The sequence below is a fragment of the Armigeres subalbatus genome, chromosome 2, assembly GCF_024139115.2.
Source record: "Armigeres subalbatus isolate Guangzhou_Male chromosome 2, GZ_Asu_2, whole genome shotgun sequence".
In the NCBI taxonomy this organism is placed as follows: domain Eukaryota; kingdom Metazoa; phylum Arthropoda; class Insecta; order Diptera; family Culicidae; genus Armigeres; species Armigeres subalbatus.
Window position 1 is genome coordinate 440,904,618 of NC_085140.1, and position 288,358 is coordinate 441,192,975.

At 40.5% G+C, this 288,358-nt stretch overlaps 9 protein-coding genes, 3 long non-coding RNA genes and 1 pseudogene across 14 annotated transcripts in view; 5 read left to right on the forward strand and 8 right to left on the reverse strand.

Annotated features, from left to right (window-relative positions):
• Positions 1 to 675: 675 nt before the first annotated feature.
• On the reverse strand, positions 676 to 28,206 carry LOC134213672 (transport and Golgi organization protein 1-like). The gene is made up of 9 exons (XM_062692938.1): positions 28,024 to 28,206; positions 25,526 to 27,052; positions 19,617 to 19,963; positions 18,753 to 19,556; positions 18,530 to 18,690; positions 18,358 to 18,459; positions 17,461 to 17,669; positions 16,784 to 17,395; positions 676 to 1,258 (listed from the first exon to the last, which is right to left on the reverse strand). Exons 1-9 carry the CDS (start codon positions 28,127 to 28,129, stop codon positions 1,173 to 1,175), a joined length of 3,954 nt encoding a protein of 1,317 aa, XP_062548922.1. The 5' UTR covers positions 28,130 to 28,206; the 3' UTR covers positions 676 to 1,172.
• Positions 28,207 to 32,556: 4,350 nt separating this feature from the next.
• Positions 32,557 to 41,503, forward strand: LOC134210396 (zinc finger protein 431-like; annotated as a pseudogene).
• Positions 41,504 to 45,011: 3,508 nt separating this feature from the next.
• LOC134218103 (uncharacterized) lies at positions 45,012 to 51,065 on the reverse strand. The gene is made up of 2 exons (XR_009981255.1): positions 50,877 to 51,065; positions 45,012 to 46,951 (listed from the first exon to the last, which is right to left on the reverse strand). It is a non-coding gene; the product is annotated as an uncharacterized LOC134218103 (long non-coding RNA).
• An 8,106-nt stretch (positions 51,066 to 59,171) lies between these two features.
• LOC134213678 (UDP-glycosyltransferase UGT5-like) lies at positions 59,172 to 106,872 on the forward strand. 2 transcript variants are annotated; one of them, XM_062692947.1, is made up of 6 exons: positions 59,174 to 59,329; positions 61,309 to 61,380; positions 85,590 to 85,891; positions 96,392 to 97,184; positions 106,020 to 106,126; positions 106,194 to 106,872. In XM_062692947.1, the coding sequence occupies exons 3-6, from the start codon at positions 85,619 to 85,621 to the stop codon at positions 106,587 to 106,589; spliced, it is 1,569 nt and encodes a 522-aa protein (XP_062548931.1). In that variant the 5' UTR covers positions 59,174 to 59,329; positions 61,309 to 61,380; positions 85,590 to 85,618; the 3' UTR covers positions 106,590 to 106,872. The 2 variants fall into 2 exon arrangements, with proteins under 2 accessions (XP_062548930.1, XP_062548931.1); XM_062692946.1 differs by lacking the exon at positions 61,309 to 61,380 and having other exon boundaries at positions 59,172 to 59,329.
• On the reverse strand, positions 106,857 to 122,116 carry LOC134213677 (sterol carrier protein 2). Its single transcript, XM_062692944.1, has 5 exons — positions 121,716 to 122,116; positions 111,853 to 112,367; positions 111,463 to 111,679; positions 110,671 to 111,337; positions 106,857 to 107,222 (listed from the first exon to the last, which is right to left on the reverse strand). The coding sequence occupies exons 1-5, from the start codon at positions 121,758 to 121,760 to the stop codon at positions 107,032 to 107,034; spliced, it is 1,635 nt and encodes a 544-aa protein (XP_062548928.1). The 5' UTR covers positions 121,761 to 122,116; the 3' UTR covers positions 106,857 to 107,031.
• LOC134213676 (UDP-glycosyltransferase UGT5-like) lies at positions 120,319 to 211,501 on the forward strand. Of its 2 annotated transcripts, none has more exons than XM_062692943.1 (5): positions 120,319 to 120,740; positions 209,671 to 209,961; positions 210,020 to 210,815; positions 210,888 to 211,104; positions 211,162 to 211,501. In XM_062692943.1, the coding sequence occupies exons 2-5, from the start codon at positions 209,692 to 209,694 to the stop codon at positions 211,448 to 211,450; spliced, it is 1,572 nt and encodes a 523-aa protein (XP_062548927.1). In that variant the 5' UTR covers positions 120,319 to 120,740; positions 209,671 to 209,691; the 3' UTR covers positions 211,451 to 211,501. The 2 variants fall into 2 exon arrangements, with proteins under 2 accessions (XP_062548927.1, XP_062548926.1); XM_062692942.1 differs by lacking the exon at positions 120,319 to 120,740 and adding an exon at positions 209,495 to 209,569.
• Positions 123,851 to 124,719, reverse strand: LOC134218104 (uncharacterized). Its single transcript, XR_009981256.1, has 3 exons — positions 124,625 to 124,719; positions 124,063 to 124,175; positions 123,851 to 123,988 (listed from the first exon to the last, which is right to left on the reverse strand). It is a non-coding gene; the product is annotated as an uncharacterized LOC134218104 (long non-coding RNA).
• Positions 126,325 to 127,201, reverse strand: LOC134218105 (uncharacterized). Its single transcript, XR_009981257.1, has 3 exons — positions 127,100 to 127,201; positions 126,536 to 126,648; positions 126,325 to 126,458 (listed from the first exon to the last, which is right to left on the reverse strand). It is a non-coding gene; the product is annotated as an uncharacterized LOC134218105 (long non-coding RNA).
• On the reverse strand, positions 134,902 to 177,197 carry LOC134213675 (uncharacterized). The gene is made up of 7 exons (XM_062692941.1): positions 176,370 to 177,197; positions 142,661 to 142,719; positions 141,232 to 142,605; positions 141,027 to 141,167; positions 140,825 to 140,961; positions 136,971 to 137,110; positions 134,902 to 136,910 (listed from the first exon to the last, which is right to left on the reverse strand). The coding sequence occupies exons 1-7, from the start codon at positions 176,902 to 176,904 to the stop codon at positions 135,184 to 135,186; spliced, it is 4,113 nt and encodes a 1,370-aa protein (XP_062548925.1). The 5' UTR covers positions 176,905 to 177,197; the 3' UTR covers positions 134,902 to 135,183.
• LOC134218106 (uncharacterized) lies at positions 178,870 to 181,287 on the forward strand. The gene is made up of 4 exons (XM_062696971.1): positions 178,870 to 179,693; positions 179,880 to 180,599; positions 180,662 to 180,841; positions 180,904 to 181,287. The coding sequence occupies exons 1-4, from the start codon at positions 178,966 to 178,968 to the stop codon at positions 181,097 to 181,099; spliced, it is 1,824 nt and encodes a 607-aa protein (XP_062552955.1). The 5' UTR covers positions 178,870 to 178,965; the 3' UTR covers positions 181,100 to 181,287.
• Positions 198,416 to 199,668, reverse strand: LOC134210397 (uncharacterized). The gene is made up of 2 exons (XM_062686447.1): positions 199,600 to 199,668; positions 198,416 to 198,971 (listed from the first exon to the last, which is right to left on the reverse strand). The coding sequence occupies exons 1-2, from the start codon at positions 199,656 to 199,658 to the stop codon at positions 198,416 to 198,418; spliced, it is 615 nt and encodes a 204-aa protein (XP_062542431.1). The 5' UTR covers positions 199,659 to 199,668.
• On the forward strand, positions 201,676 to 202,737 carry LOC134210398 (uncharacterized protein K02A2.6-like). The gene has a single exon (XM_062686448.1). It carries the CDS (start codon positions 201,676 to 201,678, stop codon positions 202,735 to 202,737), a length of 1,062 nt encoding a protein of 353 aa, XP_062542432.1.
• Positions 211,502 to 285,758: 74,257 nt separating the features above from the next.
• The window catches only part of LOC134210399 (uncharacterized), a 2,680-nt gene continuing 80 nt past the window's right edge, over positions 285,759 to 288,358 (reverse strand). Inside the window, exon 2 of the mRNA XM_062686449.1 lies at positions 285,759 to 286,777. Coding sequence (XP_062542433.1) covers positions 285,759 to 286,777 — 1,019 coding nt within the window. The remainder of the gene's footprint in view (positions 286,778 to 288,358) is intronic.

A 288,358-nucleotide genomic window follows, 5' to 3' on the forward strand; every position in this document is an offset into this window, starting at 1 on the left:
CCTTCTCTTCTTCCACACACTTTCTTCTCTTTTCGTAGACTTTAACTTTGGTAACTTTGTAATATCCGTTTGCTTCGAAATACTTCGGAATAGTGAACCATTTTTGATTCGCCTCTCACTTCCAAGTGTCATGACCGCCATATTCAGGTCAGTCACCTCGTATCATACCATCGATCCAATTACGCCACCCCTTCCTGGCTACTTGACGATGGCGCTTCTGGCCCTCTGGTGTGGTGTTGCATATGGCAAATATGCGTATGACGGCAGTACAGCTGTTATTGGATGTGATGTACTGACCTTGCCTCCGCGTTAGCTTGATGATGTCCCTAAGAGCGACCGATAAATCATCGCTGACTTTGACTTGAGTTGGGTAGTACGCCGCGATAAGTGTGAGTGTGCCGACAAAATTGGTAATTTCGACACCGATGGTCTCGATGACACTCAGCTGGAAGACAGCAAGCGACAGCTCATGTTGTATCGAAGAAAATCCAGAATTGTAACGTTCACCTTCGGTCACCTCTTCGGAGATATTGGAATGGAATAGAACAACGTGTACCGGACTCGGGAAGTTGTGGTTCTTCAACAACAAAGAAATTTGAAATTTCTTTTCATTTTTTGCTAAAATATATGTTTTATTACCGAATATTGAATGTCATCTGAGTAAAATGCAGTGAGTTCGTATAAATTGGTTTTTATTGTGATTAAGATTTGAATAACTTTGTTTCAATGCAAAGATATTCAACGCTTTACATAGCTAACTATTGCAACAGCACTGTATGATTTGTACAAAGGGAGGACACAATATAAATTCTTTTCAAATACCTACTCTTAACATAAATGCTTCCAACAAAATCCGTGTTCAGAATATACAATATTTTCAGATTTATCAGCATTTTTGTAATGGTCGGTAATTTACATATCCAAACTAATCAAGAAGATGCAATAGACAGTAAAATTTTGATTAGATGAATATCGAATAGGTACTCCTATTGGCTGAGGTCATTTCTAGGAAGGAACCATAAGGTAAAATCAAAGTGCTTAAATGTTCATAACCTCAACATGAAGTAGAAAGCCGTTCCTCATATATATATTTAAATACACACAACATTTCGCTATTCTAATCATATTCATGTGCAGGTAGTACACATAACCATTCCTATCCTCGCACCGAGTTACGCCGTCGGTTTACTGTTCTTATACTGTTTGCCGCTCTTCCGGGTGGACATCGAGTCTTGCGAGCCGGAACTGAAACCGCCACCTGGTATCGTTGTTGTTTCGGGTAAAAGATCGATTTTACAAGTGTTCGAGGGGGCACGAATGTGCGGTTTCGTTTGGTAGTGTTTGTTGAGTGTTCGTTCATGTGGTCGAAGATTGAAGAAACAATTGGTACAGGTACAGGCGACCAAAATACAAGAAAAAAATACCGTCGAAGGAAAGAAAAAAGGGAAAGAAGTCACTTACAATAAATTAAACTAGTTATCAAAATAAAGTGATAAAAATAATTAGCGCTAATCAGTCGATTAATGAAAGCGTTAGTAATGGAAATAATCCTAAGTACATACAGAAAAGCGTGATTGAAGGCGTGAATGTGTTTATATTGTGTATTTGTAAAACGACCATACGTACAAAAAGCCAACTGTTCCTTGTTGAAAATGTTCTCACTTTTCAATCTTCCAATGATTTCCAGAAATTTTTCAAATCTTTGAAATGTTTCAATGCTTGTAAAAGAAGGGCGAGTAGTGATAAAAATGATTGTAATTAGAAACTGAAGCCTTGAAACTCTTTTTACTAACTGCTGCTAAAATAAACTTCATAGAAATCATGCTAAATATTGCAAGGGTATAATATAGCAAAGATATTTTTTTCTAAATAAAGAATAAAAAAGATATATGAATACCTACATATCTTACTGCAATGAACCCAATTTGCCCTGAGCAAACTGTACTGTAGAAAAAAAAAACGTAAGAAATATCACAAAACCTGGTATGCAGCAGCTGGAACGGTTAAAAATAAAACAAGGCAATTCTATGCGCAGTAGACTGGCCCATGATACAAAAAGTCGTCCGATTCTACGGGGCAGCCTTCAGGATTATGCCTTTTGGTAAGAAAATCATTCTCTGAAAATTTCAGCCTGATCGGTTATTGCATAAGCTGCCGCAATTGATTTGAAGTTAATATGGGGTTTCAGCTAAAATATATGGGGAAATACACCTCTGTTACTATTTCGTACAGAAAATTGGATGGAAAAGCCCGATTGAGCCCAGATTTGCAGGAAATGAAGTTAACATGCCAATGAACAATTCCACTAAAAATTCTACTATGATTAAATAAACTTTAAATTAGTTTTTAGCTGATTTATTTGGAGTTTGGTTGAGCACTTTGAAATTAATTAATTGCCTTGAAAACAAGCGCATGTAATCAAAGGTAGCTGCGATCAGTGTTGGTAAAAACTCATATTCTTAAATCTCATCCACGATTCAAATCAAGCGCGAGGCAAACCTCGTCTTAGTTGACGATACCGCTAGCCTATCTGTCCTCACTTGCTTTCTCGAATATGGAGGAATGTACCACCAGATCTAGATCCAACTTGGACCTTACGGGCATTCCAACCCGGGTATAAGTCCCCATCCCCCCTCAGTGACCACGCTTACTTGGGTACCCCAACCCGGGTCGTAAGTCCTCCAACAAACAAAATGCTTCTCAATTAGGTGTAAGAATCATGTCAAAACATATATTCACGGGATAATTAACTTTGACATTTAATTACGTAACCAGCCTACCATGATCTGTTGTATTTGTAATAAAAACATCACTTTCTTTGGTAATCTGGAATTTTGAATCTATAAACTTAGGAGGATACAAAAGAGGCAATATGAACCATTTTAGACCTACATTGAAGCTACCAATATGCAAATGCATCTTATTCTTCTTCTTATTGGCATTACATCCCCACACTGGGACAGAGCCGCCTCGCAGCTTAGTGTTCATTAAGCACTTCCACTGCGAGGTTTCTAAGCCAGGTTACCATTTTTGCATTCGTATATCATGAGGCTAACACGATAATACTTTTATGCCCAGGGAAGTCGAGACAATTTACAATCCGAAAATTGCCTAGACCGGCACCGGGAATCGAACCCAGCCACCCTTAGCATGGCCTTGCATTGTAGCCGCGCGCCTTACCGCACGGCTAAAGAGGGCCCCCATGCAAATGTATGCAAAATATGAATTGGAAACCCAGCAAAGATGGGACAGATATGCGATTCACGGCAGGGCAGATATATCCTAAAAATGAATCTATGACAAAAGGTCGAAAGACAAAAGGTCGAAAAGACAAAAGGTCGAAAGGACAAAAGGTCTAAAAGACAAAACGTCGAAAGGGACAGAAGGTCGAAAGGACAAAAGGTCGAAAGGGACAAAAGGTCGAAAAGGACAGAAGGTCGAAAAGGACAAAAGGTCGAAAGGGACAAAAGATCGAAAAGAAAAAAATGTCTAAAGGGACAAAATATCGATAAATAACAAGTTGGGTGTATTCTAAAGGAATTTGTTAAATGCATTTATTTTCAAGCAGAAATAACACACTTATCTCATCAATCAAAGTTGAAGAATGAGCAATTTTCAAAGAAGGAGAAATTACTATGAACCAATATTATGAATATCTAGATAGTTCTGTTAGAGGTAAAAATGATTGCTAATTTAAGAAATAAATAAAACTTGTATTTCGCGAGACAGAATTGCCCTATACAATTGGCAAAAAAATGCTGTTTTATTTTCCACTATTCTTAACAATTGAACGAAAAATCATTGAATGAGTGCAAATAATAGATGGAGATCTAGATTTTCTAAATGTCACGTCAATCTGTCTAAATAGCGCACACTGCAGCCACGCAAGTGCGCGCATTAAAAATACACCGGTGTGTAAAGGCTCCCCCAGGCCTAAGCAATTTTATTGCCAGGACGGTGACAGCTTGTTGCCACGATTCTATCGTTGGGTGGATGCTGGCAATGCTCCATTTACGCTTCCATACCAACGGCGACAGAATCGCAGTCGCCAGGCAATAGAATCGCGTCAAGATTATCTCCTCTCTTGTGTTTGGGGGAACCTCAATACATGCCGGCAGTGGCGCCGGGAGTGGGTGGGACAAGTAGGACATGTCCTACGCATGAATTTGCCTGGGTGGGACAGTCAAAGCATTGTCCTACCCATGATTATGGTAGGAACATATGAAGTCATTGACTGGCAAGAATCTGTGCGTTATCAAATGGTGATTTCAAAGTTATGTGTTTAGAATAATCATAGACGTTTCTGGAATTCTAAGGGAATAGAGCTCTGATTGTTCTACTAGTTTGTCAAGAACTCATACCACAGGCCAAATTCCAAAATGAGTTGTAAGCTGGACTTTTAGCGTGAAGTTTTTTTTTCTACAATTCTGCCTAACAAGTCATTCTTTGAATTCAACTAAAAACGAAGTTAAAATGCTAGTTGCAGTGACTTACAATAGATTATAAGAAAATATCAATCATTTAGTTTAAGTTGCTGCAATTAGTGCAAATAAGGAACTACTAGGCAGAGTTGTAGAAAACCTTCGCACTAGAAGTTCACCATACTACACATTTTGGAATTCAGCCTCTGGAATGAGACACTTTTCTAAATTATCGAAACCATACTAAATGATCGAAAACATCTTTGGTCTAAAAGTTTTCCAGAGGTAAACGAATAGTTACTGAAATCAACAATCAATAATAGTTAAATAAAGTTCATTTAATAATTAGGAAAGCTTTCGAGAAAGTTCATTTAAATTAATTATAAGAAGCCCACGGAAAAAAAGTTTTCTACAAACTTCGAAAGATTCATTGAAAACTGAGGAACCACAAACAGATCTGCTCCGTCATAAATTCTGAGCACCCTGAGATTTTCAGACAATCATACCATTTCTTGGATGTTTGCTTTGAATCGGGAGATCCATATCCATTTCTGAATGTTAATAAAAAAATCAAATAAATTGATTGAACCCATTGAATATTTATACAAATTTCTGTGATCCATGACCTCTACTGGAAGCTTGGAAAAATGTTTGATAATCGTAGGAGAGATGTATGTTAAAGATGTATGTCATGCTTCTGAGCAATCCTTACACAATCTTGGAAAAACAATATTTGTCCTAAAATGGTAGGAAATTTGTAAAATTATGTACCGTATTCTGTTCAAAAAGATCCTTTCAGGTCCTGATTATTTTTAGAACTGATTAAGTTGCTGCCGCGAGGATATCTGTCTCATATTGATATGGATGGACTTGACATGGAACAGTAACTGTTAATGTTATGCTTTGAGCGGCAATAATGGTAAAATGTGCATCGATTCCAAACACAAACTCAGTGATCTTGTCTCAACCGCTACTGCCTTTAACAGGAGGTCGTGGGCTCGATCGCAAGCTCGTACCTTTATTAATCTGTTTGTCTTAGTTCTTTCTGTGTTTCACGTTATACCAAAACGAACCCTACTGTTATAGCTTCCACATTACGAGCTCCAAAACCTCCTGTGGCAACTATGAAAGGTCGTAGAGATCTCTGTACCTCTGTGGTAACGGATGCAGTTCTCTGTGGAAACGGATGGGAGTGATGCTACTCTCATAATAAAATTTAAGATTGTAACACCCACGAATTTGTGCGTATCGATTTAATCTATAGCTAATCCCAGAAATCGACCCATATCGACATTTCCAAGTTTGTCCTACCCACGACTCGGAACGTGGATGCGCCTCTGCATGCCGGTGTATTTAATGTGCGGCGTGCGCCATTGTGAGAGAACGAAGTGAAATTTTGAAAACTCAAACATCCATCTGTACTCATTGAATGAGTTTTATTTAATTGTTAAAAATTGTAAGCAGAGTTTTGCCAATTGTGTAAGGCAACTCTGGTGCGGGATTGATTCTCCCCATTTCAGTTTCTTGTCTATTTCGACCTGTTGTGCCTTTTGATCTTATTAATCTTTTATTTCTTTCGGTCTTTTGTCCCATTTGACGTTTTGTCCCTTTCGACCTTTTGTCCCTTTCGACCTTCTGTCCTTTTCGACCTTTTGTCTTTCGACGTTTTGTATTTCGACCTTTTGTCCTTTCAACCTTTTGTCTTTCGACCTTTTGTCCCTAACCCCCTAAAAATATGAGCTGCTCGTCTATATATATTTTTTCAATAAACTATTAACACAAACTGAAGCTGAAGAAAACCAGCCATATTTTTGTTTGATTTCATACTCAGGTTTGCCCAACTAGTAGCTTGAATAGCGACAGAGTAACAAATTAAAAATGTGTTGTGTTCATTTTTTTTGGCTTGTTAGAATTTCGTACAAAGAAAGTAATTTGAATTATATGATACTAATTTATTATATAAAATTATTTTCTCCCAAGAATTTCAAAACCAGCAAAGAAAAGCTGCATAGCATAATTACCAAATACCGTGTAAGGAACGCGTCAAAAAACGTATCAAAATCGAAGTCAGCATAAGGCATACTATCATGGGCTGGACGCTTAGTGAAATAATCCAATGTTGACTAATGTTCTAAGTAGTAGTGGTAGTAGAGAGTTAGTTTGTTAAAACTAAATGCATACATATTGCTTTTCCTGAGAGAATTATTGAGGTTTATAAGCACTGCCTTGTCTATTCGTCTGATAAGATTATTTAGGAACATCACAATGCATTGTGAGCCTAATTTGACGCAGAACATTTTAGGTTGAAAAATGCGTTCGAATGTTGCAATGTTCAGCATAAAAAGGAAAGCTTACTCATAATGCTCAGCTGTTTGTAGGTAGGGGTCAAAGATTTTCACAAAAGTCATTATAAGCGAAAAAATAATCATTCAATCCTTAGCATTCTGGTTTAGAAAGCGAAAATTTGACGCATTATGAGTATGACCTCCATATTTTTAATTCGGGTACGTTGATTCGTTGATTCTTCATAAATAATATGCTTTTTATGTCATATATGCAAAGAGGAAGAGCAAATAAAGCCATCAAGCATGATTTGTTGATATATTTTTGGCGAAAATAAGTTTTATAAATCATTTGATATGAAAGTGTAAGTAAAGTGTCTATATAATGGTGTAACGAAGTTTTTTTTGTATCTTTAGGCCGTTACAAATATTTAATTAACATTTTGTCCTACTGGCCTCCAAAAGGTCCGGGGGGAGGGGGGGGGGGGGGGTTTGTGGTAAAAAAAATAAATATTAAAATGAAAAAATAAAAAAACTCCTCGGATTTGTTAAAGAATGTTAAAGAGGCATGAAAGGCCTGTAGTATCGAGACTGTAACGAAGTTCCGTGAAGCTATTCCAAATTATAAAAATAATTCAGACATCGAAGATAGGGGTGATCGGGGCAATATGGGCCACCTAAGGAAATCGTTCCGAAAAGCGCTGAAAAGCTCAAAAAACATCGTTCAAATGTAGTTGACTTATACTAGAGAATGTTACCTTTCATATTACGTCGATGAATGACAAAAATGCGTTTGGAAATTGTTGGAATGCACTTTTAAAAATGTATTGATTTCAATGTGTGTTCCCGACTATATGGGGCAATATGAGCCACCATTTGGGGCAGTATGGGCCACCCTTCCAAAACCTTTATTTAGGCAAAAAAAGTATCGTAATATGGAAGAAATATGATATTCCTACAACAGTTGTGAGTATTCCATACCAAAAAAAAAAAAATGAAAAAACTGCACAACAGCGGACTGAACTGATTTGCCACTCTTCACCGTTTGAACAGCCACAGTTCAATTGGTCATTGGTCATTTTTTCTGTTTCTATCGCAGTAATGCGCTATTGTATTCCGTTATCCGTAAAGAATCTTACATACATATATGATAATATTCTTGTATTTGACTACTGAAATTTGAACTTGTTCGCATTTTAAGGCCAGATATCTTGTTCTATGCAGGTATGCCCATATTGCCCCATAGAGACTGGTTTTGGGAAAAAAAAAGTTTTATGATAAATTCAGATTTGTATCAATATAAACATGTGTGCACAATATTCAATTTTTATTTATCTTTTGATTGTGGTGTGTTTTTGACCTGTATTTTAATCAGTTTTATGTCAAAACCTTATTTATAAACTTGAAATCTTATAATAATTTTGCCTATGCAGCGAAAATTTACATTTTCAAGCGTATTTTCATGTTTGAATTTAATTTTAATGCGGCTTTCACGTTGATGCATATGTGGAGCATCCTCTTAAAGATCATATAACTTTTACATGATAAAACTTGTCAGTAAGCTCAAAATGAGGGTGGCTCATATTGCCCCGTATGTTCATATTGCCCCTACTGCCCCTATTCATGTTGATCGATTGAATATCAAGATCTGTACTGCCGCTAACCGCAAGTCGAGCCCATCTGTATATGGACGCCCATATACAGATGTGCTCGACTTGCGGTTAGCGGCAGTGTACTCAAGGTTAGTTTGGAGTGTCGTGAATGTCGAACGATGTCTGTAGTGTGACTGTTTTGGTGTAATGTAGTACCGTGGAACTATTCCAACTAATAAAAATAGTGGGGACATCGTAGATCTTCTTGTTGATCGATTTGAATATTAAGATCTGAACTCAAGGACTGTTTGGAGTATCGTAAATATTGAAAAAGATCTGTTATACCACTGGACAGGCGCAGAATTTTTTTATCATAAAGCATTTAAATTTGAATTATTTAACCAGAATATGATAAAGTGTGGTGTTAATTCTTTAGAACATCAAAATTACAACTCAAGCATAGTTGCTGCGATCATTTTCTTCAAGTTGAGTCAAGTACGAGACACTGAAGACGACCTTACTGTTGAGGTCGAAATACGTAGGTACAATTAAGTGGTGGAATTAAATTGGATTGTACAAACTCGTCTTATGACAAGCAAAGACATTCCACTAAAAAGCTCAAAATAATTGTCTTAACAATTGTTTATTTGCTAAATATTGATTTCTTTATGGGAACTTTTGGAATTCTTACAATTTTTACTTTTGAAAGTGCTAATACATATATTTTTGTTCATGCATTGGCGTAACTAACGAAAAAATCTAGGGGGGGGCTAATTTTTGACGTAGGCTTACGTCCTTTGCGAAGATAGGAAGGTAATTCTGCATATTCAAATTTGGAACCTTCACTAAAAGTACCGATTTTCGAGATTTTGGTATCAATCGATCGACGAACTCTTTAAGATTTTCCCCAACTATTAAAAACAATGTATTAGAATGCGCTGGCAGTCGCCGAAAATAGCACTGCCGTCGGACGCATAAATGTCACGTTACAAACGAGAAAAATGAGAAAAACGCATTTGATGAAGTTTCAAAATGCATTCATCCTATTATTGTAAAATTTCGCTTTTTTATTGACTTTAACGCAATAAACTATAGAAGAATATTCATATTCTTTGAGCCGAACTTAAACATTGCCAAAAATAACTATTTTTTCCACGTTTTTTCAATCAAAACCCGAATGTGACACTTATGCCGCGAAATTCACTGGCCAGGCGAAAAATGTACGCATATTTGTCACACCGTGAACTGAGAGATAGTTGTTGTTAATTTGTTTTTACATTTCGCGAGCGACAATTGTATTTCTTTGGTGTGATTTTTCCCTGTCGGTAGAATTGGAACCGGAAATGGAATATCCAATACAGATAATCCAGTGGCACGAAATCGGAACAGGACTTCCTCGGGTTCGATTTAAAATATGACACAGGTGATCGTTTTCCGTTTGCGGAGCCGGCAAATGTTCCATTACCATTGGTTGGGTTGCTTCAAGAGCATTATTTTCTCGTAAAGGATGCTGGTCTTCAATGAGAGCTTTGCGCCTGTTGGCCTCTACATACGAACATTCCCATTGTCTGCGTGCATTTGGTTCTAGACAGTTAATGGTCGCACACCCAACAAAATCCTTAGCTGTTTTTGTTGTTCGTTGCAAGTTGTTTCCCTCTTTTGATACAAATGTACGTTGGCAAAATGCTCCTCAAGGAATTAAAGAAGAAAAGAAAACTTCTCTAACGTAACCTGTTGTTACCGAAGAGGAAAAATCGATTTTCATTGATCTTCCGACGAAGCAATTGGGTCCTAAAGCCCTACCTCGTTCATGATTGCAAACGATAGTGCATCGGTCAAGAATACTTGTACCGTTGTTATAAAAATTCTGGTAAAATTCTAAATCAGTAAAAATAATATTTTTGTGTTTAAGACATTTTAAGGCAAATTTTGGGCTGTGCAACATTTCAGAACGAATGAACCGTCAGCCCCATATATTAACTGTCAAAGGTTGAGTCAAGTGCCCTGCGGTGTTTTGCTAGTGCGTTTGAATCCGCACGTCAAACAAGACCGAAAATGTCGAGGTAGCATTTTTCATCTATTTTTCCATTTCAAATTAAACAATGTTCTTTTCGATTTTTGAGTCTAAAGAAAAACTGACACGTTTAGAATAATTACCTTCATCGTTCCCTGAAAGAAAATCGAATATCGATTCTTCATTTTAGGACCCAATTGCTTAAGAAGCTTCTGATCAATCTTTGTACTTGTTTCATACTTTGAATAAATTTTATCGCCGTAATATGGCATAATAATTATGGTAAAACTTTGCTAAAAGGTTCCTCTGGGTTCCTGGGTTTGCTAAAAGGTTCCTCTTAATCACTTATTTACGGGCCTTGAATATTTTAATTATGTTACAGTATCGCCTTCTCCCAAGAAGCCGTTCTCGTTATACTTTTAGAGGTTCTAGACAATATAATACCTCCTCTCTTTTTACATGGACAACCGTCCATATAAATTCTGAAAGTAGGGAAAGACCTTGCATAATTACCAGCCACCCTTCTAAACTATCCACGTGGACTGTAGATGACCCTAAAATCATATATATTTTATATATTTTATATATTTTATGAACGGTCCTCAGGACACATCACGCAGTGCTATGTGTCTTTTTGTGTGATTGTTATACATATCTCTTTTTTAGTGTGACAAATATGCGTCCATTCATCCCGGTGTGACAAGTATGCGTCCATTTGTTCGAATGTGACAAATTGACTTCAGATTTTTTTTCGAGTTTTCTAGAATAAAACCTCTGTTTTGACAAAATATTTCAAAAATACGTATCAAATTATGACGTTAGACATCAAAACCTCAAAAATGTTAAAATGTAACATGTGACATTTATGCGTCCAACGGCAGAGCAGTACTCAAAAGAAATATCCACGCAATGCTCAGACTATCGTTTCGCTTCTATCAGTGATTAGAAAAGCGCTTTGTGGAAAGAAAATCTGTTCTTTTTAGGCGTCGTTTGCGTTCTCGGGATATCATTGGCGGTGCTGAACTTTTATTCTTGGCGTGGTAGCGGAAAATCATCGAGCGGCCGTCGGTCAGCAGCAGCAGTGAATTTTTAACGCAAGGTTCGTTTAATTGCTGTAAGTGATTCGAACGACGCATTGTGGATTGAAAATCGACTCTTTTCAGGACCGGCATTCCCGGTTGCATTCCCGCGGTACTGAAAGAAGTTTCCGTCAGTATCAGAATCACAAACGCTCGTCGGAGAGCAATGCTGTAGACATGTTGGCGTCAGTAGCAGTGAAGTGATATTCTCTTTCAAAATTCAGATTGTATTTCTGTTTGTAATTGGAAAGGAAAATTATTGAATACAAATCGGTTTTTCTCAGATACACTAGAGGAGCTATAGAGCCGAGACGAACATACATCAAAGTGCAAATCATAATCACTTGGCAACACTGCAGAAGTTTTTTTTTCCATGGATGGCAAATCATCTGACGTTGATGTCAGAGTAGACAAAAAAAAAATCTTTCAAAATTCTGATTTTGCCTGTGATTAGAAAGGCGCATTGTCGGTTCGTCTCGGAACCATCATTTCACAGGAGGTTGAGTATGAGTGACGAATTTTCTGTCGTCACATTTATGCGATTAGAAAGACATATGAGCTTACCCAACAAGTATTGGAGGCTGATAAAGAGCTTATTTCGCCACAATTTGGCTTGTTCAGCTAAAAAACTAGCTTATTCAACTTAAATTATTTGTTGGGTAGTAAGACGCCTGTGGAGTTTTATCCATCCGATAGAATTCAAATGTCTTTGTCATGGAAATTGTTGTTACCTCTTCTTGAAAACTCAAGCTTTTGCCTTTCTGGAATCTCTTAACTGATTTTCTGGAAAAAGCAGAAAATCGCCCAAATTACCATTCAAAGCTACAAAAAGAAAGGCTTTCAAAATATCTGGATCGATACAGATGATCGATATGATACGTAGTATTTGGCTCTCACTTTTTCGGAAGGATTCTTTTGATAATTCTTTCAGAAAGGTCATGCATCTTTAAGAACTATGAACACGATAGGTTTATTTTTTGACGTAGGACTTACGTCTCTCTTTTCTATACCGGGTGTCATTTCAAAATATTCAAATCGACCGCGTTACGCTGTGTTGAAAGATTTTAAACGTTAATAGCGTTCGTCTCAGTGGACGAATTTCTGCGGCAAGCCCCTCAATCGACAGATTTCAAGTATGCCTTCCATGTCCATGCTTGATAAGACCCGAAAAACTTGTTTCAATAGGCATCAAAGTGTTTTCAATGAAAAACATTGAGATCAAGGGAACCTATAAATATGGGTACCGCATAATTCTTGCATCATTCCATTACCACGTTCTGATTGGTGCAGACACCAGCGAATGAGCAGCCGCTGGGTCTGCCGAGAAGCCATAAAATAGCGCAACGCGATTTTTTCCTTTCATTCTGACCGGGACAAGCGAAACCGCATCATCGATTGAACAGCACTCACACCTTTTAGCATGGAATGAAGTCTGCACCGACCGCTTTTTCGGCTCGACACCATCGAAGCGACCATCATCAGCCGAAACCTAGCCAGTACATCAGCAGTCCACCCTACAGACCCGACAAAGCAGCCATGCTGAGCAGATACCGGCAGCAGTAGCAGCAGAGTCGAGCCGAGACCGGCCGGCATCGGTGCTGAGCCGAGACAGGCTGAAGAAAAGCCACATGATGCAGCATGTATGTCCAAAAAACAAAACAGCTTCAGAGAGCTAATAATAGGGATCAATATCAATGCTTTCAATACCCTTCGGGATAGAAATTGTACTTATGTGCCAAATCCAATATTCTAGAGATAAAATTTTATGCGTGTTTTTCAGCGTCAAAACTAACAGTGGATAATTTTTCTGATTTAATCGCGAAGTGGACGAAGGACTTCGCTTGACCATGCCTTTAAAGATTCATAAGATGTCCAAATCTCTCACATAATCTTATTTGGATAAAAGAACACCGATAACAGCTCAAACATTAATAAATTATCAATCGATTTTTCATCAAATGTTGGATTTTTTGGCATTGATAAAAAAAATATGTAGATAAACATTGTTTGATACTGACCGCACACAAAGCGAACGTAACTGAATGATCGTCCCATGTTACCAATTCTAAATCTTATCACCCGAAATCCCATATCCGGGTGTTTCCTTCCTTCTACTACTAACAATGTTGTCTCAAAAAAGATCACGTACTTCCCACTTGAACTGCAATTCTAAGCTCGCTTGCCCGGCTTATTGGCCTGTATCAAGCGAAAAGTCCCGTTAAGAAATAGACGCCAGCAGCGAGCAACAAGCGTAAAAAAGAAGAAGCCCTTCTCGAACGCGTTGATGATGATGACGCTTTGGCTGACAAAGAAGCGGGATACAAGACACTAGCTGATTGGCCCACCAATTAGGAGGCAGAGAAGATTCAAAATAAGGTATAAAAGAAAAGTGCATTCGCTCGCAGAGCATTCAGTCTTTTTTATACCATCACTAGAAATTCGCGGTTATTTGAAAAGATCGTTTTCTTACTTTTTGCGCTTAGCCGAAGCAAACAGCCTTTTTCAAGGCTCTAAGAGTTAAAAATAATGTTCTCCTTCAGTCGCTATCGCACGGATTAGAAGGCTCTTCAGTGGAAGGGCTGAGATACAGTCTACATCCCCTGCTGAACCAACTTGTGGTTTATTTCAGGCAGCCCTTCAGTGGGAAGGTTGCCACTGTCGAGGCTAATATTTCGTGACCGGACATGTACCACCTGATTTTTTTTTATGATTCTCGTTCGAGGTAGATTTGATTTCTGTGTCGGTTTGATGAGAAGATTTTGCCAAGGAATGATATGCAACGCCGATTATTTATCCAAAATAGTTGATGTGAGAAATTTGGACATATTATGTATCTTAAAGGCATGGTCAAGTCAAGTCCTACGTCCACTTAGCGGTTATGTCACAGACATTACCCACTGTTCGTTTTTTTTATTAAAGAGACTTTCAGCCCAAGGCTGGCTCGTCTCGTAGTAGGTTTAATTAAATATACTCGCAAAACTCTGTAAAAACTTTAAAATATATAAAATACTTGCTGAGAAAACCAATTTTAAATCAGGATTTTTTAGAAATATGCCGATAAGCTAAGTATCCTGTGTTCCTTAAACATTTTTTTTCAAAATTTTATGCTTTGTCAATATTGAGACCATATAGACAGTTCAGTATACCACTATGTAGAACTTTGTTTATCCAATAAAAAGTTTAGAAATTGTATTTGTTTTCTTAGTCTGTTACTTCTATTATTTATTCAATCAGCATTGCATCAGCATGGAACCAATGTTCCTACTCCAATTTCCTAAAATAACGATATCTGGCGCTGGAGAATCAAGGGAGCGTACTTTTTTCGTGTTTAACATTCTTATCGTAAGATATAACAATTGTTCGAAGTTCGGAAATTTGTTAAAATAGATTCAATGTTTCGTAGAGAGAGATGTGAATGAAGAGAACTCATTCCTGGCCTATATATGATCAGAGAGCTAGATAAGTACAATATTCATGCAAAGTGGTAAAAAATCTAGGGGGGGCTAATTTAGTTCTAGGTGGGGCTATAGCCCCCCCTAGCCCCCCTGTAGTTACGCCAATGTATTTATGTATTGCTTCTACCCGGGTTTCTTCATTGGCAATTTCCTAATTCTTTCATGCTGCCCTTTTTTTCGCCAAGTCTACTTGCTCACATGGAAAAATCGTACTTCGCAGTCCGTTTGGTCCAATCCCAAATTTTTGTTCATATGAGCGAGAATTCCGGAGCCTGGTAATTAGCATAAGAAGAATGAATGGATCGTTTGTTACGACGCTTTGAAATAATTGCAACCCGGTCAAAGTTCCAATAGAAGAAGAGCTCAACTGGGTTTTGGATTTGACGGGAAAACACATTAACGAACCGTATTGTGAGCTATTAGGATTTTTCATATACCTTATAGCTCTTCGTCGGAGTTTTCTTTTAATTATTGTACCGAATTGCGCTAGTTTGTCGATGATTTAATGGTTTGGTGTGATAAAAGATGATTGTATCTTGCACCAGAATCAATAATTACGGTTGTAGCTTTTGAGACAATTGAGTTATTAACAAAATATAAAATCGATTAAGAGAAATCGATCAATACAGTTACGCCCCTAGCAAGCTGTCATGATAGAGAATTGATTCGGGAGGCTATACTCCATGATAATTTTTTTTAGAAAGCTCCGAATGCAGGGAACACTGGCTCTGATGATGCATTTCAACTTGTTCTACACAGCTGTCGCACAAAATGAGCGAAAACAAAGCGAGAATCAGCATTTTTCTGTGGGGGCTGCCTATCTGATTCTGTTCTTTTGCACTTGTATACAAGTTTGATAAATTTGTTATCATGGCTTGTTATGATTCGGAACAGTTTTTGCCTCTCTTTTATCGTTGTTCGTTGTCTATTGAGAGCGATTTCTGCAAACCCTGGTCAACATGTATTATTTTGATCGCAAAGTAGTGGTCATAAACAGAAGATTTCCTCGTAATTCGGCAAGGAGGAATTGCTTAGAATTCTTGAGAGCGGTATTGTCCAGAATATCTGCGAAGGTGGAGTATTTTCCCAGTATTCTTGGACAATGAAATTCAAAAAGGTCTAGAGAAGGGATTGCTTAGAATTCTTCCGATTTCCGCAGAATTTTTAATAGAGTAATTCATCATAATTAGGATGTCTTGAAAGAATAATTTCCCAGAATTCTTGGAGGTCTTCAAGAATTTTGCAATTCGTAGTCCCTTTCCAACTGTGACATGTTCAATTGTAGTCCTAAAAATTCATACAGACCGCAGACGTAGGTACATTGAGGGGTTAAATCTGTTATTTTAAGGTTAATGAATAAATGATGGGGGCAACAAAATCAGTGGTTGACTCCACAGAGTAAGCAGACAGCAACAGTTTCAAAGCAAAGAAAATACTGGGGCATTTTAAGCAAAGGGAATGAATTTTCTTTTGTACACTCATGAAAAGCGAATTCCAGGGTAGGTTAGTCTGGTTCACAAATATTTATTAGTCGCGATCATTCCTTTAAAAAAAAATCTGTACTATTTGAATGCAGCGAAGTATCGCAAATGTGGCGTACTCATACAAATGAAGAATTGTGTAAGCTAATGACCATGATAATGAACGTATTAGGCAAATGAGTTAAATATATTAATGTAGTCTTGGTGGAAACGAAAATGTAGCGATGACGTGGACTCTCGGGATCAATATCTCATTCGAACAATTTAACTAAATAAGCGCATACAAATTTAACAACAAAAACGAAACTATTAGATCAAGTGAGTGGGTGAGTTTTCAATTTCTTTCTAGGGCTAGGATGAACAATCCAATTCACACTGTGCAGCACGAGTGCGAGTGCGACGCGCATTGTATTTTCTACCACTCATCGAACTCATCGTCGGAGTAATGATTGTTACTACCTTGGTATTTTTTGTTCCTAGGATCCTGGATGGGCGGCGAGGTAGTCCGCATGCTCGGAGGCGAGAATGCTTTCGGATATCCGCCGGCTCCGCTGCCTCGGTCAACGCCACCTGCATTGCCACTAGTACGGCCATCTCGCTCCCGGACGTCCCGATCCCGATCGCGCAGATCATGATCTCGGTCCCGGTCGCGATCCGATCGATGATCACGCTCGCGATCGTAATTCGATCGGCGCGAGTGTGGTGGTGGTGAAGGTGGAGGACTAAAATCAGTTTCCGTTTCGTAGTTGGACATCACAGAGTATTGGTACCGGCTGTCCGGCGAGTAACGGCCTCGTTCAGGGGTGTACCGATCACGACTATCGATCAGGCTGGGACTGTATCGGTTCGGCGGGGGAGGAGACATTAGGCGACCTAGAGGGGCGGGGCGCATTTCTCCCGGGCCCGGAGGAGGCATGAAAGGGGGCATGAAGGGAGATACGAAAGGTGGAGGCATGAACGGAGGCGGAGGTAGTGCCATCATAGGAGGAGCGTTGGGGGATTCTACCCTGATTGGAGATGGGGCGGTGAGGTTCATGTCCGCCGGGGTAATAGTGTTGGGGATGAGACCATCTAAAAAGGGGATTCATCGGGGAGTTATTATGTGAGCTTGATTGAAGGTATGATGGAAAACTTACCGGTTGTTACGTTGTTGACGGAAACATCTCCGAGGGCGGTGAGTTTACGCCGCAATGCACTGGATTCGTTACGTGATTCCTCGAGACGGCGTTCGGCCTGACGGGCCGCTAGCCAGGCATCGTGTGAGCGGGTCTCCAGCGCGGTATACTGCGCTTTGTGGGCAGTGGCTTGAGCTTCGATTTCAGCACGAAGTTTATCATTTTGGGATCTACAAGAAACATAATAATTTGAAAAAGAAGAGTGCGTGAGCCTCGCGATAGTAAATTGGTTCTTAATTATAAAAAAATAATTTCAATAATGTTACGTAAGAAAAACATCGCGCAATATGTAGTGTACGACCCCATATGTACTTGCTGTGTTCACGAGAATGTAACAAAGCAAAAACAGAAAATAATATAAACATATTTCATATAGCCTTCAAGAATAGTGTGTTTGTTTGTCTAGTTTGATTTAGCAAGTATGTACCTAAATGGTTTGTATACAAGTTGTTCGAGAGTACTATACAAGCACTAACAATGTTCGATATATTTAAATTTAATTGTTTAAAAATTGTCATTTCTGGTGTGTTACCGCAAATATGCTCAACACAAATCATCTGTTGCTACATACTACTTTATAAGAATTGTTCGAAATTATCCTTCAATTTTTACAAATATTTTTTAAGTACACAAGGCTCAACAAGTTTTAGTTAGCAAGGAAGCACTACATAAGCAAAAACGCTACAAGGACAGATCAAAGATTGACGATTTAGAAAGCAAATTTTCCATTTAAATACCGTGCTTCGAATTGCTGTACGAGCGATTGAACAGAGCTGCATGAAAACATTGAACCAATAAAGCATAGTGAACAACGCCAACAATTAAGTGTAGTGACCTCTTTTGAATGCCGATACTTACTTTAATTGTTGAGTTTCATCCTGCATCAGTCGAATCCTCTCGACTGTGCTCGTGGTTTCACCCTGTTGTTGCATCCACATTGCTTCCTTGATACTCAATTCCCTGCAAGAAAAAAAATGAAGATAATAAGCAAGTTTTATCAAATTCATTCATAAAAACTTGTAATACGCACTTTTGCAGTTGAGTTTCCTTATCTTTAAAGTAGGACGATAATACTTCCAGCCGGGTTTCCGCTTCTAGTTTATCTTTCTCGGCTTGGCCGAACTCTTTTTTGAGCGAAGAAATATCCTCATTGATGATTTTAACATGGTCCTCCAGGAGTTGGCGTGCAACCTTGAAAAATTAAAATTATATCACGAATCGATTTCAACAGCAAACACTTAAGCCATTCTTACAATCTCTCCCTGCAACCGATCCTGCAGGTTGGCCTTCTCCTTATTCAAGACCGTCAACTGCGCTTTCAGCTCTGCGGAATCAATCAACCCGTCCACCGTACCTCCAGCTTTACCTTTCTTAATATCCTTAATGCAATCTTCCAAAGCTTCAACCTTCGCCTCCGCTGTGCTCAGCCCCTTTTTGGCCTCTTCCCATTTCGATTGATATGACTTGACTTCCTTGTTAAGCTTGGCGATTTCGGTTCCTGTTTCCTTTCTCAAAATATCCAGCTGAGATCCCTGTCCACTCCTAATATTATTCAGTTCGATCTCCAGGTTATTCTTCTCCAATCTAACGTCGTTCAACGACTGTTGGAGCTCCTCTATGTCCTGTTGGAACCTGGTCGTCTGATTGGCAAGCGTTATCTGTAGTTCGCTGTTTTCTCGGCTCTTGTCCGCCAGGGTCGTATTCATCGACAGAATTGTTTGCTGTTGTTCGTTCAGCTGTTTCTGCAGCTCGTCCACAGTCAAAGCGATTGAATCGCTACCGCTTTGATTCAGCAGCTCGGCAACCATTTTGTTCAGTTCCAAGCCAGCTTCGGCGGCATTTTCCAGTTCCTTTTCCAGCGAAGTGATCTGTTCCTGCATTTCCAGTTTGGTCTGCTCGCTGTCTTCCAGTTCCTGTCGGAGGGCGATGACCATATCATTGGAACCGAACGAATTGTTTTCGATGCTGGTGAGCTTGTGTTTCGTTTCGGCCAGATCACTCTTGAGCATGGCGTTTTCCTTATGAGATGCCATCAGATCCCGTTCTACCATATTGAGCTGCAAAATGGAAGATATTGTTTTGAAACAGTCTTTGAATTAAAATAACATAAGTTCTACCTTGTAGATCAACGGTTTCTCCTTCCGGTTTTTGTTGATCAAATAGTGACCCAACGAGAACACGATCAACGTAAATGATGTGACGGCCAGCAAAAGAATCAAGTCACTCAATTTGAACAGCTCAAGGACGAACATTTTTGCATAGTCCAACTCTTCCTCCTCATTTTTCACTTCGGCTTCTGGTGTTTCTGTGGTATAGTGATCGTTTTCAAGAATTTCCAAATTGTTGGGACCACCCTTTACCATTGGATGATGGAATCCGTTTGCATGCTGATGATGGCTTGGGAGCTGAGATGGGTTTGGTTGTGGACAAGACTGTTGGTCGCAATAGCCGTCTTCTGGAACATCTGCAAGTAGTTTGATGGAAATAGGCAAAAATATTAGAATAATTTGGTAATTTTATTCAACATAAGTTCATTTGTTTAATCGTTGCATAAATATTGAAATGAAAACAAGAATAAACAACTTTTTTTTATTAAGAAAATTATTTTGAGCTTTTTAGTGGAATGTCTTCACTTGTCATAAGACGAGTTTGTACAATCCCATTTAATTCCACCACTTAATTGTACCTTGACAGATACGTATTTCGACCTCAACAGTAAGTTTTTTACAAAAATTTCGGCTGATGGATTCTTGGCGAAGTTTATGCTGAGGTTGGCAAAATAATTTAAATGTATAAATGAGCTGAAAAATAGAAAAGCTGCTGGGAATGATCCCGGTCAGGCTTCTTAAACTAATTATTGATAAGTTTGTATAATATGCGGAAGGCTTCGGAACGTTTACATAAAGGGCAGTATTTTCTTGTCAAATTAATGCTAGTTGTAGTAATGCAGCGGTTCTCAACCTGGGGTACATGTACCCCTGGGGGTACCTTTGCTAGCCCCAGGGGGTACCTCGGATAAAAATGTGTAATGGCGGACTTGGTACAATTCCAATCAAACCATATTGATAATATTTCGATAATTGTGTATTTTTCAATTTCAAAACTTTGTCTTGTACGTAATATGCATAGCGATCAGTAAATCAAAGCCAATTGAATCCTGACCTCCACAAGCAAAGGCAATGGTTACAAAAGATCGAACGAATGAACAATCTTCTTTGCAATCTACCTGATCGAAACCAAATGTTGAAGAATATGTTAAGAATATGTTTCTTAACTAAAATCAAGAATTTAATGGTTCGAAAGCCTTCGATTGAGAGGCATCAAGATTTTTTCCGAAAAGCTCGTTTGTTTCGTTGCAAGAGGATTAGAAGCATCTTTCTACGCTTCTCGGGAGCGTTCTTTCAAGCTGTTCGAAGGCCACTTTTCAGGAGGCCTCGTTTTAAGAGGCTCGGAGGACTCCTTTCGAGGCTCGGAAGGTTCCTTTCAAGGGGCTCGGAAGCCTCCCTTTAAGAGGCTCGTGGGCCTACTGTTAAGATTATCCTTTCAAGAACCCCGGACGCCTCCTTTCAAGTGGCCCGGAAGCCTCCTTTCAAGAGGCCCGGAAGCCTCCTTTCAAGAGGCCCGGAAGCCTCCTTTCAAGAGGCCCGGAAGCCTCCTTTCAAGAGGCCCGGAAGCCTCCTTTCAAGAGGCCCGGAAGCCTCCTTTCAAGAGGCCCGGAAGCTTCCTTTCAAGAGGCCCGGAAGCCTCCTTTCAAGAGGCCCGGAAGCCTCCTTTCAAGAGGCCCGGAAGCTTCCTTTCAAGAGGCCCGGAAGCCTCCTTTCAAGAGGCCCGGAAGCCTCCTTTCAAGAGGCCCGGAAGCCTCCTTTCAAGAGGCCCGAAGCCTCCTTTCAAGAGGCCCGGAAGCCTCCTTTCAAGAGGCCCGGAAGCCTCCTTTCAAGAGGCCCGGAAGCCTCCTTTCAAGAGGCCCGGAAGCCTCCTTTCAAGAGGCCCGGAAGCCTCCTTTCAAGAGGCCCGGAAGCCTCCTTTCAAGAGGCCCGGAAGCCTCCTTTCAAGAGGCCCGGAAGCCTCCTTTCAAGAGGCCCGGAAGCCTCCTTTCAAGAGGCCCGGAAGCCTCCTTTCAAGAGGCCCGGAAGCCTCCTTTCAAGAGGCCCGGAAGCCTCCTTTCAAGAGGCCCGGAAGCCTCCTTTCAAGAGGCCCGGAAGCCTCCTTTCAAGAGGCCCGGAAGCCTCCTTTCAAGAGGCCCGGAAGCCTCCTTTCAAGAGGCCCGAAGCCTCCTTTCACGAGGCCCGGAAGCCTCCTTTCAAGAGGCCCGGAAGCCTCCTTTCAAGAGGCCCGGAAGCCTCCTTTCAAGAGGCCCGGAAGCCTACTTTCAAGAGGCCCGGAAGCCTCCTTTCAAGAGGCCCGGAAGCTTCCTTTCAAGAGGCCCGGAAGCTTCCTTTCAAGAGGCCCGGAAGCCTCCTTTCAAGAGGCCCGGAAGCCTCCTTTCAAGAGGCCCGGAAGCCTCCTTTCAAGAGGCCCGGAAGCCTCCTTTCAAGAGGCCCGGAAGCCTCCTTTCAAGAGGCCAGGAAGCCTCCTTTCAAGAGGCCCGGAAGCCTCCTTTCAAGAGGCCCGGAAGCCTCCTTTCAAGAGGCCCGGAAGCCTCCTTTCAAGAGGCCCGGAAGCCTCCTTTCAAGAGGCCCGGAAGCCTACTTTCAAGAGGCCCGGAAGCCTCCTTTCAAAAGGCCCGGAAGCCTCCTTTCAAGAGGCCCAGAAGCCTCCTTTCAAGAGGTTCAGACGTCTCCCTAGTAGCACGCATGTTCCATATAGGTTACTGTAACTCACATGTGACCAGATTTAGTCGCGATCAAGTTGCTGCAACCATTTTTATCAGACTTACGCTGCTCAAGAGACGCGGAAACCTTGTTTTAAGGGGCCCGGACGCCTCCTATCAAGAGGCTTGGAATCTTACTATCAAGAGGCTTGAATGCTTTCTTTCAATAGGCTTGGAAGCCGCCTTTCAAGAGGTTCGAAAGCCTTCTTTCAAGATGCTCGTAAGCATTCTTCAAGTGGCACGGAAGCCTCCTTTTAAGAAGCCCGGAAGTCTTCTTTTAAGAGGACCAGAAGCCTTTTTTAAGAGGCCCGGAAGCCTCGATTTTAGTGACCTGGCCGCCTTATTTCAAGAGGCTTGGGAGCCTCCTTTTAAGATGTCGAAAGCCTACTTGCAAAAAGCTTAATAGGCTCGGAATGTTCCTTTTAAGAGGCTCGGAAACCTCCTTTCAAGGGACTCGGAAGTCTCCTTTCAATTGGCTTAAAAGCCTCGTTTCAAGAGGCCCGGAAGCCTCCTTTCAAGAGGCCCGGAAGCCGCCTTTCAAGAGGCCCGGAAGCCTCCTTTCAAGAGGCCCGGAAGCCTCCTTTCAAGAGGCCCGGAAGCCTCCTTTCAAGAGGCCCGGAAGCCTCCTTTCAAGAGGCCCGGAAGCCTCCTTTCATGAGGCCCGGAAGCCCCCTTTCAAGAGGCCCGGAAGCCCCCTTTCAAGAGGCCCGGAAGCCTTCTTTCAAGAGGCCCAGAAGCCTCCTTTCAAGAGGCCCGAAAGCCTCCTTTCAAGAGGCCCAGACGTCTCCCTAGTAGCACGCATGTTCCGTATAGGTTACTGTAACTCACATGTGACCAGATTTAGTCGCGATCAAGTTGCTGCAACCATTTTTATCAGACTTGCGCTGCTCAAGAGACGCGGAAACCTTGTTTTAAGGGGCCCGGACGCCTCCTATCAAGAGGCTTGGAATCTTACTATCAAGAGGCTTGAATGCTTTCTTTCAATAGGCTTGGAAGCCGCCTTTCAAGAGGTTCGAAAGCCTTCTTTCAAGATGCTCGTAAGCATTCTTCAAGTGGCACGGAAGCCTCCTTTTAAGAAGCCCGGAAGTCTTCTTTTAAGAGGACCAGAAGCTTTTTTTAAGAGGCCCGGAAGCCTCGATTTCAGTGACCTGGCCGCCTTATTTCAAGAGGCTTGGGAGCCTCCTTTTAAGATGTCGAAAGCCTACTTGCAAAAAGCTTAATAGGCTCGGAATGTTCCTTTTAAGAGGCTCGGAAACCTCCTTTCAAGGGACTCGGAAGTCTCCTTTCAATTGGCTTAAAAGCCTCGTTTCAAGAGGCTCGGAAGCCTCCTTTAAAAAGTCTCGGGTGCCTTCTATCAAGAGGATCGGATGCGTATTTCAAGAGGCTCGGAAAGCTCCTTTGAAGAAGCTCGGAAGCCTCTTGCAAAGGCTCGGAAGCCTTCTTCCAAAAGCTAAAAATAGGGGTACCTCAATTAATGCAAAAGTTCGAAGGGGTACCTCTTATGAAAAAGGTTGAGAACCGCTGTAGTAATGTATAATAAAGTAGAACCAAATTATTCCTCCATCAAAGTCATAATCTCCACATAAAAATGTACACGATGCTCAAAAACGGCCCTGACACATCTTACCCTGTGACCCATCTTGCCCCACCTTACCCTATAATATACTGATTTTTATGAGCATTTCGAAGGTGACGAGGGCCGGGGTGATAGAAAGAGGTCGAATATTTTCTCACGCTCCAAATAAATAAAAAAAACCCTGATTTATCCACCTAGCGATGCCTTTCTCGTGCCAAAAATACTAAAAAAGAATATTTTTAGAGTGTTTTGGGCATAAAAAATAGTATTAGTATTAGGGCAATGCTAAGTTCTAAAAAGTGTGTCTACACACATACACATACATACGCACATACAGACATCACATCAGTTCGTCGAGCTGAGTCGATTGGTATATAGGGGAAAGTGGGGCAAGATCGCCATATATTTGTTGGCTGGTTAAGCCACATTGAGAGTTGACGTAAAGTCAATGTCAACTTCTCTCCACGAACAGCCTAGTTAGCCGTGTGGTGTCGGCAGCTGGTTATCTGGCTAAGAATAACATTACGGATTGCCTGTTCAGTGGTAAAAGTCCACCATACAGGTGACCCCTAATTCTCGGTGTGATGCGGCTTTATGCTTACCGTGCCTACGAATGAATGGTTAGGGGGGGTCTAATAAGAACCTAACCGCAAACGGAGCCTGTGAAGCACCAGGGCCCCCTTCACAGTATTTAGCCCTCGCTGCGCTAACCGGAGCTATGACGTAGTTGACTTTTTGCTTCTCCGAGATAATCGGCTACACTTATTCAATCTCAACGTGAGGTTAAATAATAATGGAGTTATGAATATGTGTTTTACTTAGTTTTTCAACAAATTGTCACCTATATGGATTCGTATTATGCGTTTTTTACAATGTACTTTGTGTGTGTCACCTATATGGATTCGCATTATGCGTTTTTCAAAGTGTACTCTGTGTCTCGTCCTTGACGTTCGGCTTCGGCTACTCTTGTTCAATCTTAACGTGAGGTTAAATAAGAGTGGGGTTATGAATATGTGTTTTACTTAGGCTTTTATATAAATATAGCCTATCTACATTAATAATTTGAGGAGATTTACAGTAACTATGATCAAAAGGATATTGATATAAATCTTTAGATATATGTCGACTAGGGGCGGTATTTCCAACTGTATTAGGATCAAGGTCATCTCCAGGATTAAGAGTCGCCTAACCCTTAAATGCATTTAAAAAATCATCAAAATAGTTTCTGCCTGAATCAGAGATGTAATAAAACAACGGATATGGTTTTATTCGTAAAAATTAGGTTTAGGCAAATTTAGATATTGTCATAGAACCAGTGGTGGAAGTGGAATCTGGAGAAATATTGCCAAGACCTACGATTATGGAGCTCAATACGTCAGGTATAGGTGTAACGACGCTGTAGCCAACCAGCTATAGAGATAGGCAGTCTCAACAATTTGTTAACATTCTGTGATCGGGTATTGATAATGACTATCCTTGATTAAGCTCAATGTGATTGATATTTTGACCGCCTTAGAATGCTTCTCGATGATGTTGTCGAATGCTTTGGAAGTGACCATACAATCTAAATTATGTTCCTTATCATAGAATACGCTAAGCATATGCAGTAATTTGGTAGTATTTCTAATCAAACTACTTACCCTCCTGTTGCACCGACTGAATTTTATGGTCAACGGCTTCTTCATGGAAAGAAAAATCCAGTGTCCTTTCCTCCAGTGGTTGCGTCTGGGTCGAAATTTCATCCAATGGTTGTTTTCCAACCTCTTCCAAAAGCGGCACATCACGTTGATGATCCTCCGATGTTGCCTGCTTCTGTCCTTCTACTTCCGCTGGTTGCTGAACGATCTCTTTCGTTTGTTGTTGCTCATGGTGATGACCGTCTTCATGGTGAACATGCAGATGGTGTTCGTGACCGTGGTGGTCATGTCCATGGTCATGACCGTGGTGATGATGATGATGATGTGAATGGGATAAAAGGCTACCTAGACCTCCCTTGAGTAAACCAGAGGGTGCTTGAGGTAGTGCTGATTCTGTGGATGTGGGAGCTTCTATGTCGACGGTATTTGGATTAAAAGTAACCGACTCCGGAATTTCCTCAGGTTGTTCTGTTACAGGTATTTCCAATCGAGGAGTGTCATAAGGTAAATTTGATGGTATCGTAGTCTGCTCAACCACATCTTGAAATGTGGTAGAAGATGCAGTAGTCTCGCTGGATAGTTCTTCCACCGAATTTGCTGTAGTAGTTTCAACTGGTTCTGTAGGTGGGTGTACTTCATGTTCGTTAACTAATGGTACTTCCGTTACAGTTACTGGTTCATTTGAATCGTGTGCCAAATTTTCCTTTGATGCCACGGCCTCTACAAAAGCAGCAGAGTTTTCTTTTGATGATGCAAATTCAGCGTCTGCTGTAGAATTCTCCATTGAAGACGTGGTATGTTCGCTAGCAGGTAATTCCTGTTTGTCTGAAATTTCTTTTTCTTTTATCATTACTTCTTGACTAACCTTTTCACTCTCGGATAACTCTCCTGTGCTAGATTGCTCTATCGATATGTTATTCAACTTGAATGTATCATGATCGGCACTTACACTTTCAACATCTTCTTCATCTTCGTTTTCCTCTTGCTCTTCTTCACCGTCATCCTCTTCACCGTCATTCTCTTCACTTTCTTCATCTTCATCTTCTTCCACAACTTCATTTTTGTTCACTTTAGCTTCTATTACCTCCGCGGTTTTCGTTTCAGAACTTTCCTTGTTCTCCATTGGAAGAGTTGTTGAATCTTGATTTGAAGGAACGACTTCCAAATCTGGAGTTTTCTCCTCAACCGGTGCAGGTTCTTGTGGTGCAACAGATGGGTTTGTCAAGGGAACACTACTGATTGTAGTTCCGTCCACTACACTCGGTTCGGTAGTAGCACTCGGATTAATTTCTTCCTGTGACTCTTCTTCCGGAATAAGGATTCGATTCTTACGTGATATGAGAATCTCCGTCTCTCGAACGAATTTGGTGCTCGCTAAACCCGTTATTCCATTCACTGTCTGTACAAGAAAATCCTTATCTTTGCCGAAATCGCGCCCGAGAATCAGCAACTTTTCACCCTTTTTCATATTCACCTTCTGGCCACCTCCTCCCATGTAACTCAGCGTCGCATATCCCTTGGCGATCGGAGCTGAAAATAGTTAATAAATATGTTAGCATATTCTTCTTCTTATTTATATTACATCCCCTGTTAGCATCATTGTATTTTACTTCGATTTCATATTGCTTTGTTACATATCAGAAAAGTGATAAAGAGAAAATCCTTTATATATAATACCAAAACACCGACGACGATCTTATAGAAAAACGATAATTAAAAAACTACATGAAACCTTTTGTTATTTTTTAAGTGCGCATTTTTTGAGTTTGAAATAATTTCGAGCTTTTGAGTAAAATGTTTTCAATTGTCATCCCATTTATTGTCAACTTTACTGATACGTATTTTGATTGTTCGTGACTAATTTATAATTTTTTTTTAAAGATGGTTCTCATGAAGATAAGATAAAATTTTACGTTGACTTATGTAGAGTAAAATATTTCTTCAAACTCATTTTTTTAATTTCCTTGACCTGACAAAAAGTTCAACCACCTAGTTTACGTGTTGTTAATAAACAACAATTAACTGATTAAACTGATAAATTTGATCAATAGTTGAAAAAAGTTTTAATAAATTCAAAATGCCTTGTCTATGATCAACATTACAAAAATACGCTTTAAAAACAATGAATATATGTCTTTCGTATATTAATAATTTTCTAATATCACAAATCGAATCGGTCAAGATACTGATTTTACTGCTGAGGTCGAAATATGCATAAATATAAGTGGTGGCATACTCATTTTATAACAACTGAAGACATATCATTAAACAAGAACTAAAATAATTTTCTAATGTCTTGGTAGTAGAACTTTTTTATCCATAAATCAAGGGTAATAAACGTTATTATTAAAATCATTGATGCCTAATGCAGAACCAAAAAATAATGTCTCGCTTCTTTCGATCTGCACTGTTACTCTAGATGGAAAGTGTCATCGTCTAGAAAGTCCTTCCTCAATCTGCTGGGAACTGCGGAGGAAAACACACCCGGAAATCGAACTTACCTTTGCATTTCGCATCGCCGCATTCTTTTGCACCGCTTCCGGCAACGGTAAACACTAAAACTAAACAGCTAATATGTACAAAACAAGTAAAATTTAACTTTTTCATGATTTTTTCTCGCTGCTTATTTTTAAAGCCACATCACTCGGTTTCAACACAACTTCACTTGAAGGCAGCAACTCAGCTGTCAAAGTCCACGGTCAGTTTGTCGGGGGGGCTGCAGATGGAAAATGAAGGCAATGCAAAATCGGCAGAATCAGACTTTGTTTTAGTTCAGCAAGTAAATATTAAAAGAAAATCAAGAACATTATTATTTAATAGATCTGTGTTCAATAATAAATAGTGAACATCCTTAACAACCAATATGGTTGTATATAATAATATATAATAATAGCAATATGGTACAAAGAGGAATGTAAATCGTGTCTATTTGATTCGACTATCGTCTTGAACTATATTTACGAGATGAACCAGCCTTGTTCCGATAAACCGTCTAAGACGAATTAAGTACTGTCCATTTAATTCCACCAGTTAATTTTCGTTATCTTTGCAGATACGTATTTCGACCACAACTGTGTGGTCGTCTTCAGTGTCTTGTACTTGACTCGACTCGACTGTACGAAGACGACCACACAGTTGTGGTCGAAATACGTATCTGCAAAGATAACGAAAATTAACTGGTGGAATTAAATGGACAGTACTTAATTCGTCTTAGACGGTTTAATACATTCCACTAAACGAGCTTAATATATTTTTCTTGTTCCGATAATAAAGAGACAAAAAAAATCTTAAATTATGCGTGTTAGGGCTATCTAGACTTAAGCTCTAAATTCATATTATATTCAGTGAAATAGATGGAATCTGAGCCCATCCAACGAAAGTCTTTGAGTAGATGAGCTGCATATGGCTGCATGTTTGCAAGTTTAGCCCCACATCAGTTGGTAGATGTACAATTCAAGAACTATATAATCACACATCGACAGCATGTTATGTATTAACAGTAAGTGTTGATGTAGGCTTGGTATGGTGAATCAAGCTTAAAATTGTATGCTAACAATGAAGTGAACAGTGACAATATATGCATGGTATGTCGTTTTTCATTATACGGGATATATGTAAAATTTCCTAAGTCAATCAGTTTTTATTTTATAAAACCTTCCTTTGTTGTATCGTGTAGATTGTAGATATAACGGATATAACAAAGTTAAATGAAACAACTAGGCTTAATTTTATTATATGTAAATAATTATCAAAGATAATTTGTTTCATTACCGTCGTACAACCCCTCGAATGATAACTCCTCACATCTCTTAATACTGATATCCCGAATAAAAACATGCTACTTCCTAAATTATCAATATATAGATAGACGAATCCAAGTAAAAATAAGAAGACACGACGGTGTTAACTTTGAGAGATCCTACAGCACAGCATAGGGAGATCATTTTAAAATGCTTGTAATAAATTCTAGACAAAATGTAATTAAAATCTGATTGATGTATGATACGGAAAAAGTTCCGAACTCTATGATACATATATACATTTTTGTAAAAAAAATCAAAAAATCGAGATAAGCTTCCAGATATGATAAGAAAATTATTTTGAGCTTTTTAGTGGAATGTCTTCACTTGTCATAAGACGAGTTTATACAATCCCATTGAATTCCACCACTTAATTGTATCTCGACAGATACGTATTTCGACCTCAACAGTAAGGCCGTCTTCAGTGTCTTGTACTTGACTCGACTTGAAGAAATTCCAGATATGTAATTCAGATATTGAAAGATATTCAATTTGCAAAAAAGAGCTAACCGCGGTGGAGGTTGGTACTCGGAGATTCTGATGGCTTTTCCGCAAACGTGACCTTTAAGTGGTCTTGTTGTGTAGGGGTTATCACGCCTATCTAGAGAGTATAGGAGGTTGAGGGCAGTCTTGTAAAATGTCATCTGCATGTCATTTGACTAATTTGTTCATAACTTGAGCATGAGCATGAGCTGGCATGAACATGATTGACCGCCCACGGTTGCTACTCCGTTATTGCCCGGTCAGCTGTAATTACACAGAGAACCAACAGATAAAGTTTGGGACTAACATCATCTTCAATGTGTAAGAACTGGTGACCCAAAAATAAGCAATACCAGCGCCGGCCGTGTCCGAATGCAGGTCAATTAAGGAATGGGTAGGAAAATGTTGACGTGATACTCGCTTTGATAGAAGCCGACGAGTCATCTGTACTTCCACGAGAAATCACTCACACACAGTTTCTTTCGATTACCGAAGTCGGTAATTTTTTACTGAGTTTTTGAACAGCTGACTAAAGTCGGTAATTATTGCAATTACTGAGAACTCGGTAACCCGAAATAATCATAAAGTGTCAAAAAGTACCGATCTATTCAGTACTTGTTTCTACTGACTTTTCGGTAAACTATTTGTTTACTTTTTGAATGCTGAGTTTTTCAGTAAAAATATCGCCAAAAATATGATGCAATAATAGAAAACAAAAATGTTTTAATTTAAATTCAAACTTATCCTTTTCTCCAAAAAAGACTTCTAATGTGCGATGAGAGAAAAATTAAATGTTATCCCAATCACTTATCGTTGCCGTCGTCTTAATGTACAATTTGTTATGTTCTTGGCCCCAATCCGCAGCCACGAGTATGGCTCAACTCCCAGCAACAAAAATCGCTTCTGGTATTTTTTCTAGTGCGATGTTTTATCATTTACATGCACTTTTTTTCTCTGGCTGATTGGAACATCTAAAATCGGATGAGTTTTTTAGTTTGCGGTTGGTCCAACAGCATCGGAAGGAAATGGGATTGGAAAAATGTGGGGCACGATGTCGTTATGAATAAACTAATAACCACGCTGAAATCTGTCAACAAGGTAAGTTGTCATTCTAATTTGATGAAAACTCAGTAACAAAATTGTGAAAACCGTGGTAACAGCTTTTACTGATTTTTTGTTCGATATCAGTAAACCTCGCAGTAAACATCGCAAATACTGAAAACTCGGTACTAAGCATTACTGTATACAGTAAATAATGAAAACGTTTACAAAAAATCAGTAATTTCCAATGAAATAGCTGACTTTCTCGGTAGTTTTCATGGTTTACGGAGCAAAACCGTAAAAAAAATTACCGAACAAGAGAATCGAGAATAAGTGTGATATGGGGTTTATATGTACCATTTTCTTCATAACTTTTAAATGCAATGACCACCGATCGTTATAAAATTCAATAGTGATCAACAAGGCTTTGCCCCCTGTCGAATGAAACTTGTTGCGAGAAAATCGGTTAAGGATTACTATACGAAAAGTTGTCTAATGTTTTTTATAGCTTTTGTGCACACACATAAACACACACACATACACACACACATACACACATACATACACTCGGACAGACAGACATGTGCTCAGCTCGTCAAGCTGAGTCGATTGGTATACACCCAGGTTTTTTTACACGGTTTGGTTTTAGTTGTTTAAGACCTTTAGCGTCAACGAAACAATGCGTTAACCCCACGAAAAAATTCTCAAAAAATCAAAGAAAATTCAGAGGGTATTTAAAAAGCTGTGAATGTTTAGGTTTACCGAGAAATTAATGAATTCCAACCGTGTAAAAAAAGTGTATAATACTATGAGTCTCAAAGGCTTCTATAAAAAGTTCGTTTTCGGAGTGAAATGATAGCCTTTCGGTACAACTTAGTTGTACGAGAAAGGCAAAAACGTTCTTTTTGAAGTTCTAATTAATGAAATAATTTGTGTTCTAAACAAAAAAACATTTATTCGAAAAGTGAACAAAGATTTGCTTATCTTTTCCATCTAACACATTTGGTAAGAAAGTAAGCTAATGGAAAGCCAGGCAACAGCCAATTGATCAGTGAACCGGCTGTTGTCTTGTTTTTTTATCTGCTAACATTGTAATCCCTTTCTTTTTGCAAAAACAAAAGTCTGATAAGCAATAAACCTCCATCCATGATTTGAAATACTACGACTCAGATATTACATGAACATTAGAGGCGTCGCGTGATCAATTCTTCAACCTGTGCACTATTTTAATATTTCGAAAACACACATAAAAGGGACCTGAAATAAAAAAACGAGTCATTTTCCAGCGCGTTTCTCAATATGTTTGTTTATTTTGTTGCATCTAACTGGTTCTTAGCTACTTCTTATTTTCAAAATTAATTCAAACTAAGCTAAGATTAAAAGAGACAGTTCGTAAAATTAAAAATTACTATCATCAGAATCATTTCCAATGTGACAAATAAGACATACATATATCTATTCGGAAATTATTGAGCTGACACTTTCAATTCTAATTTAAGTTATTTCGTAAAGTGAGACGAAGTTTTAAATAGAGAAAAGGAAATTGAAGTATATCAATCATACAATGTTACTAATAATAATTTGTAATTAGCATGTCATATCAGAAAAATAAAGTCTGTACAATAACGAGAACAGGGCTGTTAATCGTTAATTTATCGTTATCGCCGATAAAGTTAATTGTGTTCAACGTTATCGGTTGCTACGATAAAGATGCATCAACTCAGTAATTATCGGAGTTCGATAATTCAACGTTAATTTAACGTAAGTTAACTTGATAATTTTGCAACAATGTGGTTACTAGATTACGAGAAAAAAAAGTTATGTATCATTTTGACAGAAGGCGAGAATTATGTAAACTGATCTTTTTCAAAATTTCTCAATGATGACCCTCATTGTAGCAGGTTGACCAGAGATTATTTTGATTGAAGCGGGACTTTCTAGAAAAATGCTCAATGGCGTATAGGCACGGAACGAAGAAAAACCAAGTGTTCTGTCATTGGCTTGATGGACTATTAATCACTACATAAGTGTTTGGAATATATGGCACTGGCTACGAATACAACGCGGATATTTGTGCTAACCAGACAGACTTGCTTTGAGATGGAGACATATCTATTGAGAACACATGATGATTTTTTCTTAGACAATCTTCATCGTCTAATCATCGTCTTCATAATCAAAAAGATGTAGCTGGAATCGGAATACTTCGGGATTTAGAATTGGGTTTCAACTGCTAAAGAATAATACAGCGACTTGTAGTATTTCATGTCAGGCATAGGTACCCAGTGAAAATACCCTCCGTGATGAATTGAGCACGACTCGGTTAATCTACTCTCTGAGTCATAAAATAACCATTATTATGTTATACATGTAGGCTCTCCGGATCTCCAAAATAGATGTTTTGTGATTCAAACATAAGAAATACGATTCTTTATTATGAAAAACCCAGCGTATCTGTGAAATTGAATGAATGATCATTAGAATGTGTTTGATCAATTTGAACCCGAACTGAATTGCAAGATTTAAATGAGTTACCGTCAACTGGGGGGAAGATGATCATTTTTAAGACAAAACATGCAATAACAATGTGTGTTTACATTTTAAATCGAAACAAATATTTTCAAAACATGTACTGCTATACGTTGCAATAATCAACAACTTTAGTTTTCTGAAATGCGTTCACATTTATTAAAATAAATTAAATTATCACACATTTTTTGAGTAATCTGGTTTGGGGTGAAGTTGATCAAGACAGCTCTACTAAAATCATTATGACCTAGTAGTCAAAATACACAAGGTTATTTGTATGAATGTTGAATTTACTACGTAAAGAAGTCTACAAAGTCAATATTTGAAACGAAAATAGCGTCATTTATGACTATCTCTCTCTTTCTTCCATAAAATACATTTTCATGATTATAATCGAAAAACTCGGATTTCTACCTAGCGGTAACATTACTTGAACGGAGAATATTGTTGACTACCGTTTCAAAAAAAAATTTGGCACTTTTGACTGACACATCAAATGATCATCTTCACCTCAATGATCATCTTCCCCTCAGTTGACGGTACCTAATATTTCAGGGCAATGCTAGAAAAGCATATGGCAAAACCAACTTGTAAATATTATTTTTTTTACCTGCAGGACATATTACAGTTAACTCGATAATTATCGATAAATCAACGAAGACTCGATAACGATAACGATAAATCAACGCTCACTTTATCGTCAATGAAGCATCATCGTACATTCGTTATCGTTATCGAAGATGGCGTTAAATTAACGACAATAATTTATCGATTAACAACCATGAACGAGAACAATGATGTTAGTAGCCTTAACTATTCTCAATGAGTAATTATTCTATTTACAATTTATTTCTTTGATCAATATTCTGGACTGGACAGATGTCGAACAGTTTTCCGTCTGTCAGCATAAACATTTGCTCATAAAAATTTTCATAAATTTGTGTGGACCATTGACATTTGACGTAAATATATTGGAGTTCTCGTAAAAAAACCTTCAGAAATAAATTTCTGAAATTAATGAAATAATTTGTGGCGTTTTTTTAGGTCCCACTTGCTCCGGGGTACCTTAATGAAAAAAACAAAACATCTCCAGTGTAAATTCCGAAAAAATTCCATGTGAACTCTGTCTGAAAATTCAAAACAGTCCCGTGGGAAATACATATAATTTTCGGTGGAAAAAAATGTTTATATTTTCATATTTTTTTTACATTCTAATGAATTTCTTCGACAAGTTCTTCCTTCCTTCCAGTTCTTCATTTCCAAAAGAAGTTTTTCGAATATTTTAAGGAGTGCACTTCAAAATGTTCAGTCTCCAGTTAGTCTTGCGTGCAAAGGCGTAGGATTGCCAATCCGGAGATGACGAGTTCGATTCTCGTTCCTGTCTAGGATGCTTTGGGGTGGGAAACATTCCCGACAACCTAGGTATAGTGTATCCATCGTACTTGCTACACAAGATGGCTGGCATATAAAAACTTTCAATTTATAACTGAGGAAATGGTAATAGAATATACTAAGTTAAAAAGCAGACCAACTTCCAGTTGGAATATGGAGCCATAGAAGAAGAAGAAGACTTCTAAATTTTTCAAGAAAAAATCTTCTGAATTTCCCAGAGATATTAAACAGCCAATGCCACATGAAACACTTTGATATTTCCGTTGATTTTTTGTTTTTGGATTTTTTTTTTCAAATTTGGAATTTAGAAATGAAAATTTTTCGGAATACTTTTTTTCGCTCTTTGTGAATTCTAACACATTTTTTTTATTTTTCCAAGGATTTATTTATTCGAGGCATTATTTAGAATTCCCACGGAAGAGTCTATGGATTATGTTCAAAAAATTCTTTGGATTTCCAAAGAATAAATCTTTAGAATTCTCAAGGTTCATGTTTTTTTCAATTTGCACCATAAATTCCTCCAAAATTTCATCGGGAATTCATTCTTCTTCGGGAAGTCATTTTGATTTCTTTGTGGGTTCAGCTAAACATTGCTTTAAATCTTTACCATGCAAAGATGCACAGGAAATGATTTAGAAATTTTGAGGAATTTTCACATCAGAAAATCTTTAAAATTTTATTTATTTTTTTAAGGAATTCCTACTGGAAATGCTTCAAAAGTACATCCTTTACAAATACTACAAAACTGGGTGGTGCGGATAGAATCGATTTGGTTGTCAAACTGAAGCCAAAATTTTCTATTGTGCCGGAGCCAAACATTGAAGATTGTGGTTATATTCGTTTCTGATCTAATATTGAGAAGTATTGTTATTATTTTGGGAAAAAATAAAAATAAACTTTGTTTGAGTTTTGTATTCTTTGTAACAAATATTCTCACATTATATTTCGAGTGGAAAATTAGTGGGAATGCAATTAAAAAGCACTCGTTACGAAATTTCACGAGATTCAGCAGCTGATTGGAGCATCGATGTATGTAAACAATCGTAAAGTCATGTAGAGTCTAGCGCATTTGTGCGCCCTCATGCAGCGTGGAAAGAGAAATTCGAAGAGCGGGAAATGTTTGACAGCCAAGTAACTGCAAAATAATTTTGTTTATGGGAGTGATTTCAAAATATCCCTCTGCTCGCTTGAGCGCAGAAAAGCGGCTCTATCCGCAGCACCCAGCTACAAAAGTACAATTTTCTCGTTATTTCCACTTGTAAAAACATCGGAAAATTTATTATTGGTGTTTCAGATAAACTTTTTTCGATTTTCTACTGGAAAATCTTAGGAATTTCCATCGGAAAAATTTTGATATATTCCAATAATTTCTTTTGGAAATTGAAAAAAAAATGCTGAAAATTTCTAAGAATTTCTTTTTGAAAACGAAAAAAAAATTCCATTGGAAATTCAGAAGAATTTCCTTTGAAGATTAATTAAAGTTGCCAAGGGTTTTGAAAAAAAAGCAAGCTGGATTTTTTTCTAATTTATACTGGAAATTCATCGAAATTTGATGTTTATTGTAATTTTCATCGTAAATATGCATTTCGGATTCTTCATGCAATAAATGTTGGCAATAATTTCAGCTTAAGAAGCCTAGCTTTTATGATATTGAATAATTAGGTTAATTGATCGAAAAATTTAATAATGCACCAAAATGTTCTAAATGCACAAAATTCTAGTAGTGCGTATGCAAAAGGTTATGACAGAGAGAAGCTTGCATTAAAAAAAAATCAACATGAAATTCTAAATAAAATGCTTTTTAAATTCATAAAAGGCAAAAATATACAAAATTCTCATGAATAAATCAATATTAGCAATAAACAATTACAAAAAAATTTAAAAAAAAATATTTTTTTCCACAAAATTTTTTTTTTCCACAAAATCTCTATTTAAAAAAAATGAGATGAGATTTCCTTCCTGACGATTTAACTCGCGAACGGGTTGACCGATTTGCAAGATTTTTCCCTAATCGATTCGTTTTGGGATCCGTAAGGTTTGTATATATACAAAACGTTGGTGCATTCAACGGGGAAATGTAAAAAGTCATTAAAATGCAATTTTGGGTCAGCTGTCGAGGAAAACAAAAAAAAGCACGGAAATTGATCTAGAGTGCGGTGCTGCAAATAGTTCATTGTGACATTTGCAACACCAGGGCAATGCTGGGTTTCTTTCACATCAATCAAATTTCCATTAAAAAATACTAAAAAGCAATCAAATTGAAATTTTTTTCCATGAACTTCAAACGCTTTTAAAGAAGGGGTATTCTATGGAAAAATGCTCAATTTTATTGCTTTTTTATATTCTTTAATGGAAAATTTCCTTTTTTTTCAATGCTCTTTATTGATTTTTTTCGTGAAAAGATTTTAATTTTTTATAAAAAAAAAAATATTTTGTGGAAAATTTTGTAATTGTTTATTTCTTGGCCAAATGACCACGATAACCACATGGGGGGAGGGGAGTTTGAAAATCTTCAAAAATATGACCACGTGGTTTCTGGATGGCCCCTCACCAGTGAGCCCAAGTACAGAAATTCTTCTACCACCTCGATTTTGTCCCCACCGATAAAAACTCGTGGTGTGTGGCTCGAGATTTCTTCTCTTGAACCTCTCCGTATCATGTACTTCGTGTTCGATGTGTTGATGACTAGTCTAAACCAGTTAGCTCCAGTGAAACCAAATAATTGGAAGGACTTAGTGAAAATCGTATCACTCCACAATAGGACAGTCCCATATAAAGGAGTGACCAAAACGTCCAAAACTACCAAAAGGTCAATTTTCGATTTGGGCGTGTAAAATGTGATGAATACACAGTTTATAACCTTTATTTTTATAATCAGGGCAATTTTTTTTAGATTTTTAGGGAGGGGTGGGGGCATTACAACTAGCCCCTCCAAGAAATGAAATTTTTACGTTTTCTGGGAAAACGGACAACTTTGTCAAATTTTTGTCTCAAAAGTAACATATTTATATATCGTTACAAAGCTCTTAAACAGATCTATGCAATAGGCTTGATAATGTAATAATAGCTCCGTCCAGAATTTAGTTTTTAGTAGTTTTCTAAAAGCATATTTTACGCAATATTTAACAAGCGAAACAGTTTAGAACCCCACAATACTCCGCAGTAAAACAACATGCAGTACACTGATGAATTCTTAAGCTTTGAGGACCATGAATAAAATTCTGCCCAAATGTGCCATTTTGTAAGATACATGAATTTGAAAAAAATGCTCATTTTTGCCTTTCTCGTGTATTAAGTATACATAGAAACTATATGATCGCTCCAAAAGCATTTAAAAGAAAGCCCGAACACCCAGTGTTTTATATACCGATCGACTCACTTCGACAAATCGAGGTGTTGTCTGTGTGTACGTGTGTGTGAATGTCTGTATGTGTGTGAGCAAAAATGATCTTAACTCTTTTTAGGCACATATACTAAACTTATTTACTCGCAACAAGTTCATTCGTCAGCGAATATTGTTCCATTATTCCCTATTAAAAATAGGCTGGATCGGAATATGGGCTCAAACGTTATGACCAAAATACAGTTTCTCATAATGCACGAGAAAGATAACATTACCGTTAATCAGGATTGAATGGTGATTGTTGCAATCCAGCTTATCGTCCTTTTTGTAGATAGGGCACACGACACCTTTCTTCCACTCCTGCGGCAGAACCTCATCCTCCCAAACCTTGGTAATTAACATGTGTAGTTTTGTACCTGAATTCAATACAATACAATAATATATATACAATATAATATACAATATAATATACAATATACTAATACAATTATATACAATAATACAATACAATTAATGGTATTCGTCAATGAATTATGCAATACACTAATTAAGGCTCTAGTTTTAAGATAGATTTCTTTGCATGATCTCATCTTAAGTATTAAGATAGCAATAATAATATTTTTAAGCGATAGTTCACAAATTCTAGGATAATAAACTTTAGCTGTAAGCAATAAAAAATTGAGCACAATGTTGGGCAAATATTGTGCTTCCAGTTGAAAACCGAAGTGAGCTCTCGCGACGATTGAGTTTTTCCTTATTTCCTGATGTCGCAACTGCATCGCGACTAGTGCGCATCTATGCCACCGCCGTGCGCCATGATGCGCACTAGTCGCGACGTAGTTGCGACAAAAGGAAACGGGAGAAAACTCGATTGTCGCGAGAGCTCACTTCGGTTTTCAACTGGAACTACAATAATTCATGTTAAACTAGGGACGTTCCGATACTTCCGATATATCGGAATATCGATATTTTCGTTTCGATACCCGATATTTTTATATCGATATTTTGCTTTCAATATATCGGTCATATCGATATTTTTGCTTTCGATTTCGATATTATGCATCCCAAGATAAACACTCAGATCGTGATCATCTCAATCAGCCTCCGTTGAATTGCGCTGGAGCGCGCCCATTTAATTTACACACGGCGGCTATTCAACTATGGCAACCCCATTCGGCGGTTTATTAAATTAAACAGCACAGACTCACACCCTGTGTAAAAGCTTATGGGCGCGCTGCTGCGCAATCTTTGCTTGCGCGTTATCACCGCGAAGAGTTGAGCGTTTAAGAAGAGCGCGACAATATATTGAATCAGAACAAAATAGCACAAAAAATAGCATAGTATTTTATGGAAGAAAGTATTTTACAATGGATCTTAAATGCTGTATTTGTAACGGTTTAGAGGATTTTTTCTCTGTAGCGCTTTGGATGGTGTGACGTATGCGCTGCCATCAAGAGTTAAAGAGAATTTCTTTAAAATATTACTACGGGTATTCTGATGAAAATTTTGATTTTTTTTCTGATGCAACATAAATTTGCGTACATTTTTATGAATTCCCGTGATAATCGAAGAAAATTTCCTGCCAAAATTCAAGGGAATCCCTGGCAAAAGCCATGAACAGAATAACAAAACATGATATGGACTTGATTGATATAAGAGATAAAAGAACAGGCAACAATATCCTAAATTTGCACCGAAATATCATTTAAATATCAAGATATGCTATGGATAAGAACAATCTAATGGCGCATGATATTGATCATTTCTTACAAATGCACCCAGTTTTTTTTACGCGGTTGAAATTCATTAATTTCTCGGTTAACCCGAACTTTAACAGCTTTTTAATTACAACCTGAATTTTCTTTGATTTTTTGTGAATTTTTTCGCGGGGTCAACTCATTGTTTCATTGACGCTGAAGCAGGGACTAATACCGGGATCTGGCACTCGGAATTTTCTGGTGTTGCGCTTAAATCTCATTCGGTGTGTAGGAGTCCTAGGTATACAACTGAAAAGACACTAAGCAGATGCTGTCAGTTATCAATTTTTCGCATGATTCTTTTCCGTGCACGCATAACTGACAGCATCGATGTTTTTTTTGTTTTTTCTCCCAATCGGTCATTACATTTGTTACAAAATTATTCCGAGTTTTTGAGTGAGAGTTTGCTGTCCGGAACTAAATTGCGCCAAGGAGTACACCAATCGGAGCCATTTGAATCGCTACGTCCGGAAGACTAAAGACTCCACATCCAACCAGATTCGATGCAAACATCTTTCTTGCACCAAAACCTTCGCCACCGAATGCCATGCGACGGCACCAAGACCTGAAGGACGTTCTCGGCAAAACATGGATCTGCGACAAATACGGCGAGCAGCAACATCTGTTCCACCATACTGGGCAGTATCCGCACCGATGTCAACACTGTGATAAGGGTTTTATGAACCCGAAATCATTGCGATATTATCAGACAAGCCAAGCTATTCACAAGTGTGATTCGTGTACGTCGGAGTTGGATGCATCGCTCACCAGAAGCTGCAGCACATGACTTTGTATCAGTGCGATATTTGCAATCGAAAAGAACCCCAAATCACACATCCAGGTGCATCAGAAGAGTCACGAAGGCGGCAAAGAGCAGGTATAGTGTTCCAGTGCCATATGACGGATGTTCCAAATTTACGACTACGACCATAATCTGATGGCCCATGTCAAATCTAAGCACATCGGTGTTGAACTTAGTGTGTAGATTAAAAAAACACCTTAATAAAGAAATAAAAAAAAAAAATAAAAAAAATCTAAGCACGAAGGAGTCCGGAAATACGTCTGCAACGTGGAGGGCTGTGGCCGGATGTTGTCAACCCAGCAGTAATTGGCCCATCGTCAGCGGATACACGAGTCGGCTGCGAAGACTGTTCCGCGGATGAAGCTGCCACCAGAGATGCTTGTGCACGTCCGATTCGAACTACAAGTGGAACGGGTTTTATCGATCAGAGTCCGGACCGGAGCGGCTTCCGAGTCGGGAGTGAAATTTAGTGCCGTGTTGGCGACGGTTCTGCAAGGCCAGTTAGCCCGGATACAGGATCAGGTTAGACGGCTGCAGGAACAGTCCGGTTAGTGATAAATCTGTTTTGGATCATTGTTTAAGTACTTATTTATTCTATCCCTTTTATGAATTAAAGTTCTATATTTTATCGAATTTCCCTTGGAATATGAATCACTGTAAGAAAATATTTATTTCATTATTAGAGAAAAATGCTTATCTAATCTTCGGTCAATTTCATTACATAGTGCATACACTCCTGTACCTATATACACGATCCTATGCTAAAATGTGCTCGTTATTCTGACTAAGGCCGAAGTGTCAAGTGGTCTGTGCAGTACTTGAGTCTTCTCCATTCGGCTCGGTCCATGGCTACGCGTCGCCAACCACGCAGTCTACGGAGGGTCCGCAAGTCATCTTCCACCTGATCGACCTACCTTACCCGCTGCTCACCTCGCCCTGTTGTGCACGTCGGATGATTGTCGAGAACCAATTACACCGGGTTACTGTCCGACATTCTGGCTACGTGCCTGGCCCACCGCAGTCGTTCGATTTTCGCGGTGTGAACGATGGATTGATCTCCCAGCTCATGCAACTCGTGGTTCATTCGACTCCTCCCAAGGGGTAATTTACCATTCGGGAAAATGTGCCCACGGCACATATGGGCACACTTTCACGGCACATATGGGCACAGCTGAGCTTCCAGTGTCAAGCAAGGGTGTCATATGTGTTTGAAATGAAACAAAACTGACATAAACAAACACAAAACTATTCTGCTGAGGGTGTCCATACGTGGTTCCGTGAAGTTAGCTAGTGCCCACCTTGTACCTATAGGTCTTTCGTGACATCGTAGAAATGGCCATTTCACTGTCTTCCAAGTCGACAGAACGAAGCAGAAGGACGTCCATATCATACTTGTGCGCGATGAACCTGATAAACTTTTTGGAGCTGTTCGTCCTGCTGCCGGACATCGACGTGAACAAACAAGAAATCGAAGACAACACACTGCTCCTCAAGACGCCTCGCGGACGTTGTAAATATGTTGATCATATACAGTGCTGCAATTTGATAAATGACTCAAAGAACAATCGTGGTTTAACTTCAGCATGAAGGCTGTTCTCCAAAGAAGAATTCGGTGTGCCAAGCTACTATTATTCGCTGGGAAATCTTCGGTCGAGACGGATACCGGCAGGAGCTTTTGAACTGAACAGTGGGCCCGTTTTTGCAGAAGAAACATGTGTCCCAAAACAATAGAGCAGTGCCTCCGAGCTCGGCAGCAGGATGGGTTAGCGCCCTGTGGTAACCCGGATAAAAATTTACAGTAACTTGTATGACATAACCCATTGAAATACAATAGATTGTGTGGCAAACAATACAAACTATTGTATGCTTATTGTAAAATGTTCACGGTTGTAAAAGATCTTTATTGTAAGTACATTAAAATAACAAAATATTTAAATGTTTCCGATATATTCTATTATATTTTTATTGTTCGCTTATGTTTAGTATTGCTCATCCAAAAACTAAACAATTTTTAAAAGTATTTGGGTTGGATGATCTGGAAATCCGTCTAAAGTTATTGAATTAATATAATTTTGGAATATTTCATGGATTTATTATATTGATGAAATAACAATTGAAAACAATAAAATTACAATAGCTTTGTTTGTTAAATAAATAAAAATGTTATACCGGTTCTCAAGTATATATTTTCATATTGCAGGTCTAGTTGCAGGTCTAGAAATGTTTTGCAATGAAAAAATGATTTCAAAAAAATGAAAGGGAACAAAAACTTTTGCTTATAATTTTACTCGGAGAATGGCTGGATTCATTTGAGCGTGTACAGTTTTGTTTATAATTAGAAGAGATGAAAATAATGAAACTGTATGGTGCAGAAAGTGTTTTTCATTGCAGTTTATGCTGCTGGGAAAGCGGTAGATCACTATGGCTTCTGTACCGTGGTGAGTATCTAAAGTGTTGAAGCGCGTTAGAGCATCATTACTGGGCGCGAGTATTTTGTCCACTCTCACTGTACTGTCATTTTAGATTAGTCACTCTTTTTCGTATCGGTCACTATTTTCGGTATTTTCGGTTATCATTTCGGTGGCTGCATTCCGTATCGGTGACGTTCGACGTTTGATAGTTCATCAAATTGTAGCGCTGTTATTTGGTCACCTGTCAGCTGCGCTACTGTTTTAGCAGCGCGTTTAGTAGCGACCGGTAAAGTGTCAAATAATGATACTGCGCTGACAAACGGTTTATACTCACCACCGGTAATCGTAATCTTATACTACAAAAGTTCAATGTACATAATGAACGCAGTGGTTCATCCCGAACAAAAAATAAATGAAAATTTTATCATCATAATACCTGATGACATGCCTGGTAACATGTATCCTTGTTCCTTTACAGAAATGAAGCTTATGATAAATAAAATACTGCTGCTTGCTGGTCACTGATTGAAGATCGTTCAGTGGCTACCATTGGCCAATCTCACAAACGGGATATAATAAGAACTGATGCAGGTAATTTTTTCTTTTCTTCTCGACGTATTTTTTCTAATAAAACTGACATTATTTTATAATTTACATTTTCCACAGGTTTATATCTATATGTATTGTCTATCCGGAACAAAGTTAGTAAGCTTTTTATACCGATGTTGGATTTTTCTCCAGATACAGGCAACTTACTCAACATTGGAAGTAGTGCGCTGGATTCGTCTAAAGATGTACTAAACAACCGGAGGAAAATAAAATAATTTGTAAAACAATTAATTCTATTGTATTTTTATTGTAATATTGGAGCATAATGTATTCTAAATCCTGTTGTATTTCTATTGTAAAACAATAGAAACAGTAATTGAAAACATTTAAAACACAATGTTTTCTATTGTTTTGTCGCTCGAAATCATCCCATTGAAGAACCGTAAAATCAATTGTTTTGCTCCGAATTTTGTATGGAAAATTTTCGATTTTTTTATTGTAAAGATACATAACAACCCCCCTTTTTAATTGTAAAAGTCCCATTTACCATTCATTTTATCGTGGAAAACCATTATTTGTCATGTGATCTTATTGTCAAAATTCCATTATATTCAATGGTAAAAATTATGTTTTAAATGGTGTTGTAACAATAAAATTTATGATATTTTAATGATATTTTTTATCCGGGAAGTGGTCACCTGAAATTGTGCTTTCCGAAGATAGCAACAAACTAGGACCAGGAGTAGCAGCAACGCGGAGCAGACAGCTTACCAAAATGGGCTTTGTCCCAAATTACGTTCCTTATTCTCCTTCAACTTTTCCTCAAAATAACAGGTCACAGGAACAGGTGGATGAAAACTACATCAATGAATTGGTAAACTATGTCAAATCGGTCACAGCTGTGTGAGCGGCCTGGTCTTCCGATAGAAGTATCCTAAGCTACCAATAATTCGCTAATCCAATAGTATGAGGTGGCCGATTACTCCGGAGACAAAACCAACATCGACGACCAATAGGATACGATGATGAGTGTATCGGTAGGTGATTCTCAACAGAACACCAATCCTGTGGTTGAATTTGAAACAAAGAAGATCCGTTTTCCCAATAAAAGACAATTATAATTACTCATTCGAAGAAATTAACTTTTTCACATACATATACGGTTCTAAAAACTACTAATAACTACATTTCAATTTCTATATTATTATTCCAATATTTTTTTATTATTGTACTGATCTCTACACTTCGCTCTTTCTTCTTCCTTCTTCCCTCTTTTTTCTTCCTTCTTCCCTTTTTTTCTTTTTTCTTCTTTTTCTCATCTTCTTGCTTCCTTCTTTCTTTTTCCATCTTCCTCTTCTTTATTCCTTCTACTTTCTTCTTTCTCCTTCTGCTATCTTAATTCTTTCTTCTTCCTTGTCTTTCTTGTTTCGTCATACTCCATTTGTTTTTTCTTCCTTCTCTCTTCCGCCTTCCTTCCTTCATTCTCCATTCTTCTTATTTTTTCCTTCTTCAAGAAGGAAGGAAGCTTCTTTCTTCTCTCTTCTTCCTTTTTCCATCTTCCTCCATACTCCTTCCTTCTTCCTTCTTTATTTTCCTTTTTGTTTATTACTTTTTCTTCTTACTGCAACCTTTTTTTTCTTCCTGATCCCCATTTCCTTTATTCTTATTTCTTCTTCTTTCTTCCTCCTTCCTTCATCTTTCTTTTATCATTCTTCCTTCATCTTTCTTTTTTCTTAAATCTTTTATTCATTTTCCCTCAAGAAAATTATATTGAGCTTTATATTTGAATGTCTTCACTTCATTTTTTCTCTTTCTTTCTACTTGTTACCTTTTTCCTTCTTCCTACATTCTTCTTCCTTCTTACTTTTTCCTCACTTCGCACTACTCACTTCTCATTCTCCATTTCCCATTCGACCTAGTGACCCCGCATCCACCCAGTTATTTACTGCGAGGTTTGTAAGCCGAAGTGCCTTTCTTGATTTTGTATATGTATCATGAGGGTAAATCCCCAAACGCAATGGAACGAAACAGCGACAATAACGGTAGGATTAAGCAGTTAACCCACCGTCGCCGTTCCGTTCCATTGCGTTCAGGACCACAATGAAGGGAAGTCGAGAAAATTACCAACCTGAAAATTTATTAGACCGGACCGCGATATCTAACATCGAAAAATGGCCTCCTTTAGCAGCAAAGCTAAAACGCTCGTAAACTGTGTTTTTATTATTGTGCGCAGAACTTCGGACATATGTAATGTAATATTGCGTGCAGAATATAGAACATTTCAAAATACACTCACGGAGCAGTAGCGAAATAAGTTGTGGACATCGAATGACCATATACCGATGATCGTTCAACATTATCGGATTTGTTCTAACTCTCTGTTTCAGATTTGCGACATTGAATGGTCCCACATGCTGATGAGAATCGCCAAGTAGATCGCCAGAGGCCGCTTCGATGATTATGGTCAAGGGTTCGGGATACGAAATGGTGAGGGCAACCTAAGATTCAGTCAAGGATTCAGTATTACGAGAGCATCGGACGGAAGATTGCTGAACAGTAATTGAAGATTTGGAGTTTTGTAGACTTTATGTTCGGAATAGGGTTTTAATTTGTGCATGGCTTTCGTACAAGTTTGTTTCTTGAAGGTGATTTGCTCCTTGTGGTTGTAGAACGTGGCACAAACTATGACGATACACTTGAACAGTTCGGCCAGGCTGCGGGGCTTGTAGGGCAATTGAAGGAAGGGTGTATCTGATTCGGCAAAAGTTTGGAAACGATGACGAGCTAAGACCTTGGTAGGACTTGCAGTAACGGGTATGGTGGTAAGCTTTTTGATTGGGCTTATTAAACAGCTAAGACGTATTGGTGTAAACTGCTTCTGCAGAGACAACTGTTATATGCCTTATTTGGAGTGCGATGGAGATTTTTGGTAGGCTTCTCAAGGCAGTCCAATTTGCCGAAACGATTCTGCTTATTAAGCGATGTCCTCGTATCGACTAGCCATACTCTGCTTACTACGGCCTTCGCCTAGGTCAGTTTACTAACGTCGACACCTGCCTTGGCCGCCGCCACATGCCTCGATCAACATCGCTGGAAAGCCTCGCATGCCTCGCTCAAAATTATTTTTAGCTGAAAACTCCGTGCTTGATGGAGAAGTTGCTTGTTCCGCATCATCAATCTCACCGTGGCTGTAGGTTCCTTGCGGTTTTCCTTTGAATTGCATCCAGAACGCTCGATTTCAATTTGGCTTCGCACTTGAATTGGTTGCTTCATCAGATTGGAGCTTAACTCCTCCAGAGTGGATTACTGGAACACGGTATCGCTGCGAAAAAAGTAAAATGTAAGAAACTTCCAAAATCGATAGGTACGAAGGTAGATTTTGTAATTCATTAGTGTTAGCGAGGGTAGATTCTTAAAATCGCGAATACAAGCCCTAACATATTATAATTTTGGCTCAAACTTGATAAGAAAACCCCTGATTAATCCACCTAGCGGTAATGATACCTTTCTCTATTAAATAGATTGGCTTCATCTTAATGTAATAGGGGCAGCAGGGACTATGTCCAAGGGCTTGACGATCCCTCCCCAGGCCATCTGCGAGTTGTGGCGCCTGCCTAGGATGTGGTGGGGTTTGACAGTGGGCCCTGTTAAACCTCTATAAAAAGCTGCATGTATCCGCAAGTAGGCTCCGCCAAAGCGACCGTGTGCCGCTCAAAGCGCACAAGCCCAAGTCCTGGTGTTAGGTGGGACGCTAAACAGCCCTGACACGACGGCCCTCCGGCGAGACAGGAGGTTTGCGCAGGCCCAATAAGCCGCCTGGAAAACCAATAATTACGAACAATATAAGAGATAATGCGACTCGATATAATCGGCAAAGACCTGGGCGACGAATAAAGGATCACGATTGGAAGCTTGGAACATGGAACTGCAAGTCGCTAGGTTTCGCAGGTTGCGACAGGATGATCTACGATGAATTACATCCCCGCAACTTCGACGTCGTGGCGCTGCAGGAGATTTGCTGGACAGGACAGAAAGTGTGGAAAAGCGGGCATCGGGCGGCTACCTTCTACCAAAGCTGTGGCACCACCAACGAGCTGGGAACCGGCTTCATAGTGCTGGGAAAGATGCGCCAACGCGTGATTGGGTGGCAGCCAATCAACGCAAGGATGTGCAAGCTGAGGATTAAAGGCCGTTTCTTCAACTATAGCATCATCAACGTGCACTGCCCACACGAAGGGAGACCCGACGACGAGAAAGAATCGTTCTACGCACAGCTGGAGCAGACATACGATGGATGCCCACTGCGGGACGTCAAAATCGTCATCGGTGACATGAACGCGCAGGTAGGAAGGGAGAAATGTATAGACCGGTCATCGGACCGGATAGTCTGCACACCGTATCGAATGACAACGGCCAACGATGCATAAACTTCGCAGCCTCCCGCGGAATGGTAGTCCGAAGCACCTTCTTTCCCCGCAAAAATATCCACAAGGCCACATGGAGATCACCTAACCAAGAAACGGAAAACCAAATCGACCACGTTCTAATCGACGGTAAATTCTTCTCCGACATCACGAACGTCCGCACTTACTGCAGTGCTAATATTGAATCCGACCACTACCTCGTTGCAGGTTGCCTGCGCTCAAAACTCTCGACGGTGTACAACACGCGTCGAAGTCGGACGCCGCGGCTTAATATTGGGCGGCTACAAGACGGTAGGCTAGCCCAAGAATACGCGCAGCAGCTGGAAGTGGCACTCCCAACGGAAGAGCAGCTAGACGCAGTGTCTCTTGAAGATGGCTGGAGAGATATTCGATCCGCCATTGGTAGCATCGCAACCGCTGCACTTGGCACGGTGCCCCGGATCCGAAAAACGACTGGTATGACGGTATGAATGTGAGCAGTTAGTGGAAGAGAAGAATGCAACATGGGCGAGATTGCTGCAACACCGCACGAGGGCGAATGAGGCACGATATAAACGGGCGCGGAACAGACAAAACTCGATTTTCTGGAGGAAAAAGCGTAAGCAGGAAGATCGAGACCGTGAAGAGACGGAGCAACTGTACCGCACTAATAACACACGAAAGTTCTATGAGAAGTTGAACCGTTCACGTAAGGGCCACGTGCCACAGCCTGATATGTGCAAGGACATAAACGGGAACCTTCTTACGAACGAGCGTGAGGTGATCCAAAGGTGGCAGCAGCACTACGAAGAGCACCTGAATGGCGATGTGGCAGACGAAGATGGCGGTATGGTGATGGACCTGGGGAACGCGCGCAGGACATAATTCTACCGGCCCCGGATCTCCAGGAAATCCAGGAGGAGATTGGCCGGCTGAAGAACAACAAAGCCCCTGGGGTTGACCAACTACCAGGAGAGCTATTTAAACACGGTGGTGAGGCACTGGCTAGAGCGCTGCACTGGGTCATTACCAAGATTTGGGAGGAGGAAGTTTTGCCGCAGGAGTGGATGGAAGGTGTCGTGTGTCCCATCTACAAAAGGGCGATAAGCTGGATTGTAGCAACTACCGCGCAATCACATTGCTGAACGCCGCCTACAAGGTACTCTCCCAAATTTTATGCCGTCGACTAGCACCAATTGCAAGGGAGTTCGTGGGGCAGTACCAGGCGGGTTTTATGGGCGAACGCTCCACCACGGACCAGGTGTTCGCCATTCGCCAAGTACTGCAGAAGTGCCGCGAATACAACGTGCCCACACATCATCTATTCATCGACTTCAAAGCCGCATATGATACAATCGATCGGGACCAGCTATGGCAGCTAATGCACGAAAACGGATTTCCGGATAAACTGACACGGTTGATCAAAGCGACGATGGATCGGGTGATGTGCGTAGTTCGAGTTTCAGGGGCATTCTCGAGCCCTTCGAAACCCGCAGAGGGTTACGGCAAGGTGATGGTCTTTCGTGTCTGCTATTCAACATCGCTTTGGAGGGTAATACGAAGAGCAGGGATTAACACGAGTGGCACAATTTTCAATAAGTCCGTCCAGCTATTTGGCTTCGCCGACGACATAGATATTATGGCACGTAACTTTGAGAAGATGGAGGAAGCCTACATCAGACTGAAGAGGGAAGCCAAGCGGATCGGACTAGTCATCAACACGTCGAAGACGAAGTACATGATAGGAAGAGGTTCAAGAGAAGACAATGTGAGCCACCCACCGCGAGTTGGCATCGGTGGTGATGAAATCGAGGTGGTAGAAGAATTTGTGTACTTGGGCTCACTGGTGACTGCCGAAAATGATACCAGCAGAGAAATTCGGAGGCGTATAGTGGCTGGAAATCGTGCATACTTTGGACTCCGCAAGACGCTTCGATCGAATAGAGTTCGCCGCCGTACCAAACTGACCATCTACAAAACGCTCATTAGACCGGTAGTCCTCTACGGACACGAGACCTGGACGATGCTCGTGGAGGACCAACGCGCACTCGGCGTCTTCGAAAGGAAAGTGCTGCGTACCATCTATGGTGGGGTGCAGATGGCGGACGGTACATGGAGGAGGCGAATGAACCACGAGTTGCATCAGCTGTTGGGAGAACCATCCATCGTTCACACCGCGAAAATCGGACGACTGCGGTGGGCCGGGCACGTAGCCAGAATGTCGGACAATAACCCGGTGAAAATGGTTCTCGACAACGATCCGACGGGCACAAGAAGGCGAGGTGCGCAGCGGGCAAGGTGGATCGATCAGGTGGAAGATGACTTGCGGACCCTCCGTAGACTGCGTGGCTGGCGACGTGTTGCCATGGACCGAGCCGAATGGAGAAGACTCTTACATACCGCACAGGCCACGTCGGCCTTAGTCTGAAATAATAATAATAATCATCTTAATGTGATACTTATAAAAAATAATTGTCTACCCTACGGCTTTTGCAAACGCTTATAGCGAATCAACCAACCAGCATTATATGCATCAGTACAGTACACAATTTTCTTCATATAATGCAATGACCGATCTTGATTACTTTCAATAGTTAATGGTTTTTGGCTGCAACTTGTTGCGAGAAAACCGGATAAGAATTATTGTTTGGAAAGATGGCAAATGTTTTTCGGTTTTCGTATGCACACACGTTTAAATAGACATTTGTTCGGCGATTGGTTTATAACATCATGGGTCTCCGAGCCTTTTATAAAAAGTTTGATTTTGGAGTGGTAAGAGAAAAGCAAAAAAAGCAAAAACAACAACCGAGGATCCTTGATCCAAATAACAAGATTAAGACTCACCTTCTCTGGTAGCTCCGGTAACTTCCCATCACCGCAGATGTTCGTCCCGGTGAATGTTTAGTTTCACCTTATTCACAATTCGGTGGCCAGCTCTGCATTTCCGATGCATTTCAAGCTCAAATCGGCGAGCCTTGCCGTATCCGTCGTATCCACCGTATCGCAGTTTTCACTTTGTACAGAAAACGTAAATAAAACGTACAGGTGAGGGAACTGTCAAAACTCACAGCAAACACTTTCAAATAAATTTACCATAATGTGAGTAAAATACACTAGCGCCTCTGGCGGTGCTGGTCTCGTCAGCTCATTATGGGTTGCATGAATTTTAAATCGGTTCTTCGGGACTCCGAGGTCCCGGTTATTAGTTCCTGGCTGAAGGTCTTAAACGACTAAAACCAAACCGTGTAAAAAAAACCTGGGTGTAGTATAAATTGATCTCCTCATGGTATTTTAGTGCAAAATATTGCTATTGTCGTCTGATCTTCGATCTCCTATATGAATCATGTCCATATCTTAATTTGCTATCTAATCAACATTTGATGTTATTGAGCTGTTTTCTTCTACTCGGGATTTCATGTGAAACAAAAGAATAATTCCTCGTGAAAGGTAGAAAGAGTTTGCTTTTTTAGTTAAGAATATTATAAATTAAAATAAACTTCAAAAAACTTACATGGAAATTCTGAAGAGAGAATTTCCTGTTGTCAAGAATCAGAAACCAAGGAGAAATACAGAAAAATTGTCAGTGAAATTTCATTAAATTTTTCGAAACTTTATTTTGATTTTTTCGAGCGTAAAATAGTGAGGTCAGTTTCATGCCGGAAACGCCGCTGCTCCCGGTTAAAGCTACGACGAACGCCGCCGCCGATGATTGTTGGACTGGCACTCTCTAGAATAAGATTGGAATAAGTGATAGAAAAAAAAGTAATTTCTAATAATTGTAAAGGGGTAATACGGTAGTATGATAGTAATTGAATAACTACAACAAATATGTTCTAAATATTTCCATTTTTGAAATATCATATGATTTTCCGATATATCGATATTTTCATTCCAATATATCGGTGATATCGATACTTTGATTCGATTATCGTATAGAATCAAATATCGATATTTTGAAGTATCGGAACGTCCCTATGTTAAACTACGTTAGATATTTGAGTTTCTCAATAATACCTATTTGCCTTAATCGCACAGTATTCTACGGATTGGATTATACGAGTTCTACGCACAATTGTATATAACTTATAGGATTAAGAAATACTTTTTAGATATGCCACTTGTTGTGTTCAGCTCAAGCATCTACTCTTTTGTCTGTTATCAACATCTATTTGGTGATTGACATTCACTCAAGACGAATTTCGCGCCAACTATTCTATGGGGCTGGCAGCACCATCTCAGAATCGAATGAAACTTGGTAGGCATAAAGATATGGTATTTTTAAGCCACTCTGCATACTTTGTTTTTCAAAAATTGTCAAGAGTAACATTTGATAAGGGCCTAATTTTTTTCCATTGATTTGTAGAAAATCGATGTAACTCTAAAATGACAAGACCTGCAAAATAGTGTTGTATGGCGGACTGTCGTGAAATTCCCTGAAGATTTTTGGAAAAATATCCAAAAAATAAAAAACCGATTTCTACACTGAAAAAAATTAGTTTTAAAAATAAAAAAATTCTAACAAAAACTTTTTCTATGTCCATATTGAGTGAAAATTTATCAGCGTGTTTTATGCCTACAGCGCCAAATATAGGTTCAGCAGCCTATCATAAACCAACGACATATTTTGGACGTATAAAAATTTGTTTAGGGAGCAATTTAGCATAATCTAACATCTTTGTGGACCAACATTTGAAAAGGGTTTATATTTTCTTTGACTTTTTGTATCGAAGTAACTTAAAAACAATTCAGGGTGGCCACTAAAATTCGATTTTCAAATTCCCGGTTTTTTCCCGCTTTTCCCGATAAATTTTGTCAAATTTTCCCGGTTTTATTTAATTTGAAAAAAAAAATAGGAAAAGAGTTTTTGGACCTTAACTAGGTGTTCTATTTTTTGACCATATCGGAGTTTAGTTTTATAATTTGTAATAATAGCAACTGATAATTTATAACGAACTTTTGAAATAAATACATTCAATTACCAACAACGTGTTATGCGAAATGCATCAAATCAGAGAGACATTGAAATTGTGCGCCTCGTGACCATGAAGTGGACATTTAATCAATATGATAATACCACATTAGCACCTGATGAAAATGGTTTGAATCTTTTGTTAGTAGCAAAACCGTCGTATTTTTTTGTTGGCTACGAAACTTTCGTAAGCTTTTGACAGATCCAATTGACATTGCATGCCAGTCAATTAAGGTTCTTTCTTCTTAGAGCATAATGTTCACAGAAAGCAGTGAAAATCTATCTCTATCTTCTTCTTCTTCTTCTTCTTCTTCTTCTTCTTCTTCTTCTTCTTCTTCTTCTTCTTCTATATACATAAAAATGAATTTCTGTCTGTCTGAACCTTATAGACTCGAAAACTACTGAACCGATCAGCGTGAAAATTTGTATGTAGGGGTTTCTGGGGCCGGGGAAGGTTCTTAAGATGGTTCGAGACCCCTCCCCGCTTTAGAAAGGGGGGGTCCCATACGAATGAAGCACCAATTTCTACATAACCCGAGATCTAATCAGAGATTAAATCAATTTTAGGCGAAACAAAGTTCGTCGGGTCTGCTAGTAGTATCATATAGTACAATCGTTTTTTTTTTAATTTTTGCTTAATTATAAAACAATTAATTTGAACACAGATTTAACCCGAAGACTTAAATCTTTGTTTCCGATCAAAATCATTATTTTGTTTTTTTGAATAAATGTAAGCACATTTTGGGCAATCAAAACAATCGATTCATAATTTATTCGGCTTTACATTTTAAGTTCTAGAATTTTGTTTTTTTCCAGTCTTCTATCCATTAAATTAAAATCTCGAATATATTATTAAGAAATTTGAACGTTCTTGGAATATTGAAATATTGCAATTTTCAAGGATTTGGAACTTATTCTTTATTTTCCGAGAAATAAGTAAAAAAATATCTTATAGAATATCTTTCACCATCATAACCTTATATTATATTAGGTTAGTTGTGGAAAAATACTAAACTTTAATACTTCAAAATTTAACAAAATATAACAAATCACGAAGAAATTTTTTTAATTATTTGTAGAATTTTTGAATATAATTCCAAACAACTCTTGAAGATGTATCAAAATATATATTATTCACCTTATTTATTTTTTGTTTCGAATTCTGTGCAATTGAAGATTGCTAAAATAATAATAGAAGTATTTTCCTCTTAAAACGAGCTTGGAGATTAGAAGAGTAACCTAAAGATGAATACTTTCATTTAGAAGAATGAAAATTTCGATATTCGATTCTAAGCTTGCCTCGTAACTACGTGATGAATTTCTAAAACATAAAAATTCACAATAATAAAGATTAAAAAATTGCCTCGTAACACAATATCCATGATATATGTCAGTAGAAATTGATATCAAAATGATCTAGTGACAACACAAACTGGATTTGGAATCTACTTAATTAGGTATCACACACCATGTACTGAAATTAAATTCAGTCAGAATGCAACTGAGTAATAAACATTGAAAAGTTTTTTTTTCTCCTTATATCAACATCATTGAAAAAAATTTTGAATGTTATTTGACGAATATTATTTTTTCCCGGTACATGTCCTGAATTCCCGGTTTTTCCCGCTTTTTTTCCCGGTGACTTCAATTTCCCGTCTTTTTCCCGCTTTTCCCGTTTTTCCCGGTTCGGTGGCCACCCTGCAATTGAGTTACCAAAAAAAAAAAAAAAATAATTGCTTTGAAAACGGGCAAATGTTGCCGAAACGAAATTGAAGTGATATTTAATTGTAATACAGGTCGGACTCCATTATCCGGAGTATCGATTTTATTTTCACTCCGGATAATCGTATAACCACAAAAAAAAAACAAATTTGTAATTAAATAACAAAAAACATACACAGAAAAAATAAAGAACCTAAAAAAAAAGTTTAAAGAACTCAACTTTGAGTACGAAGTTCACTCCCTCTCATGAATGTTATTATAAACAAAGAGAGCTGCATCGACCCAACGGGTGCTGTTCCGTGGAAGAAGCCAAATTTGGGTTGTTTTCACCATAGTCTCGGGTGGGTGAAAATAACATAAGTTTGAGTTGGTGAAACTTCATAGTGGGTGAAAATTCAACACGGGAGTAAAGGCAAAGTACTCACCGGATTTTTTCGCATTATACTTATTTTTGGCTTCTTCCACGCAAGGGCGGATTTGAGTGAAAGGAACCATAAAGTGAGTTGTTTCGCGGTTCCGTGTATGTTTTATTTTATTTGCAGTGGTGTAATCAGCATTTATTGGAGAAAAACATTGAATAATCCACCTAGCGGTATCGGTGACTTTCTGGTGTAATATGGAAAAATTGTATTTTTGCCAAAACTTTTGAGTCTATAGTCCGATTCAGTTTTGATGCATTGCAACTTGATTATTGAGAATAGGTGCCAATGAAATAGCTAGACTATTTAAATTTTTTATACAAAAAATAGTATGTTTGCCTTTATTTCTTTCGAGTCCATTGTCCGATAAATGTAATTATCAATACAAAACAATATGCTTCAATAGGAAACAGGATTTCCCACTAAATGCAACCAGTTGGAAGCAAATAAGGATAAGGATAAGTACCGCAAAATGGGTTAGATTTTGTGCACTCAAAAACACAGACATCACCTCAATTCGCCGATCATAGACGGTCGGTATGTAATACTATGGATCTCCGAGCCATCTAAAATAATGTTAAAAATGTTAAAAATTTAAAATTATCTGAATGTTAAAAATTTAAAGATAATTTGGGAGATTTCCTCTGAAAGCTAGAAGGGGACGCCGTGGTCACTACTAACAATTTGGTTTTGCTGAAGTTGTTAACTAAATCTAAACTCTGCTTACCTAAATGAACATCCATGAATTACATAAGTGTGACAATCAATACACAATTTTAAAATGATTGATATAAAAAGTTTGAAGGAGGGTTGGAGGAGAGGGTTGAAAATGGTCAATTTTTGCGTTACGAAATTAACGTGTAATTTCAATTCAAAACATGGCTTAGAAGCAGAATGGCACTTTTTTGCAACATCGCACGGAAAAGGCCCTTGCGAAGCTATTGGTGGCTCTCTCAAACGAATGGCAAAACGAGCAAGTCTTGCCAAAGATTATGGAAATACTATTAAGACTCTCGGGAGTTGTACGAATGGGCAGTTACACAATCAGACAAAAATATCTCTATAAATTACATTTCTGTTATATCTCGAATGAGCAATACTCAACAATGGCAGAAGAGTTTGATGAACTATTCAAAAAAGCAAAAACTATAACTGGCACACAAAAGTTTCATTATTTCATACCAATCGCTCATAATAAAATCCTGGCTAAACAATGTTCCAACTCAGATGAAGACCCAAATGTCTTCAAATTGTTCGAGTAAATTTACAAATTAATGAGTATTTTTTTTTTGCTAAACCAATTTTAATCTTTACATTCATTGATTTATTTTCTCGGTGAACGAAACGCTCTTTTATGTTTCAGATTTTACAGTTCAGACAAATTTACAATAGTCCATCAAACATCACAATTTTGTAAATTTGTGTGTAACATTGATATAAGAAATCTAGGAAAATATAATGTTGGTCCACATTAATGTTATAGAAATTGCTTCCTAAACAAATTTTTAAACGTCCAAAATGTGTCGTTGGTTTATGATAGGCTGCTGGACCTATATTTGGCGCTGTAGGCATAAAACACGCTGATAAATTTTCACTCAATATGGACATGAAAAAAGTTTTTGTTAGAAAAACTTTTTTTCCTTAAATATGTCACAGGAACATTATTCCCAGAAAAGTTAGATAGTTGAAATAGCTATCTGCAGAAAAAAATTAATCGATTTCTGAGATGAGTTTTTTTTTGTAATATCGATTTTAATTTTTAAAACTAATTTTTTTCAGTGTAGAAATCGGTTTTTTATTTTTTGGATATTTTTCCAAAAAACTTCAGGGAATTTCACGACAGTCCGCCATAAAACACTTTTTTGTAGGTCTTGTCATTTAAGAGTTACATCGATTTTTTAAAAATTAATGAAAAAAAATTAGGCCCTTATCAAATGTTACTCTTGACAATTTTTGAAAAACTAAGTATGCTTAGAGTGGCTTAGAAATACCATATCTTTATGCCCACCAAGTTTCATTCGATTCTGAGATGGTGCTGCCAACCGCTGGTCGAGTTGGCGCGAAATTCGTCTCAATCGACGATGCAAGGGTGCGGTCGCACTAATTTATCAGCGTTGGCAGTAACGCAGAAGTTGGAGCTAGCTGGACATCTTGACGTGGCGGGATTAACACTTGTATTGAAAAAATCACATTAGAAAGGGCAAAAAACCACTTTGGTGGTCTAGATCGCATTTTTTCTTTCATTTTGCATGTGTTTCCATTAATTATTATGCATTGCCACCATGAAACATATTTTTTTTTATTTTGAAGTTTTTTTTCAAGGGGTTTTCAATAATTCCGAAATACAATGTCCGATCGAACTAATGTTAAATATCAAACAATGGGACGGTAAATCGGGTTATGCTAAGTTCCACATAGTGTATCTATAAATTTTGTACACATACACACACATACACGCACACACATACATGTACACACACATACATACACACGTACATGCATCACCTCGGGTTGTCAAGCTGAGCCGGTCTATGGGTCTCCGGGCCTTGTATCAAAAGTCCTTTTTTGGAGTAATCCTATAGCCTTTCGGTACAAGAAAGGCAAAAATACAAAAAATTTCTGATGACGTAATTTTGTCTACATTGTCTACCACATTATATCGTAATTGTAGAATAATTTCCAATCTTCTATAGAAATTATTAGGATAAAGTTATATTCGGCACATAAAAATTAATTCAGAAGGTTAACCACCTAGTTGTCTGTTTTTTAAACTTCTTTGTCGTGAATTATAACAATTATTACATTTGTGTGAAATGATGAGCCAGCAACAAATTTTATTGGTTACAGGTGTTGGCTACCCGCTTATATGTCGCCCAACAGTTGCACAATTGTCGAAAATAGGAGGTCCTTCGTAGCTTAGGTGGGAAAGCACCTATCTAGCGTACTGGTTTCGTGGGATCAAACCCCACCGAAGGGAGTAGTTACCCTCCAATATCATTTCCGAACTAAAACTATCACATGTTGTGCATCTGCATAATTCGAGTTTCAGACATGGTAACGAAAATAGGATGTTTTTAAATATGTCATACTCATATTAATGAGTATTAATGGTAGTAAATCACTAAGTATGTATCTCACTGTTATTTGACATTGCGTGCCTGGATTGTTATAATCGGTCTTCGAGATGAGTTTTTGAATGTCATTGTTTATCAAACAAATATAAAACTGAATCACTTTATAATTCAAAATCAAACCACGTGAAAGAAACATGCACTATATGTGATTCTTGTATCATTTTAAATAGCTCTCCCACACGGTAAAGTTTATTAACAAACAGATGAGTTCGCTTCGCACAAGATGGACCTCTCTAGTGAACTATTCTCAACGAAAACCCCATAGTCACCACTCGTGTAGGCCTCGACAAACCGCATAGCAACAAGCTTTCTTCCTTACTTAAAAATAATGGTACAATAATCACTAGCGGTACATGAAATGCAATTAATATACGCCATTTTCGATAATAATTAGTGGCGTCTAAACAATATTTGTAGTTTGTATTCTGAAATAAATAAACAATTACAACAAATAGAAAGATTGCATCAATTATCTAATATATTTGGTGCTAATACAACCGAATGCAATATTTTCATTCGGTATACAAACCTCATTTATTGCTTGTTTTTGTCTTTTTATCAGAAAAATCTTTGTACATTTTTCAAATGGAGAGAATTGATATAAATCTTGAAGATGCAAACAATAGCCATTGCTTGATTAATTCAATATTATATCAAAATCGATATCACTCTCCTATCGAAAGTCAATGGTCACCAAACTCATCAGCGTGTTAACAAACATTACCGTGCAGAGTCGAAAGATTCAAACCATACTCGCGCTCTCGCACATGCTTGTAAATCGATCAAAGCATGCGCACGAGCATTTCCCCACGCGGTTGAGATATTCGCGCGCTCATCTAATCCAATTTTTCATTCACTTTATATGTAGTAGCACGCGACTCTGTTAACCAACGAATACGCGAAGTCTTCAGCTTAGGTTCAGTTTCGGTACTAATGTCGAGGCGCACGGACGCGATTGTATGAACGGTCCGGAGTTAAATATACCCGTGCATACGCAGTTTTCGGCAGTCTGTGATTAGTGATAGGCCGCCTTTTTTGAACACCCATCTTAGTGTGAGTCCTTATCGTCTAGACACTTTTGAATTTGTTGTTCGATTCCCGACCTAAATTGAAACGTCGAAACGTGATCAGAACGTGGTCTGATACGTCTACGAACGATGAATAATATCACGCAAATGCCCGACACGTTTACGTCTGTCAATGATTTGCAGGAAATGAGAATGTTTTTTAGGCAGAAGATTGAACATCCTGAGAATATGGTTGAAAATTTCTATGAATATTACAATGTGTACATGAAGAAATACAGCAGTGCAAATTTAATAATAAAGCTCATTTAGTGGAATATTTTTACAAGTCTCGAAGTGGAAATTTTACTAAGTATTCTTTTAACTTTCACCACTTTATTTGTAGCTTGGCAGATACGCGTAATTCGTTATCAAAGTGAATATATATTTGTTTTTTTTTTTATGAGAGCGTTTATTTTTAATGAAAATGGTATTTTTTATGGAAAAATGATTACTTTATCGAGGTGTATCTAAATTATGGTCGCCCTTTTCTTTGCCGTTGCAGACAGATAATTTAGACAAAATTTTGTTCACCCGTGAATGAAAGTGCTTCACAATCCAATTTCGCGGTTAAGCCGTTTGCAAAAGAGAATGTATTGTTATATAAATCGACCAAACGGTGTGTTGGGAGATCCCTGATCTCGACGGCGACACAGTTCCATAGCGATAGAAATTGTCGAACAAATTAGGGTAAAATTAGGCCAGAAGTCAACGCACTGTTGAAAATGTGAAATGTACCGGTATTAACCTGAGAACACCAGATACAAAGTCAATACCGTATACCATGCAAAATAGAACGTGAAAGTAAATTGTCGAACGATAAGTACCTATATTTAAATGGTGGCTTTGTCACAGTGCCAAGAGGCATGAGATGCGGAATTAAAATAAGCGTTGGCTTTTAGTGGTTCGGCAAAGTTTATCCTTTTTTGTTGCATTTTTTTTATTATTCTTATTACTTTTTTTACCTATATAAGATGGTACGCTGTGGATCATCGTCAGTCACTACAGACCCCATTCGATTTAGTCTACACGAACATTTATGTTGTCAAAATCGAATGGTTTTTGTTTTCTCATGATTTCTTCACTGTAAAGATTTTTTATGTAGATTTTGAAATCTAAGCGTTTTTCCTTGAATTTGTTTTTACGCGATTTTTCAACGAAATTCTTTTTACATCGATTTTAAGGTCTAACCAGTTTTTTTTACGCGATTATAAGCAATTAAAAAAAATGTGGGTTATGTACAGACGTTAAACTTATTTATATATGTACATACGAAATTTAACGACAGATATTAGTGTTTAGCACAAACTATGATCGGAAAAAGAATTAAAATATCCAGAGTTTAATACACGCTAATGAGTCCACCAACCGAGACAATTGTTTGCACCACATTGTATGCTGGTGTGTACCGGCGTTTCATGATACGGATAATAAGATACCACCGATAGCGAATTTTGTTTACTGCCGGTTCAATTAGCGATTGAAAAATGCCGCTCGGTAGTTATAAGCAGTGCAACCTTCGTTACTAACCAGCCTCGCTTCAAAACCATGTTGTTGAGTTTCCCACTTTCAAGACCAAAGCTGTGAAAACATTTTGCACATTTCCTAGCTTACTCGCCATGTTTTCAGGGTGAAGTTTGAAGCAGCCATAAAGGCGTTTGCTTATTGGATTGAGTAGAAATGCAATTGATATACGCCATATCCTTTGAATCTTTTCTCTTCTCTTTGTTCGCATTGCATCCCACTACTGAGACATTGCTGCCTCACAGCTTAGTGTTCATTACGCACTTCCACAGTTATTAACTGCGAGGTTTCAAGGCCAATTACCATTTTTGCATTCGTGTATCATAAGGCCAATACGATGATACTTTATGCCCGGGGAAGTCGAGACAATTTTCAAATCGAAAATAGCTTAGACTGGCACAGGGAATCGAACACAGCCATCCTCAGCATAGTTTTGCTTTGCAGCCGCGCGTCTTACCGCTAGTCTGAGGAGGGCCCCAAAGGGTCCTTTAAATGACGTTTAGTAATTAGTTTACGGTAAGTTCTCAATTAACAATACAAATATTGTATGTACACAGATAAAAATATGTTGTGATTTTAAATGTATTTTCATGCACATATTTGAAACATGAAAATAAACGGAACTTACTGTTCTATTAAATCGAAATAAATTTAAACCGTGATTGCTAGTAAAAATCAATCAAATTTAATTGAACATCGAGTATTCGTTTGTTGGGATTAGCTGCAATTTTACACGTCGTGTAATTTTCAAAATTATTTGCGGTGCAGTTTCAATTTTTCCAAAACCATATATGTAATTCGAAATTAAAAAGTGAAAACTACAAAACTAATAAAGCAGTTGTGAAAATATGGATGATTTTTCTTAACATATCGTGAAATTCGACATACCTATGTTTTGATATGTAATATGATCATGATACATAACACATATGTGATTTGCCCAGTCAACACAAGATCGCCTCTTCAAAGGAGGCTTCCGAGCCTCTTGAAAGGAGGTTTCCGAGCCTCTTGAAAGGAGGCTTCCAAGCTTCTTCAAAGGAGGCTTCCAAGCCTCTTCAAAGGAGGCTTCCGAGCCTTTTGAAAGAAGGCTTTCGAGCCTCTTGAAAGGAGGCTTCCGAGCCCCTTGAAAGGAGGCTGCCGAGCCTCTTGAAAGGAGGCTTCCGAGGCCCTTGAAAGGAGGCTGCCGAGCCTCTTGAAAGGAGGCTTCCGAGCCTCTTGGAAGGAGGCTTCCGAGCCTCTTGGAAGGAGGCTTCCGAGCCTCTTGGAAGGAGGCTTCCGAGCCTCTTGGAAGGAGGCTTCCGAGCCTCTTGGAAGAAGGCTTCCGAGCCTCTTGGAAGAAGGCTCTGAGCCTCTTGGAAGGAGGCTTCCAGGCCTCTTGGAGGAGGCTTCTGAGCCTCTTGGAAGGAGGCTTCTGAGGCCCTCTTGGAAGGAGGCTTCCGAGCGTCTTGGAAGGAGGCTTGAGCCTCTTGGAAGGAGGCTTCCAGGCCTCTTGGAAGGAGGCCTGAGCCTCTTGGAAGGAGGCTTCTGAGCCTCTTGGAAGGAGGCTCTGAGGCCTCTTGGAAGGAGGCTTCCTGAGCCTCTTGGAAGGAGGCTCTGAGCCTCTTGGAAGGAGGCTTGAGCCTCTTGGAAGGAGGCTTCCGGAGCCTCTTGGAGGAGGCTTGAGCCTCTTGGAAGGAGGCTTGAGCCTCTTGGAGGAGGCTTGAGCCTCTTGGAAGGAGGCTTCCGAGCCTCTTGGAAGGAGGCTTGAGCCTCTTGGAAGGAGGCTTGAGCCTCTTGGAAAGAGGCTTCCGAGCCTCTTGGAAGGAGGGCTGAACCTCTTGGAAGGAGGCTCAGAGGCCTCTTGGAAGGAGGCTTCCAGGCCTCTTGGAAGGAGGCTTCCGAGCCTCTTGGAAGGAGGCTGAGCCTCTTGGAAGGAGGCTGAGCCTCTTGGAAGGAGGCTTCCTGAGCCTCTTGGAAGGAGGCTTCGAGCCTCTTGGAAGGAGGCTTGAGCCTCTTGGAAGGAGGCCTGAGCCTCTTGGAAGGAGGCTTGAGCCTCTTGGAAGGAGGCTTCCGAGGCCTCTTGGAAGGAGGCTTCCGAGCCTCTTGGAAAGAGGCTCTGAGCCCTCTTGGAAGGAGGCTTCCGAGCCTCTTGAAAGGAGGCTTCCGAGCCTCTTGAAAGGAGGCTTCCGAGCCTCTTGAAAGGAGGCTTCCGAGCCTCTTGAAAGGAGGCTTCCGAGCCTCTTGAAAGGAGGCTTCCGAGCCGACTCTACGACACTACCCATAATTCCATTACCCATAATGCCATTACCCCGAAGGCCACTACCCCGAACGCCACAACCCCGAATGAGTCACTACCCCGAATGCCATTACCCCTAATGGGACACTACCCCGAATGAGCCAGTACCCCGAATTAGTCATTATTTCAAGTTTATACTTTATTTCAATGAAAAAAATGTTACTCAACAAAAGTTTATTCATAATTCATATGAATGAACAATAATTGGAACTGAAATTGTTTCAATGCACTATGGAACTAAGTATTCTTACTCCGTACGATCCCGTTCCACTTCGTATGGCACTCTTCAAGATTCCGGAATGGCAGGGGGAGATTATGCAGCACGTTTTCATGCACAATGCAGAGAGTTGAGGTAGGAGGTTGAGGGTTCGAGTCCCTCCAAGACACGTGGATTCTTTTTCGCAAATTTCATATCAATTTGTCCATTTCGAAACATATGCTGTGCATATGCACAGCCAAGATATTTAACAAAAAAATGGTTTTCGTACGGCCGAGTTGCTGAATAATATGCAATTAATTACAGAGAGTTGAAGGCAACTGCGGTCCACGTCAGCATGGCTACTAGGGCAACAAGGTAGAAGTTGTTCCTTGATCGCTGTAGTAAAAGCAACGGATTCTGGTTGAAGCGTGGTCAAAATCTCAGAATCGACGAGGGGGTGAATGGGTGAGTAAGAGTGAGTGAGTGATTAAGTTAGTGAATAAGAGTTAGTGAGCGAATAAAAGCTAGTGAGCGAGCGAGTAAGAGTAATCGAGTAAGAGTGAGTGAGTAAGAGTGAGCGAGAAAGAGAAAGCGAATGATTGAGAGTAAATGAGTGAGTAAAAGTGGATGAGTGAGTAAGAGTAGTTAAGTAAGTAAGAGTGGGTGAATGAATGAGAGTGGGTGAATGAGTAATAATTAGTGAGACAGAGGAAGTGAGTGAGTAAGGGGGTTTGTGTATGAGAGTGAGAGAAAGGGAGATCTTGTTTGTCTTCGGGAAGTTGCGTTGACTTAAAGAAGGCATCATCTCGTTTCGCCTTCTATCGATCAGACGTTACTTTTAAAAAGGCAGTATTTCTTCTGTGTGCCTTATCGAGGTATAAGCACGTTCATTAAAAGGAGGTATTATCTTCTCTGTCTGTCTTAAACCGGGCAAACCCGTCCATTTAAAGAAGACATCCTCTCCTCTGTCTGCCTCATACCGGGCAAACGCGTCTATTTAAAGAAGGCATCATCTCCTCTGTCTGTATTATACCGGGCGAATGTGTCCATTTAAAGAAGGCGTCATCTCCTCTCTCTGCCTTATACCGGGCAAACGCGTCCATTTAAAGAAGGCATCATCTCCTCTGTCTGCCTTATACCGGGCAAACGCGTCCATTTAAGGAAGGCATCATCTCCTCTGTCTGTATTATACCGGGCGAATGCGTCCATTTAAAGAAGGTGTCATCTCCTCTCTCTGCCTTATACCGGGCAAACGCGTCCATTTAAAGAAGGCATCATCTCCTCTGTCTGCCTTATACCGGGCAAACGCGTCCATTTAAGGAAGGCATCATCTCCTCTGTCTGCCTTATACCGGGCAAACTCGTTCATTTAAACAAGGCATCATGTCCTCTGTTTACTTTATACCGGTAAAACGTGTTCTGTTGGAAAAAAAAGGATCTCTTACTCCATTTCGTAGAATAGTACTTTTCTAGGCCATAATGACAGGAATGACAATTAAAGCTAATTAGAAGAAAAACCAAACCTGTTGGTTAAAAACTGTTGCGATTCATCGATATATGTTGGTGTTAAACATAATAATAGAATACTACAGATTCTAAATGTTTTCGGGGTAATTGCCTTTCGGGGTAATGGATTTCGGGGTAGTGTCCCATTCGGGGTGATGGCTTTCGGGGTACTGTCCCATTCGGGGTAGTGGCCTTCGGGGTAATGGCATTCGGGGTACTGGCATTCGGGGTAGTGGGGTGGAGCCTTCCGAGCCTCTTGGAAGGAGGCTTCCGAGCCTCTTGGAAGGAGGCTTCCGAGCCTCTTGGAAGGAGGCTTCCGAGCCTCTTGGAAGGAGGCTTCCGAGCCTCTTGAAAGGAGGCTTCCGAACCTCTTGAAAGGAGGCTGAGGCCTCTTGAAAGGAGGCTTCCAGGCCTCTTGAAAGGAGGCTTCCGAGGCCTCTTGAAAGGAGGCTCTGAGCCTCTTGAAAGGAGGCTTGAGCCTCTTGAAAGGAGGCCTGGAGCCTTTTGAAAGGAGGCTTCGAGCCTTTTGAAGGAGGCTTCCGAGCCTCTTGAAGGGAGGCTTGAGGCCCTCTTAAAGGGAGGCTTCGAGCCTCTTGGAAGGAGGCTTGAGCCTCTTGAAAGGAGGCTTGAGGCCTCTTGAAAGGAGGCTTCCAGGCCTCTTGGAAGGAGGCTCTGAGCCTCTTGAAGGAGGCATCTGAGGCCTCTTGAAAGGAGGCTTCCAGGCCACTTGAAAGGAGGCATCCGAGCCTCTTGAAAGGAGGCTTCCGAGCCTCTTGAAGGGAGGCTTCCGAGCCTCTTGAAAGGAGGCTTCCGAGCCACTTGAAAGGAGGCTTCCGAGCCACTTGAAAGGAGGCTTCCGAACCTCTTGAAAGGAGGCTTCTGAACCAGGGGTGGGTACATGTACATCAGGTTGAGAACTAGATGCAAAATTAGAAGCGATATAGGAACATCCCATACATCATGTGCGTATATCGCCTCTACTTTAGCATTCTATGTTTCATCATATACGATTTATTGTTGACTGAGTGATCAACTACTAAAATGATGCAATATCAGCGAAACCGCAACTTTTCCAGCCGAATGGGTGCAGGGCGTTTTGGTGAAGGTCCTAAAAAAAGGGCTTCTGGTTTTGTGCGACAATTGGCGGGGCATCATGTTACTGTGCATTGTTCTTAATGCTCTGTGCAAAGTTATTCTAAATCGGATACAGCAAAAAATAGACACGACTCTTCGACGGCAGCAGGCACAAGGCCCAGGAAGATCATGTGTGGACCATATTGTCAAGCTTCGTATCATCCCGGAGCAAGTCAATGAATTTCAAGAGTCCCTCTATCTGGTATTCATTGACTGCGATAAAACTTTCGATCGTCTGAACCACGAAAATCTGTGGGGCACCCTTAGACGCAAGGAAGTTCCGGACAAAATCGTCGGCCTCATCGAAGCTCAGTACGAAGCTTGTACGTGTAGACTCCTGCATAACGGAGCTTTGTCTGATCCCATACGGGTAATCGATGGAGTGAGGTGAGTATGTATTCCTCGATGTATTCTATCTCCGCACCTGTTATCGACGAGATCATATTCATGATGAGTGCGATTGACCATGTATCAACTCGGGGGCTGCTCTGGCAGCCTATTACTATGGACTATGGAGAATCTAAACAACTTCGATTTGGTTGATGATATTGCTCTACAGCGGACACTAAATCTGCAAGCAAGCGCTGGATTGGAATCCGACAGGACATCGCAGCGGAAACTCTTACACTAACAATTTGTTAAACACCTTGCTTGAAAATATGAATTGCAAAGACTAAGTACGAAAGACTACAGATTAACAAATCAGTTGACTGAAACCTAGACTAAAACGAAACCAGAAAAACGACTTTCAATCGAAGCATGCTCATATTATGACTGAGAAAACATTTTTGAATCGGAAGTGTAATGAAGTGCAAATTACGTCATATATGACCCCATTCCAAAGATCACATTACGTTTGACCGATATGATTTTTTGCCACACATCCTTCTACGACCTGATCGACAAATCTAGACCAACATTTAAAAAGGGCGTAACAGCCAAAATTTATTCCTTCTGATTCCTTGTCCAAATATATAGCTGTATATGTAGACGAAAAATCAGAAAGAATAAATTTTGGCTGTTACGCCCTTTTCAAATGTTGGTCTAGAAATAATAATTATCGTTAGAGTTGACATCGCGCAGCAGCGCCTACTCGCACCGCACTGCTATTAGTGCATAGTGACTTCCGCTAGGAAGCTTGATCTCAGTAGGAACTGAGATCGAACGGGAAGTGCCATGCGACGAGATTGGATCTCACGGTTTTTACTCGTAGAATAAGCATAAGACGATTGGGTTCTCAACTGCAATCGTCAACGATTGCAGTTCCTTCCATGACATGGGTCGTATTTCTTCGAAGGAAAAAAAAAGTTTGCAAGTAGTTAATGGTTGAAGGCTATACTTTGAATGTAAACCTGATTCGCTGATGCGTTCAATCATTGCCTGTCTTAGCATATTGATGCGGTGGCATTTAACTTACTGCAGTCGAAAGCTTCCTACAAACATCCTATGTGAAGCAGTCTTTTAATAAACATGCTCGTTGGGATCCCCATTATTCAGGTTAAGGTTATGTGAAACGAATTTCAATTGTTGATGTTGTTCGAATATAACCGAAAATCAAAACCGTTTCGAGTATCATGATTAGGTAATTAAACTGCTTCCTGTTCATCCTATACCTAAAGTCCTCATAGTAAATATATATTCGCTGTAAGAATATGGAAAATATTCGTTCTGTTGTGTTTTTTCCCTTTCTTGTACACTAAGTGTACGTGAAAGCTATACGATTACTCCAAAACTGATCTATTCATAGAAGGCCCGGAGACTCATAGAGTTATTTACCAATCGACTCAGCTCAACCAATTGGGGTGACGTCTTTGTATTTGAGCATGTATAAAAAATGTGGGGGATTGCGGTTTTTCGGTATTGAACGTTTACCTTGTTTGGTCATTGCGTTTAGGAATTATTGACAAAGCATTCTATTTTCTCCAAATTAGAGTAAAAAATTTACAATGGATTTTTTTTTCAAAATGCTGCAATTACAATTACTCTAACGCTGCAATTCATTGTAATGGATGCAATTATTTGTGAATTGATGGAAATAATGGGATGTATCTCCCTGAATTACTATTTTGACATTACATTTTATATAACTCGAGAAAAGCATTAATACCATAGGTGGATTCATCTGTGTATTTTTTATCATGCGAAAAACCATCATCTCAAGTGCAGTGCAAATCCTATACTTTAAACTTGCTACATCATTTATTCATGATCATTAAATGCCAAGCGTAGAGTCTTCGAATAGGAACTTTGAAATCGCTCATAAGATGCTAGAAGATTATTCCAAATGCAGATGTCACCAACCAGACTATAAATAATAAGATGGATCAGCGATAAAAATTGTGGATTTGTATCCGTCATATATGTGAATAAAAATTCGAATAACAGCTGGTGATAAAATATATAATTTGTATAACGTTTTCGATTGATCGATTACTGTATTCAGCATTGGTTGAGAAAGGCTCGGAGACCCATTGTTATATACCAATCCACCCAGTTTGACGAACTGAGCAAAAATCTGTCTGTCCGTGTGTATGAGATAAGGAAACATTAGCTAACTTTTTATATAATAATGCATTCGACAGGGGACAAAGCCTAGTTGATCTCATTTGATAACGACCGGCCTTTCGTTAATTTTTTTTGTTTAGAAAATTATTTTGAGCTTTTTAGTGGAACAGATACGTATTTCCACCTCAACAGTAAGGCCGTCTTCAGTGTCATGCTTGTCGATGTTGACGTTGACTCCTGCTTTAATCATTTCATTTATTTGGTAGGCTCAGTCGTGTGTCACACTTTGCGGAGCCATATAATCTTATCATTAAATGTTAGTTTTCATGGTGACTCAAGGTTAGAAATTACTGTATACAGGACGGCCGAGAAATGGATTTAGGTTTAGGTTGCTTTAGCTGCTCATCCCGGGTATTTAACGTCCTATGTAAGGACATAGCGAATCGTGAAATATGGTTTTAATGAAATAAGAGTCATAAATCAAGATCTAAGAAAAGTTTTATGGGAAAAAAGGGACGTTGCATTCCGACTGAAGAATGGGTAATTGATAAGGTATCATACGAAATCGGCAATGGATTGAAATTAATCGAATGACCTAACAATACGTAACAATGATTTTTCACCAATTTTTAGATTTTATAACCTATTTTAATTTCACTATCATTGTTAAATGGATTTACTTGGGTTTTTGTTTCTAAAAATAAGTTATAGGATGTGGAACGAAACTGTTCTGGCTCATGGCAAATAAGAGCAGATCAAGAGTTTTGCTTCAAGAATCTCAATTGGATAAGTGAGTATATCCGCCATAGCCCACCATCCCTAAAAGAACATACCACCAACCTACAATACATTTTGCAAGTAAACGGCAAAAACAAATAGCTGCAAACGTAAACAATTCTCAATACGTGCCTGCCTTATTGGAACCAAACAGCTCTTCACGTAATAACGAATAACAATAATCATCGTGAGTTTCAAATTGCACACACCCATTAAGTGCTCAGCTGTTTCACACGTCTGAGTTACTGCACTATGAGCTCTGCCAACTGCTTCTTTACTTGTGCACACTTGAAACAGAAACTGCTCGAAAACTTCAATAGCCAACTGTAAAAAAATACAAAAGTCGCGTTTCATTTGTACATAGTCGAAGGAGCATAAATGGAAAAGGTCGCTGTAACATGTTTCGTACTATAATTGGCTGCAGGGCTGATGTGGAATGTTAACATTTTCGAAATTCGCGATCATTCTGTGAAGCTAGACAACGTTTACTCATATGAATTCATAACATCTCAAATAGAATGTATTTAGTGCTCCGACAGGGTCTCCGGTAGCCTTGCCAATCCGGAGATAGCGAGTTCGAATCTCGGTCCGGTCTAAGATGTTTTCGGTGGGATACATTCTCGACTCCCTGGGCATAGTGTGTCCATTGTACTTGCCACACAAGATACATAAGTTTAACTCATGCAATGGATGGCGGGCACAGAAAAGCTTTCAAGAAGAAGAAGTAGTGCTCCGACAATTCGGATTTTGGGTATGTACAACATGGGATCAAACCGGCAGATCAACAGAATGTCTATTGAATACATATCGGTTTGACCTAATATCAATTAAAGGGTTCATCATGTCGAAATGTACATTGAGAGAAGTCACTGCTTCAATTAATGATTTCTGCGACTAGGCAAGTGAACCTCAATTGAACATTATACAACAGCCCTGCAGCCATATGCTGGCAAATAGTCTCTCCGCGTTACGCGAACAATTATACCAATTGCGGCAAATATCAACCGTTAGTTTAGCTGTCGCTGTAACTCTTATCTTCCGTAGAACCGAACAAAACTTGGCATTATAGAATTCACACCGCCCCGGGGTAGAGCCCTGCATAATATTCGCCAAGTGTGCAGCGCAGTTCATGATGCATAAGTGTTTCCGCTAGGAAGCTTGTGCTCAGTATAGGAACTAGCATCGAATGGGAAATAGCCTTTGAAACCCATCTGGCACCTAACTACATAAGACAATGAGTCAAGCTTCATGGAAGGGAGAGAGTTTCCAATCATGCAGGTCAATGATTGAAGGCCAAGCCGTACTTTGAATGTAAACCTGATTCGCCAAAGCAAATTGCTTGTCGTACCTTTGAGCGATGCGGTTGGTATACCAACCTATTAGTGTGGCGTTTTACTTATAGCCAATCGAAGCTTTCCAGCATAATCCAACAAAAAAGCAATCTTCGTGATTCAATAAACGTGCCTGTTTGGAATGGTTACTAATGCTTCAGTATGAGATGATTTTGGATTGTTGTTGTTGTTCCAATACAATTGAAAGTTAAATCTGATCAGGTAAATGCTTCCTGTTTATCGTTAACAAAGTTCTTCCTCTATTCTTAATATATTCACAACTTGTATCTGATTGTACCTATTTAATGTTTGTAAGCGATTTTTTTTCTTTTCGTGAATGATTACCAACAGTCTCAAGTTTGTCTAGACTCTAGAGATAACAGGCGTGGGATTTTGAAACGTTGACCAGTCATAAAATTGGATCTTTTAAGGACAAGGCTAAATTAGTACCTCAAGAAATGTCTACGACTTCATGAAAACTAAAACAAAAAATAAGATTGGAGAATCAAATTCTTACTCTAGATCTAGAAAACACATTTGGATAGTGTCTTCGGTAACTATATAACCATACTTGAAATGATTTGAGTCAATGATGCGAAACAAGTTTGCAAAGGAGCAATTAAATGCGAGGATGTGAATCTGTGAATCTTTTAAAAAAAAGTTTGCTTTTGAGAACCATTACCAATAGAAGATGCTCTTCAAAGACTAATTTTATCTCAAGTGTGTCGAATGGACTAACGTTAGTTTTTTTAACGAATTGTCCAACTGGGACATTCAAAGAACCCGGTGTAGGTATGTGGTGAAATATTTGTTTTGGATGGAGCGTAATGAAAAACTAATCGACTTTAATTCGCCTGCTAAGAAATATATTTAATTTACTTATACCGATGATCGTCGTACACTTCGGTTCTTGGGCCGCCAAATGCCAGTTTCTCTGCATACCGGCAGCACACACACCCACATCTTCCTCGATTGCTCACAGCCAACGAGTGAGGGGTTGACCCCGACGCCCTCTTCCAGGTTCCCTGCTAAACATCACTTTTGCTGCTCTCTCTTCGAACATATGTATTACATGTCCAGCCCACTGTTATCTGCCATATTTTTGCCGATGTTTGCACTTGTGTACACTTGGTACAACTCGTGATTCATGCACACATGTAACAAGTATTTTAAGATATATGAATTAGTCGACAACCTTAACTCGCATCCCATCCATATTCACTTCTGGACCAACACCGTTCGGACAGCCGCCCCATTTTCTGCCAGCTACCAGGTACTTAGTTTTGACAGAGTTTATGATCAACCAACAACAATCAACCCCGAAAATGTAAACTAATTAATATAGGTAAAAACGGTACCTTACTTAGAATGAAAATAAATGAAATAGAACTAACACGCTTTGCGGTAAGTGCAGACATTCGACTAAAACAGCTCTAAAAGACGGCTGCACAAAATTCGTCAGATTTTCCAATTCGAGATACATAATTCAAAATTAGGTGTGTATGAGCTGGTAGCCACTAACCTACCGTACACGTTACCAGAAAGTGATAAAATATCTTTCGGAAATAAAACAGGTCACTGATAAGAATTGCACAGTCATGGTCTTCCGACTACTAGATGGGAATATACTGCAGTGTTAAACAACAGGTGGTGATAAGATTTTTTATTAATTAGGAAGTGGCGTTTCAATTTATCAGTTTTGAATTGGCTTATTATCAGCAAATCCAGTTTGAGTTCTGCAATATTTACCTGCTCTATAGACAAAAGGTATTGCTATTGTGTCATTTGTCATAAAAATAATGGATCGTTACGTTTGAGGTGTGACATTTGCTATCGAATTTGTGATAGTATATTTATTTATAGTTGGAATTAAAAGCCACTAGCAATAAAATTATAAAACGAGTAATAAATAATACTACCCATGCTCGTATAGTAAAAGCCAATAAAAATTAAGCGAATTGGACTTACTACGGTTTAACTGTTGTAACACAGAGAAACAGACGTCTCACTCAACATATGTTCCATCGTACACCTTTTTAACGGTTTATTTAACTTTTTGTTAAATCGACCACCGATGGCGCTTTCATCGATTTTGCTTGTGTTTGACGTTTGCACACTACCACCATCTGGTTGCCGCTTAACCACACATCGGGATTTTAGCATTGGGCGACAATGTTTTCGTGACGATGATTTTGATTGCATTTTGTTCTAAGTGAGACGTCTGTTTCTCTGTGGTTGTAACATCGATACTTTGCACTTTTAACCCTCGTGTGTTAATGAGTGTTAATGAGCTAAAATGCTTTAATATACGGTAATTTGCCTTAAATCAGGCTATCCGCTTGCTAAAATGACTTTTGGGTCAGCTGTGAAATTATGGGCTTCCACTAAGCTTGTAGCCCATCTAGTGGAAGGCTTTCGTTTGTTTTGGGCCAATTGAAATTCAGAGCTGTAAACTATTAGAAAACCTATTTTTTACTGTATGATAATGTTTCCGCGACGGTGATTTTGATTGCATTTTGTTCTAAGTGAGACGTCTATTTCTCTGTGATATAGGCCTTGAACAGACAATTATTTAAGCTCGTTTAGTGGAATGTCTTCACTTGTCGTAAGACGAGTTGTTGTTATTCCATTTGATTCCATCACTATGCAATCTTTACAGATACGTATTTTGTCCTCAGCAATACTGCCGTCTTCAGTGTCTCGTACTTGACTCAACTTGTCGACATCTTGCCAGGTAGTTTGTTATGTTTCTAGAGATTCTCATTTGTTGCTAAGTCAATTTCCTGAAGCAATTTCAATAAGCAAGCCCCTTAAGCAATTTCGATATTTTCACCAATATAAACAAGAGTATCGAACCATTTCAACGAAACGATGAAAAATTTACAAAACTAGCTACATTTCACAATGATCTCCAATTCAAAACAACAAGGTTTTAATTTGTCATAAGACGAGCTTGTACTATTCCATTTAATTCCGCTACTTTATTGTATCTTTGACATACCTCAACAGTAAGGCCGTTTTTAGTGCCTCGTACTTGACTCGACTGGACTCAAGTACGAGACACTGAAGACAGCCTTTCTGTTGAGGTCGAAATACGTATCTGTCAAAGGTGCAATAAAGTAGTGGAATAAAATGGAATAGTACAAGCTCGTCTTATGACAAGTAAATACTTACTTGACAAGTAAATATATTCCACTAAAAGGTTAAAATAATTTTCGTATCAAAAAGGTTTTTATGATTTTCTAACGCATTTAACTCTTTCCTTCCCATGGAATAGTTGTAGAGCTCCATCAAATTTTGCACCTTCCAACATTCATCGAATTATTTCAACGAAATCTATTTTGTATAAAAATAGTTAAACTATTGAAAACAATCAAGTAACTATTTTTATCATAGGTGATTCCTTCCTATTGAAATCTTTGAAAAAAGTCGTGGGAAAGAGAGGGTTAAAATAAGTTTATAAAATGGGCCTAGAGCGAAACGCCAGAATGATGTTTTTTTTTTGACTTAATGCATTGAAAGACAATCTTACGGGTGAGGTGAATAATTCGCAAATCGTTCAATTTAAGCGAAAATGAATGGATTTTGCTCAATTTTTCCCTTTCCCTAATATTAGATCAAAAAAGACCATTTTGCCCCCTGGGTGCGATATGCACTGTTTTTTCTTACTTCAATTGGAGAAAGAATTGCTGCATTAAACCAATATTAAAAGCTAACCATATGCAAGGGTTTCACGAATTTGACTGGACATGTTGGGTTTCTTTTGGTTTGTTATCCGACGTAGTTGATCTGGTAGACCAATTGATCTGAACTCCTTCTACAGTTTGTAGAACCTAGAACTTGGGCAAAATTTAAAGCATACATTATTCGGATGGGCTCAAGGGTCAATTGTAAAGTTGTTTTTTCTCAAAGCTGTAAGTTTTGCTCACATTGAATTACGTTGAGTTATCGAAATTTTCTAAATTTCTCATGACAGTCTTTATACATGCCGATCTAGCAAAAAATAAGCTACCCCATAAACATAACCAACTAGCTAGCTATATTAAACTAGATGAGATGAGAAAGATAATCTTAAAATAATTGTTTAAATCGTTTAGAAGACAACCGAGAACCAACTTTTTGAACTTAGTTCGAAATTCTCATTATTTTCTGATGTTATTCATTCGTACTTCCCAACATGTAATTAGATTTAGGTTTTCCTAAATACAATTGGTCATACAAATGCTAGCATTCTTGTAATTATTTAACTAACAGATCGGTTGGATTTTTTCTAGTTTAGTTTAATATTAACAAGAAGCACCAATGCAGAAATGCACCTTGCGTCTCCATATTAAACCTGTACTACTTGTCGGGATCTCATGTTCAAGATCTATTCATTAGCTATCGAATGAGCTCTGAAGATCGCAAATCGGGCCACAAGAGAAGACCACAGAAATATGTGCAGAAAAACTTTGTTATATTTTTTTATGGGGTGAACCTAAATTTATGACCGTACATACAACTGTATACCAGTTGAGCTATATCCAAGTCTTAGGGCGATTACTCATTAATATCGGGGTCTCCAGTAAGCCTTGTTAGCTTAGGATGGCGAGTTTGATTCTCAGTGCGGTATATGATGTTTTGCAACACATAATACATACTCATGCAATGGTGGGCATTAGAGTGATTCAAATTTTGACTTTTTTGCTCCCCGATGCTTAAACGATTGCATCGGCCATTTTGATAATCCTCCTAAATTTTTAGCAAATTTGGATGTAATTTGCTTGTGCACACTTAATTTGAAGTTTGCATGGAAATTCATGTGAAAATCGATCCTTGTGTGAAAGATCGTTCCATGAGGTTGTCCATAAACTATTAAATGGTAATCAACACGTTGACTACATAGAATACTTCCTAAGCTGAAAGGCAGTTGTTGTTGCAAAGCGATTTATCGTTTTTTTTTTTTTTTCCTCGGGTGAAGATTACTGCGTCCAGATTTTAGGACTATTGTGATATACCCTTTTGCTGTGAAATACGCAAGTTATCTCAGTAACATGTTTGTCACTGAGATACCTTGGTATCGACTGAACTCAAGACCATCTATTATTGATGAATAGAGATCCTGAGTTACAGTATGTGACTCCCCCATTCTGGCGAGACTAGCTTTATGAAGCCAACCACGTCCTTGGGGGATAAGATCCATATGTCAGCAGGCCCTAAAAGGGCTTGCTGAGAACTTGAACCTACGTTGAGTGAGTGCACTGCAATAGCAGAGGATGTGTTCTGATGTTTCTCTCTCCTCGTCACAGAAGCGGCAATTTGAGGTTTGGATTGCTCCGATCTTTTGTAGATGGTATCTGCAGGGGCAGTGTCCAGTTATTAGACCGGTGAAGATGTTGAGATCCCTTTTGTTGAGACCTAATAGTTGTTGGGTTTTCTTGGGGTTAATCGTTACGAGCCTTTTGGATTGGCTCGTATGGGAAAGTGCATTCCAGTTTGATGTGATTTGACTGACCATATATTTGTTCAGTTCCATTTTACAGAGCAGTCTGAGATCCCGCAGAAGGGCTCAGGGCCAATGAACCTTTCATTAGATCCATTCCTGGCTAGCTCATCAGCAATCTCGTTTCCCTCTAGACCCGTATGTCCTGGGATCCAATATAGGTAGACTCGATTGCGTATGGATAAGTATGGAAAGCCAGAATGCATTCCCACACTAGCTTTGAGTTACAAGTGTAGTTATTAAGCGACTTAAGTGCCGCTTGGCTGTCAGAGAAAATACATATTTTTGCAAATCTATACTTTCTCCTCAGGCATAATAACACGCATTCTAATATTGCATATATTTCCGCCTGAAATACTGTGGGCCACTGTCCTAAGTGGACAGAAATTTTTGTTGTGGGGCCATAGATTCCGGATCCTGTCAGATTATTCATTTTCGAATCATCTGTGAAGAAATTTATAGAGCCTGTTGGAACGCTGGGTCCACCTCCTTCCCACTCCTGGCGGGAAGGAATGAACACATCGTAAGGAAAGTCATAATTGACTACCGTTTCCATCCAGTCACTACAAATTCCTATTGCGGGATTTATGGCAAATTCATTTAATATGCTGAGGTGACCCGTAAGGTCTCCCGACAGCAGTGTTTTTGTTCTCTTTAACCTTAGAGCACTTTTTTCCGCTTCCAGCTTTATGAATTGATCTAACCGGGGCAGGTGAAGCATTGCGTCTAGGGCCAAAGTGGGTGTACTACGAACTGCACCAGTGATGGCTATGCAAGCGGTGCGTTGGATTTTGTTGAGCTTAGCCCTTGCAGCAGCCTCATTAGTTTTAGGCCACCAGACAAGGGAAGCGTAAGTTGTCCTGGGACGGACAATGGTTTTATATATCCACATGATCATACTTGGTTTTAGGCCCCATCTTTTACCAAGGGTTTTTGAACAAACCCAAAGTGTATTGAGACCTTTCTGCACAACTGATTGGAGATGAGAGTTCCAATTAAGCATTGCGTCGAGTATGACACCTAGATATTTTACTTCACTTGAATAAACTAATTGTGTTTGATTCAATAAAGGGGGTTTCAGTTGTACCTTTCTCCGTTTGGTGAAAGGTATAATGGAAGTTTTTGTAGGATTTATGCCTAGTTGATACTTTTGACACCAGGAAAAAGTGTGATTTAGGGCAGATTGCATTCTTTCCACGATAACACTTTCGAATTTGCCTCGTACAATAATGACAACGTCATCAGCATATCCAACCACTTCGAAACCTCTTCTCTCTAAGCTGTCTAGAAGCTCATCCACCACCAGTGACCACAACAAAGGAGAAAGCACTCCGCCTTACGGACACCCCCTTGTTGCTTTAACAGTGATGTATGAACCGCTAAGCTCAGAGGAGATTTTCCGATTAGCTAGCATAGCATGTACCCAGGTAACAATGCATGGGTTAAATTTTCTCCTCAACATTGCTGACCCTATAGACGAATAAGAATTATCGAATGCGCCCTCAATATCAAGAAATGCTACAAGAGCAATTTCTTTTCCATCAAGTGTTTTTTCGATTTTTTGAACTACCGTATGTAGTGCCGAGATCGTAGATTTTCCACTTTGATAAGCGAATTGGTTTTTTGTCGAAGGCATTGCTTTCATAAATTTGTGATTTATGTACTCGCATAGTACCTTTTCCATAATTTTGAGCATTACAGAGGATAAACTTATCGGCCTGAATGCTTTGGGGTTGGTTTTATCACTCTTGCCTGCCTTCGGAATGAAGACAGCCCGGATTTGACGCCAATCGTTAGGTATGTGCCCCAAAATCAGACTCGCCTTAAAAATCTCAACCAAGGGTGGAACCAGTGTTTTCTCCTCTTTTTGGATCAACGCTGGGAATATTCCATCCATGCCAGGAGACTTAAATGGCTCGAAAGATCTCACAGCCCTCTCAACCCTGGCCCGAGTGAAAGCTTCCTTTGCAACCTTTATTGCGTCTTTTTTAGATCCAGAAACCCATGATTGGATCTCTTGTGGATCTGAGACAGCAATTCCAGTGCCTTGGTCGTCGATGCTCGACTCAGGGATTGAATCAGGGAAGTGGATCTTTAACAATTTGCTCAGTGTATCGCTAGGCTCTACAGTGAGCGAACCATCCGTCTTTCGGAGGCTACCCACACCATTGAAGTGGTCTTTTGAAAGAGTTTTTTGGAGTCTGGCCACTACGGGTGTACACAGATAGAAAAATCCACTGAAATTTACGCTAAAAATCATGCACATAAATGGAACGCCATTATTAGCGTAATTCCACACGGGATATTGCCTAAATGTATACAATTTTTGACGTGAATCGTCAATATTGAATACAAGTTGTAAGCAATCTTGTTAGCAAGAGGACCATTTCAGCGTATAATGGCGTAAATTTCCGCATGTCAGGTTTTACGCGCTGTTTATTTTTCATTATTTTTTTCTGTGTATTCTCTATGCTTTCACACATTAGAATCCACGATTTCCGTTTGGCTGACCTTATTTCTTTGTTGTAGTTCGCTTAGCACGGTTGAACTCCCTACGCGCAGTTTTCCTAAGCTTCTCAAGAGTTTTATTCCACCATGGAACGTCTCTACTCGAACTAGTTGATTTAGTTGGACAGCTCTCTTGGTAGGCGTTAAGGATTTTGTTTTTAATGGATTTGGACGCATCTTCCAATTGTGTTATGGACTTGATGTGATTTTCTATGATGTACTCTTCGGATCGTAGGATAGCTGAGTAGGATTCCCAATCAGTTTTCTTAGGATCTTTAAACGTTTTTTCCATCGTTAGACCCCCTTTCCATTTGAAGATGATGTGTTTATGGTCTGACATTGATATTTCTTCAGAAACATGCCAGTTTTTTATTTTATCAGAGATAGACCGACTACATAGAGTCAAGTCCAAAACTTCCTGACGAATGGAGTTTTCAAACGTGGGCTTGTCACCAACATTACAAATGTCAATGTTCTTGGAAGAGAAACTGTGACGGGTTCTCACCTCTGGTGTTTATATTGGTTCTTCCCCGTACGGTGTGATGTGCATTGGCGTCGCACGCTATGACGAAGGGATGTTGTGTCGGTGGCTGTAGGCTACGAGCGCAGCTATTTCTGGAGGAGGATTTCGTCCACGTCACCTGGGAAGTATGCCGAGACCACCAAGATCTCTCTACTCCCTCTGGCGGAAGGTACCTCCATCCTGACCGCTACGATGTCCCTTTTTATGAATTCTGAAATTGGAAAGTATTTACAGTTGTTATGTAATAAAATAGCCGCTCTAGGAGAAAGCTGGCTGTCATCATATACCAACTTACATGAGTGTTGTGGAATACCTTGTATTCTAGATTTATTGACCCATGGCTCTTGAATGAGGGCCACGGTTAAATTCTCTTTAGTGAACCTCCGACAGAGCACACCCGTGGCGCTCTCAGCATGGTGGAGGTTCACTTGCAGAACTTTAGTCGCCATTTCCGGGGTTCCCGCTTTTTTCCGGACGACGACTGTCCGGCTTTGGATGTTGCGGATCATCAGGATTTATCGTTTGGAAGTCAAGCTACGAAGTAAACAATAATGTTCATTATTCATATTGATGTTATTCTTTTACATATTAAATTGAATTTCTTACGATTCATTATTTCCTTTATAACTTTTCGAGCAAGCATCAAAACGTTTCGCAACAAAGACGATATGCTACCTCGTTAAATTTCCTATGTTGTCAATGTAATCATATATGTTAAGAGCTTAATGGGAAGCGTTGGGAACGGTTTTCCACTAAAGTTACTGTTTTCATAGTGATTTTCATACAAACTTCAAACTGTTCGTGCTCACTCAAATTACTTCCAAATTAGTTAAAAATTTGGGAGGATCATTAAAATGGTAAATGCAATCGTTTAAGCATCGGCGAGCAAAAAAGTAAAAATTTGAATCACTCTAGTGGGCACAGAACAGCTATCATTTAATAACTGAGGAACTGCTGATAAAATTCTAAGTTGAAAAGCAGACCAACTTCCAGTTGGAATGTAGAGTCATAGAAGAAAAAGAAGAAGAAGAAGAAGTTTAATGATTTCTTTCCTTCAATTTAACGTGAGGCTTAAATAATTGGTATTTTCCTCTATTTTCGCTTCCACGAATTTTTTTTTCTGCTTTTACGTAGACACTCTTGATTGTTGCACCCCCTAGGGGTACGGCTCTAATTATAACTAAACATGCCAAATCATACAAAACAACCCAACGGCAACAAATACAAGATAACCACGCAATCTTGTTTTTTCCAAATTTTCGTAGGCTTGGAGATAAGTCTAGCACACGTCATCAGCATCAGACCATCGAACTCATTCTACAATTTTCTTCTTGAAAAACGTTTAATCACACCACCCATAGCAGTGCAACAATATGTCTACTGTTTTTAAAACTCATCGTCTAGCAAATATTGTTTTAAATAACTGAGGATTTCTGCAAGTCACACTGATTTACCGAAAATATGTTAACTCATTTGACGACTACCCATATGAGCACACAGAGGAGGAAATACAAAAAAAAAACATTCGACGCGCTCGCTGAGATTCTGGCATTGACCTAATTTTAGCACATGTTCACAGGCAGGCAGCCACTCTATACAGGCGCTATTCGATTTTGCTTCGGTTGGAATTTTGTAACTTAACTGTGTTTCATTTGAACACGTGTACATACAAACATCTAATGGCTTTTTCGAAATTTTATTTGATATGCATCTACCAAACTATATTTTCATTTACAAAAGAAAGAATTAAATCTAAATAAGAAATTTTTTGGATCTGTAGCAAAAATGGAATGGGTTCTGTATTACTTGGTATTTTTCCTCGTATGTGGGACACTTTGTTCGAATCATCATTTTATATTTCCGTAACTTTGCTAGCCAATATTTCGTACCTTGGTACCGTAATGCAAACTGAAATTTCCGAACCCGTCATCATTTTGTTGTTTTGTACGAAACATTTTCAATTATAAAAGTATTATAGTTATTGGTAGTTGTTCATATATTTAGCTTAAACATTATTAAAGTTCACCTGTCATAAGACGAGTTTTAAACAATCCCATTGAATTCCACCACTTAATTGTATCCTGACAGATACGTATTTCGACCTCAACAGTAAGGCCGTCTTCAGTGTCTTGTACTTGACTCGAATTAAGTGGTGGAATTCAATGGGATTGTTTAAAACTCGTCTTATGACAGGTGAAAACATTCCACTAAAAAGCTCAAAATAATTTTCTTATTATTAAAGTTATTATATTATAAGGTATTTAGGCTAAGATCCTTGTCTTTACTTTTTTTTCACAACGAGTGGTAGCATTTTTTTTTAATAATTGGATAATGTCAATGGGATTTTTTTATTTAAAAAATCTGACTTTCATATATTCTATACAGATACTGGAAACTGTGTAGAAGGATTTCTGCATCATCTGCAAACTACCTTATGCTCAATCACTACTACGTGTAATATAATTTTGCGAGAGAATGAATGTACATTTCATAAATACGTATTTGAAAAGATACAATCAAGTGGTGGAGTAGTATGGATAGTAAAAACCCGTAACAAGTGTTCGGAATATGAGTCTGTTCGGGATTTGAGTCAAAACGGTATCTGAATTTCCATTTTTTTTCAGTCAGTGAATTGAGCAGCACCCATTGTCTAATGAAATAATAAGCTTTAATGAAAATTTATCCGATCTAATAAAAATGTTTGAGCTTTCTCATAATACACCTACCAATGTCCAAAGTTTGGCAAACTAGGAAAACTCTGTTCAACGATTTGATTCGGATTCTTTCATGGATTATACTATTACACTGACCCCACAATCATGGGTCACACACTAATATAAATCATTTCCATTTAACCAACATGCAAATTGGAGTGACTAATGATTGTTACAAAGTGACCCATATATGTGGGGTCAGTGTATGCAATATTTACAGATTCAGTAAATTTCCTAGCATCTATTTATTAAAGTGACAGTTATTGGAAATAACGATGACTATGCAATTTGCTGCATCGTGTTTGAAACAATGTACGAGATAATGATTCGCTCCGCACAGGTTTTGTTTACGACTTGCAGTCTGTCACCATGCCACCCCACCAAGTCGGTGTCTTCAATACACATCTGAAACCGCAAAGATGATTACCCAACAACGAATTACGCGAGCACTGATCTTACTCAATTCTCATTATACTGCTCCATCGTTTATATATGTTTCCATCTTCGTTTGAGCAGTGATCTCCCCCATGCTGCATGGTAGCATATTTACTTACGTTCTAGTGAAACCAAAACAACAAGAAAGAATCAAAGACCTTGAGTATAATTTTAGTGTCGCATTGGCTTCACGGCGTATGGAAGATTTCAATCGGAACAGAGCATAACTCTTAAATGCTAATCAGCTGCCACGTGAGTGGATGAGATCAAATAATGAATTTGATCTTTACAAATTTAAATATGTGTTAATATATTGAAAAAATCCAAACATCCCAAACAATGCACTATGGTCCAGGATACAGATTTACGCAGAAAGATGCATTTTAAGCCGAAACTATATTTTTTTTAGAAAAAAAAACTGTTGTTCTACATAATTGTTCAAAATAGTAAGGCCATCATTATGGTGCTACCAAAAAATAGGGTGGCCCATCGTTAAAAAAAAATGAAAATATTTTTATTATTTCTCGGAATACTGACATCTTATATTCCACAAAGTTGTAGCGCAGTTATTCCTATAAATTTTGCTAAAAAAGCATTTTCTGTAGCTCTTAAGTTGGCTGATTTAGATCAATTTTACCTAATCGGATTAAGGTGCACCGCAAAAAAAACAGTATTTTTAATCTACTTTTTTGTTTTAGATTTCTCGAGAAAGTCGATTTTGGGTGAATTTTAGAGCTTTAAAAAATGCAACTTTTAGTGGGTCAATATGCTTTATATCTTTTTCCGATCAAAACTTATAATCGTTTCTCTGTCAAAATTACATTTTTTTCAATAGTTAATATCTCCGGTTATGGCAGACCAAAAAAAAATGTTTACACGGCATTTGAAAGAGCAATTCATATTCTTTATTATGTCAAAAAATTGGAGATATGTTATTTTTTTGTCTCAAGTTTTATTAATTTTACTGAAGTCATGTTTTTTCAAGTAAATTGATATAACTCGACAACGGAAGAAGATACAGAGGATGTTATTATAGCAAAACACGCGTTTTGAAAAGCTCCAAAAGTCTTCAGAAGGTGACATTCGTGAAAAATGAGAAATAAAAAATCTACAGCTTTAACACTTTTTATAAGTTTTATCATTTAGGCATTTCGGCCTTAAGTATAATTTTTAGAAAAACAATTTGTTCTACAAAGTTGTTCTGAATATTTGGTCCCTTATCATAGAGTTATCGAAAAATAGGGTGGGCCATTTAAAAAAAAATGAAATTTTATGTTTTTTATTTTGCGGAATATTGACATAACATGTTTTACAAAATTGTAGCGCAGCTTTTTCCAATTAACTTAGCTATATGAACTTTTTATGTAGCTTTTAAGCTCACTTGTTTAGGGCAATTTTACTTACCAGAGTTAGGGTGTCCCTCAAAAAACAATATTTATGATCTGCTCATTTCATTTTTCATTTTTCACGAATGTCATCTTCTTAAGACTTTTGGAGCTTTTCAAAACGCGTGTTTTGCTATAATAAAATCGTCTGTATCTTTTTCTGTTGTCGAGTTATATCAATTTACTTGAAAAAACATGACTTCAGGAAAATTAATAAAGCTTGAGACAAAAAAATAACATATCTCCAATTTTTTGACATAATAAAGAATATGAATTGCTGTTTCAAATGCCGTGTAAACATATTTTTTGGTCCGCCCTAACGAGAGAAATCAACTTTTGAAAAAAATGTAATTTTGATAGAAAAACGATTATAACTTTTGATCGGAAAAAGATATTGAGCGTATTGACCCATCAAAAGTTGCAGCTCTAAAAGTCACCCGAAGACGATAAAAAAGTAGATCAAAAATACTGTTTTTTGAGGTGCACTCTATTTCAATTAGTAGAACATAACATGTCAGTATTCTGCGAAATAAAAAAAATATTTTCATTTTTTATATGATGGGCCACCCTATTTTTTGGTAGCACCATAATGATGACCTTACTATTTCTAACAATTTTGTAGAACAACAGTTTTTTCTAAAAAATATAGTTTTGGCGTAAAATGCATCTTTCCGCGTAAAACTGTATCCTGGACCATACAAACTTATTTTTTTTTACCGGGATCTCAGCAAAATGTTGAACTTTTACCGAGATTCGCACAGCCGTGCCCCAGCAAACATGTTTTCTGCCGAGATTTCTGTCAAAATTGCTGAAAATCTGCAAATATTTTGCCGAAAATCAGCTAACAAACGTTCAGTTCAATTAAAGTTAATTGCCTATTTCCGGGGATTAAACCACCCGACTTGGACGTTAATTTACAATGTTATGAAAACTCATATGAGGATATGTACGTTATGTGGAAGATATTGATTTGGAAATTGTATTGGAGGTAACCACTTTCCCTTCGAAAATAACAAACGTTATTTTTGCTGAAATATCAGTTTTTATTTTCTGGCGCACGGCTATGCGGGTTTTTGCCGAGCTGCAGAAATAAAAACTAAGTGTGTAGTGCAAAGGATTACTGATTGATATGAAGTTTTCTTAAACCATATTATCATTAATAACTTGAACTGTAGGATCTTCCGAAACATTACATTATGAATCTCATAAAATAAACCTCCTTATAAAAACTAGACACTATAAAAACGAATTGAGTATGGTGATTTTTCTAAAAATTAGAAAACCAGCAGGTACTTTGAACGAAAAAATCAAAATTTTGACCTCGCTTATATTTTATGAATTTTTATAATCATAAGGGCATGAGCTTATACGCTTCTTCTTACTTCTTCTTATTGGCATTACATCCCCACACTGGGTCAGAGCCGCCTCGCAGCTTACTATTCATTAATCACTTCCACAGTTATTAACTGCGAGGTTTCTAAGCCAGGTTACCATTTTGCATTCGTATATCATGAGGCTAACACGATGATGCTTTTATGCCCAGGGAAGTCGAGTCAATTTCCAATCCGAAAATTGCCTAGACCGGCACCGGGAATCGAACCCAGTCACCCTCAGCATGGTCTTGCTTTGTAGCCGCGCTGCTTACCGCACGGCTAAGGAGGGCCCCAGCTTATACGCACGAAAAGCTAATAGGTTATCTGTTCCATTATTAATAACATGCTCCTATACCATTCGCAAAACAGGCAATTTAGGCTCAATTTGCGTCGTGTTGAGAAAAAAAATTGCGCACCAATTCTTTGTTTTCGAATGGTATTGATTTGGGTACATGTCACAACTATAATACTTCTTGAAAGTCAGACCGACGAACGGTGTCGAGTTACAGTCAAAACGTGTTCCATTTGATCGAATCAATACTGAAACCTTATATTTCCTTCTCATTCTTCTATTAACAGGTTGAACGCAGTGAGACGTTGTCGGCCAGATGAAGCCGTTGCACAACCCTCAGTGCCGGGTGGTAGTACTGCTGCTACTCGGCTTGGCGGCCAGTCCAGCTTGGTCGTACAAGATTTTGGGACTATTCCCACACCCGGGCGTCAGCCATTTTTACTTCTTCGAGCCGATTCTGAAAGGATTGGCTGCGGCCGGACACGAAGTGACTGTTGTAAGCCACTTCCCGAAAGATAATCCACCGCCGAACTATATCGACATACCGCTGGAAGGCGTTAAGTTGCTGGCCAATTCGGTTAGCTTTGAGGTGAGTAGCAAGAAGTGAATTCAGAAATAATTAGGAAACACGATATGTTCATAGTTTACTTGGTTTCATTTGGCAAGATGGAAGATCATAGTTACTTTAAATGATTGATTTGACATGTATGATTGATTTAAGTTGATAACTCAAACGGTTGTGGTTGAACTAGTGAATAATTGGCTTCCATCGGTTTGACAATCAGGAAAACCCAAACAACAATTCATCATAAATTTCTCTATGCGAAAAGACGGCAGTCGTACAGAGTCTCTGAAGACGGCCTTACAGTTTAGGTCAACATATGTTTGGGAGGATTCATCAACTTGTTTAAATTTTTCGTTGCACGCCTAAAATCAAAAAAACACAGAGATGTGTTTGCATCACACAAAACGGACCTAATGTGGAACATCCCCTAGATGAGCGACAGTTACACAGGCACAAAAATGCCTCGTACGGTCGTGATAACGGTCCTTTTCAACATGTAAACGTTTGTACAGATTCCTTGTTTCATGAGGAACCAACTACTGTTGAAAATATTGAAATCCAAGCTTCAATAAAACCACACGAGCTATTTTTGTGGCTGTGTAACTATCGCTCATCTAGGGGATGTTCCGCATTAGGTCCGTTTTGTGTGATGCAAACACATCTCTGTGTTATTGATTTTAGGCGTGTGGCTTTTATCGGTGAGTACATACGCACTAAGCTCAAAGTAGAAGGGAGCAATCGAAAGCAATGAAGAATAGAACTGAAAGATATCGCAAGCGAGCGACAATTTTTTGCTAAATAGAAGGTGAAAGTGTGCAGAGGGCCATCAGAGAACAATATTGATTGAAATCGCTGTTATTTTGCCTAAAGTCCACTCAGGAACGGCCTGGCTGATAGCGTGGTAACTATCATACCAAGACAGGCGGCAGGGATTGAACCCTAAAGAGAATGAGCAAGTCTCTCTGTATATGTACCTACATATACGATATGTAGCATCCCGCGAGAGACTTTTTTCGCAAGTTTTCATGATAGAGAACTGATTCGGGAGGCTATACCCCATGATAAATTTCTTTTAGAAAGCTCCAAATGCGGGAAGCACTGGCTCTGATGATGCATTTCAACTTGTTCTACGCTGTGTGTTGCAGTAACCAACACGAAATGAGCGAAAACAAAGCGAGAATCCCCATTTTTCTGTGGGGGCTGCCTATCCGATTCTGTTTTTTCGCACTTGTATTATCAATTCAGTAGAAAACCGAATTATAGCCGCTAACGAAGTTTGATTTTTCTCACAATCTATACGTTAAACCTAATTTCGGAAATGGTGCGCTGTATACTCCATTGCACAGTGACGTCACGCACGACTTTTGACAGGTACTGGTCCTGTTGTTTACAGACGACTTTATTTTAATTTTGAGATTCTTCTATGATTCATTGGATTTTCTGATCGATAATTACCTAAACTTATCGATAATTACCAATATTTGAATGCGGAATGTACAGAATGTCTTCAACATCGTGCAATATGCAGATTTAATTTGGATAAAAAAAATTCTAAGTCCGAAACGTAAACAACAGGACCAGTACCTGTCAAAATAGTGAGGTTAGGTTTGCCGCGCGCAATGACCTATAGAGCATCACCAAGTGAAAACAGCGTTCCGCTGTGGGCTATTCGCGTCTGCGAAGGTCACCCGACCAACCATTTTTTCAATTTTCTTCAAAATTCTTCATATAGATCTTTAAAGGTTTCCATATCAATCGTCGATAGCGATCGATGCCATTTCATGAAGATTTTTAAATTAATCAAAAGTTAAAACACGGAAAATTTTTATCGATCTTTTCCAAAATATCGATATCAATTGATACCGCCAAAAAGTTATATTTTTTTACAGTTCTACTTTATCGATATGTCAAAATTTTCAACAAAAACAAAAAATAGGTTCTTCAGAGGTTTGCTCTTACATTTTTTTTTATTTATTTGCTTAATCGGGAATCGAACCTGAAGAAGTGATGATGTTATAAATTTGCCCAGAAAACTTAACCACTAGCCCACAATTAAGCGATGATTGTAAGTAGTTAAATTGCATTAACATTCCATGCCTTGAAATTTTCATGCGATTATTACTTGCATATAAGGGAATTATTTCCCACTTCACACACCATTTCCATATTCATCTTATTTACCTAAATGCAAACATAAAACATCAACTGCGGTTAATTTGTCCGTAAATAGGATTTATATTATGGCTTTTTGATTTGAAAGCCGAATGTCGTTTCATGCATCATTCGTTCAAATAACTTTTTAGAAAATTCCAAAAATTTAATTTTTGGGATATAAACAAACCGCGAAATATCCATCGATGTCTTGGTATCCAACGATATGAATCGATGCACTAAAAAGTGGTGAAGGTGCAGCGATGTTTAACAGTAAAATTCGTTGTCAAAATATATCATTACGTTGAGATCGTACGTTATCAGAAATTTGATAACATTTTATGAATATTCATAACGTTATTGCGGTTAATTTGGTGGTTAAGGTGTAGCGATGTTCATCTTCACAATACTTTGTCGAAGTATATCATTGCGTTGATATCATATTTTACATCAACTGTGATAACGATACATTAAGATTTGTATCATTTTTGTGAATATTTTAATGTAAAGAAATACCGATAAAACTATTTAATTTTAGATAAATAACTTTGAAGGAGCTTGACGAATGGTTGACCGGGCAATTCTTCACGCACAGTCTGACAGTTCCTTATGGGATTCTACTGTAGAGGGACAAGAGAGGGTGATCGGCGCCCATGTTTCACACACAGTCTGACAAATAGCAATGTGTTTTAGCCATAATAGCCTATTCAGATTGGGCTATTTATGACTTTGTTAAGTGAGAGGGTATCCAAATATTACGAGGTGTTCAGACTGCAACAAGATAATATATCTTGACGTTTCCATGTTTACTCATTTGCACGCTAATACAGGGTTGAATTCAAGGAGAGTTTTAAAATTTAATTTGCGAAATCAAGCATTTGTGTGACGACAATCGAACATTTTTTTTCTGAACAAAGTTTCTACGAAAAAAAATATTTAAAAAAATATGAAAAGGAATTTTCGAAGAATATGAGCGAAGCTACGTTCATTAGTTGGGTGCGCCGTTCTTCGGGGAATCAGACTATTCCTCAATTTATTTTCAAGTTTAAAAAGTATTTTGATTCTGTACCATGATCAAACGGAGATTTGATAAAAAAATTTAGATACTTTTGGGAATTCTCACAAATAAATAAAAAAAGGACGATTGGATCAATTTTCAAGAAATATTATCGAACTAAAATGTATTTCCACCAGTATCTCCATGTATGAAGGGCAACTTAGCAATTTTTTTTTTTCAAAAATGGAAACTGAACCATTGCGTTCTACTCGACAATCAATGATACAGCTTCTAACAAAATCGAATCGTGTAAATGTGATATAATTTAAACTGGATTTTGGATGAATTAATGCATTACCAATCCATGTTTTATTTAAGGTCATTCTACTTTATATATACATCCCATTCAAATCGTACAGTTGTCCCACGTGAAAAATGTTGAAATCCAAAGTATATTAAGCCATTCAAGGAGCAGAATTGAAACAATTTATGAAATCATGTTTATTCATCAAATATATTCGTTTTACAACCAATCCTACGTTTTAAATTGTCTTCCGCATTGGCCCTTGAACTTTGAAAATTTATTCGATTTGTTCTATTAAATCTAGGTTTAAGTTAAATACTTCATGTTAATCCTAGAGAGCATCTGTTTTGTTAAACAATTCATGTTGAATAAGTGGTGAATAAATAATTATCATCATTATTTTTCATCATATAAAATGCTTTCCACAAAACCATCACACTCCGAGTTATTCTTCAGCGCTCAGAAGATTTCCATCTAACATGCATTCGACCCTGCTGCGACAGAGAGAGCATGACTGTCAACTACGAAACGAAATGAAAACAGAGAGAATTTTCTCTCTGGCAAAGAGAGCGTGACGCTTGTCAGTTTTGTTTTGTTGAATTTCTCCCTGCGTCCCAGTTAGAACGAAAGCTCTCTCGTAATAATTGTTCGTAATAAATTCTTTATGACTCTTTTTAGCGGGTATCTTTTGACAGCGCAAAATGTATGGAATATTACGTAAATAATGACATCATAAACAGGGATGCCAGGGGATATTTTCAAATGTCTTCACAGTCGAGTAAAAATGTCTTCAAATGTCTTCAATATCAAAATTATGATTATCAGTGAAAAAATTTCAAAATCCAATAGGTTTATAGTTTCAATCATCTCCTTGTTTTATGTATCGTTTATTTTTGAACACTCAAATTGTTAGAATTCAAAAAATATTCTTTAAATCTTTATGAGTAAGGGCAATCACTTTCCCTTGGATTTTTTAATGAGTCTTTAAATATCCCAACGGATTTTTCTAACTGAATTTCTTTGTGGAATTCTTCTGAATTTATTTTTAAAGAATTGCCTGTAGGGATTCGAAATATATATACCTGAAGAAGCTTCCACAAGATTTTCTGAAAAAAATTCTGGAGAAACTTCAGAATAAATTCCTGATTAATTTTTCGGAGACTTCCTAATGGAACTCCTGAAGAAATTTCCGGAGGAATTGCTGTTGGAACATCCAAAAGATTTTTTGAAGAAACTTCCAGATAAATTTCTGGAGGAACTTCCAGGTGGAATGCTAGTGGAACTTCCGGAGGAATTACAGGAGGAATTCCTGAGGGATTTTCTGAAGGATTTTTCTGAAGAATTCCTGGAGGGTTTTCCTGAGCAATTACTGAAAGAGTTTGCAGTAAAGAAATTTCTGAAAAAACTTTCGAAGGATCTTCTGAATAACTTTTTGGAGGAACTTCCTGAGGTATTGCTGCAGGAATTTCCGAAAGAATTCCTGGAGGAAATAACAGATAAATTCCAGATATATTATTGGAAAACCTTTCGGCAAAATTTTAGGAGCATCATCAAGAGGAAGAGAAACTTCCGAAGGGATTCTTGGAGGAAATTCCGAACGAATGCCTGCAGATAGAAGCTTCGAGAGGAATTCACGGAAAAACTACTGGAGAAAGTCGTGGAAGATACAAACTAAGGAATTTCTGGAGGAACGACTGAAGGACTTTCCGACGGAATTCTTGAAGGATCCTTCGGAGAAATTTCTGGACCAACTTATGGAGGAGCTCCTAGATGTACTTCCAAAGGAAATTCTGGAGAAATTTTCTGAAAAACCTCTGAGGGAATTGCTGGACGAATCCCTGGAGGAACTTTAAGGGGAATTTCAAAAAGAATTCCAGAGATGGATTTACTGGAGAAATTCATAGAGGGATTTCCAGTTAAAATACTGGAAGAGTGCCTAAAGATATTTCTTGAAAAAATACCAAAGGAATTCAAGGAAGAATTCAACAAGAAAGTGTAACGAGTTTCTACTGAGAATGAAAACTCTGGCGGATTTGTTTATGAAATTCTTCTATTTTTTTTTCAAAAGATTTTCATGTATAAATTAAAAATAATTTACCGTGACTATTCTGAGAAATATCCATTAAAAAACAAAGCAATTTCAATTTCTTGTCGACATTCGTAAGAATTTTCTTTGGAAACTAAAGAAAATTTTCTGAGAAAATAGAAAATAATTTCCTGTGGAAATTTAGAACTTTCCGTAAAAATTAAAATCCGAAGAGACATCCCTAAAATTTCAAATACAAATCCGGAGTACATCCCACGAAAATTCAAGACAAACTTCTTGAGGAAATGAAAATGAATTCTTTGTGAAAGTCAAATGATTTTCCCACAAGAACTTTGTTTGTGGAAATAAATATGAATTTCCCGTTTCAATTTTGGGGAAACCCCTTTATTTGACCATACTGAAATTGTTATAATTTTCCAAGATAATTTAAGGCTTTGGTCCGATTCGCTAATTAAAATCAAATTAAACTTAAAAATGACATTTCGGAAATTATGAAATCCCCCGCTCATAAGAATGGTTGGTGCTACCCAGCAAGAGCAACAAAATATCTATCAAAATGATTCAACATCTTTCAAAAGTAATCTTGCTCTGCCAGCAGGGTTATTTGAAAATTAGTGAACTGTCATTTTTAAGTTTAATTTGATTTTAATTCACGAATCGGACCAAAGCCTAAGAACAATTTTCAATTTCAATTCTCTTGAATTTTCTTGAAAAATTCCTCAGAATTTTCATGATTAATTATCCCTTTTTTACACGAATTAAGTTTTTAAAACGAATTTTCACTGGAAATTATTTCTAAATTCCACGGAAAATTCATCGAGTTCTTCAAAATGTATTCTCATTCTCGACGGGTATTCTGGAAATACCGAAAAGATCAGATGAATTATAAAGAAATTTTAAAAAATTGGTTCTAGCCAAAAAAAAGTCATAATAGAATTCTGTTTTTTTTTTGCCGTTTGAAATAAATTAGATCGGTCATTGCGTTCTGATACAATGATCGAAATACCTTTTAACCAGACACTTCGAAAACGCCATGCTACCAAGGAAAATTTAAACAAATGCTGCCATCGGGAATTTTATAACCAGCACATAACTAAAACATGTACGTTTGACGTCTAAAATGTGTTGCAATTAACAACCTTATCAACCGGCTAGTGTAAACGTGTTTTTACGTTAGAAATTTTAAGCCCGAAACATTAGTAAATTATGTGTAACTTTTGTAATATTTATATTATCTGCATTCAGAAGTCGTAAAATTTATAAGTTAGTAATCAAATTATATTTTTTATTCGCTGGTTTATTGATTGTCTTCAAGTATCTTTAAATAAGAAGGTAAGTCTTCAAATATATTGAAAAGTCTTTAAAATGTCTTCATGAAATAAATGTCTTCACAGAAATTCAAATGTCTTCAAATTGAAGACAAGTCTTCAAATCTGGCATCCCTGATCATAAAGCGTATTTACCCTGAAACGCCAATTATTATGTAATTAATGGCGTAATCTGAATAGGCTATAAGAGTGAGTAGAGGCATAAGCTTCGTATTCGCGAATACGGAACGATGATCTCCACGCTGATACCCTGAGTGTGACAAAACTTGCGCAATATTTTTCCGGTATATTATTCTCCGTTGTCGCACCTCAGACGTGACACTCCACTCCCGAAGAACGCTGTAGCTCTGGCACAGTACTCCTCAAACTTGGAACCTGATCTTTAGACTCCAGCGTAAAATGACTGAAGTCATCGATAAACGTGAGGAAGAAGCGCTCATTGTCCAATGTTCTTTACGTAAACGGACCACAAAATGTCCGAATGAATCAATTCAAGTGGACGACAGGCCCGTCGCTCTCCCACGTCTTCGAGTGGGATAGCTTGTCTTGCCTCAATGTGAATGTACATATTCACATATGAGTTTTCATAACATTGTAAATTAATGTCCAAGTCGGGTGGTTTAATTCCCGGAATATAGGCAATTAACTTCGATTGAACTGAACCTGAGTTGCGTGCTCTTGCCTACGCACACACACAGTCTGACAAATAGCAGCTTGCCGACCGACTGGCAAATAGCTTACACAACCTCACTTGATCAGTACAGTTGCTGATGAAGAATGTGTACAGCCGCCAGACATTCTAAATACTCACGCTCCTCTAATGTGAACATGTACACTATACACATGTGGAAGTGTTGGCTTGACAAATGGATTGCGAGTGATTTGACTATGCGTCCAATTTGGGAATCTCGAGCTCATTCAGTAGCCTCTAGGTTGCGAAGGCCGACGGAGGTCCTTCGTAGCTTAGTTGGTTAAAGCAAGTTTCTTAAGGAAATCCACCCGGATGCTCCTTAAGGAACTCATTCTGAAAGATTCCAAAGGAATTCCTCCCGAACATTCCTCCATGAATTCCTTTCGGATGTTCCTTCAGAAATTCATCCCAGACGTTCCTCCAGAAATTTCTCCGGTAGTTCCTCCTGACACTCTTCCAGAAGTTCCTCCATAAATTACTCATGGAAGTTTCTCCAGCAATTTCACCATGAAGATTTTCCAGGAATTCCTCCGGAAGTTCCTCAAGGAATTACTCCGAAAATTACACCAGTTTTTTTTTTTTAATTTTCTCCAGAGAGTCTTTCTGGAAGTTCCTCCAAGAAATCATTCCGGAAGTTTCCCTGGTATCCCTCAAGGAAGTTCCTTAAGGAATTCCTCCCGGAAATGCCTTCGTGAATGTTAAAAGCCTTCGTGAAACTCGGAAGTTTCTCAAAGGATTCCTCCTAGAAGTTCCTCCAGCAATGCCGCCCGGAAGTGCCTCCATAAATTTACTTTCGCCAGGAATTTCTTCCGGAAGATCATTCTAGAATTCCTTCTGGAAGATCATCCACCGTTTCCTCACGGATTTCTCTCAAGAAATTTCTCCCGGAAGTTCCTCCACGAATTCTTCACGGAAGTTTCTCCAGGAATTTCATTCCGCATTCCGGGGGAGCCCCAGCAATTCCTGCCGGAACTTCCGTGAGAAATTCCTGGAGGAGCTTCTGAGAGGAATTTCTGGAGAAAATTCCGGGAGATATATCCAGGAGCAATTCCTGGATGAACTTACGGAGGAGTTCCAGGAAGAACTACCGAAGGAATTCCTGCGGCCATGTCTGGGACGAATTTCTAAAAGAACACCTGGAAGGAAGGGAGGAATGCCCTAAGAAACTTCCGGAATGCATTCCTTAAGGAGCATCCAGGTGGATTTCCTGAAGAACCTTATGGGAGGAATTACTGGAGAAACTTTTGGGAGGAATTCCAACGGAAGGTTCCGAGAAGACATTCTGGAGAAACTTTCAGAAGAAAATTCTGGTGGAAATTCCGGGTGAAACTACTAAACGAGCTTCCAGACGCATTTTTTGCAGGCACTTCTGAACAGAATTGCTGGAAATTTATATATCTTCATTTGTCTTATTTGTTAGACAGAAGTTTTGAGGCCATGATCAGTTTCAAATTCAATTTTATTGGCAAATCGGTCTCGATCCTGCTCATAGTGGAAGGGAGCAGCGTTAAATTATTGACAAAAATTATTGATTATTGATATCAATTATTGAAAAAAAGATAGAATCTGAAAGTAATCGCTAGAGCATGCGACAAGTATGAAAATTAATTGAACAGGTGTTGAAGAATGCGAGGGCCCTTTGAGAAAGATAATTATCGAAGACTACGCCTTTTATCATACTGATCGTCAAAGACCAGAACGTTACGTTTGTATTTCGTTCGCTTTCCTCTTCCGTGTTTCGGAACGCTGCATCATCTAATTCATGTAACATTCGGGAAAACCTATGAGATATTGAAATTATGCTCAAAGATTTTCATTTATTTCATTATTATACACTTCCACATGATTTTTAAAATTCATTGATTTTTTTTTCTTCCTTTCCCGGGGCTACATTTTCGTATTGAAACTTTAATTGGTCACCGTTTTGAATTTTGCGTAATTCGCCAGAAAATTCGTTGGGTCGTAAAATTATAAATTGTGTGCACATCGCGGAAGTATCCTGGAAAATCCCGGAAAAACTTTCACATTGTTTTTCACGCATTCCAAAAAAGATCAAATTCCTGATCTAGGGATAGTCTCGGTGGTCGAATGTTTCAAACAGTTTGCTCTAAAATCAGCGTAACGCTTCTCTACCATATAAATTGCTCAAAGTCCCCCTACAGTGAGTTAAAGCCTACAACTGATATCATGTTGTCTTGTTTTATTACACAATTTACAACTAATTCAATCCATTTTAAAGTAATATGCATAAAAAAAACTTTAAAATATTGTCGGTTTGGAATGGAATTATCAACTGTGGAAGCCACAAGCAAAGATTGAGTAACATCCATACCTTAAATGCAATCCCATGGAATAACATTTAAAACAACTGAAATGGTTTTATACTTAAAAAATAGTTTCAGCCACTTTTATGATCAGTGGCAACAAAACCATCATTCAAAACTGCAATTTTCGGAGTAATATCACAGACAACCAGACATAACAATCGTAAAATTGTTATCGTACACTAATTTACTGGTCATTTTAAATATTAATTAGTTGAACGAGCAATCACCCGTGGCGCGCGCATGAGCTCTGCTCGAGTTTGACGTTTGCTTAATACCGCCACCTGGTTCGCTATTTGCCCATGGTAACGAAAACACCAGATGTCGATGGTTTTTGTGCGACGATGAATTTATTGTATGAGTATTCAATGTGTTATGTATGTTTGTCTGGGTATTATCGTTTATGCTTAGTCTCTATAGTGCATAGAGAAGTGCAAAGATGATGGGTAAAGGTTTTCACAGCTTTCGTATGCACACACGGACAGACAGATATTTGCTCAATTTGTCGTTTGGAATGAAAAGAGATCTTTTCAGCACAACTTTGGTGTATATAAAGATAAATTGAGAGAATCAGTGCCATTCATGCTGTTGAGACGCACCAAACCCATTGTGATTGAATATGCGACTTATCCCGCCAATCAAACTATTTCATAATGCCTCCCTTATCATTCATTTCTTGCAGCTATTCGAATACCGACCGGCATTCTCGCACTACATGGAATTCTTCCTGCTGTACGACTGGGGCAAGCAAGCGTGCGAAAACGCACTCAACTCGGCCGCTATCAAACAGGTACTGGAATCAAAAATCCAATATGACCTGATTCTGGTGGAACAATTCAACACCGACTGTATGCTCGGTGTGATCCATCTACTGAATACACCATTCATTGGTCTGAGCAGCTGTCCAATGCTGCCGTGGCACTACAGTCGAGTTGGCAATCCAATCAACCCATCCTACATCCCGTCACTGTTCATGGGCTACTCGGAAAAGATGACCTTCACTCAACGAGTGGCTAATTTCATCTCCGCACAAACCTTCAAGGCCATGTACAGTTGGTTCAACGACAATGCTGCTAATGCACTGCTCAAACAACGCTTCGGAAACACCGTACCCGACGTCAAGGAGCTCCAGAAACGAATCAGCATGATGTTCGTCAATCAGCACTACTCGCTAAGTGGCCCTAAACCGCTGTCCTCGACTGTGGTTGAGATTGGAGGAGTTCACATTCAGGAGTTCAAAGAACTTGACCCCGAACTGAAGCAGCTGCTGGATACGGCCGACCACGGAGTGATCTACATTAGCTGGGGATCGATGATTCGGGCGGAAACTCTACCGGATGACAAGCGCGATGCGCTCCTGAGTGCACTGGGTTCGCTTAAACAGCGTATTATTTGGAAGTGGGAGAACGAAACCCTGCCGAATAAACCGTCCAATGTGTACATCAGGAAGTGGCTGCCACAGAAGGAAATTCTATGTAAGTATATATAGCCATAGCGCTATTGGCTAACCGATCAATTCAAATCCAAGGAGATGTGCTACACGGAGTATGGAAAAAAATATTCATATTTCTGTCAAACCAATTAAAAAGTCTGAAATTGATTGTATTCTCATATCATTTCCAAATTGGTGTCTGACTGATGCTTGATTTACAAATCAAACAATGAAGCACATGTAAATTATGCAAATAGACCAAAAACATCACACTGCTATGATAGCGCTGACACTGACTGGCTGCTGGCAAGCAAGGCATTGACCGAAGATAGTTTCTTTTCTCTGTTCTGCGCAACAGATTCCAAAATTAGACGAACCGACTACCGAGCGTGAGACTTGTATGATTGAAACGAAATAAACGTAGGACGTTGTTTAAATGTTCGGCTATGCTACGCCGTGTTGGGTTAAGGTCACCGATAGATAGATTGAAGAACGCTGTAGTGTTCAGTTCAGACGTTCATTCGAAGAAAAGCAAAATAGAGGTCGTATTTTTACTTTTAAATACTATCCGGAAATCTATTCAATTTCTATTCATATAGAGATATTCATCGTTGGAAATACAAATGAATACAGAAATATATTTTAAAACCGACTGTTTGGCCTTCAGTATACATTCACACGAAAATTCTAATTCGAACCACAAGAGCATTGGATGAAATATTTTAAATTTTTATTTTTGTAACTGCCATTGAAAATATAGATTATTTTTTTTAAATTCTTGCAGTGATAATACCTTCCATGTGCATAGTAAAACGCTTTTTTAACGCGGGTTTCAGAATTTACGCGGAATTGCGTTTAGGCGTTTTTTTATTAACTCCCGCAAATCTTGGTATTAAGTTTTTTTTCAATGTATTTCCCGCTCACTTTTTCACGCGTTAAAGCACTGGATGGAATACATTTAAACCACATAAAATCGTTTTTTTATTACAATAGTTTTCACGCGGATTTTTGACGTAAACTACGTCTAAGGGACTCAGATACAGGGTGTAAAATGAAAATTTCAAAATTTGGAACCGTCACGAAATCATGTAAGATTTGTAACATTAATAGGTCCTTTATCTTTTAATGGATTTTTAAGATTTATATATCAATCGATTCGCAAACTCTCGACCAATGTGCCAGTAGTATTGAAACTTTTGAGTATTAACGCTAAACTATTGAAAATTTTAGTTCTTTCATGCATCGTGCATTTCCTATGCAGCGCGTTTCAACCTTGGTAATTGCCTACTTTTAGGATATTTTCAATTGTTGAACTGGGGTGGCCCAGCTGCTAGGCAGTGAGGTCCCTACTCCCTCACAGAGTGGCTAAGATGCTGCTAAAGCTGGGTAGTAGTGTCGGTGGGATAGTTCCTTCTCTTCTATATAGAGCGGAATAATTGGTTCAGTTTACTATATTTGGTTTACGTAGTTTACGTCGAACGGTCGTGTCTTGTATATAACCCCAATTTTTTTAATTTCAATTTTCAATAGTTCCCGCGTACTTAGGGGAAACGTACCCATGCACAGTGGCTAAAATCGTGTTGTGAGCGCGTTTAGGGTGGGTGTACCAATTGTCGTCATACATAAGAACAACTATTTTTTTAAAAATAAATAAAAGGCATGTGGGTGAACTTTATATATCAAGCGAAAGGTTTTACTTCCTGCTCCTTAGAACAGCTGTGAAAACCACAATAAAATTTGTTATTATCCTCAAAATTGATTAATCCATAATAGGAACGCATGCACCAGTTGTGACACTATTCTTAATTTCGGTTTCTTATTTGGCAAATTCCATTGTTTTCTTATGGGACTGGCCAAATTGGGACCACTAGTGCGACAACTGGTGCAAAGGACGTCAAAAATTAAGCCAAATCAATTTTTACAATAAATTATGCTTGTTTCTGAGGAGATCAATCGTATCGTATCATATGAGTATGCTTTATCGATATGAACTTGGTTTGCGGTGATTTGATTGGCCATTTGGCATATAAAGCACTAACGCGACAACTGGTGCTATAGCCACGACTGGTACATCTAGCCTAGTGCATTTTATTATTCAATTTAGCATAATGGTGTCTTCGAGACATTTTATCAGTAAGTTAACGCGAAAGATGAAAAATTTAATTTTTCCACTTCACAACATATAAGGTTTGATCTGTATACGTATATAAGAACCAATTTATGTATGTATTTGTATGTACGTATGTTCGCTAACTACTTCTGAACCATTGGGCCGATTTCAACCAAATTTGGTTCACATATTCTCTATCCTCAGGGGAAGTTAAAAAAGAGAGAAAAGGGGGGGGGGGGGGAGAGGGGTGTTGTTTAGAAAACGAACAATTCGGCACCAACATTTCAAAAGGGCGAAACTGCTTTTGTAAACAAAAGCTTCTCACGTCGCTGGTGGCCTAATTTGAGCCCACCCACAACATCCAGCACCATTGATTGATAGAAAAGGATTCGCTGCTTCCATCAGTGTCGTTGGATTGCGTGGGTGGGCTCAAATTAGGCCACCAGCGACGTAAGAAGCTTTTGTTTACCAAAGCAGTTTCGCCCTTTTGAAATGTTGATGCCGAATTCTGTGTAACTTTCAACTCCCATGACCGATTTCAACCAAATTTTGTACACATATTCACTGTGAGGAGACGATCATATGGGAGGGTAATTTGGGAAAGGGGTATTGTACAGAAAACGGACAATTCAGTGTAACTTCTGAGCCCCAGTACCGATTTCAACCAAATTTGGTACACACATTCTCTATCCTAAAGAGAAGATAACAAAGGGGGTGGAATGGTCATTGAGAAAAGAGAGAGGGTAAGGGGAAGGGGTTGTCTTTAAAAAATGAGCAATTCAGTGTAACTCCCAACCCCCAGGACCAATTCCAACCAGATTTGGTACACATATTCTCTAGTTTTGAAAGATGTTTATTGAAAAGTTAGAAGGGTCGTAGAAATCTATATATCAAAGCGTTAATGAATAAAGCTTCCAACGAATGACTAAATTTGTTATGATTAAATCATTCAACTTCATGATTAAAGATTTTTGACAATGATGACTGATAATGATTAACAATTAAATTCATTTTTGACAATGATAAACGATTATGAATAATGAAAAAACTGTTGGAGTATGATTAACGATTACCGATCGTAATTAAATGTTGACACACTATGTGTATGATTAATTATTAACGATCGACATGATTAATGATTATGAATGATCAAATTGCATGATTTGCATAGTGATCAATAACCAAGTAACCTTTATTCCAAATTGGGTTATTAAAAGGCATAAAAACTATATGATTATAATTAAAAATTAATGAATAAAAGCCAGGTATGCAATGATTAAAATTGATGATTATTGAATAAACTCAAAACAATTATGAATATGATTAGTGATTAATGATGAAATGTAAAATTCTTCATTATCATGATTAAATCTATGATTAATCACTAATGCTCTGATATATATATAACTCAATGTTTGTATGTTCGTGTGTCTGTTCCAGCATAACTTCTGAACTTCTTAGCCAATTTCAAACAAAATGAAACACATATTATTTTTCTTAAGGAGACGAAGATAGGGGTTAGGGATAATATTTACAACTCGGGAAGGTTGTGGAGGGACTGCCATTGTTCAGCTCTCAATCACCTAATTGTAACTTCTGATCTCCCCTTAGCCAAAATTGGAACACACATTCTTCATAACAAGGAGACGACGATAGTGGGTTAAGGATGGAAAAGGGAGGGTGTGGGGGAGTGGTATTGTTTAGTTATTGATCAACTCAACCCTTCATCGAAATCATGGTTTTCCCAGTGAAAAGCAATGATTAATGTGTTTCCTTCTGAATAGTGCACTATTCATGAATGTGATTCCTTTTTCAAAAATAGACGTTTGCTCGGAATAAGACATCAGTGGATGTCTGTTATGACTGTCTTATGACAATGAAAACATTTCAATAAAAAAGAGCTAAATAATTTTCTTGACAATTACCCTGTTGACCAATTGGTTTATTTTATTCATTTTCCGAATGTGAAAAAACTGCGAATCAAACTGGCAACTCCAAGCAAGGCCGGGTACATACGACTAGTTCTTTATAAAAGTAGTAGCGAAAGTTCTCCTGAAAAACTTTGTCGATGACACCAAGTTCATAATTTCGTTACTTTTGAAGATTTTTTACGTTTTATGTAGACAACCCCTTAAAAATGTTTTTTCATCATATTCACTTTAATTTCTACATTTTTAGCAAATTGTAGAAAGTTTTAGATAATATTAAAATATGCAGTTTCGTGGCTAATGTGATTACAAACTTAAAAAATAAAAAAGTTATAACAGTTTTATTGGATTTTTTAGTCATATTTGATTTAATTGCTACTTGACAACGGGCAAATTGTGGCAGTCAATCTCATACGCATAACAAAGTACAAGTAATGAACTTTAAATTAATACCGGAACTGTTGAGTTGTAAGCGAATGTAAGGAATGTTTCATCAAAAACAATTTCCTACTATGCAAGGCAGAAATCAATCACCCACCACAAGGAGTTTATGAACCAATACACCATGCGTCTTCATATGCTTGTATGCTTATACATTATCAAAACTTGGTGGTATGAAAATCAATAAATCTCCAAAAGTAATGAAATTACGAACTTGGTGTCTTCGACAAAGTTTTTCAGGTGAACTTTTACTACAACTCTCGCGAGGACGTATACCTTCCATGTTGTAAAGTGGAAAAAATCAATTTTTCATCTCACTTTTAGGGGGTTAATCATAAGGCTGAATACCTCCAAAGAAGTGCGTCGACTTACTGATAAAATGTCGCGAAGACCCCATTACGCTAAAACACATAATAAAGGTACTTTCAAATAAACGCGCTAAAACACGATTTTAGCTACTGTGCCATGGAGCAAAATTGCCTAACTCATAAGATTACTCATATAATGTTGTGTAGGACATTTCTGCAATTAAAAAATGGAGGAAAATCCCTTAATTTTCACTTAAATTATAACAATCTGCGATTCTCCCATCTCACCCGCAAGACTTTTGTTCAAAACCAAACAACCAAACAACCATGCGTTCACCGTTATTTCACATGCAATAGAGTCATTTTACACATACCATTCAGGCGTTTTGCCTCAGGCCAATTTTGCCATAAAGAGGAAGATTCGAATAGGGTAGGACGGGGCAAGATGAACACCATAAGCATGATTCTTAATACCTTCTCGGCTAGCATGCCTATCTACATTAATACAGTGGGTCCAAAAAGTATTCGTCCAGCTGCATATTTTTTAGTAAGATGTAAAACTTAGGCGCGATAGAAGCGAAATCAAAAAACTTTCTTCTAAATTTGGTAGAAAACTTATCAACACATGATTATTGTTCAAAAACAAATAGAAATCTCAATTACTTTTTCTGTATGTAGAGAATATTTAAATTTCGTCAATTTCGCTTGCTCAAAAAGTATTCATCTATTCAGAAAATAATCGAGCGAAACACGAATATAATAGTTTTATTCGCATGTAATTACACTAACACACTCTAGTGATGTCTAGCCACATTTTGTCAATACTCAATGACAGATCAAATAATGTTTTTGCAGTTTTTGTTTGTTTGTTCGAACTTGGCGCGGAAAACAGAAGCACCATGGGTGGGAAAAGTAAAAAGATGAGTCCCAATGAAAAAAAACTTATTCTACGCCCGCATAATTAGTGCAAGTTGACTTATGACTTTGCATGAAATGTGGGTAGACCAAGGGTAGCAAGAATTCAACCATTTAATTGGGGATTGGTTTCATCAGCGCCACAAAAATCTATCAAAACAAATAACAGAGTGCTCATCAGCGATGGTAAACTGAAAACGATGAGCGATTTATTGTGCGGAAAATAAAAAAATCCTTAAAAACGAGTTCACTCATATAAGCAAATGAGTTGGAAAGAAGAAGTGCTCAGATATGAACCAATACGAACAGAAATACTTGTGAAAAGTATGGGTATAATGGGCGAAAATCACGGAAGAAAATTCAAGTGAGCCATCAAATTATCAAAAACAGCTCAATTTCAGCTAAAAATATCGCTGGAAAAAGGGTGACTTTCGGAATCAAGTAATGTTATCTGACGAAATCAAGTACAGCATATTTGGATCAAATGGCCGATGTATGGTATGGCGGAAAAGGAATATTGAGATACAGCCGCATAATCTCTTTTGAGCAGTAAAGCATGGTGGGGGCTCCGTCATGGTCTCTGAGGTGCTTGAGCGCAACCGGTGTAGGAAAATTTCACATTATTGAAGGAATTATGTATCACAAAATGTTCATCCGCATTTTGAAAGAAAATTTGAACTCCATTGCTGAGAAATTAGGCTTACAGGGAACATACATCTTACGGGGTGATAATTACCTCGAGCACACAGCCCAAAGTACTAAGCTGTAGCTACTCTATAATACCCCAATGAACTCAAAACGCCTCTTCAGAGCCAAGATATGAATCCAATTTAACTCCATTTGAAGGTTCTGGACGACAAACTTTTCGTGAAATTCGTGAAAGTCATATTTCCAACAACAATGAATTGAAATTAGTGTTGAAAGAAGAATGAAAGAATATTCCGTCCCCCGTTACGGCTAATTTGGTCAGTTCCATGCCACAAGAACTAGAGCCCGTCATAGATACACAGGGGAATCCAACGAAATATTGAATTCCATTCTACAACTCCTGGTTTCGTTTCAAAAGCGCGCTAAACCTGAATAGATGAATACTTTTTGAGCCCATATTTAATGAATTGTTATGTTTGGTTACCTTTGTTTTTGTTTTATTTTTCTGTTTGATTTTTAACAATAAAGATGAATTGATTATTTTGCTACACAATGTAATCGATAGTTTTAATTTTTTTGAGCTTACTAGATTCTATTTTTGACATTTTCTAGAAAATGCATAGCTAGACGAATACTTTTAGGACTCACTGTACATTACAATACGACAGTTCTTTTTCGTTGCGTCTTATCTAACATCTAGACTAGAATGCGAATTTCGAAGAGAACGACAATCCCGATGAATGTAACTTAACTAAAACTCTGAATCTTGTCCTATTCTTTCCTATTGATAATTGGCCAGATCGGACTATGGGCTCATAACTTATGGCCAAAATACTATTTTTATAACACATGAGAAAAGTTCCATCACCACGAGGTGGATAAATCTGGGGTTTTCAACTTGAATTTATTAGAGCACCAATAGTAACAACCTACGACTACTACTGAGCCCGCTACGATCTTTGCTTGGAGCCGTGACTTTGTTTTACGTTAGATCCGTTTGCGGAAGTAAAATTCAGGCAAACGGTGGTAATCCTGCAAAGACTCCGTTCTGGAAGAAGGTCACGTCTCCATGCTCTGCAATGAGCATAAATAAAAACAAGAAGAAGGGGGAGCCTCTGAATTCTCCACTTCCTTTCAAGAAACAAGGTTTCAAGACCGTCCTGCAAAAGCGCGAAAAAAAATAGAAGGAAGCTGGAAGCTTCAGATATTCCTTCTAACTCTAACATTGGATATAATTCTTCTCCTATCGAACTGAGCAATCAATTCGATTTGATTCATGATGAAATTGAGCAAATTGAATCTACCTCTAGCCCAGGTGATTTGATCATGCGAAGAAACAAAGGATTCCACCCATTGTGGTATCTGTTGAAGAGTTTTCTGGCTTTCGGAATGAGATTTTGAGTAACCTTCAGGGGATCAGGGTTTCATTTCAGATTGCCAGGAAGGGTGACTTTTACCGCGTTTTACCGAGATCATTCGATAATCGCAAACGTTTTCTTTAGTATTTAACTCAGAAGCGGCATACATTTTTCACGTCGTCTTGAAAGGATTCCCCAGTGATGATAAATCACTGGATGAGATTAAGATGGAAATTTTACAATTTCTTTGATTTGCGCCAGTCCAAGTACATATTTAAAATGAAGATGAAATCCCACTCTGATTCTTTTCAGAGAAGGATTTACCAAGAATTTTATTTAGTTCACTTCAACAAAAATGAACTAAGTAATATGAAATGTTTGGACAAGGCCTGTTGTATTATGTTCCATCTCCGTGTTACGTGGAAACATTTCCGCAGGCCTGGCGGGAATTTGCAAACCCCCACTCAGTGCCAATACTGGGGTCATGGAATTAAACATTGCCACATGGATGCTAAATGCATGGTTTGTGGTGGAACCTCTCACGCCAAGGACGCCTGTCCTGTGAGAGATGATTCCAATAAATGTAAATGTGACAATTGTGGGGGCAATCGCAAATCCAATTTCTGAAAATACCCTTCACGCAAAAAAGTTTTGAATTCCCGTGCAAAATTGATGACGGGAAATTCTAATAGGATCCCAGATTCACCGGATAAACATCTTACAAACGCTCAAAATCCGCAATCAACGAACAAATGTTGATCCAACCTCTCACCGGGTAACGAACAGTTGGTCGAATTCAATTGTTTGAAACATACCTACCTGATGCTCAAAACGGCTCTGACACATCTTACATCGTAACCCATTTTGCCCCATCTTACCCTTTTATGCACATTTTTTGCATCCATTTAACATCTATATGAAGCTTTTCGATATTCTTCGGTCACGTTTGAGCGATGAGTAATGATGACAACAAGATTTTCATTCTTAAATGTTTCTCGCTCATCATTGTTATTTTTGTTAAACATATATATACAGGAGTATATGCATTATAAGATGCAATTGACCGGAAGATTAGATAAGCATTCCCCCCCAACAAGATTTTCATTCTTAAATGTTCCCCGCTCATCCTGACAATGATTTTTTTTTGCTTGCTTTTTTTCTCTACCATAGGTCATCCAAAGGTTCGTGTCTTTATGAGCCACGGTGGACTGATGGGAACATCCGAAACGGCTTACTGTGGAGTTCCAGTGGTCGCGACTCCTATGTACGGAGATCAGGTATGATAGAAACCGTCTCATCTCGACCAATCAACTTATCTAACCTTTATAATCGTTTCTCCCACAGTACAACAATGCCGCTGCGATGGAACACCGCGGAATGGGGGTGGTTTTGCCGTACGAACAAATCACCCGCGACACGGTCTACGAATCGCTGAAGAAGGCCCTCGAACCGACCACGATGGAGAATGCCAAGCAGGTTTCATACTCCTACCGTAACCGGCCAATGACCCCGATCCAAACGGCTGTCTGGTGGTGCGAGCACGTGATCGCCACCGGAGGTCTCCCGTTGGCCAAGTCGCACTCCACCGAACTGCCGTGGTATGTGTACCACCTGTTGGATGTCAACATTGCCCTGCATGCGTTCAACATTGTGTACCACCTGTGCTGGTTCTGGTTGGTCAAGCGTGTTTGCTGCCGGGGCGTTTCGGCGTTCAGCGAACCCAAGGTTAAAACCAATTAGTGGAGTGGATAAGTTTGAGTTACGAAAAGAGACTGTAGTAAGTAGGGATGCCTGACATCAATAGAATCGTTTTCTAAGTGCATTAATATGTTGTGTTTGCTGCTATCCATATTAAATTTAGAATTTTATTTTAGATAATCTCAAATTGATTCAAAATTAATATTGGAAATATAACAAAATTATACCTGTGAGCGTGAGGTCTGTTGCTAGTGCACTTTACAAGTTGACTGAGTTTTAGGAAGGTTTGAATGAAATAAAGAAAGTATGTTGTATTTAACTATCACCAATATGAATTTTATTATGTGTAAAAAATATCTGAATCTAATGTGTACAATAAATCACCACATTTTAAAAATGCCTCGACGAAACCAAGTAAGGACAACTATTTTACTTTGTATCTTATTCTAACCTAGATTTTTAATAAAACCCAAAAACAATGAGTTTACAGCTTCGCTCGGAGTTCCTCAATGCGAGACTTGGCGCGGTTCTGCAGATCCACCAGTTTCATTGCCAGTCCCATATTTCCCTGCACTTTCACTTTGCCCTGGAAGAAGGCCTTCTGGGGGTTCAACTTGCCGGAAATCAGATCCACCACGTCGATGTCGTTGATGATGAAGGTGACGTCGGGCTTGTCTGAAAAAAGAAGATTATGTATCAGAAAGTTATGACAGAAAAAAAAAACATCTAGTGTTGGGAATTTGGGCTCATCACTCATCAGTATCCGTTAAGTTGCAAGTTCGTAGCTCATTAGCAGTAAAAGCACATTTCTAGCATGCTAGGGTCGTGAGATGAGATGAGAAGTGAGAAATAAGACGTGAAAAGTGAGAAGTGCGAGGTGAGGGATGAGCAGTGAGAAATAAGGTGTGGGAGGTCAGAAGCGAAACGTGGAGTGAGAAGTAAGCAATTTGAAATAAATAACATTCCTTTATACTTTATTTCTCACTTCTCATCTATCACTTCACTTCTCTCAGACTTTAAGACACTTCTTACTTCTCATTTCTCAGCAGTGTTGGTAAAATCACTCATAAATCTCAATCAACGAGCGCTCCCGTGCGAACGAAATCGTCTGCGGTTTTAAAGGAATGCATCACGCTTGAATTTTTCATGCTAAAACGCATCATTTCACTCATTTGCTAAAAAATCATTTTGGTTCAAAAACGCATTTGAAATCAATTTGGGGGCAATTTTTATTTTTGATTTCTCATTTCACACATTTTCAACTATTCTACCAAATGGCGTTCTGCCAAATGACCTTCTCGACCGTAAAATACTTCTCAATAGTAAACTGATGGGCACAAGAGGGTAAAATGCGTCGTGAAATGGAAGATGATGACCTTCAGCCGAGTTTAGTCATATGGATAGGCACTGTTTAATCATAAATCGGATGGGATGAAATTGACCCTAAGGACAAATTTCTTTATCAATACAAGAACCACTCATTGTCCATTAAGTGATCCTTCGGAACATCCGGAGATGTGGCCAATTCTTGAAACTCGCTTTAGAGAGTGACGACTTTGTCAAATCGATTGTTATAGTATTGTGAAAACCTTTACAAGGATCACAAATTGATCCAGGGTGTCATGTGAGCAGTCCTCTGAAACATTCGGATAGGTGTCATATTCTAAAAATTCTTCCTAAAAAAGCTGCTAATTTTCATAAATTGTTTGTTTTAGCATTGTGAGAGTCAAATCAATGCAAACAATGCAGTCATTCACCCCGGGTGGCTGTTAAGTGATCCTCTGGAGATTCCGGAACATCCACGAAAGGCACCAATTCTTGAAGTTCTCCCTAGAAAAATCGTTACTTATAAAAAAAAAACTACATGTTCTCCGATAAGTTATGAGAAGTGTCCAAATCTTGAAATCAGTCGTTTGCTGTTGTAGCAAATGTGAGAGCAAAAACAATGCAAGGACCACTCACTAACACTAAGTGATCCTCCGGAAGAATCGGAACATCTAGGACAAAAGTCAATTCTTGCAATTCGTCCTAGGAAAATGAGATTTAAAAAAAAGTTCATCAAAGTAGTGTAGAAGTAAAATCCTCACGAGCATTATTCGTTGGCTACTAAGTGGAGTGGTTCGTTGGAAGTAAAGGAAGAGAAATAGTCTTTGTTTGCAATTCGTCGTGAACAGTTACAACAACCATTTAAAAAACGTTTTTTGTAACAAAATAGTAACAAAGTCTTTCAAAGATTCTGGAACATCCGTAGAAACGGTAGATTCTTCAAATTTGTCTTAAAATGCTTTGACTATTTAGGAATGGTTCATTATAGCAAGCTGGATTCACTGAGAAAATTAATGTGATCTGTGATCTCACGTTCCTCTCGCTTACAGTGAAATTGATATATTGAACTTATCTTGGTTTGGTACTAGGACTTAGTTTGCTTCCACATTGCTACAACAAACAATTCGGCACCAACATTTCAAAAGGGCGAAACTGCTTTTGTAAACAAAAGCTTCTCCCGTCGATTGAGTTTTTATGCCTCTTTCAGTCCAGCGCCTATCCATCATAAGGAAGCTTTTTCTTATCCCTATTGCCTTAAGACATTTTCCGTAAACAAAATAAAATATATAAATTAAGAGGAACTGTGTGGAAATGGAAACTTTTAGACTTAGGTAAACCCTCAAACAATCAGATGCAATCTGCTGAGGCAATTTCAAGAAGTTTGATACTTGTTTGACTAATAAGGTACCTATCGAAATGCACGATCATTGATTGACATCAAACTAAAGCAAGGCAATCTAGGATTTCCCGGAAAACAGAGTTGATGGACAGAACCATCTTTATGTCTGCACGATAAGGGAAAAAATCCTAAACGAATTCGTCCAAAATTGTTGAAAGATATGGACATTGCAGTTTTGTGGGTACCCAGCCTAAAAAAAGTCGGAATCTCTCTCTCCCCTCCATTGCTAAAACCCGTTATCCCCTGCAATAGATTTTGACCATCATAATCGTGGATCTGACAGAGTTTCAACTTGCTACAACTTAAAATCATTTCAATATCATGAATTCAAATCCGAGGGGCTACCCCAGATGGCATGATACCGTTTGGCATAATGCTATTTGGCATAACAAGTTTAATAGCTAAGGACCATTATGCATAACAACCGTTTGGTATAATAAAAAAAATAGTCATAATGATTTTAGGGCCATTTGGCATAACGACCATATGGGATAAAAATCCAAAGCATTTTAAAAAATTTAGGCAGATGCGTCATCTGTCTTAATGCCTCATTCTGAGCATATGCGTATTTAAGGAGTAATTCAATTTTATGCCTAATTCCGGGTATATTTGTGATTAAATGAAGTAATAATCTATTGATTCGCTTTTTTCGTGGCAAATGTGAATTTTTAAAGAAATAGCCAATTTCCATTTGCCCGTAAGATGCGTGTTTCCACAATAAGGTCGTCTTCAGTGTTTCGTACTTGAAGTCGAGTGAAGTACGAGACACTGAAGACGACCTTACTGTTGAGGTCGAAATACGTATCTGTCAAGGTACAATTAAGTGGTGGAATAGAATGGGATTGTACAAACTCGTCTTATTACAAGTGAGGACATTCCACTAACAAGCTCAAAATAATTTTCTTAAAGGAATCATTTACTCTTTTGCCTTATTCTGGGCAAATGTGTACTTTTAAATAAGAAGTTATCTACTCTTTTGCGGAAATCATACACTCTTCACTTTACTCCGAACAACTGCGTACTTTTGAAGAAGGGGTCATGTACTCTTTGCCTTATTCCGGGCAAATACATATTTCTGAAGATGCAAAAAATATATTCATACGATTAACTTTTATTTTGTGGGCATTATGCCAAATTGTCGTAATGTCAAACGGCCCACTGTATTTAATACATCTTTTCAACGATTATGCAAAATGGTCTCCATGCCAAATGGCCTTTAGACATTCAAGTTGTTATGCCAAACGGCCTTATGCCAAATGGGCTTCTCCCAAATTCGAAAAGATATCAGGTACTCAGCCGGTTCCTTAACAGTTAATCTCTAAGCTAAAATTGCAGAATTTGGCTATTCACTCAACTCGGAATCGTCTTAATACATATAATAAAGTTGCACAAACGTACCTGTTCCCTTGTAAGTAACCGAACCCTTTCCGGTTTTGGCGTTAATCACCCAGTATCCTTCCGCACCGTTGGGTCCATTCGTAACTTTGAAGCCGTAGATGCCCCGCACCTTTTCGATCAGATTGTCTTTATCATCACCCATTGCTTCCTCGAGCAACTTCATGTACGGTGTCACCAAGAAACCTTCAGCGGTATCCTTCAGCATACCCGCCGCCGTTAAATTCTTGTTGATCGGATTCCTCGCATACGGGAATCCAAGTCGATACAGAGCCACCACGGCCGCACCTCCCAAGCCAATATTGTGCTGCAGAGCCAGCTTAGCCCCTTTAACCTGTCGCTTATCGGCTTCGCCCCGCAGTTGCCAGCATAGTTCGCTGCACTGTGCCAGTCCCGTAGCACCCAGCGGATGACCCTTGGAAATCAAACCTCCACTCGGGTTCACAACGACTCGACCTCCGTAGGTGTTATCTCCCCGATCGATGAATTCGGCGGCTTTGCCTGGTTGACATAGACCAAGCGCTTCGTATGTGATCAACTCATTCGCAGAAAAGCAATCATGCAGTTCCACTACATCGACGTCCTGAGGCTTGAAGTTCGACTTGGCAAAGACTTTCTCGGCTGCATTGCGGGTCATGTCGTAGCCGACGATTTTCATTGCGCTGCCCTCCTAAAATTTAAAGAGTTGTCAGTTGTTGGATTTTCAATATGATTAATTACATACTAAAAAAATCATTAGCGATATTCTTAGAATTATTAATATTGAACATCTATGCATCTATTATGAACACTCACCTTAAACGATGACGGCAAATCGGTGGACATTTCCATGGCAACAATCTCAACGGCTTGGGTTTCCAAACCGTACCGCTTGACAAAATTTTCCGAAGCGAGAATACAACAAGCGGCACCGTCACTCGTGGGACAGCACTGTAGTTTCGTTAGGTACTCGTGCACTTGTGTCGATTTAACAATCTGCTCGAAAGAATACTCATCCTGGAACTGCGAATAGCTACAAAAAACACAATGCGCCTGAATGAAGGCAACCGATACTACTTCTTCGTCAGAGGTTCTCAAATCTTGTACTAAAGATCACTATATGCTCATTTCAAGTTTTCAACAATGTTATCGATATTTGAGAAACACTGAATTAGGATCAAGTGATCTAAAACTAGGACAACTCACGGATTGTTGGTGGAATGTTTGTGATTCTTATAAGCAATCTTGGCGAAGTGTTCTGGCTTGGTGCCGTACTTCTGCATATGCTCCAGCCCGGCGTTTCCGAACAGCTGCGCGGAAATGGGAGCGCCGGTGATATCGTGCTTTTCCGCCATGGCGGACACCAACAGCTCCACCGGATTGGTACGATCCATGTATTTCGAGGTCAGCGAGCCCCGTTCCATCTTTTCGAACCCAAGCGCCAACACGCAGTCATTGTTTCCGGTCTCGATCAGCTGCTTGGCCAGCAGCAGTGCCGTCGAACCCGTCGAGCAGTTGTTGTTGACATTGTAGACTGGAATACCGGTGAACCCTACCTCGTACAGGGCACGCTGGCCACAGGTCGAATCGCCATAGACATATCCCACAGTGGCCTGCTGAACATCTTTGTACTGAATACGGGCATCGTTCAGCGCCTTTGTCACGGCTTCCTTGGCCATCTGTGGATAATCAAAGTCCTCCCGGCGGCCGGGTTTTTCGAACTTTGATCAGAAATAGGCATGGTGAGATCGATTATTCAAAGGTATGAGAGAATGAAATCAGTTCAATTATTTTCTAATGGGATGAAAAGCTTGCTTAAGAAATGCTTCGAGTGGGTCAAAACGACTTTGGTCGGTTCAAAACAACGTTGCTGATAAGGACAAAAATAGCGAATCATCGGGTAGATAAAGCCACCCAATGGATGAAAGTTCAAGCGCTTTATCTTGCAGAATGTTATAAAATAAGATTAAAAGTATTGTTTTTGCATAGCGATAAAAATATGCAGTGGGGTTGATTACATTTGACTATAAACAATTACGCAAATACTGAAGGTAGCATGTTCAAGCAGGTCTTTGGTGGTCTATAAAACGTGTCATTAAACTAGACGCCGTTTGAAGTGTCACTAGTAGTGACACTTCAAACGGCGTCTAGTTTAATTGGAGAGTTCGCTCCAGCATGAATAGCTTATCACTGCATTCTATGTGTTTAGTAGAGATCGTAATTCTCACTCATCCTCACGAATCCTCTGCACGCAGTTTTTTGCCGAGATTCCGCTTACTTCCAGTGCAGTGAAAAGTTGATTTGCTCTTTTTATCACTCCTTCCATCCTTTTCGTGCCACTATCACAACCTAACCCCTATGAGCAGTCGATGTGATGGTGTGGCAAGAGTAGGCATTGAAAGCGTGAGTGAAGCGGACGAGTATTGATCTAATTCAATCATAGCATTCTACACCAGTGAGTGAACAGCCTTGCTCAAATGGATACCAAACAACGATTACGAGCGATCGTTGCTGCGTAAACAACGAGCAACAGAGTTCACCAAGCCAAACTTGGTATGGTATCCATGGAAGCTACGAATTGAGCTTTTTCGTTACGCTTGCTCTACCTACTAGAATAAAACTGAAACATCAAAACACATCAGGTGTTCTGCTTTATTCACTCTGCTTTCAAGTTGTTGGGATGGAGGAGAGAAAGTATGAAAGCCTCCCATGCAGTGTATCAGAGTTCCATTCTCATAGCGGACTAATTTTTCTTAAGTCTGAAAAGATTTTTCTAACAGCGTGTCGTAACAACACTCATTGTTAGGTTACCAAGTGATTTGCCTCGCTCAGTTGTCTCCTATAGGACATGGCCAAAGGTGCTGGTTGAAAGAGATGGCGCCACTACATTTGTAGTAAAATTAATTTTCTTGTATGGACAAATCATCCGTTCTCATTAATTACGCATCACAGCGATATGTGACCTAGGTAGAAAAGTTACAAATATTTTTCTGATTTTTTATACCCTCATTGCATTTTTCAACTTTAAACAATAAATGAGATCTGATTACAGCTCCATACTAAACTCGAGCGATTTACTACAAATTTCTTTATGACTGCTCTCCACCTAGAGTGTACAAAAGTAACATTCATAACTTACGCCATTCAACGACAGTTGTCACTGCTGTATATGCAAAATTACATTGATATAAATACGCAGCATCGCCACCTCTCGTTTGGTAGTGTCAATATCGCAATTTATACCAGCAGGTGTACTAGTGTTGTTGAAAAGATTTGAAAGGGCCTCCAGCGGATTTTTAGCTAGAATGCCACTGGTCTCGTCCTATTGGTGAGCGATGAAGATCTTTAAACTTTGAATCAATAAACGCCAAATTTCAGCGATCTAGGAAGCATCATCGATTCGGCCGCAGTAGAGTATCAAGTTGGCATGAATTTAGTCGATTTTTACTCATGATCTGATTTTTTTCAATGCCTGGGCAAGAGTGAGCGCCTTCCAATGCTATTTTTATTGATGTTCTTTATAGGTTCGAATCCAACTGTGTTCAACTTTTTTTTTTAATAAATTGCTAACTGTAAATTCTTGCGAAGAATTAATTGGTGAAATTGAAAATAAATTTCATCAAGTAGGGCGGAACAAGTTTAGGGGATTTAGAATGGGTCTTCACCTCATTGACACAGATCTTACAGGTACTCTGCCAGGGCTTCCAGGCCTCGTTGTAGTTTTGCCACTAGCGCTCTGATCACTCTACCATTGTATAAGATGGAGGTGTCATCTGCGAACAGAGCCAGAATACCGTCTTCTGGAGTTTCTTGCAGATTGCAACGGATTTTGAGTGCAGTCAGCTCAGTACGTTGGTACTGTCTGCGAACCACTTTGCGAAGACGAATGACGGTTAGGGTATTGCTTACCTGACGAGCCGTTGGAACATGCTGCTCTTGGTTGCCTCTTCGATGGCGCTCAGCTGGCGGTCGATACTTTCTGGCGTATCCGGACGCACCTCGTAGTCGATGGTGGTGTCGACGCACTGCTGAAGCCGCTGCCAGTTCACTCAATGGTAGTGCTTTCTGGAGAGTTGGTGACGGTTTCGGCCACCACCGGATAAGGATCCGAGCTAAGCTCCTGGTACACGATCGGTTGCGAGATGTGATCGTTTATTTTGGTTCTGTTCAGGTTTAACGTTGCATGAACTCCGGACCGACTCAGCCGAGTGGGGGAATCCGGGCTCAGGATCGTGAAGTGGCCTTCCTCCATGTCATTGCTCCAGATGGCACCGTTTCGATTGCCGCGACTGTTGCCTCAGGCTTGATGCTTCGCGTTCAGGTCATCGGCAATAATGTACTGACCTTGCCGCCGCGTAAGGTTGACAATGTCTCTCCGAAGGGCGGCTGATGTACCATCGATCTCCTTGGCTTGAGTTGGGCAGTAGGCCACGATGAGGGTGATTACTCCGACGGAAGTGGTGATTTCTATCCCAACGGCCTCGATGATCTTGAGCTGCAGACGATGATTGACTTTGTTCCTCAGTGCGATAGTCACACCTCCTGCCATGGAGTAGAACCGATCGAGTCTCACCACACGGAAGTCCGAAATACGTACACTCACATCGGGCTTCAGGTGCGTTTCCGTGATGAAGGCCACCCCAGGCAACACAGTATATGATGTCATATAAGATGCTAAAGTGGAGGCGATATACGTACTTCCCCATAAAACTTGTACGTATATGGTCTCCACTTCAACATCTTATGTGGCATCATATACGAGTTTGTGTTGACTGGGACGTCGATCCCTCTGTCGTCGAGGAAACCAGTCAGCTCAATGATTTTGCTCTTAAGTGAGCAAGCGTACCAATTGACCAGATCCACCCTAGCAGCCATTCACAATGACGAACATGCCCAGGGTGAAGATCTGGTCGAAGCGTGTGCTGCACCCGCGTAGTCACGTTGCCAGTTGTGTGAAAATCGGAACTAGCTGCTCCGATGTGTAGAGCGGTGGGTCACCCTCGGCCGGAAGGGGTTTATTGTCCTGACGACGGAATCCGGGGGAGGAAGTGGAGGCCATTCGCGCGTGGTGTCTGAGCTTCAATCAATGCTGCAGCGCCTCGTTGAGAGCAGGAACACGCCCAAGTAACCAAAAGTTCGAGGCGCATTTGGGATCAGCCAGCTCCATCTTGTCATACTCTTCGGTCCGATGAGCTTCGCCACACTTGTTGCAGCGCGGCTTCATGCGGCAGTTACTGGTGTGAAGCAGTTGGTGCACTGCGTGACGTCGCGGTGCACTGGCCGATATCGCTTCCAGTCAACGACGGTGTAATTTATAACGCCGACCAGCTTCAGGTCCTTCCACGTGGTGGAGCAGGTAAAGCTGGTCGTGATATCTCCTCGTCTTGTCGTGACGAGCGAACTTGTGCACGGCCACTGGTTTCAGGCCGTACCTCTCGAGTTCGCAATGAGATCCCCTTCCTTCATGTCGTGGAGCCCTCGCAGTAAAGCCTTGAGCGGCTTCGTGCCGGGGTGGACATGAATGTGGTACTCATAATGGACCTCGAGGAACTCCATGACGGATTGACAGAGGTGGGGCATCACACGATGCAATCACACCATTGTTCTCAACGGCTATTATTCTTGCACCAAGCGATGCCCCACCAAATAAATGTTTTATGGAATGCATACGAAAAAAAATGTTTGAGAAATTCCGAAAATTTTGATAGGAATTCCTTAGGAGACTACTTAAGGAATTACTTTGGAAGATTCTTTAGCAATTCCTCCGGATATTTCTTAAGGAGTTCCTCAAGAAATTCTATTATGAGTTGCTTTAAAAATTGTTCAACAACTGTTAAACTTTTTTAAGCAATGCCTCACTATGAAATTTCTTCGGCAATTATTCCATGAATTCCTTAAATAAATTCTTCCAGATATTGCATAAGGGATTTCTTCCTAATTTCTTGAGGAATTTCTTCAGAACTTCTTCCAGCAATTCCTTTAAAACATTCTCCGGTAGTTCTTTCAGAACATCCTGCACGAATTCCTTCGTATATGCCTTCATGGGTTCTTTCCAAAATTCTTTCAGTTATACCTTCGGATTTTTTTTAGTATTGTTTATTTTATTCTGTTTCATCTTTTCGATAATTCAATTATCAACACCATTGGAAACTATTTTATTCTCTTATTAATCTTCAAATGATTTCCTGGAAGAAATTCTAGAAGAATTTCTGAAGAAATCTACGAAGGAATCCCGGAGGCTTTACGAAGAAACTTTTAAAGAAATCCCTGGAAGAAAATCCGAAGGAATCTTGGCAGATTTTTTTAGTTTATTTAAGAAAAAAATATTGATGTTTTCTCAAATGAATTTTTGGAGGGGTTTTCCTGGAGGGTTTTGTGCAAGAATTTCTAAATGAATTTCCGAAGGCATTTTTAAAAGATAACCTGAATGGATTTTCGAAAATAATTTACGTTGAAACTGCACCCAAAAATCAAATCTAACAATTATTGTATAAAATCTTGGCATATACAATTCTGTAAGCTTTTTATACAGATATTGTATTGAAATAATTCAAATCTGTAAGATTTCATTATAGCAATTGTATTAAAATCTTCCGAAATTGTATGTGCCAAATTATTATACAGTTTCTGTGAGGTTCTTATGCAGAACTGTATTAAAATCTGCCTTCCGCTGGTTGGAATTTTTGAAACTATTTCTAAAAGAAAGAATTTCCTAAGGAATTTCTGAAGGAATTTCTGGAGGAATTCTCAAAAGAATTTATGAAGAAATTCCTAATGCCTACTGGTATTTCTGAAGTAATTCCAAGATTTCTCCAGGAATTCCTTCGGAATTTTTCCTAGTAGGGGGAAAGACGGCTTTGGCAGGTTTTGTTCTATTATTGGCAGGGGGGTTTTTGTCGACCAAATTTTATGAAATTTGGCCACAATATTCTTTGATATGCAAAGAATGTTTAGGCCAAATTTGAGCCTAGTCAGTCATAAAACCCCCCCCTGCCCTAGTTGATTCGCAATTTCCTCCAGAAATTCCTTTGAAGATTCGTTCAGGAATTCCCTTCAGAAGTTCTACAAAAACTCCTATCTCAGGTATTCCTTGGAATTTCTCTCAGGAATCAGTTCGGAATTTTCTCTACGCATTTCTCTAGAAATTTGTTTAGGAAAACCTTGGGAAATTCGTTAAGGTATTTTCTTGAAAATTCCTTCAGAAATCTTCTAAGAACTCTTTTGGGTTTCTTTTGCAAATTTCTAGGACGAAATTTCCTTAAGAATTCCTGAACAAGTTCCTGAAGGAATATCCGAAGAAATTCCTGAAGAATTTTCCAAACTCCTGAAGAAACTTCTGACAGTCTTAGATTTCTCCGAAAATTTCTTTGGACTTCGTTCAGATATACCTTCTGAAAATCCTTCGCAATTTCCTTTTGAAATATCCTCAGAAAATGTTTTAGGAGTTCCTTAGGAAATTGTTTCAGAATTCCTCCAAACATGCTCAAAAAACTCCTTCACAAATTCATTTACGGATCACTTCGGAAATTTCTTTCAGCTTCGAGAATTTGCTTAGGAATTTCTTTGAAAAATAATTTCTGAATTCCTTCGATTTTTTTTTAGAGATTCCTCTAGGAGTTTCTCAGCAAGCTCCTTGACAAGTTTTCCTGAAATTCCCATAGGAATTGTTTCAAAACTACCTTAAGCAATTTCTAGAGAAATTCTCTGGGTAAAATTCCTCCAATAATTTTTTGATAACTTTAGGAAGCTACTTATAGACACTGACAAAACTAGCTCTGTATACATCGTTGATTCCTTCCCTAGACGGCCATGAATCATCGAATTAAAAAATGCATTCGGTTTTGCTCCGTACAACACGGAATGTACGATCATAATAGGTATAGGTATAGGTAACTTAAAGAAGAAATTCTTGGACATTTCCCTCGGGAATTCTTTCACAATTTGGGGATCTCCTAAGAAAATCATTCAAAACTCCTTTAGCAATTTCTTCAGAAATTTATTTGTAAATTCCTTCTAATATTACTTTTTAAATGCATTTAGAAATACTGTCGAGAATTCCTTTGAAAAAAATTGTGGGAATTTTCTTAAAAGGTTCCTTTTGGTTTATCTTCGGGAATTCCTTCATTTCCCAAAGTTCTTCCGGAAATTCCTCCAAAAATGTTGCCGGAAATGCCTTCCTAAACTCTTTCCGACATTACTTCAGGAATTTCCTCGGAAAGTCCTTAAGAAAATTCTTTTGGGAATTCCATCGGAAATTGTTTCTGAATGAATTCCTGCAGGTTTTACTAAAGGAATTTCTAAAAGAAACCCTGAATGAATTTTAGAAAGAATACCTACATGAATTTCTGCAATAATTCTCATAGGATTTTACGAAGCAATTCCTAATAAAATTTCCTAAAAAATGCCTGTAGTAATTGTCAAAAAAAATCATTGTTTCCTCCAGAAATTCCTTCATAAACTCCACCAAGAACTTTGTTGGCATATTTAACTAAATTTCAGGAGAAAAAAAAATCGATTTTTTCTGAAATTTAGACACATTGAGAAATTAAACGATCAAAATCTTGAATTGGAAATAACATTTGAAAATGTTATTAACAAACTAGTTCTATGACACCGAAATCTTATTCTAAACACTGCTCATTAAAAGTGAATCAGGATTTATTGATTATGACGCCACTGATGATATGACCGGCGCACATGTCTAGTAAAAATCTCATTTTGGCAAAAATGTAAAAAATGGAGTTTCTCAAACAAACGCTTCACTTCTCGATGTATCGTTTGAACAAATGTAAACCAAGTGCAAGTGAGTGCATATTATACTCTGATATCTATATCGGATACAGGAAGCACTCGGTAGAGACACTGCTTATTAAAAATAATGCATAGTATGTCATCGTGTACTACAACTTTTCAAAATATTTGATCAAAGATGATTCCAAATAAGCATTGCTCCATGTGATGTGTTCATTCAATACTAGAACACGAAGAAAAATGTAAAACAAAACAGAAAAGATTTAACACGCTTTGGTGCCATACAGCGCTTATTAAAACTTACGTCACTTAATCCATCAACGAGCTTTTTTTCCTTCCGTTTTACGACAGAACTAAATTCCAACTTGCCGCCGTTGAATGTATAAAATATCTTCCCTACATCGCACGTGAATTCTTCCGTCGTTGGCTTTAACACCTTTCCTGTAACATTCTCTAGTAGGTACCATTTCTGCTACAATTTAGCGGGCTTTTTTCCCCGAACTCCTTCATAGAAGCACTGAACGAAATGCAAACTAAGTACCGGCAAAGTATAGACACTAGTCATCGTCGACAGTAGGTGAAACGTAATCGTACGATTGGACTCTGTGACCGCGATTCTCCCGTGCTAATAATGACTTGTGCATTTGCACTGACTAATAAGAATAGACTTGCCTTATAGGTGTCGGCATCGCACCAGCCGACGGTTATACTTCGACGGGGATGTAACCAAGAACCAGCTTCGTTTAGTGCTTGGTATCGGAATATAGAATACCTACATAAATAAAATTTGTGAAACGAATAGAAGCAACCTTCTGCAAAGGAAGCCCGATCATATTGTCGTCAGCATGCTAATTGTGGACCAGCAGCGAGTCACTCTGTAGCGAAGAAGCAGCAGGTCGGATTTTTCAAGTTTATCATTCCACTCTTGTCGAGTTCGTAGCCACGCACACGATACAAATAAGTCTAGGCATAAATGCTTATGCATATGATTGACGAAAAAGATGAAAGGTCGTTTGGCTTTGATTGTTTTTATTTGCTAACTGGTGGTGGCGCGGATGTATTTGGAGGATCTTGCTTTGCCGTCGACGATTTCACGATATTCCCGTTCGGTTCCCATTGACGATCAGTCTACTACGAGATCTATAACGCGATCGCGAGTGCATGCAACATTTGCTCCAAACTGTGTGATTGAACTGGGTTCAAATTTCGAAAGTGATTTGGGTGGTTTTCGTGTGATTGAAATCTCTGTGAAGTTTATTTGTGATTAACAAAGATAAATAAAATACACGCGATCATCGACGCAGGTTCAAGGGTCGTATCTCGATTGTGTGTGCCGGTTCTACGTGAGTATTTGCAACTTACTGAAGCGATTAGCTTCGCATAACATAATGACGCCTTTGAAGAGATACTTGCTCGAAGATTGCAATAAGTAGCCTTTAGGAAAATTAACTACAGACATTTCTTGAAGCAATTCAAGACAAAATTTTCAAAACGACTTATCTGCTTTTGTAAACAAATATTCAAATGACGATTTGACGAATCTGATAACTCTCCCACGCAAATCAGCACCATCAACAGGTAGCGGAATCCTTCACCTACCTATTGATGGTGTTGGTTTGCGTGGGAGAGCTATCAGATTCGTCAAATCGTCGTTTGAATCTTTGTTTACAAAAGCAGATAAGTCGTTTTGAAAATTTTGTCTTGAATTGATAACTTAATTTTAGACATTTTAATCAGATATAGGATACAATAACAATGTTTTTTTTTTCGAGGCGAGCCAGCCTAGGGCTGAAAGTCTCGCTAATAAAGACAAAAAAACAATGATTTACTGTTTTCATCGTCATGAAATTGTCTATTTACTAATATACTTCAGCTATTCGTTCAGATTGAGCAGCTCTATGTTATTTGAATAATCGACAAAAGAAATGGTATCAAGATCGCGTAATTGAACATGTTACAGGTCCTTAATTCGATCATACTTTACATAAGTTAATTACAAGCATAAAAGAATACCAAAACCAAAATATTACCAAGACAACTATGCCAACATTTTCCATGATTAGGTTCCATCTAATCCGGTTTTGAGGATTGCGGTTCCCATTTCTGCTCTTCTCCACATTTCATTAATAACCTTTGCACCATCGCTATGCAGTGTTCCATCCATTGCACAATAATTACGGCGCGGGGAATACTTGCTGATCAGCACTCTCAATAACCTACTCTACAAGCGCTTACGTACAACCTGTTGGCTGTTGTGCTGCATGAGAAAATGACTTGGAACCGAAATGGACAAGAGCAGGAAAGTTACCAACACTTACCTTGGTCATACCGACACCGACGACGTAGACCTTTGGAACACCCATTTTGATGAACTGCTTCTAGAATCTTCCTATGATGATGCACTAGCGCTGTTATCACTGCTCTGGTTTCGAAAACCTTCAGGGGAACTGGGCCGCGCACTATCACGAAAAACCGATCTGCCTGAATCCGATCGAGTTTTACGCGACGATGACGATTGAATATAATTGCACAGAGAATATTACACTGAAATGGTAATTGTGTAACTACGACCGCGATTCGACGTACGAGTGATCAAGACGAGATCAAGACACGGAATGAATCGAACTCCCTGATACCAGTTCCAGCGTAAAAAGTGAACGAACTGGAGGCACTTGAATCAAACACAAGAAAGAGTAAAGTTTTTACGCAAAGGCACACGACACCACCGAGAAAAACAAACACCAACAAAACCGACTGGGTGACAGAGCGATGATTTTCGGACAAAGAAAAAAAAATGATCTCAGAAAATCATCGCATGCAGAAAGGCCCAGTGAGTTTGCAAGTTTGATTTTGAACTGTCTGTTTCAAAGTCGGTTAAGGTGATTACGAATTCAAAGCCAAATGAATGATTTTAAAAATGAGCTTTTTCAAGTCCGGATTCAGATTCAGAGTATGAATTCAAGACAAAATTTTCAAAACGACTTATCTGCTTTTGTAAACAAAGATTCAAACGACGATTTGACGAATCTGATAGCTCTCCCACGCAAACCAACACCATCAACAGGTAGCGGAATCCTTCACCTACCTATTGATGGTGTTGGCTTGCTATACGTTTTGACAAGACAAGTGAATTGAGCATGTCGCTTGAATCGAACGCGAATTGAACGTGTAAGCACCTTAATTCAATTCACTTGAACAAAAAGAAAGTTGAACATGTTCAACTTTTGGCAAGTCAATTGAATTCAACTGAGTTGTTCAATTCACGCCCTATCAAAACGTAGTAATACAGTGGCTAGTACCTACAAATGATTTTAGTTTTGATTTTTTGTTTTACATTAATAGGCGATACAAAAATAGTCACTTTAGTGACCATTTTCCGAAAAATAGTGACTTTAATAGTGACTTTTGGATGCAAATAGTGACTTTTTAGTCACTATGCTTAAAATAGTGACTAAGTCAATAAAAAATTAGGGTTGTATTGTTGTATACGAGACACGACCGCTAAACTACGTAAAACCAAATATGGTACACAGGACCTGAGACACAGAACCAATTATTCCGCTCTATATAGAAGAGAGTAGGGGCCCTCCTTAGCCGTGCGGTAAGATGCGCGGCTAAAAGCAAGACAATGCTGAGGGTGGCTGGGTTCGATTCCCGGTGCCGGTCTAGACAATTTTCGGATTGGATTGGTCTCGATTTCCCTGGGCATAAAAGTATCATTGTGTTAGCCTCATGATATACGAATGCACAAATGGTAACTTGGCTTAGAAACCTTGCAGTTAATAACTGTGGAAGTGCTTAATGAACACTAAGCTGTGAGGCGGCAATGTCCCAGTGTGGGATGTAATGCCATTGAAGAAGAAGAAGAAGATAGAAGAGAAGGAACCATCGCACCGAAACTACTACCCAGCTTTAGCAGCATCTCCCACTCTGCAAGGCAGTATAGGGACCCCACTGTCTAGCAGCTGGGCCAGTTCAATAATTGATAATACCCTAAAAGTAGGTAATTACCAAGGATTCCCGGATAAAAAATATCATTAAAATATCATAAATTTTATTGTTACAACACCATTTAAAACATAATTTTTACCATTGAATATAATGGAATTTTGACAATAAGATCACATGACAAATAATGGTTTTCCACGATAAAATGAATGGTAAATGGGACTTTTACAATTAAAAAGGGGGGTTGTTATGTATCTTTACAATAAAAAAATCGAAAATTTTCCATACAAAATTCGGAGCAAAACAATTGATTTTACGGTTCTTCAATGGGATGATTTCGAGCGACAAAACAATAGAAAACATTGTGTTTTAAATGTTTTCAATTACTGTTTCTATTGTTTTACAATAGAAATACAACAGGATTTAGAATACATTATGCTCCAATATTACAATAAAAATACAATAGAATTAATTGTTTTACAAATTATTTTATTTTCCTCCGGTTGTTTAGTACATCTTTAGACGAATCCAGCGCACTACTTCCAAAGTTAAGTGGGTTGCCTGTATCTGGAGACAAATCCAACATCGGTTTTAAAAAGCGTACTAACTTTGTTCCGAATAGACAATACATATAGATATAAACCTATGAAAATGTAAATTATAAAAGAATGTCAGTTTTATTAGAAAAAATACGTCGAGAAGAAATGAAAAAATTACCTGCATCAGTTCTTATTATATCCCGTTGGTGAGATTGGCCAATGGTAGCCACTGAACGATCTTGAATCAGTGACCAGCAAGCAGCAGTATTTTATTTATCATAAGCTCCATTTCTGTAAAGGAACAAGGATACATGTTACCAGGCACGTCATCAGGTATTATGATGATAAAATTTTCATTTATTTTTGTTCGGGATGAACCACTGCGTTCATTATGTACATTGAACTTTTGTAGTATAAGATTACGATTACCGGTGGTGAGTATAAACCGTTTGTCAGCGCAGTATCATTATTTGACACTTTACCGGTCGCTACTAAACGCGCTGCTAAAACAGTAGCGCAGCTGACAGGTGACCAAATAACAGCGCTACAATTTGATGAACTATCAAACGTCGAACGTCACCGATACGGAATGCAGCCACCGAAATGATAACCGAAAATACCGAAAATAGTGACCGATACGAAAAGAGTGACTAATCTAAAATGACAGTACAGTGAGAGTGGACAAAATACTCGCGCCCAGTAATGATGCTCTAACGCGCTTCAACACTTTAGATACTCACCACGGTACAGAAGCCATAGTGATCTACCGCTTTCCCAGCAGCAGAAACTGCAATGAAAAAAACACTTTCTGCACCATACAGTTTCATTATTTTCATCTCTTTACTAATTATAAACAAAACTGTACACGCTCAAATGAATCCAGCCATTCTCCGAGTAAAATTATAAGCAAAAGTTTTTGTTCCCTTTCATTTTTTTGAAATCATTTTTTCATTGCAAAACATTTCTAGACCTGCAACTAGACCTGCAATATGAAAATATATACTTGAGAACCGGTATAACATTTTTATTTATTTAACAAACAAAGCTATTGTAATTTTATTGTTTTCAATTGTTATTTCATCAATATAATAAATCCATGAAATATTCCAAAATTATATTAATTCAATAACTTTAGACGGATTTCCAGATCATCCAACCCAAATACTTTTAAAAATTGTTTAGTTTTGGATGAGCAATACTAAACATAAGCGAACAATAAAAATATAATAGAATATATCGGAAACATTTAAATATTTTGTTATTTTAATGTACTTACAATAAAGATCTTTTACAACCGTGAACATTTTACAATAAGCATACAATAGTTTGTATTGTTTGCCACACAATCTATTGTATTTCAATGGGTTATGTCATACAAGTTACTGTAAATTTTTATCCGGGTTGGAACGCGCTATATAGGGGATGCATACTGCATGGAAGAACTAAAATTTTCAATAGTTTATCGTTGATAATCAAAAGTTTCAATACTACTGGCAAATTGGTGGAAAGTTAGCGAATCGATTGATAAATAAATATTTAAAATCCACTGAAAGATAAAGGACCTATTAATGTTACAAATCTTACATAATTTCGTGACGGTCCCTAATTTTGAAATTTTCATTTTACACGTCCTGTATCCGAGTCTTCCCCTTATGGAACGTACACACGGTCAAGCAGTTTGACCAACATTGACTCCACCTCTCGTTTGTTCCAACATCCATCAAGTTTTACCAACAGCGGCACGAACAATCAATTTATTCGACCAACAATATCACACACGAACGACCGGAACGCTAACTTGAGCATCAACCATCAAAAAATATATGGGGGTTTGTGCAACTTCACTACAAATGCTCAAACATGTTCGGCGATCCTTGACTCCACCCCCGACAACTCAAACCAAAATCAAACCGTTTTAATTTTTTCCAACCGAGCCGCCAACTGTCAAATGGTTGTTCGAACAACTTCACACACGTTCCAACAAAGCAGCAACTGAAGCGTTTCCCGGATAAAAAATATCATTAAAATATCATAAATTTTATTGTTACAACACCATTTAAAACATAATTTTTACCATTGAATATAATGGAATTTTGACAATAAGATCACATGACAAATAATGGTTTTCCACGATAAAATGAATGGTAAATGGGACTTTTACAATTAAAAAGGGGGGTTGTTATGTATCTTTACAATAAAAAAATCGAAAATTTTCCATACAAAATTCGGAGCAAAACAATTGATTTTACGGTTCTTCAATGGGATGATTTCGAGCGACAAAACAATAGAAAACATTGTGTTTTAAATGTTTTCAATTACTGTTTCTATTGTTTTACAATAGAAATACAACAGGATTTAGAATACATTATGCTCCAATATTACAATAAAAATACAATAGAATTAATTGTTTTACAAATTATTTTATTTTCCTCCGGTTGTTTAGTACATCTTTAGACGAATCCAGCGCACTACTTCCAAAGTTAAGTGGGTTGCCTGTATCTGGAGAAAAATCCAACATCGGTTTAAAAAGCGTACTAACTTTGTTCCGAATAGACAATACATATAGATATAAACCTATGAAAAATGTAAATTATAAAAGAATGTCAGTTTTATTAGAAAAAAAATACGTCGAGAAGAAAAGAAAAAATTACCTGCATCAGTTCTTATTATATCCCGTTTGTGAGATTGGCCAATGGTAGCCACTGAACGATCTTCAATCAGTGACCAGCAAGCAGCAGTATTTTATTTATCATAAGCTTCATTTCTGTAAAGGAACAAGGATACATGTTACCAGGCATGTCATCAGGTATTATGATGATAAAATTTTCATTTATTTTTTGTTCGGGATGAACCACTGCGTTCATTATGTACATTGAACTTTTGTAGTATAAGATTACGATTACCGGTGGTGAGTATAAACCGTTTGTCAGCGCAGTATCATTATTTGACACTTTACCGGTCGCTACTAAACGCGCTGCTAAAACAGTAGCGCAGCTGACAGGTGACCAAATAACAGCGCTACAATTTGATGAACTATCAAACGTCGAACGTCACCGATACGGAATGCAGCCACCGAAATGATAACCGAAAATACCGAAAATAGTGACCGATACGAAAAAGAGTGACTAATCTAAAATGACAGTACAGTGAGAGTGGACAAAATACTCGCGCCCAGTAATGATGCTCTAACGCGCTTCAACACTTTAGATACTCACCACGGTACAGAAGCCATAGTGATCTACCGCTTTCCCAGCAGCAGAAACTGCAATGAAAAAAACACTTTCTGCACCATACAGTTTCATTATTTTCATCTCTTTACTAATTATAAACAAAACTGTACACGCTCAAATGAATCCAGCCATTCTCCGAGTAAAATTATAAGCAAAAGTTTTGTTCCTTTCATTTTTTGAAATCATTTTTCATTGCAAAACATTTCTAGACCTGCAACTAGACCTGCAATATGAAAATATATACTTGAGAACCGGTATAACATTTTTATTTATTTAACAAACAAAGCTATTGTAATTTTATTGTTTTCAATTGTTATTTCATCAATATAATAAATCCATGAAATATTCCAAAATTATATTAATTCAATAACTTTAGACGGATTTCCAGATCATCCAACCCAAATACTTTTAAAAATTGTTTAGTTTTTGGATGAGCAATACTAAACATAAGCGAACAATAAAAATATAATAGAATATATCGGAAACATTTAAATATTTTGTTATTTTAATGTACTTACAATAAAGATCTTTTACAACCGTGAACATTTTACAATAAGCATACAATAGTTTGTATTGTTTGCCACACAATCTATTGTATTTCAATGGGTTATGTCATACAAGTTACTGTAAATTTTTATCCGGGTTTCTTGGGGGTGGAGTCAATGTTCGTCGAACTGCTTGACTGGTGTGTACGTAGCATTAGAGGTAGTTTACGTCAAAAGTGACTCGCTACCAGGCCTGTATAATGCCGTTGAAATACGTGACACAAACAGTGCTGATCCTCTGGTCTGCGATACCGCGTAGAAGACATCTGTGTGCATAGTAGGCCAGGTTTTGGTAAGCAAAACTATGGTGCTGATGTACAGCGTTTGAACCCAAAGGAAAATGAGAAAATCTCTCATTTTATCAAAAAGATATTTTAGTTACTAGATGAAGATTGTCGCTGTCGTCGCTGTCCGGAACATCTTTTGCTGGCGAGGATAGGGGAGCTAAATGTCAAAGAAAGAAAATCCATACGATTTGAGAGGTATGTACCACACATGTTTCGGACAGCAGAACAAAGGGAAGCGAAGCGACAATCTTTATCTAGTAACAAAAATATCTTTTTTTTATCATGTCTCTATACACTCTCGTTAGGTAGCATACCGTGAGAAGCGTTTTTTGGTAGCTGTTACGATAATGAACTGATTCGAGGGGCTACAGCCCATGATAAGTTTCTTTTAAAAAGCCCCATAATTGCGGGGCACCGGGGGGTTCTGATAATGCATTTCAACTTGTTTTACACAGCTGTGCGAAAAAAATAGAAAAAAGCGTTCAGTTTTTTTAGAACTTGTATACAAGTGCGATAGTTTTGTTTACATGGCTTGTTATGATTCAAAGAGGGTTTTGCCTCTCTTTTATTGTTGTTCTTGCCAATGAGGCACGCCGCATGAAGCTAGAGATCCTGGGACTGAGTGGCCAAACTTTGAAGAACACAAAACGCCGTCGGGACAAGTTCTGCTATACTCTGGTTTACGAGGTGAAGCGATGATGAGCGCATTATGGGACGCTATGGTCTCGGAGAAATGAGCGAAAACGGAGAGCTGTTCGCAGAATTTTGTGGTAATAACGACATAGTGATCGGGGGATCGCTCTTCCCTCATCGACCGGTTCACCAGGTCACGTGGGTCTCCCGTGACGGCTTAACAGAAAATCAAATCGAAAATGGAAACGGAGCCTTCTTGATGAACGGAATAAACGTAGTGCCGATATCGCGTCTGATCATCACCTCCTCATCGATGAAATACGCCTGCGTATTGTGCGGATTCGTCGATAGGAGGAGAGAGTTGGACGACGGTTCAACAAACGCCGACTGGAAAATGCCACGGTGAAACGGTCCTCCGTTGAAGAACTGGAGACGCGTGCTGCAGATATTCCGGAAGGCGGCAGCGTGGAAGACCAATGGACCGCCATCAAGAATGCCTTCATCGTCACCAGCGAGAACAATCTGGGCGAACTGCGCACCCAGAGAAAACAATGGATCACCGATGAGACCTGGAGGAAGATAGAGGCGCGAAGAGAAGCCAACGCCGCGATAGAGCGATCAAAAACTAAAAGAGCCAAAGTCTTAGACCGTCAACGATACTCGGCTCTTCAGAAGGAAGTAAAATGCTCATGTCGACGGGACAAGCGAGCGTGGGCAGACTCTCTGGCCGACGAAGGAGAGAGAACCGCAGCAACAGGGGACATTCGCTTCCTCTACGATATCTCACGACGCTTAAGCGGGGCGAAGATAAATGCAACGATGCCTGTGAAAGACGCGAATGATCAGTTATTGACCGACCCAACTGACCAGCTGAAACGCTGGTTCGAGCACTTCGAACAACTTTTTCAAGTGCCAGCCAGGCCATCACCACCTCGGCATGATCTGCCTAGGATCCGACGTATTCATTCATTTATTTAGTTAACATCTAAACAGATAACACTGAATCAACAATTTGACGCCACAATGCACGGTTCGAGGCCGCATCTCTCCATCCTCGGATACGCCCCACGCTCGCCAAGTCGTTCTGCACCTGGTCTGCCCATCTCGCTCGCTGCGCTCCACGCCGTCTCGTACCTGCCGGATCGGAAGCGAACACCATCTTTGCAGGGTTGCTGTCCGGCATTCTTGCAACATGTCCTGCCCATCGTACCCTTCCGGCTTTAGCTACCTTCTGGATACTGGGTTCGCCGTAGAGTTGGGTGAGCTCATGGTTCATTCTTCACCGCCACACACCGTCTTCTTGCACACCGCCAAAGATGGTCCTAAGCACCCGTCTCTCGAATACTCCGAGTGCTTGCAAGTCCTCCTCGAGCATTGTCCATGTTTCATGTCCGTAGAGGACAACCGGTCTTATTAACGTCTTGTACATGACACATTCGGTGCGGTGGCGAATCTTTTTCGACCGCAGTTTCTTCTGGAGCCCGTAGTAGGCCCGACTTCCACAGATGATGCGCCTTCGTATTTCACGACTAACGTTGTTGTCAGCCGTTAGCAAGGATCCGAGGTAGACGAATTCCTCGACCACCTCGAAGGTATCCCCGTCTATCGTAACACTGCTTCCCAGGCGGGCCTTGTCGCGCTCGGTTCCGCCCACAAGCATGTACTTTGTCTTTGACGCATTCACCACCAGTCCAGCTTTTGTTGCTTCACGTTTCAGGCGGGTGTACAGTTCTGCCACCTTTGCAAATGTTCGGCCGACAATGTCCATGTCATCCGCGAAGCAAATAAATTGACTGGATCTGTTGAAAATCGTACCCCGGCTGTTACACCCGGCTCTCCGCATGACACCTTCTAGCGCAATGTTGAACAACAGGCACGAAAATCCATCACCTTGTCTTAGTCCCCGGCGCGATTCGAACGAACTGGAGTGTTCGCCCGAAATCTTCACCCAGTTTTGCACACCATCCACCGTTGCTTTGATCAGTCTGATAAGCTTCTCAGGGAAGCTGTTCTCGTCCATAATTTTCCATAGCTCTACGCGGTCTATACTGTCGTATGCCGCCTTGAAATCAACGAACAGATGGTGCGTTGGGACCTGGTATTCACGGCATTTTTGAAGGATTTGCCGTACAGTAAAGATCTGGTCCGTTGTCGAGCGGCCGTCAACGAAGCCGGCTTGATAACTTCCCACAAACTCGTTCACTAATGGTGACAGACGACGGAAGATGATCTGGGATATCACTTTGTAGGCGGCATTAAGGATGGTGATCGCTCGAAAGTTCTCGCACTCCAGTTTGTCGCCTTTCTTGTAGATGGGGCATATAACCCCTTCCTTCCACTCCTCCGGTAGCTGTTCGGTTTCCCAGATTCTGACTATCAGTTTGTGCAGGCAAGTGGCCAGCTTTTCCGGGCCCATCTTGATGAGCTCAGCTCCGATACCATCCTTACCAGCGGCTTTGTTGGTCTTTAGCTGTTGAATGGCATCCTTAACTTCCCTCAAGGTGGCGGCTGGTTGGCTTCCATCGTCCGCTGAACTGACGTAGTCATCTCCTCCGCTGCCTTGACTTTCACTGCCTGTACTCTCAGCGCCATTCAGATGTTCCTCGTAGTGCTGCTTCCACCTTTCGATCACCACACGTTCGTCCGTCAAGATGCTCCCATCCTTATCCCGGCACATTTCGGCGTAGGCGTAGGCGTAGGATCCGACGTATAACACGCGTCAATACCGAAGCTCCATCACTGCTAGAGATTCAAACAGCCATCCAAAGCAGAAATCGAATAAAGCCCCAGGGGTCGACAGGGGTGACATCCGCTCAACTAATGCATCGTTTATTTCGTAATATCTGAGACACCGCAACATTCCCGGTAGACTGGATACAAGGTATCTTAGTGAAGGTACCCAAAAAGGGTAACCTGACTGTATGCGATAACTGGCGAGGCATTATGTTGCTGTGTACCGTTCTCAAAGTTCTATGCAAAGTCATCCTAGCCCGGATTCAGGAGAAGATCGATGCGACTCTCCGGCGGCAGCAGGCCGGATTCCGTGCCGGGAGATCCTTTGTGGACCATATTGTCACGCTCCGTATCATTCTGGAGCAGGTCAACGAATTCCAAGAGTCCCTTTACTTGGTATTCGTTGACTACGAAAAAGCTTTCGAACGTCTCAATCACGAGAATATGTGGGGCGCCCTGAGACGGAAGGGAGTTCCTGAGAAAATCATCGGCCTCATCGAGGCACAGTACGAGGTCTTTTCATCTAAAGTGCTGCACAATGGGGTCTTGTCCGACCCTATCCGGGGCGTAGTTAGTGTGAGACAAGGATGTATTCTATCACCGTTACTGTTCCTCATCGTAATCGACGAGATTCTGGTAGGTGAGATGGACCGTGAACCGAACCGCGGGCTGTTATGGCAGCCTATAACCATGGAGCACCTAAACGAGTTCGAATTGGCTGATGACGTTGCACTCTTCGCTCAACGGCGCTCTGATATGCAGAGTAAGCTCAACGACCTTGCCGAGCGCTCCTCTTCGTCAGGCTTAGTCATCAACGTCAACAAAACCAAATCGTTGGATGTAAACACGGTGACCTCTTCCAGTTTCACAGTAGCCGGGCAACCAGTGGAGAATGTTAAAAGCTTCCAATATCTTAGTAGCCAAAATGGCGTCAGACGGCGGTACCAAGATCGACATAGGCGCACGGATCAAGAAAGCAAGGGCTGCCTTTGCTAGTTTAAGAAATATCTAATAAAAATAATAAGTGAACGCACCCAAAATACGAATTTTCAACTCTAACGTGAAATCTGTGTTGTTATACGCCAGCGAAACAGTGTATATCAGTGGAGAACACTCTACGGCTGCAGGTGTTCATCAACAGATGCCTGCGGTATATAATTCGGGCCTGGTGGCCTTACAACTGGATCTCAAACAACGAGTTCTATCGTCGTTGTCAGCAGAGGCCGATAGCAACAGAAATTCGGGATCGAAAGTGGGGCTTGGTCGGCCACACTCTACGTAGGGGCGGAAACGAAATCTGTAAACAAGCATTAGACTGGAACCCAGCGGGACATCGGAGCAGATGCAGACCCAGAATAAAGAAATAAAAGAAGTCGACCGAAATCTAACCTGGTTAAAGCGATAGCTGGCTAGAGATGTCGTAAAATCTCAATTAATCGATTAGTAACTAATCGATTACTCTCGATTCTTGACGATTATTGAATCGATTCTTCGTTGGGAGGTAATCGATTCAAAATTAATCGATTATCACAACGATAAATCGATTATTCAAAGTAATCGACATCTTATAGCTGTCGTAAAATCCCAATTAATCGATTAGTAACTAATCGATTACTCCCGATTCTTGTCGATTATTGAATAAATTAATCGTTGGGAGATAATCGATTCAAAATTAATCGATTATCGCAACGATTAATCGATTAATCAAAGTAATCGATTAATTTGCGACATCTCTACGCTCGGCTTATCCTACCGTTGACCCCATTCAATAACAGTTCAGAGGTTAAGATAAAGCATTCGTTAACGGCCATGTAAACAACCTTCATGTAACTTCCAATGACTTTTCGTAGGAGTTGAACAATTCAGACGCCAAACTCGAATTCGCGTGAAATTTACTCCTATCTGTTAAATGAAATTAGTTTCTTTTCAGTTCCAATACATCAAAAAACCCGATGATTAAATTTTTCTCTTACACCTTTAATACCGCGTAAACAGTACACTTTTTTATTGTTTAATGATTACTCTCTTAAAATATACAAATGTTGTGTAGTGTGTAATCGGTTCGTGGATAGAGAATAAATTCTTACTCACTTTGTTTTGTTATATAATAAAATATACATACGACGACGCGTGCTATTAATCGGTAATCTCTACTTACTTGTGGGACAGGTGAGCGGGTTACTTTCGCTACGGAAGTATAAATAATATGCTTGCAAATATAGCTTACTAGCGAATGGAACTCTGTGTTCAAAGGAAGCGCTAACAGAAAAACATCACTCAAGGGGTTTCTATCATCGGAAACGAGAGATAACATTCATGGGGGGAAATGAGACCAATTAAGAGTTATCGTTTCGAATAAGTTATTTTAGATCAACAGCATCTAGGTGTTTGTATGTATGTATACCACTAGTATATAAATCTATGTTCTTCTAATAATAATTTAACTTATCGAAAGCTTACATGATTACAGTGATCGACCGATAAGGATCGGTTCGGAATCTGCGAAAGTAACTGCCAAACATCGTAAATATCGGTAGATAAGATGTTGGATTACTTTTAAAAATTTGGGGGAATTATGGGTGATTAAGTGATAAAATAGTTTGCCGGCGCTGAACAGATCGTCGAAGAGAGGAGAAAAAGTAACATATTTCATTATTTAATTATGTTGAACAGTATGCTCCTGGCTCTACAGATCTACTTATCAACTTTTAAAGTGTGACTTATTCACTAGTTACATTCTTAGCATTAGAAATAGCTTTCTCTGCTTTGTAGTTGTTTGTTGATTTTTGTTTTGACTTATCTTTCAAGTAGAGATAAAATACATTATGTTTTGTTTGTTTGCTTCACTCTTAGCTTAAGTGATTTTTGTCTAAATGTGTATTATTCACTGAAAGTAGAAATATGTGTGTTTTGATGTTTGTCTGACTGGACTTTTTGTGTGAATATAAGTTGACTGATATTTTTACACATTTAGCAATAACATACTAGGGAGAGGTTCCGAAGCTATTTGTTTGATGTTTGATTCCAAACAATTTAGGAGATCGTCAATAATTACCGAGTATGAGAGCACGTTGGCCTTCTGTTTGATTTGTTCGTCAATTTCGCTTCACTTGTTTTAGAAAGGTGGCAGTGTGAATTTTTGTTGTGTACCTTTTCAGTTTATCCGCGTTGGCCGAAAAGCTGTGCAAGTGGATGAAGAATTCCTTTATATTTACAGATATCTACAGTTGTTCAAACAATTGTGTACTTTGAACGCTGGAGTGGCATGTGAGATACAGATGGCAGCACGGTGAGCAAGAACAGTGCGTTGTGAAGGTAACTTTTACGTCGTGTACAAAGTGAATGAAACTTTTTGTTTAGTTCAGTTTTCAGAAAGTAGTCAGATGAGTGGATAATGTGCTACAAGACAACACAATATCGTTTAGGTACACTTTCTTCAAATGGGTATTATAATTCAGAGGGATTTCGTCATAGGCCACGTCAAAATACTCGTCGCACCCTACCTTAAAACCACCCGTATCTCACATGGCAGATTTTTCGTGATTTTTGTATCATACAGGCAACTGCATCTACAACAAACTCTAAAAAATACTGTTGACGAATCGATAAAATTTATGTCCAATTTTAACTTATAACTGATTATCTAAACATTACATCTTACAATGTACAACTTTTTAGTTAAGTATAAGGTGTAAGCACAACTTTCCTCCTTTGCAGGAAACAAACGATACACCTCGCGTTAGTAAGAAAAAGAAAAGTGCGTGAAGCTGCGGGAACACTGAGAACTGGTAAAAACATTGCCCTCAAGGTAGGGAACAAAACGGACGAAACACAAACGTTCGACGAGAAACGTTTAGACGAAAACAAACGCTTAGAAATTGGTTGCATTGCGATTCGGCGTGCTCTCCATGCTTGCCATGATGGAACTAAGCAGGTCACTGGACTTTTTGGAAGGTGTTGCTAAGCCACCAGATTTAGACGACGAATGTTTCGGGGTTTGTCCGGTACTGCTGCTGCTCGCGTGATTGGTGCTCGTAACGACTGATGACGATAGTTGAATACTTTTCTTCATCTTTGGTGTCGACGAATGCTGATGTTCGCCGCTGGGGTTATGACTGTAAAATCCCTTGCTGGAGCTTTCCGGCGGAATCGGTACGGATGGTAGTGGAGGTAATGGTGGGGCTACTTCAACGAGTGGTGGTGGAGGCGGTAGAGGAGGTGTGGGATTGATTTGCATCTGATTAGAGGCGGACAGCACTTCACAATGCTGTTCGACAGGCATTGCATGGAGATGTTGGTCATCGTCCACGATGGTTGTTGTGATGATTTCCTCTTCAGTTTTCAACATCAGCAACGTCTCCGTACTGATCTCATCACCCTCGGCCGAAATTGTGGTTTCCATTGCCACCGTAAGCTTAGCTTCTTCGTTACAGTTTATCACAGACTCGTAATTGCTATTGAGTGCTGATGCTTGGATCGTTGTATCATCTAATATCACTTGACCGTGCCCTGGAACGTCGCCGACATGCTCGATTTCAATTTCGGCTGCGACTGATGGAACTGCCGGTACCAGACCAGCGCTTATATCTTTCTCTTTTGTCACACTCGAAGTCGATTCTCTTCGACTGCTACTAGCACTATGCGGATGACGTTCCGAAGAGGATGACGACAATTTCCGCTTCCGATCCTCACTCGAGACATGCTTCGACGAAGAACTAGATGACTTACTCGAAGAGGAATAATGCTTACGATGCTTATCTCTGTCACGATCTCTGTCCCTATCCCTGTCTCTTTCCCGATCCTTCTCCCTTTCCCGATGTTTGTCTTTGTCCCTGTCCCTATCCTTATCACGTTCTCCATTAGAACGATGTCTATCTTTTTTGCTGCTACTACTGCTATGATGCTTATGCGAAGACGAGGACGATGAGTGTTTGTGACTCGAACTGCTCTTTTTGATTGGTTTGTCATCCCTCACCAGTTTCCGCATGTCGATCTTGGCCTCTAGAAGTGCCTGCTTCTCCACCTCAATCTTCTCCAACTTTGGCTCTTCCACTACTGTCTCAGTCGTAGCTTCAACAACTGCAACTGCAGCCGTCGAAACCACGCCTAAATCCTTCTTTTCCGCCTTCTTTGGTTTGCCATCGTGTGTTCGCTTGACCGGGGTGTTCTTTTTCTCTTCCGCCGAAATGGGGTGCGGTAGGATCGTCTGCTTCTCCTTGTAGTGCGGCGGATCCACTTCATACCCATTGGCGATCTCCTGCACGATCTCCTGATCGGGATAGTAGCGCTTCAGTCGCAGGTGCCAAGCTATGCTGGTCACTGCCGTCACCGTTCGGAACTGGTGGATGATGTTTCGCGGCAGGAAATAGATATCGTTGTCGTACAGCGATATTCGCGAGTATTTGATTCCCTCGCGCCGCAGTTGATTGAGTTTGGCGTCCTCCACCCACTGGACGCACTGCGAAATCGGCGGCTCGTGCAAATCCAGCTGCAGTTTCTCCACCAGGTGAGGGAAGCAATGGGCGTCGAATGCTACCACATCTTTTGTAATGCGGTTCAGCTCGTCCGGGATTCCACAGCGAACGGCTTTCAGGACCCCTGCAGGTATAGGATTCGGGTTAGGTTTGGAATTTAGCGAATATTCAAGGGGACACTTACCAACAGCGGCTGTGGTCATTCGGTCGTGGCCGTGACCGACGTGATCGGCATGCGCCTTCGTACGGTCGTCAATCATTGTTTCACGGGCCTCCGACAGCCGCGGTAGATATTGCAGATTTCGTAGCTCGTTGATTCGAGTTCTGGAAAAGAAGTTATGTGACATTGGTCAGTGAAAATTAAACGTAAATGTTTCGAAATGGCAGGCACTCGCTGTAAAAACGACGGTTTATCTTATGGAACGTCATTTGGCCTTTAGTTTCATGCCGCTTAGCATTTTTCAAGCTTCGAATGATAATAATCAGTGTTCACATAGCTCCGTCTTGACTGCTGAGCAACTTTGAGAACATGGAACATTGGGAATCTGTGAACACTGCTGGAAACGGGGCTACCCCAAATGGCATAATTCCATTTGGCATAATGAGTTGAATAGCCAGGGGCCATTTGGCATCAAGACCATTTAGCATAACGACCGTTTGGCATTATAAAGAAAAATAGTCCTAATGTTTTTTGGGGCATTTGGCATAAAAATTAAAAAAAATATAAAAACTCTAGGAAGAAGCTCAATTTACATCTGTATTATTGCCTTTTTCTGGGCATATGTGTATTTTAAGGAGTGATTTACTTTTTCTCCTAACGGGTGGCAACCAAAAAATGGGATTAAAAAAATGGTTTAATCTGATATATGTTATACAAAGAGTTGTCCTTAGTCTTCAAACTTAGAATGGTTCGCCGTGCTGCTTCTGATCCTGCTTATGAGTTGCTTCGTGACTTTGCCATTACAATCACCTTTGTATACAATAGAGCTGAGTAGACAAAATAATGCTTTGGCAGTTTTCACGTTTAAAATGTTCGACCGTATACTTTTCCCATGATCTTTGTTCGCTTGAAAAATTTACAAAGCGCGCCGTAGTATTTTTTGTTTCTACGGCATGTTGTGAGCAGTGTTGGAGTGAAAGTGTGTGTTACAATTCTTAGTCATATTTCTTTTGCCTTATTCCGGGTAAATGCGTACTTTTAAAGGAGGAATCATCTACTCCTTTGCTGCAGCCCGGGCAAATGCGTACTTTGCAAGAACTGCCGTAATCTGGAAAAGTGACGTAACAGCCATTTTACAACATGCATGTTTTCCATTTTTCTGTTAAAGAGCTCGATGAGTAGTACTCGTTAACACCAATTTTGGAAAATGGCGTATACGTCACTTTTTCAGATTACGGCAGAGAAGGAGTCATTTACTCTTTTGTCTTCATCCCGGGTAAATGCGTACTTTTAAAGAAGGAGTCATCTACTCTTTTGCATTATTCCGGGCAAAGGCGTACTTTTAAAAAATGAGTCATCTACTCATTTGCCTTATTCTGGGCAAATGAGTACTTTTAAAGAAGGAGTCATCTTCTTTTTTGCTTCATCCCGGGCAAATGCATACTTTTAAAGAAGGGGTCATCTACTCTTTTGCCTTATTCCGGGCAAATACGTACTTTAAAAAAAATAGTCATCTACTCATTTGCCTTATTTCGGGCAAATGCGTACTTTTAAAGAAGGGGTCATCTTCTTTTTTGCTTCATCCCGGGCAAATGCATACTTTTAAAGAAGGAGTCATATACTCTTTTGCATTATTCCGTTCAAATGCGTACTTTTAAAGAAGGAGTCATCTACTATTTTTCTTCATCCCAGGCAAATGCGTATTTCTAAAAAAAATGAATCATTTACTCTTTTGCCTTATTCCGGGTAAATACAAGGGAGTCATCTACTCTTTTGCTTCATCCCGGGCAAATGCGTACTTTTAAAGAAGGAGTCATCTTCTTTTTTGCTTCATCCTGGACAAATGCATACTCGCAATCGTAAACAATGCCTTTCCTGCAAATTTTCCTCAACAACTAGGACCGCTTCCAGTTAGCAACCACTTGGAACTGGTGGCGCTCCGCGCCTTCTTTCAAACAGAAGTGGAAAATATCACCAGAAATCTTAAATCTTCCTGAAATGAGCAGAAGTCAATGTTTACATTTGCGACTTTCGCCCTTATGAAACAATGTCGATATATTCCTACGATTAACCTTTTTTGTGCCAAATGGTAGTTTTGCTAAACGGCCCGTTGTATTTAGGGGTGATCGGGGCAATATGGGCCACCTAAGGAAATCGTTCCGAAAAGCCCCGAAAAGCTCAAAAAACATCGTTTAAATGTAGTTGACTTATACTAGAGAATGTTACCTTTCATATTACGTCGATGAATGACGAAAAATGCGATTGGAAATTGTTGGAATGCACTTTTGAAAATGTATTGATTTCAATGTGTGTTCCAGGCTATACGGGGCAATATGAGCCACCATTTGGGGCAGTATGGGCCACCCATCCAAAACGTTTATTTAGGCGAAAAAAGTATCGTAATATGGAAGAATATGATATTCCTACAACAGTTGAGAGTATTCCATACCAAATAAAATTAAAAAACCGCACAACAGCGGACTGAACCGGTTTGTGACTCTTCAGTGTTTGAACAGCCACATTTCAATTAGTCAATGGTCATTTTTTCTGTTTCAATCGCAGTAATGCGCTGTTGTAATTTTTCCGTAATGAATCTTACATATATGATAATATTCTTGTATTTGACTACTGAAATTTGAAATCGTTCGCATTTTAAGGCCTGATATCTTGCTCTGTGCAGGTATGCCCATATTGCCCCATAGATACTGTTTTTGGGAAAAAAAAGTTTTATGATAAATTCAGATTTGTATCAATACAAACATGTGTGTACAATATTCAATTTTAATATATCTTTTGATTGTGGTGTATTTTTAACCTGTATTTTAATCAGTTTTGTGTCAAAACCTTATTTATAAATTTCAAATCTTATAATAATTTTGCCTATGCAGCGAAAATTTACATTTTCAAGTGTATTTTCATGTTTGAATTGAATTTTAATGCGGGTTTCACGTTGATGCATATGTGGAGCATCCTCTTAAAGATCATATAACTTTTACATGATAAAACTTGTCAATAAGCTCAAAATGAGGGTGGCTCATATTGCCCCGTATGTTCATATTGCCCCTACTACCCCTAATTCATTTTTCGAGGATTATGCGAAATGGTCATTATGCCAAATGGCCTCGAGATACTCAACAAATTATGCCAAATGGCCTTTAGACATTTAAATCGTTATGCTAAATGGCATTATGCCATATGGGCTTCCCCCGCTGGAAACAGAGTACAATAAGAAATTATTAAATCAATTAGCTGATCGATATTTTTTTTTATTTATTCATAAATAGTCAATTCTGCATATTTTGATCATCTCTGCAATCCGAAAACTTTTATTTTGATCAACTTTAGGGACAGATCACATGCACAAATGAAAAAAAAAATCATGAAAAATTGTGTTTTGACAATCGTTTGCCAATAGAAAAAATAATGTACTATTTTATGCATATCGATTTCAATTTTGGAAAAAACTTAAGCAAAGCACTTCTTCAGTTTGATCTAATCTGAATGAAAAGATTTTAAATTTTGGTTAATCCTGGCACCATCGTGATTTAGATTTGGAACATTCTCGTATTTTTTTTTATTAGGATTCAAGAGCAAAAAACTTCTCGAATGTTAATAGCTATAGGCAAGAATAATTTTGAGGTTGTTTCCGGAAACAAGATAATTGTTATTCAGTTTATAACACGCTGTTCATTCGGGTCAAAATATTTTTAAAGACAGGAATTGCTTCCAATGGTCAACATGTCAAAAGAAGTGAATTAATTATTGTTCCGTACTCATAACTCTATCTGTATTCCAACAATCTAATATGTGATCGACATAAAAATATTCCTTACAATGCTTTTCGCGTTCATGAGGTAGGTTGTTGAATCAAAACTTACCTTTGCCTCTTCATTGGTGTTTTGTTGATTTCAGCTGTTGGAACCAGCTGTTCACCGGGTCGGATCCACAATATCGGCCCATCGTTGGACAATCGCGGATCCATCTGTACAATTGATAACTCTCCCCATGGCATTGCCTACAATCGTAATAAGCAGTTGGTTTTTTTTCTTGTAGAATTAGGCATGTTCACCGTCAACCTACCTTATTGAGGAATGGGTTCTGCTCGAGCCGTTTCAGCAGATCGGGGAAATAGCCTCCAACCTCCTCGTGAACTTTTCCTACCAAACTGATCTGGTGGAGCGGTCCGTACCGCACCGTTCCTTGGGAGTAGTTTTTTACAACCTGAAAGTTTAAAAAAAATCTTTCATATTCGAGCAATTCAACCACTTTTGTCCATCCGACCCACCTGCTCATTGTACTGAAACATGGTGCACGTTTCGATGTCAGAATTTCGGCCCAGCACTCCCGCCTTCACCGTCAAATTCGCATAGTTCTCCGCCATGTGTTCCAACAGGTCCGGCAGGTACTCGGCTGCATTATGCACGATGCCCATCACGTGGTCGGCATACCCATCTTCATCCTCGCTGAAACACACCTCGAAGAACTCGTTCACCAGTTCCTCCATTTCGGTTTCCGAAAGGACGCTGATTTCATCCTGATACATGTGCACGACCGATGCCCCACCATTCGGATGCACCTCTATTCGCATGAATCGTCCATACTTGAGGTGTTCCATTCCTTTCCGGTGACAGTTCATGTCACGATTAGCCGTGGCTATCCGAGCGCACGGTTCAGCCGGTACTACTTCGCCACTGCCCAAAGGATATTCCACCTTGTCTCGTTTGCACTGAATCCCGATGTTGGCCCGTTTGATCTTAGAACGCTTGTAGCAGCGCGAACATTCCCTGCTGCTGCTACTACTACTCTTGTGCACCGAAGTGGACGAAGAAGAACTGGAGAGCTTGCTGCTGCTGCAGCTACTTCCAAGCTGAGATGACGATTTGTGGCCATGCTGGTGGTGGTGCTCGTGCGATGTACTTCTTTCAGCCGTGGATTCCTGTTTTATGGGTAATGCCACGGGGGGAACCGTGACGACGCCTCCGTTGACCAGCTTTTCCGGCGTCATGACAACGTCGGACAGAAGTTCCTTCTTGACCACCGTCAACTTGTCGTCAAGATTTTTGGGTGACTCGATCTTTATCAAAATGTTAGTGTTCTTATTGCTAGTTAAGTTAGTTGTACTGCCGGTAGCACTGGTGCTATTGCTGCTGGTGGTGCTGCTTATGCTGCTAGTGCTGGTGCTGCTGGTGTTGACGGGGCCATTGGCTTCGCCGAAATTCAACGCTCGAGTAACATCTTCGCGCGATTTCTCCGGTTTCAGGGGTTTATACTCTTTCTTGATGAAAACGTCCTGCTTCTTGATGGTGCTGTTTTCACTGTTACTTCGTTCCAGATTCAAAAGCAGATTGATGGAGGGAATGGGAGAACCGGCTGCCACGGCTACCGCCGCTGCAACTGCCGGGGCCGACAGTCCTCCGGGGCTACTGAGCAATGCAGCGGGATTGGTTTCGATCGGTAGTTCTTGGACCGGAAAGTCGACCTTTTCCGGTTTATCCATCTTGTGCTGTAGATGGTGGTGTTGGTTCTCTTTGTTTTGGATTGACGAATTGCTGCTGGAGGATTTGTCCTTCGGGGTTGAACTCGAGCTCGACCGGATGGCCGAACTACTGCTGCTAACACCTCCACCGTGCTCACTTGAGTGGCGACGTTTTTTGTGATCCTGTCGAGAAATGAATTAGTCTAGTTGCACAAAGGAAATGTAAAAGTGTTCCTACCTTGTCACGATCGCGATCTTTATCTTTGCTTTTCTTCTTCTTATGACTTCGGAAAGGTTCTGAAAAGGAAAAAAAATAAAAAATCAATTAGTATACTTTTGGTTTAGAGCAAATAAAACAAATTCTGGAGGTCCTTCGTAGCTTCGTAGAGTAAACCCTTATGCGGCCAACAAAAAAACACACGTGGATGGCCGACAGGGTAGTGTTCCCATTAATTGATATTCTCATAACTTCAACAATTTTCAACCGATTTGGATAATTTTGACAGTTTTGGAAACAGTAACTCATATACTTTTTGCCCATTGTCAAGGTTTACAGCTTATACCCATGGTTATTCAAGAAATCTTTGAAGAAAGGCTTAAGAGTCTACACGCGTAACCAAAGCCCATTTAACCAGTTTCAAATATGCTCCAAGCTCTTTGTGCTTCTTAGAATTGAAGGTGTTCACAGTATATGCTTCGGGTAATGCAAAAATCCCTGAAATGAGGTCTTAGTCATCCGAGAAATCTCTGGAGTAAAGCCTAAAGATCTACTCGCGTAACCAAAGGTCTATTATGCAAATTCAAATATGGTACATGCTCTTTGTGGTACTTAGCATAGAATGCGTTCACAGAATATGTTCCGAGTCATCCAAGAAATCTCTGGAGTAAGGCCTTAAGGTCTACACTCATAACCATGGGTCTATGGACTTGTCTCAAAAGTGGTACACGCTCTTTGCGCATATTGAAATCAAATGTGATCACTACATATGTTTTGCGCTATCGAAGAAATCTCTCGGATAAGTCCTCTGGCGCCTTCATTGCATATGTTCATGGTCATCCAAGAAAACCCTGGAAAAGGCCTTCAGGTCTACACGCGTAACCAGAGATCTTATAGATTGTTTCAAAACTGGTACATGCCCTTTGTGGTACATAGAATAGAAGGCCTTTATTGCATATGTTCATGGTCATCCAAGAAAACCCTGGAAAAGGCCTTAAGATCTACACGCGTAGCCAAAGATCTTTCAGATTTTTTCAAAAGTGTTACATGCCCTTTGTGGTACATAGAATAGATTGCGTCCATTGCATAGGTTCATGGTCATCCAAGAAAACCCTGGAATAGGCCTTTAAATCTGCATGGGTACCCAGAGATCTTTTGGCTTGTTTCAAAAGTGGTACATACCCTTTGTGGTACATAGAATAGAATACGTCCATTGCATATGTCTATGATGTTCCAAGAAAATGTTAGAATAGGCCTCAGGATCTTCACACGTAACCAGATACCTTTCAGATTGTTTCAAAAGTGGCATATGCCCTTTGTGGTACATAGAATATACCGCTTTCATTGCATATGTTCATGGGTATCCAAGAGAACACTTGAACAATCCTCAGGAACTTCACACGTAACCAGAGCTCTTTCGGCCTATTTGAATAGTTATACATGCCTTTTATGGTACGTAGAATAGAATGCACCCATTTCAAATGTTCAAGGTCATCCAAGGAAACCCTGAAGTAAGGCATTAGGATCTACACCAGAGATATATCAGCCTGTTTTAAATTTGGTACATGCCTTTGGGGTCCATGAATAAAATGAGTTCATGGCATATACTAATAGTCATCCTAGAAATTTATGGAGTAAGACTTCTAGGCTTACACGAATATCTAGAGGGTCTTTAAAGTCACTCCTTACGGAATCCAAGTTTCAAAGTGCTCGCGTTTTCGGGGGCACACCACTCGATACCGTGGGGCATCAAAATCCGAACACTTAAACACCTTAGTATATGAAAAAGTCATTAGAAAATAGGAATCGAATGTAAATAAAACATTTGTCATCGACACAGGAGCATGAAGGCTTCTACTTTTGAACTGTTTAACATTTACTTATTAAAAACTACGAAAAACATCATAAAATAATGAATTAAATTAACTACTCCTGACTCGAAATCCGTCCACCGTGGACGGATTTCGAATCAAATGATCAAAATCCGTACAGCTATTTGTTAACTAAATATTTAAATTGAAACAGTCTGACTGACCGAACTACCACTGTAAATAGTTCGATACACACCTTGAGAAAGGATCCCTTTGATTTGTATTCCACTGATCTTATGTAATGATTTGCAATCTATCTTCTATCTATATATATAAAAACCAATCTATGTATGTATGTTCGCTAACTACTTCTGAACCACTTGGCCGATTTCAACCAAATTTGGTACAGACATTCTCTACCCCCGGGGGAGGTTAAAAAAGGGGGGGGGGGGGTATTGAAAAAAGGGGGGGGGGGGGGGGGGGGGGGTTTTGTTCAGAAAACGAACAATTCTGTGTAACTTTCAACTCCCAGGACCGATTTCAACCAAATTTTGTACACATATTCACTACGAGGAGGTAATCATATGGGAGGGGATTTGGGAAAGGGGGAGGGGTCTGGAGGGAGGGGTTTTGTTTAGAAAACGGGCAATTCAAAGTAAATCATGAACCCCTGTACCGATTTCAACCAAATTTGGTACACACATTCTACATCATAAGGAAAAGATAACAAAGGGGATGGGATGGTCATTGGAAAAGGGGAGGGTATAGGGGGAGGTGTTGTCTTTGGAAAACGAGCAACTCAGTGTAACTCCCAACCCCCAGGACCGATTTCAATCAAATTTTGTACACATATTCACTATGAGGAGCCGATCGTACGGGAGGGAAATTTGGATAAGGGGGGTAGGGGTCTGAAGGGAGGGGTATTGTTCAGAAAACGGGCAATTTAGTGTAACTTCTGAATCCCTGTACCGATTTCAACCAAATTTGGTACACACATTTTCTATCCCTAGGAGAAGATAACAAAGGGGTGAAATGGCCGTTGAGAAAAGAGGAAGGGTAAAGGGAAAGCGGTTGTCTTTAGAAAACGGGCAATTCAGTGTAACTCCTGACCCCCAGGACCAATTCTAAGCAGATTAAATGATTAAATCATTCAACTCTATGATTAAAGATTATGATTAATGAATTATAATTTTTGAAAATGATGACTGATAATGATTAATGATTAAATTCATTTTTGACAATAATTAACGATTATGAATAATGAAAAAACCGTTGGATTATGATTAACGATTACCGATCGTGATTAAATGTTGACACACTATGTGTATGGTTAATGATTAACGATCGATATGATTAATGATTGATGATTATGAATGATCAAATTGCATAGTGATCCATAATCGAGTAACCTTTATTCCAAATTTTAAAAGGTATGATAATTATATGATAATGATTCAAGATTAATAAATAAAAGCAAGGTATGCAATGATCCAATGTTCCAGCATAACTTCTGTACCCCTTGCCCGATTTCAACCAAATTTGGAACAAACATTCTTTTTCTTAAGAAGGCGAAGATGACAGGGATCGATCAACTCAACACTTCATCGAAATCATGGTTTGCCCAGAGAAAAGCAATGATTAAAGTGTTTCCTTCTGGACGGCAAATGTGATCATTTCTTTAAAAATAGACGTTTTTCCGGAATAAGGCATCGGTGTATGTTTTTCCTTCTTTAGAAATAGACGTTTGCCCGGAATAAAGCGATTTTGGGTTTGATCCCATTTTCAAAATCAGTCAATGTTTTCAAATGTAATCTACCTTCTTTTAATCAAATGATGAAATATCAATAAGAAAACACAATTATCCTTTTGACCTATTCCAATTCCGATGGTGAAAAAAACTGCGAATTAAACTGGCAACTCCGAGCAAGGCCGGGTACATACAGCTAGTAAGCAATAAAAACACAGTTACTTTTGGTGCAATTATGTTCTACCGAAAACAAAATGGCGGCACAAACTCCGTGTTTGGTGGGTGGAGATTTGTTTTTGATTTTTTTTGTTTTAATTTCAAAGCATTCTTTCCAATTCTATGCTCTACACGCTTACTGCCAAGAATCTAAACAGGATAAGATTAATTATGTCTACATTAATTACCTTTAACCCCCTCTAATTTATTGATATCTCATGAGGTGGACGGATTTCGGTGCTGTACGGATTTCGGTCCCGCACGGTACTGAAGCAACGCACGACTGTTATTTTTATTATTTCACGCATACTGCGACGCAGCAAAGCTAAATCAACAGAAATGACAGCGCCGCCTCCGTATCGATTGGTGTGCCCCCGAAAACGCGAGCACTTTGAAACTTGGATTCCGTGAGGAGTGTCCTTAATCTAATTTTAACATGGTACATGATCTTTGCGATATTAGCCCGTTTTTTCCCTCACGTTCTCGGCGTGAAGTTGTATCGTTCCAATTTATTTACATTTTGCATTTCCAAAGAATAGACAACTTCATATTAGGGATATGAATGATATTTGTATACTACCTGGAACCAACAACAACAAGACAACAATAACTACTTGGAATGCTAATATATCAAGATGAGGTTTCACATCTTGTTTATTCTTCAATAACTGCCCAGAGCTAATGACAACAACTTGAACTACTTGAAATGCAAACATATACCAATAGCCTTCCGTTCGTGGGTTGATCTGCAGATCATTCCTATATGGAGTTCATAGACTACCTAGTACCATGGCAAAAACAAAAACTACAGCAGATGTTCGATAACTGCAAGTCATTTAACTGCAATGCTTTTTAACTGCAATTCGATAGTTGCAACAGTTTTACAGTTATGGGATCGCTAAACTTCAAACCGATGTCAGACTCAATGACAGCTGCATTGCGCTGCACATTTAGATGCACTTTTATTGCATCTGACGTCGATTGACAACTGTTTGACGTCTAGAGTGCGTTGCAGTTATCGAACGGCATTCGATAACTGAAAAGTAAACATTTTGCAGTTATCGAACGGCTATTGTACTAGGAATGCGTACATTCACTCAGATGAGGTTGACCCGATTTTGTCACTCCCAGATTTTGTCTACCCCTGATTTTGCCTAACCCTTCACTGCCTGTAGCTTATTATGAATCATTTATGAGTGCCTGTTAATAAGTTTGTAAGCCTCTTCGACAAAAAAATACGGATTCCATTCACGTATTTTGCCTTGCTACGGAGCCCACGACAATGAAAATAACTACTTAAAATACAAACATATACCAAGAAGGGGTCTCACAACTTGTTTATTTTTAAATAACTGCCTCAATTAAGGAGGTTGATCCGTCGACCTTGACTCTATTTCATAGACTATCTGGAGCTCAAGATAACAACAAGAACTACTTGGAATACAAACATATACCAAGATGGGGTCACAAAACTTGTTTATTCTTCGATAACTGCCTCCATTACGGAGATTGATTTACAGAACTTTGGAGGGGTTTGATTCCACGAAACCAGTACGCTAGACAGGTGTTTTCCTACTAAGCTACGAATGATCTCCGTCGTCCTCCGAAGCTTAGCGGGTACTGATGAAACCAAATTCACAGCACCGGGCATGTAGCCGAACTCTCGCAATACACTCTCTCATATATGTTTTTGTACAGTGCCAACCAAGTAGGATGAGTATTTAGTATTATCTGGCACCTACACACTTGCTTCATCACCAACGGCGCTTAATGAAGTAGGGTTGTGTGAGATTGTGCCAGTTGGTCGTCAGATCCCAACCCGACCACATAAGCGAAGAGGGATCGCCTTTCGAATTCAGTACATTCAAAGTTAATTACCTATGTTCCGGGTATTGAGCCACCCGGATTGGAAATTAATTGCTATATCTGAAACTCGATTTTGTATATGCACAACATGTGATAGATTAAGTTCAGAAAAGGTATTGGAGGAAAACCGCTACCTTCCGTCCCTCCCAGTTGTTCTTCAATAACTGCATCCGTTACGGAGGTTGATACACCGACCTTGACTCTATGGAGTTCGTAGACTTCCTGGAGCCCACGACAACAACGAGAACTACTTGGAATACAAACATATACCAAGAAGGGGTCACAAAACTAGTTTATTCTTCAATAACTGCCTCCATTACGAAGATTGATCCACAGACCTTGACTCTATGGAGTTCGTAGACTACCTGGAACCAATAACAATAAGAACTACTTAGAATACAAACAAATACCATGAAGGCGTCACACAACTTGTTTATTCTTCTATAACTGCCTCCGTTACCAAGGTCGAACCACATACCTTGACTCTATGAAGTTCGTAGACTACCTGGAGTCCTCGACAACAACAAGAACTACTTGGAATACACACATATACCAAGAAGGGGTCACACATTCTTCGATAACTGCCTCCATTACAGAGATAGATCCGAAGATCTTGACTGTATAGAGTTCGTAGACTACCTGGAACTCACGACAACAACAAGAACTACATGAAATACAAACATATACCAAGAAGGGGTAACGCAAATTGTTTATTTTTCGATAAACGCCTCCATTACGGAGATTGTTCCGACGACCTTGACTGTATGGAGTTCGTAGACTACCTGGAACTCACAAAAACAACAAGAACTACATGAAAAACAAACATATACCAAGAAGGGGTCACACAACTTGTTTATTCTTCGATAACTGCCTCCATTACGGAGATTGATTCGAAGACCTTGACTGTGTGGAGTTCGTAGACTACCTGGAACTCACGACAACAACAGGAACTATATGAAAAACAGATAAATATATATATCAAGAAGGGGTTACACAACTTGTTTATTCTTCAATAACTGCCTCCATTACGGAGGTTGATCCACAGACCTTGAATTTATGGAGTTTGTAGACTCCCTGGAACCAATTACTACAAAAAGAATTACCTGGAATACAAACAGATACCAAGAAGGGGTTACACAACTTGTTCATTCTTCAATAACTGCCTCCGTTACTGAGGTTGATCCACAGATCTTGACTGTATGGAGTTCGTAGACTACCTGGAGGCCACGCCAACAACAAGAACTACTTAGAATACAAACATATACCAAGAAGAGGTCACGCAACTCGTTTATTCTTCGTTAACTGCCTCCATTACGGAGATTGATGCGAAGACCTTGACTGTATGGAGCTCGTCGACTACCTGGAATCAATGACAGCAACAAGAACTACTTGGAATGCAAACATGTTTTAAGAAAAGGTCATTGGATGACCCGGAACATATACTGTGAAAGCATTATATGCTAAGCACAATAAAGAGCATGTACCGTTTTTGAATTTACACGATTGACCTTTGGTTACGTTAGCAGACCATAAGATCTTTTTCCAGGGATTTCTTGGATGACTTAGGCCTTACTCCAGGGGTTTTTGGAGACCCAGAATATATACTGTGAACACCGACTATTCTAAGAAGCGCAATGAGCATGTAATATATTTGAAACTGGTTGATAGTCCTTCGGTTACGTGTGTAGACTCTCAAGCCTTACTTCAAAAATTTCTTGTATAACCATGGACAAAAACTGTAAACCTTGACAATGGGCAAAAAGTATATGAGTTTCTGTTTCCAAAACTGTCAAAATTATCAAAATCGGTTGAAAATTGTTAAAGTTATGAAAATATCAATTTAGTGGAACACGGGTACCCTGTCGGCCATCCACGTGGTAAAAAAAATCAGATGCCCCTCCCCACGTCCCTCCTCACTGTATCAACGTGATTTTCTCACAGATGCTACATTTTATGGAGTTCTTAGATGTCATCGAGTTTCAGCTTTCAACTATAAAAATTCATTGAAATATCACCACTTGAATTTGAAAAAGGAACACGGGTACCCCGTCGGCCGCATAAGGGTTAAAAGCACCAGTCTAGCGTACTGAGGGTCGTGGGTTCGAGTCCCATCAAAGGAAAGTGGTTACCTCCAATACATTTTTCAAATCAAAATCTTCCACATAATGTACAGAGTTTTCAGAACATTGTAATTTAATGTTCAAGTCGGGTGGTCCAATTTTATTTTAATGTTAAGAAAATTATTTCGAGCTTTTTAGTGGAATGTCTTCACTTGTCATAAGACGAGTTTGTACAATCCCATTGAATTCCATCACTTAATTGTATCTTGACAGATACGTATTTCAACCTCAACAGTAAGGCCGTCTTCAGTATCTCGTACTAGACTCGACTCGTCGACTCGTTTTCGTTTTCTGGTTTCTGTTGCGTAGCCTTATCGACTCGTTGGTTGATTTTGCTGATGGATAGTTTTTCTGCCCAAATTTTTATCATGGGAATATTGGAATGATGATAAAGATTGCCTGATTATCTAAAAATTACAAGCAGGCTTCAGGAAAGGTACCGCCGCACTTTTTGTACCCCGTTTACTTGGTTCTTATGGGTGAATAGCATTGCGGTTTATCGTTTGGCGCAGCCGTACCTTTCGACTGTGTTTCGCCGCGTGATGTTTTGTGCAAGTAGTTATTTGGGAACATTACAAAAGCCACGCATCCAAACAATCTGACAACAGCGTAATAATCAAAATATGGGTTCAGTTCTCGTACTTGCTTTTTTCGAATGAACATGATGAAAGAGCTTCAATTGACAGTAAATACATCATATCACATGAGGAATTATTGACTATTGGTCGTACCATAGGAAATACAACATCATATTTACCAGAGTGTATGTAATTAAGAGCCATGTGGAAAGATCCGCGGCAACAAAGCAAGACCATGCTGAGGGTGGCTGGGTTCGATTCCTGGATTCCCGGATTGGAAATTGTCTTGACTTCCCTATGCAGAAAAGTATCACCGTGTTAGCCTCATGATATACGAATGGTAACTTGGCTAAGAAATCTCACAGTTAATAACTGTGGGAGTGCTTAAAGAATAATAAGCTGCGAGGCGGCTCTGTCCCAGAGTGGGGATGTAATTTCAAAAAGAAGAAGAAGATGTAATTAAGAATGGCATCATGTGCAGCAGGGACAGCAGGGACTATGTCCAAGGGCTTGACGATCCCTCCCCAGGCCATCTGCGAGTTGTGGCGCCTGCCTAGGATGTGGTGGGGTTTGACAGTGGGCCCTGTTAAACCTCTATAAAAAGCTGCATGAATCCGCAAGTAGGCTCCGCCAAAGCGACCGTGTGCCGCTCAAAGCGCACAAGCCCAAGTCCTGGTGTTAGGTGGGACGCTAAACAGCCCTGACACGACGGCCCTCCGACGAGACAGGAGGTTTGCGCAGGCCCAATAAGCCGCCTTTAAAAACAACCATTACGAACAACATAGAAGATAATACGACTCGATACAATCGGCAACGACCTAGGCGACGAATAAAGGATCACGATTGGAAGCTTGGAACATGGAACTGCAAGTCGCTAGGCTTCGCAGGTTGCGACAGGATAATCTACGATGAATTACATCCCCGCAACTTCGATGTCGTAGTGCTGCAGGAAATCTGCTGGACAGGACAGAAAGTGTGGAAAAGCGGGCATCGAGCGGCTACCTTCTACCAAAGCTGTGGCACCACCAACGAGCTGGGAACCGGCTTCATAGTGCTGGGAAAGATGCGCCAACGCGTGATTGGGTGGCAGCCAATCAACGCAAGGATGTGCAAGCTGAGGATAAAAGGCCGTTTCTTCAACTATAGCATCATCAACGTGCACTGCCCACACGAAGGGAGATCCGACGACGAGAAAGAAGCGTTCTATGCGCAGCTGGAGCAGACATACGATGGATGCCCACTGCGGGACGTCAAAATCGTCATCGGTGACATGAACGCTCAGGTAGGAAGGGAGGAAATGTATAGATCGATCATCGGACCGGATAGTCTGCATACCGTATCGAACGACAACGGCCAACGATGCATAAACTTTGCAGCCTCCCGCGGAATGGTAGTCCGAAGCACTTTCTTCCCCCGTAAGAATATCCACAAGGCCACATGGAAATCACCTAATCAAGTAACGGAAAACCAAATCGACCACGTTCTAATCGACGGTAAATTCTTCTCCGACATCACGAACGTACGCACTTACCGCAGTGCGAATATTGAATCCGACCACTACCTCGTCGCAGTATGTCTGCGCTCAAAACTCTCGACGGTGATCAACACGCGTCGGAGTCGTCCGCCGCGGCCTCACATTGGGCGGCTACAAGACGGTAGACTAGCCCAAGACTACGCGCAGCAGCTGGAAGTGGCACTCCCAACGGAAGAGCAGCTAGGCGCAGCATCTCTTGAAGATGGCTGGAGAGATATTCGATCCGCCATTGGAAGCACCGCAACCGCTGCACTAGGCACGGTGGCTCCGGATCAGAGAAACGACTGGTATGACGGCGAATGTGAGCAGTTAGTTGAGGAGAAGAATGCAGCATGGGCGAGATTGCTGCAACACCGCACGAGGGCGAACGAGGCACGATACAAACGGGCGCGGAACAGACAAAACTCGATTTTCCGGAGGAAAAAGCGCCAGCAGGAAGATCGAGACCGTGAAGAGACGGAGGAACTGTACCGCGCTAATAACGCACGAAAGTTCTATGAGAAGTTGAACCGTTCACGTAAGGGCCACGTGCCACAGCCCGATATGTGTAAGGACATAAACGGGAACCTTCTTACGAACGAGCGTGAGGTGATCCAAAGGTGGCGGCAGCACTACGAAGAGCACCTGAATGGCGATATGGCAGACAACGGTGGCGGTATGGTAATGAACCTAGGAGCACGCGCGCAGGACATGCGACTTCCGGCTCCGAATCTCCAGGAAATCCAGGAGGAGATCGGCCGGCTGAAAAACAAAAAAGCCCCTGGAGCTGACAAACTACCAGGAGAGCTGTTTAAACACGGTGGTGAAGCACTGACTAAAGCGCTGCACTGGGTGATTACCAAGGTTTGGGAGGATGAGGTTCTGCCGCAGGAGTGGATGGAAGGTGTCCGTGTGTGTCGCCAGCGTGACACCACCAGCAAGTAGCCGAAGGCTTCCCCTACCTGTCCGTGGTGATTGTTTGCGTGGGAGTACCATCAGATTGGACAAATCGACGTTTGAGTCTTTGTTTACAAAATCACATAGGGGAAATGTTCCGATCTCCATCTCGCTGTACATATATCCATCTCATCGCTAAACAAAGAAATCCGGCACCAAAATCGTCGCTTCTTTTTGTCAACATGCGTGCTCACTGCTGAAAAAATCACAAAAATAATAAACAAACCAAATTCCTTTCCATTGCTTTGTTTTTGATGGGATGGAGATAGGAGCTATGAGATGAAGTGGCGAACCGTTCCCCTACGTCCTTTTGAATAACTACCAGAGATATATTCTATTTTGCATTAGCTCATTTGAGATTTAATTGTTATAGTTTGTACTATTTATGTGCCCAATGTTTAAATTTTTGTTCATCATCTATCTATTATCACGATTATGATTGGCATCAACACTTCTGTTCTAGCTTAATCCACCTATTACAATGATTTACATACGAACTAACGGTACTCATTTCTCATCGAGTTCACCACTAGAACTGCTCTGCCCGCTTCAACAAAACAAAGATATCCGACACCATCAGTCAGCGTCCGCAGACCACGGTACTAACCGCGGAAGGGTAGCACACAACGGCGGGCAAAATTTTCCATCATGACTCAGTCCGCCTCCGCCCGCGCTCGAACAGCAAACTCTCCTCTCTAACAAGCTTTACTTGACCCCCACGCCTCTTCCACTCAAACTTCCCTTCCGCTGGCGGCACCTATGCTTTTCCCGCATATCGGATTCTTGTACGTGCTAAGGCTCACGACAAGCCTTCCTCTCTGTGTCTCTTCGAAATGGCATTAAATCGAGCTCGCTGACTGACTGACTGACTGACTAGTAGTGGCTGTAATACATGATGCCACCATATAGAATAGGGATAGGGTTACGATTTCGAGCTAATTTTCGCCCCACTAAGATGGCACAATATGATGCGTGTTGTATTTCATCAATTTTCTGGGGATGGGTACACCGTGTCCGTTTCTAACAAATGAATAATGCGATGGAGAAAGAAATTCGCCAATTAGGGACTATGGAAATGCTCATGACAACACTTGACAGCTTGGATAGCAAAACAAGGGCTGCAATTGCATGCAGTCATGTCGGCTTTAAGACATATTCCAAGCAGGTGGGGATGAAGTGCGTAAGACACAAGAAATTGTTTTTTTTTTGTGTGAGAACAATGACAATATGTGTATGATAAAATTGGCATATTATCATATTACTTGCAAAATATCAATTCTTGATGTAATCAATCACTGAACTGAAAAAAAAATCAAATTTGCCGGACTAGGTGGACAAATGTTGATCAATCTACTTATGAATAGTAAACTGCGATAATTGTAGTATCAGAACAGAACACAATATTCTCCATCTCAAAGTAAGAAAAATGGTGCTCAACCCTTTGTAACATTCATACGGTTCAGTGCACACATCGCCGTTCCCCATCTAATCAACGACTACATATCTAAACTAGTATAGGTCATCGGTCGGTGGTTGAGAATCGTTTGTTTGTTTGTTTTCTGTTTGATACAGTTCCACCCCAGAGAGAGATCGAAATAAAAGCTGGGGTAGCTCGAGGGTTAAGAATTTTGTCGCTCTAAGAACAATCGTTATCGAAATCTGCATTTACACATGTATCATGTACGACAAAAACGATGATACACTAATGTTCAGAATTAATTATTCCCTTGACTTGATTGGAGCGATGTCCGAATTCGCCGGATAGATTTGTTAAAGACACTTACAATGATCAACTTATAAAACTTCCAGTAAGTATTCTTTAATACAAAATGGATTAGGTTCAGGCAATTATTTTCTTAAGATAGATAGACGAAAGTGTAGTTCATGTCCAGTCCATCCAACGTAATCCATTCAAGAAAACAAGTATTAGGACTCCAACAAAATTATATTGTAAAAGAAAAGTTCAAAATTTTAGACATTCATTTATATTGTATTTGAGTTTAAACAGATGAATAGATATATCCTATTTGCTTTACTCAAGTTGTGTATTACATCAACATTTACTTTGGTTAAACCTCTCCACCAGTAGAAGGGTTCGTGAGCATTCCCTACGCCGTCCCGTTTGTATTCCAGACGCGAACGTCATCGTCCACTTCACTCGCTTTATTGCCCTTTGGTTCGTGTTTACTGAATTGCGTACCAGTACCAGATATATCATCGCACCGGTTTTAGCTGTTCGAGTCTTCTTTCCTATAGTTTTATTTTTTCCCGTCAAGTCACTGCCTTCGTCACAGCTGTTGTTAGTTTTGTTGTTGTAGTCATTCAACGACGATGACGCCGTGATGCGTATTTGATTTGAACGCAAACTGTAATACAGTCTACGCGACATTCTGGGAATGTGGCATTTGATGTTTGTGTCCCGGAATGGGTGCACTTTTCCGGCATTTTGCGCCAGTCAAAACTTTTCGCGTGTCCGTTCTGGTTCTGAACACTTGAGGAGATGGTATCTGCAGATGATTTATTGTCAGTGGATTCTTGACGTACTTTCTACTGGGTTATAATAGTTACTAGAGTTTGTTGGTTGTCTGACAAGGCTTTACATTTGCAATGCTTGACGTGATTCATCACATACTTGAACCGGAATTGTGTAATTACACTCGAAACTTATTTGTGATAATGTTACTTACTGACCTTATTTTTTTAAAATTAATTGTTCTTCTGATATATGTGTGTTCAATTTTATTTTAACTAATTTATTGGAAATTTCAAAATATTTCTGGTGGAAGTTGTCCTTGACTAGATGTAGGGTTAGGTTTCACCAACTCTTTATAGCGAACACGATATTTGGTCTGTGTGTTTTTAGCTACAAATAAACTTTATTTAGTTTGATAAATTTTATATAGGTTGAGTAACTCACATATTTGGTGTACAATCAGATGTTTGGAAGGGTCGTATCTACAATTCACTAGTACAAATTTTGCCTGAATATAGAATTGATTGAATTAGATAACAATAAAGAATGTGTTAAGAAAATTATTTTGAGCTTTTGTCTTCACTGCCGCTAACCGCAAGTCGAGCACATCTGTATATGGAGGCCCAGACCCAGACTTGCGGTTAGTGGCAGTTCACTTGTCGTAAGACGAGTTTGTACAATCCCATTGAATTCCACCACTTAATTGTATCTTGACAGATACGTATTTCGACTTCAATAGTAAGGCCGTCTTCAGTGTCTCGTACTTGACTCGACTTAATAAAGAATGTGCATGTTTATGTCCGTACTCATATAGGAATAAATCAGTTTAGAAATTTAGTATAATTACACGATAGATTTAAATTTTACACCCTTTAGGTTTAGCACTGTAAATAGTAGAAATAGTATAAATTCAATTTAGCCTAGGTATACAAATTCGTTTTATAATTACAACTATAATTCTCGGTCGTAACCACATTAACAACAAACGTTTTCACCAGAGCTTGCCTAATACTGTTATCTTTTCCGGGAAAGACTTGGATGACTCTTCCACGGATCCATTGGTTTCTCATTGTCCCATTTACCGCCAAGACTAAGTCGCCAATCTTTAAGTCTTCTGCTTCCTTATGCCATTTTGTCCTACGCGTGATCATAGGAAGATACTCTTTAATACATCTGTGCCAGACTCGATCGGTTATGTATTGCGCAAGTTTCCAGCTATTTCTCAGCGTTGCATGCTCCAGAACAGATCGAATTGGCAGAACTTTTACTCCATTGGAACTACCAAGCAGGAAGTGGTTTGGAGTTAGCGCTTCCTCATCTGCTGATTCCAGTGGAACGTACGTCAAAGGACGACAGTTGATCATCGCTTCTGCTTCGTATAGAATTGTCTCTAAAGTCTTGTCGTCTGGTCGGCGAGGTGCATCCAAAATAGTTCCGACGGCCGCTTTTACCGAACGCACAAAACGCTCCCACGCTCCGCCCATATGGGGCGTGGAGGGTGGAATGAACTTCCATTTAGTTTGCGCACTTGTGAATGTAAGCGCGGTGGCGTCATTCCGAGATCTTATTTCACTATCCAGTTCTTTACTTGCGGCCTGGAAACATGTATCGTTATCGGTATAGAATTCTGCCGGGGAGAAGAATCTACGAATAGCCATAATACACGATACTGCACTGAGACTATGGACTACTTCAAGATGTACAGCTCTTATAGTAAGGCAAGTAAATAATGCCACCCACCGCTTCGCCTGACTTCTTCCTACTTTCACGTATACCGGACCGAAGTAGTCCAATCCTACATACGTAAAGGGTCGAACGAATGACTTTACACGGACCTCCGGTAGCGGGGCCATCACCGGAGGATTAGGAGATGCCTTTACCAGTCGGCACCATGCACAATCACGCATTACTCGACTTACTAACGCCCGAAGCTTGGGAATGTCGAAACGTTGCCTCAATTCGTTGGTGACTGTTTCCCTGTTGGCGTGACGAAATCTAGAGTAGAATGATTCAACCAGTAAAACCGCTTTTCTGGCAGAATGGCAGAATATTTTGCTTCGTATTGAATAAAAGGGGCTGCTTCAATTCTTCCTCTTGTTCGTAGAATTCCTTCTTCGTCCAAAAACGGCAATTTCTTGTAAATACGGCTTGATTTTGGAACTACTAGATGTCGTACTCCAGGTGATCCTTTTGTATCTTGCAGCGCCAAGATTTCTTCCGGAAATGCTTCGGCTTGTGCGGTTTTCCACAAGAATCGTTCTGCTTTCGTCAATTCCCCTTGACTGAGTATTCCACCGGATGGCTGGCGTCCCTATGTTTTGTTGTTCAGGTTCCCGATATAACGAAATACAAAAGCAACGGCCCGTTGCATTTTTGTCCATTTACTGAAACGCTTTGCATCTACGATGGGAAGATGAACTCGATGGAATTGAACAGACCGTAATTCTTCTTGAGTGGTGAAGACCTGTCGTTGCTCTGGCCACAAAGCTTCCTTTTGTTTCAAAAAATCGGGACCACAGAACCAAGGTGAATCGGGTTTAAGTTTTGGGCCAATTTTCCATTTTGTGGCTTCGTCCGCCGGATTGAGTTTCGAAGGTACCCAATTCCATTGATTCATATCAGTAGAGAGCAGAATCTCTCCAACACGTACTGCTACGAATTTAAGATAACGGCGGTGTACGGATTGTATCCACGCGAGTACCGTCTTCGAATCGCTCCATAGAACACTGTGTGTAATTGGAATGGTATGATAATTTCTAATGGATTCAAGAAGCCGAGAACCGCAGCTTTGAGCTCCAAGCGCGGAATGGAAATGGTGTTTATGGGAGCTACTTTAGTTTTGGCCGCAACCAGCGTCACCTGAAATTCGTCTTCGACTGGTAATCGAAAGTACGCCATGCACGAGTATGCCGATTCGCTGGCGTCGACAAATACGTGCAGCTGTAGAAGTTCGATTTTTTTTGGAAAAGGTGCACGAAAGTAACAGCGTGGGATCCTGAGCAGTGGTAGTTGGTCGAACAGTGCGATCCATTGTTTCCACAATGCAAGACATTTCTCATTGATCGGATCGTCCCAGTCGACTTCAGAAATCCATATATCCTGGATAAGAATCTTTCCATGAACCAAAAAGAAGGAGATACAGCCTAGCGGATCAAACAAACTCATCACTACTTTCAGAACCTCTCTTTTCGTTGGTACATGACTGGTATTCAGCACAAAATGTATATCGAAGCGGGGAACGAACGTATATGCAAACGCGTCCTCTATTGGAAACCATTTCATTCCAAGAACAGATTTAGAGCACTCACTACGCATTAAAAGTAGATTCTTGGAATTTTCGTCTGGGAACACACCTACCCCTTGAAGTAGGTCTTGAGATTTCGACATTATGTTGTGAATTTCAAATCCACCCATCGAATTTACATATTTGACGTCCTTCACAACCTGGATCGCTTCCTCGATGGTTTGAAAACTGTCCAGGGAATCGTCCACGTAGTGGTTTTCGTGGATAGCCACTGCTGCACGTGGAAACTGGATCGCAAATTCTTTCGCGTTGATGTTTTTAACGTAGTGCGCCGAAACTGGTGAGCAAGTCGAACCGAAAGTGGCTACCTGCATCACATAGGTTCTTGGACGTTCATTTGGATGGTCCCGCCACAGAAAACGTTGAGCGTGTTGATCTTCCTTCCGTGTTCTAATCTGATGGAACATCTCTTTTAGATCCCCTGTTACTGCGACCGGATGTTGGCGAAATCGAGAGAGTACAGCTGGCAACGGTATCAAAAGGTCCGGCCCCTTGAGTAATTTTGAATTCAATGACACCTCTTCCACCTTTGTCGCAGCGTTCCATATAAGTCGAAGTTCATTTGGTTTTTTAGGGTTCAGGACGATTCCTAAAGGGAGATACCACGTCCGCCTGGTGTGGTCGTTTGCTAACATCTCATCTTCTGTAACACGACGAGCATAGCCCTTCAGCTCATAGTCGCGGATTTGGTGTGTAACCTTTTCCCCGAGATCTGAACTCTTGGCAAACGCTCCAAGGATTGTAAGCGACGTAGTGCCATTCCATAGCTATCAGGAAATTCCACTTCATCGGTTCTCCAGAGCAAACCTGTCTCAAACCGTTTACCGATACGTCGCTTTGTTGATTCCAATAGTACCTTTGCACGTTTATCGTCTTCCGATTCCAGTTGAGTCCCGCACGATACCATGCTGTTTTCGATCGCAAAGTATTCCCGCAGTTGTTCATTTAGAATTTGGTCGGGATTCGAAGGCGCAGAGACGTGAAAGTTGACGGTCACTCTCTGAATCGAATTAGCTGGAACTCCGCCGTATACACTCCAACCGAGGTGACATTTCACAGCTACTGGATCGAGTGGTTCTCCTTCTCGCAATTTTCTTGGTACGCATAAACTAAGATTGTTGAGCCCAATTAGCAGTTCCGGTTGAACATTTAAGTAGTCTTCTATTGGGAGCCCCCGAAGATGCGGGAATCGTTTCACCATGTCTTTATACCGTAGAGTTTGCGAAGGGAGTAGTAGACAGCTAACGGTGCGCACATCGTGTAGTTCATGACGGAGTTTACTATTTTTTGCGGCAATTTTCATTTGTGTTCGCTGTGAACGGGCTTCCTCTCGAGATACACTTCCCGTCCAATGTAGCGTCAAAGGTTCGGTCGGGCCAGAGACACCCAAACTTTCTGCCACGGTCTCCTCGATAAGGGTTTCAGAAGACCCTTCGTCAATGAAAGCGAATATTACCGTCGTCTTCTCTTTCCCGTACAATACAACTGGCACAATCCGAAACATACAGGACTGGTTCTCGATAGCAGCCAGGTGGTTAGCGGACATGCCAACAGACCGCGGATGTGTTGGACTGTGCAAAAGAGTATGATGCTTATGACGGCATCCGTCTACTTCACAGCTTTTCCATGACCGGCATGGCCACTTTCCGTGGTTGTTCAAGCATGTACGGCAAAGGTTCTTCTCTTCGACTAACTTCCAGCGATTGACTGTGCTCATAGACTTGAAATGATTGTATTCCACCAATCTATGACCTTTTCTGTTGCAACAAGCACATGGTATACTTGCTTTCCCCAGTTTTAACACGGATGTAGACGGTGTAGAATGGAATGCACCATCACTATTCGGACTAGTGGAATGGGTTTGAACTACACCTTTAATTTTTGTCTTCGCTTTTTCGTTTCTCATGGACCTATCGAGAGTAGGAAGCTCGTAAGACACTTCGCTAGCTTTTGTAACCAGACCGGACATAAAGTCCCCGAACGATTGTAACGTTGCTAGCGGGATATGAGACTTATAGACCGCCCACTCCATTTTCATCGTTACTTTTATGCAAAACCGTTCCCCAATTCTTCCCACCAATCTCTAAAAACATATGAGTACATCAACAACTTAAGTAGTATTCTATGTAGTCAATGCATTGATTATATTTAAATAGCTCATGGGCCACCTCACGGAACGATCTTTCACATAAGGGTCAATTTTCACAGTACATCGTTTATGTCGAGGAAGCATTTTCCATCTATTTTTAAATTTCAAATTAGACAATGTTCATTTCGACTTTTAAGACGGAAGAAAAACTGACGTGTACAGGATAATTAACTTCATCATTTTCTAAAAGAAAATCGAATAACGATTCTCAATTTTAGGACCAAATTTCTATACAAACTTTAAATGACGTGTGCACAATCAAATAGCATCCAAATTTGCTAAAAATTTCAAGTGTGAAACACTGAAGACGACTTTAAAGTTGAGGTCAAAATACGTATCTGGAAAGATTACAACGGGCCTTCCTTAGCCGTGCGGTTAGATGCGTGGCTACAAAAAGCAAGACCATGCTGAGGTGGCTAGATTCGATTCCCGGTCCGGTCTAGGAAATGTTCTCGATTTCTATGGCCTCATGATATACAAATGGGAAAAATTAGAAACATCGTAGTTAATAACTAGGGAAGTAGGTACTTAATAACACAGGCTGCGAGGCGGCAATGTCCTAGTGAGGAATATAATGCCAATAAGAAGAAGGAGAAAGATTACAACGTGGTGGAATTTAAATGGAATAGTATCAAACTGACAGGTGAAGACATTCCACTAAAAGAGTTTAATTTTCTCAAATTATTTTTTTCATTGCTGTGTTTTATGATGGGATAAGCATATGATCTATGAGATGAAGTCCAGAAGCAAAAATATCAAAATCACATACCTGCAGGATATAAATAGTTCACATACCTACAGTAAAAGAGCTGATATAGCAATTGGAATAATGTACACTTTGATCGTGTTCGTGGATTTCATCCGGTCTTAACTGGTTGATATCATTTTCTCATTACCTTCAGTGCCATTGATTTCCTCAATTAATTAACCATTCGTTCAAAACAAAGAGTGAAAATCGCACCAAAACAACCAATCCATCATGATTCATTCATTCACCGCTTCGACGATTCGGTTCGAATAAAATTGAGCAGAACTTGGTGACGGGTTTCGCCTGTTCACTTTTGTTTGACGAACGCGCGCGCGTTCAGGACGTCTATTTTCGTTTCAATTTTGTTTTGGTCTCCAATTAGACCGATAGCCGTCGTCGCTCGTCGTCGGCATAGGTCAACGTGTTTTGTACACTGCCACCACGACGGCTGTTCTGTTGGTATTAATTCCGCCATTAACGGCGATGGCTTACAAACAAACGCCCTAAACACGCCATTAGCGGTTTGGGCTGCAGAACAGCACCGGTGTTTTATTTGATATAGACTGATCCACAGTATAGGTGGGAAAGTAATACAAATGACTTTCGAATGACATTTTCATATATTCACTTTAGAGCCGAGATTTCTGATTAAAATTGAAGCGGTCTGTTCCACAGAAAAGCATCCTCATCGCCGCGCTCCACTCGGGTTGAGGCCGCTAAATTAAACCGCATCTCACTGGGAAAGGGCAAGTTCATTGATAACCTTTGGCGTAATTAAATGCCTACGGAAGAGACACCGGCCGACATCTCTCCGTGTCTACATCGCAGAGTGGCGAATATTGATTAAACACCTGACCGCGACCGCCGCGCTTACCGCGCTTTTACCACAACAACTATCGTTCCACCGGCATGCAGCCAGGCAAGATCCTAGATGCGGAGAGCAATCAGGGACCGTTCGTTCCCGTTGGTCTCGTTTTCTCTATTGTCGTCATCGCTCTTTCGTCGCAGTGTGTCATATCGCGTGATGACAATCGGTTCGATGGGGACCAGGCCAAGGGGGGGGTAAACTGGGAGTTTAGATGAACCCTCATTGTTGTGGATTGTAGGAGGGTAGCGAATCTGATACAAGCTGCCGGAGTCAAAGAAAAGCATTGAACGGGAACTTGGCGCAGAAGATGTCAATAAGTCCGTTTGAAGGTCATTTCCGCCCGTTGCATGGAATGGAACAAAGTGACATTCAAATTCGTTCAAGGTATGATGCTATAGATTATCACGATCTTATGTGGTCGGGGTTCAGTGAGGGATATCCGATACGATTTACGAGCAGTTTAATCTGCTAAACAAAAGTTTGAGCAAAGAAATTGGTAATTTTTCGTTGGCGCTTGGTGCGTTTTGGCTGAACTTCGACCATGTATGAGTCCATCGTTTCTATTTATCACAGAATTTAAGAAATGGAAATTGCTTTATGCTTCACCTTGCAAGCCCACATGGGAATAATATTCTAGTACTAAAGCTTATTTAAAATTAACCTATTTGGTGAGACGAAGTAGTAGGGGAACGGTTCGGCACTTCATCTCAAGGCTTCTATGTTCATCCCATCAAAAACAGAGCAATGAAAAGAAATTTGGTTTGTTTCTTATTTTTGTGATTTTTTTTCTGCAGTAAGCACGCATGTTAGCAAAAAGAAGCGACGAGTTTGGTGCTGTATTTCTTTGTTTTGCGATGAGATGAATATATGTTCAGTGAGATGGAAAACGGAACAGTTCCACTATTACCTAATATATTATAAAAAGCGGAAAGTTTCGCATTGACAGATAAATTTTCCAAACATTTTCTTGATTGATCCGCTTTCATTGAGGCACCTGGAATACCGCCCCATTTGATGAATATGATTGCTGGACTAATTATCACACATTAACACGAATATGATCATGCGATTATCAACTTTTGTAAGCGAGGAGAGAGGTGATGTTTATGCGGTCAAGTATAGAACAAATCTCGCAGCAATTGATAAGGGCCTACAATAAAAAGTACACAAATCCAATTTTAGTACCCTTGGATAGCATCCTCTAATAGGTACTAATCGTATAAAAAAGTTTCACATCTTCAAGATCCATCGAGCAATGATTCCCCAGCTGTTTTCTACTGGATTTAAATCTGGCCACCACAGGAGCTCAATTTTCCGGTCGTTATACCAGGACTTTGTAGCGGAACTGGTGTGAACGCTGGCATTATCTTATAAAAACACGATTTTTTTTGCGACGGTACTTAGCTTTCAACGGAAGCAGCTCTTAAGAACCTCAATATAATCCGTCGAGTTCATCTTACAAGATGCGAATGCCAAATTAAGCTTTCCTGTAGCACACAATCCAAGCCAAACCATTAGAGATTTTCCTCCAAAATTATGTCTGGAGAAGTACTCTGGTTCCTTCCGAAGATCTCATCAATAGCCGGTAAATCCATCGGGACCATCTAAATTGAATTTCTTTTCATCGGAAAAGATCACTTAGAGTTGAAAAACGAACATTAACATAATTAAAAATTATACAAAATATAGTTGGGTTCATTAGTTAAAAAAAATGAATTTCACAAAGATTTTACCGTGTCATGGAAAAAGTTTTTGTTAGAAAAACTTTTTTCCCTTAAATATGTCACAGGAACATTATTCCCAGAAAAGTTAGATAATTAAAATACCTATCTGCAGAAAAAATTTCATCGATTTCTGAGTTTTTTTTTGTAATATCGATTTGAATTTTTAAAACAACTTTTTTTCAGTGTAGAAATTGGTTTTTTATTTTTTTGGATATTTTTTCAAAAGACTTCAGGGAATTTCACGACAGTCCGCCATACAACACTTTTTTGTAGGTCTTGTTATTTTAGAGTTACATCGATTTTTAAAAAGTCAATGGAAAAAAATTAGGCCCTCATCAAATGTTACTCTTGACAATTTTTGAAAAACTAAGTATGCAGAGTGGCAAGTTTGCAAGTTTCATTCGATTCGGAGATGGTGGGTTGGCGAGAAATTCGTCTGCTATGCTATGCTAATTTTGTTTTTATTTTCCTGTTTTTAATCCATTTCACAATAAAATCTTACCAATTTGTACCTCTTACACACCATGTACTAAAATCAATTAATTCAGTTAGAATTTGACTGAGTGATAAACATCGAAGATTAAATCTTTTCCTTATATCAACTTCATTAAAACTTTGAGGAATTACGAATGACGAAAATTTTTTTTTTTCCGGTACATGTCCTGAATTCCCAGTGACTTCAATTTCCCGTCTTTTTCCTGCTTTCCCGTTTTTGCCGGTTCGGTGGCCACCCTGTCCCAATCTATTTTCCAAATCCACTATTCCTCATGTGTTGTTTATTCGTTTATTCGTTTATTCCTTGATCTGAATGCAAGACAATCATCGGAGAAGCACGGGTTAAAATGACGAACCCTGTGTTACCAAGGATCAAAGGACTACCAAAGATACATAAGCCAGGTACAGAGATGCGAGAAATAGTTTCATCAGTGGGATCCCCTACACAAAACTTGGCCAAGTGGTTAGTCAAGGAGTTCCAAGAAAATTGGAAGAATGATTTAATCATTCAGGCTTTTTTCAGGAAATCATTTAGGCTTTCTTCAGAAATTTAGATGGAAATTCCTCCCGATGTTCTTCCGATAGTTTCTCTGGGAGTTCCTCCCTGAGATCCTCTGTTCTTTGTTCTGGAGAAATTCCGAGTGAACAAACGAAAAGTGAAGTCCGAAAAGAATTCTAGGACAATTTCGCGGAAAAATTCCCAGAGAAATTCCTGAAAGAATTCCTGGAAAAATTCCTAAACGATTTCCTGGAGAAGTACCTGAAGGAATTCCCGAGAAAATATCTGGACGAATTCCCGGGGAAATTCCTAAAGAAATTTCTAGAGGAATTCTTGAAGGATATTTTGAAGTAATTACGGAAATCCTAGAGGATTTCGCTATTGAAATTATGGAGGTATTCCCGGAAAAATTCCTGGAAGTTATCCCGGAGGAATGCTCGGAGAAGTATCTAGAAGAATTATAGCTTTACAAGTGAAATCATGGAGCGAAATCGGAGGATTTCCGTCATAAATTTCTGAAGAAACTTCTAGTGGAATGTTGGGAGGAAATTCCGTATATATTCTTGAAGGAACTCTAGAATGCATTCCTGAAGAAAATGCCGGAGATTTTTCTGGAAGAATACCCGAAGAATTGTCTAAAAATAAAACTTGGAGAGAAAAAAAGATATCTTCAAGGAATTTCCTCATGAATTTCCTAAGTTGTATTGAACTTTCATATATTATGTATCCTGAATACCCTTATAAGTTTTTTGGGAATCTTTTGAATTTCAACCACCTATTTCTGAATATGATTGGATCGTAAAGTGAACATGTTTAAGTTTCATTTCAGTACTCGTTCAATCTTTCCACCATTTTCGAGGGGGCGATGCCACCCCTGCCCCCTATGTCTACTCTACACCCTTGACGTAAAGATATGCCAGAAGTAAAAAAGTAATATGAAACTCGGACCAAAAGAAACTAGAAATTCCATATGATAACTTTAAACTTCAAATAATATACTGAACGGTACAATAGAATACACATGATTTTTATTGGTCATTTCATTGTTCCAGAAAAAAGTATAGCTAGAATTTGAAAGTTGCTTCAAAAGGTGCAGTTTCTTTAATGGTCTTCTTCTTCTTCTAAAACCTTGTGCGGTTCTCCAAAGAGATTCGACAATTCTACCAAACAAAGCATTGATAAAAGGAGGCAGATATGAACAAAAACGAATGTAAGATCAACGGGTTTTCGGAGAAATTGGAAAGAATTGAAGCGGTTTGGTATGCCAGAGTTGCGAATACTTTCCAACATTGGTTTCTTATGCAACGTACACACCAGTCAAGCAGTTCGACGAACATTGACTCCGCCCCCACGAAAACGCTTCGGTTGCTGCTTTGTTTGAACGTGTGTGAAGTTGTTCGAACAACCATTTGACAGTTGGCGGCTCGGTTGGAAAAAATTAAAACGGTTTGATTTTGGTTTGAGTTGTCGGGAGTGGAGTCATGGTTCGCCGAACATGTATGAGCATTTGTAGTGAAGTTGCACAAACCCCCATATATTTTTTGATGGTTGGTGCTCGAGTTGGTGCCTCGATCGTTCGTGTGTGATATTGTTGGTCGAATAAATTGATTGTTCGTGTCGCTGTTGGTAAAACTGGATGGATGTTTGAATAAACGAGAGGTGGAGTTAATGTTAGTCAAACTGCTTGACCGTGTGTACGTTCCATTATGCAGTCCCAACTGCTGTAATGATTTAGTAATGATAAGCAAACCAAGGACCGAGATATTTTGGACCAAAACGTAATAATGAACCACAATTTCCGCAACAACGTACGTTTGGAACTGAGGCACGATGAGGCAAGTGACTCACGAAATTGAATATTTTCTTGAAATTTGAATATGTAGGTACCTACGCCAAAATTGTTCTGCAAAAAAAAATGAATATTAATATTATTAATTTCTGGAGCACTTCCGAAAGAATTTCTTGAGGCATTTTCGTTAAAACTTCTGAGGAAATCCTCGATTTTTTTAAAGAAATTTTAAAAATAATTTCAAAAATATTAAAATAATTCCCGAATTCTATTGAGAATACTATTGTGAAATGCTGTAGAAAATTTCTTCAGGAGTTATTTGAAAAATTAGGAAGAATTTCATCAGATATTTCCTCGGAAAATACTTCGGAAAATTCAAAAGATCCTTTGCTTTGATTTTTACGATTGAAGTGATGAGAGAGGGTAAAATTTGATTCCAGTTTTGAAATTTTTCAAAACCTAACCTCACTTTTAATTGCCAATAATAATTCTGCCTATGCAGCAAAAATTTACATTTTCAAGTGTATTTTCACGTTTGAATTGAATTTTAATGAGGTTTTCACATTGAGGCATATGTGGAGCATTCTCTTAAAGATCATATAACTTTTACATGATAAAACTTGTCAATAAGCTCAAATTGAGGGTGGCTCATATTGCCCCTACTGCGAAGGTGTTTGATGATTTCTATGAAATTTATTTCAGATTAGCATCTGATGTGTCGAGTGGAAACTTCCACCTGTATGGGGTGCATGTATGAACATTTGTAAACACATGCTATGGACCATTTTTTCATAATAAGTTGCACTCGACAGAAAATTTGGCCCCATTGTTTGCTATTGAAAAACGATTAGTCACTTCGTTCCGAAGCTATTGCAAAAATCTTGTATTTCATTTCATTTTTATTGCTTTCCATTAACTTAAGACAATGTCTTTTATGTTTAAGATTTATGATGATAACATGAAGTGCGTCGTTTAGAAGATTTGAAAATAAGTTACTTCTTTGATTGACTTCTACATTGATCTTAACAGGATCAATTCACTAGCTGATAAACTGCTTTCTTGAATGCTGATATCGAAACGAGATTTTGTACACTTGATTGTAAACTGTTCCAATTATAAATACTTCTGACAAAAAAAGAACGCGAGTAGTATGCCGTCCTAGATCTCGGCATTAAAAACTTTATACCTCTTTGACTTCTCAAACGAACTAGTTTTGAATGTAGGTATTGAGGACCTTTTTCCGTTACAAGAGAATGAAATAAAAGCAAGGATCTTACTTGAGAGAAATCGTTCCATGAGCAGCCAATCAACGAACTTTGCAGATGCGAAACCCGAGCATATCGATTTAAGCCATATACGTACCTTATGCAACAGTTTAAAGCTACTTTAAGTTTATTTAAAACAGTTATGGATGCTTGGGAGGTAATGAAATCACAGAATAGGAAATGAGGGTAAATCAAGCTCTTGAATAATTTTAATCTCGTGTCTTTTCGTAAGAAATAAGCATTATAACGCAAAGTGCGCAGCACCGAATAAATTTTTCCGCATTGTTTCAAAATGAAAGTGTTCCATTCAAAGCTATGTTCAACAGTCACACCGAGACTAACGACTCTATCAGAGTAAAAAATAGGAGCATTATTGAGATATATTTCTGGTTTACCATAGTTCCAATTTTGGCGTGTGATAAAACAAGCTTGTGATTTACCAGCATTAAGCGTCAATGAATTTTCAGAAGCCCACAAAGCAACTTTTGAAAGATTTTCATTGATCAATCTAGCAGCGGTCTCACTAGTCAAACCAGATACATCCACATACATTTGCACATCATCCGCAAATAAATGAATCTGACACCCGTTTATTCTCAGCGGCAGATCATTAATGTACATGGAGAAGAGCAAAGGACCCATTACCGACCCTTGGGGAACCCCTGAAACTATCGCCAAGTAATCGGAAAAAGAGTCGTTGACAAAAACAGTTTGAGTTCTATTAGTCAAATAAGAACGAATGAGAGAAACAGCATCAAAAGAAAAACCAAAGTTTTTCTGGAGTTTAGAACATAATATATCATGCGAGATCGTGTCGAATGCCTTGGAAAAATCGAGTAATAAAAGAACAACAGAACCAGCTTTATCCAAAACCACCCCTATGTCGTCAACTACTTTTATCATCGCCGTTTTAATGCTATGCCCTTTGCGATATCCTGATTGGTATTGAGTTAAAAGATGGTTTTCAGAAAGATGATTTGTAATTTGAATTTTTAGCAACCGCTCAAAAGCTTTAGATGTTGCACTTAAAATGCTTATAGGTCTAAGATTCTCTAATGAGTTACTGTTGGATTTTTTCTTAATTGGTATTATTTTTGAACATTTCCATGCATTAGGATATATCCCACTTCTAATAATACTGTTGTAGAGATGCTTTAACGGCTTAAGTAGCAGTGGAATAATCATTTTAATAAATTTAATGGGTATATCATCAAGTCCCACAGCATTCGACTTAACATCATGAATTGCGTTCACAATTTGATACTCTTCGACATCATTGAATCGAAAATAAGACGTACATGTACTACCATCGTCAGAGGCATTAGTATGCGAGTTTGAACTAAAACATCTAGAAAAGTGAATGTTGATTTCATCTGGATTTGTGCTTGTGAGAAAGCTGTCTCTAGATTTAGTAATGTTTAATGAGTTTAATTTTTTCCAGAGATCCTTGACAGTAGAAGACTGAGATATTTTAGTGTTCCAGTAACTTTTCTTTGCACTCAAAATCATTGAGGTAACATTATTTCGTAGTATTTTATAGGCTGCATGATCTTCTGCATTTTTAGTCAATTTCCATTTTCGAAAGGCTAAATCACGATCGACTAATGCCCTAGAGATTGATGAATTAAACCATGGGTTGTGTTTTCGCTTAATAGTCTTGGTTTGAATGGGGATAACACTGTCACATATTCGTTTAACATGATAATTGAAAAAGTTAAGTAATAAATCTGGATGGTTGATTAGATAAAACTCTTCCCAATTGATTTGATTGAACAGATGAATCGCTAAGCCAGGATCAAAACTTCTGTAGTTTCTAAAACTAACTTGCTGTACGGATTGAACGATATCTACATCTAAGGAGGCAAATAGTAAATCATGATTTGACATGAAGGGTGCATCGATCTGGTTGAAACGTAGAACAGAATGTTTTTTATTAGTTAGCATAAGGTCTATTTGCGATGAACCTGTACGGTGGAAATGGGTTGGAACATTTCCTAAAGACGAAAATGAAAAATTTTCCATAAACGAATTAAATTGCTTTGTTTTTTCACTCGACGAGTTTAAGACATTAGTATTAAAATCGCCCATCAGTAAAATGTGATCAAATTGTAACTCAAAGTTAGAAAACTTCTCCGCCAGTAGCTGTGAACAATCAAACTCTGGTGGATTATAAAAACAGCATAGTAGTATTTTTTGACTATTAATTTTAAGTTCTAGAAAAATATATTCGGTCTCACTTTGAACGTAGGTAGATTTTTCGATTACCCTAAAATGGAAATGTTTTTTCATGTAAACAATTATACCCCCACCTAGTCGTCCAATTCGATCATTTCTTATAGTGGTATAACCATCAATATTTAAAATATCGTCTGAAATCTTATCGTTCAGCCATGACTCTGAAATACATATCACATCGACGTTAGATACAGCAGTTATTTTTCGTAGCTCATCAAGTTTCGACATCCTCCTAGCGCAGATACTTTGGCTGTTCATACAACAAACAGAGAGCTTATTTTTAACAAAGGCAGATCTCATGACGATACCTTGCGTACTCCAATTTTCAGAAGTATTTACATTCGCACGATTTGCCATTATGACAATTACAACTTGCAGAGGCTAAACCGATACACAAATCCAAGAAAACAGTTTAAAAGAAAGTAAAAACTCAGTGCTTTACGACAAAATAATATTCGAATTCAAGAACTACTAACAAAAGAAAATCTTATCTCTATGACGCATACAGCAATAATTAACACAATGTTACTCAGCGAAAAAAAAAACAATTATCCGATTGCGATACTCAAAGCTAGTTCCATCAGCAGCACAGCAACAGAGTAGCACCAGCAGCAACAGCCCAATACCCACACAGCAACAGCCCCAAAACTTTCAGGAGTGGAATCATGGATATCTAAAAGGAATGGAATGGAAGGACGGAGATAGCGATAATAGGAAAGGTTAAAAGTTGAAGCAGTCATTCGAACCGCAGCAGCTCTTCCATGGATTTCACGACGATGTTTTCTTCACTGCTAGGCTCCCGGACGAAAATCATGCCTCCACGTGAAAACACGTATGCCAATTTTCCATTCGTCTTCAACTCGATGGCCTTCGATTTGATTTTCCTTGCGATTGGAGTCAAATTCTCATTGATGTACACTCGCTTGTTAGACTGGAACCCGATTTGCGCTAAACTTAGGGATCGCACCGCTAGATATTTAGAGAAGAAATCATTGCGCTGATTCGTTATAGCAAATTGCACCAGAATGAGGCAATTGCTACCGGCCTTGAGTGGTATCCTAGTCAATCGTCGAATGTCGACCAGAGGTATTGTGTTGTCAGCATATCCCATAGCCAAACACCAACAGCGAAAATAATTGATCAGATCTTCTCCTGTGGTATACGGTACCCTGCTGATTATGAGATCATCTAGTAACTGCGATCGAGCAATGGTCTCGGCGTTTCTTCCCAGTTCAGATTCCACTTTTCGAAGTCTACGGTTAACATCGGATAGTTCGGTTTTGATGTCCTCAAGTCCCTTCGACAGTTGATCATGAAGCTGAGTCTCAAGTTTATCCATTCGATCCTGCATGATTTTGTTTTGGCTTGTGATCATGCGAGCTATCTCATTGTTCGTTACCTCAGACGATGGTGAGTTGGACGTCTCATCTGGCTTTGCTCGCTTCGTATTGTTGGAATGAGGCATCGCGTTAGTTTTGCTTCTTGTCCACAGTTGATACGACATACACAAACTATTGGAGCTGTCAATCACAATATCACGATTCCGAGTACTTTAGGAGATGCCAAACAATATTTGATGAATTATTTTCACTAGAGCGGATTGCAGCGACTGTTTTATTGATTCACAATAAGTGGGCGATTATTGGGCGTAAAAATCAAGCGTTAATTATTAACTGATATGCACCACACTAAATCCACTACCACTTCATTGTACCACAGTACTCAGTCTCTGTATATATGTAAATGAATTGGGCCTACCTTACAGCCATGCGCTTAGAAGCACGACTACAAAGCGATTATGCTTAGGTGGCTTGGTTGGACTCAAGGTCAAAGGAATTTTCGGGTGCAATTAGGCATAAAAGTATTAACGTGTTAGCCTCATCATATACGAATGCAAAAATGATAATGCCAATAAGGAAAGAAGAAAAAGTGTACTAAATACATAGAATGCGAATAAAAAAGAGAGACTATTTAATATAGTTTTAATATAAATCATCTTAATATTCATCTTAATAATCTTCAATTATAACAACGACCTACGGCTAGTAAATTTCGCTGCTGCCAGAAGGATGGCCATCAGTAAAATTCGATCACGGTTGTCAACTGTGTCGAACGAAAGATCACAGCGAACGATGCGTTACAATATCCAGCGATTGTCGGCGGAAGGAGTATCAGCTGAGTACCGCCAGAAGCTCGACGAACGGATAAGTGCAATCAACGTTAGCGACAACATCAACGATCTATGGGATTCGATCCATGGAGCGGTGAGCACAACAGCACGAGAAGTTATAGGCACTGCACAGAGGCGACCCAGGACGGGTTGGCTTGATGTGGATTGACAGAATGACAGATGAGAAGAACGTTGCCAGAAGGTGGATGTTGGTGTCAGGTACCCGGTCGAATAGAGATCGGTACAAGGAAGCAAAAGCAGCCGAAAAATGAACCCACTGCGTTGCAGTGTTGAACTTAATCTATAGATTGAAAAACACATTAAAAAAATTAAAAAAAGGACTCGCTGCAGGAAGCAAAAAGAGCACGAAGAACAAGTTATTAGTGAGGAAAGAATGGAGCAGTATAATCTGCGGAGGTTTTATGAGACTGTCAATGGCGTGCGGAGAAAGACAGCGCCATATCCCGTCATGTGCAACGACCAAGAAGGGAATTTGCTGACAGATAAAACCGAACTGGCTGCCAGGTGGAAGCAACACTTCGAGACTTTGTTGAGTAGTGAAAGTGACGGTGCATCGGTGAACAGAATAAATATTAGCAACAGTGGACAAGCTGTGGAGCCGCATACACTGGATGAGGTTAGAAAAGCTATTAAAGAGCTGAAAAACAATGAGATTGCGGGAAAGGACCAGCTCCCGGGTGACCTTCTCAAACATGGCAGTGAGCAGCTTTATGAAGTTCTGCACCATATTATGTCGAAAATATGGGAAGACGAGGAATTGCCTGCTAGCTGGTTGGACGGCCTCATTTGCCCTCTCTTTAAGGTCACTCCTGACGGAATCCAAGATTAAAAGTGCTCGCGTTTTCGGGGGCACACCACTCGATACGGAAGCAACGCACAACTGTCATTTTTATTATTTCACGCATGCTGCGGCGCAGCAAAGCTAAATCAACAAAAATGACAGTTGTGCGCCGCTTTTGAATCGAGTGGTGTGCCCCCGAAAACACGAGCACTTTTAATCTTGGATTCCGTCAGGAGTGACCTTAAGAAAGGGCACAGACTGGAGTGCGCCAATTACTGAGGAATAACCCTCCTTAATTCGGCGTACAAAATTATGTACCGTATTTTGTTCTGTGGGGCCCTCCTTAGCCGTGCGGTAAGACGCGCGGCTACAAAACTAGACCATGCTGAGGGTGGCTTGGTTCGATTCCCGGTGCCGGTCTAAGCAATTTTCAGATTGGAAACTGTCTCGACTTCCCTGGGCACTGATGAAACCAAATTCCCAGCACCGGGCCACCAGCCGAACTCTCGCAATACTTTTTCAGAACTAACTCTCTCACATCATGTATTTTTGTACACATGCCAACCAAGTAGGATGAGAGTTCAGCTGGTGGCCCGGTGCTGGGAATTTGGTTTCACCAGTACCCGCTAAGCTGCGGAGGACGACGGAGGTTCTTCGTAGCTTAGTAGGGAAAGCACCTGTCTAGCGTACTGGGGTCGTGGGGTCAAAGTCCACCGAAGGGGCGGTTACCCTCCATTACCTTTTCCGAACTAAATCTATCACATGTTGTGCATTTGCAAAATCAAGTTTCAGACATAGTAATTAATTTCCACTCCGGGTGGCTTAATACCCGGCATATAGGCAATTAACTATGAATGAACTGATGCGGAAGTGTTTAATGAACACTAAAACTACGAGGCGGCTCTGTCCCAGTGTGGGGATATAATGCCAATAAGAAGAAGAAGAAGAAGATTCTGTTTGACAGAATGAGACCACATGCAGAGTCCTTCGTCGGCGAATACCAGGGAGATTTTTGTGAGGGCTGATCAACGACGGATCAAATGTTTACCCTGAAACAAATCCTTGATAAATTCGAGGAGTACAACTTGCAGACACATCATCTGTTTATTGATTACAAGGCGGCGTACGAAATACAGTGAAACGGAATGAATTATGGCAAATTATGCTAGAACATGGTTTTCCGGCGAAACTGATACGGCTGATTCGTATAACGTTTGACGGATCGAAATTAAGTGTAAGGGATACGGATGAAATATCGACATCATTTGTTACCTTGGATGGGTTGAAGCAGGGTGATGCACTCTCGAGCGAAGATAATATTTAGTAGAGAACGCGGAAGAGGCCACAGGCTTCGTGGAAAGTCGCGTACACGATGGCTTTTTGCAGTTGAAGAGGACCTGATGGCGCTCAACGTTGATTGGCCCAGGATCGAGTTCAGTGGAAAAGGATACTCCATTCGGCGTAGGTTCATCGAAGAGCTGAAGCCCATCAAGTATCAAGTAAGTATGATTGCATCATTCATATCGAATCTATATACATAATCTTCTTTTTCTAAAGCCTGTCCGAATTTTAAAAATTTCACAAACTACTGACACGATCCATTTTTATAACAAATGAATCTCTATACTTCATGTGATGCTTTCAGCATGTTTTAGCTCTCATCCGAATTCTTCAAATGGTGACAAATTACATGGACATTATCCAAGTGTCCGAAATTTAACATGGACGACAGGCTTTTTATATACATTTCTGTCTGACCCTTATAGACTCGGAAACTACTGAACCGATCGGCGTGAAAATTTGTATGCAGAGGTTTTGAAGGTCGGGGAAGGTTCTTAAGATGGTTCGAGACCCCTCCTCCTTTTCCTTTGGAAAAGGGGGCTCCCATACAAATGAAACGCCAATTTCTCGAGAATTGATCAAGCAAATGGAACCAAATTTGGTATGTGAAGGTTTTGAAAAGGAAAATTGTTTCTGTGGTGGTTCAAAATCCCTCCCTCTTCTGGAAAGGGGGGCTCCCATACAAATGAAGCATATATTTCTGCATAACTAGAAAACTAATCTAAGAATAAATCAATGGAGATTATACTCATTAAAAAATTCTGTTCCGGAGTTCATCAGCTACCTATATTTTTGGAGCAATTTCAGTGATTGATAGAAACCTTAAGGCAACCAGTTACCACAAACGATCTGGTCATATAGATTGTGCCTATCAAAAATCTGCTTAGGGAGCACATATTGCACAAGATTTGTGCTACTCATGCCGGAGAATTTCAAATCAAACATGTAGTGATTTTTCCCCACAATTTCTGATTATTTTTATTCCGCCATCGATATGCCCGTCGTCATCGCTGTCGCTTATAGACTAGAAAGTGCAAACAAAAATTGAAACCGTTCCTACCATTATCAGCTCGGGATGATGACACGATGATATCCTTCGCCGGTGTGTCGCATTTATCATTATTTTTAGAGAACGACGTCGTTTTCGCGGCACTGCTCCCACCGTTGCCACCGCCAGCACTCGTAGTGTCTACGTGATTTTTCGACGCCTTTTCACCCTTCTGCGTGACAGCCGCTGTTGCCACTGCTTCTGCACCTTCTCCTCCTGCACTTCCTGCAGTGGTCACTTCCACCACAACCATCGTCTTTTTCGTTTTACTTTCCACCGTGGTGGCCACCGAGTACGGACCAACCCCGCAGCAACCGGAAGACAGCACGGCCGATAGGTTTGTTGTTTTAATCCCGGCCCGACTGCCAGCAGTGGCCACTTCCGCACCACCCTTGGAGGGTTCTGTTTTCGCTGCGCCACCACTCAAAACACTATTATTATTGCTGCCACTGAACTTTTCCTCTCCCTCTGACACTGCACTATCCGACAACATTTGGCCACCTTCGGGGCCGGGCTTCATCGTAACGCACTTTGCCACTGGTTTCATCGCGGGTACGAGCGGAATTTACTTTTTTTAGGGTCGCATTTTTTGATGTTGCGATTCACTTGCACTTTTGCTCCACGATTTTTCACATCTCGACGGTGACGCACTAATTTGCCAGTTTCTTCTAACCAGCACCATATTCCCAATAATGTTGGCTTCCACTGCTCCCCACTACGGCACAAATTTATTCCACGGCACTCGCGACATTCGCTTCCTTTTTTTCACGGCCCGACCGAGCTGAGAATCCGCGACTCGCGAAAGAAAATCGTAATGGCGACCGACCGATGTTGGTAATGCGCGATTAGCTGCCCAGTGGGTTTGCACTTGTGTGCGAGGGCGAAAATCAACAATAACATCGCCGAGACGCAATTTGACAGATTTGTAGAACAGATTGCGATTTTACGTTATGCAGCCCTGATGTTAGAACTGTTATAAAACGTAGAAAAAGCGGAAAACGGAATGAATATTACTAGCGTGACGTTCGAAAAGATCATGTAACCTAGGACCTCGCCTAGGCCCTAGCATGTAACAAAAAGGTTGAACTTGCCGTTTGTCGCAGGCTACTGACATCCTATTCTTTAGCCCATCGCCAGATGGTAGCCAGGATGTTTTTTTTCCATACTGCGTTTCAATGATGACAGCGGGCTATGTCTACAGGTGATGATGACACCTCGCTTGTCACCGACTTGGTTTGTCGTGTCTTAGAAACCTCGTTTGAAACTAGGTCCGATTATTTTCTGCATCGAAATATTTTACTGCAACAAACTTTACTCAACGTCAAATCTTTTTTCACAATCTTCCTGAAATGTCATCTTATTATGACTAGCAATCATAGGGGAGTAACTGTATTGATCAGAGGACTAAAGAATACGCTAATATTGCGCATAAATCCCAAAATTGTATTCCCACCTTTGGGTTTCCGCGCCGAGCACTCAGCGCCAGACTCGGCGACAAGGGAAAAGTTATAAAGTTGGTAACCCTGATTTTTGATAAAAATATCGATTGTTTGTGTGAGTGCACCGGTGTCAAAAAATAGAGCTTTTAGCTCATTTTTTTTGTTGTCAAATGCAAGTTTTGACAGTATTATTTATGTATGAGTGTAAAACATGTACAAAAGGTCTATCGGGGAAGCAGTCGCTGAAGACAAATGTCATTGTTTTCAACGACGAAACGAAAAGTTTCAAAGCAAAAAGCAATACGCCTACCCACCATTCGTTCAATATAGCGTATACAATGTTTTTGTTTTAATTTCGTTGATTTCATGATAACAAAACTTCGTATCGACGGGCTTTTTTTCGACATATAAAGCCATACAAACATAAAAGGCTTGATATACCCCAATTAATTGCGAGTTTTCGCTAGGAAAAGTTAATTGCCGATAATTAGCACTAACTGATTACGAACCTCTGGTGCTGGTTCCTCACAGTTGGAGAAAATGCGAGCTACCCAAGGCTACTGTTTTTGTTTTGCACGAGAAAGATAGGAGGTTTGCTGGAGGAGTACAATGTGGATTTTACAGTGGTAAATAAGAGGGTGCTGAGTGCTGATGAAGTGGATTCACACCTTTTCATTTATCACATTGATCGAACTGCTCGGAACGGTGGGCTCAGTTGATTTCCACAAACGTCAAATCAGAGATCAACCTACATTGTAGGCTGGCGGCCATTACCGCTCACGAAAACTGGATACCCGGTAAAATTCCTTTACTAATTAATGGGTACTTTTTCTTTGCATTTGCATTTAAATGAGTAGATCCACTTATACTCCCAAAATGGGTAAATTTTTCAGCTGAGAGAAAGAGATAGCAGCGAAAAAGTACCCATTAATGAGTAAACGATTTTTACTGAGAAAGTAGTTAATACCTCACGGATAAAGAAAGCCCCATTTGAGCGTTTAACCTTAATAATGAATGTTTGTGAAGTGTTCATGCAAGCAACATAACGGTAATGTATAACAGTTTAAACGCATTCGATCATTTTTGTTCTGTCGTTTGTTCCGTTTGGTTGTTTTGTTGCGGGTGTAAAATATTGGTTACAAAGTGCCGAAAATAAATACAAAACAGTCATGTCTTCCGGAGCTGGTCAAGTAATCTGCAGTAACTGTTCCTCGCTTGCTCTGGTGGAATCCATCGTACAGTGCGCTGAGTGTTTGAAATCGTGCTGCCAGAAGTGCTCCCGGGAACCGAACGAGTCCGTTTCGCTGTTCAACATTCCTCGCATTCTGTGTTCGAAGTGCTATCGGATGCATCGCGAGCAGGAAGGGATTTCGTGCTGTCCGCTCCACTCCGAGCGAACCCTGGATCTGTACTGTATGACATGCGAGCAGCAAATTTGCTGCGACTGTTTTATCCTGTTGCCGGAACACAAACGGCACACCATCGACGCCGTGGAGACGGTCTACCGGCAGAAGCTGCTGGAAACGGTGGAGAAGTTTCGCAAGATTCCGCAGCGGTTGAAGCTTATTGATTGGGATGCCGTCCGGCAGGTGGACGAAAATCTGCGGATTGTCCAGGATGTTGAACAACGAATTTTGGAGGAGATTAATGAGCTGATCCGGAACCGTACGGCTTCGATGCTCGGTAAGACGGCGGAGAAAAAGAGGGTCCTGGTGAGAGTTAAGGAATATGTGGCCAATATGGAGCATCAAAACTTACAGACTTTGGAGCAGATACGAGGTTTGAATACCAACGATTTTCTGCGGCAGCAGGAAGTGTTGAATCAGAGGTGTGAGCGGATTCTAAAAGATGTAGAACAGTTGCAAATACAATCTGTTACTTGGGACGATATTCAGTGGTACGTTCCTCTAAGATATAATTCTATTAAAATAAGAAAAAAATCCCTTTCTCTCGACAAAACTTCATTTTGCTTCTATTCGATGTGAATAGAAATACAAAATTTTAGTTTTGACCCTCACAAATTTGTTATCTATGTTTATCTTTTCTTTAGACTAACAATAATTACAAAAATCATGTTTTTCAGTGATCTGCTGCCGGCGTGCAACTTAGAAACAATAGTCATCAATGTCCCGTTCGATATTGGCCAAAACAGCAAAAGAATTCCGTTCCAACTGAGAGACGATAATGGCATTCAGTGGATAACGATCTGCCATATCCGGGCCACTTCCATAGTTCTTGAGATGTACCCTGGAGAATTGGTGGGCGACTTCAATTTCCGAACCGACGTGGAAATATCTCATTTGAATCAGATGAAAATGATTCACAAATCCTTACCGTTCCGTGAAAAGCTCGTACAAACAGAACTCATATCGTTGAATGAGCTGCAGAGTCGTGGGTTCCTTTCAGAGACGGGTGACATACGCTTGAAGATCGGCATCCGTTCGGAAAGTTTAGTCGAAGAAAACAGTTTCCTCAAAAAGCGCGTGTTCGATCAACGGAAGGTGGTTGGACATTTGCAAATGGAACTGGCTGCGCTGAAGGATCAAAACTTTATTCAGCAGGGAGATATGCTACGCTTAAATTGTGAATTGAAGCGTTTGAAGCAGGTCCATGACGAACAGGTCATGCACATGAAGAAAGAAATAAAAGAGCTCAAATTGGCCGGCGATGTAAGACCGGTGTCTCCGGCCAGTTCTGTGAGTCTTCCGCAGTCTCCGATTGAGCTTGACAAACAAAAGCTGAACTGCGACATGAAACGACTTCAGGCAAAGCTGGAGTCAATGAGAATTGCCATGAAAACGATGTAAGATGTTTCCACGTTGATTTTAAATAACTGATTCTAATCAAAATATTTTACATCCACAGGAACCCATATGCCATCGGTAGCTTCGAAATCTACAAATGCTCGAAAGAGACCAAATTCTATTCTCCGCAACTGTCGTCCTATGACGGGGTAACAATCTATGTGATTGTTCAGCCCAACTTCTCCGACAAAAATTCGGACGTCAATGCTTACATATGTTACTCCAAAGGAGCAAAAAAGAAGTGAGTATGAGCGTGCGAAGAAAATAAAATTCGTTGGTCAAACCTTTATCTTCTCGCTTCAGGTGTCAAGTTTTTCTGGAAGTTCTGAACGAGTTCGAGGAGAGCAACGTCCGCGAGGATCGGGTGTTCGACTTCTCCAAAGGAACCAGCTTTACGTGGAAAAGCGTAATCACGAACTACGCATTGACCCGCGACGGCGGCTTCCTTGTTAATGATCATTTGAAGATCATGTTTGGACTGAGACCACTACTCGAGTAGAGTGGGGCACACCTCAAATGGAAGTTGTACACGATACAACTTTGTCAGATTTGATTTAAAACGAATATGTAGTTCACATTCCGAAATGTGTGCGTTATGTTTTTGTTATTTCTTTTTATTATTTTGACTATAATGCGACCAAGTTCTGAATTTTGTCCATTTTTTGTTTGATTTTTAAATACATAGTAAACATGAATCTGTATTTCTGGTATAACTATCACAATGATATATTGATTTTTTGACGTTGGACAACGTTTTACTCGAAGGTACTGACTACTGGGTGTCAAATCAGAATCTAAAATTTGGGACCGTCACGAAATCATGTAAGATTTTGAACGAAAAACAGGATGTTTGAGATTTATATATCAATCGATTCGGAAACTCTCCAGCAATTTGTCAATTTTATTGAATAATCTTTTGATTATGCACGATAAGCTATTAGAAATTCGAATTTGTGGCGGAAAATTTCACGGAATGTAATGACAACGATTTTCACACGATTTCGACGGAACTTGTTGGAGTCAAAAAAGAATGACTCGACACGTTTTTGCACTGGTAACAGAATGATTTTTATTTCCTTTTCTCTCCACAAACTCTGCAATAGAAGCCGAGTACAGGGGTGTGTCATCACCACAGTACCCCCCTCCTAGTTACACCATAAATCTGACCCGGTGTCCTGATGGTGTTACTAAAGTCTTCTGCTTCCCATGTTGATCGACTACTGTGTCTGGAGGCATGTAGGCTGGTTTAAGTCGATCGATTGAAAACCTTTGTTGCTTTCCTTTTATTAAAACGTACATGAATTTGCCATCTCGATGTATAACCGGATACGGACCGTCATAAGGCTTTTGCAGAGGCCTCTTGACAGCGTCAAAACGCACAATGTGTGCATTTAATCAGCTGTTTGTTAACGAAAAAACTTTTCTTGGAATGATTTGCTGTTTCTACAAATCGAATGTTATTGAAAACGAGATGCAGCAATTTGGAGAAACTTGTGCGATCATTATCGTCCCCAGGTACACGCAGTCCCTGACCATACACCAAATCAGCAGCGGAGCACTTCATATCTTCTCTATATGCCGTGAGAAGCCCGAGCAGTATCATTGGCAGTCTAGAGTACCAGTTCTTCGAATCGACACACGTGATAGCGCACTTCAGTTGCCTGTGAATCCGCTCTACTAATCCGTTTGCCTGCGGATGGTAGACCGTAGTGCGGCAGTGCGTTGCTCCGAGTATGGACGACAACTCCCTGAAAACCTCGGATTCAAAGTGACGCCCTTGGTCTGAAGTTATGAATTCCGGGCAGCCGAATCGTGAAATCCATTGGGAGCACAATGCTGTGGCTACGGAGTGAGCCGTCATGTAAACGATCAACAATCGTAATTGGAATATCCGTTCAAAGTCGGCAACGGTCCAACTAAGTCGATTGGACCGAGATTTAGGTAGTTCAAACGAGCGCTGAGAGTACAGGCAGTGAAAGTCAAGCGGAGGAGACGACTACGTCAGTTCAGCGGACGATGGAAGCCAACCAGCCCCCACCTTGAGGGAAGTTAAGGATGCCATCCAACAGCTAAAGTTCAATAAAGCAGCTGGTAAGGATAGTACCTGAGCTGAGCTCATCAAGATGGGCCCGGAAAAGCTAGCTAAAGCTAAAAAGAGTACGCACTTAGTTTTCAATCGATCATGTGGCCCTTATGAAGCAAGCTTCTGCATATCAAATCAGTGTCGATGATTCATATACTCTTCCTTTATGTTGCCCAGTGGAAAACATATTGAAATTATTGAGATTCGTTTTAGTAGAACCCTTATTACAAGACAAGTGAATAACGCACTCTTACCCCACCGGTGGGGTAAAAGTGCGCATCGGGTGGGGTAAGAGTACGCATTTATCCAATCATGTGCTTTAAGTATATATTAACACAAATAAGAGTTAATAACATTTAATTGATGTTTAATGAGCATATATTAGGGAATGTTTAAAGATTACGTAACTCTTAGAGGGGGAGGGAGTCCTAAAAATGTGCACTTCCATACGAAAAACCATTGTTTTTTATATATAAAAAAAACTTCAGAGGCAAAAATATATATCAGGTTTTGCGTGGCGTATACAAAGGCATTTTCCTTAAAGAAAGTCCACCAATCACGTAACGTAAATTTGGCTATTTTATTACCGCCCCCTTCCCCTACCTTACACTATTTGTATGAATCCTCTAAAAAATATATGGATCGTCACACATCTCGCAACCCCTCCCAGCTAAACGTTGCGTAATTTATGAATGTTCCTTTTGATTAAATGAAATTATCATTTAGATGAAATTGTGTTTTCGTACTATGTTTAGGTGTACAACAAGTCCTAATACAATTTCATTATTTCGCTTCCGTGCTTTGTTCGCTAAGGCCTTTTCTAACACCGAATTACTTCAACTTATCCTAAAAACTTGTGATAATTTCGAATTGTGTCCCTTTTTTCTTAGTTGTGGATCATTACGCTTTGGAAGAAGTCTTATTTCGGCCGGAGATACGGGTTTGACATCATAACTTGAAGATTCATATGCGTACTCTTGCCCCACCGGTTCCTGCGTACTTTTACCCCACAGTCCCAAAAATGATTCAAGCAATGGTTTTGACTTCTTGAAAAACTAACCGGATTGGTGTTCTGTACCATAAACTACTCTATACAATAGGTTATCGAAATGGTATAATGTTCACCTGATTGAACGTATATATGGTAATGAAATACTAGTTGTGGAAATCAAATTATTTTTAGGAAAATGACCAAAAAGTTATCTAACTGAGACGAGCTCGGTGGTCTAGTGGCTACCGCTTCTGCCTTATAAGCAGGAGGTCGTGGGTTCAATTCCAGGCTCGTCCCTTTCCTACTTTGTATTTCTATCTTAGTTATTTCTGTGTTTCACGTTATACCAAAAACGATCCCTACTGTTATAACCTTCCACACAATCCCAAAAAACCTCCCGTGGCACTTATGAGAGGTCGTAGAGTTCTCTGCATCTTTCGTAAGTAGGTGTCCAACAAACCATCCTTCCCCTTCCTTAGCATTCGCAAGGACGTGGCCAGGACAGATCTCGACTATTGGAGAGTACATTGCTTCCATCTAAGAGTTAGTGATTAGTCCCAAATCAATATCTGTGGTAACGGACGAAAGTGATGCTACTCTCATACAATAGTCTTGGCTTGTACCACCTACGAATTTGTGCGAACTGCTAAATGCTAATGCTAATGCTAATGACCAAAAAGTTATCTAACTCCATATCTCCCTTGTTGTTTATTCAAATCGTTTACAATTACACATGATAATAGTTGGCAAGAATACCTGTCAAACTGATGCAGTGCTGCTAGTTTATCTTTTTTTATTACTTCAAAAATTCGAAAACGTACTCTTACCCCACGCGCACTCTTGCCCCACTCTACTCTAGTGAATGAGTTCGTGGGAAGTTATCAAGCCGGCTTCGTTGACGGTCGCTCGACAAGTCCTTCAAAATGCCGTGAATACCAGGTCCCAACGCGCCACCTGCCCGTTGATTTCAAGGCGGCATACGACAGTATAGACCGCGCAGAGCTATGGAAAATTATGGACGAGAACAGCTTCCCTGGGAAGCTTACCAGACTGATCAAAGCAACGGTGAATGGTGTGCAAAACTGTGTGAAGATTTCGGGCGAACACTCCAGTTCGTTCGAATCACGGCGGGGACTAAGACAAGGTGATGGACTTTCGTGCCTGTTGGTCAACATTGCGCTAGAAGGTGTCATGCGGAGAGCCGGGTGTAACAGCCGGGGTACGATTTTCAGGGCTGTTACAAAATAGTCGAATTCCAACCCGCAAAATCCGCGACTAGCAAATTGAAAACCGCGACAGTAAAAACAAATCCGCGACAAACAAAAATATAATTCCTTACTTATAATTACACGTCTTATAATTTTAAATTTTTTCAATATTTTTGCTTCTAATCTATTGGCATATTTATCAACAGAAAACAAAATGAAAGAACATTTACTTATTTATGTAATATATAAACTGCATAGTTGATATATGCATAGCGTTGAACTATGCCCGAAAGTAGTTCAATTTTTAATGTTGCCGGGAAACCCCCTATTTGAATCGATGTTGTATCATTGCATTTCTTTATAAGTAGGTTGTGCAGATGGCAGTCTGTTGTCATAGGGCTACATTTGAATTATACTTTTTAGTACACTATATAGTATTCTTCTAATCTCTACTCGTTTTACAAGGGTTTGGACGCATCAATAACCTGTCAGGCTATTTATTGATCAGTCATTGCATTGTGTACTTCCATCTATCCGCCAGGAAATAATATAAGACCAGTTTTTTAAAGCAAGTGATTCTCTACAGAACTCTGCAGAGGCCCGAGCAAAGCCTGACGAATCTGATGTAAAAGCACTCAGGCTAAATGAAACCAGAGGTGGACAGGAACAGTTCTAAGGCCTGTAAATTTTCAAGAACTTGGATAATACTCACGGTTTGAAAAATGATGTCATTATCACTACGTATGAGACAACACGGCATACTCGACACGTTGTTCATTTGCCGGAAGAGCGTCAAGCGAAGACAACATGCTCTAGACATCCCAGAAGAGGCCGTAGTCTTCATGGTAGGCTGCGTACACGATGGCGTTTTGCCATCTGTAGTGAGCTTTGCAACGTCGTAGGTGCTATCCATCGTAGGATTCATTTGGAGTCTCAAGACTCAAGTTCAGTCAGACAGTTTACTGCAACTGAGTAATCATGAACGACCACTCAATGGATATAAGAACAGCAAGGAATTTTGAAGCGAAAGTAATGGAACAAAAACTAGCCTATCAAAAAGTTATTGGAATGCATAATAGAACAAAGGATGAATACTGAATGGTTTGAATGAGATGCCTACAATAGTGGGAGTCATTGAGCATGGTACAAAACTAGACGCAACTGATGGTCGGGAAATTAAAAAAAAAACCTCTCGTTCAACCGACGATATTCAGATTTCTGAGGGTCTGTCTCATTTGAAGAATTAAACTTAAAAGTGACAGTTCGAAAATTTAAAAATCACCCCGTTAAAAGAATGGCTGGTGCTACCCATCAATTCCAATAGGACATCGATGAAAAATGATTCGATATCTGTCAAAAGTAATCTTGCTCTGCGAGCAGGGTTATTCGATAATTATGGAAATGTCACTTCTAAGTTTAATTTCATTTTAATTATCCAATTGAGACAGACCCTGAATATCACCCCAACCTTTAAAAGGCAGTCTGATCCTGATTTCTCACAAAAAGAAAGCAGCAAGTTAACATACCACTGGAGAACAGCGCGCATAGAAAATATTACTGCGAGACACTCGAGGATGTAGATTAAGGTTGGTATCGTGTTCAAAAGAAATTTCTTTTTCTATCTCAATCACATGTTAAATTCCGTTTACTGAATCGGAAAAGTAAAGAATCGAAACAAAATTCTTTCAACAGTATCCACCTGACAAGAACGAAAAACAAAATTGGAATTTGTAAGGTTCCCACGCAAAGTAATGGAAGCTGTCACTTTACTTTCGGAAAAATATTCTGCTCGATTATTCCGTAAGTACAAGTGACATTTTGCTCCATACAGTTCAGTTGTCAAAATTCCGCTTGGTAATATTGAACAAAATTCCGTAACCTCTCTACTTTTTAAGTCGATACTGGCCTTTAGACTGGCACAGAAAACAAAAAGTTGTCGAATTCCACGGGGCACCCCCCAGGATTGTGTCTTTGGGTGAGAAAATCAATCTCTGAAAATTTCGGCTCAAACGCTTGTTGCATAAGCTGGCGCATTTGATTTGAAGTTTGTATGGAGATTTCATTCAAAATATATAGAAAAATACACCTCCGTCACTCATTCGATCTGGAATTCTGGAAATTGGTTCTGATTGCTCGATTGACCTCAAAATATTTTCTTCCCATACTAAGCTGGGCCAGTCTAATGTAGATGAACCATATTTGCACCACCCTTGGAAAAAAAGCCATACAAAGCGGCAGGAACCCCAAGATTCCAGTCCTCAGGGAGAAGCCGGAACCGTCGGACCCTATTATTGCAATTTTATAAGTGTTTTTTTTACCAAATTTTATTCTTACAATCATTTTAATGAGGTAATTTTAATTCAAATAACTGGCGAAGCCCTTGGTTGACTCGCAAGACGGTGCTTCAGGTCCGGCATTCCTCTTAATTAAAATTTCTAAACCCTTTTTATTCCTTTTCTCATTGGCGTTCAGTTCTGTCGCGACAGTTGCAGGTGTGAATATTACCACATATTACTGCGTTTGATCCGACTTTATCGTCGACCCTCTATGCAGCGCAAGTAATCATAATTGTAATTCCGCAATTAGCGGCACAAAAGTTCTAAGCAATAAAATAAATAGCTCTCGGTATTTCGGTAATCCAGAAATGCTATATGATCGATCTGAAATTCGACAGACTTTTTATGTGTCCACTTGAACCAACATCCATACGACTATTGAAAGATTATTCATATATGTATTATGTGTTTGGATCTCGACGGGTTGCCTATTTTGCAAACGCCCAAATAAATGACATGTTGAATTAATCCTAAAATAAAATTGAGGGAAATAACGATTTACGCGAGAGTGTAATTATTAAGGTCACTCCCGACGGAATTCAAGTTTAAAAGTGCTCGCGTTTTCGGGGGCACACCACTCGATACGGAAGCAACGCACAACTGTCATATTTATTATTTCACGCATGCTTTCAAATCAACAAAAATGACAGTTCTGCGCCGCCTCTGAATCGAGTGGTGTGCCCCCGAAAACGCGAGCACTTTGGAACTTGGATTCCGTCAGGAGTGACCTTAATCCGCGATTTTCGCGACAATATTTGACGGAACCGCGATTTTCGCTAGTGGAAGAATAAATCCGCGAAAAATCCGCAAAATTCGCGAAAATCGCGAAATCCGCGACTGTTGTAACAGCCCTGGCTTTTCAACAGATCCAGTCAATTTATTTGTTTCGCGGATGACGTGGACATTGTCGGCCGAACATTTGCAAAGGTGGCAGAACTGTACACCCACCTGAAACGTGAAGCAACAAAAGTTAGATTGGTGGTGCATGGATCGAAAACAAAGTACATGCTTGGGGGCGGAAACGATCGACGGGGATACCTTCGAGATGGTCGAGGAATTCGCCTACTTTGGATCCTTGCTAACGGCTGATAACAATGTTAGTCGTGAAATAGGAAGGCGCAGCATCTGTGGAAGTCGGGCCTACTACAGGCTCCAGAAGAAACTGCGTTCAAAAAAGATTAGCCACCGCACCAAATATGTCATGTACAAGACTATGTAGTATCGTAACGCTCATTCGTAACCCCAGTACTAGAATGTTTGCCGGTTTTGGTGTCTTACGCTATGAGCTACGATTGGTACTGTAACAGACGAATAAAAGGGTAGATGTTTTTGAGAGACCGAACAGTAACAACGTGTTGTTGGGTATTGTCCCCGAATCCCCCGACACTACATTGGCGACGAGGAAAAAAATGGAATATTCGTTGGGTAAGTATAAACAACAAACCAACAGATATATCGGAAAAAAATGTTGTAGAAAATGTTGATGAAGTGGAACTGCGGAAAGCAATGGATCAGTCGCTTAAATGCGGAAAACTGAAAAGTCTGATACCCTTCTGTGAAAGAGCAGATAGATTTTCTGAAATAGATCAGGCGCTTTAATGCGGAATAAAAAGAGACTGATACTATTCTGCGTAAAAGCAGGGATGATGCGAAAAAAATGGAATGATGTTATAAAGAAAAAAAAATGAAATTTAATGCTAATTTTCGTTTTCACGAGGTACCGGCACTGTTTTGTACCATTGCACCGGGTTTGTACTTGAAGTACTTGTTTCCTATTTTGGAGCTGCAGCTTTGCTGTAAATTTTCTGCCTCTAAGACGGTGTCACTATGCGAAATGCACACGGAAGCTCTCAAGTACCCATTAATGGGTACTTTCGTACCCATTTTGAAGAAAAGCGGCATAACTCATTAAATGGGTAAACTCGATTTACTCATTAATGAGTATATCCCCTGAACTTCATATAATGGGTAATTTTTGCTCTTGAGTTTTATTGGCGAAATGGGTAAATATGTCCCATTTTTTATTTTTGAAGATTTGAGGTTATGTTACATAAATAATGGTATGCGCATTCAAATAAGCTCAGACTGATAGGAATAAGTTAAACATTTATTGCAGTTTTAAGAAACAATTCAAATAAATTTTGGAGTCGACAGCCGTCAATAGTTTTATCTTTATTTGGGAACGATCCCTGCCTTCACCTTCTCCTTTCGCAAGTGGCATATTTTCTCTCATGACAGACAGAAGATAATTTTGTTTCGTCGGGTTCTAGACTTGACTTAAGTGCAAGACCATAATTCTCTGCAGGACAGTATTCCTGTTTACAGGAATCCGGAACCGTATTTGCTGTAATGAACCAAAGAAATCATAGAAAAGTATATTTATATGTATTACGGATAGAAAAACTTACACAACAAATTCCTTTCGCTGAAGTTATCTTTACTTCTCGACCGCAACCATTTCCGGATCGCACAAACTCTGAAAAAGTGCACTTCTTGTAATTCAGATGCTAATTTCTTTGAGATCAAACTATTTTCTAAAAAATGATGCCGGAACTGAACAAATATTTTCGCGGGTAATGTTTACGCATTATTATTATCAGAAGAGATAGTATTTAATGATGTTAATTTACCCATTTTATGTTGTTATAAAAATGCCCAATTTTTGACATCTCCATACTGATTTAAAAAATGGGTACTCTGGACCCATTTAATGGGTACTTACAAATGTCCGTGCATTGCATGCTGACAACGAAAAACATGCTATTTTTGGTCGAACGCATGTTGTGACAGACGTTACGAACCACTTTAGAAGAACGCAATTATCTGAAAAGGCCTTTTCACGAAACAATGAAAATCACTGATAGTTTCACCTTTGCGCAATTACTGTCCAACGATTGTAAATGATTTCAGTGTTAGACCTGCCACTTGAAAAGGCCTATGCAAATTTATGACCATTATAGGCCTTTTCATGTGACACTGCCGAGACTGCACTTGTTTACAACCGCTGAACAGGTCTGCAAGTCCGAAGCTGTCACCTTCATAGAAGAACTGTCAATTGACGATGAAATCAGCTGTTTTTAAACGTCTCGTGAAAAGGCCCATTAGAAGAACACATTTTTTTCCGGGCTGTCAAGAAAATCAGTGTGCATTATTAGAGGAACACAATTGTTTGACAGATGTTCTGAATCGTGGAGATTTTCAAAACAATAACTGAACGTAGTACAGCAAATCAATGGTAAACGCGAAATACGTACGAATTTTAGAAATTCTCGTCCTTGGGCAGATTGTGGTAGCAGTGATTATTTAGATGAGCACTAAGCAGTAAGTTGATGGGAATACATGCATGACAGCAGTGATTAGTGATTTATTTTGTAAAGCAATGAAGTGATTTATTTTGTTTCACTTGCGGCATTGATGAAGCACTATAATGTTGGATAATCTTGTTGTTGCAGATGTGATTCGCACGCTGGGTTTGCAAATGCAAACATTCGATTACGCATCATTCACTGACGACGTCGGAATCGAGTGGCGTAAATGGCTGAGGTCATTTGAAACAATGACCCGAGCGAGCAGAATAAGTGAGGACGAGTGGAAGCGAGATTTGTTGCTACATTATGCCGGCCCCAGCGTACAGCAGCTGTTCGAGACGCTGCCGGATTTGCCGGAATGTGATATGCGAGGACCACTTGTAAATATTGAGCAATATACGCCTAATATGACAAGTTATGAAGAAGCCACATCGAAACTGAATGCGTTTTTCCTCCCGAAAGAGAACGCGACGTACGAAAGGCATCTGCTACGTCAAATGAAGCAGAAATCTGGAGAGTCTATCGATGCATTCACGGTCAGGCTGCGAATTCAAGCGGAAAGGTGCGGGTTTGGCGAGAAAGTTGAGGAGAACGTGAAGGACCAAATCATCCAAAACTGCCAATCGACAGCCTTGCGCAGAGATTTGCTGAAGCGGGGCGATGCTACTTTGGAAGAAGTGCTGCGGGTCGCTAAGATATTTGAAACGGTGGCACAACAGGAGAAATCTTTCGGTGGCGTGGAACAAAAACCTTCCACCAGTGACGTTAATAAAATCGAAGTAAAACCGTTCAACAAAAGAATTCGTCTTGCCGAACCGATGCGTGTGGAGTGTCACCGGTGTGGATATTTTGGACACATGGCAAGAGACGAGAAGTGCCCAGCAAGAGGAAAATCCTGTAATAAATGTGGCGGACGCGATCACTTTGCAAAAAAGTGCCGAAAACGTAAGTACCCGGCGGAGTCGACTGCGAAGCGTGATTTCGGTGGACAAGAAAGTATCGTTAGCGATTCCCGTAAGCCCGGATACAAAGATTCGAGCACAGTTAAGCATATTGTCGATGCCGAAACGGAATACGTGTTCAATGTCACTACACCTGATAGTAATGGTGAATTGAACTGCGTAATCGGTGGCGTACCAACATCAGCAATGATTGATTCGGGATCGAAATACAATTTATTAAGCGAATCAATTTGGATAACATTGAAAGCAAGGAGAGTGGTGGTGTCCAAACAAACCAAAGAGGTGTCAAAGGTGTTTAAGGCCTACGGTGGCAACGAGCTACCAGTAATCGGTGCATTTACAGCAACCATACAACTTGGTGAGCAAAGCGGATCGGCTGAATTTTACGTTGTTCAAGGAAGCGGAAAGATTTTGATCGGCCGAGACACCGCTACAGCGATGGGAGTCCTGAAGATCAGTACATCGGTTAACAAAGTTGATGCAAAACCACCGGCGACTACTGAGAGCCGATTGTTGACTACTAATGAACCACGGTCGACGCGTTTGGGAACCATCAAGGATGTGATTGTTGATGTTCCAATCAATCCAGAGGTTATACCGGTCATTCAACCGTATCGTCGCATACCAGTGGCGCTAGAAAATCTGGTTGACCGGAAAATCGACGAACTTTTGACTCAAGGCGTCATCGAGAAGGTCAACGAACCGTCCAAATGGGTGTCTCCAATGGTCGTCGTGCCCAAGGACGACGACGTACGCATATGTGTAGATATGAGACGAGCCAATGAGGCTATTGCGAGAGAGAATCATCCATTGCCTACCATCGAAGATTTTTTGCCACACCTTGCTGTCGCACATGGAACCATCCATCGGCCGTTTAGAAGCCATCTTCAAAAATTTAACGCCGAAAGGAGCACTCCGTTTTCGCGTCCGCTCACGCAGAAAGTATCCAACAGAATGACAATCGTCCTGAGAGTCGGTTACAAGGCCGCTCGCTCCTTTTTTCTTTTTTTTCTAGATTTGCATCTTTCTCCCTCTTAGATAAATCATGTAAATCATAGGAGCGCTGTCTTGCTTTCTCCCAGAGCAGAGAATGTGGAGGTACTTTTTTTTTTTACATTGAACCCCGTCTCTCTTTTTCCCATGTTACTGTTGCAAATCCCTGTCGTCAAAAGTCGTCTGTCTTCGGTAATCGGTTTCCGGTTTCAATCAGTTAATTTCGAGCACCAAGTTTTCGCTCGAGTTTTCGAGTATGCTTTTTTTCGGATAGAAGCTTTTTGCAAAAGCTCATACCAGTTATGTCAACGTAGCCTAACTATTAATAACGTCCGCAATACCTACTACAATATTTCCCTTGTGTACTCTATGTCTGTTATTATTTTCAAAATTTAAACTAACCCGATTTCAGTTTGCGATGTATTTGTGGAGTTTTGCCCTTTAAGTTGCGATGTAAAGCATTTTTTTTTTCTGACCATTTTCGTAATTTATTCCACAGCGTAACTAATTTCATAGTTTTGTACAAGCCAGAATTAATTCAGCGAGGTTTCTTTAAAAACTTTTAATCGTGTCAACTGGTATTCTGTGAGCCCAAATGAGGTTAAAGAAGTGAGCATTAAAAACTTACCTGCACATCTATAATCTCTATCGTATCTATAAGCGCCATCTGTCAGTCAAAACATACCCTGTTTTTGTGTCTCGGTTTTGATCGTACCTTACGTTGATGTTACCTTTGCTGCATCTCAATGAACCTATAGATTACTAAGGTGAGGAATTCCATATTTTGTGTTCGGATAGTCGTGCAAAGCAGAAACGCTTTCATCACTGTGCCACGGCAAGGTAGGTTCGTAGGATACAGTAATGACGTATATTTTATCGCCCCATGTTGAAGTGCAAAAGCCTCGGCTTAACTCGTTCGACAATAGTAGTTACGTCACATGTTTACATTCAAACTGGATGTTTACATTCGTGCTGAGTCAGCCTTGTTGTTGTATGCTGTGACGCTATGCTTGCAGATGGACATTTTCCTTACCTAAATATGTTATCATTGAAAAGTTTGGTTGATTTTACTGTTGCTGCACAGTAGGCTTAGAGCAATGAGCTAGAGATCAATTTCATACGTTTTTCTTTTTGAACGGAAATGTGAGTAAAAAAACAGTTTCCCTGTAAAACAGAAATCAGTTATTACAGGAGGAAAGACCGCATCCATCTCAAAGTGCCTAGACGAATACTTGGAACAGCTTGGAACCACCCACTCTAGCCCAAAGGAGGCACGTCGAGTCGAGACGATTTTTATTATGAAGCTATGAAGAGAAAGCTAAATTTATGCTTAATCCAACCACCGGGCCCAGTGCAGTTATCAACACGGTCACAGCGTCACAGGACCAGCGAGGCGTCGTATAGAAGTTTAAGCCCTCCGTGATCTTCCCTGCCATAAACTCAACAAGACTGTGGGATAATAATATTCACATAGCAGCCATATATCCAACACTATACTTCGCAAACTTGCTCCGAGCAAATTAATATTCGAACCTGCAAAGATCAGATAATCAACCGTGAAATCAGAAAGCGTATCGTTCCATTTTTTATATGCATATATTTTATTAATCTCTGTTCTTTATTACAGGATTGCGTTGCAACTGATAACTTATTTAGTGGTAAATTAGGTAGACAAAATTATCGTCATATTTCGATGGCTTCTTTAGTTCTTGTCTCGCACGTAAGTTGCGTTCAATTCTGTTCGAACCAACATCTTCTGGTAGTTCCGCCATACCATGTTCCGACGAAAGTGTAGAATCCTGCTGAATTGTTTTCATAGTGGTTGTGTTTCGTTCGATAGGTGGAGCCAGCTTGACGTCGTGCACATTCCGAGCGTATTGGACTCCGTTTCCGCTCATTACTACCACCTTTGCTCCTTGTCTAGCAATAACCGTGTAACGTTCAGCTGAAAAAGAACGATCGGTTTTCGTTTTCCGTTGTTGATGAAGTAGAACTACGTCTCCGATATTTATATCTGCCTCTTTTGCTCCTCTGGCCATATCAGCGTGTTTCTTGCTGACTAGCTTTGCTTCCGAATCCTTCTCTCTCAGGTCTGTTCGATCTAATGTCTGTCCATCACCCTCCTTCCACAAACTGGGAAAAGTACCCCGGAACCGCCATCCTACCATTAGTTCGAATGGTGTGACATTTAGCCTGGCATGGGGGACCAAAGTATTGTGCTTATGCACATAACGGTCTAGAGCCATTCTCCAATGAACTCCATCTATCCGAGCCGCTGCAAGAGCCTTTATTATTCCTTGGTTTTGCCGCTCTATCATTCCATTAGATTGCGGGCTCAATGGAATAGCCTTGCGTATCTTAACGCCTTTTTCTTCCCAAAATCACAGAAATTTGCGCTCTTGAATGGAGGACCATTGTCGCTTTGCATAATTTCTGGACAGCCCCAAAGTTTAAAAATATCACAGAGAGCAGCGTTTGTACTTTCAGCGGTCAAATTGTTCATTTCGATAACATAGAGGTATCGAGAATATGTATCTGTTAAAACTAAGAATTTTTCTGAACCAAAACCGGTTGCCGTTAGGAAATCTATTTGAAGGACCTCCCACGGACCATCCGGCAGCTCACGAGAAGAAAGCGGAATTGGAGGGTTCCTTCTAGATAGCACAGCACAGGTTTCACACCCCTTAACAAAGTTCTCCGTATCCTTGGCCATTCCTGGCCACCAGAAAAATTGCCGCATGATCCTTTTCATGGCAATCTCTCCAACGTGGCCCCCATGGGCTGAAAATAAAGCTTTTTTTCGGAGTGCATTCGGGAGTACGATGGTATCGTTTTTGAAAACCAGGAAACCGAGATTGTGCAGATCTTTCTTCTGGCACTCGTAGCGCCGCAACTCTCTCGGCCACTTATCAAACCGCAAAGCTAAGCAAATTTTTTGCATTTCAGTATCCGTCTCCGACTTTTTCTCGATTTCGTCCAACGTAATGTCCATTCCCCCGTCTAGCACGTACAATAGATGATTCTCATTCTCATCTTCGAACGGTTCTGCTGCCTGAGAGCATCGAATTAGACGGGATAAGGCATCCGCCACGTTGTCTTCACTTGTAACCCTTTTTATGGTAAAATCATATGGTTGCAGTCTTAATGACCAAGCTTCTGCTCTCGAGACAGCTCTTTTACCTATTCTATGCTGGCAGTTGTATATAAATTCGTTGGCAGTAGCATCCGTTCGAACAATAAACTGACGACCCGTTAGGTAGAACGAGAATCGCTCCACCCCCCAAACTACCGCCAGAGCCTCCTCTGCGTTTGAGGGTATCTTTGCTCCGTTGATGTTAGGCTTTTGGAAGCACACGCGATGATTCTTGGGATGTTTGCACTGTTAAACTGAACGAGAACAGCTCCCAAACCTATCGATGACGCATCTACGAATAATTCAGTACGATCTGTGGTGGAGAAAAACCCTAATGTCTTGATGTGATTCAACGTTTCCTTCTGTAGAGTTATAAACTCGATCTCCTCTTTGTCTGTCCAATAAAACTTTCAGCATTGGCCAACGTCCGTAAATGTTCGGTTTTCGTCGCGCGATGAACCAAAAAACGATCGACAAAGGTGATTAGCCCAAGGAAGCTTTTCACCTCTGCACAATTTTCAGGTTTACGAAAATTCCTGATGGCACTTAGTTTATCCTCTTCGATTTGCCAGCCGTCCGATGTTAAAATAAATCCTAGAAACGGAAGCTCTTGACTCCGGATTACACTTTGATTTATTAATTTCCACCCCATGCTCTTTCAGTCGCTCCAGTACTGCCGCCAAGTTATTGTCGTGTTCCTCAATGGTCTCTCCAAATATCAATATATCGTCAAGATAATTCCTGACACCCTTGCAGCCCCCAAAATCTTTCGCTGCATCACCTCCTGAAAGATGTCCGGGGCATTGCACAGTCCGAACGGCATTCTGACACAACGGAACATCCTGAACTCCGTCATAAAATTGGTCAAATGGCGGCTGTCGTCGTGGAGCTCTACATGAAAGAAAGCATTGCTTAAATCAATGGTAGAGAACCACTTTGCCCCTCTCAAGTCAGCTAGAATCTTTTCTAGTGTTGGCATTGCAAAGGGTGTACGGAGAATGTACTGATTTGGGCCTCGGAGATCGATAACTAGACGAAAATCCTCTTTTCCCTTAGGTATAATCAGCATGGAGGAACAAAAGGAAGGGTCCATCTCATCCGTGACTCGTTCAATTATGTTAGCCGTCATCAACTGTTGTAGTCTTTCTTCGACCCGCGACTTCATAGCTATCGGAATGTTGAAGAAAATATTCCGACATGGAGGCTTAGTCTTATCGTAACGAATTACAACAGGCGGAATTTTGAATTTGGGGAATGCTTTGTCGGAACTTATATAAGCGATATCAATACCATGAAACTGAAAAGCTTTCGAAGCATCTAGGCACAATGGAACCTGGAGGCCTAGCAAAAGCACGCTATACCTAGTAGCCGTTGGTCTACCGAGTAATGATTGCGATTCCTTTACGACGTAAAATTTTTCTAATAATACTGGCCGATCTTCTGATACGAACATGAAAGCTTCAAAAGTTCCTATAACAGGTATCTCACCAGATGTCGCATAGGCCTTAAGAGATCGATCCGCTTTGAATTGTAAATTATGAACACCTTTTCGGCAAGACTCGTCATCGATCAACTGGTTGAACGAATGCTCAGTTAGCGTGTTCACTTGCGCTCCCGAATCTATAAGGAAATCACAAGGAAATCCTGAAATAACCACCCTTATCACACCATCGTCACGGATGCCTGGCACCTTAGTAATTGCAGAAACGACGTTGTCCTGTGCTTGGGTTGTCGGAACCTGTCAAGACAAACAATCCTAACTTAGTGCTATCATCCAACTTTTGAAATAAGGTGAGCCACTACTCCCGGATTTAAACTAATGACTGTTTATGATTCTCAAAATGACGAATAAAAGAGAAATAGTTTAGTTTCATATTATTGTGGGTAGAATTAATTTCGAATCTTTTAATGGATATGATCAACATGGGAGTGTATTTTATTAGAACAGATACCCTATTTGCTCATTAGAGTTTATTTATTTTTATTATGAACCCAATTAAATTGAACAGTTAAGGAACAACATACTATTAGGCGATGATTAACGTTACTTTGCGTTACTTCCAAGTGGCATTTGTGAAGATTACGGAATAAGACTTACATTTTCCTGCTCATTCGGTTCCTCAGGTTTAGTTTCCTCCTTCGCAGTTACTGCTGAAATCTCCGATAGCTTCGTGTCTGTAACCCGTTCGCTATGTTGTTGTATGGGCCTGTCTCGCACGAAAGTCCGGCAAGCGCGTTGCAGGTGCCCTTTCACACCACAATTCCGGCAAATTTTATCCGCGGCGAAGCAATTATTTGCTTTATGAAACAAACTATTACATCTGAAGCAACGCTCCGGGATAGAGCTGGTAGATCCTCTCCAATTGGTCAAGTTTCGAGCTTGCATTGCCCCGTCTCGGTGGATTTGTTGTGCTGCATATCTTCCACGGGCTACTCCAGCTGGTCTTCCTCTGTACTGCTGACGATACTCTCCACCCGTCACTCGTGCAATAGTCGCCACCGGTGTTTGGCTGCCATGTTTCATATTGAAGTACTCTTCGTTTAAACGAATAGCTTCAATTTCACGAACTTCATCCACTAAGTCGGTGAACGTACCTTTCCGGCTTAACAGTTTAAGGGCCGCAGTCCGAACTTCTCTGTTGCGCGCTTGTTCCGCCACTGTTCCCACAATCTCTTCAAATTCCTTGTCCATACCAAACTCGCACAATCTGGCGGTTGCACCCACTCGCATAAGAAATGATATGTCGTTCTCACCTGGTTGCTGTTGCATTAACGCCAACTTCCTCCTTTGGAGCATGACATCAGATCCCGATGAAAAGTATGCCTTCAACCGAAACAAAGCATTCGAAAAGGGAATTCGTCTGGATCGGGAGCATCGCTAGTTGACTTCGTGTTTTCAAGATTTCTAGCAACTGTTGTCCGGCCTTCACCTTAAGCAATATATATTGAGTGCCCTCATCTGTTATACCGGCGAGCTTCATGGAATCCACCAATAGATCCCTCCATGCTTCAAAGTCTTGGCGTCCAATCATTTCGCTACCCGAGGATGGTTTGCACTCAGGCACGGTTATCGATGAAACCGACATTTGATTGACGGAAGACATGAAGCGTGAAATCTCCGTAGTTTCTCTTGTATTCCTATCACGGTGTGTACTCGATGGTCCGATAATGTCAATAAATTCATCAGTGTTCACATCACTACTTGCTTCACTGCCTGGTGCTTTCGAAGTACTTTGTAGATTCCTGATCGTTTCTTGTGCCTTATTCCATTCCGCGCTTAGCAATGCATTGCTTGCCTTAGCAGCTGCAAGTTCCTTCAGTGCCGTCTCCAGTTTCGTGTTTTTCTTTCTCGATTTTCTGGAATAGATGAATCCAAACCACACTAATTTTCAATATAACTTTTTTTTTTCAGCAAATTAACTATCAAATATCTACAATATGCATCCCAATATTTTTTTTTTTTTTCAACATTTTTTTTTCCACTTTTTCTTCTATTCGTATTTTTTTCGTTTACTATCATCAATTTTCTCGCTTTTTCTTACTCATTATCTCATTTTTTTTTTTACGTACCACAACTTTTTTTTTCGTTCTAGGCATTTTTTTTTTCACCATGAATTCAATGAAATCAGACCATTCCAATTTTTCGTTCTCCTTTTTTTTTTATATATGTTTTTTTTTCGGCCTGTTTTTACCTTTTCTTTTACTGTAACCTCCATTTTTTTCATTACACATTTTTTTCGTCAATCATCAGTTTCATTTGCACATATTTTTTTCAATCATCGTCAGTACATCTTACAGTCAATCTCAGTACAACCATTTTCCACCTTAAATCACTTATTTATTTATTTTTCTCACTTTTACGCTATTTTTCGTTTCGACTTTTCTCTTTCTTCGTTCTCCCAATTTTTGATTGTGCCATCACTGCTTGCATCAATTGCCTCTTTCCAGTTCTTAGTTTTAGACTTCAAAGGAAAAAAGAACTTACCGGGGCGGAACGTCTCCGATGCCACCGACCACGCCATTGTCGCACATGGAACCATCCATCGGCCGTTTAGAAGCCACCTTCAAAAATTGAACGCCAAAAGGAGCACTCCGTTTTCGCGTCCGCTCACGCAGAAAGTATCCAACAGAATGCCCATCGTCCTGAGAGTCGGGTACAAGGCCGCTCGCTCCTTTTTTTCTGGATTTGCATCTTTCTCCCTCTTAGATAAATCATGTAAATCATAGGAGCGCTGTCTTGCTTTCTCCCAGAGCAGAGAATGTGGAGGTACTTTTTTTTTTTACATTGAACCCCGTCTCTCTTTTTCCCATGTTACTGTTGCAAATCCCTGTCGTCAAAAGTCGTCTGTCTTCGGTAATCGGTTTCCGGTTTCAATCAGTTAATTTCGAGCACCAAGTTTTCGCTCGAGTTTTCGAGTATGCTTTTTTTCGGATAGAAGCTTTTTGCAAAAGCTCATACCAGTTATGTCAACGTAGCCTAACTATTAATAACGTCCGCAATACCTACTACACTTGCCAAAGCGAAAGTGTTTTCCAGGCTAGATGTAAAGAACGCGTTTCACCAGGTGGGCTAATTTTTTATTCTAAACATAAATTAGAGTAGACACTGTAGTTTACTGAACTGTTTGAAAGGAGTTTTTTTTAAATTTGCCTCTAAGTTTTGATTATTTTACGAGTTGTCATTGTTCAAGAAAGAATCTGTATCAATTTATAAGACTGCTATGACTGTTTGTTCATATATATAAAAAAACAACTTGAATTGAAATCTAAGAACGTGAGTTTTACTTTCAGGTTGAAATATCGCATAAATCCCGAGAAATAACAACGTTTATTACGCGCCGAGGGTTATACAGGTACACCAGGTTAATGTTTGGGATCAACTGCGCCCCTGAGTTGTTCCAGAAGATTATGGAACAGATTCTGAGTGGGTGCGAGGGCTGTGTCAACTTTATTGATGACGTTATAGTATTCGGAGCAGACCAAGATGAACACGATGTGCGGTTGCAAATGGTTCTTCGTAGGATGAGTGAAATGAACGTCTTGCTTAATAACAGCAAATGTGTATATGGTGTAACTGAGCTTAAATTCTTGGGACACTATTTGTCAGATAATGGCGTTAAACCAGATTCTGATAAATTGGAATCGATTAAAAACTTCCGTGAACCAAAATCTGCTGAGAAAACAAGAAGCTTTTTGGGTCTAGTGAATTATGTTGGAAAATTCATCCCAAACCTGGCCACTCTTACGGAGCCTCTTCGACAGTTGACTAAACATCAGAACAAATTCGCATGGAATCGTGAGCACCAAACAGCATTCGATGAGCTCAAGCGGTATATGATGGATCCTTGTACTTTGGGCTACTTTGATGGCGATGATCACACTCAGTTGATCGCGGATGCCAGCCCTGTTGGTTTAGGGGCTGTATTAATTCAAATTAATAATAATGGTCCAAGAATAATTTCGTATGCGAGTAGGAGTTTGACGGACGTCGAGAAACGGTATGCCCAGATCGAAAAGGAAGCGCTCGCGCTAGTCTGGGCCGTTGAACGGTTTCATTATTATTTATTCGGTCGCTCTTTCGATTTGATAACCGATCACAAACCTTTGAGGCAATTTTGGACCGAAATCGAAACCATGCGCCCGAATTGAAAGGTGGGTGGTTCGACTGCTGACTTATAAGGGAAAAGTTATATACCGACCCGGAAAATCGAACATAGCAGACCCTCTGTCGCGCTTAGTAGTAACACCAGAGCAAGTTGGGAAGCCTTTCGAAGATTTTACGGAACATTACGTGAATTGGGTCGCAAACAATGCTGCTCCAGTTGCACTGAAATTGAAGGAAATTGAACATGAATCAGAAATCGATAAATCAATTCAGGCAGTCGGAACTGGCTTACAGCAACAAGAATGGTCTGAAGACGCTGCTCCGTTCAAACTTATTGCTTCTGAGCTGTGTTTCGCTGGGAAAATTTTACTCCGCGGAACTAGAATTGTTCTCCCCGAAAAGCTGAGAGCACGCACACTTGAATTGGCTCATGAGGGTCATCCGGGTATGACGATAATGAAGCAGCGATTACGTGCTAAGGTATGGTGGCCGAAACTGGACACTCAAGTCGAGAAATATGTCAAGGGCTGCCGTGGATGTACATTAGTAGCAGCGCCAGCAGCACCAGAACCTATGAAGCGGAAAGAGTTACCATCGCAACCGTGGCAACATGTTGCTATCGATTTTCTCGGGCCGCTCCCATCTGGACATTACCTGTTCGTTGTGGTCGACTACTTCAGTCGATACATCGAAGTCGAAATAATGAAGAAAATAGACTCGACTGAAACAATCAATCGGTTGTCAACGATTTTCGCTCGATTTGGACTGCCGGTTACTATTACCGCGGATAATGGTCCACAGTTCGCCAGCCAGGAGTTTCAAGACTATTGCGAAACCAGTAATATCAAGTTGATCAACACTACTCCCTATTGGCCGCAACAAAACGGTGAGGTGGAGCGGCAAAATAGGTCGATATTGAAGAGACTCTCTATCAGTCAGGCCACGAACACAGATTGGATAAGCGAACTTAATAAATATTTGCTCATGTACAGATCCTCCCCACACTCTACGACTGGAAAAACTCCATCTGAGATGCTGTTTGGATACAATATTCGCGATAAGATTCCCTCTATCAACCAGCCCAAAGAAATCGACGAAGAAACGGCCGATAGAGACAAAGAAAAAAAGGAGAAAGGAAAACTATATGCTGATGAACGACGCAATGCCAGACCGAATTCTATCACAGAAGGCGACAAGGTACTTGTCAAACGGATGACAAAACACAACAAATTAGCTACGACGTTCGAGCCAGCGGTCTATGATGTCATAAAAAGGAGAGGCGGAGATGTAGAAGTGGCTTCAGAAGAAAAGGGTGCAACATATCGTCGACATGTTTCTCATTTGCAACGGATTGGTGGTAGAGACGAGTCGTCAAGCACGTGTGCCAACCCTGGAACCATCGCATCGGATCCACAAGGGAGCGGTACCACAAAACGACGTGCGGGCGATTTATCAGAATCGGAATCCAGATCGAAACGAGCGACGCGACAACCAACATATTTGCGAGATTACATATAAGCCATGATTTTCTACAAACAAATGAAAAAAAAAATAAAAAGAGAAGAGTGATGTAGTATCGTAACGCTCATTCGTAACCCCAGTACTAGAATGTTTGCCGGTTTTGGTGTCTTACGCTATGAGCTACGATTGGTACTGTAACAGACGAATAAAAGGGTAGATGTTTTTGAGAGACCGAACAGTAACAACGTGTTGTTGGGTATTGTCCCCGAATCCCCCGACACTACAGACTAGAGATGGGCAAAACAGCTCATTGCAGTGAGCGGATCTGATCCGTTCAGCTCATTGAAAAGAGTCAGCTCCTTGGATCAGCTCTTCAGTTCTTTAATGCTACATATATTAAAACATAATTGTTAATATTATTATTTTAATTATACTTGAAAAAATTTAAAAATTTATGTCATTCATTAATTTATTCATTCATTCGTCATTCATCTATTTACCTCACTTTGAAATTTTTAAAATGTTAAGCTACAGTGAGGTAATATTTTTTATTGAAAAACCGACAATTTTAAACTAATAACAGTTTTGAAGTCTAGGAGTTTATTTAGAACCATCACATTTATTTCTATACAAAAATTTACTCAACATTATTTTCTATTCGTAATTCTAAGTTGGGGCCCCCCTTAGCCGTGCGGTAAGACGCGCAGCTACAAAGCAAGACCATGCTGAGGGTGGCTGGGTTCGATTCCCGGTGCCGGTCTAGGCAATTTTCGGATTGGAAATTGTCTCGACTTCCCTGGGCATAAAAGTATCGTCGTGCTAGCCTCATGATGTACGAATGCAAAAATGGTACATTGGCTTAGAAACCTCGCAGTTAATAACTGTGGAAGCGCTTAATGAACACTAAGCTGCGAGGCGGCTCTGTCCCAGTGGTGGGGATGTAATGCCAATAAGAAGAAGAATTCTAAGCTACATTTTGTTGATAACGTTTCTCAAATCGTTAATTTGAATAATTCAGTCCCTAGTCTCTGATATGGATATGAACCATATCAAGTGTCATAATTTTTCTCTTCATACTGGGTGCAGTAAATCAATGCCTTGTTTGCGCGCGCTTCTAAAGAGAATAAAGAGCACGGTGCTACAAACAAACCGAGTGCACATGTAGCAGTATGCTGTATGCTGGCGGGAAAACCCGTCGCAAGTGAAAGATCCGCTCCGTGCAAGACACAGCTGCCAGTTCGGTTCGTTTGAACCACACGGTTCGCTTGCTAGAATCGGTCGCGACTGATCCGGATCGAGATCCGTGTTGCACGGATCTGAGCTGGTGGGGCAGCTCATCTCGCTTCCATGTCGCAGCAATTTCGAGCTGGACGACAACATGAGCGGAACTGAGAGTTGTTCGGATCTTCGGATCTTTTGCTTGGTACGGTTCGTTCGCTACCGCACTACTAGGTATCATTAAATTTTGTGTGTCCGTTCGTAGTGCCTAGTATGTGGGTATGGGTTAAGAAATAGACGGCAAGCTAGATTATTTTTGCTTGTGTATTTCTTATTCCTCTCTGCAGCAGAAATATGATTTCTGTTGCTTGGCTAGATGGTGCTGTCACTTGGCTTGATGGTGCTTGAGGTGCAAATAATAAACGATCAGCACGTGCACGGTACTGGACTGGAATGCTCATACAAGCTCGCTTGTGTTGTGTACCGCGAGCGTGGTATTTTCGTTTGTGCTGTACAAAATACAACAGCGCGCGTAGGGGGGAAATGCTTATCTAATCTTCCGGTCAATGTCATCATATAGTGCATATACTCCTGTATATATACGATTGTGATGCATCACCAGTGCTACGATGTGCACGTATTACCTGGCAATCTAACTGCATTGATTGTCTGCCTTTTCAGAATTCCCAATAAAATTCCGTTGAAATATCACAAATGATGGTACAGTAGCCGTTCGATAACTGCAAAATGTTTACTTTTCAGTTAACGAATGCCGTTCGATAACTGCAACGCATTCTAGACGTCAAACGGTTGTCAACCGACGTCAGATGCAATAAAAGTGCATCTAAATGTGCAGCTCAATGCAGCTGTCATTGAGTTTGACACCAGTTTGAAGTTTAGCGGTCCGATAACTGCAAAACTGTTGCAACTATCGAATTGCAGTTAAAAAGCTTTGCAGTTAAATGACTTGCAGTTATCGAACGTCTACTGTAATTGTTTGTGGAAAGGGAAAGAAAAGTGCAGTGGGTACTGGCCAAGTTCCCCCTGGCGGTGCTAAAATGATAAGCGGGAACAATGCCTAATTTCATTTAAATCTTTTAGTATCATTAGTGATTAGCACACGTTATTATTTTATGTGGGGGGCAAGCATGGAACATATTTTTCAACGCGGGTGTCAGGCGGCTGACCCATGCTCGACAAAAATAGTAAAATTTAGCTAGAATATTTTAATTTTGTTTGATTGTTTGCTATTGAATTTTATATCAGAAATCGCGAAAATACTTGAAATAAAACTTTGTAAAATGTTTAGTATAATTATCTTTAAAAGGCATGGTTTGATTTTTGTATTCGATGAACCTTGAAGAATCGTTTTGCTCGCTGAGCAGAAAGTACAAATTTGGTAAATTTAGATTTGTTCAACGGATATTTGTTGATAGATTGAGGTTAAGAAATCGTCTGTAAATTATTTAAAGAATAAACTGTAAATAAAATTGATATTAGCATACTCTTTCGACAGCCGGCTGGCAAGAGTTTAAATAAAAACAGGTAAACAACATAGTCTGTGGGTCGAATTGCCAGCTTGAGGCAAACCTCCATGACCTACCTTACCCTACCAAACCACCAACTCCGTAGAACTTATGAGGGCGTCGCCAAGTCGGGGACCTCTCGTTAAGTAAGTTCTACATCAACATTTCCTTTCCTATCCCTAGTTACGGTAAAGATGGGCGTGGCCGGGAGTAGTAATCCTCATGCTTATGCCATTTTTATCTTAGATTGGAATCAAGGGTAACTCCCCACCTTGATTTCCGATAGCAATCTGGATAAGGATTCCATAAGAAACATGAGTATCACTAGTGTCCAATCTACGAAGTATACCGTAACAACGCTAACGCTAACGCTAACGCTAACAAAATACAACAGCGCGCGTACTCGAGTGCGTACGCTCGAGGGAGTTTCTCTAGGCGCGTGTTCGACAATGATTTCATCAATTTAAAGTGAGCTGCTGAGCTGGGCTTCTTTAAAAAAGATCCATGGCTCATCAGCTCAATGTGAGGAAGCGAATCTTTGGAACAGCTCCTGAGCGGAGCGCCCATCTCTATACAAGACGCTAATAAGACCGGTTGTCCTCTACGGACATAAACCATGGACAATGTTCGAGGAGGACTTGCAAGCACTCATAGTATTCGAGAGACGGGTGCTTAGGACCATCTTTGGCGGTGTGCAAGAAGACGGTGTTTGGCGGCGAGGAATAAACTACGAGCTCGCCCAGCTCTACGGCGAATCCAGTATCCAGAAGATAGCTAAAGCCGGAATGGTACGATGGGCAGGGCATGTTACAAGATTGCCGAACAGGAACCCTTCAAAGATGGTGTTCGCTCTCGATTCGACAGGTACGAGACGGCGTGGAACACAGCGAGCGAGGTGCAGACATGGGCAGACCAGGTGCAAAATGACGTGGCGAGCGTGGGGCGCATTCGAGAACGGAGAGATGTTTACCATTGATGTTTTGTGTTCAGGGTTTGCAGAAATCGCTCTCAATAGATAACGAACAACGATAAAGGAGAGGCAAAAACTGTTCCGAATCATAACAAGCCATGATAACAAATTTTGTATACAAGTGCGAAAAAACAGAATCGAATAGGCAGCCCCCACAGAAAAATGGTGATTCTTGCTTTGTTTTCGCTCCTTTCGTGTTGCTGCACAGCTGTGTAGAACAAGTTGAAATGCATCATCAGAGCAAGTGCTCCCCACATTTGGAGCTCTTTAAAAGAAATTTATGATGGGGTATAGTAGAAATACTAGAATAAGAGTTCGGCGAAGACGCCATCTTGTTTCCAATTGAACCGTCAAAAGCGGTTCCATTTCGACTTGTTTACTTGTTGCATCCATAAGAAGCAAGCAAAAAGTTCAAGTGCTACCAGTATCATTTTCACGATTTCATGCATTTTCATACGTTGCCATTTCGACAGTTTTTCACTCCGCCGGTCTCTGGTTATAGGGTTGCTAGGGTATAGCATCCCGAATCAGTTCTCTATCATGACAGCTTGCAAAAAAAGTCTCTCGCGGTATGCTTCTTCTTCTTATTGGCATTACATCCCCACACTGGGACAGAGCTGCCTCGCAGCTTAGTGTTCATTAAGCACTTCCACAGATATTAACTGCGAGGTTTCTAAGCCAGGTTACCATTTTTTGCATTCGTATATCATGAGGCTAGCACGATGATACTTTTATGCCCAGGGAAGTCGAGACAATTTCCAATCCGAAAATTGCCTAGACCGGCACCGGGAATCGAACCCAGCCACCCTTAGCATGGTCTTGCTTTGTAGCCGCGCGTCTTACCGCACGGCTAAGGAGGGCCTCGCGGTATGCTACATATCGTATATGTATACAGAGATGATAAGTGAGAGACTTGTTCTTTCTCTTTAGGATTCAATCCCTGTTTGCGTTACATGCTCACAATAGTGTTGTGGTGGTGGTGTTTCATAAAGTTATGTCAACTCAAAAATAAAGATTATTTCAATGACCATACAGTACTGCAGGGTCTGAGCTCAACAATAGTTTGTAGTTCCGCTGATGTCCTGTGAATACTGAGACATTATTATTATTTATTCAGATTAAGGCCGAAGTGACCTGTTCGGTATATAAGAGTCTTCTCCATTCGGCTCGGTCCATGGCTACACGTCGCCAGCCACGCAGTCTACGGAGGGTCCGCAAGTCATCTTCCACCTGATCGATCCACCTTGCCCGCTGTGCAGCTCTCCTTCTTGTGCCCGTCAGATCGTTGCCGAGAACCATTTTCACCGGGTTACTGTCCGACATTCTGGATACGTGCCCGGCCCACTGCAGTCGTCCGATTTTCGCGGTGTGAACGATGGATGGTTCTCCCAACAGCTGATGCAACTCGTGGTTCATTCGCCTCCTCCACGTACCGTCCGCTATCTGCACCCCACCATAGATGGTACGCAGCACTTTCCTTTCGAAAACTCCAAGTGCGCGTTGGTCCTCCACGAGCATCGTCCAGGTCTTGTGTCTTTAGAGAACTACCGGACTAATAAACGTTTTGTAGATAGTCAGTTTGGTACGGCGGCGAACTCTATTCGATCGGAGCGTCTTACGAAGTCCAAAGTACGTACGATTTCCAGCCACTATGCGCCTCCGAATTTCTCTGCTGGTATCGTTATCGGCGGTCACTAGTGAGCCCAAGTACACGAATTCTTCAACCACCTCGATTTCGTCACCACCGATAGAAACTCGTGGTGGGTGGCTCACATTGACCTCTCTTGAGCCTCTTCCTATCATGTACTTCGTCTTCGACGTGTTGATGACTAGTCCAATCCGTTTAGCTTCGCTTTTCAGTCTGATGTAGGCTTCCTCCATCCTCTCAAAGTTATGTGCCATGATATCAATGTCGTCGGCGAAACAAAATAACTGGACGGACTTCGTGAAAATCGTACCACTCGTGTCAATCCCTGCCCTTCGTATTACTCCCTCCAAAGCGATGTTGAATAGCAGACACGAAAGACCATCACCTTGCCGTAACCTTCTGCGGGTTTCGAAGAGACTCGAGAATGCCCCTGAAACTCGAACTCGCACATTGCCCGATCCATCGTCGCTGTGATCAACCGTGTCAGTTTGTCCGGAAAGCCGTGTTCGTGCATTAGCTGCCATAGCTGGTCCCGATCGATTGTATCATATGCGGCTTTGAAGATAGATGATGTGTGGGCACGTTATATTCGCAGCATTTCTGCAGTTCTTGGCGAATGGCGAACACCTGGTCCGTGGTGGAGCGTTCACCCATAAAATTCGCCTAGTACTGCCCCACGAACTCCCTTGCAATTGGTGCTAGTCGACGGCATGAAATTTGGAAGAGTAGCCAAGCCTACGCAATGCGGTCGGGTCTGAGCTTGACGACCGACTGGCAAATAGCTTACACAACCTCACTTGATCAGTACCAGTTGCTTATGAAGAATGTGTATAGCCGCCAGACATTCTAATTACTTACGCTCCTCTAATGTGGACGTGTACTATACACATGTGGAAGTATTGGCTTGAGAAATGGATTGCGAGTGATTTGACTATGCGTCCAATTTGGGAATCTCGAGCTCGTTCAGTAGCCGCTAGGTTGCGAAGGCCGACGGAGGTCCTTCGTAGCTCAGTTGGTTAAAGCACCAGTCTAGCGTACTGTAGGGTCATGGGTTCGAGTCCCATCGAAGGGAAAGTGGTTACCTTCAATACATTTTCCAAATCAATATCTTCCACATAACGTACATATTCACATATGAGTTTTCATAACATTGTAAATTAACGTCCAAATCGGGTGGTTTAATCCCCAGAAATAGGCAATTATCTTTGATTGAACTGATAATATATGAGTTGTAGAAAAAAAATCCGGATTGAATTTGACTTTATCGAGATACAATCAGTTTTCAATCAATCAATCAGGGATTCAATCGGTTTCAAGTAATTACAATAATTATTATTTTCTTAATTATTATTTTCTTTAAAAAAACATTATTTGGGTTGTTAACCGTCGGATTCCGCTATCTGTGTTTGACGTCAACCCTTTTCCTCTTATCGAAAATACAAACTGCGTTATCACCTTTTACACATGATGCATCATCGACGACGACGCCACCCGCCTATCTGTGTCTGTTTTCACAATACTTTGCCGGTATCAGTCCGAACTCAACTGCCAGCGGAATAGCACGCTCCCTCCCTCAATTATATTTCGTTATTCACCTGATACCTAATTACTGCTCTGCCATTCCACAGCGTTGTGTGGTCAGTCGCGCGATGCGCTCTAACTGGATTTATCCGCTGCTATGGGCGGTCGTCAGCGTCACAACATTGAAGCACGTTTCCTCCTATCGTATATTGGGTCTGTTTGCGCATCCTGGCTTGAGTCACTTTAAGGTATTCCATCCGATTATGCGCGGACTGGCCGAAGCCGGCCATCAGGTGACGGTGGTCAGCTACTTCCCGTCGTTGGACGAACCGCACCCGAACTATGTGGATTTCACCTTCCAAGGTCAGGAACTGCTGACTAATGCGTTTAGTCTTGAGGTAGGTCTTGGATTTGACTAATGATTGTTTCATAAATCAACGTGATTGCTTATTTCAGGGCTTCTCTAGGCGAACGTTTCTGGACAACTTTGTGGAGTTCTTTGAGCTTGCCAGCTGGGGATTTGAAACATGCTCAACAGCCTTGAACTCTCCTGCGCTGGATCAGGTATTGGCGTTACATCGTTCGAAGCCATTTGATTTGATTGTAACGGAGTTCTTCTCAACGGATTGTATGCTTGGGGTAAGCCACGTGATGCAAGTACCGTTTGCAGGACTCAGTAGCTGCGCTTTGATGCCGTGGCACTACGCGCGAGTAGGCCTGCCGGATAGCCCCGCGTACATTCCATCCGAGTTCAGTACGTTTTCGGAGCGTATGGGATTTTGGGAGCGATTCGAGAATTGGTTTGTCATAAGATCGGTGAATTTATTGTACCGCATTATGGAGTGGAATGACAATCGATTGTTGGCGATTAAGTTCGGTGCCGGGATCCCGGCTGTTAGAGACATTGCTCGAAATACCAGTTTGATTTTGGTTAACCAGCACTACACGTTGAGCGGTGCGAGGCCTCTGGTGCCAGCGGTCGTGGAAATTGGAGGTGTGCACATTCAAAATCAGAAACGACTACCCACGGATATTCAGGAATTGTTGGATGGATCTCCTGAAGGGGTGATAGTGATTTCGTGGGGATCGGTTTTGCGGGCTTCGACATTGCCGCAGGAGAAACGGGATGCTATAATTAACGCTCTAAGTCAAATTCCTATGAAAGTATTGTGGAAATGGGAGGATGATAGCCCTAAAGATCTCCCAAAGAATGTGATTGTGCGGAAGTGGCTCCCACAACGAGATGTTCTTTGTAAGTTTTTTTTGTTCAATTTTTTGCAGTTTAATTTTATCCATTTTATTCAATTTTATTCATAATTTACAGGTCATCCTAACGTTCATTTATTCCTGTCTCACGGAGGATTGTTGGGAGTATCGGAAGCTGTGCACTGTAGTGTTCCTGTAGTTACAACCCCCATCTACGGTGATCAACACCTCAATGCGGCAGCCTTGGATAATCGGGGTATGGGCATCACGATGCATTACCATAAGATTACACCTGAGTACGTGCTGAAGTGTATTCGAGCTGCCCTAGATCCGAGGTGAGTATGTAGTTTCTAAGTAAAAGCTATCAGTATGAAACCTTGCATATATTTCAGCATACGGGAAGCAGCCATTGCTGTTTCGGAAGCCTACGGACATAGACCACAAACTCCAGTCGAGCTAGCCGTTTGGTCAATAGAGAACGTTTTGAAAAATGGAGTGCGCAGACTTGATAGATCATATGGGAGCCAGCTATCAGTTGTAGTTTACGAGTCTTTGGATGTTATACTGGTGCTTGGTGTTGTGATAGCCTTGACTCTTACGAGTATATATTTGATATCTAAAAGAATATCTAGTTTATTCGAGGCTAAGCAACGGGTTGTCAAGAAAACCAAGCGATCCTGAATATACATTTTTAAAGAATAAGTTCAATTAATAAACTTATTTCTAAACGAATTCAACATGGATTATTGTTTGAAAATAATGGTTCGGGAAACACATCCGTATTCAGACGGATGCACTCTGGAAGTCCGCATCGAAGGAATGGACAGGTAAAATGTAGAATATGAATCACCTATCAATGAATTGGAGAACCATCATTGTTGTAAAACATTAGGGTTGCAAAGGCCCTCGGTAAACGTCCTGAGTCAAAGTTAAGGAGGTGGAGATATGTACCTATAGCAAGACAAGTTATGATTCTATAAGGCATGTGAAACATTGCTAATGGGGGAATTAGACGTCCTATCGATCAAGTGTAGTATACATAATTTTTCTCCTTCATTTGGATCGATATCAAAGGTGATGGTCTTTCAGACAGAAATATGTTTTGAAATATTTGAATAGTTTCTGTGAATAACCCCGTTACTATTATAACAGTAGATTTTATTTCTTGTTTGCAAAGTTGCATAACAGACTTGCATGGAAATTGGTGTATGCATTGTTGCATATGTTTTGGCGCTGAGTCGACAAAGTCTTACACGTTCAGTGGAAATGGAACAAAAAGCGGAAAAGGAGACAATTTTCCAAATTTGGCGGTGAACAAGGCAGTTGTTCAAGAAGATAAGTGACGAACTTTAAACACAAATTCTTTCTAATTCGATGATAGAATAACAGTTTGTACTTTTCATTTTATGGCTTCTATATTTTTTCTCTTTATTCTTAAAAATAAGAATAAAATAAAAGCAGTTTGATTTTCTTTTTATTTTTTCTGCTTTGGGAGCATCCATAAATTATGTAACCCTTAGAGGCGGGAGGGGGGTGCCCAATGTGTGACAATCCATTCAAAAATTTCGGATGCTTCATACAAAAAGTGTGACATAGGGGGAGAGGGGGTTGAAAATGGACGATTTTTGCGTTACGTAATTAATGGATCTTCCCTTTTTGACAGTTTCTTATCTTAAGGTCACTCCTGACGGAATCCAAGTTTCAAAGTGCTCGCGTTTTCGGGGGCACACCACTCGATACGAAAGCAACGCACAACTGTCATTTTTATTTTTTCACGCATGCTGCGACGCAGCAAAACTAAATCAACAAAAATGACAGTTGTGCGCCGCCTCCGTATCGAGTGGTGTGCCCCTAAAAACGCGAGTACTTTGAAACTTGGATTCCGTCAGGAGTGACCTTAACAAAAAAGCAATGAAACTGGTAACTGCTGCTTTCAAGTTTCGAGATGAATTTGTTACGGTGAGATGGAAATGGGAACAGATTTCCTAGATTATATCAATAGTTTTACCGATCATAACACTCAGCAATTTTATGTTATCCAAGACTTTCAAGGTTTTAATTATTTAAAATTCCATAGATTGATGTTTACAGTTCGGGAAACGTGTCCCGGGATTTGAGCTCCTATGTATTTTAAATAGGAGCGAGACTTGTGTTTCCCATGACAGGAATAATTTCTCGCAGTGTAAACCCAATTGCGGAAAACATGTGCGGATAAAAATTCCATCTGTAGCCATGCAAATCCGGGCGGAAACAATCCCGCATGGGATATGGTATCATCTCTGATGGAAATGATTCATTATGGTAAAATCCAGGAATTCGGCACATTTCTAATCTAATCTAATCTCATACTTGCGTAGCCAATACTTGAAAGCATCCTGGAAAATGAGGAAATGCATCCTGAATTCCGTCATTTTTCTTTTCATATGGCCAGGCCAACTACGCAATATGTACCGCAGAGATGACTCCTAGATATTGTGGGACTTCAGGAATACCTAAAGTCACTTAATAGCTTGGAATCGAGGGGAAAGGAAGAAAGCGTGGACCTCCCGTACCAAACGCTTCCAATAATATAGATACCTAATATATAATAAAAATCGTGTACGTGTTTTATGTATGATGTATATGAGCGTGTATATGTATATCCGTATGTGTGTATATGAGTGTGTATGTATGTTTATATGTCTACACTGATAGACAAAAGTATTCATCATGTTTTAATAGAGCTACTATGGAAACATGACGAATACTCATGTCCATCAGTATATGTGTGTATTTGTGTATATGTATGTTAGGGTGGCTCAAATTAGTATGGAAAAAACTTTTTTTAATTTTTTTGATGGGCCGCCCTCTTATTCGATTCTATTCGATGCCCTGATGCTCTGGATAAAATTTCAGCCAAATCGGTCAACGTTTGGGCGGTGCTAAGCTCGTTGGAAGTTTATATGCAAAAATGTATGCAGAAACAACCAAAAACAGTAAATTGCAGCTGGACTGCACAACTTACGATTAAGAACTATGATACTCATTCAGATCTTGGAGAATTTAATACAGAATGTTATGCAGAAAACCGCGGGAAGATGAGAGTTTGTCCGGCTAAGTTATTAGCATTTCTCTGGGGGTTTGAGCAAATTTCGTTTCCTTTACCTTTGAAAAGAAATAAATTCGCCTCTACAACACTCCAGTAAAATGGTAATATCTTTGCTTAATAAACTCCAATCTTCTCACGGTTTTCAGCATAGCATTCTGTATTTAATTCTACCAGAACTAAATGAGTATCATGGTTCTTGATCGTTAATTGTGCCGTCCAACTGCAAATCACTGTTTTTGGATGTTTCTGCATACATTTTGTCATATAAACATCCAACGAGTTTAGCACCGCCCAAACGTTGACCGATTTGGGTGAAATTTTGTCAAGAGCATCAGGGTATCAAATAGAATTGAATAAGAGGGCGGCCCATCAAAAAAATTGAAAAAGTGTTTTTTGAGCCACCCTAATGTATGTGAATGTGTGTGTGCTTTTGTGTGGGCGCGTGCGTGTTTAAATAAATTTACAGTTTATCAAAACCTTACCTCTCCTTAATAATTCTAACGCTGAACATGTTTGAACATTTACATAGGCTTGATCACAATATTAGCAAGGGCATTGCCCTTGATAACAATTGATCAGCCCTTGCATGCACAAACAAGCTCGCGTCTTCAGGATCTGCAGCACTTTTTTATACACTACTTATTTGTTTCGACCGCAGTCACTGGACTGGTTCTATTGTTCTACTTTTAGGCAAATCACCGCACAAAAGTAGAGCGCTAAAACCAACCGCTCTGGAAGACAAAGTCTCAGAGTCTCAGAGTCTCGAAACGAGACTCCAAATCCAGGAATTCGGCACATTTGTTCTAAAATTATGTTTACTATCGGTTAGTTCTAATTTATGAAATCAATCACTAATATCTTATATATTTTGGGGATACGTCGAATTGAAGAAGGAAGAAGGGGGAAAGTAGAATAAAGCAGAAAAACCCAACTTAATAAATTCACCGAAAAGTGATACTGCCTAAAGACACTATACACAATTATATATAAACCATTTTATGAGACAGATTCGATCAGCTGATCGAAATTTTGAGTGAACGGCTCGGTCTTTGTTTTGGTAAATTTGCATGCAAACCATCATCATTTCGTCATCATCATCATCAATTCATTCCATTTTTGCGAATGTTCCTTGTAAAACGTAAATATTAGTGTTAGGTCTTCTGTCATATGAGCTTTCTATAAAATAGCTTATAAACAAAGACGAGAAATGTTCCAATTGGAATTCCAAATTAACTGTCAGTGTCATTCCAATCGACCGAGAGATCTGTCATTCCAAACAATCGCACGTAGCATTGTTACTTTTTGATTATTTTGAGCTAATCAACCCCCACAAATGGTTAAAAATTAAGTTTACTTGTTTACCGTGAATTCACAACACGATTTGGTTTGGTGAACGTGTTACAAATTCAATATTTTTGATTCATGAAAATCTCTATAGACCAATTGGAAAAGTTTATGCAGCATCAGCAGTGTTGCGCATTCGGGGTTGCCGGTTGATTTGTTTGTTCGGGGATCAGATTTCGCGTCTTTGTATATAGTGTCTTTAATACTGCCTTTCTCGCATTTAGCCAAGACACCAACCTTATATGGTTCAATCGAGGGTTCAATCACAGAGAACAGACATGGATGCTCGAACAAAATTTCGTTCAAAACGTGTGTAAAGATTTAAATCGCACCTCAGCGCCGCCAACGCAGGCCGCCCGACATAAAAACTCAATCTCATTAAGGGATGGCGTTGGCATATGCTACATAAACAATGTAGTGCTGCCACCTAGGAGCGAGCCTAGGAGCAATTCGGAATGAACACTAGCGCTAAAAAGTAAAACACGGGAAAATTTGACCATATTCATCAGCACACTAGCACCGCGCAACAGAGGCATAACGACATACTTAAAAATGACCTGTACAAATTTTTACACAACCACGCGAATTAAGATGAACGTCTGTTCTCTGGATCGATCAGGTGGAAGATGACTTGCGGACCCTCCGTAGACTGCGTGGTTGGCGACGTGTAGCCATGGACCGAGCCGAATGGAGAAGACTCTTATATACCGCACAGGCCACTTCGGCCTTAGTCTGAATAAATAATAATAATAGTCTGTTCTCTGTGGTTCAATGAACCATTTTCTTAATAACTTTTGAACGGCCGATCGTTAAATAGTGATCTAAAAGGCCTTAACACCATTCGAATGCAACTTGTTGCGAGAAAATCGGTTAAGGATTACTATATGTAAAGTTGTCTAATGTATTACTTAGCTTTTGTGCACACACATACACACACACATACACGCATACAGACACACGGACAGACAGACATGTGCTCAGTTCGTCGAGCTGAGTCGATTGGTATATAACACTATTATTATTATTTATTCAGACTAAGGCCGAAGTGGCCTGTGCGGTATATAAGAGTCTTCTCCATTCGGCTCCGTCCATGGCTACACGTCGCCAACCACGCGGTCTACGGAGGGTCCGCAAGTCATCTTCCACCTGATCGATCCACCTTGCCCGCTACGCACCTCGCTTTTTTGTGCCCGTCGGATCGTTATCGAGAACCATTTTCACCGGGTTACTGTCCGACAGCATGACTACGTGCCCGGCCCACCGCAGTCGTCCGATTTCCGCGGTGTGAACGATGGATGGTTCTCCCAACAGCAGTGGTGGAAATACTCGCTTCACGAGTAAGAAAAGAGTGTAATTGGGCCTACAAAAAATGCCACACTGGCGCGAACCTACTGCCTGCATTTTTCTGGTGCTTGCTTTGTTCGCGAGTACGGGCAGAGCAAAGTAAAAAAGCAAGGCAGTATTCTGTTCGTTAGTAAAAATCACGGTTGCGAGTATTTGTGGTTATTTCGAATACAATGAATAAATTTCACTTGTGATAAACACAATAACTATAAACAAAGGTGTTCTTGCTCGAACACCTCGAACATCCGTGATAAACATGTTCCGAAGTTGTTTTATGACATTTTGCAAATTAACCCGAATGACTCGCGAAGCTTCACGAACATTTTTTCTGTTTTCTCTGCGAGTAGTAGGTAGGCAAAAAAAAAGGCAAAACAAGTGTTCGCGAGTATTTTGCATTGCATACTTCTCGTTTTGTGAGCAAGGTCCACAGATTTCCACCACTGCCCAACAGCTCATGCAACTCGTGGTTCATTCGCCTCCTCCACGTACTGTCCGCCATTTGCAACCCACCATAAATGGTACGCAGCACTTTCCTTTCGAAAACTCCAAGTGCGCGTTGGTCCTCCACGAGCATCGTCCAGGTCTCGTGTCCGTAGATGACTACCGGTCTAATGAGCGTTTTGTAGATTGTCAGTTTGGTACGGCGGCGAACTCTATTCGATCGGAGCGTTTTGCGGAGTCCAAAGTACGTACGATTTACAGCCACTATGCGTCTCCGAATTTCTCTGCTGGTATAATTTTCGGCAGTGACCTGTGAACCCAACTACACAAATTCTTCTTGATTGCGTCACCACCGATGCAAACTCACGGTGGGTGGCTCACATTGCCTTTTTTTTGAACCTCTTCCTATCATGTACTTCGTCTTCGAAGTACTGATGACTAGTCCGATCCGCTTGGCTTCCCTCTTCAGTCTGATGTAGGCTTCCTCCATCATCTTAAAGTTACGTGCCATAATATCTATGTCGTCGGCGAAGCCAAATAGCTGGACGGATTTATTGAAAATTGTACCACTCGTGTTAATCCCAGCTCTTCGTATTACCTCGAAAGACCATCACCTTGCCGTAACCCTCTGCGAGTTACGAAGGGACTCGAGAATGCCCCTGAAACTCGAACCAGGCACATCACCCGATCCATCATCGCTTTGATCAGCCGTGTCAGTTTATCCGGAAATCCGTGTTTATGCATTAGCTGCCATAGCTGGTCCCGATCGATTGTATCATATGCGGCTTTGAAGTCGATGAATAGATGATGTGTGGGCACGTTGTATTCGCGGCATTTCTGCAGTATTTGGCGAATGGCGAACACCTGGTCCGTGGTGGAGCGTTCGCCCATAAAACCCGCCTGGTACTACCCCACGAATTTCCTTGCAATTGGTGCTAGTCGACGGCAGAAAATTTGGGAGAGTACCTTGTAGGCGGCGTTCAGCAATGTTGCGTGGTAGTTGCTACAATCCCGCTTAACGCCCTTTTTGTAGATGGGACACACGACACCTTCCATCCACTCCTGCGGCAAAACTTCCTCCTTCCAAATCTTGATAATGACCCAGTGCAGTGCTCTAGTCAGTGCCGCACCACCGTGTTTAAATAGCTCTCCTGGTAGTTGGTCAACCCCAGGTTCTTTGTTGTTCTTCAGCCGGCCAATCTCTCCTGGATTTCTTGGAGATCTTTACTTACTTATGGATCCTGTGCACCTCCGGTGGTGCAAAGGGCCGACTTGAAAGATCTCCATCCTGGGCGTTGTCCAGCTATCGCTTTAACCTGTTGCCAGGTCAGATTTCGGTCGACTTCTTTTTTTTTTCTTTATTGAGGCTTCGCCTCCATGAGCCTTTGGGTCTGCCTCTGCTGCGATGTCCCGCTGGGTTCCAGTCTAATGCTTGTTTACAGATTTTGTTTCCGCCCCTACGTAGAGTGTGGCCAACCCACCCCACTTCCGATCCCGAATTTCTGTTGCTATCGGCCTCTGGTGATAACAACGATGGAGCTCGTTGTTTGAGATCCAGTTGTGAGGCCACCTGGCTCGAATTATATACCGCAGGCCTTTGTTGATGAACACCTGCAGCCGTTGAGTGTTCTCCACTGATACACACCATGTTTCGCTAGTGTATAACAGCAGAGATTTCACGTTAGAGTTGAATATTCGTATTTTGGTGCGTTCACTTATCTGCCTGTTTTCCAAATATTTCTTAAACTCGCAAAGGCAGCTCTTGCTATCTTGATCCGTGTGCCTGTGTCAATCTTGGTACCGCCGTCTGACGCTATTTGGCTACCAAGATATTGGAAGCTTTCAACATTCTCCACTGGATGCCCAGCTACTGTGAAACTGGAAGGGGTCACTGTGTTTACATGCAACGATTTGGAGCTGAAGAGGAGCACTCGGCAAGGTCGTCGAGCTTACTCTGCATATCAGAGCGCCGTTGAGCGAGGAGTGCAACGTCATCAGCCAATTCGAAGTCGTTTAGGTGCTCCATGGTAATAGGCTGTCATAACAGCCCGCGGTTTGGTTCTCGGTCAATCGCACCTACCAGAATCTCGTCGATTACGATGAGGAACAGTAACGGTGATAGAATACATCCTTGCCTCACACCAGCTACGACCCGGGTAGGGCCGGACAAGACCCCATTGTGCAGCACTCTACACGAAAAGGCCTCGTACTGTGCCTCGATGAGGCCGATGATTTTCTCAGGAACCCCCTTGCGTCTCAGGGCGCCCCACATATTCTCGTGATTGAGACGGTCGAAAGCTTTTTAGTAGTCAATGAATACCAAGTAAAAGGACTCTTGGAATTCGTTTACCTGCTCCAGAATGATACGGAGCGTGACAATATGATTCACACAGGATCTTCGGGCACGGAATCCGGCCTGCTGCCGCCGGAGAGTCGCATCGATCTTCTCCTGAATCCGTACTAGGATGACTTTGCATAGAACTTTGAGAACGGTACATAGCAACATAATGCCTCTCCAGTTATCGCATACAGTCAGGTCACCCTTTTTGGGTATCTTCACTAAGATATCTTGCATCCAGTCGACCGGAAAAGTTGCGGTGTCGCAGATATTGCGAAATAAACGATGCAGTAGTTGAGCGTCCAGAGAGTCTGCCGACGCTCGCTTGTCCCGTTGACATGAGCGTTTTACTTCCTTCTCAAGAGCCGAGTATCGTTGACGGGCTAAGACTTTGGCTCCTCTGGTTTTTGATCTCTCTATCGCGGCTTTGGCTTCTATTCGCTCCTCTATCGTCCTCCAGGTCTCATCGGTGATCCATTGTTTTCTCTGGGTGCGCAGTTCGCCCATATTGTTCTCGCTGGTGGCGATGAAGGCATTCTTAATGGCGGTCCGTTGGTCTTCCATGCTGCCACCTTCCGGAATATCTGCAGCACGCGTCTCCAGTTCTTTAACGGAGGACAGTTTCACCGTGGCATCTTCCAGTCGGCGTGTGTTGAACCGTCGTCCAACTCTCTCCTCCTGCCGACGAATCTGCGTAATGCGCAGGCGTATTTCGCCGATGAGGAGGTGATGATCAAACGCGATATCGGTACTACGTTTATTCCGTACATCAAGAAGGATCCGTTTCCACTTTCGGCTGATACAGATGTGGTCGATTTGATTTTCTGTAAAGCCGTCACGAGAAACCCACGTGACCTTGTAAACCGGTCGATGAGGGAAGAGCGATCTCCCGATCACCATGTCGTTATTACCACAAAACAGCTCTCCGTTGTCGCTCATTTCTCCGAGACCATGGCGTTCCATAATGCGCTCATGGTTCGAGTTGTCGGATCCGATCTTCGCATTGAAGTCGCCCAAACAGATCTTGATCACCCTTCGGAATTCTATCTACGACGGCACCCTGCTGGGCTAGGTTAATACGTTCCATGTTCCTTTTCGTGTCCGTTCGCGCTAAGAGTCGTCGCCGTAAAATCAGTCCGTATTCTTTCATTATCGGATTCTCGATCAAACTGATGTTCCGGGAACAGTAGGTTGTTGGCCCAAGGTTCCCTATCCACCAGGATGGAGCTGCCATCTTAGGTATAGCTTCCGGGGAATAGCATTTCATACTCAGCCGTTGGATACCAGAACAGACGCTGTTGCAGCCGCACCTCCTTGGTGCACAGACGCTCGATCAGTCGCGTCTAATTTGTTTAAAGTCCCACCCAACACCAGGACTAGAGTAGTGCGCTTTGAGCGGCACACGGTCGCTTTGATAGGGCCTGCTGCTTGGAGGCACATGCAGCTTTTTATAGAAGTTCAATAGAACCCACTGTCAAACCTCACCACATCCTAGGCAGACTCCACAGGACGCACCCTCTCACTCTAGCTGATGTCAGAAGGACAACAGTGCCCAGGCTGCACTACCAGCTAAGTACGCAACCCTTAGCTGGCGGTCAATTGTCATCGGAAGACCCGTGGAAGCGTGAGTATTGGAACTTGTGAGGACCAGAGCTATGTTAGGCGCTCCTTCCCGGATGTCAACTAACCATATTTTCTCCATAGGATTTTGAATTTTTTGTGTTCTTGATCCTCTGGTGAAACTGGTGAAAGTTTTAATTTCAGGGCGATTAAACGCCAGTGTTCGGGGTATGAGTCATGTTCAGGATTTGAGCCAAAACGGTACCACCAGGGGCAATAATAACTCGAATGAGTACCGTTTTGGCTCAAATCCTGAACATGACTCATACTCCGAACACTGGCGTTTAATGCCCTGAAATTAAATCTTTCACCAGTTTCACCAGAGGATCAAGAACACAAAAAAATTCAAAAGCCTATTACTGGGAGGGGGGTGTGTTGGTTCGGACATAAACCCCCCCCCCTGAGACAAAATTTTTAGAAGACATTTTTTCAAACCGTCTAAAATTAAAAAAGTGTTAAGAAAACCCTCCCCAGACCAATTTTCTACACGTAAAAAAATTTAATGTTGTTTATGATTAATATTTCTAATACTTTTTTGCCAAAGCAGGCGCTTAATGACATGTATAAGAAAAAACTTATACATCGCATTAGTCACATACATTCGGAAACTTATACTTTTCATTAACTTATGAATGTTATTAGCTTTTTGATACGGGATCATTCATTAGGTGGCATTATGAAGAGTATAAGTATTTTCGAATGGTTTTTTGCCATAACATATAAGGTCATTTTTTTACGTGTAGCTACGTCACTGACTGCCACTATCCATCCTGGCCAGCGGATAAACTTTGAACTTGCAAATTCAGATCTCCTCATAAAAACTAAAACATGACACTGGTTGTTGCTCAAGAAACGCATGCTTTGATGAAAATATAAGCGTCGCTTTGAGTTGTTGATACTTCTAGCGGAAAACGCCAAATTGGCTGACTGCGCAAAGTTAATCATGATCGATAGATTTATTTGAAGTGTTAAGTCTGTTTGTCTCTGAAGACAGAATTAAGTTTTTTCTAAAGGATTCTAAGGTATGAATATGAATTACAATTAGATCAGAAGCAAAACTCTACAAACCTTAACTCTACAAATTTCATAACATTAAGGAACATCTTACGGTATCAAATTCATCATAGATACGAGTTTTATACATATATTCTTTTTTGTAGGAGCGTGCTAACGACTGAAAAATACGCAATAATAAAAAAACATATCAAACGGCTTTCCATTTAATTTTATTTGATAGGATAAACGTGGGTGTTATGAGATGAAGTACCGGAACAGTTAGTAAACCTATTTGATTCAGACTGATTTCATCCGGGACCTAAATGCAATTATTGACGCAAACCCTTTTCGTTGGACCCGCTTAACGTGAATATCGATTCTACGGTGTTTAACTGGTTTAAGCATTTGGAGCTTATTACCTACCGCTTGGCGCGTGACGTGACACGCCTGGCCCTCCGCCGAGGAAGCACGCTTCATTATACCATAAACCCGGAGACGTTTCTTTCCTTTCGGTGTGTAACTGATTCCTATGAACGATGGGCATTCTTGGCTTGGCATGCGGTGACCACGTTCCGTTACAAATAGGACGGCTCGTGTCCAAATAAGATCGAACCGAAATAAACTTCCGCTGAGCATAGTTCGATCGGTACATTGTGTCGGTCTTTGTGTACGGTTTTAAGCCGTGTAAATGGCTATTACACGCGCTAATGATTCAAACAGTGCGTTAAGGTCTCCGTGGCTCTTCGTGATCAGCTCATCAGTGCGATTGGATTTGGATTTGGGCAAAACCAGTCCTCTCATTGGCTCATTGGATGATTCTTGGCAGTAGTTAAGTGGCGGTGTAATATGGAATCATGTAGAGTGTAGACGGATTATTTTTTAATTTATTTCAAAAGCATTCTAGAATAATAATAAATGGTCATACCAAAGAAAAGTCATATGTTCAAAAAACCTTGAAGGTAAGTTTTAGAGAGTTTTAGGGATTTGCAGTTAAATATTGAACCACTACCTATACAATAACTTTAACTGAGAGTTAAATTAATAATACACAGGATTTTGTTTTTACACGATTTTTTTTTCGCTCGTGTTTTTGATCGTGTGACTTCAATTTACCACCAAAATCCTCGCAACATGTTTCAAAAAATCCAGAATAAATCAAAGAAAAATCACATGATAATTAATATGCGTTAAACATTTAGGATGAGTGGAAAATTGAGAAAATGTGAATCGCGTAAAAACAGAATCCAGTGTAATCAAATGCAAATGATTGTCATAGTAATAATGTAACATGTGGTGATCCATCAACAGAAATAAGTTTGCCAGAAGACTTCCGTTTATCTATTGTTGTACCGCTAACTTGATATTTTTGAAAATTTAGCCGCAACGCAGTGGATTCTAGCCGAGATTCTGGCGCTGAATGATTTGTTTTTGCTATTTGTATTGCGAATAAATTTTACACATATGTGAGAGCTTCGGAAAATGATCACGAAAGTTGTCATTTTGTTGCAAGGCATAATATCAGAATCTATCAGATTAATATAATTAGAGATCTTGTATGGAAATAATTCTAAATTGCGATCAGTAACTATGGAAATGCCTAATCTGTGAGACGGCTATGCCTTTCTAGTGACACTGGTGTCATTACCAGTGAAAAGAAGAAGTTAATTTGCCCAAAAGTCACACCAATTATTATCGGATCACGAATGGCAGCCAGAACCTCCGCACACAATTCTACAGAAATGAACATAACGACGACGATCAACGATTGCAATTCATTCGTGTGTGCGATCAGAATGAAGTAGATAGGCTCGGATGGGAACGAAAGAAATCGTCCAAGGCATCAAAAAGCTATTAGTGAAATATGCTTTTGATGCTTTCGACTTGGGTTGAGCCGAAAAGGCTGAACCAACAGCAGCAGCCAAAGCATCAACGCTGGTCGGCAGAATTCCTTGAATAGTTCGGCAGCCTTCAAGCGGCGCGCGGTTTTTCGGGACTGCGCAGTGCGCGCGTGATTTGCTTTCTTATCTGATTCCCGGCCGAGATGACGTGAGAGAATTCTTTTCTGTTAGTTTTTTTTTCAGGATCGTAGAATCAGCTACGGGAGATTTCTAAATCGATAGGCATCCATAAAGTACCCAAATACCATTGGGCCCAATTACGGATGAACAAATTTACTAATTATAATCGCCATAAAACAGTAAATCTATTTCAATAGCCCTTAAAAGCTATCAAAATACCGCCACAAATAAAAAATATATAAAAGTGATATCAATCGTATTTTTCATGTGTTCCCTATCTTGCGTCGTTGATGCATTAGTGCAACTCGCAGTCCAGAATGCACCTTCGCTCGAAGATAGGTGCATGATGGTGGTGCACCTGTTTCTCCCTCTTTCGTTCAGTTCCTCGCTCGAGATCGGCTGTTTGGATAAAACCAGCCTGGCAGTACAGTGGAAGACAAAAAGGCACAACGTTGGATCCTTTCTCACGTACCTGCATGAATCCTTTGTCCGTCCGGCCGGTCGGTATTGTGACTATTATTGTTGGACATCAATTTCCCGCATTGTCTTCGGAATTGACGCTCATCAGCCTGGGAAAGGATTTTAGAGTAGCAATAAAGCCATATGACGGAACTTCCTGTGCTGGACTGGTGATCGAAATATTATTTCCGTTTTGTTAGATCAGAAACGGCAATGTGGGCATGGGATGGAGTCATGATTTAAGATAGCTATAGCTGTTCAATCCTGTGAAAGCCTACTTGTTCTATTTTATTCTTAATCCATTATAAAGCCCTATATTGAACTTTTTGTCGTAGCCAAGCCAATCCGTCATTTAATTTGTTGAAAATAAGCGTTGGACACTTGCAAACAAACTGCTTTTTCACGCCTCAAGAAGCGAACACGCAATAATCTTTTTTTTTCAGCCCACTGCGATTGAGTTTCAAATTTGTGCACATTTCTCGCTTAACTTTTCAAAAGGTCCTAAGTAACATTTTTTTCATGAATTAATTTGAGTACTGCAATCAAAAGCTTTCATGTTTGTGTGTTGATTGCGCTATTCAAATTAATTCATGAAAAAAATGTTACTTAGGACCTTTTGAAAAGTTAAGCGAGATTTACTTTGTTAGGCATGTACTAACACTTCACTTGCCAACTGCAATTGAATTTCAAATATTTTAACATTACTTTTTATTTTTACTTGACATTTAATAATTTTTGCCATTTTATCAAATCTAGACCAACATTTGAACAGGGCATAACAGCCAAAATTTATTCCTTTTGATTCTTCGTCCACATATATATTGTTGCTTATGTTGGTCTAGAATTCATTATCAAACGTTGCTTTTACGTTTTCGTTGGCTGTTTCAGGATAACTATATTTTTCACACTTTTATTATCCATTTTCCCGGCGCAAACCTACTTCTCAAGACCCACTAATAATGTTAGCATTAGATAATCAGTACTTTTCATGTTTGGGAACATCGCAATCTGTGAAAGATTAAAGAAGTTATGACTTCTAAAATTATTTTTTAGGAAGGATGAGTACAAACAAACTGTAAGGTGGATTTATATTTTTCTTATCATTTGGCCGGTCTCGGTGTTGTCAACACAATGTTAGTGAAAAAACGATGGCTCACGTTATTTTAAAATTATAAAGCTGCTGTGAAATACACGAAGCCGCATAAAACTAAGAAATTCTTTGCAGCCGAAATTGTGTCAAAGTTTTGGGGCAAAACTTACATCCGTGGTAGCGGATTTTCTGTCTGGTTGCCTCAATTTCAACGGCAGTGATTCCCCGGTCCCATCTGAAATTGGTTTCAGTTACTGAGAAATGAGAAATTTTCATGGTTGTTTCGTGCGTGGCTAATCACAATTTGGACGCTCAATCTGCATTGGATACCAACTTACGTATGCATTTGCTAGCGTTCCAGTCGATCCTTGGCCCACCGATCACCTGGAGCGATCGAGGTCTAAACTCCAATCTGGATCCTGCTTGGCCGGTTCCGCTGATTCAGAAGCTACCAATCTAATCACCTCGTGCTGTGCTGACCGATTGAATATTGATCTTTGCCCTCGGCGATGTGGAACAAAATATTGGGGCTGCGTAGCAGCGCGCGTTAGGCAATGTGTAGTATGCATAAGGCCAATCTGAGCTGTTTTGCTCAAAATGCAAAGCCTTACAATGGATCTTATTGTGCAAGGTATCTCGTTCGCTGCACTGCCGGTAGACTGATCCAGAGTTTCCAACTGCATAGTTCAGGTGGTGGAAATGATCTCCCGACGTGGACCAGCCTGACAAGCAGCAGCATTTCTCATTCTCCACGTCATTTATCAGAAGAATGCGAAAAACGCTCAAGGCTGCTACCGAACTTTATCAGCCGCGTCCTGCCCCAGTTCCTCGCCAGATTTCCGACCGTCGAGCATCGGTGCTTTATAAACACTTTTCTCGCAGTTAATCGTTTTAGCTACCGCTCTTGTTTTCGTCTCCGTTCCCTCCCAGGGCGCTGCATTCAGTGACGTATCTAGACGGTTGGGGGTGGCCAAACATAGGAGAATTCATAAAGTTGTTTCGTTGTAGTTGTATGTCACATTAATTTAGTTAAATTATAGCTCCTTTTCTACGAAAAATAAGTGATTAAAATATTCTGTTGAGATTTTCAATTGATATGCCATTTTTCTGGATGTTATCAGAAATATTTTTTGATTTCCTCCTCGCTGATTTGATCAGCGAAGTTAGTTTCGGATTTGGTTACGGTGAGAAAAAAACAAGCAAGCTAAATGCTTACAATAGATGTAATTCTGGATAAAAAATACTTCTGCACTGGGAAATGTGCTTTTGAAATAATGTGTGAAATGTCAGGGGTTTAACACCTCGATGAGTAGCCGCCGGCGATGTTTTGAAATCATTTACTATGATGTGTCTGCAAGTTATACTTCCGGAATTTATCAAGGATTTGTCTCAGAGGCAGGGAATCAATTTTTCTGAAATGCGCTTGCGAAACAAGCGACAAAAGAGAACCGACGACAAAGCTTTGTTTTTGTCGCAGATAATAATGACAAAGATCCGTTTGTCAGTAACAAACTCTGTTGACGACAAAGGGTATATATTGTTAGGCGTTGCTCGAATATTGATTCCCTACTCAGAGGTAAACATCTGATCCGTCGTTGATAGTTCCTCACGAAAACCAGCCGGATATTCGCCAACGAAGGACTCTTCAAGTGGTCTCAATCTGTTGAACAGAACAGAACTTTTTCTTCTTCTTCTATGGATCTACATTCCAACTATGGATCTACATTCCAACTATAACTTGGCCTGCTTTTTAACTTAGTATTATATTCGCATTTTCTCAGTTATTATTTGAAAGCTTTTCTATGCCCACCATCGCATGAGTATGAATCTTGTGTAGCAAGTACAATATGGATACACTATCCCCAGGGAGTCGAGAGTCCAAGCTTAAAACATCCTAGACCAGACCGAGAATCTCCGGATGGCGATCCTACGCCTTTGCTCGCAAGGCTAACTGGGGATCCATTGAACATAATACGGAACATAATTTCGTATGCCGAATAAAGGAGGGTTATTCCTCAATTGTAAGCGCACTTCAGTCTGAGTGGGCAAATGAGGCTGTCCAACCAGCTAGCATGCAAATAATCGTCTATCCACATTTTCGACATAATATGGTGCAGAACTTTATAACGCTGTTGATTACCATGTTCCAGAAGTTCGGAAGCTGGTCCTTCCCCGCAGTACTGCTTGAGCCGCACTTCCTGGTGGACAGACCTCCGAGACGTACTTTCTCACTGTAACTGATGTCAGAAGGACAACAGTGCCCAGACTGCACTACCAGTCAAGTACGCAGCTCTTATAAGAGCTATGGCTATATATAGCTGACAGTTTTTTGTCATCGGCCGCCTCGTGCAAGCGTGAGATTGGAACTTGTGGGGACCAAAGCTATATTGGATGCTACTTAAAAGATGCTACTTCACTGGTGTCAACCCTCTATTTTGCATTTTGCAGCGACTACACCAGCAGGATTCGACAGCAGCCGCAAGGGGGACCCAACAGACATGAGTAATCCCAATAAAATAAAATCGACGAAGGAAGGAGGTGAAGCGAATGGTGGTAAGGAGAACCCTTTCACCAGACGTAGCGGCCTGGAAAGGTCTCCCCAAAGATCGCCGGGGGAAGGCGATGGTGAAGCCCGTGGAGGGTCTGAGGAGGTGCCGGTTGAAGTAAAGATGGACGGCCCTACCCTGACCCGCGTCATCAAATCTGTGATGGCGAACCACGAAGAACGCGGTGGTCACACGATGGAAGTAGTCACGGAGGTATCCGACGTGATTATGTCCTTCCTAGACAACCGGGTTAACTACAGCAAGGACTTGAAACTTGCTGTACAGGCACTCTGTGCCCTAGTAGTTGATGCCAAAACGGAGTGGAGGTCCCTACTAGAGGCCAGTAAGAGTGCGGAGAAAGAGCTCCGCAAACTCGTCAAGGAGCGGAAGCAGGCGGATAAGGACAAAGAGGAGGCGGAATTGAAAATTCGTCTCTTGTCCGAGGGCAAACGACTGGCGGAGAGCCAGGTCGAGGAACTCCGCAAAAGGATGGCTGTAACGGGAGCGACCCCGAAGCTGAGTAAGGTTACGCAGGAGGCGAACCTGAAAGCAGCTGTCGAGAATTCCGCAGCCCCGAAGTCAGCGAAAAGGAAGAAGGTCGAGCAGAAGGATGGCCATCCCAAGCCGTTGAATCCAGTGCCTCCACCAGTGAGGACCACTGAAGCTCGCCGGGAGGAAGACCTACCCTGGAGGGAAGTCGTGAACCCCAAGAAGGCGAGACGACAACGACAGCAGACCGCAGAGAAAGCGGCAGGAGGAGCGATACGCGCCACTGTTAAGAAGGGTAGAGCCCAGAAGACGACGGGTGAGCCTTCCAATGTCAGTGGTAAGCGTAGAGATAGAGGTGAGGCGATTATCGTCAGTACTGACGACAAGAGCTACGCCGAAGTCTTGAAGGCCATGAGAGTTAATGACAAACTCGCTGGCCTAGGAGAGGATGTCAACTGCATCCGAAGGACGCGGAGAGGCGAGATGATTCTTGTCTTAAAGCGGGATGCTGCTCAGAAGAGTTCTGAGTTCAAAAAGTTGACAGAGGAAGTCCTGGGCGATGGGGTTCAAGTAAGAGCCCTATGTCCAGTTTCGAACATCCAGTGCAAGGGCCTGGATGAAGTAACCGAGGCTAGAGACCTGGTCGACGCACTGAGAGATCAGTACAATGTCGAGATCCAGGAATCTACGGTTCGGTTACGCAAAAGCTTCGCGGGAATGCAGGTTGCCTCATTCCAAGTACCTCAGGCTGAGGCCAAAAAGGTAATGGATAAGGCTAAACTGAAAGTGGGTTGGTCGGTATGTCCGCTAAGTATAAGCCAACCGCTTCAGACCTGTTTCAGGTGTCTTGACAAGGGTCATAAGTCTTATGACTGTAAAGGACCTGATCGCAGTAAGCTATGCCGTAGGTGTGGAGCTGAAGGCCACCAAGCTCGCACCTGTCAGGCTGCACCAAGGTGTCTGATCTGTCCCCCGGGTACAGACAACAGACACCTCACCGGTGTCCAGGCTTGTCCGGCCTCTAGAAGGACCCAGACACGCAGGTAACACCACTGCGAGGCGGCTCAATTGCTGCTACAACAGTCGGTTACTGAGTGTAAAGCTAATGTAGCCTTGCTGTCCGATCCTTACCGCATCCCTGCCGGTAACGGTAGTTGGATTGCGGATAAGTCTCAGATGGTGGCCATCTGGACTTGCGGGCGATATCCCATCCAGGAGATAATATCATCACCTGACGATGAGGGTTTCGTTATAGCAAAGGTAAACGGTGTTTACTTTTGTAGCTGCTACTGTCCTCCCAGGTGGAGTATAGTGCAGTTTACTAGGGTAGTAGATATTCTTGCAGCAAAACTAACTGGCTTAAAACCGTTAGTTGTAGCAGGCGACTTCAATGCGTGGGCAGTGGACTGGGGATCCCGGTCCACAAACGTTAGAGGTCATACCCTGCTAGAGTCGCTAGCGGTATTAAACGTAGTTCTGCTGAACGAAGGCCAAGTGCCAACGTTCAGGGACAGAGCGGTGGTTCATGCATCGATGTGACCTTCTGCAGCGCGGGATGGACGGTGGAACCAGAATGGGAGGTTGATAAGGGGCATACCTCCAGCGATCATCGGGAAATTAGTTTTATGATCCAGTATACCCCCGTCGCAACCACAAGGCGGATCAGCAAGACCGATCTAGGATGGCGCACCTCGCAGATCAACCCAGAATGCTTGGAGGAATCACTACGATGGGAGACGCGAACAACGGGATTAAGTGGCGACGAGTTAATCGATGTACTAACCCGTGCATGCGATGTGACGATGCCTAGAAGGACCAAACCCCCCGGAAATCGGCAACCTGCGTACTGGTGGACTGACACAATTGCAGACCTTCGTAGAACCTGCCTTAGAGCAAAGAGAAGGCTGCGACGTGCCAGAGCAGACGCTGAAAAGGTCGAGAGACGCAGGGTGTTCCAGACAGCGAGCAGAGCTCTGAACTATGAGATCAAATGTAGTAAGAGAGCCTGCTTCGAGCGGCTGTGCAGGATGGCAAACGACAATCCATGGGGAGATGCATACAGGATGGTGATGGCTAGGACCAATACCACGCCACCTGAGAAATCTCCGGGGATGTTGGCCAAAATAGTAGACGGGTTGTTTCGAGGCATGAATCATCGAACTGGCCCGCTACCCGTACGAGTCAGTTGACGTGGTACCGCTAGTGACTAACGAAGAGCTTATCGTAGCAGCAAGAAAACTTAAGCTCAATAAGGCGCCAGGCCCGGATGATATTCCAAACCTGGCCCTTAAACACGCCATTCTTGCCAATCCAGATATGTTCAGGAGCTGCCTCCAGAGATGCATGGACGAAGGAAACTTCCCAGATCGATGGAAACGGCAGAAATTGGTGCTATTACCGAAGCCTGGCAAATAGCCGGGGGATCCTTCGGCATACAGACCAATTTGTCTACTCGACACAGCTGGAAAGCTGCTAGAGAGGGTCATTCTGAATAGATTGTCGGCCTATACAGAGTGTGCGGGTGGCTTATCTAGCAACCAGTATGGCTTCCGTAAGGGCCGTTCTACCATCGAAGCAATTCTAGCGGTAACGGATACGGCCAAGATAGCGAGAGGTTTAAACAGAAGAGGTATTAGGTACTGCGCGTTGATTACACTCGATGTAAAAAACGCGTTCAACAATGCTAGCTGGGCAGCAATTGCTGACTCCCTGCACCGATTGAGAATTCCGGACTACCTGTGCAGGATACTGAAAAGCTATTTTCAGAATAGGGTGCTGTTATACGACACTGATGCCGGTCAAAAGTCGATCGTAGTGTCCGCGGGTGTTCCACAGGGATCGATCCTCGGACCGGTTCTGTGGAATATTATGTACGATGGAGTATTACGCCTAAGTCTCCCGGCCGGAGTGAAGATAGAAGGCTTCGCGGATGACGTAATGCTAGAAGTAGCAGGTGAGAGCAGCTTCGTTGCTTAAATGGCAAAGAGCATGGGACACCGCAGTCAAAGGTCGTTGGACCCACAGACTGATTCCAGATGTGTCCAACTGGGTTGATAGGAAGCATGGTCAAGTCAACTTCCACCTAACACAGGTGTTGTCTGAACATGGCTGCTTTAAGAAATTCCTACACAGGTTTGGCTTCGCAGATTCTGCGGAGTGTCCTGAATGTAGGTGAGGTAGAATCGGCAGAGCATGTGATGTTCGCATGCCCGCGATTCGAGGTAGAACGCAATGCCATGCTGCTTGTTAGTGGTATGGATACAACCCCGGACAACCTCGTCGAGAGGATGTGCCGGGAAGAAGCTATATGGAATGCGGTGAACACAGCATCTCAACAGATTATGTCAAAACTGCAGCGGTGGTGGCGTCTTGAACAAAACCAACGAGTGCAGTAAGGGCACCTGTGATGCAGTGAACACTTTGCTCATCCCGACAACCAACATGTCGCGGGTGGGCTGCGGGGACCTCAGTATGTAGATATAGAGGTCATTGCGGTTCACGCGCGGTGGTTGTTGTCGGGGTGCTCGTCTCCAACGTGAGATTATGATACGGACCGTTAGGTTACTATCATAGCTTGCGATCGACGGGTGGTGAGGTAGCCACCCTTGAAGTCGATGTTGTGTGTATTGACGTCAAGTGCGTTAGCATAGGCGTGAGCGTTCTCAATAGTCCCCCCCTGATGTATTGCTTAATTGCGGGCCGGGGGTACGGACTGGCGAAAGGGTTTTGGTTTTAGTGGGTCGGGTAAGAGTTACATGACATACCCATCCCTACACTACCTGAGTACCTCCTCAGGTGTCTGGTTGCAGATTTCCGTTTACCCTTGCTCAAGGAAAAAAAAAACCCTCTATTTTGCAGCATAGACATGAAAGATTAAATTCTTTCTTTCTTTCAAGTTCGCTGGAACTTTGCGATACCAGCAAGGATACCAGTAACATTTCGTCGACAGGTGTCTCCGCATTCCCGCACATTCATGCAGGGATCAGCAGACATCACATTATGGAGCCGCTTGATGGAAACAGGAGATCGCCGCAGCACCTCGAGTAGCATATCCAAATGAACTTCTGCCGAATGATAAAAAAAATCTACACTACTTATTGGAAAGTTTCTTCGTTCGCAGGCTCATCGCATATCATATCCTACATGAACACTCCGACAGCCTTCGCCATCGAAACTTACTGCAAGACTCTTTTCCTTTAACTTGATCACTTGTCGCCAGCACCGGAACGAACCTAACACCACAGACAAACAGACGTAACACTAGAGAATTTACCATCGACCATGACATCAACGATCCCTTTGAATTTGATTGATTGTGCGTTTCACAACTAGAGGCGCTAGCGTCGCATTCCTTCGAGTTTGACATCACACTCCAGCGCCTGCTGGCGACAATGTCATACGAAACATTGTTTAGTGCAACATGCTTGGAAGATGGTGGTAGAGGAGTTGTACGATGGATTTTTCAGAAAAATGTTTAAACTGTTACGTCTGTTTGTCTGTGCTAACACTTTTGATTTCAATCTTCACCGGGTTACCCGAGAGACCAACACAATTTATCTGTTCACTCTCCTTAAGATCCGAAACCGTTTAAATGATCCGAATCTTTGATGTGAGCGAATGATTCGTAGCTCACTTTTTTAAAAGATCTGGTTCACCAGATCATCGAATTGTAGGATCATGCTTGTGAGCTAGAGAAGGATTGGATTATTGTACGTACGAGTCAATAGTGAGAGCCATTTCACTAATTTGCTTTCTTCTTATATTTTGATCCCAAGATCCGATCCGTATAGAAGATCCGGATCCGTAGCTGAATGTTCCAGATCTGATCCTTTCAATGAAGTGATCCGTTTTGTCCATCTCTTGAGCACTGTCGCTCTCTACCGGTGAAGGCAACCCTACTCACTGATCAGCTTCCGCTGAGGTTTTTTCTTACTAGAATCAGTTCCTGCCTTCTGCGACTTACATTTCCGACGGCTTTGGGACAGTTCGACGAAAGACATTTAGTCGAAAGGACAGTTGGTCGAAGGGACATTTAGTCGAATGGAAATTTATTAAAATGGACATTTAGTCGAATCGATATTTAGTCAAATGGACATTTAGTCGAATGAACATTTTGTCGAATGGAAATTTAGTCGAATGTTGAAAGTGTTTAGTCGGTAATAGGTAATTAGTTAAACGAATAATTCATCAATAGGTTTTTGGATAAATTTGAATGAATAATCCACAAGATACGTGAATAAACTCATTAGATGAGTTCAATGGACGTGAGGAAGTTCAATCAGCAGCGGATGAAACGAATACGGCACCCCATGAGGATTTTTCAGCTGAGCTAACAGAAATTTGAAAACCTACAGAAATAGCAAAATATGAAATATCCTCTATTCTATTTTTCGGCCATGGTCAAAAACCAAAGATCAATGTTATTTTGCCAATATTTCATCGTAGTCGGCTTTGGAACATTTCGTTGATTGATATTTCAATACCAAATTTACAAAACGAAGTATCTGTTTTTGTAAACCAAAACTCAAACGTTGATTGGACGAATCTGAGAGCATTTCCATGCAAACCATCAACAGATTGCAGATGCCTTCACCTACGAGTTGATGGTGTTACAAAAGCAGATAAGTCGTTTTGAAAATTTGGTATTGGTTTAGTCTAATGACTTTTGGTCAAATGACATTTCGTTGAAAGGACAAAGGGACATTTGGTCGAATCAATCAATATTTATACAATAATTAGCTCAGTATAAAATAGTTTTCCAAACATAATTCGTTATTAATTGGCCGAAAATTAAATTTCGACCAAATGGGCATAAAATGTCTATTTGACATAATTTATAATAACGAAACAACATTCTTTTGGCCAGTAGTTCATTCATTTATTTAGTTTACATCTAAACAGATAACACTGAATCAACAATTTGACGCCACAATACACGGTTCGAGGCCGCATCACTCCACCCTTGGATACGCCCCACGCTCGCCAAGTCGTTTTGCACCTGGTCTGCCCATCTCGCTCGCTGCGCTCCACGCCGTCTCGTACCTGCCGGATCGGAAGCGAACACCATCTTTGCAGGGTTGCTGTCCGGCATTTTTGCAACATGTCCTGCCCATCGTACCCTTCCGGGTTTAGCTACCTTCTGGATACTGGGTTCGCCGTAGAGTTGGGTGAGCTCATGGTTCATTCTTCGCCGCCACATACCGTCTTCTTGCACACCGCTAAAGACGGTCCTAAGCACCCGTTTCTCGAATACTCCGAGTGCTTGCAAGTCCTCCTCGAGCATTGTCCATGTTTCATGTCCGTAGAGGACAACCGGTCTTATAAGCGTCTTGTACATGACACATTTGGTGCGGTGGCGAATCTTTTTCGACCGCAGTTTCTTCCTGAGCCCGTAGTAGGCCCGACTTCCACAGATGATGCGCCTTCGTATTTCACGACTAACGTTGTTGTCAGCTGTTAGCAAGGATCCGAGGTCGACGAATTCCTCGACCACCTCGAAGGTATCCCCGTCTATCGTAACACTGCTTCCCAGGTGGGCCCTGTCGCGCTCGGTTCCGCCCACAAGCATGTACTTTGTCTTTGACGCATTCACCACCAGTCCAACTTTTGTTGCTTCACGTTTCAGGCGGGTATACAGTTCTGCCACCTTTGCAAATGTTCGGCCGACAATGTCCATGTCATCCGCGAAGCAAATAAATTGACTGGATCTGTTGAAAATCGTACCCCGGCTGATACACCCGGCTCTCCGCATGACACCTTCTAGCGCAATGTTGAACAACAGGCACGAAAGTCCATCACCTTGTCTTAGTCCCCGGCGTGATTCGAACGAACTGGAGTGTTCGCCCGAAATCTTCACACAGTTTTGCACACCATCCACCGTTGCTTTGCTCAGTCTGGTCAGCTTCCCAGGGAAGCTGTTCTCGTCCATAATTTTCCATAGCTCTACGCGGTCTATACTGTCGTATGCCGCCTTGAAATCAACGAACATATGGTGCGTTGGGACCTGGTATTCACGACATTTTTGTAGGATTTGCCGTACAGTAAAGATCTGGTCCGTTGTCGAGCGGCCGTCAACGAAGCCGACTTGATAACTTCCCACGAACTCGTTCACTAATGGTGACAGACGACGGAAGATGATCTGGGATATCACTTTGTAGGCGGCATTAAGGATGGTGATCGCTCGAAAGTTCTCACACTCCAGTTTGTCGCCTTTCTTGTAGATGGGGCATATAACCCCTTCCTTCCACTCCTCCGGTATCTGTTCGGTTTCCCAGATTCTGACTATCAGTTGTGCAGGCAGGCAAGCTCCGATACCATCCTTACCAGCTGCTTTATTGGTCTTTAGCTGTTGAATGGCATCCTTAACTTCCCTCAAGGTGGGGGCTGGTTGGTTTCCATCGTCCGCTGAACTGACGTAGTCATCTCCTCTGCTGCCTTGACTTTCACTGCCTGTACTCTCAGCGCCATTCAGATGTTCCTCGTAGTGCTGCTTCCACCTTTCGATCACCACACGTTCGTCCGTCAAGATGCTCCCATCCTTATCCCGGCACATTTCGGCTCGCGGCACGAAGCCTTTGCGGGATGCGTTGAGCTTCTGATAGAACTTGCGTGTATCTTGAGAACGGCACAGCTGTTCCATCTCCTTGCACTCCGCTTCTTCCAGGCGGCGTTTCTTCTCCTGAAAAAGGCGGGTCTGCTGTCTCCGCTTCCGTCTATAACGTTCCACGTTCTGCCGGGTACCTTGCTGCAGCGCGACCGCCCGCGCTGCGTCCTTCTCCTCCAGAATCTGTCTGCACTCTTCGTCGAACCAATCGTTCCGTCGACTTCGACCCATATACCCGAAGTTGTTCTCCGCTGCGTCGTTAATGGCTGCTTTGACTGTATTCCAGCAGTCCTCAAGAGGGGCCCCATCTAGCTCACCCTCTTCCGGCAACGCTCGGAGAATGTCGGAGAAGTGCCGTCCATCAATCAGAACGTGGTCGATTTGTGATTCTGTCTGCAGTGGTGATCTCCAGGTGTACCGATACGGGAGGCTGTGTTGGAAGTAGGTGCTGCGAATGGCCATATTCGTGGAGGCGGTGAAATCAATTGGTCGTAGGCCGTTTTCGTTCGTCAGCCGGTGAGCGCTGAACTTTCCAATAGTCGGTCTAAATTCCTCCTCTTGGCCAACCTGAGCGTTCAAATCTCCTATGATAATTTTGACATCGTGGCTTGGGCAGCTGTCGTACTCACGTACCAGCTGCGCGTAGAATGCGTCCTTATCATCATCAGTGCTTTCGGAGTGTGGGCTATGGACGTTGAATATGATGAAGTTGAAGAACCGGCCTTTGATCCTCAACCTGCACATTCTTTCATTGATCGGCCACCACCCGATCACGCGCCTTTGCATATCGCCCATCACTATGAAAGCTGTTCCCAGCTCGTGTGTGTTGCCGCAACTCTGGTAGATGGTATGATTACCTCTAAACGTTCGCACCATTGATCCCTTCCAACAAACTTCCTGCAGCGCTACGATGCCGAATCCACGGTCCTTGAGCACATCGGCGAGTATGCGTGTGCTCCCGATGAAGTTGAGAGATTTGCAGTTCCACGAACCGAGTTTCCAATCGCTAGTCCCTTTTCGTCGCAGTGGTCTTCGCCGATGGTTCCGGTCCGTACTCTCTTGTTGATTGTTCGTTGCGTGAGTTTTTTTGGCTGGCTTGCAGGGCCTGACACCAAACCCCCTAAATTTCCGGAGGACCATTCCTCCATATTTCCGGTGGACCATGGTGCACAGTTTCACTTAGAGTCCCTCGCTGGCACTCGGACGATGATCAGCCGCCCCTAACATGGAGAACAGACGCTGTTGTGAGCCGACCCTGACATGGAGAACAGACACTCAATAAGATTTGCACCTCCGGAGAGGAGCAAACCCCCCATTCCCTGTCAGCATACGACCATAGTTCCCACCGGGGTTGGTTACCCGATCTTCCCTAAGGTTGCTCGTATCCCGGCCAGCACCGCGGAGAGGTAGGGATAAGAGTTGCTGGGTAAGAGGCTAAGGACCGCGAGATGGGGTCTATTTTATTCCTTCAGGTACGCGAAATACCAATGGTACGCTTCACCCAGCATTTGCCGTTTGGCATTTGGCCAGTAGTATACACTCTAATTTTCACCTACTCAGTGACTGAGTAAAATTGCATTGCCGTCTCTTTTCTTTCCATGGTAAATTTACTAAATTTCCATCAAAAGCAGGACTACTCAAAGTCTTAAGTAGTCCCGCTTTTGACGGAAATTGAGTAAAATTTTCGTGAGAAGAAAAGAGAGGGCAATACAATTTAACTCAGTCACTGAGTAGGTGAAAATTAGCGTGTAGATGCATCGTAGTCGGTTAGAGGGGCTCATCAAAGTCAATATCCAGTCGGGAATATTCTCGGCATATTCACCGTTTTGGTATTATTTATTATTTTTATGAGCCTTTCATTATTTGGACAATTTTGGAGAAATAATTATGAAACACCGCAATGAATCATTTATTTTTTCATGGATATTGACTGAATGGACTGGTATTGAATTAAAAAAATACTCAAATTATAATTTTTGAAAACTATTGTATGGCATTGAACGAAGCTCCTAAAGTAATCGTAGGTGACGATACAATTGAGTATTCCAATACAATCACAAACCTTAGTTTTCAACTCCGTGGTTCGATATGTCTTCAACATCAGAAAATTTGATCATATATCATATAACCTTCGAATCTGTACACAAACTTTCAAAATTTCAAATAACGCTACAGCTTACCTTAAAGATTTTTTCTTTAAGCTCGATCTCCCAGAGCACAGAATAAATAAATAAATAAATAAATAAATAAAAAAATAAATAAATAAATAAATAAATAAATAAATAAATAAATAAATAAATAAATAAATAAATAAATAAATAAATAAATAAATAAATAAATAAATAAATAAATAAATAAATAAATAAATAAATAAATAAATAAATAAATAAATAAATAAATAAATAAATAAATAAATAAATAAATAAATAAATAAATAAATAAATAAATAAATAAATAAATAAATAAATAAATAAATAAATAAATAAATAGATAAATAAATGGATGGAAATGGAGATAGATGATAGATGGATGGATAGATGAAATGGATGGATGGAGTAGATGGAGTAGATGGAGTGGATGGAGTAGATGGATGGAGTAGATGGATGGATAGATAGATGGAGTGGATGGATGGATGGAGTAGATGGATGGTGGAGTAGATGGAGTAGATGGATGGAGTAGATGGATGGATGGTGTAGATGGGTAGATGGAGTGGATGGATGGATGGAGTAGATAGATGGAGTAGATGGATAGATAGATAGATGGAGTAGATGGAGTGGATGAAGATGGATGGATGGAGTAGATGGAGTAGATGGAGTAGATGGATGGATGAGTAGATGGATGGATGGAGTAGATGGAGTAGATGGATGGATGGTTAGATGGAGTGGATGGTGGTTAAGATGGAGTAGATGAATGGATGGAGTGGAGTAGATGGATGAATAGATGGAGTAGATGGATGGATGGAGATGGATGGAGTGGTTAGATGGAGTGGAGTGGATGGTTAGATGGATGGAGTAGATGGAGTAGATGGAGTGGATGGATGGATGGAGTAGATGGATGGAGTAGATGGATGGATGGAGTGGAGTGGAGTGGAGTGGAGTGGATGGAGTGGAGTAGATGGATGGAGTGGATGGATGGAGTGGAGTGGATGGAGTGGATGGATGGAGTAGATGGATGGAGTAGATGGAGTGGATGGAGTGGAGTAGATGGATGGATGGATGGATGGATGGAGTGGAGTGGATGGAGTAGATGGATGGAGTGGATGGATGGATGGAGTGGAGTGGATGGAGTGGATGGATGGAGTGGAGTGGATGGATGGATGGATGGAGTGGATGGAGTGGATGGAGTGGATGGATGGAGTGGATGGAAATGGAGTGGATGGATGGATGGAGTGGAGTGGATGGATGGAGTGGGGTGGATGGAGTGGATGGAGTGGATGGATGGATAAATAAATAAATGGATGGAGTGGATAAATGGATGGAGTAGATAAATAAATAAATAAATAAATAAATAAATAAATAAATAAATAAATAAATAAATAAATAAATAAATAAATAAATAAATAAATAAATAAATAAATAGATAAATAAATAAATAAATAAATAAATAAATAAATAAATAAATAAATAAATAAATAAATAAATAAATAAATAAATAAATAAATAAATAAATAAATAAATAAATAAATAAATAAATAAATAAATAAATAAATAAATAAATAAATAAATAAATAAATAAATAAATAAATAAATAAATAAATAAATAAATAAATAAATAAATAAATAAATAAATAAATAAATAAATAAATGAATAAATAAATAAATAAATAAATAAAGTTCTTTTCTTTCAAATAGCTTTTCGACGGAGCGACTTTGGACTAAATGTACCAAGATTATTAATTCGAAAATCCGCTTTCGACCAAATGTTCTTTCGAACAAACGTCATTCGACAAAATGTACGAATATTCTTCATTCAAAAATCTAATTTTGACAAAATATCCATTCGACGTAGTGTCCTTTTGACCAAATATCCTGCGTCTCTAGTGGATTGAAAATTTACTTTCGACGAAATGTCCGACCATACGACGTAATGTCCGACGACCAAATATTATTCGACTAAATACCATTCAACGAAATGTCTTTCGATGAAATGGTATAGTTTTAATTTCCGACAATCTCCACGCAAATGACACGTTTACGGGCGAGATTCTTTACATTTATTGTCTAATTTTCTCTGCTAATTATACCTGGTACCAGACCATTAGGCCGAGTGGGATGTAGAAGGTGGGAAATTAGAAGTGAGAAATAAATAATAAGTGTTTCCTTCTTCCTTCTTCTTCACTTCTTATATATTTATTTCTTCCTCTTTCTAACTTATATTTTCTTTCATTGTTCTTCCTTGCTCCTTCATGTTTTTTCATCATTTTTCATTTCTTTATTTCTTCTCTTATTTGTTTCTTTTTCATTTTAAAATTTCCCTACTTACTTCTTCTTCGCTTATTTTTTACTTCTTTCTTTCTTATTTCTAATTTTTCATTTCATTTTCATTTTTTTTCTCTTTCATTTTCTTCTTCCTAATTTCTTAATTTCTTATGCATCATTTCTCATTTATCGTTTCTCGCTTTACACTTCTCACTGCTTATTTCTTATTTCTCACTTCTCTCTTCTCATTTCTTGTATCTCACTTTTCACTTCTCATTTCAAACTTACTTCACTTCTTGTCACATCTCACTTTTCTCTGCTCACATTTCACTTCTCACTTTTCATTTCTCACTTCTTCATTTCTCACTTCTCATTTCTTACTCCTAACTTCTCACTCCTCACTTCCCACTTACCACTCCTCACTTTTCACTTGTCTCTTGTCGTATTCATCTTCATAAAATTGTGTATTTTCATCTAAAACGATTATGAGTAATATGCATCACTAAAAAATGATACCGTGGGGCATCTAAATCCGTACACTTATTAAGCAACTCAATATATGAAAAAATCACTAAAAGTCAAAATAGAAATGGAATGGAAATGAAACGTTTGTCGTTGATACAGGAGCACGCAGGTCTCTACTTTTAAAGTGTTCCGCAGTTACACATCAGAAACTACAAAAAATATGATAAAATCTAGACCAACATAATAAACAGTCATAATTTACAATGATATGGAAATGCTAATATCATCTTCCAAACTTAGACGTACATGTTCATGATAGAATTAGAGGCGAAAGTATAGAATTGATAGTTAGGATACGGCAGGCATGAAGAATGTTTTTATAGAAGTCGATTTGAAAGCGAGCGGAGGGCAATATTTGTGATGGCACATATCACACGACCTTCCTTCTGCCAAGCTCCCGTATGAAGGGGGAGGGAAGAATATCAGTGTGAAAGCTGATATATCTCCACTGGCAAAAGGAAGGTGGTTTGACTTGCTCATATGCCATCGCGTGCGGAAGGATTTTCTATCGACGAGTACTGTCTCCAAATTTCCAATAAGACATCAGCATCTAGTCGAATAGGATTTTTATTGCACAGTTCTGTTTTCTCATTGCGCAAATTTAGATATGTGTGGGCACCATAACTTTTGCCTTAGTTGATATTATGCTGACACTTGTATACCAATGGAAAGATAGAATTTTTCAATTTCTTGGTAGAATAATGCTCAAAATTAAGTCACCGAAGCCTCATGCGCGAGCTGATTCGCTTGCGATTCTGCAGGGAGAGCATCGCTCATGAGTTTTTCACGCAGAATCGCATCGTTTCACTCATTCGCCGAGAAAAATGATTTCGCTCCAAAAAGTGTCAAAACCCAATCGAAGCGTAATTTATGTTTACGTATAGATTTATTATCGATTGTTTTAAGTACCGTCGTGCGGGGCTTCTTTTGACAAATCGGGGGCTACTTTGGACATTTTGAATCATGAATTTTAACGCTAATCCATTATCACCATTCAGAATATCTACTTTTGATGAAATTATGTTCTACACGATTTGTTTTTGATTTATGTTGCTTTAATTTTAAAGCCTTGTTACCATATCAATGGCCCAAAAGCTTACTGTCACGTTTATGAACAGGATGAGATAAATTATTTGTAAATGATTACTTACCGGACTATTGTTAATTGGGAGGAAATTTCTTTGTATCTGAAGAAAAACATTGAGGAAACGAACCCCGAAATTGCATTAAAAAAGCCAAAGCTTTTAATTTTTTTAAATTCTATATGTCATATTTTGGTCCAATTTTTTCCCCTTTTTTAAATGTTTATTGGTTTCAGCCGCTTGCAATTTTGCGACAAAATTTAGGTGATCAACTGAGAAAACGTGGTGGCGTCGAGACGTTCAAACAATGGGGGCGGTTCCTTCATTAGTGCTGCCACTCGAAACGAGCAAACCATGCAAACTGTCATACGAAAGAGCTGTCGAACTATTGATAGTGCGAACATTTTTGTTTTTGGCTCATTGTTTTTGATTCATTTGTTTGAGAAACTGCTTATATCCATTGAACACAATTCCAAGAAAATAGCAAAAAACTGGTTTTGAACAATTCAAAATATAAAAAACCTCATTTTGGGCAAAAATGTCATCTCAAACAAACGGTTCAAATATAAATAAGTAATAGTAAAAGCCTGGCTTCAATGGGTCAATTTCATATGATCAGGATGGATCAGGTCACCAACGCATCTCTATTTTAATTTTCCAAATTCCTGACTACACTACTGCCTGCGCAGCCGATCCGATCGCCATTGAGTCTTGACTCCAGGCGACGACACAGGAGGAAGCAGAACTTAATTTCCTTCGTCCCCGCAGCGGCCAGCAGTCCCGTAGCGCAGACACTTATTTTTCGCTCATCAAACATCCATTATCCAGCGCTATCTTCATCCTTGGATCCGTGCTGTGCCGTGGTCCAGGGCCACCGAATCCCGGCCCTCGTCGAGGTCATCGCGTCCAGTACAATACTCTATTTTATTTACCATTATTAAAAGCTACCACTCACATTGACTGGCCGAGTGTCCGAAGCTTTTCGGCCGCGTATGCACCAGGGGACGAAGGCTAGGAGTGGAACTGGACAGAAATAATTTTCATCTCGCACGTATGTGCACCTCCGTTGGGGCACGGACTTACTGGCGCGCCACTACTGACGACCGCGCCGCCCTAAGCGGTCCATCAGAACCGGGCGATTTATGTGGCTTCTGCACATGGGGCGAACAGCAACGTCATCGTCGTCATTATTGCCTTTGGATCTTTGGAGATTTTGCCCCAGACGGCCGTTGAACGGACGGGGTGCATATGGATCATGGGTTGATGGCATGCCAGAACGTATATCTTACATGCCCTTATCAAATGGAGAAGAAGCTCTTGAAGCACGTAAATGAAACCGTCGACGGCAGATGCAGACTGATAAATCACGGAACGGTGGTTATTGGTTGAGTTTAAAAGTATATGCACTTGATTTGATTGATTCGATTGATTTTTAATTAATATGAAATATGAATGTTTTGATTTTCAGTGAATGGTTGCTGGTTTGAACAAGTCTGCATATATCGATCTATGTAAATTTTAGCTATTTTGGAAGCAATTGAACATTGTTATAGGTTTCTATTCTATATGATTCGATTGCGCATTGTTTTTTTCTCTTAAATAGAAGATGAAGAATTTGTAGTAGGTCACCTTATTGGGGACAGTTGGTTGCTTCTTTCGTGCATGTCACAGCCATAACCAATATACCATCCACATTCAGGGAGCTTCTCTATGGACTATGATTTTCTTACCCTACAAATAGAAAGTAAATAATTTCATCTGTCATTAGCCGAGTTAGTACTATTCCATTTAATTCCACCACTTTGTAATATCTATAAGTGCGTTTTAAGACTTTGACAGTAAGCCCGTCTGCAATGTCTCTCACTAAACATGATTAGGGGAAATCGTCATATGAGAATGGCTCAAATTCTTACCTATTGTTAAACACCCATAAGAAATGCACGTGCGTTCAACAATAGGCAAAGAAATTAGCCGTTGAACATTAACATTAACTTTTATTATCAATAATTTGTTTTAAGAAAATTTCTTACTATGGGGGAGAGGAAAAATCCATCACCAAATTAGCGCACCGAAAGTTTTGTTTATTCTTGGATTTCAAGCACTTATTAACATTTATGAGAGATACTACTGCGAAAACATATGTCTCGCTTATGTGTTTTATTTCGTACCTAATCATATTGATAAATAAGAAGTAAGGATCGATTTTAATCGAACTTTTGCTTTCTCCCTGCACTGCCTAGATTTTGACCCCTTTCTTGCTGGCATTTCTCCGATTTTTTAGGTTTCCTCTTCATAGAGAAAGGGTCCTTCCTGGATCACCTGTTCGTCACCGGTGGAATATTGTAAAAAATAAATGCTGACTCAAAAAAAAAAAAAAAAAAAAAATCGAAAAACAGATCCTTCCAATTAGAGAGTGGTTTCGAAAAAAGCACCTTTTATACTTAATTCCAACGTCACCCTTCGCTCGGTCCCATTGCCGTACGAAATCTATCTTAAGGACCTGCACATGTTGCCTCATCCTGCCCAAGTCCAAGGATGAACGAAGAACGCACCGAAAACATATACAGAAAGTGAGCCTAACATTGCGTGTAAGCGAACATTTGGCCCTCGAATTGAGGGAGCAAAAAAAAAAAAAAAGAAAATACAAAACCAATAAACCAATTTATTGAGGGTGAACTGGGAAAAGGCATATGCAACCTGTTTCTTCTGAATTTATGGGGAAACAGAATACCCCGTAGGACAATCGCATTGGAAATGAATAAAGCGGTGAGTGGTGTCGGAAAGTGCATCCTGCTCGGCACTATCAGCACAATCGGATCTGTTCGTTTGACCGGGGATGAAGGATGCATTTTGTTGTTGTAGAAATCGAGCAATCATAATCGATGGACGGCAGATAGAAGGACGGAAAGGTTTTCATCCACACTTGATGTTTTAAAGTAGCATGAGAAATTGATAAAATGTGAACCATTTTTCTCGTTTTTGGATGATAATTGAGGAAGTAGATTTTTTCTGGGTCGAATTTTAGGAAGATTATCACATGCTTAAGGTGATGAAGCAAATTTTTTCCCATGTTGATGGGTTAATTTGGTGCAGGCAACATCTGACATGGTTATTTTTATTTCTTTATGTCATGCTTAGTAGAATAATTTAAATGCGTTCAATCTACAACTCCCAAGATATTCTAAATACTAAATTCGTATGCCACATCCATTTAGAATGCTTTGAAAATCCTCAAAATTATCCGAATTTTATTTTGTTGCACCCTCAAAATATTAATTTTTGGCAAAAAAATCCGTGTGGAGGGGGGTGGGGATAAAATTGTTTTAAAATATTTGTATCGGGCTTTAATAAAAATAAATAGATATTACAAACAGTTAAATATTCGATCGATACATACGGTAAATTTATTTTCCAATTTACACAATCAGTTTTTAAATATGAGCTCTTAAAATTTCCTGTAATTTCAAGGAATTTACAGTGGAAATTCCGGTTTATTTCCCGTGAAAGTTCTGAAGCATTTCTTGCGGAAATTTAATAGAATTCTCTGAATAAATATAAATTTAAGATTAGAATAAATAAATTTAAAAAAGAATAAATTTTGTTAAGTGCCTTCCAGACTACGAGCCATATCAATTGAGTAGCTTGTATTTTGAGTAGCTTGACATCAAAGTTTGCATATGTGACGTCTCATGTCAAGTCTATCCAGTAATTTGCGCTCGATAATGGCGTCCTCGTGAGCTCCTTTTTGATATTCAAGAGGTGGAAAATATTTACATATTGAGCATGAACATGAGCATAAGCATGATTAACCGCCCACGGTTGTTACTCCGTTATTGCCTGATCAGCTGTAGTTATCACACAGAGAATCAACAGATTATGTTTGATACTAACATCATTCTCAATGTGTAAAAACTGGTGACCCAATATAAAGTATTACCAGCGCCGACTGAGTTCTAATGCAGGTCAATAAAGGAACGGGCAGGAAAATGTTGACGTGATACTCGCTTTGATACGGAAGCCGACGAGTCATCTGCACTTCCCCGAGAAATCACTAGTAGGCTTTGTATAATTGAAAAATTATCGGAGTGTTTTTTTTAAATTCTAGATTGAGCTGAACACTAATTAAAATTTAATTTTCTAGAAATGTAAGAATTACAAAACATTGACAAACCCAGGACGTGAATCAAGTTATAGATAAATTGATAATTTGAAACATATGTTGTTTATCTAAAGGAGATGACGCCCCTTATCGTCGTTTCTTTAAGATGAATGTTTCCAGCTTTTAACGCTTATCATGCCATAAAACTACAATTTTATTTGAAAATGGATCGAATTATGCTTTATTATTTTGAAAACAATATTTATTGGGGAAGGGTCGTTTGGCCGAAACCCATTCGGCCGTAAACCATTTGGCCGAATGCCACTAGGCCGAACAAACCATTAGGCCGAAACCCTTCTGGCCGAAAGGGTCGTTTGGCCTGCGGTATATAATTCGGGCCTGGTGGCCTCACAACTGGATCTCAAACAACGAGCTCCATCGTCGTTGTCACCATAGGCTGATAGCAACAGAAATTCGGGTTCGGAAGTGGGGCTGGGTCGGCCACACTCTACGTAGGAGCGGAAACGAAATCTGTAAACAAGCATTAGACTGGAACCCAGCGGGACATCGCAGCAGAGGCATACCCAGAGGCTCATGGCGGCGAAGCCTCAATAAAGAAATAAAAGAAGTCGACTGAAATCTAACCTGGCAACAGGTTAAAGCGATAGCCGGGCAACGCTCAGGATGGAGATCTTTCAAATCGGCCTTTTGAACCACCAGAGGTGTACAGGATCCATAAGTAAGTAAGTAAGGTCGTTTGGCCGAAAGGGTCATTTAGCCGAAAGGGTTGTTTGACCAAAAGGGTCGTTTGGTCGAAAGGGTCGTCAAGCCGAAAGGGTCGTTTGGCCGAAAGGGTCGTTTGGCCGAAAGGGTCATTCAGCCGAAAGGGTCATTTAGCCGAAAGGGTCGTTTGGCCGAAATGGTCATTTGACCGAAACGGTCATTAGGCCGAAAGGGGCATTTGGCTGAATAGGACATTTGGCCGAATAGGATTTCAAATGAGAAATCAGGAGTAAGAACTACTCACTTTACGCTTCTCACTTTTTACAGCGAGAAGTAATAAATGAGAAGTGAGAAGTGAGACGTCTCACTTTTCACTTTTCATTTCTCACTTCTCACTGTTAAAAAAGAAGAGCGCGAAGTGTAGTGAGTGAGTAGTGAGATGTCTTACTACTCACTTTACGTTTCTCTCTCGTTACAGTGAGAAATGACGAGTAAGAAGTAAGATGTCTCACTTCTCGCTCCTCATTTTGCACTTCTCACTGTAAAAAGTGAGTAGTGGGACGTCTCACTACTCACTTCACGCTCCTCATTTTTTACAGTGAGAAGTGAGAAATGAAGAATCAGAATTGAAACGTCTCTCATCTTACTCCTGATTTCTCACTTTTCAAATGACCTATTAGGCCAAATGTCCTATTCAGCCGAATGCCTCTTTCAGCCTGATGACCCTTTCGGCCTAATGACTCTTTCGGTCAAACGACCTTTTTGGCCAAACGACCCTTTCGGCCAAACGACCCTTTTGGCCAAATGACCCATTCGGCCAAATGACCCTTTCGGCCAAACGACCCTTTTGGCCAAATGACCCATTCGGCCAAATGACCCTTTCGGCCAAACGACCTTTTCGGCCAAATGATCCATTCGGCCAAATGACTTTTTGCCTAATAGTCTGTTCGGTCAAATTGTATAGGGGAACTGTACCAGTTTTGGCCATGTTCCTAAGTTGGCCAATTTTGCGAATAACTCAAAAAATAAAGCAAGGGGCCCTCCTTAGCCGTGCGGTAAGACGCGCGGCTACAAAGCAAGACCATGCTGAGGGTGGCTGGGTTCGATTCCCGGTGCCGGTCTAGGCAATTTTCGGATTGGAAACTGTCTAGACTTCCCTGGGCATAAAAGTATCATCGTGTTAGCCTCATGATATACGAATGCAAAAATGGTAACCTGGCTTAGAAACCTCGCAGTTAATAACTGTGGAAGTGCTTAATGAACACTAAGCAGCGAGGCGGCTCTGTCCCAGTGTGGGGATGTAATGCCAATTAGAAGAAGAAGAAGAAGAAGAAGAAGACCCTTTCGGCCAAATGACCCTTTTGGCCAAACGACCCTTTTGGCCAAACGACCCATTCGGCCAAACGACCCTTTTGGCCAAATGACCCATTCGGGCAAATGACCCTTTCGGCCAAACGACCCTTTTGGCCAAATGACCCATTCGGCCAAATGACCCTCTCGGCCAAACGACCTTTTCGGCCAAATGATCCATTCGGCCAAATGACTTTTTGCCTAATAGTCTGTTCGGTCAAATTGTATAGGGGAACTGTACCAGTTTTGGCCATGTTCCTAATTTGGCCAATTTTGCGAATAACTCAAAAAATAAAGCAATTCGCAAGGGTTTTATTAGTTCCATCAAGAGATATATCCCTCACGCTTCAACGCTGTTTTCAACTGATCGATTGTTTTGGAAAAATATGTATTTTTCAGCGTTGGCCAAATTAGGCACTAAGTTGGCCAAATCCGGTGCACTTCCCCTATTCGGCCAAACAACTTTCGGCCTAGTGACATTCGGCCAAATGGCTTTCGGCCGAATGGGTTCGGCCAAATGACCCTTCCCCAAAAACACGTGCTATTAAAGTATTCATCGCCTCACTCCACCAAGAGGTTCTTCTACTTCCGATAGCCATTCCGGCAACCCCAAAGTTGAATTTTATTGTCCCAACGAATTGGAACAGTGCTTCCAAACCACTGACAGACCCAAATTTGATTTTTCTTGATTCGAATTGATCTGGTAGCGATTTCGACAATCAACCAATTCATTTCAGAGTTGATTTTTCTTGACCCTGAAATTTGTATAAGATTTGTCACGATTTTCAAATCCCTCTTCTCCGTGATGTACTTTCTAGTACGCCAGTTCCTTTAATTGTGTCCTAGGACGATATGAACAATATGAGTTGTAACTCTCTTCCAGCCCATTCTAAATGTTTTTACAAATTCCATATGATGACTCAAAAATGTTCACGACTGTGCAATGGTCCATATTCTACCATATTTTACAGAAATTTTTTTTTATGAGAATTAAAATGCCTGAATGTAGAATATGGCCAATTGTTCCTTAGTAAAAAAGGGTGCCCACAAATATTTCGCCATTAATCTTTTTAATCTTACTTTTATGTGATACTAGCAGACCCGACGAACTTCGTTTCGCTTAAAATTAATTAATTCTCTGATTAGATCTCGAGTTATGAAGTAATTGGTGTTCAATTTGTATGACAGCCCCCCTTTCCAAAGCGGGGAGGGGTATCGAACCATCTTAAGAACCTTCCCCGACCCCAAAAACCTCTGCATACAAATTTTCACGCCGATCGGTTCAGTAGTTTCCGAGTCTATAAGGTTCAGACAGACAGAAATTCATTTTTATGTATATAGACTAGCAGACCCGACGAACTTCGTTTCGCCTAAAATTGATTTATTCTCTGATTAGATCTCGAGTTATGAAGTAATTGGTGTTCAATTTGTATGACAGCCCCCCTTTCCAAAGCGGGGAGGGGTATCGAACCATCTTAAGAACCTTCCCCGACCCCAAAAACCTCTGCATACAAATTTTCACGCCGATCGGTTCAGTAGTTTCCGAGTCTATAAGGTTCAGACAGACAGAAATTCATTTTTATGTATATAGACTAGCACCCTCGCCAAAAACTGATTATTTTCAAAACATGTGTTTCATTTGTATGGTAAGGAGAGGGCTCTTAAGAGCAAGGAGGGGTCTCAAACCAGCATAGATACTTTTCTTTTCTTCGAAATCCTCCACGTGCCAAATATGGTTCCGTTTGCATGATTAGTTTTCGAGTTATGCAGAAATTTATGTTTCGTTTGTATCGGAGCCCCCCTTTCCAAAGGAATCATTTTGAAAATTTCCTACATCGGGTCTCGACGAACTGCTGACAATTGATCATCCGCCGGTAACGTTGTCATCTGCGCCATCCTTGATTTGTAAGTTATGGTTTACTTAATGCATAAAATAAAGAATCGTATGGCTGAATATGAATCATAATTGGACTCTTATTCGACAAGTTAGTCTGTAAAACTACAGTTTGTTAATAAGTGTATGAACACCGGGAAAAAATATAAGAAAATAATGTCAAAATTCATGGAGTTTATAAAAGTTCAATGAATTTATGTTCGACCTTGCTCGGAATCTCTGAATAACCGGATATGATATGATTTTTTGTATTCCTTTATTTATTTGATAGGCACTCTGTTTTACTTAACCGCTACTGTGCCGAGATCTACTGTGGTATTCTGCTGTACAGAATCCACACAGAATCTATTTTTAGATTGTCCATTGTCTATTTCATCGTTAGTCTGTGAGGTGTATATCAGACTGTGTATGATCACCGTCTTACCCCTTGTATACATCAGTTGCTCTATGAGGTTGGTAGCGCCGTAAAGCAGACAACGATCGTCACAACGTTGGACGATCGTCATTGTGTGAAAACATCCAGACGAGGTAAGTCACATTTGTCGTCGGGCCGATTCTCCATACCAGGCGATTTGTTGTGCATTATACAAAATGGCTGCTCTTCATTATGCCGCATCTAGATAATTGCCTGGACCGATTTCACATTTGGCGATCCTGCCAGGAGATCAGCATAATTATAATCGTGCCTAAAATGATGCATGAAATCGCTTGGTGTGAAGAAACAAAAATTACAAAAAAGGAAAAGAAAAAAGTGTTTGAAAACGGTGTCGGAATACTTTCCTAAAAAAGTATTCAAAACTGTGGTAAGGCAAACCACTTGGTTAGTGCCTTGGAAACTTTAAACTTTTAATAAATACTGCTATTTGATTATTTTAGTGGTAATGAAAACCATTATCATAAACATGTGGTAGAGAAAACCACATATAATAAAATAAAATGGCGAGTTGGACAACCGCCATCTTTGATATCTGTGGTGTGTAATGAAAACTACCCAGATTTTATTAGTGGTAAAGAAAACCATTTGGTAAAGAAAACCAACTGAAAATAAAAATGGCGCGTCGGGACAACCGCCCTCATTGATATCTGCGGTGTGTAATGAAAACTACCCAGATTTTATTAGTGGTAAAGAAAACCATTTGGTAAAGAAAACCAACTGAAAATAAAAATGGCGCGTCGGGACAACCGCCCTCATTGATATCTGCGGTGTGTAATGAAAACTACCCAGAACGGAACATCCGCCAAATTTAACAGCTGTGGTACGTAATGAAAACTGCCAGATGATTATTAAAAGAAAACAAGCTTTTATTTTGAAAACGAAAAAATGTTGAAAAGAGCCCTCAAACTAAGAACTGTCTTCTTGGTATTATGTTTACAGATATTCGAAGCGATCGAAAGATTACAAAATGTCCGAAGGAAGATACGTGCGATTGAACCGCTTTAATGGTGGTAGTAGTGAAGAAGAAGAGTGTGCGACGACCGAGTGTTTGGATGTAGGGAGGTTTGTTCGCGCTCCAGTTGTTCATGATGTCGACAGCGAGTATGAAGACCAAAATGATGGAGACCAGCAATACGACCCCCACCGGATTGAAACTGATACTAACTATGAAAACAACGCTTTGAAGAAGCAAGTCGCTGACATGGAGAAGAAGATCGCGGACCTGTCAGCTGAAGTTAAAAGTTCCCTTGAGCGTGATATCAGCAGAAATGATACAGAGGAAAGTTGGAACAGCTTTCGCAATGGACGATCGTCACAGGCAGAGGGACATATCCCATCTATACGCTGGGACCAAATGAAGCCATTTCCAAAAAACGTCGCCGCAAATAAAATGTGGGAAGAATGGTCAAAATATATAGAAAACTTCGAAATCGCTGCATCGTTGTCCAATGCTATTGACCCCACGCGGCGATCGCAATTACTTTTTCTTTCGGTGGGCGAGGAAATGCAGGGAATCGTTCGTGCTGCTAAATTAAGACCGAATTTGAACAGTGAAAACTGCTACGCAGACTTCATAAGAAACATCGAAGAACATCTAAGGTCCATGACCGACACCGCAGCGGAGCATGAAGCATTTTCGTCTATGCAGCAAGAGAAAGGAGAGACTGTGGTCGGTTTTCACGCCAGACTTATGCAGAAGGTGCGTCTATGCCGGTATAGTTCGTGTGACCAGGAGCGAATCGTGCGTGCTCAACTGCTCAAAGGTATGGCGAATCGCGAATTGGCTAGAACAGCGCGAACGTTTGGCCACGAGACGAACTTCATCGTGCAATCAGCAACGCGGGATGAAGCCTATCAAACGGAAACTATCCATGCAAGCCGATCGTATGATCAAACGGTCAACTATGTACGTAGTAATGTACAGGCCTCACGTAATGCTCCATTCAAGCGCAGAAGCGGATTCGATCATGCTGGAAGTCCACGAAACAAGCAGTCTCGTTTCGATAAGAACTTTCGTAGTAGTCGACGAGAGCTGTGCTCGAGATGCAACAGGTGGGCACATCGCAATCGTCCATGTCCGGCGGCGAAGTTGAAGTGTAATAAATGCGGTAAACTTGGCCATTTTGCTGTAGTTTGCAGAGATAAGCGTGTACGAGTTCTCGAAGCTACCAGTCCCGTTCGTAATGCAAAATCTGAAGCAAGAGAGGAGCTGAATGCTCTAACCCTTGAAGATGTGTTGGTCGAATGCCGGCTGGGATCGTCTGCCCCCATTAAATTTCTCATTGATTCGGGTGCGGATGTCAACGTCGTTGGTGGAGACGATTGGAGTAAATTAAAAAAACAATATGTATCAGGATCAGCTAAGCTGGAACCCATAGCAACGCCTTTGGATAGAGGATTACGAGCGTATGGTACCGGAAAGCCTTTAAAGATAGATTTTGCCTTCAGAGCTCAAGTACAAGAGAAGAGTTCCGCACATTTTGTGACAGCCGATTTTTTAGTGGTCACGGATAGGAAGCGATCTTTGCTAGGCAGATCGACGGCAAATGATCTAAGGCTCCTTCTCGTAGGAAAGCAGATTAACATTTGTGAGGTCACTTCAAACGATTATTTTCCAAAAATGCCCGGCGTGAAATAGTAGTTTGTGCAACTAGTTGCAAAAAGATGATTTTTTCAGCACGAGTTGTGCGTTTATCCAACGAGGCTTGCCGAGTTGGATAAATACTACGAGTGCTGAAAAAATCGAATTTTGCAACGAGTTGCACACGCTATTTTTTGCAATGACGAGAAATGGGCTTAAATATGATAAATCTGTACCTAAATGGTACAATTTTATTCACTTAACATGACCAATCTTACCAAAAAATCATGTTGCTGCAGAAAACAAACAGATTCCATGTTATCGTGCTCCATTGTGTGCTCGACAGACCATAAGGCGATAGATAAACCTGCCTTTGGAGAATTTGATGTCATGTCCATTAAATTATTTGATTTATAACGTGACACAGAGAATACACTATTTGAACACTCACCCAAGCCAATTTAGCTAAATGTGGTCATGTAACTATTGTTCTAATGCTGGTTTTCCATTATAGCACCCAAATGAGTGCTTTAATGGATTTTATGCAACCCATTTGAGTTGCATAATGTTCATTAAAGCACCCATGTCATTGGTATGGAAAAGTAGGCCGTTTTATCACTCAAACGCCAACTGTAAACCAAGTATTATGATCAGGAATTGCAAAAATCAACTTTAGCATCGATCCTAGTATCCCACCTTCACGAAACGCTTACTATAACATTCCAGCTGCTTACCGGGAAGGCGCGCGGCAGCGACTGATGGAAATGGAAGCAAGCGGAATCATTGAAAGAGTTACGACGGCCCCGCAGTGGATAAGCGGAATGTCTGCGGTGGCAAAAGGCAAGGATGACTTCAGATTGGTGGTTAATATGAGAGCCCCGAATAAAGCCTCATACACGTAGAAAAGAAAGTAGTCGTTTTGCTTGATTAATAAATACATATTTTGATATTTATCAATATCATTCCTAATTTTGCACCATCTTCGACCCATGCAAAAAAAAAATGTTATCACAACAGAATGTGTTTTACTGTTTCTCTATATACGGGGTCTTATGTCTTTATAAGAAATCGCAGTAAAGGAAGTGTTTTAAGGGATGTGGCATCAATACAACGATAGTGTTTCGTTATTGATTTTGGATAATTTGCCATAGAATGCTCGAGATAAAAACTCGAGCGTTGAAGCACTTTAAGTATTTTTTTCTTTGGAGAAGAGGGAGAATGTGAGGTGTATATCAGACTGTGTATGATCACCGTCTTACCCCTTGTATACATCAGTTGCTCTATGAGGTTGGTAGCGCCGTAAAGCAGACAACGATCGTCACAACGTTGGACGATCGTCATTGTGTGAAAACATCCAGACGAGGTAAGTCACATTTGTCGTCGGGCCGATTCTCCATACCAGGCGATTTGTTGTGCATTATACAAAATGGCTGCTCTTCATTATGCCGCATCTAGATAATTGCCTGGACAGATTCCACATAGTCCATTGTGCCCGTTTGTCCATGTCGTGTATCCAATGATCGTTGCATTGTTCGGTTGCCATTTATCCGGGTAACGTTGGAGGAATGCCTCCGAGAAGAACAAGTTGTCAGTCGTCATCAGGCAGCCGTGGCGATAAGGCGCGTACCTCAAAACGCCAACGCTTGGGCTGCGGATCCGGCGACTGACGAAGGTTTGGTGGAGGGGCTGGGAATCGAACCCACGACCATCCGCTTGTAAGGCGAATGTGTAGCCAACTACGCTACGGAAACCCCCTATTACGATATGATTGTGCCATCAATACCACACATGTAGCGAGTAAATAACTACACATATAGATTTTTTTACACATAGAAAAGCAACTAGTACATATGAAATCTGTAACAAACATGTAATATAGTCGATTTTATATGAATTTGTTTGTGTTCGCGCAACTTTAAAACAACTGCACGAATTTTCTTCACAATCTCCAACAACTTTCTAGATCAGGATTTTTTTGTCTTTACTAGCGTGACTTTCAGCCTAAGGCTGGCTCGTCTCGTAAGATCTGGAATTGATTATGTATCACGGAATAATTATGTATTGTCCCACGAATATAAAAGGCTGAGTGTTCTTGGAAATGAATCCAATAATGTCTAGAAAATAATTTATTATTTTCTTATCCAAATATCATCAATTCAAGCCATTTCCATTTTTTCTTCAAACGGAAACATAATCTAATGTTTTTTTTTCTCCGATAAAGGCGGAATCCAATGGTTAAGAAGGACAAAGGTTAAGAAGGATGTCTAATGATTGCTTATTAATCTACTAGGGGAAGTGCACCGGTTTTGGCCAACTTAGTGACTAATTTGGCCAACCCTGGAAAATACATATTTTTCCAAAATAATCGATCAGTTGAAAGCAGCATTGAACCGTGAGGATATATCTTTTATTGGAACTAATAAATCCCTCGCGAATTGCTTTATTTTCGGAGTTATTCGCAAAATTGGCCAAATTAGGAACATGGCCAAAACCGGTACAGTTCCCCTATTCAAACTCAGTTCGACCACCCATAGTCGAACAGAGAATTTTGAAAATAAACTTCTCCAATGTGCTGCAATGTGATAAAACTAAAACGTTGAGGTCTAATAAAGATGGTAAACAAATCAATAGGCCAAATTGAATATTAGATGGATCAAATGCTGAAATGTAATCTGTCTAGCGAATTATTCAGCATCTATTTTATCCAGCTATGAAGATCACAAATAAACAATAATTCAACTTAGATGCTTATTTGTAACTTGTCGTTGTTTGTTGGATATTCCTTCTAGATCTCACATTGAAAATGATAGTCCTGAGGGTTCTTCCCATGATAAACAATTCTTTGGATATCTTATTGATGAGATTACATGTTGCAATTTAAGTAGTTTAAGTTGGAAAATATTTCAAGCCTTGGGTGTTCTTAGATTTCGCTTTATTTTCGAATAGTTTTTCATGCACATCAAGCCTGTGCCTTTGTTCTCTCTTGAATGTAAAACTGGGAGGAGCTCACGCCACTATAACCGCGCGCAAAATACTGGTTATTAAATGATATAGCTCGTAGACAGTTTCAAATGAATTAGGTTTGGGAAAATAAAAATATGTTGAGTAAATTGGATAAGTTGAACAGCATCTTCTTCTTATTGGAATTACATCCCCAACTGGGACATTGCCGCCTCGAAGCTTAGTGTTCATTTAGCACTTCCACAGTTGTTAACTGCGCGTTTCTGAGCCGAGTTAACATTTCTGCATTTGTATACACGATGATACCTTTATGCCTTGGGAGGTCGAAAATATCATAAAACTTTTTCTTAGTAAATATCACTATCGCGATGTAAATTCAGGTTACTAAGCAAATTAGTAGAAGCATAATCATTAGAACAATAGAGGCGCTGTTATCCCACCCAGCATTTGTGATCAACCATAGTAACCGGGATTTTGCAAAAAGGGCTTGGTCGGTACCTTGAATGTCAAATTTATTGTAGAATAAACAGGAATAAACAACCCTAAAATATGGAAATTAGGCTACTGCGACGAAAAACATGGACATGTGACACATAAGGTACCGTCTTGAACAAAACATGTTGATCACAAAATTTGATGCACCATTAGCAATCTATCCAGTAGAAGCACTAGAACGCTAGTGGCGCTGTTTTTAAATAATTTTGCCAAATTATGCTTCAACAAGCTTCAATAGGCCATAATTTATGCATCATGTTGTAGTGCATATTTGGTTTCATTATTACATTTTAGTTATATTTTTGTTCAATTGAAAACATGACGACAGAACGATCGCGCGATTTGCCGAAATTGGGAAACTTGGGAAACTAAACATGTCCATGCACTTTGAAGTGCAATTGTAGAACATTTGTTGTAGCTTTCGAACTCGAAATTTCCCTGGACTTTGCCTAGAGCTATTGATCTGTATCGAAGAAATCAAAGGTTCGGTACTGATTTGCTGAGATTCAATTTCCACTTAACTTTTCAAAATGACCTAAGTAACGTTTTTTCATGAACTAATTTGAATATTGCAATCATTGGCACATAGCACCTCAGTACTTCACTGCCCATGATAGCATTTGCATTTTTGTAAATTTTGAGTTAAGCTTAGGAACCGTCTCCCAATTCTTAGTTTTTTATGTTGGCTAAGGGAAATCAGAAAGTTTGTTTTAGAAAATCCGAAAAACTATCATGTTATTTGTAACATTGAACAATGTGACCAAAATTCTATCGTCTGTATGCCATGTTACTCGAACGATAAGATTCATAAGTAATTTTTTCTGAATAAGCAGGTAATGTAAATAACGCTATGAAAAAAATTAACTGACAAATTTTTATCTGTAATTTTTAATGATTTTTAGAAAAATAATTAGTTTTCCATACTACTTTTGTAACAATCGACAAACATACGATCATAGGCAATTCACAAAATAGTGAAAAAGTCAATTAGTCCAATGTATCTAAATAAGTCATTATTCGAGATTACTTTCTTGAATTGGGCGTATTTTGCTCAGCACTCTGAGTCTTTCGTCGGCGAATACCAGTCAGATTTCCGAAATGGCCGATCGAAGATAGATCAGATGTTTAGCCTGCGAATGATCCTTGATAAATTCCATCTGTCAATTGTTTTCAAGGCTGCGTACGATTCAGTGAGAAGAAATGAGCTGCGGTAGATAATATCTGAACATGGTTTTCCGGAGAAACTGATTAGGCTGATGAGTGCAACACTTGAGGGATCACAATTAAGTACTATTTGGATTCGGGTTATCATGCAAAAGATGCTACGTACAATACTCGGAGGAAAGTTAGAAATAGAAATAGTGTGTGGCGCCTACGCATGAATTATGAGCTGTATCAAGTGTACATAGAAGAAAATATTGTGCATCGAATAAAAAACGGCAAACTTCAGTTAGCTGGTCACTTAGTGCAAAAGTCGGAAGAGAGAACCTGATAGGGCGGCTATGAACACGCTATATGCACGAACGGGGAAGCTGGAGGAACATCGTCCAAGACCGACGATAATGGAGCCCTACAATACGCCTGGCATAGGTGTGACGACGCTGTCAATTGGGTTAATAAATTAACTTGACACACAAGTTAAATTATAAAGTACCCCAAGAAGTAACCCAAATATTAGATGAATTGATAAATTATGAAGCCAGACAAATCCGCTGCCCATTTGTTACATTATTTTTGTTTCGGATACATTGATTCTTCGTGAACACATCAACGAGGTATTAGACACGTCTACATATTTTTGGAAGTAAATTTTCCGAGCTAAGCTAAGAATCGGCAATACCACAGTTGAGGCATCAAAGAAAACAGAAAAAGAATACTTCTTGCATCACTGTGAGAAACCCATAGACTTACAAAGCTGATTGTGCGCATGCTTATGCCTTCTGGCTGCAATCGTGCCAAACCGATCCCGAGAAAAACAGCTTGAATCGGGGAACCTTTTCGCATCGCTGCTCGCCGCATCGCACATTGTGGAACGCAAGTTCCGCGGCACTATCTTGAAGCCAAATCTACCGAATTATTTCAATTATTTTCTTGTTAAGAAACACAAAACTCATTTGTGTGTATTAATTTTTTCATCCTTTGCGTTCCGGATCCCCCGGATCGACCCGGACCAGACCAGACCCAGCTGCAGTCGGGTGCTGCAGCCAAGGTATGCTGCACTCCGAAAGCAGACGCAAGAGGTTCACTCTATGGCTATTATTGATAAAATCACTCGTTAATTTATTACGAAATTTAGCCAATACGACCCTGAGAAGTTTATGGGGGGTGCGAGTGTGAGCGGGGGGAAGAGAATTTGCTGAAGATAATCAAGCGATCCGTTGGGTGGATGGAGGGGGCAGAAATGGACTGCTGAATGCTATCTCAGATGGCCGTGTGCGAGTTTTACCGGTCCCGACGTAGGCAGATGAAGAGCAGATTACGTGCCCATGGCCTACTATAAGCCTCCTTTGGAAATGGCGAGAGTTTTCTTAATTGCAGCAGTCTACTTGGATGGACAGATGGATATTTGTTTCTTTCAGAGTTTTTTTTTTCTTTCGATGAAAATCAATATGGTCAATTTCAATTATTTCGCCTTAATGATATCGATTATACCAAGTACAATGCCCAAAGTTCGATAGAGTAATAAATTTTCTACCATAGAATGCTCAAACTAATCATTACACCATCGAAACTGATTCACATATGCTGTACATGGATTTTCCGCCTTGTCACAGTGTCACAACTTCGGTGGTTCATAAAACAAGAACCGTTTACATCCATTTCTCCTTTTAACACGATCATAAACAAAGCTTGGCTGTCATCAATAACACGATCGACAAATATGGAAATCATATTTTCCACCTAATAATTTACTCGCATTTTCTCGGTTCACACTTTCTTCTTTCCATTAGAGCGCACCTCGCCCCGGACGACCGTCATGCATGGTAGGAGCCCCATCAAGGACAGTATGCAGCCTTCGGTCGGGCGTCAAAGCCGTTGCAAAATGGTGCATACCTGATCGAACTTCCTTTTGCTCTAGACTAGAAACATCAACCTTTGTTACAGATCGCCTGTTTTGAAGCAAACTGGAACTGTGTACCATATGTGAAGGCAGTGGTTCACTATTTTTCTTTCTCATTGAAGGTAGTTTTATTTCTGCTGTGTAGTTTTAATAGCAACCAGAGTAGGGTTATGCGCTAATTCGTCCATGGCGCTAGTATCCGTCATATCAAATTCTAAATCACTAAATACTCGCGAATCGTAAACTAACATAATAAACTAATCATCTGGCGAGATAGAAAAAAGTGTACACTACGACCTGAATTCATTTAAATTACATTCCGGTGTTACTTACTTGAAATACAGTTAAATTTAACTTTGCGACTGTGACTTTTTGCACAATTTCCTACGTTATCCGTGCGACGAAGGAAAATCCAGTTCGTTAACTGCTGTAGAAGACGCGCAACACCGTCACCAAAATCAACGTAATTCACTGATTTTCACCGCACTTTTTCACATAAATTTCTCACTGCGCACTAAATTAAAGCAATGTTTATTGCTCAAGTGAAAAATAATTGTAAAATAACTACCGGAAGGCGTTCAAATGATCTGTTTTTTCAAACTTTAGAGCGTTTGAAATTTATTTTCTTCGTCGCCTTGTTTATAGTCGAAAAACGCGTTGCCAAACTGGCGGTTTGTCTGATAGTAGGTTTTTCAATTATTATTCAGTAGGTTTTTCAATTATTAATAATTACAATAAAAGTAGGTTTTTCAATTATTTTCCGCTAGCGCAATAAAAGTAAAGTCTTCCAAATAAATATTTTTCATACACACTCGTCATTCATACTAAAATTTTCTACTATTCCAAAAGTTTGAAACAGGAGAAATAATTTCATAATAGAAATTTGTTGGCAGCACTACCCACGTACATGTTAAGCATGTGTGTTAGTTGTTTGACAGACTGAGGCATTTAACTGAATGGCAGCACAATCAAAACCATTTTTATGCGGTCGAAATGGGATTGCACTAGGAAATTTTTGTTAACTGGAACCGAAATAAACTTTCAAAATTGACCGAAATGATAGTTATTCTGCATGAAGTCACAGATAAGTCAGCCAGTTATCCAAGAAATGGCTTGACCTCAGGAACAAAGATTTGCAGTCCTGTTTTAAGTATGGTACATACTCCTTGTGGTACAGAGAAAGGATACGTAGATGATCAATTTTCCGATTTCAAATATGGAACATGCTCTCTGTACTACAAAGAACAGAATGCGTTCACAGCATATGTTCATGGTCATCCAAGAAATCTCTGGAGTAAGGCCTTTCGATCTACACGCGTAACTAAAGACTAGTTTTCCGGTTTCAAATATGGCACATGCTCTCTGTAGTACGAAGAACAGAGTGCGTTCACAGCATATGTTCATTGTCATCCAAGAAATATCTGGAGTAAGGCCTTTCGATCTTCACGCGTAACTGAAGATCAGTTTTCCGGTTTCAAATATGGTACATGCTCTCTGTAGTACATTTTTTTTGTTCGGGATGAACCACTGCGTCCATTTCATTGAACTTTTGTAGTATACCCGTGTCATTTGTTTAGTGCATGTCTTTCTGCTCCATTTCTATTGAGAAGAAATGAAGTAGTCATTTTTTATTCATATATTTCTCAAGCTTAATGTTAGGCCTCTTTAGATTATTATTATTATTTATTCAGACTAAGGCCGAAGTGGCCTGTGCGGTATATAAGAGTCTTCTCCATTCGGCTCGGTCCATGGCTACACGTCGCCAACCACGCAGTCTGCGGAGGGTCCGCAAGTCATCTTCCACCTGATCGATCCACCTTGCCCGCTGCGCACCTCGCCTTCTTGTGCCCGTCGGATCGTTGTCGAGAACCATTTTCACCGGGTTACTGTCCGACATTCTGGCTACGTGCCCGGCCCATCGCAGTCGTCCGATTTTCGCGGTGTGAACGATGGATGGTTCTCCCAACAGCTGAAGCAATTCGTGGTTCATTCGCCTCCTCCACGTACCGTCCGCCATCTGCACCCCACCATAGATGGTACGCAGCACTTTCCTTTCGAAAACTCCAAGTGCGCGTTGGTCCTCCACGAGCATCGTCCAGGTCTCGTGTCCGTAGAGGACTACCGGTCTAATTAGCGTTTTGTAGATTGTCAGTTTGGTACGGCGGCGAACTCTATTCGATCGGAGCGTCTTGCGGAGTCAAAGTACGTACGATTTCCAGCCACTATGCGTCTCCGAATTTCTCTGCTGGTGTCATTTTCGGCAGTCACCAGTGAGCCCAAGTACAAATTCTTCTACCACCTCGATTTCGTCACCACCGATGCAAACTCGCGGTGGGTGGCTCACATTGTCTTCTCTTGAACATCTGCCTATCATGTACTTCGTCTTCGACGTATTGATGACTAGTCCGATCCGCTTAGCTTCCCTCTTCAGTCTGATGTAGGCTTCCTCCATCTTCTCAAAGTTACGTGCCATAATATCTATGTCGTCGGCGAAACCAAATAGCTGGACGGACTTATTGAAAATTGTACCACTCGTGTTAATCCCTGCTCTTCGTATTACCCCTTCCAAAGCGATGTTGAATAGCAAACACGAAAGACCATCACCTTGCCGTAACCCTCTGCGGGTTTCGAAGGGACTCGAGAATGCCCTGAAACTCGAACTACGCACATCACCCGATCCATCGTCGCTTTGATCAATCGTGTCAGTTTATCCGGAAAACCGTGTTCGTGCATTAGCTGCCATAGCTGGTCCCGATCGATTGTATCATATGCGGCTTTGAAGTCGATGAATAGATGATGTGTGGGCACGTTGTATTCGCGGCATTTCTGCAGTACTTGGCGAATGGCGAACACCTGGTCCGTGGTGGAGCGTTCGCCCATAAAACCCGCCTGGTACTGCCCCACGAACTCCCTTGCAGTTGGTGCTAGTCGACGGCATAAAATTTGGGAGAGTACCTTGTAGGCGGCGTTCAGCACGACACCTTCCATCCACTCCTGCGGCAAAACTTCCTCCTCCCAAATCTTGGTAATGACCCAGTGCAGCGCTCTAGCCAGTGCCTCACCACCGTGTTTAAATAGCTCTCCTGGTAGTTGGTCAACCCCAGGGGCTTTGTTGTTCTTCAGCCGGCCAATCTCCTCCTGGATTTCCTGGAGATCCGGAGCCGGTAGAATTATGTCCTGCGCGCGTTCTCCCAGGTCCATCACCATACCGCCATCTTCGTCTGCCACATCGCCATTCAGGTGCTCTTCGTAGTGCTGCCGCCACCTTTGGATCACCTCACGCTCGTTCGTAAGAAGGTTCCCGTTTATGTCCTTACACATATCAGGCTGTGGCACGTGGCCCTTACGTGAACGGTTTAACTTCTCATAGAACTTTCGTGTGTTATTAGCGCGGTACAGTTGCTCCGTTTCTTCACGGTCTCGATCTTCCTGCTGGCGCTTTTTCCTCCGGAAAATCGAGTTTTGTCTGTTCCGCGCCTGTTTATTTAGGCCTCTTTAGATTAAGGTACCGCTATTTATACCCTTCGAAAAATGGCTTAAACCAACTCTCAAAGGCGCGCCCCTCAATCAGTTTCGGCTCCACAATAAGTGGGATAATACTGATTTTGACCATGCATCGGTACTGAAGTTCAAACATATTTTTGCTTTTCTTATGAGTTCTGAATTTGTTTTTGTATAGAGATCTGATTTCATTGCGTTTGGCATTTCCGAATCTCACCTTTACACAGGGCTCTAATCAGTCAGAGGGTTCAGCAGATCCACCAAATTCGTATCCGCTTCTTTCCTAATGAATCAACGCTCTGGAGCTTGGAGATTCATGTCGTCGGCTTCGAAACCAGCCTAAGATTGAGTTACGTTTTCACAATTTACTCCATTGACTCCATCCAAAAGGAGCAAAAAATGGGTCATCTCAAAGCAAATTATAGTCATTTCATACTCTTCGGACCATCACTCATAAGTATTGCTAACAAGAATAGTAAGAACTAGAGTACTGTGTGGTAGATCTTACTCCGTAATGCAACATGAAGAGTGTCTACCCAGCATTACAGGCTCCGTTAACTGCCTGGCTAATTGTTTCACCCCCTAGGCCATTCATCCCCTCGACACGGGTCGCCTGACACCTTGGAATTCGGGGTTAGGGACGTCATATTATCAGCCTAAGTGTAGTACCGAGCCTGGTGATATAACCGGATTAGCACCGTTACGCACTACTTCAGAGTATCCATATCCCAGCGTAACGGGACTGTAGTACATAGAACAGAATGCGTTTACAGCATATGTTCTTGGTCATCCAAGAAATCCCTGGAGTAAGGCTTTTCGATCTACACGCGTAACTAAAGACTAGTTTTCCGGTTTCAAATATGGTACATGCTCTCTGTAGTACAAAGAACAGAGTGCGTTCATAGCATATGTTCATGGTCATCCAAGAAATCTCTGGAGTAAGGCCTTTCGAACTACATGCGTAACTGAAGATCAGTTTTCCGGTTTCAAATATGGAACATGCTCTCTGTAGTACAAAGAACAGAATGTGTTCTAAGGCAAATGTTCTTGGTCACCCAAGAAATCCCTGGAGTAAGGCCTTTTGATCTACACGCGTAACTGAAGATCAGTTTTTCGGTTTCAAACATGGTTCATGCTCTCTGTATTACAAAGAACAGAATGCGGTCACAGCATATGTTCATGGTCAGTGGTCACCTAAGAAATCCCTGGGGTAAGGCCTTTTGATCTACACGCGTAACTAAAGATCAATTTTCCGGTTTCAAATATGGTACATGCTCTCTGAAGTACAAAGAACAGAATGCGTTCACAACATATGTTCTTGGTCATCCAAGAAATCCCTGGACTTTCTGGCCTTTCGATCTACACACGTAACTAAAGATTAGTTTTCCGGTTTAAAATATGGTACATGCTCTCTGTAGTACAAAGAACAGAATGTGTTCACAGCATATGTTCTTAGTCATCCAAGAAATTCCTAGAGTACGGCCTTTCGATCTGAACGCGGAGATAAAGATCAATTTTCCGGTTTCAAATATGGTACATGCTCTCTTCATAATGGGTACATCACATATTCAGAACAAGCCTTTGGATCGTTGGTTACGCGTGTCGACCTGAAGGCCTCCACTTCAGGTATTTCTTGGATATCCGCGAACGCCTTTCATACGCAGATTCTGTTATATGTACCACAACGGGTACATTACATTTACATTTAAACAGGCCTGTAGATCATTGGTTATGCCTGTAGACCTGATGACCTGATAAAAACAGGCATGTAGATCATTGGTTACGCGTGTCGACCTGAAGGCCTTCACTTCAGGGATTTCTTGGATAATCGTGAAGATCTTCCATATGCAGATTCTATCATATGTACCACAATGGGTACATTACATTTACAAAACAGGCCTGTAGATCATTGGTTACGCGTGTAGATCTGAAGGCCTTCACTTCAGGGATCTCTTGGATAACCGTGAAGATCTTCCATATGCACATTATATCATATGTACCACAACGTGTACATTACATTTACTAAACAGGCCTGTAGATCATTGGTTATGTCTGTAGACCTGATGACCTTCACTTCAGGGATTTCTTGGATAACCGTGAAGATCTTCCATATGCAGATTCTATCATATGTACCACAATGGGTACATTACATTTACAAAACAGGCCTGTTTCATTGGTTACTCGTGTAGATCTGAAGGCCTTCACTTCAGGGATCTCTTGGATAACCATGAAGATCTTCCATACGCACATTATATCATATGTACCACAACGGGTACATTACATTTACAAAACAGGCCTGTAGATCATTGGTTATGTCTGTAGACCTGATGACCTTCACTTCAGGGATTTCTTGGATAACCGTGAAGATCTTCCATATGCAGATTCTATCATATGTACCACAACGGGTACATTACATTTACAAAACAGGCCTGTAGATCATTGGTTACGCGTGTAGATCTGAAGGCCTTCACTTCAGGGATCTCTTGGATAACCATGAAGATCTTCCATACGCACATTATATCATATGTACCACAACGGGTACATTACATTTACAAAACAGGCCTGTAGATCATTGGTTATGCCTGTAGACCTGATGACCTTCACTTCAGGGATTTCTTGGATAACCGTGAAGATCTTCCATATGCACATTATATCATATGTACCACAACGTGTGCATTACATTAACAAAACAGGCCTGTAGATCATTGGTTACGCGTGTAGATCTGAAGGCCTTTACTTCAGGGATCTCTTGGATAACCGTGAAGATCTTTCATACGCACATTATATCATATGTACCACAACGGGTACATTACATTTACAAAACAGGCCTGTAGATCATTGGTTATGTCTGTAGACCTGATGACCTTCACTTCAGGGATTTCTTGGATAACCGTGAAGATCTTCCATATGCAGATTCTATCATATATACCACAATGAGTACATTACATTTACAAAACAGGCATGTAGATCATTGGTTACGCGTGTAGATCTGAATGTGTTTCTTAGATAACCGCGAACATGCTCCATACACATATTCTATTCTATGTTTCACAATGTACTACACATATCATATTTAGAACAGGCCAATATTAATTGAATTTATGTTATTTTTATTTAACACGGTATGATACCGCATAAAAAACTAATTTGGTGTACTTGTAGAAATCGCACTTTTTTCAGGAAATTCTTAAGGAACTCTCTTAGAAATCCTTCGAAAATTTCATTAGGAAATTCTTTTGCGAATTCTTTGGAAATTTGTTTAGGCATTCTTCTCAGGAAATACTTTTAAATTTCCGTTAGAAACTCCTTCGGAAATTTCTTTTTGATTTCCTATTTCATTCTTCAATAAATTTCTGGAAGAATACTTTCAAAGAGAAAAAAATCCGGAATAATTCGTGCAGGAATTTAAAAAAAGTAATTTTATATTGTTTTACTAAAAAAGTTTCTGGAGAAATTCTCAAAGGCCTTTCGGGAGGATTTACTCGAGAATCCCTGGAGATGTATTCAAATGAACCACGGCAGTGCACTTGGATAATAATCTCAAAATAATTTCTGGAGAAGTTTTTTGAAGAATATTAAAAGAATTCTCGAAGGATTTTCGAATGGAATTTTCAAACGAATACCTATTGGGATTTTTATATAAAATTCTAGATTTCCACAGGAATTCATTCGGAAATTACTTAAGAAACTCCGGCAAGAATTTTTTTTTGGGAATTCTTCTAGGAGTTTCTCCGGGAATTTCTTCGAAAATCCGGACAGTATTAAAACAAAACCCTGTTTAGAATCTGGAATTAAGACTTCATGCCAAATACAAACACCCAAAAACATCGGTCGATCTGTCATCACATTTATTCGGATATTCTCAAAAAATTCTTGAGAATTTACTTCTTCGGAAATGTCTTCCTTTGTTTTTTCAAAAGAAATTGCTTCGGAAATTATTTCAGGAATTTCTTAAAGAAGTTCTTCCAGTTATTTCTTGAGAAATCCTTTCGAAAACTTCAGGAAGAATTTCTTTGAATTCATTCGGAATTGCTTCAGAACTTCATCCAAGTAGTCTTTCGTTTTTTCTTAGGAATTCCTTCAGACATTCCTTGAGACTTTTGGATATTCCTTTAAGGACAAGCATCTCGGAAACCAAAACAAAAGTCACTCGCGTTTTCAAGGGCACACAGCATCGCACAACTGTCATTTTTATTATTCCACGCATGCTGCGACGCATTCTTCAATAAACTTTCGGAAAAATACTCAAAAAAAATAAATTCCATCATAATTTCTGTGCGCATTTCGGAAGAAACTTCGTATGGTGTTACTAATAGGATTTACGAATTCTTGGAAGAAGGTTTTGAGAAATTTCCGGAGAAATTCACAAAGACTTTTCTAGAGAATTTTCCGAAGGAATCTTTGGACAAATGTCCATAAGAATTCCTGGTGTAATTTTCTAAATTATTTCTTTACTTATTTAGAGTTTTTAGAAGGCTTTCTCCTAAAGAAAGGTATTCCTAAAACAAATGATCTGGGCAGCTTGAACAAATATTCGCAGGATTTTCCTTTGGTATTTCCAAAGAACTTTAAATGAATTTGAAAGGAATTCCTAATAGAATTTCCAAAGGAATTTCTAAAAAAAAATCTCAGGATAAATTTCTAAAAGAATTCGTAAAGGAATTTCAGAATATATTTTAGAAATTTTCTTCAAATTCCTTCTTTGAATTTTCGAAGGAATTTCTGGATTTATCTTCGAATCTACCTTTTTTTTTTAATCTGACTTATGGGCTATATTGGCTTTCCTTGGTTTCTACCACCGAGAAAAGCCAATGTAGCGGATAAATTAGATGAAAACCCGAGATTATTATATCAAACAAACGATATTTAAGAATGTCGAAAATGCTTTCAGGAGTTCCTTTGGAAATTCCGTTAGGAAATCTTTCGGAAACTTCTAAGGAAATTCCTGAGATTTTTTCCTACAATTGTGGAAGGAATGCGTGCTGGAAACTCCGGAGGAATTTCTGAGGGAAATAAGGAATACTTGAAAGGAATGATAGGGCCTAATTTGACTAACCTTGAAAACCTTTCCAAAAAATATCAAACAGTTTCAACAGTGAAGAAGCATGAGGGACATATCTCCTGTTAGAGCTAATAAAACCCTCGAAAATTGCTTTCTTTTTAGAGTTATGCGAGAAATTGGAACATGGCTAAAACTGGTACAGTTCTTCTACCTAAAATGGTTTTAGAAAGTTCCTACAGAAGTTTTTGGAAGTATTCTTGAAATTTTCTTGGAATTTCTTAAGGAGTTATTAAAGATATTTACAAAAAAATATCAGAAGTCAATTCCCAAAGAATTCTTGAGAACATCCGAAGACTTTTACTTGCTTGCCGTAAAACCGTCCAAAATGTCGCAATGACACTAGGGTAGAGAACCATTTGGGCAGTACCCCCTATTCCCGTCCACAACGTTCATTACTCGATCGCATTACAACCGAGTTACCTGTTTTTTAGTACATGGTTAGTTTCTGTCGACATCTAGTGATGTACAAAAAATCAAGCCATTTGGTTGGAACGCGGTCGAGTTATTAACGTTGCGGACGGGAATAGGGGGTGCTGCCCAAATGGTCCCGCTCCCTATATCCATTATAATTATTGTGTCTTTCCTAAATGGAGATATTCTTGTTCGCATATTGAACAGTCCAATTTATATCGTTAGTAACTTAGACATGAGTTACTAATGATATTAGTTACAGGCATTACAGGTCCCGCAACTGAATCGCCTAAAGTTAAATGAACGATCTACCGAATAACTCGTCGATTGAGAACCACTGAGCGAAAGTGTTACCTCGATCATAAATTACAAACGATAATTGTGCATAAATTGTCAAACAAATCGTCTGGGCCCGATCAACACCTCTAGATTTTCTACGCGGTGCGCGGGTTTCGTCTATAGAGTCTAGACGACTCCGCGATTAGCTGCCGGTCGGTCCAACGTCGCACATTCCAGAGATGATCGGGTGGAGGCAGAGCGTAAATCACAAATCGTTGAAACGCAAATGAGTGGGTGGACGTTGCGCGATCTCACAAGAAGTCGACTGTGAGAAGGAGCGTTCCTACGTCGGGTTCTTCATATTTTTCATCCGAGTGGTGCGTCATCTTGGCACAGGATGATTAGTTCCGTCACAAGCTCAAATCTCTTCAAGGTTAACGATCGATCTGAAACAAAAGAAATGGCCATTTGGAACAGGGACAATGCCAGAATCAATTTACTGTTAGTACCGTTATTTCCTTCGAACAGCTAACGGCGAATGGACACAATGCTACAGTAGCTAGTAGGAAATTATTCAAAGACCAATCCCTCCAAAAGAAGAAAAAACCTGAACCCAAATTTGGGCCTCAAAACAATACACCACATTTTACTCCGGAACGCGTTCGTTGTCGGCCAGGATCAAAGAGTCTTCCAAGGAGGATGACGAGAATCAATTGATTCTCGGATGCATGCGACGACGGTCGGGTGCTCGGGCTGAAACCGGGGGCTGGATCGGCGAAAAAGTGCCGCCAAATGATTGTTCAAATTCCATATATCGATCGTGAATGCATTCGCAGGGCTGAGCCGAAAACCATAAGATCAAGAGACCACGATGACGACGACGGCGACAACACCGGCTGAAGGATAATGATACACAGGCCAGCAGCGGCAGTAGCTGCGAAGCCAAGTAGTACAAAAGAATTGATTGCATCATTGGGGGCTGTGAATGTGCCACATATGGTAGCTTTTGATCCCTTTCGGTTTTTAATATCAGCAGGGCTGTTTTCGGTGGAAGAAGTGGCGGATGAAAAAAGTCTGAAAATTATTTATAGAATGACATACAGCTGGAATATCTGATTTGATGATCTGATTATTTGTTACCGTTACCCAATAACATTAAATTAAATAACTTGAGAGAACAAACTGGAATAGTGAATGTAGAAACATTGTAATTAGATCAACGTGACTCACAATCAGCCCTGTAAACGGGGATATCTGCTGGTGGAAGTGCCCGGTGGGACGATCGTGAAATAATGTGGGATCGCAGCTCTTTTGTACGATCGAGATGATCATTCAAGTCCGGTAGTCTCCGCGCGGCTAAAGTGAGGCTTATTTGGGGCTTATTGAAGACATGTTCACACACGCAGAGGCGGTACCCTCTCTGTGTAGACGACGACCCGATCAGTGATCGGCGATGGTGACGAAGAATGGGATCGATTTATCCCTCTGAAGGGTTTGAAGGATTGAAATATTTTGCAGCTTTTTATGTTCGCGTCGCTGCGGACGGTCACCGAGGAGACAGGACCCGAAGGAAACGGTAATGTCTTTCGTCATACGTATATATGTGATCGGCCGTATCTCGAACCGGAGGTCATTTCGTTGGGACACAACGGAAATGCGGTGGTCTTTTTGGGACGCAGCGCTCACAAAGAATGCGGGACAATGTGGAACAAAATTGCAAATTACGATCATCAGTGGGGAGGGTGATCAGTTCGATCGGTGCGCGGTGCTACGATCTTATTGTCATCGATTCTTTTACATTGGGGCGAGAGTGTTTCACCGGGATGTGGCGGAAATTTATTTCACTCACTCATATATATTCATAAGGATCAACAGCGACGACGGATGCGGTAAGTGAACGTGACGGGCTACGGGAAGGATATTTGTAATTTTGATCTACATGGCTGCGAGACGACAATCAATAACAGAGAAGCTGGTGCTGCAATCATTCATGATGCAATGGATGGGAGCGTTCTGAAGCTACTTAGATATGTATCAGGTGAACTTTTAACAGAAATACCCAATATGTAAACATTCGTTACCAACAGAATACAGGGAAGAGAATGGTCACATCAAGTGATACAAAATATGGGTCTTGTTTCTCGACAAAACCAATAGAAAATTAAACTAGGCTGGCTCGTCTCCGGCCTGGTAAGTTGTCACCAGATGCATGAAACATGTTCCATTATCAAACCTTAGAATTTTTCTGACCGAAGCTCGTATAGCACGAAATCATTGGTGTAATTCAACTGACTTTATTGTTCGTAACAGGTTTAAATGAGTGGAGCACATAATTGCGATATAAAGAGAAAAGAAAAGGCACAACAGAGTTGTGAATGTTTGATTTCTAACAATAATCGATCGCATATCAGCCTAGATGCTCACAGCTCACCCCATGACATCCGCTCAACTACTGCATCGTTTATTTCGTAATATTTGGGACACCGCAGCTTTCCCGGTCGACGGGAATCTTTGCGAAGGGGCCCAAAAAAGGTGACCTGACTGTATGCTATAGCTGGCGAGGCAATATGTTGCTGTGTACCGTTCTCAAAGCTCCATGCAAAGCCCGGATCCAGGAGAAGATGGATGCGACTTTCCGGCGTCAGCATACTGGATTCAGTGCCGAGCAGACGCTTTTACGAACGGTTCCGAAGAAGCTGCAGAAGAACTGGCGAACGTGTATTGCGAGAGATCGACGACTTCCAGCTACCCTCCCAGGCCCAGATTCCATTCGGTACCCACTACTGCAACGACTCCGCTATCCTTTAAAACAACGCTTATTGAGTTGCTGAACGATATCTGGTGCAGCGGCGAGTTTCCCTATCCCAAAACCGAACTGCCAAGATTCCACACTAAATGCCTTCTGGCCAATTTTACTTATCAGCTCCATGGCGAAGCTCCTCGAGCCCGAGCGGAGTATTACCCGGCAATTAATTATCGAACTCGAATCGAGAAGACGGCTCGGCAAGCGCCAATTCACTTTTCGCACCGACACGTACTTTGCTGAGCTTGAAAGATTGCTGACTACTTCCGACGAGCACTGCCTAATAGCATCCCTGGATCTATCGAAGGGGTACGACACCACCTGGCGACACGGCATATTGCGAACTCTAAAGTCTTCGTGAGTACGTGGAGAATTCCTCCGGAAGTTCCTCCAGGAATTCCTCCTAAACCCAAGCAGCACACTTGTCATAAACGGGTTACTGCCACCTATGTGCGACAAAATTCAGTTACATATGAGTTGCTGCTGCTGTAAGGGCCCTCCTTAGCCGTGCGGTAAGACGCGCGGCTACAAAGCAAGACCATGCTGAGGGTGGCTGGGTTCGATTCCCGGTGCCGAAGTTTCCTCTAGACAATTTTCGGATTGGAATTGGAATTCTCGACTTCCCTTAGGCATAAAGTATTCATCCAGTGTTAGCCTCATGATATACGAATGCAGAAATGGTAACTTGGCTTAGAAACCTCGCAGTTAATAACTGTGGAAGTGCTAATTGAACACTAAGCTGCGAGGCGGCAATGTCCCAGTGGGGGATGTAATGCCAATGAAGAAGATGAGTTGCTGCAACCAAATCTGCCTGAATTGTGTTACCCGGGAAATTCCTCCAGGAATTCCTTCGGAAGTTCCTCCAGGAATTTCTTCGGAAGTTCCTCCAGGAATTTCTTCGGAAGTTTCTCCAGGAATTCCTTCCGAAGTTCCTCTTGGAGTTCCTCCGGAAGCTCCTCCAGGAATTCCTCTGGAAGTTCCTCCAGGAATTCCTCCTGAAGTTCCTCCAGGTATTCCTCCGGAAGTTCCTCCAGGAATTCCTCCGAAAGTTCCACCAGGAATTCCTACGGAAGTTCCACCAGGAATTCCTCCGGAAGTTCCTCCAGGAATTCCTCCGGAAGTTCCTCCAGGAATTCCTCCGGAAGTTCCTCCAGCAATTCCTCCGGAAGTTCCTCCAGGAATTCCTCCGGAAGTTCCTCCAGGAATTCCTCCGGAAGTTCCTCCAGGAATTCCTCCGGAAGTTCCTCCAGGAATTCCTCCGGAAGTTCCTCCAGGAATTCCTCCGGAAGTTCCTCAGGGATTCCTCCGGAAGTTCCTCCAGGAATTCCTCCGGAAGTTCCTCCAGGAATTCCTCCGGAAGTTCCTCCAGGAATTCCTCCGGAAGTTCCTCCAGGAATTCCTCCGGAAGTTCCTCCAGGAATTGCTCCGGAAGTTCCTCCGGAAGTTCTTCTAGGAATTCCTCCGGAAGTTCCTCTAGGAATTCCTCCGGAAGTTCCTCTAGGAATTCCTCCGGAAGTTCCTCTATGAATTCCTCCGGAAGTTCCTCTAGGAATTCCTCCGGAAGTTCCTCCAGGAATTCCTCCGGAAGTTCCTCCAGGAATTCCTCCGGAAGTTCCTCCAGGAATTCCTCCGGAAGTTCCTCCAGGAATTCCTCCGGAAGTTCCTCCAGGAATTGCTCCGGAAGTTCCTCCGGAAGTTCTTCTAGGAATTCCTCCGGAAGTTCCTCTAGGAATTCCTCCGGAAGTTCCTCTAGGAATTCCTCCGGAAGTTCCTCTATGAATTCCTCCGGAAGTTCCTCTAGGAATTCCTCCGGAAGTTCCTCCAGGAATTCCTCCGGAAGTTCCTCTAGGAATTTCTCCGGAAGTTCCTCTAGGAATTCCTCCGGAAGTTCCTCTAGGAATTCCTCCGGAAGTTCCTCTAGGAATTCCTCCGGAAGTTCCTCTAGGAATTCCTCCGGAAGTTCTTCTAGGAATTCCACCGGAAGTTCCTCTAGGAATTCCTCCGGAAGTTCCTCTAGGAATTCCTCCGGAAGTTCTTCTAGGAATTCCACCGGAAGTTCCTCTAGGAATTCCTCCGGAAGTTCCTCCGGAAGTTCCTCCAGGAATTCCTTCGGAAGTTCCTCAAGGGATTCCTCCGGAGGTTCCTTCGGAAGTTCCTCCAGGAATTCCTCCGGAAGTTCCTCCAGAAATTCCTCCGGAAGTTCCTCAAAGAATTCCTCCGGAAGTTTCTCCAGCAATTCCTCCGGAAGTTCCTCCAGGAATTCCTCCGGAAGTTCCTCCAGGAATTCCTCCGGAAGTTCCTCCTGAAATTCTCCGGAAGTTCCTCCAGGAATTCCTCCGGAAGTTCTTCCAGGAAATCCTCCGGAAGTTCCTCCAGGAAATCCTCCGGAAGTTCCTCCAGGAAATCCTCCGGAAGTTCCTCCAAGAAATCCTCCGGAAGTTCCTCCAGGAAATCCTCCGGAAGTTCCTCCAGGAAATCCTCCGGAAGTTCCTCCAGGAAATCCTCCGGAAGTTCCTCCAGGAATTCCTCCGGAAGTTCGTCCAGGAATTCCTCCGGAAGTTCCTCCAGGAATTCCTCCGGAAGTTCCTCCAGGAATTCCTCCGGAAGTTCCTCCAGGAATTCCGCAAAAGTTCCTCCAGGAATTCCTCCGGAAGTTCCTCCAGGAATTCCTCCGGAAGTTCCTCCAGGAATTCCTCCGGAAGTTCCTCCAGGAATTCCTCCGGAAGTTCCTCCAGGAATTCCTCCGGAAGTTCCTCCAGGAATTCCTCCGGAAGTTCCTCCAGGAATTCCTCCGGAAGTTCCTCCAGGAATTCCTCTGGAAGTTCCTCCAGGGAATCCTCCGGAAGTTCCTCCAGGAATTCCTCCGGAAGTTCCTCCAGGAATTCCTCCGGAAGTTCCTCCAGGAATTCCTCCGGAAGTTCTTCCGGAAGTTCCTCTAGGAATTCCTCCGGAAGTTCCTCCAGGAATTCCTCCGGAAGTTCCTCCAGGAATTCCTCCGGAAGTTCCTCCAGGAATTCCTCCGGAAGTTCCTCCAGGAATTCCTCCGGAAGTTCCTCCAGGAATTCCTCCGGAAGTTCCTTCAGGAATTCCTGCGAAAGATACTCCACGAATTCCACCGGAAGTTCCTCCAGGAGTTCCTTCGGAAGTTCCTCCAGGAATTCCTTCGGCAGATCCTCCACGAATTCCTCCGGAAGTTCCTCCAGGAATTCCTCCGGAAGTTCCTCCAGGAATTCTTCCGGAAATTCCTCCAGGCATTCCTCCGGAAGTTCCTCCAGGAATTCCCTCGGAAGTTCCTCCAGAAATTCCTTCGAAAGTTCCTTCAGGAATTCCTCCGGAAGTTCTTCCAGGAATACCTCCGGAAGTTCCTCCAGGAATTCTTCCGGTAATTCCTTTGAATATTTTCAGGAATTCCTCTGGAAGTGCTTCAGGATGCTTGCTCAAGAGATCCCCGAGACGTTCTGTACCTTCTTAAATAATTTCCCATAGATTCTCTCCTGAAATTCTTTGAAGTTCCTCCAAAACTCTACATAAATTACCACGAGGGCTCTTCAGATACTTCTTCTGAATTCCTTCTGAAAATCACTTGGCATTCCAATAAATCCACCTCCCGGAACCCGAAAATTGCCCAGGAGTTTTTGAAAAACTTCTTATGGAAATTAAATTGCGAAATCTAGATCTAAAAAATTCTTAAACGCATTCCTCTGGGAATTCTTCCAGAAATTTGTTCCAAGAGCTCCTTCACAAATTTCTTCAAGAATCTCCCAGGAAGTTCCCTCGAAAACTTCTCCAGAATTTCTCCAAGAACTCTCCCAGAATACCGTACAGGATTGTTCCTGGAAATTCCCTTCGAAACTACTCCAAAATATCATAAGGGAAATACTCCCGCTTTTTCTTCAGACTTCTTTAGAAACTTTCCATAAATTCTCTCAAAAATACCTACAAGATTATCCGCGAAAATTCATTCAAGAACTCTTACAGAAATATTTCTATATGTTCTCCTGGAATTTTCTCTGAAGATTTCTCCAAGGAAATGCTCCGGGAAAATCCTCTTTCATGAAGAGTTTACGTGGGAATATCGAAAGGAGTTTATAAAAGATTTTGATGATCAAAGCATGAAGTATTTCATGAAGAAATTCGCTAAGAAATTTCTGATTTGAAGCTCAGGAGATTTTTTCATATAAATTGTGCACTGCCGAAGAAGTTCTAGGAGCAATTACTTGAATTCCTGAAGAACAATTCCCTTATTTTCTGAATAATTAAATGTCAGGTGCATTTAGTTTGAACAAATATAGTTTTGTTTGACCGCCTAGTCAACACAAGATCGTATATAATGCCATATAAGATGCTAAACTGGAGGCGATATAGGTACTTCGCCATATAACATGTACGTATATCGTCTCCACTTTAGCATCTTATATTGCATCAAATACGATTTTGTGTTGACTGGGCGAGCATACGTTGTTCAACAAGCGATCTAGTGGTTCCTCAACAAGCAATTCAGGCGGAATATGCTACTTTTTTTTGCTGAAAAAGTCTATTTTTAATTAAATAAGTTCTTAATCATCTTTCAATTTTGTCGGGTCCAGACTTTATTGGAGATGTGAATACCTCCTTCTTCTTAATTGGTATTACATACCCCACTGGGACATTGCCGCCTCGCAGCTTAAAATTCATTCAGCACTTCCACAGTTATTAACTGCGAGGTTTCTAAGCCAGGTTACCATTTTTGCATTCGTATATCATGAGGTTAACACGATGATACTTTTATGCCCAGAGAAGTCGAGACAATTTCTAAACCGAAAATTGCCTTGACCGGCACCGGGAATCGAACCCAGCCACCCTCCGCATGGTCTTGCTTTGTAGCCGTGCATTTTACCGCACGGCTAAAGAGAGAATGTGAATATATGTTGCATAATTATAAAAAAGATACTTGTCATATGAACATGGCTGAAAAAATGTATTTCCAACAGGATCTAGATAAATCTAGACTTAACAGTACAAATGTCATCGGCGTGGTAAAAAGTATTGGGTAGCGTAGTCAATTTTTATACAGCGGCGCGCCGATTATTTTTTTACGGCGGCGGTAGCGTGAAAAAATCGTCGTCGGGGGCGGCGTACAGGTATATTCTACAGTGGCTTAACCCCTTAAAAATAATTGAGAAGTTCACCTTGAAATAAAAATATTCTAATGAAGTGTCCACGTTATTCTTCGGGAATATTTCCAGATTTTTTTTCGTCCAGCGTTAGAATCTGACGCCATTGTTAAAGATGCCATCTTGTTCCATCTTGCTTTGTTTGTTTTTACCTTATTAGCAACATATGTAACTCTAAACCGAGGCTCCACATCTCCAAACGGAATAAAAATCGCGGAAAGAAAATTTAAACTTTGATAATTACACTATTCCCGATTCTTTCCCAACAAGTTCATTTTCGGCCAAACGACATTTTCGGATGAATGACTCATTAGACCATTGACGCCCAAATGACCCATTCGGCCAAACGATAGTTTTCGGCTAAAGAATCCGGCACGTTCAGCCAAACGGCTCGTTCGGCTTAACGACATTTTCGGCCAAACGACTTGTTTGTTCAATTAGCTTTTGACCCTAATGACTATTTTGGCCAAATATTCAATTCGGCTAAACGGAATTCGGCGTAGTCAAGTAGTTTACGTTTAGAATGTTATCAAAGTTGAGGTCGCAATATGGTAGTAATTAAATATACCGCATTTATATACCGACGCATTGCTTCATACAATTTACCGTTGATTTGCATGATTGTTTATAAAAGTTAGCTTTTTGATCAGCAGCTCAAACTTATGGCCGGAAATCATCCTAACACTGCTTCAAACCAACCACCTACCAACGATTCAGCTTTTGATCTCCGTTCTGTTGCAGCGAATCGTACAATCTTTTCATTATCGCCAACTCACGGTAACCAGAAGATCATCGTTCTGCAACAATCTGCACCCCAGAAAGGGCGTTAATTCAAAATCATTAATAATCAACCACCCCGCGTTTCGCCGAACCACCACCGCGCGCATGGTCGCGCAAACATTCCTCTCCCTCTCGTAAGTGTAGAATAATTAAACAGAAACTCATTTCCATATTACGCCGCCTTTCGACATTCAAGCTCAGAAGCGGTGGAATCATTAATTTCCTGTAAGGGAATCAATTTCTCAGATCCTTGCAGACCGAGGCTCACCGAGTACGGGTAGGTGTTGGTTGGCGTGAATCGACGAACAGTTCAAAGAGCCTGGCGTTGTAACAAATGGGTCTCCGTTCCGTTGACCGCAACACGAGATACCGAACGAGAAACTGTGAAGCAAAAAAAATATTCCAAAACGTGGGGTGTGAAACGAAACTTTACCGGCTATTGGAACGCCAGAAATCTGGACTTGTACCGAAGAGGCTGACTATTAATGGGTGCCGATTTGAGCTCACGTTGGATGCCAGCTTCCACGCTGGATTCTTCCGATTCAGCGCGAAAAGCGATAGCAAACACGAACAAAATGCGTCGTAAATTAATTAAGTAGATTAGCATTAATGAGCGGTAATTAATATATGGGGCCTTCCACCGCTCGGAGGTCAGATGGGTAGCTACAAAGCAAGTTCGAAGTAGTGGGTTCGAATCCTGCTCGGGACTGGCAGGAAGTCTTAACCAATTGTATGGAAATGCAAAATTGTTTAAATAAAATTCACTACTGATAACTGAACGTAAATAACATTTGGGCAGCGAGACATCATTGTCCCAGTTTGTAATCCCTAGTACCAGTAAAGTAAAAAGAAGAATCAATATGTGAATGAGGGTACTGCTCTTTGGGCCTTCAGGTGAGCGAATGACAATTTTTATCGTCTTCTATGCGGTGCAGGGAATTGGCAGAGAAATTTGCAACCATGTTCGTTAGACAAGGCGCGTCGAAGTCATTTGTTTAATCATTGGGTTTCAGCGATAGCGCGGTTGCCTCGAGGAGAGGTGAATTATAAGTTCGCCGATAAGCCGAATCTGAGCCTTGGTTGTTTTGTTTTCGCCAACTGGCCGGAATTCATTTTTCATTTGAACCATGGCAGCCAGATAAGCGATGTGCATGTACTTTCTGCGTGCGATATTTCACTGGCAAAGTCAGTCGCGTCCACCATTGCAGGTCACGATGAGAACGATGCAATCAGCCGAGATTTTTTTCTTTATAGCTCACTCGAATCCCATATTACCACCGAATGAGTCGTATTAACTCAGACCAAAGTGTCCCCCGTTGCCATCTGATCTTAATTTCCGAACTCTTGGGCCAACGCCTGGGTCGCTCGGTAGATGTGTCCGGGATGAAAAAAGACGCGCAATTAAGACACTTATTTCTCGTTATCTGTTCCAACTCCAAACGTGGCTTGTGAAGGGGTAATTTGAAAATTTTATGGCACGCGGCGTCAAAAAGAATTTTTCTGCTCCAGAATGTAAGGCCGGCAGTCAGCCAACCAAGCAGAAGCCATCAACTCGGCAGTGTCCGACCTGGTCACCGCACGCAGATGAATTCCCGCGTTTCTCATTTTATGATTATGACGATCTCTTGCCTTAATTACTACACTCTCCGCACACGTTTCCTGTGTCCAACTGGTTGCCGGAGTGTAATATCGGGATCAGGTCTCCGGTATTATACGAGGAAACAACTTCGCTCAGACAGGCTCAGTCGAATAGAGTCCCCGTAGTCGTTGATCCTACCAGTCATCAAGGAGGCAAATTCAATTTCTTAATTTTTCTACATCGCGAAAATAAACGACCTTATCATGTGCCCGCCAACAAAACGATCAACGGGGCCGCACTTTCATCTCGCTCGCAAACGGGTTTCAATTAAAAGAATTTATGAAAAAGCTAATTGGATTCTCGAGTTGTTCTGCCTCCTCTCACTCCTCCTTTTTATCGCCATTTGTCTCCGACGGGACGCGACTCTGGACAAAACGCTAAACGAAGTCATAAATGCAAACCCATCCCGTGTCTGGCGACCCAGGGTTTGTCATTTGCAGTCGCATCGAAGTCTCTCCGCACTTCAATCGATCTGCTCTCGCTTACTTGTCGCCGCATCTCGTTTTGCATGAATGAATCCCCCACCGAACCATCAATCGACAACGACGACGACTCGCGTGTTTGATTCTACCCGAAATACCATCAATCAAAGTCAGTTTTAATACTGTCACTGTCACCGAGCGGGACTAAAGAAAGGTAAATTGAGCTGTTTTATAGTGCAGTCAGAGATCGTTTACGACTGATAGCGCACACCACAAGAGCACCGAACCCGTAACGATCCGAACTTAGACTGGCGATGATGATGGTGCACAGCTCAGAATCTGGAGCTTATTCGTGGATCACAACTCTATTAGAGCGTCTGCTAGAGTAGCGATGTTTTATGGAAGTTTGATGAACCCGGCTCTGTGACAGAGATAGGAAGGTGGGCATTAGGGCAGTTCAAATTTCAAAAATGTTCGAAAATTCCAACTCCCATATGTCTATTAGCATCATTTTGATAATATAGGAGCCCTGGAAAAATTTCAAGCAATTCGGTGGCCATTTAGGGGTGGCGCGAAGTCAATTTATGTTTATATGGAAATTCGTATGAGAAAAACTTAAAATTTATTTAAATCCCCCTACAATTCTTAAATCGTGATGAATTCAAATAAATATCCACAACTTCCATTTTTGGAATCTATTTGAGCTTAACCAGTGGGTAACTCATAGTTTTGATTGATATTTCCACTGCTACGTTGAGGCTAATTACACCATTTTAGCCATTTATCCCATATTCACACTGTCAATAGAACCGTTCAATCCACTCATAACTAATGTGTTATCCGGAGGTCTCATTTATATAGATTCCAAAAAGGGAGGTTGGGGATGTTTATTTGAATTCATCGCGATTTGACAGCTGTAGGGATACTTGAATAAATTTTACGTTTTTCCCATACAAATTTCCATATAAACATAAATTGACTTCGCGCCACCCCTAAATGGCCACCGAATTGCCTGAAATTTTGTCAGGACTCCTATATTATCAAAATGATGCTAATAGACATATGGGAGTTGGAATTTTCGAACATTTTTTAAATTTGAACTGCCCTAGTGGGCATGCTGCCGGGCTGGGCGGTAGATTTTCGAGCTCTGTTGATTCGAGTGTCTGCTTTTATACTGTGTGTAGGTGGATGATTTATTAATGCCACCGAACGGATGGATTGCCGTACGTCTAAATGCAGCTGGACCTGGACACTAATCTAATCGAAAGTCATCACGGAAGCCTTTTTCAGGAAGCGTCGTTTCTTCTTTTCGAATATATTCGAGTTCTGTAAACTGCACTTGAAAGTAACGTTTTCAAAGAAAGGGTTTGATTGTTTTACTACGAATAGCGAATGTAATTATTGTATGTTTTCGATTCCTTCACAAATTCTTTAAGGAATATTTTCAGAGTTTCTTTTTGAATTTTTGGATTTTCTTAAGAATCCATTCGGATAGCCTACCGAATCCTACCTGTTGTAACTCATTTGTTTCTGAAATTTCTTTAGTAATGTCTTTGGAATTTCCTTTGGTTTTTTTCGGAAAATGATTTAGGAATTTCTTCGGGATATGTTTTAGAAAATCTTTCAGAAATTCTTTAGGGAACCTCTACCAGAATTCACTCTAGGAAATCTTTTCAGTAAAACCATACAAAGTTCTTCCTGGAATTACCAGGAATTATTCCAGAAAATTTTGTTTGACTTAGTTTTGTTCCTACAGGAATTATTCGGGAAATGAATTAAATAAAGTTTTAAACGGAAGTTTCAAAGGAATTTCCAAAAGTAATGGTCGGGGTTCTGCCAAATCGCACCAAGCGCCAACCAAGAATTTACCATTTTTTGCCAAAGCTTCTTAATTTGGAGTTCATCACTACTCTGCCAAAGCTTTCGTTTAATAAATTTTATTGGTCACAAATCGTATCGGATATCCCTCAACTCCCTTATATCTTACGATAGATTTAGGTATGAACTTATATAAAATGATTTCCGTTTTCCTTTCACGAACAAAATATCACAAGTTAGTTAGTAAGTGCGGTTTGGCAGAACCACGACCAAATATCCGAAAGAACTCATAAAGTGATTTCCGAAAGATTCTTAAAAGAAATTCCGAATGAATTTCCGTTGCAATTCCTAAAACACATATTGAAATATCAAATTTCCGGAGGGATGTCCGAAGGAATTGTATTTGTTGTATTACTTGAATTTGTAATTATATAAATGTATTTCTTCCTCGAGTTTGCAAAGAGATTTCTTAAGGAATTACTGAGAGAAATCCCTTTAAAAAATCCCTGAAAAAAGTGCAGGAGCAATTTCTTAAAAAAGTTCGAAGGAATTCCTAATCCAATTTCCGCTGCAATTCCTAAAGCATTCTCCAAAAGAAATCGTAAAGAAGATTCCGAAGGAATTCTTCTAAAGGAATTTCGGAATGTTTTCCTGAAATAATTTTCGTTCGTATCTCCAAACAATTATCCGTAGGAATTCCGACCAAAATTCCAAAGGAATTCCAACCAAATTTCCAAAGGAAATTCTAAAAACATCCGAAGAAATTCTTAAAAGAATTCGTAAAGGAATTTTCGAAGGAATCTCTAGAGGAATGAATTCTGAAGGAGCTTTCGAAAAAAATTGGATTTTCTAAGGTTTCCAAATGTATTTTTGTAAATCTAACTCCGAAGAATCACCGGAGGAAGTTCCAAAGGAATGCTTGGAGGAATGCCCAGAGCAATTCCTAAATTTCGGAAATTCCTTCAGAAGTTTCTTTTTAAATTCCTTTAGAAATTCTTTCGGAAAATTCTGGAGGAATTTCCGGAGGAATTATGTTTGGACGTTTCTTAAAGAACTCTTAGACAAATTTTTGAAGGAATTTTCGTAAGAACTTTTTAAGGAATTTCTGAAGTTATTTCTGGATTCATTTGCGAATGATTTTTGAAGAAATTCCTTGAGGAATTTTGTAATGAATTACTGGAGGAATTTTCGATGTATTACTTAGAGAAATTTACGACGGAGTTCCTGGAGGAATTTTTGAAATAATGCCTGAAGGAATTTCTGGTATTTTTTACGAAGAAATGTCTGAAGGAGTTTCCGACTAACTTTTGGATGATGCTGGGTCATTAGGCCGAAGGCCGTTAGGCCGAACGTCATTAGGTCGAAGAACATTAGGCCGAATGGTCATTAGGCCGAACGGTCATTAGGCCGAATGATAACTGGGGAGTGAGAAGTGAGTAGTGCGCAATGAGAAGAAAGAGGAAGAAGTAAGAAGGAAGAAGGGAGCAAGAAGAAGGAAGAAGGAAGAAGGAAGAGGGAAAAAGGAAGAAGGAAGAAGGAAAAAGGAAGAAGGAGGAAAGAAGAAGGAAGAAGGAAGAAGTAAGAAAGAAGAAAGAAGAAAGAAGAGAGAAGAAGGAAGTAGGGAGAAGGAAATAGAAATAAGGAATAAGGAAGAAAGAAGAAAGAAGAAAGAAGGAAGAAGAAGAAAGAAGAAAGAAGGAAGAAAGAAGAAGGAAACAGGAAGAAGGAAGAATAAAGAAGGAAGAAGAAAGAAGGAAGAAGAAGAAGGAAGAAGGACGAAGGAAAAAAAAGAAGGAAGAAGGAAGACGGAAGAAGGAAGAAGGAAGACGGAAGAAGGAAGAAGGAAGACGGAAGAAGGGAGAAGGAAGAAGGAAGCAGGAAGGAAGAAGAAAAAAGAAGGAAGAGGGAAGAAAGAAGAAGGGAGAAGGATGAGGGAAGGAGGAAGAAGAAAGAAGAAGGAAGAGGGAAGAAAAAATAAGGAAGAAGAAAGAAAGAAGAAGGCAGAAGAAAAAAGGAAGAAGAAAGAATGCAGAAGGAAGATGGAAGAATGTAGAAAACGGAAGAAAGAAGAAAGAATAAAAAAGAAGGAAGAAGAAAGAAGGTAGAAAAAAGAGGGAAGAAGGAAGAAGAAAGAAGGAAGGAGGAAAAAAAGAAGAAAGTAGGAAGAAGGAAAAAGTAAGAAAGAAAATGGAAGAAGAAAAAAGGTAGAAGGAAGCAGGAATAAGGAAGAAGGAAGATAGAAGAAAGAAGATGCAACAAGGGAGAAGGAAGGAGGAGTAAGATGAAGAACTTCTCATTTTTTACTTCTTGCTTTTTTTTGCTAAATCGGCCTAATGGCCTAATGGCTCAAATCCGATGAAGTATGATGATGAATCGAATGCAATCAGGATATTTTTAATTTCTTTTGGCATAAAGTCTTAATTCCAGATTCAAAACAGGGTTTTGTTCTACTACTGTTCGGATTTTCGAAGAAATTCCCGGAGAATTTCTTAGAAGAAGTTTTTTGAAGTAAGGAGTTTTTTAAGTAATTTCCCAGAAAATTCCTGTAGCAATCTAGAAATTCATATGAAAATTCCAATAGTTATTTGTTTGGAAATTCCAAATTCGTGGAATCCTGCATTAAAACTTTAAACATTCGTTCAACAATTAATTCAAAAATTGCTTAGGAAAAAAGGTTTTTTAAATCTATTCAGGTTGTTCTTCGGAAATTCTTCCTGAAATACATTTGGATATTCCTCCAGGAGTTTCTTATAAAATTTCATTAATTCATCAACACATTCACAAATTCTTTCAAGAACTCCTCCAGGAATAATTCAAAAAAATCCCCCAATAGTTTCTTTGAACATTCCTCCAAGAATTTGTTGGAGAACCTCCCGAAAGGATTTTGTAAATTTCTCCAAATAACTATAGAAAATGCAGTGAAACTATATAAAATTCCTTCCAAAACCCCTGCAGGACTTTTGTTGAAAGAATTCTTCTGAAAATCTATTGGATAATGAAATAGAAAATCTTAAATGAAGTTTCGTAGGATTCCTGAAAGAGTTTCAAAAGGAATTTTCGAAGGAATTCTCAAAGGTATATTCCAAAGAATTCCTAAAGAAAGAATGCTTAATGGAAATTTCGAAAAAAAATTAAAGCGATCTCCGAAGGTCTAGGAAGAGTATCCGGAGAAATCCGGAGAAATGACCAAAGGAATTCCCAAACGAATTTTCGGAAGAATTCCTGGAGAAAGTTCTGAAGAAGTTCCTGTGGGAACTTTTGAAGGAGTTCCAAATTTTTTTTTCATAGATTTTCTGGAGGGATTTCTTGAGAAATTACTGGAAGAATTCCTAAAATATAATTCGTTGAAATTCAAAATGGAAATTCCAAAAGTACCTATTCCTAAAAAAAAATCCGGAAGGATTTCCCCTGAAGGTGCAGGTTAAACAATCTCTGTAGGGTTTTCTAAAAGAATTTCTGAAGAAATTCCTAAAAGAATTCGTAAAGGAATTTTCGAAATTTTCTAATTATTCCTTCCTTGAGTTTTCAAAGAAATATCTTGAGGAATTTCCAAAGTAATTTCTGGATTTCTCTCCGAAATAATTTCCGGAGGGTTTTCTAAAGAAATCACTGGAAGAAATTCCGAAAAAAACTCTTGGAGGCATGCCCAAAGACATTCTTGCAGAAATTTAAAAATATCGGAAATTTCGTTAGGATTTAATTCGGAAATTCCGTTCGGAAATTCCGCTACAAATTCTTTTAGGAGTTGTTTTGATTTTTTTTCGGGAATACCTTTGGAAAATGCTTCGAAAATTCCTTCAGGAATTCCTACGGAATTTTTTTTAAGAATGCCTTCGAAGAAATCCATCGGAAACTTCTTTATGAATTCTAAGCTAAGCTAAAGCTAAAGCTAAGCTAAAGCTAAGCTAAAGCTAAGCTAAAGCTAAGCTAAAGCTAAGCTAAAGCTAAGCTAAAGCTAAGCTAAAGCTAAGCTAAAGCTAAGCTAAAGCTAAGCTAAAGCTAAGCTAAAGCTAAGCTAAAAACAAGCTAAAGCTAAAAGCTAAGCTAAGCTAATAAGCTAAGCTAAGCTAAGCTAAAGCTAAGCAGGAACAGGGGTAAGCTGCTAAAGCAAGAACAGGAACTAAGCTAAAGACAGGGCTGAGCTGGGGTGAGGCTGAACAGCTAACAGGGTGGAACTGAGACAGGGAACAGGTGGGAGGCTGAACAGGGTGGAACAGGGTGGGGTGGGGCTGGGGACAGACAGGAGGTGGAACAGGGTGGGGTGAACAGGAACAGGAACAGGAACGAACAGACAGGAGACAGTGGGAACAGGGGAACAGGGGTGGAACAGAACAGGGGAACAGGAACAGGGGTGAACAGGGCTGGGCTGGAACAGAACAGAACTGGGGTGGGAACTGAGGCTGGGGGAACAGGTGGGGCTGGGAACAGGGGTGGTGGAGTGAACAGGGCTGGGGCTGGGAACAGGGGTGGGCAGCTGGAGTGGGGTGGAAGGTGGGGCTGGTGGGTGGGGTGAACAGGAGACAGGTGGGGTGGGAGGCTGAACAGGTGGAACAGGGGTGAGGCTGGAGCTGGGGTGGGAACAGGTGAACAGGGCTGAGGTGGGAGCTGGTGAGGCTGAGGTGGGAGACAGGTGAACAGGGGGAGCTGGGACAGACAGAGACAGGGTGGTGGGAACAGGAACAGGGGCTGGGAACAGGGGTGCAGGAACAGGGTGGGGCTGGGGTGCTGGTGGGAACAGGGGTGGGGTGAACAGGAACAGCCTGGGAGACGTGGGGTGGGGCTGGGAACAGGAACAGGAACAGGGTGGGGCTGGGAACAGACAGGTGGTGGGAGACAGGCTGCAGGCTGAGGCTGGGGTGGGCTGGAGACAGGGCTGAGGTGGGAGTGGGGTGGGAACAGGAACAGTGGCAGGAACAGGGCTGGAACAGGGGTGGAGTGGAACAGGGAACAGTGGGGTGGAGTGGGAACAGCAGGGAACAGGAACAGGGAACAGGAACAGGGCCTGGTGAACAGGAACAGGGGCAGGGGTGGAACAGTGGGGAGCTGGGTGGGGTGGGGTGGGCTGGGTCAGGCTGGGAACAGGGGGTGGGAACAGGGGAGTGGGGCTGGTCAGGGGCTGGGAACAGGGCTGGAACAGGGCTGGTGGGGTGGGAACAGACAGGGGTGGAACAGACAGGGAACAGGAAAGCCACAAGCTAACAGGTGAACAGCTGAACAGGAACAGGGGTCGCTAACAGCTAACAGCTGGGAACAGGTGGCTAACAAACAGGTAGCTAACAGGAACAGGAGCTAAAGCTAAGCTAAAGCTAGCTAACAGCTAAGCTAAGCAAGCTAAAGCTAGCTAAAAAGCTAAGCTAAAGCTAAGCTAAAGCTAGCAAGCTAAAAGCTAAGCTAAAAGCTAAGCTAAAGCTAGCTTAAGCTAAGCTAAAGCTAAGCTAAAGCTAAGCTAAAAAGCTAAGCTAAGCTAAAGCTAAGCTAAAAGCTAGCTAAAAGCTAAGCTAACAGCTAAGCTAACAGCTAAGCTAAAAGCTAAGCTAAAGCTAAGCTAAAGCTAAGCTAAAGCTAAGCTAAAGCTAAGCTAAAGCTAAGCTAAAGCTAAGCTAAAGCTAAGCTAAAGCTAAGCTAAAGCTAAGCTAAAGCTAAGCTAAAGCTAAGCTAAAGCTAAGCTAAAGCTAAGCTAAGCAAAATGCTAATGTTTCGGTATATTCGAGGTAATAAAATTAGAGCATTCGTTATTTTCAGACAGTTAGAAATCACAACAATGTTGCTGTTCCTGCATATTTTCATCACTAGCTTGAATACTTATCATTTTCTATCCCTCCATTATTTCGGTAACAATAAACGAAAGCAAGTTTTATTTGCGATATGAGGATGTTTTGACCAATCAGTACGCAAATAGTTGTCAAAAGACATCTAGTGGAAAATATGTGAACTAATATTTTTCTTCGCAAGAAATTTTAGTTTTTCTTTCTCTCCAGTCTATCGGAATACGGTATGAAGAGAAGAAATTTTTGGAAAGAGAAAGAGAATTTATAAATCTCTATTCATAAAGAAATTTTCCAATTTTTTCTTTAACCTTCGGAATTCGGCCTCTGGAGTTGAAAGAATTTCAGAAGAAATTTTCGAAGAAATTCCTGGAGAAATTTGTGAATAAATTATTGAATAAAACACCAAAGGAAAACCGGAAAGATTTTCGATAAGTTTTTCTAAGGGAATTTCTGAAGAAATTCTTATAGGATTTTAAAGGAATTTCTAATAGAATTTCTGGATTTCTAATACATTTTGCAATTTCCATGAAATTCCTTAATTTCACAAAAAAAAAATCAAAAATAACTCCATGATCAATCAAAATTCTGGGAAAATCACTTTTCATTTCAGAACAGGTTTGGTTTGGCGTAAACAATTGAATTTCAGAAGAAATATTCGATTTGATTGGCCACGTTCCTCATTGTGGCCCAGCCTGTGGACATTTATGAGCATCTTTGTTCAGAATTTTAGCAGAAAAAGCCGATTTACTGTATTGCAGGTTTTCATAAGCTGTTACTTAGGTCTCTGATGCTAGATTTTAATTAATTTTCACATTAGAGGATACCTACCCGGATAACTGGTTGGCTACAGCATCTATACACCTATGCCTGGCGTATTGTAGAGTTCCACCATCTTCGGTTTTGTGGGAGATGTTCCTCCAGTTTCCTCGAACGATTAGGGTCCTCAGGTACG

Bases quoted from the DNA above. Each gene is read 5' to 3' on its own strand.
- LOC134210398 (XM_062686448.1), top strand. From the start codon at position 201,676: ATGAAGCAGCGATTACGTGCTAAGGTATGGTGGCCGAAACTGGACACT.
- LOC134210397 (XM_062686447.1), bottom strand. From the start codon at position 199,658: ATGGATGGTTCCATGTGCGACAATGGCGTGGTCGGTGGCATCGGAGAC. The intron at 198,972-199,599 runs GTAAGTTCTTTT...CATCTATTCCAG, and splicing joins ATCGGAGACGTTCCGCCCCG to AAAATCGAGAAAGAAAAACA.
- LOC134218106 (XM_062696971.1), top strand. From the start codon at position 178,966: ATGTCTTCCGGAGCTGGTCAAGTAATCTGCAGTAACTGTTCCTCGCTT. The intron at 180,600-180,661 runs GTAAGATGTTTC...TTACATCCACAG, and splicing joins AGAATTGCCATGAAAACGAT to GAACCCATATGCCATCGGTA. The intron at 180,842-180,903 runs GTGAGTATGAGC...TTCTCGCTTCAG, and splicing joins TCCAAAGGAGCAAAAAAGAA to GTGTCAAGTTTTTCTGGAAG.
- LOC134213672 (XM_062692938.1), bottom strand. From the start codon at position 28,129: ATGAAAAAGTTAAATTTTACTTGTTTTGTACATATTAGCTGTTTAGTT. The intron at 18,460-18,529 runs GTGCGTATTACA...TTTTTCTTGCAG, and splicing joins AAGGAAACTCAACTGCAAAA to GGAATTGAGTATCAAGGAAG. The intron at 1,259-16,783 runs GTAGTAACAATC...CAACGATACCAG, and splicing joins TAGGAACAAAAAATACCAAG to GTGGCGGTTTCAGTTCCGGC.
- LOC134213677 (XM_062692944.1), bottom strand. From the start codon at position 121,760: ATGGGTGTTCCAAAGGTCTACGTCGTCGGTGTCGGTATGACCAAG. The intron at 111,338-111,462 runs GTGAGTGTTCAT...TTTAAATTTTAG, and splicing joins ATTTGCCGTCATCGTTTAAG to GAGGGCAGCGCAATGAAAAT. The intron at 107,223-110,670 runs GTACGTTTGTGC...TTCTTTTTTCAG, and splicing joins GGTTACTTACAAGGGAACAG to ACAAGCCCGACGTCACCTTC.
- LOC134213678 (XM_062692946.1), top strand. From the start codon at position 85,619: ATGAAGCCGTTGCACAACCCTCAGTGCCGGGTGGTAGTACTGCTGCTA. The intron at 85,892-96,391 runs GTGAGTAGCAAG...CATTTCTTGCAG, and splicing joins CCAATTCGGTTAGCTTTGAG to CTATTCGAATACCGACCGGC. The intron at 97,185-106,019 runs GTAAGTATATAT...TCTCTACCATAG, and splicing joins GCCACAGAAGGAAATTCTAT to GTCATCCAAAGGTTCGTGTC.
- LOC134213676 (XM_062692942.1), top strand. From the start codon at position 209,507: ATGATGCATCATCGACGACGACGCCACCCGCCTATCTGTGTCTGTTTT. The intron at 210,816-210,887 runs GTAAGTTTTTTT...CATAATTTACAG, and splicing joins CCCACAACGAGATGTTCTTT to GTCATCCTAACGTTCATTTA. The intron at 211,105-211,161 runs GTGAGTATGTAG...CATATATTTCAG, and splicing joins CGAGCTGCCCTAGATCCGAG to CATACGGGAAGCAGCCATTG.
- LOC134213675 (XM_062692941.1), bottom strand. From the start codon at position 176,904: ATGAAACCAGTGGCAAAGTGCGTTACGATGAAGCCCGGCCCCGAAGGT. The intron at 142,606-142,660 runs GTAGGAACACTT...ATTTCTCGACAG, and splicing joins AAGATCGCGATCGTGACAAG to GATCACAAAAAACGTCGCCA. The intron at 141,168-141,231 runs GTGGGTCGGATG...TTAAACTTTCAG, and splicing joins TGTTTCAGTACAATGAGCAG to GTTGTAAAAAACTACTCCCA.